The sequence below is a fragment of the Uranotaenia lowii genome, chromosome 2 (genome assembly GCF_029784155.1).
Source record: "Uranotaenia lowii strain MFRU-FL chromosome 2, ASM2978415v1, whole genome shotgun sequence".
NCBI lineage: Eukaryota > Metazoa > Arthropoda > Insecta > Diptera > Culicidae > Uranotaenia > Uranotaenia lowii.
In genome coordinates this window covers 162513259-162793668 of record NC_073692.1, presented here as the reverse complement: position 1 = coordinate 162793668, position 280410 = coordinate 162513259, and the positions used below count along the sequence as shown (strand labels likewise).

Below are 280410 nucleotides of genomic sequence, written 5' to 3'. Positions count from 1 at the left end.
AGCTTAATTTGGGGTCACAACTTTAAAATGCGTGTTCTGGCCTTTAGAAGCGTTTTTGGGCGATTCTGAGCTTAATTTGGGATCACAACTTTAAAATGCGTTTTCTGGCCTTTAGAAGCGTTTTTGGGCGATTCTGAGCTTAATTTGGGATCACAACTTTAAAATGCGTTTTCTAGCCTTTAGAAGCGTTTTTCAGCGATTCTGAGCTTAATTTGGGATCACAACTTTAAAATGCGTGTTCTAGCCTTTAGAAGCGTTTTTGGGCGATTCTGAGCTTAATTTGGGATCACAACTTTAAAATGCGTTTTCTGGCCTTTAGAAGCGTTTTTCGGCCATTCTGAGCTTAATTTGGGGTCACAACTTTAAAATGCGTGTTCTAGCCTTTAGAAGCGTTTTTGGGCGATTCTGAGCTTAATTTGGGATCACAACTTTAAAATGCGTTTTCTAGCCTTTAGAAGCGTTTTTCAGCGATTCTGAGCTTAATTTGGGATCACAACTTTAAAATGCGTGTTCTAGCCTTTAGAAGCGTTTTTGGGCGATTCTGAGCTTAATTTGGGATCACAACTTTAAAATGCGTTTTCTGGCCTTTAGAAGCGTTTTTCGGCCATTCTGAGCTTAATTTGGGGTCACAACTTTAAAATGCGTGTTCTAGCCTTTAGAAGCGTTTTTGGGCGATTCTGAGCTTAATTTGGGATCACAACTTTAAAATGCGTTTTCTGGCCTTTAGAAGCGTTTTTGGGCGATTCTGAGCTTAATTTGGGATCACAACTTTAAAATGCGTTTTCTGGCCTTTAGAAGCGTTTTTGGGCGATTCTGAGCTTAATTTGGGATCACAACTTTAAAATGCGTTTTCTAGCCTTTAGAAGCGTTTTTCAGCGATTCTGAGCTTAATTTGGGATCACAACTTTAAAATGCGTTTTCTGGCCTTTAGAAGCGTTTTTGGGCCATTCTGAGCTTAATTTGGGGTCACAACTTTAAAATGCGTGTTCTGGCCTTTAGAAGCGTTTTTGGGCGATTCTGAGCTTAATTTGGGATCACAACTTTAAAATGCGTTTTCTGGCCTTTAGAAGCGTTTTTGGGCGATTCTGAGCTTAATTTGGGATCACAACTTTAAAATGCGTTTTCTAGCCTTTAGAAGCGTTTTTCAGCGATTCTGAGCTTAATTTGGGATCACAACTTTAAAATGCGTGTTCTAGCCTTTAGAAGCGTTTTTGGGCGATTCTGAGCTTAATTTGGGATCACAACTTTAAAATGCGTTTTCTGGCCTTTAGAAGCGTTTTTCGGCCATTCTGAGCTTAATTTGGGGTCACAACTTTAAAATGCGTGTTCTAGCCTTTAGAAGCGTTTTTGGGCGATTCTGAGCTTAATTTGGGATCACAACTTTAAAATGCGTTTTCTGGCCTTTAGAAGCGTTTTTGGGCGATTCTGAGCTTAATTTGGGATCACAACTTTAAAATGCGTTTTCTAGCCTTTAGAAGCGTTTTTCAGCGATTCTGAGCTTAATTTGGGATCACAACTTTAAAATGCGTGTTCTAGCCTTTAGAAGCGTTTTTGGGCGATTCTGAGCTTAATTTGGGATCACAACTTTAAAATGCGTTTTCTGGCCTTTAGAAGCGTTTTTCGGCCATTCTGAGCTTAATTTGGGGTCACAACTTTAAAATGCGTGTTCTAGCCTTTAGAAGCGTTTTTGGGCGATTCTGAGCTTAATTTGGGATCACAACTTTAAAATGCGTTTTCTGGCCTTTAGAAGCGTTTTTGGGCGATTCTGAGCTTAATTTGGGATCACAACTTTAAAATGCGTTTTCTGGCCTTTAGAAGCGTTTTTGGGCGATTCTGAGCTTAATTTGGGATCACAACTTTAAAATGCGTTTTCTAGCCTTTAGAAGCGTTTTTCAGCGATTCTGAGCTTAATTTGGGATCACAACTTTAAAATGCGTTTTCTGGCCTTTAGAAGCGTTTTTCGGCCATTCTGAGCTTAATTTGGGGTCACAACTTTAAAATGCGTGTTCTAGCCTTTAGAAGCGTTTTTGGGCGATTCTGAGCTTAATTTGGGATCACAACTTTAAAATGCGTTTTCTGGCCTTTAGAAGCGTTTTTGGGCGATTCTGAGCTTAATTTGGGATCACAACTTTAAAATGCGTTTTCTAGCCTTTAGTAGCGTTTTTCAGCGATTCTGAGCTTAATTTGGGATCACAACTTTAAAATGCGTTTTCTGGCCTTTAGAAGCGTTTTTCGGCCATTCTGAGCTTAATTTGGGATCACAACTTTAAAATGCGTTTTCTGGCCTTTAGAAGCGTTTTTGGGCGATTCTGAGCTTAATTTGGGATCACAACTTTAAAATGCGTTTTCTGGCCTTTAGAAGCGTTTTTCGGCCATTCTGAGCTCAATTTGGGGTCACAACTTTAAAATGCGTGTTCTAGCCTTTAGAAGCGTTTTTGGGCGATTCTGAGCTTAATTTGGGATCACAACTTTAAAATGCGTTTTCTGGCCTTTAGAAGCGTTTTTCGGCCATTCTGAGCTTAATTTGGGGTCACAACTTTAAAATGCGTGTTCTAGCCTTTAGAAGCGTTTTTGGGCGATTCTGAGCTTAATTTGGGATCACAACTTTAAAATGCGTTTTCTGGCCTTTAGAAGCGTTTTTGGGCGATTCTGAGCTTAATTTGGGATCACAACTTTAAAATGCGTTTTCTAGCCTTTAGAAGCGTTTTTCAGCGATTCTGAGCTTAATTTGGGATCACAACTTTAAAATGCGTTTTCTGGCCTTTAGAAGCGTTTTTCGGCCATTCTGAGCTTAATTTGGGATCACAACTTTAAAATGCGTTTTCTGGCCTTTAGAAGCGTTTTTGGGCGATTCTGAGCTTAATTTGGGATCACAACTTTAAAATGCGTTTTCTGGCCTTTAGAAGCGTTTTTGGGCGATTCTGAGCTTAATTTGGGATCACAACTTTAAAATGCGTTTTCTAGCCTTTAGAAGCGTTTTTCAGCGATTCTGAGCTTAATTTGGGATCACAACTTTAAAATGCGTTTTCTGGCCTTTAGAAGCGTTTTTGGGCGATTCTGAGCTTAATTTGAGATCACAACTTTAAAATGCGTGTTCTAGCCTTTAGAAGCGTTTTTGGGCGATTCTGAGCTTAATTTGGGATCACAACTTTAAAATGCGTTTTCTGGCCTTTAGAAGCGTTTTTGGGCGATTCTGAGCTTAATTTGGGATCACAACTTTAAAATGCGTTTTCTAGCCTTTAGAAGCGTTTTTCAGCGATTCTGAGCTTAATTTGGGATCACAACTTTAAAATGCGTTTTCTGGCCTTTAGAAGCGTTTTTCGGCCATTCTGAGCTTAATTTGGGATCACAACTTTAAAATGCGTTTTCTGGCCTTTAGAAGCGTTTTTGGGCGATTCTGAGCTTAATTTGGGGTCACAACTTTAAAATGCGTGTTCTAGCCTTTAGAAGCGTTTTTGGGCGATTCTGAGCTTAATTTGGGATCACAACTTTAAAATGCGTTTTCTGGCCTTTAGAAGCGTTTTTGGGCGATTCTGAGCTTAATTTGGGATCACAACTTTAAAATGCGTTTTCTAGCCTTTAGAAGCGTTTTTCAGCGATTCTGAGCTTAATTTGGGATCACAACTTTAAAATGCGTTTTCTGGCCTTTAGAAGCGTTTTTCGGCCATTCTGAGCTTAATTTGGGGTCACAACTTTAAAATGCGTGTTCTAGCCTTTAGAAGCGTTTTTGGGCGATTCTGAGCTTAATTTGGGATCACAACTTTAAAATGCGTTTTCTGGCCTTTAGAAGCGTTTTTGGGCGATTCTGAGCTTAATTTGGGATCACAACTTTAAAATGCGTTTTCTAGCCTTTAGAAGCGTTTTTCAGCGATTCTGAGCTTAATTTGGGATCACAACTTTAAAATGCGTGTTCTAGCCTTTAGAAGCGTTTTTGGGCGATTCTGAGCTTAATTTGGGATCACAACTTTAAAATGCGTTTTCTGGCCTTTAGAAGCGTTTTTCGGCCATTCTGAGCTTAATTTGGGGTCACAACTTTAAAATGCGTGTTCTAGCCTTTAGAAGCGTTTTTGGGCGATTCTGAGCTTAATTTGGGATCACAACTTTAAAATGCGTTTTCTGGCCTTTAGAAGCGTTTTTGGGCGATTCTGAGCTTAATTTGGGATCACAACTTTAAAATGCGTTTTCTAGCCTTTAGAAGCGTTTTTCAGCGATTCTGAGCTTAATTTGGGATCACAACTTTAAAATGCGTTTTCTGGCCTTTAGAAGCGTTTTTCGGCCATTCTGAGCTTAATTTGGGATCACAACTTTAAAATGCGTTTTCTGGCCTTTAGAAGCGTTTTTGGGCGATTCTGAGCTTAATTTGGGATCACAACTTTAAAATGCGTTTTCTGGCCTTTAGAAGCGTTTTTCGGCCATTCTGAGCTTAATTTGGGGTCACAACTTTAAAATGCGTGTTCTAGCCTTTAGAAGCGTTTTTGGGCGATTCTGAGCTTAATTTGGGATCACAACTTTAAAATGCGTTTTCTGGCCTTTAGAAGCGTTTTTGGGCGATTCTGAGCTTAATTTGGGATCACAACTTTAAAATGCGTTTTCTAGCCTTTAGAAGCGTTTTTCAGCGATTCTGAGCTTAATTTGGGATCACAACTTTAAAATGCGTTTTCTGGCCTTTAGAAGCGTTTTTGGGCGATTCTGAGCTTAATTTGGGATCACAACTTTAAAATGCGTTTTCTAGCCTTTAGAAGCGTTTTTCAGCGATTCTGAGCTTAATTTGGGATCACAACTTTAAAATGCGTTTTCTGGCCTTTAGAAGCGTTTTTGGGCGATTCTGAGCTTAATTTGGGATCACAACTTTAAAATGCGTGTTCTAGCCTTTAGAAGCGTTTTTGGGCGATTCTGAGCTTAATTTGGGATCACAACTTTAAAATGCGTTTTCTGGCCTTTAGAAGCGTTTTTCGGCCATTCTGAGCTTAATTTGGGGTCACAACTTTAAAATGCGTGTTCTAGCCTTTAGAAGCGTTTTTGGGCGATTCTGAGCTTAATTTGGGATCACAACTTTAAAATGCGTTTTCTGGCCTTTAGAAGCGTTTTTGGGCGATTCTGAGCTTAATTTGGGATCACAACTTTAAAATGCGTTTTCTAGCCTTTAGAAGCGTTTTTCAGCGATTCTGAGCTTAATTTGGGATCACAACTTTAAAATGCGTGTTCTAGCCTTTAGAAGCGTTTTTGGGCGATTCTGAGCTTAATATGGGATCACAACTTTAAAATGCGTTTTCTGGCCTTTAGAAGCGTTTTTGGGCGATTCTGAGCTTAATTTGAGATCACAACTTTAAAATGCGTTTTCTAGCCTTTAGAAGCGTTTTTCAGCGATTCTGAGCTTAATTTGGGATCACAACTTTAAAATGCGTTTTCTGGCCTTTAGAAGCGTTTTTCGGCCATTCTGAGCTTAATTTGGGGTCACAACTTTAAAATGCGTGTTCTAGCCTTTAGAAGCGTTTTTGGGCGATTCTGAGCTTAATTTGGGATCACAACTTTAAAATGCGTTTTCTGGCCTTTAGAAGCGTTTTTCGGCCATTCTGAGCTTAATTTGGGGTCACAACTTTAAAATGCGTGTTCTAGCCTTTAGAAGCGTTTTTGGGCGATTCTGAGCTTAATTTGGGATCACAACTTTAAAATGCGTTTTCTAGCCTTTAGAAGCGTTTTTCAGCGATTCTGAGCTTAATTTGGGATCACAACTTTAAAATGCGTTTTCTGGCCTTTAGAAGCGTTTTTCGGCCATTCTGAGCTTAATTTGGGGTCACAACTTTAAAATGCGTGTTCTAGCCTTTAGAAGCGTTTTTGGGCGATTCTGAGCTTAATTTGGGATCACAACTTTAAAATGCGTTTTCTGGCCTTTAGAAGCGTTTTTGGGCGATTCTGAGCTTAATTTGGGATCACAACTTTAAAATGCGTTTTCTAGCCTTTAGAAGCGTTTTTCAGCGATTCTGAGCTTAATTTGGGATCACAACTTTAAAATGCGTTTTCTGGCCTTTAGAAGCGTTTTTGGGCGATTCTGAGCTTAATTTGGGATCACAACTTTAAAATGCGTGTTCTAGCCTTTAGAAGCGTTTTTGGGCGATTCTGAGCTTAATTTGGGATCACAACTTTAAAATGCGTTTTCTGGCCTTTAGAAGCGTTTTTCGGCCATTCTGAGCTTAATTTGGGGTCACAACTTTAAAATGCGTGTTCTAGCCTTTAGAAGCGTTTTTGGGCGATTCTGAGCTTAATTTGGGATCACAACTTTAAAATGCGTTTTCTGGCCTTTAGAAGCGTTTTTCGGCCATTCTGAGCTTAATTTGGGGTCACAACTTTAAAATGCGTGTTCTAGCGTTTAGAAGCGTTTTTGGGCGATTCTGAGCTTAATTTGGGATCACAACTTTAAAATGCGTTTTCTGGCCTTTAGAAGCGTTTTTGGGCGATTCTGAGCTTAATTTGGGATCACAACTTTAAAATGCGTTTTCTAGCCTTTAGAAGCGTTTTTCAGCGATTCTGAGCTTAATTTGGGATCACAACTTTAAAATGCGTTTTCTGGCCTTTAGAAGCGTTTTTCGACCATTCTGAGCTTAATTTGGGGTCACAACTTTAAAATGCGTTTTCTGGCCTTTAGAAGCGTTTTTCGGCCATTCTGAGCTTAATTTGGGGTCACAACTTTAAAATGCGTGTTCTAGCCTTTAGAAGCGTTTTTGGGCGATTCTGAGCTTAATTTGGGATCACAACTTTAAAATGCGTTTTCTGGCCTTTAGGAGCGTTTTTCGGCCATTCTGAGCTTAATTTGGGATCACAACTTTAAAATGCGTTTTCTGGCCTTTAGAAGCGTTTTTCGGCCATTCTGAGCTTAATTTGGGATCACAACTTTAAAATGCGTTTTCTAGCCTTTAGAAGCGTTTTTGGGCGATTCTGAGCTTAATTTGGGATCACAACTTTAAAATGCGTTTTCTGGCCTTTAGAAGCGTTTTTCGGCCATTCTGAGCTTAATTTGGGATCACAACTTTAAGATGCGTTTTCTAGCCTTTAGAAGCGTTTTTCAGCGATTCTGAGCTTAATTTGGGATCACAACTTTAAAATGCGTTTTCTGGCCTTTAGGAGCGTTTTTCGGCCATTCTGAGCTTAATTTGGGATCACAACTTTAAAATGCGTTTTCTGGCCTTTAGAAGCGTTTTTCGGCCATTCTGAGCTTAATTTGGGATCACAACTTTAAAATGCGTTTTCTAGCCTTTAGAAGCGTTTTTGGGCGATTCTGAGCTTAATTTGGGATCACAACTTTAAAATGCGTTTTCTGGCCTTTAGAAGCGTTTTTCGGCCATTCTGAGCTTAATTTGGGATCACAACTTTAAGATGCGTTTTCTAGCCTTTAGAAGCGTTTTTCAGCGATTCTGAGCTTAATTTGGGATCACAACTTTAAAATGCGTTTTCTAGCCTTTAGAAGCGTTTTTCGGCCATTCTGAGCTTAATTTGGGATCACAACTTTAAAATGCGTTTTCTGGCCTTTAGAAGCGTTTTTGGGCGATTCTGAGCTTAATTTGGGATCACAACTTTAAAATGCGTTTTCTAGCCTTTAGAAGCGTTTTTCAGCGATTCTGAGCTTAATTTGGGATCACAACTTTAAAATGCGTTTTCTGGCCTTTAGAAGCGTTTTTGGGCGATTCTGAGCTTAATTTGGGATCACAACTTTAAAATGCGTTTTCTAGCCTTTAGAAGCGTTTTTCAGCGATTCTGAGCTTAATTTGGGATCACAACTTTAAAATGCGTTTTCTGGCCTTTAGAAGCGTTTTTCGGCCATTCTGAGCTTAATTTGGGATCACAACTTTAAAATGCGTTTTCTGGCCTTTAGAAGCGTTTTTGGGCGATTCTGAGCTTAATTTGGGATCACAACTTTAAAATGCGTTTTCTAACCTTTAGAAGCGTTTTTCAGCGATTCTGAGCTTAATTTGGGATCACAACTTTAAAATGCGTTTTCTGGCCTTTAGAAGCGTTTTTGGGCGATTCTGAGCTTAATTTGGGGTCACAACTTTAAAATGCGTGTTCTAGCCTTTAGAAGCGTTTTTGGGCGATTCTGAGCTTAATTTGGGATCACAACTTTAAAATGCGTTTTCTGGCCTTTAGAAGCGTTTTTGGGCGATTCTGAGCTTAATTTGGGATCACAACTTTAAAATGCGTGTTCTAGCCTTTAGAAGCGTTTTTGGGCGATTCTGAGCTTAATTTGGGATCACAACTTTAAAATGCGTTTTCTGGCCTTTAGAAGCGTTTTTCGGCCATTCTGAGCTTAATTTGGGGTCACAACTTTAAAATGCGTGTTCTAGCCTTTAGAAGCGTTTTTGGGCGATTCTGAGCTTAATTTGGGATCACAACTTTAAAATGCGTTTTCTGGCCTTTAGAAGCGTTTTTGGGCGATTCTGAGCTTAATTTGGGATCACAACTTTAAAATGCGTGTTCTAGCCTTTAGAAGCGTTTTTGGGCGATTCTGAGCTTAATTTGGGATCACAACTTTAAAATGCGTTTTCTGGCCTTTAGAAGCGTTTTTCGGCCATTCTGAGCTTAATTTGGGGTCACAACTTTAAAATGCGTGTTCTAGCCTTTAGAAGCGTTTTTGGGCGATTCTGAGCTTAATTTGGGATCACAACTTTAAAATGCGTTTTCTGGCCTTTAGAAGCGTTTTTGGGCGATTCTGAGCTTAATTTGGGATCACAACTTTAAAATGCGTTTTCTAGCCTTTAGAAGCGTTTTTCAGCGATTCTGAGCTTAATTTGGGATCACAACTTTAAAATGCGTTTTCTGGCCTTTAGAAGCGTTTTTCGGCCATTCTGAGCTTAATTTGGGATCACAACTTTAAAATGCGTTTTCTGGCCTTTAGAAGCGTTTTTGGGCGATTCTGAGCTTAATTTGGGATCACAACTTTAAAATGCGTTTTCTGGCCTTTAGAAGCGTTTTTCGGCCATTCTGAGCTTAATTTGGGGTCACAACTTTAAAATGCGTGTTCTAGCCTTTAGAAGCGTTTTTGGGCGATTCTGAGCTTAATTTGGGATCACAACTTTAAAATGCGTTTTCTGGCCTTTAGAAGCGTTTTTGGGCGATTCTGAGCTTAATTTGGGATCACAACTTTAAAATGCGTTTTCTAGCCTTTAGAAGCGTTTTTCAGCGATTCTGAGCTTAATTTGGGATCACAACTTTAAAATGCGTTTTCTGGCCTTTAGAAGCGTTTTTGGGCGATTCTGAGCTTAATTTGGGATCACAACTTTAAAATGCGTGTTCTAGCCTTTAGAAGCGTTTTTGGGCGATTCTGAGCTTAATTTGGGATCACAACTTTAAAATGCGTTTTCTGGCCTTTAGAAGCGTTTTTCGGCCATTCTGAGCTTAATTTGGGATCACAACTTTAAAATGCGTTTTCTGGCCTTTAGAAGCGTTTTTGGGCGATTCTGAGCTTAATTTGGGATCACAACTTTAAAATGCGTTTTCTGGCCTTTAGAAGCGTTTTTCGGCCATTCTGAGCTTAATTTGGGGTCACAACTTTAAAATGCGTGTTCTAGCCTTTAGAAGCGTTTTTGGGCGATTCTGAGCTTAATTTGGGATCACAACTTTAAAATGCGTTTTCTGGCCTTTAGAAGCGTTTTTGGGCGATTCTGAGCTTAATTTGGGATCACAACTTTAAAATGCGTGTTCTAGCCTTTAGAAGCGTTTTTGGGCGATTCTGAGCTTAATTTGGGATCACAACTTTAAAATGCGTTTTCTGGCCTTTAGAAGCGTTTTTCGGCCATTCTGAGCTTAATTTGGGGTCACAACTTTAAAATGCGTGTTCTAGCCTTTAGAAGCGTTTTTGGGCGATTCTGAGCTTAATTTGGGATCACAACTTTAAAATGCGTTTTCTGGCCTTTAGAAGCGTTTTTGGGCGATTCTGAGCTTAATTTGGGATCACAACTTTAAAATGCGTTTTCTAGCCTTTAGAAGCGTTTTTCAGCGATTCTGAGCTTAATTTGGGATCACAACTTTAAAATGCGTTTTCTGGCCTTTAGAAGCGTTTTTCGGCCATTCTGAGCTTAATTTGGGATCACAACTTTAAAATGCGTTTTCTGGCCTTTAGAAGCGTTTTTGGGCGATTCTGAGCTTAATTTGGGATCACAACTTTAAAATGCGTTTTCTGGCCTTTAGAAGCGTTTTTGGGCGATTCTGAGCTTAATTTGGGATCACAACTTTAAAATGCGTTTTCTGGCCTTTAGAAGCGTTTTTCGACCATTCTGAGCTTAATTTGGGGTCACAACTTTAAAATGCGTTTTCTGGCCTTTAGAAGCGTTTTTCGGCCATTCTGAGCTTAATTTGGGATCACAACTTTAAAATGCGTTTTCTGGCCTTTAGAAGCGTTTTTCGGCCATTCTGAGCTTAATTTGGGATCACAACTTTAAAATGCGTTTTCTGGCCTTTAGAAGCGTTTTTGGGCGATTCTGAGCTTAATTTGGGATCACAACTTTAAAATGCGTTTTCTGGCATTTAGAAGCGTTTTTCGGCCATTCTGAGCTTAATTTGGGATCACAACGTTAAAATGCGTTTTCTGGCCTTTAGAAGCGTTTTTGGGCTATTCTGAGCTTAATTTGGGATCACAACTTTAAAATGCGTTTTCTAGCCTTTAGAAGCGTTTTTCAGCGATTCTGAGCTTAATTTGGGATCACAACTTTAAAATGCGTTTTCTGGCCTTTAGAAGCGTTTTTGGGCGATTCTGAGCTTAATTTGGGATCACAACTTTAAAATGCGTTTTCTAGCCTTTAGAAGCGTTTTTCAGCGATTCTGAGCTTAATTTGGGATCACAACTTTAAAATGCGTTTTCTGGCCTTTAGAAGCGTTTTTCGGCGATTCTGAGCTTAATTTGGGATCACAACTTTAAAATGCGTTTTCTGGCCTTTAGAAGCGTTTTTCAGCCATTCTGAGCTTAATTTGGGATCACAACTTTAAAATGCGTTTTCTGGCCTTTAGAAGCGTTTTTCGGCGATTCTGAGCTTAATTTGGGATCACAACTTTAAAATGCTTTTTCTGGCCTTTAGAAGCGTTTTTCAGCGATTCTGAGCTTAATTTGGGATCACAACTTTAAAATGCGTTTTCTGGCCTTTAGAAGCGTTTTTCGGCCATTCTGAGCTTAATTTGGGATCACAACTTTAAAATGCGTTTTCTGGCCTTTAGAAGCGTTTTTCGGCGATTCTGAGCTTAATTTGGGATCACAACTTTCAAATGCGTTTTCTGGCCTTTAGAAGCGTTTTTCAGCGATTCTGAGCTTAATTTGGGATCACAACTTTAAAATGCGTTTTCTGGCCTTTAGAAGCGTTTTTTGGCGATTCTGAGCTTAATTTGGGATCACAACTTTAAAATGCGTTTTCTGGCCTTTAGAAGCGTTTTTCGGCGATTCTGAGCTTAATTTGGGATCACAACTTTCAAATGCGTTTTCTGGCCTTTAGAAGCGTTTTTCAGCGATTCTGAGCTTAATTTGGGATCACAACTTTAAAATGCGTTTTCTGGCCTTTAGAAGCGTTTTTCGGCCATTCTGAGCTTAATTTGGGATCACAACTTTAAAATGCGTTTTCTGGCCTTTAGTAGCGTTTTTCGGCGATTCTGAGCTTAATTTGGGATCACAACTTTCAAATGCGTTTTCTGGCCTTTAGGAGCGTTTTTGGGCGATTCTGAGCTTAATTTGGGATCACAACTTTAAAATGCGTTTTCTGGCCTTTAGAAGCGTTTTTCGGCGATTCTGAGCTTAATTTGGGATCACAACTTTAAAATGCGTTTTCTGGCCTTTAGAAGCTTAATTTGGGATCACAACTTTAAAATGCGTTTTCTGGCCTTTAGAAGCGTTTTTCGGCGATTCTGAGCTTAATTTGGGATCACAACTTTAAAATGCGTTTTCTGGCCTTTAGAAGCGTTTTTCAGCGATTCTGAGCTTAATTTGGGATCACAACTTTAAAATGCGTTTTCTGGCCTTTAGAAGCGTTTTTCGGCCATTCTGAGCTTAATTTGGGATCACAACTTTAAAATGCGTTTTCTGGCCTTTAGAAGCGTTTTTGGGCGATTCTGAGCTTAATTTGGGATCACAACTTTAAAATGCGTTTTCTGGCATTTAGAAGCGTTTTTCGGCCATTCTGAGCTTAATTTGGGATCACAACTTTAAAATGCGTTTTCTGGCCTTTAGAAGCGTTTTTCGGCCATTCTGAGCTTAATTTGGGATCACAATTTTAAAATGCGTTTTCTGGCCTTTAGAAGCGTTTTTCGGCCATTCTGAGCTTAATTTGGGATCACAACTTTAAAATGCGTTTTCTGGCCTTTAGAAGCGTTTTTCGGCCATTCTGAGCTTAATTTGGGATCACAACTTTAAAATGCGTTTTCTGGCATTTGGAAGCGTTTTTCGGCCATTCTGAGCTTAATTTGGGATCACAACTTTAAAATGCGTTTTCTGGCCTTTAGAAGCGTTTTTGGGCGCCCAAAAACGCTTCTAAAGGCCAGAAAACGCATTTTAATGTTGTGATCCCAAATTAAGCTCAGAATGGCCGAAAAACGCTTCTAAAGGCCAGAAAACGCATTTTAAAGTTGTGATCCCAAATTAAGCTCAGAATGGCCGAAAAACGCTTCAAAAGGCCAGAAAACGCATTTTAAAGTTGTGATCACAACTTTAAAATGCGTTTTCTGGCCTTTAGAAGCGTTTTTTGGCCATTCTGAGCTTAATTTGGGATCACAACTTTAAAATGCGTTTTCTGGCATTTGGAAGCGTTTTTGGGCGATTCTGAGCTTAATTTGGGATCACAACTTTAAAATGCGTTTTCTGGCCTTTAGAAGCGTTTTTCGGCCATTCTGAGCTTAATTTGGGATCACAACTTTAAAATGCGTTTTCTGGCCTTTAGAAGCGTTTTTCGGCCATTCTGAGCTTAATTTGGGATCACAACTTTAAAATGCGTTTTCTGGCCTTTAGCCTGAGCTTAATTTGGGATCACAACTTTAAAATGCGTTTTCTGGCCTTTAGAAGCGTTTTTCAGCGATTCTGAGCTTAATTTGGGATCACAACTTTAAAATGCGTTTTCTGGCCTTTAGAAGCGTTTTTCAGCGATTCTGAGCTTAATTTGGGATCACAACTTTAAAATGCGTTTTCTGGCCTTTAGAAGCGTTTTTCGGCCATTCTGAGCTTAATTTAGGATCACAACTTTAAAATGCGTTTTCTGGCCTTTAGAAGCGTTTTTCGGCGATTCTGAACTTAATTTGGGATCACAACTTTAAAATGCGTTTTCTGGCCTTTAGAAGCGTTTTTGGGCGATTCTGAGCTTAATTTGGGATCACAACTTTAAAATGCGCTTTCTGGCCTTTAGAAGCGTTTTTCGGCGATTCTGAGCTTAATTTGGGATCACAACTTTAAAATGCGTTTTCTGGCCTTTAGAAGCGTTTTTGGGCGATTCTGAGCTTAATTTGGGATCACAACTTTAAAATGCGTTTTCTGGCCTTTAGAAGCGTTTTTCGGCGATTCTGAGCTTAATTTGGGATCACAACTTTAAAATGCGTTTTCTGGCCTTTAGAAGCGTTTTTCGGCCATTCTGAGCTTAATTTGGGATCACAACTTTAAAATGCGTTTTCTGGCCTTTAGAAGCGTTTTTCAGCGATTCTGAGCTTAATTTGGGATCACAACTTTAAAATGCGTTTTCTGGCCTTTAGAAGCGTTTTTCAGCCATTCTGAGCTTAATTTAGGATCACAACTTTAAAATGCGTTTTCTGGCCTTTTGAAGCGTTTTTCGGCGATTCTGAACTTAATTTGGGATCACAACTTTAAAATGCGTTTTCTGGCCTTTAGAAGCGTTTTTGGGCGATTCTGAGCTTAATTTGGGATCACAACTTTAAAATGCGTTTTCTGGCCTTTAGAAGCGTTTTTCGGCGATTCTGAGCTTAATTTGGGATCACAACTTTAAAATGCGTTTTCTGGCCTTTAGAAGCGTTTTTGGGCGATTCTGAGCTTAATTTGGGATCACAACTTTAAAATGCGTTTTCTGGCCTTTAGAAGCGTTTTTCGGCCATTCTGAGCTTAATTTGGGACCACAACTTTAAAATGCGTTTTCTGGCCTTTAGAAGCGTTTTTGGGCGATTCTGAGCTTAATTTGGGATCACAACTTTAAAATGCGTTTTCTGGCCTTTAGAAGCATTTTTCAGCGATTCTGAGCTTAATTTGGGATCACAACTTTAAAATGCGTTTTCTGGCCTTTAGAAACGTTTTTCAGCCATTCTGAGCTTAATTTGGGATCACAACTTTAAAATGCGTTTTCTGGCCTTTAGAAGCGTTTTTCAGCGATTCTGAGCTTAATTTGGGATCACAACTTTAAAATGCGTTTTCTGGCCTTTAGAAGCGTTTTTGGGCGATTCTGAGCTTAATTTGGGATCACAACTTTAAAATGCGTTTTCTGGCCTTTAGAAGCGTTTTTCGGCGATTCTGAGCTTAATTTGGGATCACAACTTTAAAATGCGTTTTCTGGCCTTTAGAAGCGTTTTTCAGCCATTCTGAGCTTAATTTGGGATCACAACTTTAAAATGCGTTTTCTGGCCTTTAGAAGCGTTTTTCGGCGATTCTGAGCTTAATTTGGGATCACAACTTTAAAATGCGTTTTCTGGCCTTTAGAAACGTTTTTCAGCCATTCTGAGCTTAATTTGGGATCACAACTTTAAAATGCGTTTTCTGGCCTTTAGAAGCGTTTTTCAGCGATTCTGAGCTTAATTTGGGATCACAACTTTAAAATGCGTTTTCTGGCCTTTAGAAGCGTTTTTCGGCGATTCTGAGCTTAATTTGGGATCACAACTTTAAAATGCGTTTTCTGGCCTTTAGAAGCGTTTTTCGGCGATTCTGAGCTTAATTTGGGATCACAACTTTCAAATGCGTTTTCTGGCCTTTAGAAGCGTTTTTCAGCGATTCTGAGCTTAATTTGGGATCACAACTTTAAAATGCGTTTTCTGGCCTTTAGAAGCGTTTTTCGGCCATTCTGAGCTTAATTTGGGATCACAACTTTAAAATGCGTTTTCTGGCCTTTAGAAGCGTTTTTCAGCCATTCTGAGCTTAATTTGGGATCACAACTTTAAAATGCGTTTTCTGGCCTTTAGAAGCGTTTTTGGGCGATTCTGAGCTTAATTTGGGATCACAACTTTCAAATGCGTTTTCTAGCCTTAGAAACGTTTTTCAGCGATTCTTCAGCGATGTTCAGCGATTGGGACTTTAAAATGCGTTTTCTGGCCTTTAGAAGCGTTTTTCGGCGATTCTGAGCTTAATTTGGGATCACAACTTTCAAATGCGTTTTCTGGCCTTTAGAAGCGTTTTTGGGCGATTCTGAGCTTAATTTGGGATCACAACTTTAAAATGCGTTTTCTGGTCTTTAGAAGCGTTTTTCAGCCATTCTGAGCTTAATTTGGGATCACAACTTTCAAATGCGTTTTCTGGCCTTTAGAAGCGTTTTTCAGAGATTCTGAGCTTAATTTGGGATCACAACTTTAAAATGCGTTTTCTGGCCTTTAGAAGCGTTTTTGGGCGATTCTGAGCTTAATTTGGGATCACAACTTTCAAATGCGTTTTCTGGCCTTAGAAACGTTTTTCAGCGATTCTTCAGCGATTTTCAGCGATTGGGACTTTAAAATGCGTTTTCTGGCCTTTAGAAGCGTTTTTCGGCGATTCTGAGCTTAATTTGGGATCACAACTTTCAAATGCGTTTTCTGGCCTTTAGAAGCGTTTTTGGGCGATTCTGAGCTTAATTTGGGATCACAACTTTAAAATGCGTTTTCTGGCCTTTAGAAGCGTTTTTCAGCCATTCTGAGCTTAATTTGGGATCACAACTTTAAAATGCGTTTTCTGGCCTTTAGAAGCGTTTTTGGGCGATTCTGAGCTTAATTTGGGATCACAACTTTAAAATGCGTTTTCTGGCCTTTAGAAGCGTTTTTCAGCCATTCTGAGCTTAATTTGGGATCACAACTTTAAAATGCGTTTTCTGGCCTTTAGAAGCGTTTTTCGGCGATTCTGAGCTTAATTTGGGATCACAACTTTAAAATGCGTTTTCTGGCCTTTAGAAGCGTTTTTCGGCGATTCTGAGCTTAATTTGGGATCACAACTTTCAAATGCGTTTTCTGGCCTTTAGAAGCGTTTTTCGGCGATTCTGAGCTTAATTTGGGATCACAACTTTAAAATGCGTTTTCTGGCCTTTAGAAGCGTTTTTGGGCGATTCTGAGCTTAATTTGGGATCACAACTTTAAAATGCGTTTTCTGGCCTTTAGAAGCGTTTTTGGGCGATTCTGAGCTTAATTTGGGATCACAACTTTAAAATGCGTTTTCTGGCCTTTAGAAGCATTTTTCGGCGATTCTGAGCTTAATTTGGGATCACAACTTTAAAATGCGTTTTCTGGCGTTTAGAAGCGTTTTTCAGCGATTCTGAGCTTAATTTGGAATCACAACTTTAAAATGCGTTTTCTGGCCTTTAGAAGCGTTTTTCAGCGATTCTGAGCTTAATTTGGGATCACAACTTTAAAATGCGTTTTCTGGCCTTTAGAAGCGTTTTTGGGCGATTCTGAGCTTAATTTGGGATCACAACTTTAAAATGCGTTTTCTGGCCTTTAGAAGCATTTTTCGGCGATTCTGAGCTTAATTTGGGATCACAACTTTAAAATGCGTTTTCTGGCGTTTAGAAGCGTTTTTCAGCGATTCTGAGCTTAATTTGGGATCACAACTTTAAAATGCGTTTTCTGGCCTTTAGAAGCGTTTTTCAGCGATTCTGAGCTTAATTTGGGATCACAACTTTAAAATGCGTTTTCTGGCCTTTAGAAGCGTTTTTGGGCGATTCTGAGCTTAATTTGGGATCACAACTTTAAAATGCGTTTTCTGGCCTTTAGAAGCGTTTTTCAGCGATTCTGAGCTTAATTTGGGATCACAACTTTAAAATGCGTTTTCTGGCCTTTAGAAGCGTTTTTCAGCGATTCTGAGCTTAATTTGGGATCACAACTTTAAAATGCGTTTTCTGGCCTTTAGAAGCGTTTTTCAGCGATTCTGAGCTTAATTTGGGATCACAACTTTAAAATGCGTTTTCTGGCCTTTAGAAGCGTTTTTCGGCGATTCTGAGCTTAATTTGGGATCACAACTTTAAAATGCGTTTTCTGGCCTTTAGAAGCGTTTTTCGGCGATTCTGAGCTTAATTTGGGATCACAACTTTAAAATGCGTTTTCTGGCCTTTAGAAGCGTTTTTCAGCGATTCTGAGCTTAATTTGGGATCACAACTTTAAAATGCGTTTTCTGGCCTTTAGAAGCGTTTTTCAGCGGTTCTGAGCTTAATTTGGGATCACAACTTTAAAATGCGTTTTCTGGCCTTTAGAAGCGTTTTTCAGCGATTCTGAGCTTAATTTGGGATCACAACTTTAAAATGCGTTTTCTGGCCTTTAGAAGCGTTTTTCAGCGATTCTGAGCTTAATTTGGGATCACAACTTCAAAATGCGTTTTCTGGCGTTTAGAAGCGTTTTTCAGCGATTCTGAGCTTAATTTGGGATCACAACTTTAAAATGCGTTTTCTGGCCTTTAGAAGCGTTTTTCAGCGATTCTGAGCTTAATTTGGGATCACAACTTTAAAATGCGTTTTCTGGCCTTTAGAAGCGTTTTTGGGCGATTCTGAGCTTAATTTGGGATCACAACTTTAAAATGCGTTTTCTGGCCTTTAGAAGCGTTTTTCAGCGATTCTGAGCTTAATTTGGGATCACAACTTTAAAATGCGTTTTCTGGCCTTTAGAAGCGTTTTTCAGCGATTCTGAGCTTAATTTGGGATCACAACTTTAAAATGCGTTTTCTGGCCTTTAGAAGCGTTTTTGGGCGATTCTGAGCTTAATTTGGGATCACAACTTTAAAATGCGTTTTCTGGCCTTTAGAAGCGTTTTTCGGCGATTCTGAGCTTAATTTGGGATCACAACTTTAAAATGCGTTTTCTGGCCTTTAGAAGCGTTTTTCGGCGATTCTGAGCTTAATTTGGGATCACAACTTTAAAATGCGTTTTCTGGCCTTTAGAAGCGTTTTTCAGCGATTCTGAGCTTAATTTGGGATCACAACTTTAAAATGCGTTTTCTGGCCTTTAGAAGCGTTTTTGGGCGATTCTGAGCTTAATTTGGGATCACAACTTTAAAATGCGTTTCTGGCCTTTAGAAGCGTTTTTCAGCGATTCTGAGCTTAATTTGGGATCACAACTTTAAAATGCGTTTTCTGGCCTTTAGAAGCGTTTTTCAGCCATTCTGAGCTTAATTTGGGATCACAACTTTCAAATGCGTTTCTGGCCTTTAGAAGCGTTTTTCGGCGATTCTGAGCTTAATTTGGGATCACAACTTTCAAATGCGTTTTCTGGCCTTTAGAAGCGTTTTTGGGCGATTCTGAGCTTAATTTGGGATCACAACTTTAAAATGCGTTTTCTGGCCTTTAGAAGCGTTTTTGGGCGATTCTGAGCTTAATTTGGGATCACAACTTTAAAATGCGTTTTCTGGCCTTTAGAAGCGTTTTTCGGCGATTCTGAGCTTAATTTGGGATCACAACTTTCAAATGCGTTTTCTGGCCTTTAGAAGCGTTTTTGGGCGATTCTGAGCTTAATTTGGGATCACAACTTTAAAATGCGTTTTCTGGCCTTTAGAAGCGTTTTTCAGCGATTCTGAGCTTAATTTGGGATCACAACTTCAAAATGCGTTTTCTGGCGTTTAGAAGCGTTTTTCAGCGATTCTGAGCTTAATTTGGGATCACAACTTTAAAATGCGTTTTCTGGCCTTTAGAAGCGTTTTTCAGCGATTCTGAGCTTAATTTGGGATCACAACTTTAAAATGCGTTTTCTGGCCTTTAGAAGCGTTTTTGGGCGATTCTGAGCTTAATTTGGGATCACAACTTTAAAATGCGTTTTCTGGCCTTTAGAAGCGTTTTTCAGCGATTCTGAGCTTAATTTGGGATCACAACTTTAAAATGCGTTTTCTGGCCTTTAGAAGCGTTTTTCAGCGATTCTGAGCTTAATTTGGGATCACAACTTTAAAATGCGTTTTCTGGCCTTTAGAAGCGTTTTTGGGCGATTCTGAGCTTAATTTGGGATCACAACTTTAAAATGCGTTTTCTGGCCTTTAGAAGCGTTTTTCGGCGATTCTGAGCTTAATTTGGGATCACAACTTTAAAATGCGTTTTCTGGCCTTTAGAAGCGTTTTTCGGCGATTCTGAGCTTAATTTGGGATCACAACTTCAAAATGCGTTTTCTGGCCTTTAGAAGCGTTTTTCAGCGATTCTGAGCTTAATTTGGGATCACAACTTTAAAATGCGTTTTCTGGCCTTTAGAAGCGTTTTTCAGCGATTCTGAGCTTAATTTGGGATCACAACTTCAAAATGCGTTTTCTGGCGTTTAGAAGCGTTTTTCAGCGATTCTGAGCTTAATTTGGGATCACAACTTTAAAATGCGTTTTCTGGCCTTTAGAAGCGTTTTTCAGCGATTCTGAGCTTAATTTGGGATCACAACTTTAAAATGCGTTTTCTGGCCTTTAGAAGCGTTTTTGGGCGATTCTGAGCTTAATTTGGGATCACAACTTTAAAATGCGTTTTCTGGCCTTTAGAAGCGTTTTTCAGCGATTCTGAGCTTAATTTGGGATCACAACTTTAAAATGCGTTTTCTGGCCTTTAGAAGCGTTTTTCAGCGATTCTGAGCTTAATTTGGGATCACAACTTTAAAATGCGTTTTCTGGCCTTTAGAAGCGTTTTTGGGCGATTCTGAGCTTAATTTGGGATCACAACTTTAAAATGCGTTTTCTGGCCTTTAGAAGCGTTTTTCGGCGATTCTGAGCTTAATTTGGGATCACAACTTTAAAATGCGTTTTCTGGCCTTTAGAAGCGTTTTTCGGCGATTCTGAGCTTAATTTGGGATCACAACTTTAAAATGCGTTTTCTGGCCTTTAGAAGCGTTTTTCAGCGATTCTGAGCTTAATTTGGGATCACAACTTTAAAATGCGTTTTCTGGCCTTTAGAAGCGTTTTTGGGCGATTCTGAGCTTAATTTGGGATCACAACTTTAAAATGCGTTTCTGGCCTTTAGAAGCGTTTTTCAGCGATTCTGAGCTTAATTTGGGATCACAACTTTAAAATGCGTTTTCTGGCCTTTAGAAGCGTTTTTCAGCCATTCTGAGCTTAATTTGGGATCACAACTTTCAAATGCGTTTCTGGCCTTTAGAAGCGTTTTTCGGCGATTCTGAGCTTAATTTGGGATCACAACTTTCAAATGCGTTTTCTGGCCTTTAGAAGCGTTTTTGGGCGATTCTGAGCTTAATTTGGGATCACAACTTTAAAATGCGTTTTCTGGCCTTTAGAAGCGTTTTTGGGCGATTCTGAGCTTAATTTGGGATCACAACTTTAAAATGCGTTTTCTGGCCTTTAGAAGCGTTTTTCGGCGATTCTGAGCTTAATTTGGGATCACAACTTTCAAATGCGTTTTCTGGCCTTTAGAAGCGTTTTTGGGCGATTCTGAGCTTAATTTGGGATCACAACTTTAAAATGCGTTTTCTGGCCTTTAGAAGCGTTTTTCGGCGATTCTGAGCTTAATTTGGGATCACAACTTTAAAATGCGTTTTCTGGCCTTTAGAAGCGTTTTTCAGCGATTCTGAGCTTAATTTGGGATCACAACTTTAAAATGCGTTTTCTGGCCTTTAGAAGCGTTTTTGGGCGATTCTGAGCTTAATTTGGGATCACAACTTTAAAATGCGTTTCTGGCCTTTAGAAGCGTTTTTCAGCGATTCTGAGCTTAATTTGGGATCACAACTTTCAAATGCGTTTCTGGCCTTTAGAAGCGTTTTTCGGCGATTCTGAGCTTAATTTGGGATCACAACTTTCAAATGCATTTTCTGGCCTTTAGAAGCGTTTTTGGGCGATTCTGAGCTTAATTTGGGATCACAACTTTAAAATGCGTTTTCTGGCCTTTAGAAGCGTTTTTGGGCGATTCTGAGCTTAATTTGGGATCACAACTTTAAAATGCGTTTTCTGGCCTTTAGAAGCGTTTTTCGGCGATTCTGAGCTTAATTTGGGATCACAACTTTCAAATGCGTTTTCTGGCCTTTAGAAGCGTTTTTGGGCGATTCTGAGCTTAATTTGGGATCACAACTTTAAAATGCGTTTTCTGGCCTTTAGAAGCGTTTTTGGGCGATTCTGAGCTTAATTTGGGATCACAACTTTAAAATGCGTTTTCTGGCTTTTAGAAGCGTTTTTCGGCGATTCTGAGCTTAATTTGGGATCACAACTTTAAAATGCGTTTTCTGGCCTTTAGAAGCGTTTTTCAGCGATTCTGAGCTTAATTTGGGATCACAACTTTAAAATGCGTTTTCTGGCCTTTAGAAGCGTTTTTGGGCGATTCTGAGCTTAATTTGGGATCACAACTTTAAAATGCGTTTCTGGCCTTTAGAAGCGTTTTTCAGCGATTCTGAGCTTAATTTGGGATCACAACTTTAAAATGCGTTTTCTGGCCTTTAGAAGCGTTTTTGGGCGATTCTGAGCTTAATTTGGGATCACAACTTTAAAATGCGTTTTCTGGCCTTTAGAAGCGTTTTTGGGCGATTCTGAGCTTAATTTGGGATCACAACTTTAAAATGCGTTTTCTGGCCTTTAGAAGCATTTTTCGGCGATTCTGAGCTTAATTTGGGATCACAACTTTAAAATGCGTTTTCTGGCGTTTAGAAGCGTTTTTCAGCGATTCTGAGCTTAATTTGGGATCACAACTTTAAAATGCGTTTTCTGGCCTTTAGAAGCGTTTTTCAGCGATTCTGAGCTTAATTTGGGATCACAACTTTAAAATGCGTTTTCTGGCCTTTAGAAGCGTTTTTGGGCGATTCTGAGCTTAATTTGGGATCACAACTTTAAAATGCGTTTTCTGGCCTTTAGAAGCGTTTTTCAGCGATTCTAAGCTTAATTTGGGATCACAACTTTAAAATGCGTTTTCTGGCCTTTAGAAGCGTTTTTCAGCGATTCTGAGCTTAATTTGGGATCACAACTTTAAAATGCGTTTTCTGGCCTTTAGAAGCGTTTTTCAGCGATTCTGAGCTTAATTTGGGATCACAACTTTAAAATGCGTTTTCTGGCCTTTAGAAGCGTTTTTGGGCGATTCTGAGCTTAATTTGGGATCACAACTTTAAAATGCGTTTTCTGGCCTTTAGAAGCGTTTTTGGGCGATTCTGAGCTTAATTTGGGATCACAACTTTAAAATGCGTTTTCTGGCCTTTAGAAGCATTTTTGGGCGATTCTGAGCTTAATTTGGGATCACAACTTTAAAATGCGTTTTCTGGCGTTTAGAAGCGTTTTTCAGCGATTCTGAGCTTAATTTGGGATCACAACTTTAAAATGCGTTTTCTGGCCTTTAGAAGCGTTTTTCAGCGATTCTGAGCTTAATTTGGGATCACAACTTTAAAATGCGTTTTCTGGCCTTTAGAAGCGTTTTTCAGCGATTCTGAGCTTAATTTGGGATCACAACTTTAAAATGCGTTTTCTGGCCTTAAGAAGCGTTTTTGGGCGATTCTGAGCTTAATTTGGGATCACAACTTTAAAATGCGTTTTCTGGCCTTTAGAAGCGTTTTTCAGCCATTCTGAGCTTAATTTGGGATCACAACTTTAAAATGCGTTTTCTGGCCTTTAGAAGCGTTTTTCGGCGATTCTGAGCTTAATTTGGGATCACAACTTTAAAATGCGTTTTCTGGCCTTTAGAAGCGTTTTTCGGCGATTCTGAGCTTAATTTGGGATCACAACTTTCAAATGCGTTTTCTGGCCTTTAGAAGCGTTTTTCGGCGATTCTGACTTAATTTGGGATCACAACTTTAAAATGCGTTTTCTGGTTTTTAGAAGCGTTTTTCAGCGATTCTGAGCTTAATTTGGGATCACAACTTTAAAATGCGTTTTCTGGCCTTTAGAAGCGTTTTTCAGCGATTCTGAGCTTAATTTGGGATCACAACTTTAAAATGCGTTTTCTGGCCTTTAGAAGCGTTTTTGGGCGATTCTGAGCTTAATTTGGGATCACAACTTTAAAATGCGTTTTCTGGCCTTTAGAAGCATTTTTCGGCGATTCTGAGCTTAATTTGGGATCACAACTTTAAAATGCGTTTTCTGGCGTTTAGAAGCGTTTTTCAGCGATTCTGAGCTTAATTTGGGATCACAACTTTAAAATGCGTTTTCTGGCCTTTAGAAGCGTTTTTCAGCGATTCTGAGCTTAATTTGGGATCACAACTTTAAAATGCGTTTTCTGGCCTTTAGAAGCGTTTTTGGGCGATTCTGAGCTTAATTTGGGATCACAACTTTAAAATGCGTTTTCTGGCCTTTAGAAGCGTTTTTCAGCGATTCTGAGCTTAATTTGGGATCACAACTTTAAAATGCGTTTTCTGGCCTTTAGAAGCGTTTTTCAGCGATTCTGAGCTTAATTTGGGATCACAACTTTAAAATGCGTTTTCTGGCCTTTAGAAGCGTTTTTCAGCGATTCTGAGCTTAATTTGGGATCACAACTTTAAAATGCGTTTTCTGGCCTTTAGAAGCGTTTTTCGGCGATTCTGAGCTTAATTTGGGATCACAACTTTAAAATGCGTTTTCTGGCCTTTAGAAGCGTTTTTCGGCGATTCTGAGCTTAATTTGGGATCACAACTTTAAAATGCGTTTTCTGGCCTTTAGAAGCGTTTTTCAGCGATTCTGAGCTTAATTTGGGATCACAACTTCAAAATGCGTTTTCTGGCGTTTAAAAGCGTTTTTCAGCGATTCTGAGCTTAATTTGGGATCACAACTTTCAAATGCGTTTTCTGGCCTTTAGAAGCGTTTTTGGTCGATTCTGAGCTTAATTTGGGATCACAACTTTAAAATGCGTTTTCTGGCCTTTAGAAGCGTTTTTGGGCGATTCTGAGCTTAATTTGGGATCACAACTTTAAAATGCGTTTTCTGGCCTTAAGAAGCGTTTTTGGGCGATTCTGAGCTTAATTTGGGATCACAACTTTAAAATGCGTTTTCTGGCCTTTAGAAGCGTTTTTCAGCCATTCTGAGCTTAATTTGGGATCACAACTTTAAAATGCGTTTTCTGGCCTTTAGAAGCGTTTTTCGGCGATTCTGAGCTTAATTTGGGATCACAACTTTCAAATGCGTTTTCTGGCCTTTAGAAGCGTTTTTCGGCGATTCTGAGCTTAATTTGGGATCACAACTTTAAAATGCGTTTTCTGGCCTTTAGAAGCGTTTTTGGGCGATTCTGAGCTTAATTTGGGATCACAACTTTAAAATGCGTTTTCTGGCCTTTAGAAGCGTTTTTGGGCGATTCTGAGCTTAATTTGGGATCACAACTTTAAAATGCGTTTTCTGGCCTTTAGAAGCATTTTTCGGCGATTCTGAGCTTAATTTGGGATCACAACTTTAAAGTGCGTTTTCTGGCGTTTAGAAGCGTTTTTCAGCGATTCTGAGCTTAATTTGGGATCACAACTTTAAAATGCGTTTTCTGGCCTTTAGAAGCGTTTTTCAGCGATTCTGAGCTTAATTTGGGATCACAACTTTAAAATGCGTTTTCTGGCCTTTAGAAGCGTTTTTGGGCGATTCTGAGCTTAATTTGGGATCACAACTTTAAAATGCGTTTTCTGGCCTTTAGAAGCATTTTTCGGCGATTCTGAGCTTAATTTGGGATCACAACTTTAAAATGCGTTTTCTGGCGTTTAGAAGCGTTTTTCAGCGATTCTGAGCTTAATTTGGGATCACAACTTTAAAATGCGTTTTCTGGCCTTTAGAAGCGTTTTTCAGCGATTCTGAGCTTAATTTGGGATCACAACTTTAAAATGCGTTTTCTGGCCTTTAGAAGCGTTTTTGGGCGATTCTGAGCTTAATTTGGGATCACAACTTTAAAATGCGTTTTCTGGCCTTTAGAAGCGTTTTTCGGCGATTCTGAGCTTAATTTGGGATCACAACTTTAAAATGCGTTTTCTGGCCTTTAGAAGCGTTTTTCGGCGATTCTGAGCTTAATTTGGGATCACAACTTTAAAATGCGTTTTCTGGCCTTTAGAAGCGTTTTTCAGCGATTCTGAGCTTAATTTGGGATCACAACTTTAAAATGCGTTTTCTGGCCTTTAGAAGCGTTTTTCAGCGATTCTGAGCTTAATTTGGGATCACAACTTTAAAATGCGTTTTCTGGCCTTTAGAAGCGTTTTTGGGCGATTCTGAGCTTAATTTGGGATCACAACTTTAAAATGCGTTTTCTGGCCTTTAGAAGCGTTTTTCGGCGATTCTGAGCTTAATTTGGGATCACAACTTTAAAATGCGTTTTCTGGCCTTTAGAAGCGTTTTTCAGCGATTCTGAGCTTAATTTGGGATCACAACTTTAAAATGCGTTTTCTGGCCTTTAGAAGCGTTTTTCAGCGATTCTGAGCTTAATTTGGGATCACAACTTCAAAATGCGTTTTCTGGCCTTTAGAAGCGTTTTTCAGCGATTCTGAGCTTAATTTGGGATCACAACTTTAAAATGCGTTTTCTGGCCTTTAGAAGCGTTTTTCAGCGATTCTGAGCTTAATTTGGGATCACAACTTCAAAATGCGTTTTCTGGCGTTTAGAAGCGTTTTTCAGCGATTCTGAGCTTAATTTGGGATCACAACTTTAAAATGCGTTTTCTGGCCTTTAGAAGCGTTTTTCAGCGATTCTGAGCTTAATTTGGGATCACAACTTTAAAATGCGTTTTCTGGCCTTTAGAAGCGTTTTTGGGCGATTCTGAGCTTAATTTGGGATCACAACTTTAAAATGCGTTTTCTGGCCTTTAGAAGCGTTTTTCAGCGATTCTGAGCTTAATTTGGGATCACAACTTTAAAATGCGTTTTCTGGCCTTTAGAAGCGTTTTTCGGCGATTCTGAGCTTAATTTGGGATCACAACTTTAAAATGCGTTTTCTGGCCTTTAGAAGCGTTTTTCGGCGATTCTGAGCTTAATTTGGGATCACAACTTTAAAATGCGTTTTCTGGCCTTTAGAAGCGTTTTTCAGCGATTCTGAGCTTAATTTGGGATCACAACTTTAAAATGCGTTTTCTGGCCTTTAGAAGCGTTTTTGGGCGATTCTGAGCTTAATTTGGGATCACAACTTTAAAATGCGTTTCTGGCCTTTAGAAGCGTTTTTCAGCGATTCTGAGCTTAATTTGGGATCACAACTTTAAAATGCGTTTTCTGGCCTTTAGAAGCGTTTTTCAGCCATTCTGAGCTTAATTTGGGATCACAACTTTATGCGTTTCTGGCCTTTAGAAGCGTTTTTCGGCGATTCTGAGCTTAATTTGGGATCACAACTTTCAAATGCGTTTTCTGGCCTTTAGAAGCGTTTTTGGTCGATTCTGAGCTTAATTTGGGATCACAACTTTAAAATGCGTTTTCTGGCCTTTAGAAGCGTTTTTGGGCGATTCTGAGCTTAATTTGGGATCACAACTTTAAAATGCGTTTTCTGGCCTTTAGAAGCGTTTTTCGGCGATTCTGAGCTTAATTTGGGATCACAACTTTCAAATGCGTTTTCTGGCCTTTAGAAGCGTTTTTGGGCGATTCTGAGCTTAATTTGGGATCACAACTTTAAAATGCGTTTTCTGGCCTTTAGAAGCGTTTTTGGGCGATTCTGAGCTTAATTTGGGATCACAACTTTAAAATGCGTTTTCTGGCCTTTAGAAGCGTTTTTCAGCGATTCTGAGCTTAATTTGGGATCACAACTTTAAAATGCGTTTTCTGGCCTTTAGAAGCGTTTTTGGGCGATTCTGAGCTTAATTTGGGATCACAACTTTAAAATGCGTTTCTGGCCTTTAGAAGCGTTTTTCAGCGATTTTGAGCTTAATTTGGGATCACAACTTTCAAATGCGTTTCTGGCCTTTAGAAGCGTTTTTCGGCGATTCTGAGCTTAATTTGGGATCACAACTTTCAAATGCGTTTTCTGGCCTTTAGAAGCGTTTTTGGGCGATTCTGAGCTTAATTTGGGATCACAACTTTAAAATGCGTTTTCTGGCCTTTAGAAGCGTTTTTGGGCGATTCTGAGCTTAATTTGGGATCACAACTTTAAAATGCGTTTTCTGGCCTTTAGAAGCGTTTTTCGGCGATTCTGAGCTTAATTTGGGATCACAACTTTCAAATGCTCTTTCTGGCCTTTAGAAGCGTTTTTGGGCGATTCTGAGCTTAATTTGGGATCACAACTTTAAAATGCGTTTTCTGGCCTTTAGAAGCGTTTTTGGGCGATTCTGAGCTTAATTTGGGATCACAACTTTAAAATGCGTTTTCTGGCCTTTAGAAGCGTTTTTCGGCGATTCTGAGCTTAATTTGGGATCACAACTTTAAAATGCGTTTTCTGGCCTTTAGAAGCGTTTTTCAGCGATTCTGAGCTTAATTTGGGATCACAACTTTAAAATGCGTTTTCTGGCGTTTAGAAGCGTTTTTCAGCGATTCTGAGCTTAATTTGGGATCACAACTTTAAAATGCGTTTTCTGGCCTTTAGAAGCGTTTTTCAGCGATTCTGAGCTTAATTTGGGATCACAACTTTAAAATGCGTTTTCTGGCCTTTAGAAGCGTTTTTGGGCGATTCTGAGCTTAATTTGGGATCACAACTTTAAAATGCGTTTTCTGGCCTTTAGAAGCGTTTTTCAGCGATTCTAAGCTTAATTTGGGATCACAACTTTAAAATGCGTTTTCTGGCCTTTAGAAGCGTTTTTCAGCGATTCTGAGCTTAATTTGGGATCACAACTTTAAAATGCGTTTTCTGGCCTTTAGAAGCGTTTTTCAGCGATTCTGAGCTTAATTTGGGATCACAACTTTAAAATGCGTTTTCTGGCCTTTAGAAGCGTTTTTCAGCGATTCTGAGCTTAATTTGGGATCACAACTTTAAAATGCGTTTTCTGGCCTTTAGAAGCGTTTTTGGGCGATTCTGAGCTTAATTTGGGATCACAACTTTAAAATGCGTTTTCTGGCCTTTAGAAGCGTTTTTGGGCGATTCTGAGCTTAATTTGGGATCACAACTTTAAAATGCGTTTTCTGGCCTTTAGAAGCATTTTTCGGCGATTCTGAGTTTAATTTGGGATCACAACTTTAAAATGCGTTTTCTGGCGTTTAGAAGCGTTTTTGGGCGATTCTGAGCTTAATTTGGGATCACAACTTTAAAATGCGTTTTCTGGCCTTTAGAAGCGTTTTTGGGCGATTCTGAGCTTAATTTGGGATCACAACTTTAAAATGCGTTTTCTGGCCTTTAGAAGCGTTTTTGGGCGATTCTGAGCTTAATTTGGGATCACAACTTTAAAATGCGTTTTCTGGCCTTTAGAAGCGTTTTTCGGCGATTCTGAGCTAAATTTGGGATCACAACTTTCAAATGCGTTTTCTGGCCTTTAGAAGCGTTTTTCGGCGATTCTGAGCTTAATTTGGGATCACAACTTTAAAATGCGTTTTCTGGCCTTTAGAAGCGTTTTTCAGCGATTCTGAGCTTAATTTGGGATCACAACTTTAAAATGCGTTTTCTGGCCTTTAGAAGCGTTTTTTGGCGATTCTGAGCTTAATTTGGGATCACAACTTTAAAATGCGTTTCTGGCCTTTAGAAGCGTTTTTCAGCGATTCTGAGCTTAATTTGGGATCACAACTTTAAAATGCGTTTTCTGGCCTTTAGAAGCGTTTTTCAGCCATTCTGAGCTTAATTTGGGATCACAACTTTCAAATGCGTTTCTGGCCTTTAGAAGCGTTTTTCAGCGATTCTGAGCTTAATTTGGGATCACAACTTTCAAATGCGTTTTCTGGCCTTTAGAAGCGTTTTTGGGCGATTCTGAGCTTAATTTGGGATCACAACTTTAAAATGCGTTTTCTGGCCTTTAGAAGCGTTTTTCAGCGATTCTGAGCTTAATTTGGGATCACAACTTTAAAATGCGTTTTCTGGCCTTTAGAAGCGTTTTTGGGCGATTCTGAGCTTAATTTGGGATCACAACTTTAAAATGCGTTTTCTGGCCTTTAGAAGCGTTTTTGGGCGATTCTGAGCTTAATTTGGGATCACAACTTTAAAATGCGTTTTCTGGCCTTTAGAAGCGTTTTTCGGCGATTCTGAGCTTAATTTGGGATCACAACTTTAAAATGCGTTTTCTGGCCTTTAGAAGCGTTTTTCAGCGATTCTGAGCTTAATTTGGGATCACAACTTTAAAATGCGTTTTCTGGCCTTTAGAAGCGTTTTTGGGCGATTCTGAGCTTAATTTGGGATCACAACTTTAAAATGCGTTTTCTGGCCTTTAGAAGCGTTTTTCGGCGATTCTGAGCTTAATTTGGGATCACAACTTTAAAATGCGTTTTCTGGCCTTTAGAAGCGTTTTTCAGCGATTCTGAGCTTAATTTGGGATCACAACTTTAAAATGCGTTTTCTGGCCTTTAGAAGCGTTTTTGGGCGATTCTGAGCTTAATTTGGGATCACAACTTTAAAATGCGTTTTCTGGCCTTTAGAAGCGTTTTTGGGCGATTCTGAGCTTAATTTGGGATCACAACTTTAAAATGCGTTTTCTGGCCTTTAGAAGCGTTTTTCGGCGATTCTGAGCTTAATTCGGGATCACAACTTTAAAATGCGTTTTCTGGCCTTTAGAAGCGTTTTTGGGCGATTCTGAGCTTAATTTGGGATCACAACTTTAAAATGCGTTTTCTGGCCTTTAGAAGCGTTTTTCGGCGATTCTGAGCTTAATTTGGGATCACAACTTTAAAATGCGTTTTCTGGCCTTTAGAAGCGTTTTTCAGCGATTCTGAGCTTAATTTGGGATCACAACTTTAAAATGCGTTTTCTGGCCTTTAGAAGCGTTTTTCGGCGATTCTGAGCTTAATTTGGGATCACAACTTTCAAATGCGTTTTCTGGCCTTTAGAAGCGTTTTTCAGCAATTCTGAGCTTAATTTGGGATCACAACTTTAAAATGCGTTTTCTGGCCTTTTGAAGCGTTTTTCAGCCATTCTGAGCTTAATTTGGGATCACAACTTTAAAATGCGTTTTCTGGCCTTTAGAAGTGTTTTGGGCGATTCTGAGCTTAATTTTGGATCACAATTTTAAAATGCGTTTTCTGGCCTTTAGAAGCGTTTTTGGGCGATTCTGAGCTTAATTTGGGATCACAACTTTAAAATGCGTTTTCTGGCCTTTAGAAGCGTTTTTGGGCGATTCTGAGCTTAATTTGGGATCACAACTTTAAAATGCGTTTTCTGGCCTTTAGAAGCGTTTTTCGGCGATTCTGAGCTTAATTTGGGATCACAACTTTAAAATGCGTTTTCTGGCCTTTAGAAGCATTTTTCAGCGATTCTGAGCTTAATTTGGGATCACAACTTTAAAATGCGTTTTCTGGCCTTTAGAAGCGTTTTTCGGCGATTCTGAGCTTAATTTGGGATCACAACTTTCAAATGCGTTTTCTGGCCTTTAGAAGCGTTTTTCAGCAATTCTGAGCTTAATTTGGGATCACAACTTTAAAATGCGTTTTCTGGCCTTTTGAAGCGTTTTTCAGCCATTCTGAGCTTAATTTGGGATCACAACTTTAAAATGCGTTTTCTGGCCTTTAGAAGTGTTTTGGGCGATTCTGAGCTTAATTTTGGATCTTAATTTTAAAATGCGTTTTCTGGCCTTTAGAAGCGTTTTTGGGCGATTCTGAGCTTAATTTGGGATCACAACTTTAAAATGCGTTTTCTGGCCTTTAGAAGCATTTTTCAGCGATTCTGAGCTTAATTTGGGATCACAACTTTAAAATGCGTTTTCTGGCCTTTAGAAGCGTTTTTGGGCGATTCTGAGCTTAATTTGGGATCACAACTTTAAAATGCGTTTTCTGGCCTTTAGAAGCGTTTTTCGGCCATTCTGAGCTTAATTTGGGATCACAACTTTAAAATGCGTTTTCTGGCCTTTAGAAGCTTTTTTCGGCCATTCTGAGCTTAATTTGGGATCACAACTTTAAAATGCGTTTTCTGGCCTTTAGAAGCGTTTTTGGGCGATTCTGAGCTTAATTTGGGATCACGACTTTAAAATGCGTTTTCTGGCCTTTAGAAGCGTTTTTCAGCGATTCTGAGCCTAATTTGGGATCACAACTTTAAAATGCGTTTTCTGGCCTTTAGAAGCGTTTTTCGGCCATTCTGAGCTTAATTTGGGATCACAACTTTAAATTGCGTTTTCTGGCCTTTAGAAGCGTTTTTCAGCGATTCTGAGCCTAATTTGGGATCACAACTTTAAAATGCGTTTTCTGGCCTTTAGAAGCGTTTTTCAACGATTCTGAGCTTAATTTGGGATCACAACTTTAAAATGCGTTTTCTGGCCTTTAGAAACGTTTTTCGGCCATTCTGAGCTTAATTTGGGATCACAACTTTAAAATGCGTTTTCTGGCCTTTAGAAGCGTTTTTCGGCCATTCTGAGCTTAATTTGGGATCACAACTTTAAAATGCGTTTTCTGGCCTTTAGAAGCGCTTTTCAGCGATTCTGAGCTTAATTTGGGATCACAACTTTAAAATGCGTTTTCTGGCCTTTAGAAGCGCTTTTCAGCGATTCTGAGCCTAATTTGGGATCACAACTTTAAAATGCGTTTTCTGGCCTTTAGAAGCGTTTTTCAGCGATTCTGAGCTTAATTTGGGATCACAACTTTAAAATGCGTTTTCTGGCCTTTAGAAGCGTTTTTCAACGATTCTGAGCTTAATTTGGGATCACAACTTTAAAATGCGTTTTCTGGCCTTTAGAAGCGTTTTTCGGCCATTCTGAGCTTAATTTGGGATCACAACTTTAAATTGCGTTTTCTGGCCTTTAGAAGCGTTTTTCAGCGATTCTGAGCCTAATTTGGGATCACAACTTTAAAATGCGTTTTCTGGCCTTTAGAAGCGTTTTTCAACGATTCTGAGCTTAATTTGGGATCACAACTTTAAAATGCGTTTTCTGGCCTTTAGAAACGTTTTTCGGCCATTCTGAGCTTAATTTGGGATCACAACTTTAAAATGCGTTTTCTGGCCTTTAGAAGCGTTTTTCGGCCATTCTGAGCTTAATTTGGGATCATAACTTTAAATTGCGTTTTCTGGTCTTTAGAAGCGTTTTTAACTTCAAAAGGAAATTAGATTAAGAGTCTGAACACTGAGGCTGCATTCTTTATTATAATTCTGGCGTTTTCTATAGCTTAGCAAAAAAAATTCTGAATTTCTGTTGCCTAACTATAGAAAACCCCTGAATGTATGCAGGTGTTATAGTTTTAATTTGTGTTTATTCTTAAATCAAATTTCTGATTTCAAATATAAGGTTGGATATTTGAAGTATAAACTGAAACTGAGCTCTATACCAAGTACTCTTCATCTCTGTTTTGAATCTGAATTACACGAGTCTGAATCTGAACAATGAACGCATCTGAAATCTTTAACCAAATTTGAAAACGGCACGCAGCTGTGAATCCGAACCGAATATCGAATGGCAGTTTCAAAATCTGAATAATTCCTCATCCGAACAATGAATTTAAAATGAAAAAAAAATGAAGTTCAGATTCAAGAATATATATGCAACTTGAAGTTCGAAATTGTTAAATTTGAACGTTCCTCATGTATACAAAATTAAAAAAAAAAGTTTCATCGTAAGGAATGTCAACAATGTCGGTGATTTTTGATTATAAAGTACAAATTGAAGCAATTTTCGGCGGTAATAGTCATTAAAAATCAATTGAAATGACTCGTCTAAAAATTTTTTTAGGACAGTGTTTTGAATGTTTTGACGCCATGTTAGCCCTTTTTCAACGTAACCAGTGATTCCAGATGCTCGGATTTATCAATTAAGCCAACATATTGAAATGATTTCTTATCTCCTTCTAGTGAAGTAACATCCTTTTTAAAGGAAATAAAAATCAAATTATTAGGAAAAAAGCGTGTTCAACATTTGAAAATGTTTAACATTCCTTTTCAGTCCATCGATTCAATGGTTTCATGCAATTAAATTACAGCAGACCGGTATTTTACTTTTATTTATTTTATTTTAAACATTTCTGGCAGCCCTAGTCATTTGGGAAGTAAACAAAACAAGAAAAAGCGCGATTCCTCCGAAAAGTTTGTTCAATTTCAGTTCGTTTTCGTCCGTTTGTGTGAATATTTGGAAAATCTACTTGTTTTGGCTTAAATTTACCGGTTGATCGAGATGGAAGTTGTTCAATCGCCTCCAATCTATCACACCAGCGTCACCCAGAAAGCACGTTCCCGGGATGCTGCCCACCGTTTCAAATACGGTTCCCCTAAACTTGTGGACATGATGCGAGAGGTGAGTGCACCGATTGTTTAACAACCTGATACGTTTGATACTGAATAGTCTTCGATTTTAGAAATGTCGCAATCGCATCAAGGAAGCCCGCAGCGAGCAGCTGCTCCGGAAGCGGAATATCGTCCAGGAGGAGCAAGCCCTGCTGGAATCGATCGTCCGGGAGGAGCTGTCGGAACTGGAGCATGACATCGAGCTGCAGCGGCTCATCTTCGAGGAACTGATTTCCCAGACGGACGAATGGCTCTTTCTGGAGTACGAGCGTTCGGAAACCTACCAGATCGATGAGTACGGTGAAGATCCACCGGTGTTTTGTCCCGTTTGCCAGAAGCACCAACTTACAAATGATGGCGGCCAGCTGGGATGTCCCTGTGGAGCAAAGGTTCGATTCGCCGGTAAGGTAACTGAATTTGGTCAGATGCTCGGCTGCGTGCTGGATGGTCACGAACGATCCGGGTGTTCCTCGAATTTACAATTCTTCATGGAACCCCTGATTGATAACAACGAAGGTATTGGACAGTTGAATGCTTTCTGTCCCGGCTGTGATTTCTATAGAAGCTTGACGAACTAACCTGGAGGAACGGAGGTAAGGTGTCGATTTTCGGTTTTTATTTGTAGTTGAAGTTTTGTAAGTGGTTATTACTATAGTAGTTGTTTAAGTTTAAAAATGATTCCTTATAATACAAACAAGATTGGATAAAATGGGTAAACGTGTATAATTGGAAAGAAATTTCACGGGTTATACATTAAGGCTAACTGACATCATTTAAAAGATTTTCAATTGAATACTAGTTAATTTTATTCACTTCATTGACCACTTAAGTCTCTGACAGATTTTTTTTTTGTTCTATTAGTCTTTACTCTTATTTTTTTTCTTTCGCCGGTGCGAGGAAAAATAGTTTAAATTCCTCTAAAAAAAGGAAAAAAAAGTCTTTGGTCAGTTTTTTTCATTTATTTTTTTTATAGGTAATTTGAGTCTTTTTGATGTTTTATTCCTTCTCCATATTCTTCTTGTCTACAGACGGACCTACAGGGCTTTTAAATAATGTTTTTTGCTTTTTTGTCAGTTTCGCTGTTTCGTCTTTCTTCCCTGTTATGTCTATGTTGACATTTTATGTCTTTTTTGCCTTACTTTGCTTAATTGGTGTATTTTGCTTTGTTGTCTTTTTGTCCTTTTTAGTCACTGATGTTTTTTTTTTGTTTTTTAATTCTTTTTGTTTATTTTTGGTCCCTTTGAATATTTGTATTTTAAGTTTTTATTTATTTTATTTGTTTTTTTTAATCTTTTTTTTTTGTTATTTCGTCTTTTAAGTCCTATTTATGTTTTTTACAGCTTGATTTTTGCTCTTTTTTGTTTGTCCGTTAATTTTTATATTTTTTGTGTACTCTTATTGTCTTTTTAGCATTTCCTTTTTCCTATTTATTCATCAGATATCAAAGTTGTAAAGACTTGACTGATATCGTTCGATCAAAATACATGTACAGTAAGGTTTTTTTACGCGGTAAAACGTAAAGCGTAAAAAACCGCGTTAATTTCCGAAAGCTGCGTTAAAAAACCGCATTACTTCCCGAAAACTGCGTAAGAAAACTCTGCTAATTACGGAAAACCGTGTAAAAAAACTTGAAGCTGGGGCAGGGAGGACCTGACATGAATAAAAAATGATATGACATTGACAATGACATGACATTGACGTGATCAATGACATTGATACCTAAGACATGAAACCTGAGATCTGAAACCTAAGACAAAAGACATGAGACTTGAGAACTGAGACCTGAGACAAAAGACATAAGACCTGAGTTCTTAGACCTGAGACATGAGACATGAGTCTTGAGACTTAAGACCTGAGACATAAGATATGAGACCTGAGTCTTGAGACCTAGGACCTGAGACCTGAGACCTTGGACCTGAGACAACAGACATGAAACCTGAGACAAGATACATGAGACTTGAAACATGAGACATGAGACCTGAGACATGAGACCTAAGACAAAAGAAATAAGACCTGAGGCATGAGATATGAAACCTGGGATTTGAGACCTGAGACCTTAGACATGAGGCAAAAGACATGAGACATGAGACATGTCTCATATCTCATGTCTCAGGTCTCAAGTCTCATGACTTTTGTCTCAGCTCAAGTCTCAGGTCTCAGGTCTTAGGTCTAATGTCTCAGTCCTATGTTCTTGTCTCTTGTCTCAGGTCTCAGGTCTCAAAATGATTATAAGTGTTTTCCATTGAAAAGGATTTGGCTTTTTTTTCAAATACTACGCAAATTCCGAAAACCGCGTAAAAAAGACTTGTAAAAAAAACCGCGTAAAAAACCTTACTGTACTTTTGATGTTTTTTCTGCATGAAGTTTTACATTTACGTTAATTCATACATATTTGCATGTGTCAAATTCAACAACTAGTAATACAAGAACAGGACACATTTCGTAGAGGGAAATTAAGAGAGCGCCTTAGTTTATACTTTAGTATGGTGTCGAATCTTTTCTACAAATAATGAATCCAAGTTACATTAAACGCCTTCAATAGACAGCGTTAGGATTTAGAATAGAAAATTAAACGAATATTGTGAATAATGGTACTTGTTCAATTCTACTTTTCAGTGCAAAACGAACTAGTTTTTGAAAGTTCGTCTTTCTTTTTAAAAATCACTTTTACTTGAATATGGTTTATATGGTTAGTTTCCGACAATCTTAATACTTCTGGTTCTTCTTTATTCTTTATTTTTAGGTTTTTAAGCCTTTTCGATGAATCTAACGAGTTTTTTAAGAAAGTGTTTTCAATTTAGTTGAAATTTTTTGTAGAAGCCAATTGAAATTACTGAGCCCACAGTAAACAAAAAGCCACAAATTCAATGAAATTGAGAGCTCCCTCGTTCTGTTTTGCTGACGTTCGTTTACAACAAACCGACCGAGTTGCCAAATGAAACTGAAAATGGGACGTATACGTATATGGCACTCTTAAACAGAAATTTTTATTCGCAAGTATTTGCGGCAAATTCGCTAGACATTCTTCGTTATAAGAATTATAAAATTTAGCTAAGAGTGAGGAACATTGTTAGGAGGATTTTGTTAAATCTTAGGATTATAACAAAATTATATAAAAATGATAGATCTGTATAATATTTTAATTTATTACAATTTATTTCTTACTTTGAGCCAATTGGGACTTCTTCCACTATAACCAGATTTTTTTAAATTTGAAATATTTACTAATTGATTTTTTTAATTTTATCTTAGACGAATGATTTTATACAACGACAGGAATATGAAAAAAGTTGGGTTATCACTTCGAATTTTCTTAATCCATGTTGAAAATGCCTTTTTGAATTGTTTTGAAGTGAAATATTGCTAATTTGATAAATTCATGACGTTATTAAAGAATTTTTTATTGAAAAAGTCTGCTACCGAGCATGCTTAGAAAATAAAGCAATTGCTAGGAGCTTTGTCGGGCAATTGCTTCAGATTTGAGCTTTATTCATACCAAACTAGCTTGTTCTAAAAGTAAAAGCTCCTGACTGAGAAAACAGCTGTCAAAAAAACTTTATTCATAACAACCGAAGCAATTGCTTTAAGCGACTGCTCGACTGCTCGATTTAGTTTAGCAAAAGCAATTACTAGGTTTTTTTCATACCACCCTTATTCTTTGTAGCAATCCTTAAACCAACAAGTTCATACTAAAGGTTTTAATTCGACATTAATTTTAAACGATTGCTTAGTATTTCAGATTATGTTCCGAATGCAGCTTCTTTCAGTCTATGGGTACTATTTTCAGGGCTATTTACAATTGCTGTATTTAACTTGGATTCACAGTTATATTTCAAAATTTACTGACTACAAATTAAGGTACCTACATGAGTCAGCTTAGTCATTCGGTAGCATAAAACTATAAATAAAATGACAATCAGACTGTAGAAGGTTGAGTAAACTGTGCTTATACGGTTGCCTAAATGCAGGTTTATTCTTCGGATACAGCCAGAGACTGATTTCGTCCAATTAAAATATACCTGTCAACAGCATTGTATTCTATAGGCTCATCACTCTGGTGAAATAATGTCCGTTAACATAATGATTAGACAAAATGAAAGTTCTAAAACTCAATATTTATTTCTCAAAATATAATTACTGGAAGTTTTCATCTGAATTTATTTCAAAGGCTGTCAAAAGTTATCACATTAATCTAATTTTTTGTAAAATTATTAACTGGTTATCATCGATTATCCTTGCCAAAGCCACATCGTTTCAAGGATTTCAAGCTTTGCAAATCTCCAAATCACAGACGATTCAATGCCCCTGGCATCCCAATCCAACCCGGACTGGTTCCATTTTGACAGCACCAGCTGACGTAACATTTGTTGTTGATTGCCTGCCTCTGCTTCTGCTCTGCGGCCGATTCCGATGGTTGTTTTGCTTTGGCCATCCCATATACCTAGCTTGGATGGGATGTTGTGTATTGTTGGTTGTGCATTCGGTGCTGTGTGAGTTTAGATTTTTTTTTCTCGTCTCCGTTGCTACCTCTATACGTAAAAGCAAACTCGATTGGACGGACATCACCGTCAGAGGCTCGGGATACCGTCAGGTTTTGTCGAGAGAAGTGGACGTATCAAAAGCTCGCAGCGAATGGCAGCACAGATCTGTTTGCTGCAAGCAAGTAGCTTCTAGAGCTACATCATCGGGAACAAGTCCGCGATTCGAAGTCTATCGGGTTTAATTTCGCATTCGTTATCAGCAACCTGTACCGTGAGTGTGTTATCAGTAGTGCGCTCTGGATTTCGAGCACGTTGTACTGCAAGATTCCGGCTATACGGGATTTTTCTGGAAATATGTCTACTTTTGGGAAGGTCAACAGGTTTGACAGTGTGCGTTGAGGAATTTGTTTTTTTGGGAAAATAACCACGGCCGACAATTTTTAATACCCTGTGAAAACAATACATAATTTCACCGATCCTTATGCGACCAAAGTTCATCTCAGCCTCGGGGGTACTTTTCCGAAAGGATCAATCGTGGCACCCGCAGCTGTGTGTGATATAACGTCATCAAATAATAATAATAAATTGAGTGCTGATTCGTAAATACGGGAGAGAGAAGGCAATTAGAACCGATCGGATCAGGGAGAAGGGCCACCAGAGGACGCTGTTCGGATGTTGATGCGGGTATCCGAAGGGAATTTGTTTTCTCCAGTTAAACAATTTCAAGGTTGCTGGCAAGTGGGCGGCTCTGGCTATCTATAAATAGCATTTGGAAAGTCTGTCCTCGGTGTCGTGAATTGCAATGAGCAGTGAAGAAATGTAGATACATTCCAATGTTGATTAAATCTTCAGCTCGCCAGAAGCAGTGTGGAAATTGTCGTGTGGCGAAACCAATCGAAAATCGTAGTCGATCGGAAAAGTTGCTGGTCGTCATTGGAGGTGAAATGCATCCGCAACAGTGTATGTAAGCAAACTGTGAAGATTGCTATCAATCTGTGAAAGTGTGGGTGTTAAACTGTTTCTTTTTGGGCTTATCACGAAAACAAACCTTGAGTGTCAGTCGTTGGAATACGTACGGATCCAGGTTAGGCTTTCCAACAAACTCCGGTCAATCGAAGAACCAAATCATCCTTTCTCGGATAAATAACCTTCACAATGACCGGCTCGTGCGACCGATGGAATACAAAATTGTATAACATCGGTTTATATTTCCTTAATATGAAGTAGTATTAGTTATATACAAGGTGCCGAGCTCTTATCAGTTATTGCTTTGTTGATTATCGCCTCCGCTCGAAGCTGGAAACGATCCTGTGTGGACGAGGGATTTCTGCTGGAACGATCTCAGCCAAGGAGCACTGCGCTGTGTCCGTTCCGTTATTTGCGTTTTGGCGAAGTTTCTAAAGGTAAATTTTGAATTCACTTATTTAAGAATACTAATACTAATTAGGCTTTTCAATAGATGTAAGCCTTACAAACGAATTTCAAGTTCAACTTTTACATGTCCTAGAAAAATATGTTTATCTTAAAAAATTATCAGCTTTAATTCGTTGCATCACTAAATTAGTTCTCAACAAATTCCTGTTGAAAGTAAAAACAAATAAATTAAACTGCCCCGTTTTAGGAGCAAATGCAAACGCAATTATATACTTAATGATCCCACGCCGATCCTCTGGTGCATAGAGCTGTGATAAAAGACCTCCACTGGCGACGATCCGGAGCCAGCATATTCATTTGGCCCCAGTCAAGATTTTTGCAGCAGTCCGGATTCTCGTTCGCATCTTTCTCCAGCGTATGTCCAATCCATCTCCACTTAAGCGGGCCATAGACTACACTACATTTGTACAAAATGCGATGATTCCACGACGATTGTTTGATTCTATGCTCGCTCACACACGATGCAAACAAATTTCGCGCGAATACAAACGATTGCTGGCGAAAACATCAACAGCAACAAAAAAAAAAAAAACACCTCCAACCTGGCTGGGGCTGAATAAATGGCCTCAATTTTGTACAAAAAGCACCATACACCGTGCCACAGAGGTTTCTTTGTACAAATTATTTCGATTCCGATGCAGCAGATGTATAAACGGAATCCAGCGTGTTGCCGTCGGAGTGTAGCGTTGATTAGGTCCCGAGGATCCTGTTCAGGATCACATTGAGGGTTATACAGACTAACGTTATGCCACGCCAGTTACCACACTCGGTCAGATCTCTTTTCTCGCGAACTTTCACATGGATACCCTGCATCCAGATGGCCAGGAATGTTGCAGTGTCCCAAATGTCAGCAAAAAAACGGTGCAACATTTGTGCTGATAAGGCAGGGTCGGCTTTTAGCATTTCAGCAAGGATGCAATCGATCCCAGGCGCTTTGTTGGATTTCATGTCTTTGATTGCCGCTTCTATTTAAGCCAGCGAGGGCTCTTCCAAGTTTACACGGAAGAGCCCTTCGAAATGCTCAGTTTAACGTTTGAGCTAATCTGTTCCCTGTGTCAACAGCTGACCAGCTCAGTCTTTAAGCGTGATTCTAGCATTATTCCTTGTGCCACTTAGGCGGCGAAAAATGTCATTAAGTCATCGGATTGGCAGCGGCTCTTTCTCCTTCTTCGGCTAGGGAGTTTGTCCAGGCTCTCTTGTCTTGTCTACAAGCTTGTTTAACTGTCTTTCCCAGCTTCGCATATCGTAAGTGGGAGGCTGCTTTGGCTGGCCCGATTCATGCCTGCTCAATTCCGGCTTTCGTCTTTCTCCGATCATCGACCATCCTCCAGGTTTCATCCGTCATCCATTCACTTCTTCTTCCACAGACTTTACCGAGAGTACCATGGCTCGTCGTGATAAAGGCATTTCTTATTCCACACCACTGTTTTTCGACGGTTGCGTCTGTCGGCAGTTCCGAGGCTCAAGATTCAAGCAGTTCATCGACATCCGACTTTCTCCTCTCGCCGTTGGACACGCGCAACTCTCAGCAGTATCTTTCCAAGGACGAGGTGATGATCAGATACAATGTCTGCGCTTCGTTTATTGTGCACATCAAGAAGGCTCCTTCTCCATTTTCGGCTGATGCAGGTGTGGTCAATTTTATTTTCTGTTCGGCCACCTCGGGATAAGGAGTGTATCGAAAATTAACTTCAAACATATTTTTTCCTTCTACTTTACTAACGCGTGAACGTGCACAATTGTTCTTACCTGTATGTAGCATCTAGATCTGTCAAGAGTGAACCAGCGCTTTGTTTACGTTTGAAACATTCGTTTCTCCCAGAAAGTCGCAAATTAAAAAACAAAGTTAAAAAACGTTTGTTGGACACTTGGATGCGAGAGAAGGGCATCTCAATGAATGAAGAGGCGAAACGTTCCGGCATTCATCTGGCGAGCATAAAATCCATCATCCACAAGTACGGGGAACACTATACGTTCGATGATTTGCCAGGAAAGGGCAGAAAACCAGGACCATTTGACCCAAATCTGGACCGTAAGGTAATCAACCTCATCAACCGAAATCGATCAATGTCCATACGAGATTTGGCGAAAAAATCTGGGACATCGATCGGAATGGTACAGCGGATCAAGAAGCGGAACAACCTGAAGACACGCAAGAAGCAGAAATTGTCCAATCAAACGGCTGAACAAAAATCACGAGACAAAACCAGAGCCCGGAAGCTGTATCATCGGATTTAGCAGAAGCCAGATGCGTGCATTCTCATGGACGATGAAACTTATGTAAAAGAGGTGTTTTACCCTCAATTCCCATTTATTTTTCAAAAAGTTCAGAAAAACCCTGATCGGACTTGAAAATTTAGAACCAAACGAGACTTATCTTAAGCATTTTTTTCCGAGGAATTCAATGAGGGCTGTTTGAGCCACCACACGCTTTGAAATATGGAGTTATGGCTGTTTTACCCCAAATTCCCCTACAGTTGTTCTGAAATCATTGAAAAATGTCCAATCATGGTTTTTCTGAACTTTTTGAAAAATAAAAGGGAATTGAGGGTAAAACAGCCATATCTCCTGTTTCCGATGTGTGCGGTGTGTCAAAAGGCTTCGTTGCATTCCTCGAGAAAAATCACACATGATACGTTCCATTTGATTCAAAAAATTTCAAATCCGATCAAGCCTTTTCTGAGCTATTTGAAAAATGTAGGGAAATCGAGGATAAAACAGCCATAACTTCTATTTACAATCCGTGCGGTGGCTCAAATTGACTTTGTTGGATTCCTCGGAAAATATCAGATAGGGTACAACCCATTTAGTTCAAAATTTTCAAGTCCGAACATGCTTTTTCTGTAATCATTGAAAAATGTAGGGGAATTTTGGGTAAAAACAGCCATGACTCCATTTTCCGAAGCGTGCGGTGGCTCAAACAGCCTTCATTCGATTCCTCGGAAAAAATCACACAAGAAACAACCCATTTGAATTGAGGGTAAAAACAGCCATAACTCCATTTTCTAAAGCGTGCGGTGGTCAAAACAGCCTTCATTCGATTCCTCAGAAAAAATTACACACGATAGATCTGTTTTCGTTCAAAATTCTCTGGTTTTAATCAGTGTTTTTCTGGAATGATTACAAAATATAGGGGAATTAGGGGTTAAAAAGGCACTATATCTCCGTTCGTAAGGTTGTGCGGCGTTTGATACTATGTCCAATCGATTCTCCGGAAATTTTCACAAAAGAAAAGTATAATTTCATAGATTTGGGTCATGTAGGACGAAAGATATTGAATTTCTTCGCGGTTTGTGCACTTTTTTCCCCATTGTGCATTGTATAAAGTTGTGTTCTGAATCTGGCTACGATTATTCTTTCGTTTATCGGTTCCCATTTTATGAGGGTCGCATGGGCCTGCAGGCTTAATAGGAAACCATTCTCGAGTATCGTTTTCTCCTCGTATGCCAGAGTAAAGCAGTACTTGCCCGGACTGCGTTCTCCAATGCTAAGCCAAAGGACTTCGCCTAGTCCCAATCTAGCTCTAGCTTGTGGCGTCTAGCTTCTCTAACAAGTTAAGCCAGCTAACCTGGCTGGGCAAGGATCAAAAGATTCCAAGTTTCAATTCTAGTCCGTGTTTTCATGCTTAAAAGTCGTTGCCAAAGTTCCAATTCGGTTTTTTCTTGTCTCAGTTACCGTAGCGATTGATTCATCAGGAGCAGTAGTTTGTTGGCCTAAGGCATTTGGTAGGTATATCAAAAGATATACGTACATCTATGTCGACAATAATCATCGTATAAGGGGCCGTTCAGATACCACGTGGACAGAAAAATGAGATTTTTGACCCCCTTCTCCCCCTCCGTGGACAAGCGTGGACATTTGGCAACCCCTACCCCCCTCCCCAGATGTCCACGTGGACAGATTTGAAATAGTTTTTTTAAATACCTACACAGAAAAATATTTTGACTATTACGTGTCACCGAAAACTGCAACCTTTAAAATCAATCACCTGTAATTAACAAAACCTGCAATGTTTAATAGTTTTCCTTGAAAGTTAACGAAGATTCATTTATTATTGCAGAAAATATCCTGTAAAAAAGTTGTACACAAAAAATTAAATGTCACGTGACTACGTTTTCGACCTGTAAAATTATGGTAAATATCTTGCTCGTTTTTGTTACAGGACATTTGCGTAATTTTAAAGGAAATAATTTTTGCTGTGTATAATTTGACAGTTAGAAAACACCACTTTTTGCCTTTTTGTTATAGAATTGGCTGATTTTGAAAAAAAAAACGAGTAAGAATTTCCTGGTATCACGAATTTTTAAAAATATTTAATTTGTAAATTTTTATACTTATCACTTGCTTTTAAGTATAGCTACTAATTGTTTAAACTAGTGAAGTAGACAATGTGCAACTCGAGACCCCATACACCCAACCTTCGGGTAGTGGTCATATCACCTCTTGTCTGCAACTCCGATTCTCTACCTCCCCGTGGTACTAGCTGGGGTGCGAGCAACCTTAGCGGAGATCGGGTACCCAACCCCGGTGGATGCTTTGGTCGCATGCAGAATGAGTTAGGGGGCTTCGTACGCGTCTGTTCTCCATGTTAGGGGCGGCGTGCGGAGTGCAACAACGTCCTGGTGGTGTTCGGGACCCAAAACAGCAACATCACGACGGTCCTCCTGCGAGATAGTGGGGTTAGCTGCGGGCCTTGCGAGCCTGTGACTACTAAAAAACATAAGCAACGAATAACGAACAACAAATTTCGGATGGAAATCGGCAAAGACCCACGCGACGAAAAGGGACTAGCGATTGGAAACTTGGAACATGGAACTGCCGATCTCTAAATTTTGTGGGCAGTACCCACGTGCTCTCCAACGAATTGAAGAGCCGCAAATTCAACATCGTAGCGCTGCAGGAGGTATGCTGGAAGGGCTCCACGGTACGAACGTACCCAGATGGTCGTGCCATCTACCAGAGCTGCGGCAACACACACGAGCTTGGAACAGCTTTTATAGTGATGGGAAAGATGCAAAAGCGCGTGATCGGGTGGTGGCCGATCAACTCACGAATGTGCCGGTTGAGAATCAAGGGCCGGTTCTTCAACATCAGCATCATCAACGTGCACAGCCCTCACCTCGGAAGTACCGGTGACGACAAAGACGAATTCTACGCGCAGCTGGAGCGTGAATACGACAGTTGCCCGAAACATGATATCAAGATCGTCATCGGGGATTTCAATGCTCAGGTCGGCCAGGAGGAGGAATTTAAACCGACAATTGGAAGGTTCAGCGCGCACCAGCTGACCAACGAAAATGGCCTCAGACTCATTGATTTCGCCGCCTCCAAACGAATGGCCGTACGTAGTACCTTTTTTCAGCACCGCCTCCCACACAAGTACACCTGGAGATCACCGTACCAAACTCAATCACAGATCGACCACGTTTTGATCGACAGCAGGCACTTTTCGGACATCATCGACGTCAGATCCTGTCGGGGCGCCAACATCGAGTCGGACCATTATCTGGTGATGGTGAAGATGCGCCCAAAACTCTCCGTAGTGAACAACACGCGAAACCGGCGCCCGCCTCGGTTAAATATCGCGCGACTGAAGCAACCTGAGGTCGCGGCAGACTACGCGCAATCGGTCGAAGCAGCGCTGCCGGCAGAGGGCGAGCTTGACGAAGCCCCTCTCGAGGACTGTTGGGATACCATCAAAACAGCCATCAACAGTGCTGCGGAGAACGTCATCGGTTATGTGGAGCGATCTCGACGGAACGACTGGTTCGACGAGGAGTGTAGGAGGGTGATGGACGAAGAGAATGCCGCGCGGGCGGCAGTAGTGCAAAGAGGCACCCGTCGAAATGTGGAAAATCACCGACAGCGGAAGAGGCAGCGAGTCCGACTTTTCCAGGAGAAAAAGCGCCGCCTGGAGGAGGAGGAGCTCGAGGAGCTGGAGCAGCTGCATCGTTCCCAAGAAACACGAAAGTTCTATCAGAAACTCAACGCATCCCGCAAAGGCTTCGTGCCGCAAGCCGAAATGTGCCGGGATAAGGACGGGGGTATCCTGACGGACAATCGTGAGGTTATCAAAAGGTGGAAGCAGCACTTCGATGAACACCTGAACGGCGCACATGCAGGAGATCAAGACGGTGGGGGAAGGTACATCGCCGGCGTAGCCAACGACGAAGAGGAGCCACTCCCAACGATGAGTGAAGTTAAGGAAGCCATTCGCCAGCTGAATAGAAACAAGTCGGCTGGGAAGGATGGCATCGCAGCTGAACTCATCAAAATGGGCCCGGACAGGTTGGCCGACTGCCTACACCGGTTGATAGTCCGGATCTGGGACATAGAACAGCTACCGGAGGAGTGGAAGGAGGGGGTAATATGCCCCATCTACAAGAAGGGCGACAAATTGGACTGTGAGAACTACCGAGCGATCACTGTCCTCAATGCCGCCTACAAAGTGTTGTCCCGAATCCTACTCCGCCGCCTCACGCCACAAGCAAACAGATTCGTGGGAAGTCATCAGGCCGGCTTCATGGAGGGACGGTCTACGACGGACCAGATATTCACATTACGGCAAATCCTCCAAAAATGCCGTGAACACCAAGTCCCTACGCATCATCTACTCATCAACTTCAAAGCCGCATACGACACGATCGACCGTAACGAGCTATGGAAAATCATGGACGAGAACGGCTTTTCCGGGAAGCTAATCAGACTGATCAAGGCGACGATGGATGGAACGCAGTGCTGTGTGCGGATTTCGGGTGAATTGTCGAGTTCATTCGAATCGCGCAGGGGGCTTCGACAAGGTGATGGTCCATCCTGCATGATGTTCAACGTGGCGCTAGAAGGTGTTATTCGACGAGCGGTGGGCGAAATGCGGGGCACGATTTTCAACAGATCCAGTCAACTTATCTGCTTTGCCGATGACATTGATATAGTCGGCAGATCATCTGCGGCGGTGGAGGAGATCTACCGCAAACTAAAACGCGAAGCAGGAAGGATTGGGTTGATGATTAATACGTCCAAGACGAAGTACATGCTGGCCTGCGGATCCGAGACCGACCGAACCCGCTTGTCCAGTAATAACAAGGTCATGATCGACGGCGACGAGCTGGAGATAGTCGAAGACTTTGTCTATCTCGGCTCCCTGGTGACCGCAGACAATTACACCAGCCGTGAGATCCGGAGGCGAATTATCAGCGGAAGTCGTGCCTACTATGGACTCCACAAGCAACTGCGGTCGAGAAGACTTTGCCCTCGTACGAAGTGTAACCTGTATATGACGCTTATTAGACCGGTTGTTCTCTACGGGCACGAGACATGGATATTGCTCGAGGAGGACCTGCGTACACTCGGAGTATTCGAGCGACGAGTTAAGAACCATCTTTGGCGGCGTACAGGAGAACGGAGTGTGGAGGCGAAGGATGAACCACGAGCTCGCGCGACTCTACGGCGAACCCAGTATCCAGAAGGTGGTGAAAGCTGGCCGGATACGCTGGGCTGGACATGTTGCGAGAATGCCGGACGACTGTCCTGCAAAACAGGTGTTCGCTACAAATCCGGTAGGAACAAGACGAGCGGGGGCGCAACGAGCGAGGTGGTTAGACCAAGTGGAGCGTGATCTGGCGAACGTGGGGTGCCCGAGAAATTGGAGAACGGTTGCTATGAACCGAGTGAATTTTAGGAATTATGTTCGTCAAGTTATGTCGTGAGACGGAATACTATGTAAATAAATAAATAAAAATGTTTAAACTTAAACTGGAAAGCTTTGCTATTTCAAGATTTTGATTTAAACCTCTTAATATTTATTCATCTTTAGAAAATATTTTTAACGTAAGTATGTCCACGTGGACATGACCCAAACCCCTACCCCCCTCTCCGTGGACAAGCGTGGACAAAGACGTGTACTGCCTGAAGAGTCTTTACTGCTGTATAGTTCGTTCCATCCTCGAGTATGCTTCAGCTGTTTGGTGCCCTTTCTACCAGAATGGGGCTGAACGAATCGAGGCCATCCAGCGTCGCTTCATGCGGTATGCCCTACGTCATCTGAACTGGCAAGACCCGTTCCGTTTACCAAGTTACGAGAATCGCTGCCGCCTCATAAACCTAGATACGCTTCAAGCTCGCAGAAACGCTACGCGCGCTCTAGTTGTTGCTGATCTCTCAACGTCCAGAGTCGAGTGTCCCGTTTTGCTGGAGGCCATTCCTCTCAGCGTGCGTCCCCGAGGATTGAGAAACCAGCTTTTGCAGCTCTATGTACCTATTCGTCTCAACAACTACGGAGCGAACAGCGCATTTATCGGCATATTGAAAACGTTCAATCGCTTTTCTGAGCATTTCGACTTCGATGTTTCGAGGAACGTGTTCCGGACAAAAATTTTAACTGTTTCAAGAACTGTATAGACCTGTGTTAATTTTTTATCTTGTATTGTTATTATCTACTATTAAGTTATCATTAGGATCTACATATGATGCGTTGATTTTATTCTAATTATTCTAATAAACAATTCCATACCCCCCTCCCCCCCTCAAGTTGTCCACGTGGTATGTGAACGGCCCCTAAGACGTAAGAAAAAAGCATATACGTACCAAAAGTAGAGGCGATATACGTACGTATTTTGATTATTTTCTGATTTTTTACGACTTCGACAAAATCATATAAGATCATATTACGATGTTTGATACACATAGGTACTTTATGTTGTATTGATGATTTGTGTACGTTACTTTGAACGAGCCGATTTCTACAAATTTACGATTCCGGGCGGTTTGACATTAAGAATCACGCTTTATACGATGTGTGTAGAACTCTTGTACGAATTGAATGAATCCGACGATCGATTGGCGATTTAAGCCACCCTTTGTGCCAGGTGTGTTGCAGTCTTATACGATGTTCAGAGATTTGAACATCGATTGACAACTTAAGTCACAGTTCATAGGAGGTGTGTTGTAATTTTGTACGATATGAAGCGATCACATTCATTCGACGGTTCAAGCGACACTTTATACGAGTGTGATGCAGTCTTGTACGATTCGTACCATAAAAAGATTTTGCGAACCACTTTATGTAGCATCTTAAGTGAAATGTTATGATTAAAATACAAATCGGGAATGATTTTAATGGAAATAAAAAAATCTTTTGAATTTAATTATTAGTTACATTTTTATTACAAAATTCTGCTCACCTATTCTTTTGCCCTTCTTACCAGTAACTATCTGATTAAATCGAATTCAGCGATATTCGGATGACATCGATTTTCAGGATCAGTTGAGTATACTGTCCACCGCCATCAATGGAACCTTAGAGATTCTAGAACAAGAGGCGTTTGTTAGTCGGCCAAGGTATGTACACTTTGACAATCCTCTCAAAAGACGCAGATAACAATCGCAAAATCCACTTTCTCGGAACACTGACCGGCACCACAACAGCCAACCTGCCGATTTCGAGTCCATTATGTTAACTGAAAGGAAAAAAAAAATTGAAATTTAGAAATGAAGGTAGCATAGTTTTTCAAGCTTGCCTTACTTCAGATTTTGACTGCGATAATTTTTCGTACGATCCGATGTGTGCTGGATAGTTCACCTAGGTGAGATTGCGATTGGCTGCGTGAATGGCATGCGGGTCTAAAAAGAACAAACATAAAAATTTATTTAGATTATTCAATAATCTGTTTGCAAACCTCAACTTATAGTAGATTTGATAAAAAATATTCGAGTACTCACCGTACATATTCGTAGCTTCAATTGGCCTGGCAAACATTGGTTGAATAAACTAACTTCTTTAGATGAACTTCCTTTTGTATGTCAAAAGGGAACGGTGCCGGAATCATCTTTAGGGCAGGATAAGATACAGTAATTCTACGAAAATCGAGCGTTTTGGATTTTTATAATTGAAAATGCCATATCTCAGAAACTAAGCTACGCTTTTTATTGAAATTTTGCAGTGAGATTGTTGAAATGTAATGTTAGTATCAGGTATCAAAATGGGGGTAAGCTTAATAGCGGCACGTTATACAAACATACGGGAAAATTGTGCCTAGCTTTATTTTTATCCAAGATTTCATCATTTACCTGAGAAACCTGAAAAACCTATAAAAGGAAGAAATAAATTCAATCTATTGAAGATAGCATAAAGCCTATTCACTAGGGATTATTAGCATTAAAGCTCTTTTCTACATTCGGTAAGGAATAATAGCATGTCTTTATAGTTTAATTTATTAAACTCAGATTCGCTTATAGCGTAAGACCCCAGAGTACGAAAACGTAGTCTGTCTAATGAGGGACAGTTACATATAAAGGTGCATTTACAGTTCTTTCGAACGTGAAAATGAAAAAAACTTATATTCTTCAAAAACTCGACTATGCTGCATTTCATGGCTGCGAAACTAGGTGGAATAGATGTGGAATGGTTGAACGATTATTTTTGAACTGATTTCCTTGTTCAAAGCCCTTTAATATTAATTTTATTTCAATTACCCCGATTTTCACTGCGGAATATTTTTTCTGCGTTCACTGACATTCCGCTCGAAGTGTAAACGCACTGAGTGAACGTGAAAACGGAAAACGAACAAGAGTGGTGAATATAAATTCCGCGTTCATTTTCACGTCCGTTTTTCAGTTCTTGTGAACTCGAACTCGAACGTGAACGTGAACTCACCACAGTGAAAAAAAATTCCACAGTGAAATGTCAAATCGGTCAAATCTTCAAAATAAGTAAGAGGTTTGTTCATCCGGACAGCCCTTAGAGACACATTCTTTGAAGGTGTTTTAGTTCTGTCCGAACTGTTGCAACTTCTCCTTTCTGCCACTACACTAGACACCCATAGGCCAGAATTGGTCTTACTATTGTGGAGTAAATCCAGTGAATATGTTTGGGTTTGAGCAACCCCCTGGCAACTTGACAGTTCGGTCGAGTTTCGTGTGTCTGTTTCAAAATCGCAGATGTCGCATGTGTGCCGCCTGTTTACATACTTTTCGAGTCATGCATATGGAAAGGGCACACTATTAAATGTGGTGCGAATCAGGAAAATTCATAACTTTTGAATGAACAAAAAAAGTTTTAACCGAAATTGTTAATCTTATTCAATATTCTACCGATTTATATATTGTGTAAGAACAGTATTTCTATAAAATGGCAAAAGTTCTGCTATAATATGATTGTTTTGTCATTTTAAAATGTTCATATGCATCGCAGCTTATGGCAATCACCTAATGATTGATGTGGTAATGTTGTATTTTATTTTTATTGTGCTTGAGTGTCTTCAACAGTTTCGGTGGAAGATAAACTTGTCCCAAAAACTGCCGGATATCAGTAATCTATTTATAGCAGTCCAGAACTTTTATACCTTATGTAGGACGCACAAATTAACGCTCTACTCGTTTTCTTGGACTAAAATTTTGAAAACAGATTCACTTCACATAAAACATAGCATAAAGTTCCATATTCAAAACTTTTTTTTTAGTTATTGAATCAGTTTCAGAAAATATATTTCAATATGGGTCCTTCCGACATGTTAAGTAGCTCGATTTTCGATTTGACAGAACCAGAGAACCAGAAAAAACTGGCACACGCGATTTGTATGGGAAACGTCAAGTTGCCAGGGGGTTGGGTTTGAGTCCCCAGCTTTTCCCGATTGCACGTCGGCATTGTCCGAAGGCCATGCATGCTTTTTTGATTCTGAATTCGATGTGATCTGACCAGTTTAATTTGAAGTCAAGAATGACACCCAAATATTTAACTTGATCAGAAACGGTGATTTCGGAACCATAAAACAGCAGAGGGCGCACCCCGCGGGTGATACGTTTTTTAGTAAACAATACAATATTAGTTTTTAGAGGATTAACTGACAGTTCTACATGAGAACACCATCATTCAACAGAACGCAGAGCTTGTTGCATTATATTAAATAATGTGCTTATGCACAAACCTCTTACCAGCAGAAGATAATCATCTGCGAATCCATAGGTTGGTATTCCACGGTCATTGAGTTTTCTCAACAAGCCGTCTGCAACTAGGTTCCACAAAAGAGGTGATAGTACACCTCCCTGTGGGCAACCACGTGTGCTAACTTTTGTAATTGAAGCCTGTCTTAAAGACGAATGAAGATTCCTGTTGCTTAGCATTGCGCTAATCCAGTTAGTTATAACACTAGGCACTCCATGAAATAGTGCCGCATCCATTATTGATGTAAATGAGACATTATCAAATGCTCCTTCTAAGTCTAGAAATGCTCCTGGACATGATTCTTTCTGTGAAAAACTATTTTCAATATTATGTACTACGTTGTGCAGAAGAGTTAATGTTGATTTTCCTGTTTGGTATGCATGTTGTGTCGCATTAAGCGGATGTTGGACAAGGCATTCTTGCCTGATATGATGATCAATTAAACGTTCAAGTGCTTTTAATAGAAATGAACTTAGACTAATAGGACGAAAGCTTTTGGCTTCGTCGTATGATGATCGTCCCCCTTTAGGGATGAATTTCACGGCTATCTGCCACCAAAGTTTAGTTTAGTTTAGTAGTTTTAGCCGCCAAAGTATATCCATGAGCAAAACTGCTTATCATTATTTTTCTTAATATGTGTTTGGAATGATCGAAACCTTTTTGTAGCAAAAGTGGAAATAAACCGTCACTTCCGGGAGATTTGTATTGAGCAAAACCATCGATTGCCCATTTGATCGATTCTGTTGTAACTATTTTCCGAGCAAAATGCAAGGAATCTAGACCTCCAGAAAGGACTCAGGCTCTTTCGATGAATATTGATCAATACATAATGGAAAATGAGTATTGAATAGACAACTTAATGTTTCTTCGTCGTTTGATGTATAATCACCACTAGGGGTTTTATGGTATATGAAACCTGATAATCTTTTGATTTGGCTAAGACTTTATTTAACCTACTTGCTTCATGCAAGCCTGAAATGTTGGTGCAGTAGCTTTGCCAACTTAAGCGCTCAGCAGCTCTTGTTGCTTTTCGGTAAGCTCGGCGAGCCAACTTGAAAGCATCGAAACCTTCCGTGCGCCTTCGGTTCCAGGAGCGTCTGCAGTTCTTTCGTAATTTACTGAGATTTGAGTTCCACCATGGTGTACTGTTTTTGTTGAATTTCAACGTGCGTAAGGGACTTGCTTCTTCATAAGAGTTCAAAATAATTTCGGTGGTTTTTGCAACCACTCTTTTGCTTTCATGTTTCCAATTTTGAGTCAGAGGTCGGCCAAAAAGTGTTTTTTTTTTGTAATTTCTTTATTTGAAACGGCTCATACCTTTAGGCTTTAAGGAGCCAAACTCGTTTTGTTTGATTACAATTGTGTGCTTATATCTAGTTCACTTTTTGAAGATAAGATAGAAGATAGATAGGGAAATGTGAAAATAAAAAGAATTATAGACGAAGATAAGGAAAAGATATATTTTGAACATGTAGTCCAAGTCTATCACAGCCAGCACATCTCTCACTGGAACATAGGGTGGTTTTCTTCGGGCCCTCAGGGAGTCTATAAAATTCGTTCTGGCGACAAGATGGACCTCGCACGACCAAACAATATGCTCGATGTCATGGTAACCTTGGCCACAACCACATAGATTGCTGCCAGCAATATCAAAACGATAGAGTACCGCGTCTAAGGAACAATGATTGGACATGAGACGGGAAAATATACGAATAAAATCCCGACTCAAGTTCAATCTATTAAACCATGGTTTAAGGCTTACCTTTGGGATAATCGAGTGGAACCACCGACCCTGCTCATCCTCGTCCCATTTGCGCTGCCAGTTGACAAGAGAGTTTGTTCGAGCCAAATAGTAAAATTCGCTGAAGACGATTTCACGTTGATACGTGTCGCCTTCCATCGCTCCCACCTTTGCCAGAGAGTCTGCCTTCTCATTGCCCACTATCGAGCAATGAGAGGGAACCCAAACAAAGGTGATGGTAAAGCGACGTTTTGATAAAGCACTCAAATTATTTTGTATCTTCTCGAGGAAGTACGGCGAGTGCTTTCCCGGTTTTATCGAATGGATTGCTTCAACAGAGCTCAGACTATCCGTTACAATATAGTAGTGTCCATCTGGCCGTGATGCGATACTGTCCAAAGCCCAGTGAATAGCTGCTAACTCCCCAAAAAGTGTTGTCCATATAAACTTTTCGATGTTTTTGACATATTGGCGTTATTATACATTGGATTGAGATGAAAATTCCACATAGGAGTTTTGAGTGACGAGCAATCGATTTTAATCGGCTCAAGGGTTCGTCCATATAAACTGTTTAATATTTTTGCAATATTGGCGTTATTATACATAGGATTGTGATGAAAATAAGCACATGAGTGTTATAAAAAACAATGAAATGAAAAATATTCATCCGCCAATCAATAAATAGCCAATTAACGGCTTAATGTGAATTTCAAGTTGAGACTGGAAAAAGGGGTGACTTCAAACACTGTTGAATGTTTTCCCCAATATTGTGTAAAAAATTTATAGGATTCAATATTCTAAATTCAGTTTGACGTATTAATGATTTAAAGCGAAACGAAGTTCGTACGGGATCAGCTAGTTGTTATATATATAAAGATTTGCAAAAGATGGATTTTTTTTGCGCGGGTTGTAAAGTTATCCAACGAGGCTCGCCGAGGTGGATAGTTACCTAATCCATGAAAAATGAATAAAATAGAATTTAATAACTTTAAGAAGAAATTCAATATTTTTTAGTGAATATAAAAACAAAAACTAATTATGATTTTTTCCTTTTATTTTCAGCTCGTGATTAAAAAAATGTGATATATTTTTAGTATATTTGGTGATTTCGATAGTTTAGTTAAAAAAAATCAGAAAACAAAAATGAAAAAGTGCAACAAATTATTCTATACCTTCTGTTGATGCCCCATCCATGATTACAAATAAACACCGAGTTTTTTTTCGTTTTTGTAACTGCTAAACCGTTCATACTCAAACCGTGCAATCAGTGGTAATGACCCCGGGACGCACAACGAAAATCATGGAACGTGTCGGGGGAACAGGTTTCGGATTCAATTCGGGTCCCTTCGGTGGCCAGGCCGAGGAACGACCGAAACCCACCGTCGAAACCATTCACTCGGGCCAATTCATGGTGTCACATTTCGAAACCGAGGGTCAGGAGGACGAGGACGATGACGATCTGGGCATGCAGGTCGTCGTCGAAGACGTCAAACCGGCCATTGTGGATACGGTTATCTCCAATATAATCTCCAAGCGGAATCCGCAACTGTTGATGGACCCGTCAGCCCTTGGCAGTTCCAGCAGCAGCTCTAGCAGTGCCCTGGTTCCGTTGCTAAGGAACCCTTCCTTAGCTGTTGGGGGGAGTGGCAGCAATCTAGCGATGGGATCTAGCGGATCCGGTATTTGCAGTGGCAACGAGCTGATTCGATATGCACAAAAACGGCAACCACTGCATTTAACCAGCCGCTACTCGTCATCGTCGGTCGAAATCGATACGGACCTATCGACAGTGTTCAACACGCTCAACGTCACCTACACGTAAGTTTTGATTGATATTGATATGGTTCTGCTTCAGTAGCTATCTACTACAAGTATTTATGCAAATTACATTTGTTGCTGACCGAGCGAGGGAGTTTTCTGAAACGGAATATCGACTTCTGTTCAAGATACGTACAATAAGCTTTCGGATTAGTTTCGAGATAATGTAGGGCAATCAAAATTATTGTTGATTTAGATACCTAATTTCTATAATATAGTGAGGATGAATAACGCAAAAGCGTCAAAATCTCTAACCAAATAGAAATACAAAAAAAAAATAACAACTTATTTGCTACTGATATACCATATCAGTCAAGATTCCATGGTAAATTTTGAACACAGTTTTTTCAAGTTACTGAATTTCTGAAGGAATAGTTGTTGTGAACAGCTTTCAACAAATGAGTTTGATTGGATACACAAGTTTATTCCAAAATATTCTGGTATAAAAGATCTGATTTAAATTTGATAGATTTTAAATTAATTGTGTTCTTTTTAAGTATTCTAAATATTGTGAATTTTCCGCAACACGACAAACATTAATGTGAAAGCAAATTGTAGAATTGAATTTTATTATAAATTTAAATGTAGAGATTTTAAAACCATCTATTCTCCATTTATTTCATGTTACATACAAGATGTGTTCACGAAAGAAAGTAGACGTTATCATTTAGATGATTTGTTTTCGAATAAAATCATAAAATCGGAATGAAATATCACTAAATTGTTTACATTTGCAACAGATTGCAGGCTTAGAGGCTTATCTTTTATTTCTAAGAAGTGTGTAATTTAAAAAAAATAGATTTGAAAATTTTGCATAACTTTCATTTTAACCTCAGGTATAATTTTAGACTTAATATGATATCCATTGCACAATGGGGAAAAAAGTGTACAAACCGCGAAGAAATTCAATATCTTTCGTGCTACATGACCCAAATCTATGGAAATATACTTTCCTTTTGTGAAAATTTCCGGAGAATCGATTGGACATAGTTTCAAACGCCGCACAAGCTTACGAACGGAGAAATAGTGCCTTTTTAACCCCTAACTTCCCTATATTTTGTAAACATTCCAGAAAACACTGATTCGAACCAAAGAATTTTTAACGAAAACAGACTTATCGTGTGTAATTTTTTCTGAGGAATCGAATGAAGGCTGTTCTGGCCTCCGCACGCTTCAGAAAATGGAGTTATGGCTCTTTTTACCCTCAATTCCCCTATATTTTTCAATTATTTCAGAAAAAAGCAAATTCGAACTTGAAAATTTTGAACCAAATGGGTTGTATTTTGTGTGATTTTTTCCGAGAAATCGAATGAATGCTGTTTGAGCCCCCGCACGCTTTGGAAAATGGAGTTATGGCTGTTTTACCCTAAATTCCCCTCAATTTTTCAAACTGTTAAGAAAAAGCATGTTCGGACTTGAAAATTTGTAATCTTTTGGGACGTATCTTGTGTGATTTTTTCCGAGGAATCCAATAAAGGCTGTTTGAGCCACCGCACGCTTCGGAAAATGAAGTTATGGCTGTTTTTACCCTCAATTCCCCTACATTTTTCAATAATTTAAGAAAAAAGCATGTTTGGACTTGAAAAATTTGAACCAAATGGAATGAATCCTATGTGATTTTTTCCGAGGAATCCAACGAAGCCTATTTGAGCCACCGCACGGATAAGGAACAGGAGTTATGGCTGTTTTACCCTCAATTGCCCAACATTTTTGAAATAGCTCAAAAAAAGCATGTTGAGACCAGATAATTATGAACCAAAAGTAAAGTATTTTGTGGAGTTTTTTCCGAGGAATCGAATGAAGGCTCGGAAAATGAAGTTATGGCTGTTTTACCTTCAATTCCCCTACATTTTTCAAATTGTTAAGGAAACGCATGTTCGGACTTGAAAATTTTGAATCTTTTGGGACGTATCTTGTGTTATTTTTTCCGAGGAATCCAATGGAGCCTGTTTGAGCCACCGCACGCTTTGGAAAATGGAGTTATGGCTGTTTTTACCCTCAATTCCCCTACAGTTTTCAATGGTTTCAGAAAAAATCATGTTCGGACTTGAAAATTTTGAACCAAATGGGTTGTATCTCATGTATTTTTCCCAAGGAATTCAACGAAGCCTATTTGAGCTACCGCACGGATTGGAAACAGAAGTTATGGCTGTTTTACCCTCAATTGCCCTACATTTTTCCAATAGCTTAGAAAAAGCACGTTCGGACTTGAAAATTTTGAACCAAATGGAACGTATCATGTGTGATTTTTTTCGGGGAATGCAACGAAGCCTATTTGACACACCGCACACATCGGAAACAGGAGTTATGGCTGTTTTGCCCTCAATTCCCTTTCATTTTTTCAAAAAGTTCAGAAAAATCATGATAGGACTTGGGAATTTTGAGCTAAATGAGACTTATCTTATGCATTTTTTTCCGAGGAATCCAATGGAGTCTGTTTGAGCCACCGCACGCTTTGAAATAGTGAGTTATGGCTGTTTTTACTCTCAATTCCTCTACGTTTTTCTGAAATCATTGAAAAATGTAGGGGAATCGAGGGTAAAAACAGCCATAACTCACTATTTCAAAGCGTGCAGTGGCTCAAACAGGCTTCATTGGATTCCTCGGAAAAAAAATGCATAAGATAAGTCTCGTTTAGTTCAAAATTTTCAAGTCCGATCATGGTTTTTCTGAACTTTTTGAAAAAATGAAAGGGAATTGAGGGTAAAACAGCCATAACTCCTGTTTCCGATGTGTGCGGTGTGTCAAATAGGCATCGTTGTATTCCCCGAAAAAAATCACACATGATACGTTCCATTTGGTTCAGAATTTTCAAGTCCGAACGTGCTTTTTCTAAGCTATTTGAAAAATGTAGGGCAATTGAGGGTAAAACAGCCATAACTTCTGTTTCCAATCCGTGCGGTGGCTCAAATAGGCTTCGTTGAATTCCTTGGAAAAAATACATGAGATACAACCCATTTGGTTCAAAATTTTCAAGTCCGAACATGATTTTTTTCTGAAACCATTGAAAACTGTAGGGGAATTGAGGGTAAAAACAGCCATAACTCCATTTTCCAAAGCGTGCGGTGGCTCAAACAGGCTCCATTGGATTCCTCGGAAAAAATAACACAAGATACGTCCCAAAAGATTCAAAATTTTCAAGTCCGAACATGCGTTTCCTTAACAATTTGAAAAATGTAGGGGAATTGATGGTAAAACAGCCATAACTTCATTTTCCGAGCCTTTATTCGATTCCTCGGAAAAAACTCCACAAAATACTTTACTTTTGGTTCATAATTATCTGGTCTCAACATGCTTTTTTTGAGCTATTTCAAAAATGTTGGGCAATTGAGGGTAAAACAGCCATAACTCCTGTTCCTTATCCGTGCGGTGGCTCAAATAGGCTTCGTTGAATTCCTCGGAAAAAATCACATAGGATTCATTCCATTTGGTTCAAATTTTTCAAGTCCGAACATGCTTTTTTCTTAAATTATTGAAAAATGTAGGGGAATTGAGGGTAAAAACAGCCATAACTTCATTTTCCAAAGCGTGCGGTGGCCAGAACAGCCTTTATTGGATTCCTCGAAAAAAAAAATACACAAGATACGTCCCAAAAGATTACAAATTTTCAAGTCCGAATATGCATTTTCTTAACAATTTGAAAAATTGAGGGGAATCTAGTGTAAAACAGCCATAACTCCATTTTCCAAAGCGTGCGGGGGCTCAAACAGCATTCATTTGATTTCTCGCAAAAAATCACACAAAATACAACCCATTTGGTTCAAAATTTTCAAGTTCGAATTTGCTTTTTTCTGAAATAATCGAAAAATATAGGGGAATTGAGGGTAAAAACAACCATAACTCAATTTTCTGAAGCGTGCGGTGACCAGAACAGCCTTCATTCGATTCCTCAGAAAAAATTACACACGATAGGTCTGTTTTCGTTCAAAATTCTCTGGTTCGAATCAGTGTTTTTCTGGATTGTTTACAAAATATAGGGGAATTAGGGGTTAAAAAGGCACTATATCTCCTTTCGTAAGCTTGTACGGAGTTTGCAACTATGTCCAATCGATTCTCCGGAAATTTTCACAAAAGGAAAGTATATTTCCATAGATTTTGGTCATGTAGCACGAAAGATATTGAATTTTTTCGCGGTTTGTACACTTTTTTCCCCATTGTGCATTGCGTTGGCTTCTTTACCATTTTAAATGTGTGTTTAAATTGTAGGCTAACGCCTTTAAAACAGTGCACAATGGAGAAAAAATTGTATAAACCGCGAAGAAATTCAATATCTTCCCTCCTACATAAACCAAATCTATGAAAATATACGTTCCCGTTTTCGGAGAATCGATTGGACATAGTTTCAGACGCCACACGTGCCCACAAAAGGAAATATAGTACCTTTTTAACCCCTAATTCCCTCATATTTTGTAAACAATCCAGAAAAACATTGATTGTGAACGAAAATATATGTACCTACCTATCTTGTGTGTTTTTTTTTCCGAGAAATCAAACGAAGGCTACAATGCTACAGAAAATGGAGTTATGGCTGATTTTACCCTCAATTCCCCTACATTTTTCATTTTAAAGGCTATTTGAGCCACCGCACGCATCGTAAATTAGAGTTTTGGTCGCTTTACCCTGAATTCCCAACATGTTTTCAAATTGTTCGTGAAAAGATTGTTCGGACTAGAAAATTTTGAGGAAAATGAGACCTATCTTGTGTAATTTTTTTCGAGAAATTGAATGAAGGTCATTTGAGTCACCGCACGCATTGGAAAATGGAGTTATGGCTGTTTCAACCTTAATTCCCCTAATTTTTCACATATTGCAGAAAAAGATTCGTTCTTGATCATTTTAAACCAAATAGGACTTACGTAATGTGATTCTTTTTCTGAGGGATCGCATGAAAGCTTTTTGAGCCACTGTTCGCAACTCCATTTTCCGATGCTTGCGGTGGCTCAAATAGCCTTCATTCGATTCCTCGAAAAAAAAATTACTCAAGATAGATCTCATATGGTCGAAAAGTTTCAAGTCCGAACTTACTGTTATCAAAATTTATAAAAATGTAGGGGAAACAAGGGTATAATCAGCCATAGCTCAATTTTCCGTGCGTTGTGGTGGCTTAAATAGCCTTCATTCAATTCCTCGGTAAAATAACACACAAGATAGGTCTCATTTGCTTCAAAAAATATTCCAGTCTGGACAAGCTTTTTTTGAACTACACACTTTGAAAATGCTGGAAAATGGAGGGTAAAACGGTCGTAACTCTATTTTACAATATTCGGTTGCTCAAACAGCCTTAATTTGATTTCTCGAAAAAAAAATAAACAAGATAGGTCTATTTTTGTTCAAAACCAGTGTTTTTCTAGATTGTTTACATAATATAGAGGAATTAGATGTTAAAAAGGCACTATATAAGACATTTTCACTAAAGGAAAGTATATTTTCATAGATTTGGTTCATGTAGGAGGGAAGAAATTGAAATTTTTTCGCGATTTCTACACTTTTTTCCCATTGTGCTGTGGGTTTCAAACTTTTTTCACCCACCCCCCTTTTGAATAAATTTTTGATCTCGCCTGAATATATTTTGAAAAAAAAAAGTATAAGATCAACACTGTACGTTTTGAGTATCGACAATTTTCCGTCCTCTGCATAAAACAATTTAGAAATAAAAATTAATTGGTTTCAAATAACGCTGAAAAAAATCATTGCTTTAGATTCCTTCTTTGAATGATCTGGGAACATTTTCGGTAGAATTTTCCAAATTAGCCAAACACAAATAAATAAATTTACTGACTAAGAAAATTGTGTTTAAAAAGCGAAACTAAATCTACCATTCAAAAACATAAACCTTTATTGATTTTTTGTTTCAGATTATTGCTACCTAGATGAAACTTTTTAAAAAATAATAAGGATAAAATTCATACAACCATAGGTTGGTGTTCCCGAATTTCGAACTGATGAGTCATGTAAAAATAAAAATTTCTGAATTTTGCCCCTAAACTTCTTTGACGACAATGTGCAATCGAAATCAGATGATGTATTACAAGATCTTTTTCAAGTAGGGGTCTCTCTGATTAAAAAAAAATGTCACCAATAACTAAAAATGTCACCAATAAACTGAAATCCGGGCATAACACGTCGAACAGGTGCCATGCCATCTGAAATTGCTTATTTTAACCAGGGCAATTCAGGACGATTTAAAAAAAAATTAAAAAGGGCAAATTTGATCAAAATCTAGGCCAAACTCACACAAAATGAAAGTGAAAAAAAAATAACTTGAATTTTGAAGTTTTCATTGAATCACAGCAGCAGTATTAAAATCGTATCTAGGGATTGAACAAAAATTTATGTTCATTTTGAAATATTATAAAAACCGTTTTTGAACACAAAATTTCGAAATTTTCAAAAAGAAATTAGAGTTTTGTTTTTATATTCCAAATAATTTGAATAAATCTGGGCATTTCGGCCAGATTTGACTTATCTCGAATTCTTTATTGGATTTATGGGAAAGCCTGGATATTTCATCTGGAAAATCTGGAAAAATCGAAAATCAAAGAACAATGCGATTCTTGTCAGTAGAGATGCACTGAATATTCGGTCGGCCCAATACCGCCAAAAACCCGTTAAGGGAAGGGGGGGGGGGGGGGGGGGGGGGGGTGGAGGGTCTAACACTTTCAAAAAATCAATTTTTTTTATTTTCTTATTGTAAAATATTTCAAGAATGTTGTGTCAAAATTTCAAGTCAATTGAAGCAAAACTGTAGAAATAATAGGCCTTTATCTCCTCCTATCTAATACTGCAAGAAAGCTAGAGCAGAAACTTCAAACGCGTTTTTCTCGAAAGCACATTTTTAAAGTCCGTGGACATCGTCATTTGAAAACAACTTATCCGATTCTTTTCAAATTTGGAACATATTTTCTACATATAAAATACCAGACCCCAACGTTTTTCTTTTTTTTTTTACTTTTGGGAGATTTTACGGATAAAAAATGGCGGATTTTTTCGTGAAAAATCGTAGTTTTTACTTCAAACAGCCACAAAAATTTCATAAAACATTTGTTAAGTTAAATAAAAACGTTGGGGTCCAAAAAAACATCTTTTAAAAATATTTTGCTCTGATTTTTTGACTTCAGATGATTCTGTGCTGAGATACAGTGTCCACCGCAAATCCTGTTTTCTAAAAGGCATCCTCGAAAGTGCTCCGTCACCGGCTCATTTTTCAGTATTTTTCTACACAAAAATTACTAAATGTTCTTTTAACAATGCTTTGTATAACCCCCCTTAAGCCGAATATTCGGCTCACCGAATAGTTCAGCTAAGTATTTGGCCGAAAAGGCCGAATATTTATTTTTTCAAATTTTTAAAATAACAGACTTGTCAAATTTTTCAACTGATGTTGGATAAAGTATAAAATATGCGAAAGTTATTTTGAAAAAGCTACAAACTCATCAAAAACTTATGGTTTCAGTAAATCATCTTAGATGTATCCGTGTGTTTTTTTTTAATTGTAGATAGCTTTATTTTTGATTATCATTATTTCAAGATTTCTCGAAATGTCCTGACTTGCCCATAACTCCATTGAAAAATTCGAGAAAAGTCAAACCTGGCCGGGATAGCCAGATATTTTTAAAGCTTTCCGGATTTTAGAAGCTTTTAGATTTTTTGTTATAAAACGATTTTTTATAGTAAATTAAAAAAATAATTTCAATTTTTATTTAATCCTTATATACGATTTAAACAATGCTGCTGTGATTCAATGAAAACTTTAAATTTCAAGTAATTTCCAAGTTTTCAAAAAAAAAAAAATTGTTCTGACCCGGCCTTGTGGACACTAGACTGCCCCAAATTTCTATGGGAAATTCAAAACCTGTGAAATTTTATGCGCTGCGAGCTATTATTGACCCTAAACCTAGTACAAGATCTCATGCCAAATTAGGGCCAGATCGGAATACCCCGACCCCTTCTCGTAATCCGATCTGGCCCAAATATGGAATGAGATTTTGTACTTGGCCTAGGACCAATTTAAGCCAGCAGCGCATAACGACTCAAAAGTCGGGTCATTTGGGGCACTCAAGTGGACACGAGTGGTAGAAAGTATGGTATGCTAAAGGTTAAAGATCATCGTTCTTTTTGGTAACTATTTTGGGGGACATCTAGTTGAAATTCGTTCGCCGTTTGCCGAATACCACTATTCGGTACATCTCTACTTGTTAGCATTCTCCTGTACGATCTACAGTGAAAGATACACGATATGGATATTTTATAAATTATACAAAATGATCTGAAAAATTTGACAAGTCTGTGGTAGCGAAAATTCAAAAACTAAATATTCGGCCTATTCGTCCCAATGATGAAACGTGCTTCTAGGGAAAGTGAGCCTAAACTCCTAATCTGCTCCTTATCTGCATTTTGGTGATATACATGGCAATATAGGCCTAAAAATATAAATAAAAATCAAACGTCGAAAAAAATTCTAATAAAGGCTTCATATTTTTTCACGTGGCAAAACCGCAAACAAAAGGATTATCTGCGGAAAAGCCAAAACGAACCTACTTGCTAGTGCATCTGTCAACTTTCGGATTGATTTTTAATACACTCTTCCTTGCGGTAAAATCACTAAAAATAAACATGGCAAAAAAAATAAAACTATAACCTACGCCAAACAACAGAAATTTTCTATCAAGAATTGAAGAAAATATATACATTTTTAAGCCCAATCTTAGCATCACCAATCGAACACGCCAGTAATGAAATTTCATCAAAATCCATGTGTTTTAAAAGTACGATTTTAAACATGGATAACGTATGATTCACCTCTGAATATGGCCCTTAAGCTTTGTAGTTTAGTGGCTTTTTACTCTTTTTCTCTCTTTTCTATTTGAGAGACCCGCATGAACACGGCAGGAAATGTCGATTGATGGGATTTTCGATAATCAATTCGATCTTCATCTGATTCAACATCGAATCAGGAATCTCAGCTAGCTTTCCATATATTCTGGCACAAGGCACAAAGACAAGTCATTGGATGTCCTCTTAGGTGCTTCCTAATGTTCAGCATTTCCGGCCATTTTATTCAATCTTTGTATGAAGCATGAAGGATAAAATTGAACTTGATTTGACTCGATTCCGGATCTAAATGTGAGGACGATTTCCTGCATTTTATCTCTGAGATGCATGGCATACATTGTTAAACTTCTGCGCAAATCGGTTGCGAGATATCGTTCCGAATAAGTATTCGATTTTCTTCCAACCCATTCAGTGCGGCTATAAATAATCATCGTCTCTAGATAGTGATCTGCTTTTAAATGGTCTTTTCCAATGATGACGAAGCTGAAGTGGATGTTATAAAATGGATTTCCCTCTTCATACTTCGCTCCAGCCAATGTCAACAATGTCTTCAGAATTTTAATCTTCCAATCAAATTGGGGTACATGGGGTCAACCATAAAAGAGGTAATGATTAAGTATTGCGAGACACGTGAGAGCAAGCCGAACTAAATTCAATTACTTCTTTGAAAGATTTTCCACGAAGTGAAGTAAATATGACATGTTTGTTTTCCAAATTTTAAGGAAGCGACCTTCTCTCTCAGTCACAACATTTTGGCGTAAAACTGTTGATAAGATTATGACCGATCAGACACATTCAATCACCCAGTTAGACTGTGTACAACAATTGAAGGAACTGAGAGACTCCGGTACAGATTAATCTTACGTGAATCAGATTGGGTGTGCCTCAAGATTTCAATGTTGCAGTTGTTTGATTTCACCGGAAAGATACTTGTTGCAATCAATTTTTCACCAACACTATTAAATAAATTTTCTGTATTGTTAATAATAATAGAGATGTACCGAATACCAGTATTCGGCCAACAACGGTTAGTTATTTGTCTAGCAATCCTTTACCTATAATTTGTAATATTGAAAACAAAGATATCTAGGTACATAGTTTAAGAGCTTTTTTTTTTATTCGACTAACATGAACGATTTTTATTTTTTGATCTATTATTATAGAGAGGATTAAAATCAATCAGCAGTATTAGACGACCGTTCCTCTTTTTTTTCGCAATGATAAGTAAAACCTGATAACTACGTCAATATCAGTAGCAAAATTGAAACAAATGTGAATGAGTCACGAGCTGGACAGCAGACCAACGCGTGGCATTTCGTATAAAAAAAAATGAAAACAAAAAGGGGCGCACAGTGAAAGAATTATTTGTTTCAATATGCAAGTATAATTAATTTACCAAATTTACCTTAATATACCCTGGAAGGAGATTCAGAACCACTGAAGATTATGTCAATTATTACCGAAACGTTGAATATAGAGAAAACTTAAAAATTAAAATCACATTTAAAAAAGTAGGATATGAGGGATGAGGGAAAGCCAGAAATCAAGAACAGCTTAATTTCAGACAATATCAGCATTGGGAATTTCCGACAATATCTGTCAAAGAATTGCTTTTGACGTTTGGTAACAGTGGCGCTTGTGCTAGACGCATCTCGAAACATAATTAACAAAACTGTGCGTATTTCAGGCGCACCTTGAACCAAAATAGCAAAACAACTTCCTGATAAGATAAGCTCCAGCGCCAAAAATGAATTTCACCATACCGAAGACCAGATGGTTCGATACATGGCCGTAGGAACGGGGGGGGTTTTGGGGGTTAAACCCCCCCATGAGGGTCCAAAAAAGCAAGCTAGGTTTTCAACTCTACACTCAAAATTTTAAATCCATAATCAAATTATGATAATAGAGCAAATGTATTCACGAAAAAAATCTAGACTAAAAACTAATGCTAAAACCTCAAAACCCCATCAAAAATTCAAAATTTTGCTACAGTTTTTCAAAATTTTCTCCTTTGCTCATAGACTAAAGTTGTCAGAATTTTTCCAGCACGTATCCGGGCCGGACGAATCCGGGCTTTTTTATGCAAAAACCAGGCAAAATCCGGGTTTTTGATTTCAAAATTTTCTACCAAAATCCAGGCTCATAAAAAATCATGAAAAAAAAACTTGAAAAACCCTTTCCTGATAATTTTTTTTTTGAAACTTGCTCCAAAAATTTTGGACGCATAAATAAAAAAATTATTTACAAGTCAATTGGTTTTTTAAAGTTTGATTTAAAAATGAGAATGAGAACAAACCCGGCTTTTCCAATTAAATCTGGGCAACCGGGTCAGACCGGATTTTTCCCAAATTTTATATTAAATATCCGGGCATATTTATATTATTTGTCGGACCTTGGCAACCTTATCACCGGGTTAAATTAAATATTCAAGTATGAATATTAAATTTTAAATTAAACCCATTTTGGAGGGTCTGATTCTATATTCCCGTAACCAAAATTGTATTTCTTCATATTTTCGTATTTTTGATTCTGTATCAAGTTTAGGATTCTTGATTTTCAGTTCGAATAATCATAAGAAGTAAGGAATGAAAAGCTGCTTTGAAATTCTGATTCGGTTGAATCATGTTTTTCGAAAATCATTTGCAATTTCAATATTTTGATAATAGTTTTCTGAATATGAAAAAAAGAAGGATTTTGTTTTACATTTTAATTCGAAGTTCTCAAACTTTATTCTAAAACTAAATTTAAACATTAAATGCTTCTATGCGGCGATCCAAAATTGAAAACTCAGATTCAGATTCATCATTTGAAATTCACATTTAAATTCTGATTCACAATACAGATTAAAAATAAATAATTGAAAAAATGAATTAAGATTAAACCAGCGAAACAGAATTTAAATAAAAAATTCATGAATGATGATTCTGAAACTTAGCTCATAAAATTCTGATCTGGAATTCAGAATCGAAAATTGTATTTTTTGTACATTTCAGAAATGGTATAGAAATTTGGAAAAAAGTTCAATTTTTGAATTCAGGTTCAGTATTAAATATTAAGATATAAAATTCAGGAATGAGTGAACGAGTTTTTCAATCAACATAAAATTGTAAAGGAATTCAAGAGATCATGAACATGAAAACTTGCTTGTCAATTTCCAGATTTAGTTTTTTTTAATCAGAAGAAGTTTGTACCCACAACTCAGCTGAAAATCGCAGATATAAAGTATTTGAGTTAATTTTCTATGTTTTGTTTTATGCAAAATATCCCAAATTATATTTTTAAAAAATACCCACAGAATTTTCATTATGGAATTGATTCTTTATGAAAAATATTTCCTGTTAAAAAAACAAGTATCTGATCTTCACCTAAAAACTTTGCACAAAATACTATATTTTCTCGGTGTATTGATTACCATGATTGATATTGAAGTTTTTCAAAGCTGAATTTCAAACTGAAATCATAAATTTAGTTCAAGTTTGCTTCGAGTAAATTTGATCCGAAAATTTTTTATCACTTACTGTTTTTTTTTGAAATTTTTTATTTATTTTCTTCAAAGGTTAAATTCTTGGAATTTGCAAAAGAGTTTGGAAGATTGAGCTTGTATGATTTGAGCATAGAATACATTTTTTAATAAATTGAAGGCTAGCTTAAAAAGAACTTATTTTATGCTTCGACCTACCAGACTCTTTACCAGACTTTAGATTCTTAAATTTGTACTTTCGATGAAAGAAAATTCCATATTTTGTTTCTAGAGGTTTCATAAAAAAAATTGCTCACGCTTTAGACTAAGGACCATTTTTCTAAAGTTACGTTTTAATACAAAATCTATTAATGAAAACTTAAAAATGGATAATCATATAAATAGTAACAAATATAAATGTATTTTTTCGTACGTTGTTGGGCAAAACATCATAGGAAAAAATCAGTCACCAAAACCCCCCCCCATGAGTCGGTTCTTCCTACGGCCCTGGTTCGATACTATCATCGCATTGGGTTGTACCCCACCGGAATAATCTCGTGCCATCTAGGAAAATCGGATTATAAAAACATCATAAATCAAAACAATTATTAAGCAGTATCTTGTTCTGATTTTGATGGAGTTTTCCTTTGTAATTGAAGAGTCCTCAAAAGCTGATTTACAGATGAAAATTAATACTTTTGAAAAAGTGTCATCAAAGAATTATGAACCGATGAATTTGATAACATTCAACTGGAAATGGGTTTCTCTTATTAAGTGTCACTTTTCCTTCAGTACTCGTTTGTAAGTTTTCCTGAGTTAATTAAATTGCCTTGATTAACCATACTCAGAATCCTTTCAAATGCGTCTGTGCTTCTCCAGTTTTCTACCCATCTGGCCAGACGGATGATAGGAATGAGTCGCATGCTTTATTTATATTTGTACTAGCTGATCCCGTATGAACTTAGTTTCGCTTTCAATCATTTATACATGAAAATAAGTTTATTTAGAATACTGAATCCGATGCATTTTTTCGGCAATATTGAGTAAAACATTCAACAGTGTTTAAAGTCACCACGTTTTCTTGTCCTTCAACTTGAAATTCAAATTAAGATTGGCTTTTAAATAAAATACATGTGAGAGTGTTTTCTTCTCGATCGGTTGGAAAATTACGCCATTATAGGAGAAACATTCGTTATATGCCTCTCTCCTCTCAGTGGGGTAATAGAAAGGGGGGAGGGGGCTACCTTACAATTTTTCATGTAACTCGAAAACTATTCAAGATATTGGATCCAAATTTGGCATGGGAAGGTATTTTGATACGAAAAATATTTAAATGATTATTTGAGACCCCTCCCTTTTTGCAGTTGAAAGAGGGAGGGGCCTATTTAATACTTTTTTACATAACTCAAAAACTTATAAAGCAAATGGAACCAAATTTATCATGGGAGGGTATTTGGATACGAAAAATATTTCTATGATTATTTGAAACCCCTCCCTCTTTTCAGTAGGGAGATATACATAAAGCGGGGAGGGGCCCTCTTTTTAATTTTTAAATAACTCAAATACTAATCAAGCAAATGGAATAAAATTGGGCATGGGCGGATATTTGGGAACGTGACATGTTCTAATGATTGTTTGAGACCCCTTCCTTCTTCCAGCAGGGAGAAAGGAAAGAGGGAGGGAAGTTCCATACAATTTTTATTGCATAACTCAAGAACTACAACAGCAAATGGAACCAAATTTGGCATGGAACGATATTCGGGTACGAGAAATGCTCCTTTGAATATTTGGTATCCCTTAATCCTTCAAAAAGGTGGATGAAAAGGGGGAGAAGAGGTCTCCCTTACAATTTTCAGTATAATCGAGTAAATTTGAACCATGTTTGGCATGTGAGGGTATTTGGATACGAGAAATGTTTCTATTATAAATTGAAGCCCCACCTTTTTTCAGCGAACAGATATAAAGGGGAAAGGGGGGCTACCATATATTTTTGAGTACAAAAAATCTTATATATAAAAATGGAAGCGTTTTCTTTGTAATAACATCACGTATAAACGGTTGGTCGGAATGAAGTAAAATTTGGTATCCGCGGGTTTTTTGGGTCAGAGATGGTTTGTATAATAATTTCAAGAATCTCACTTTTTATGGAAGGGAGGTCCCATACTAAATCAACTTTAAATGGGAAAGCCGTACAATTTAGTACGATTTTCAAAAAATTCGATTCGCGAGCACGATGAAGTTAAGGACGTGTGGATGAAACAAAACATTTATTACGATATATTTATTTAAAGGTAAAACGAAGTTTACCGGGTCACCTAGTGTATAATAAAGTCAAAACATAAAACCGTTGATATGGACGACCCTGACCTTGAATTTGAAACCAAAAATCGATTGTTCGTCCCTCAAAACAGTCATATGTCAGTTTTCATCACAATCCTATATGTTTAATAACGCCAATATCGCAAATACAATATTTGTCTTGTATGGACGACCTCCTTCAAAAGGGGTCATCCGAGAATCTGGAAAAGTTTTTATCATTCCTGATCCTAATGAGCATCCATGAGAAATTTCAGCTCTCTAGGTCGTAAGACGGCTGAGCCTTTTTTTTTAATATATAATTTATTATATTAAAAAAGGATTTCTGTCTGTCTGTATGTCTGTTCCCTATAGACTCGTAAAATACTGAACCGATTTGCGTAAAACTTGACAGGTCAGGGTATTCTCACAGGAAGAAGGGAGGGGCCTCCCAATAAAAAAAAATGTCTGTACAACTCTAGAATCGATCAAACAAATTTGAAGTGGTAGGACATTTAGGAACGAAAAATATTTCTATGATTATTTGAGACCCCTCATTTTTCCAGTAGAGAGACTTAAAAACTCAAACAAGCAAATGGAACCTCATTTTGCGTGGGATGGTATTAGAGTACGAGAAATGTTTCAATGAATGAACTGAAGATCTAATCGAACAAATAGTACCAAATTTGGCTTGGGAGAGTATTTGGGAACGAGAAATGTTTTTATGATTATTTGGAAACCCTCTCTCCTTCCACTGGGGGAGAAAGTAGAAGGGAAGTGTCCTCCCTTACAATTTTTTTTTTAAACGAACACACACACATATAGGATCTCAGTGAAACTTCATGTTTCTTTTAAGAGATCTTAATTCTACTTAAGACTAAAGCGGACATCTTTCAAGGATATAATGGCTAGCATCTTACTACTGCTAACACCACCAACCCACAGAAAGAGAACTATGTATACCGTGAACGAGACTTTTTTTTTACATAACTGAAGATCAAATCGAGCAAATCGAATCAAATTTGGCATGGGATAGTATCAGGATACGATATATGTTATCCTGAATCAAATTTAGGATATGATATATATTACCCTGAATTTTTGGTATCCCTCTCATCTTCCAGTGGGGAAACAAAAAGAGAGAAGCGCCTCTTGTACAACTTTTTTACATCTATATATATAAAAATGAATTTCTGTCTGTCTGTCTGTCTGTCTGTCTGTCTTTCTGTCTTTCTGTCTGTCTGTCTGTCTGTCTGTTCCCTATAGACTCGGAAACTACTGAACCGATTTGCATGAAACTTGGCAGATGGGTGTATTAGAGGCCGGGGAAGGTTCCTATAATAGTTTGGGACCCCTCCCTCATCGTGAAAGGGGGGAGGGGGTCATATAAATAAAAGTGATAAGTCTTCATAACTCGAGAACTGATCATGCAAATGGAACCAAATTTGGCATGGGAGTGTATTTTGGTACGAGGAATGTTTCTATGATTGTTTGGTACCCCTCCCTCTTTCCAATGGTATGATACGAAGGAGGGAGGGGCCCATCCTTATAATTTTTAACATAACTGGAAAACTAATCAAGCTAATGGAACCAAATTTGGCATGGGAGGGTAGTGGAATACGAGAAATGGTTCTATGATTATTTCAGACCCCTTCTTCCATCCAGTGGAGATACAGGAAAAGGGGGGGGGGGGGGGTTGAACCTCTTTGTCAGTGCATAACTTAAAAACTTTTCGAGCAAATTGCACCAAATTTGGCTTGGAAAGGTATTTTGGTACGATAAATAGTTCTATGAATATTTGGTACCCCTCCCTCCTTTCAGTGTGAAGATAGAAAGCGGGGAGGGGGGTTCTTTCCTATTTTCAGCATTACTGGGCAAATAATCAAGCGAATGGAATCATATTTGGCGTGGGAAGGCATTTGATTACGTAAAATGTTTCTATGATATTTTGAGAACCCTCCGTTCTTTAAGTAGGAAAATCTTAAGGAAGGAGAGTGCTCCCATACAATTTCTTACATCTTGGGAACTTACCCAGCAGATTGAACCAAATTTGGCTTAGGAGAGTATTTAGGCTCAAGGTATATTTCTTTGAATATTTGGTACTACTGCCTCCTTCCATTGGGGTGGTAGGAAGGAGTTGGAGGCTGACTCGAGAACTAATAGAGCTAATGGAAACCATTTTGGAATGGGAAAGCATTTGGATACGAAAAATGGTTATTTGCATATTTGAGACCTCTTTTTCCTTCAATTGGAGATACAGTTAGGGAAGACGGGAGGGACATTCGATTGTTTTTCACAAACCAAGAACTTATCTAACAAATAAAACCAAATAGGACCTGGAAACAATCATACAATCGATCAAATAGAATAGAATTTGGTATGGGAGTGTATTTAAACACACGAAATGTTTGACCTTGATCCCCTCCTATAGGAATAGATAGGAAGTGGGACTCCGATACCAATTTTATAGCATAATTCGACAACTAATGAAGCAAACGAACAACTCATGAAGGTAGTGTCATGAGAGGGTACGTTCTAATGTTACAAGACCCCCCTTTCCTTCCATTAAAGATAAAGGAATGGGGGAGGGGGTCACTATCACAATTTGTATATTGATTCGAGAACGAATAGGTCAAAGAGTGTCCCGTGACGGGACAATAAAGATTCCATATATGAAAAATATGTTGGCATAAGTTATAAACTTTTGAAGCAAAGAAACCCAGAGTCATAGAAAAGATTCGAACACGGATTTAAAAAAAAATTATTAAGATTTAAAAATAAAAAAAAATGCAATTTTATTTTGGAAAAACATTTGAATGATTCTAAAATTGATTAAATTTTTTTTTGCAAATAACAGAAAATTTAAATAACAAGTTAACACAAATTTCATTAATTTTTGGGGGTGTAGCAAAGCACACCGGGTCAGCTAGTAATAAGATAATATTCTAGCAATCCTTTTCTTCATTTGGAAGATGGGAAGGGAGGAGTGAGGCTCCCATAAAATTTTTATTGGTTATCTCGAAAAAAACTCTAGCAAATGGAACCAAATTTGTTTCTATCGATATTTGGAGGAGTGGCTCCATTTAGTGGGGAGATAGGATAGGGGCTCCTTTACAATTTTTTGCATATACTGTGAGAATTTATCATGTAAATGGTACCAAAATTGGCATCTGAGAGCATATCATGGCGGTAGGAACGAAGAAGGGGGGGGGGGGGGGAGGGGGTTTGGGGTAAAACCCAAATTACTGAACATACATTTTGAGTTTTTTAATCAAATTTTGATGAACTACTTAAATGATCCAATAGTAACAAAAGTGTAACAATCTTGACTCCAAAACCCTATTCGCTGACCTCAGCGGCCATTTTGTTCCTCAATCTCTTCATCTCTTTTTTATCCCGAGTCGTCCTACCATTCTACTTCATCTTCTGCTTGACAATTGCCCAAAATTTTTCGATAGGGCGGAATTGAGGGCAGTTGGGTGGGTTGATGTCTTTTTCGAGAATATCCACCTGTTGTCCCGACACCACTGTCGTACCTCTTTACTGTAGTGGCAGTTTGCCAAATTTGGCAAAAACTTTACTGGTCCTTTGTGAGATATAATGTTGTTGTTGGTAATCCACCATGAGTGCACGGATTCACCGCAGTTTCTGCCAAAGTAGGGGTTCACATACATTCCTTAGATTATTAGGTTCGACAAATCTCCAATGCAGCGCGCCACCGTACCCGGACCCCATGGCTTCATATGAACTGTTATGTGGTGAATGTATTGCGTGTGTTGATGTAGGTATATTTTGGAAGAACAAATCAATCAGGTGGGCTAGTTTACTTACAGGTATTCCGGCATCCGTGTATATGCCTGGCCAGCTTGCAACTGATTGAACATTCCAATTATATAGTCAGTTATATAATGAAACACATCTTACCTGTCGGCCCGCTTATGGGATTCGAACCCAAAAGTTTTTCTTGCCGGTACCGGGAATCGAACCCAGTACGCCTGGCGTACCAATACCAGACTCGCGCCAGCCTATCCACTAGAGCACGTCGGCGCTCTACTGGTCCTTTGTGAGATATAATGTACGAAAAAAAAAAGATTTTCAGGCACTCCTCTTTGTACATTTCGGAGTCCATGGTCTTGTTTTTCACAAAAACCGGGGTTTTTCATCCGCAGCTGCAAATATCTTGCCAGATCAAACAATTTCTTGCAAACTTATCGGCAAAAACGAATTTAAACTTGGCGGGGAATCAACCGACCAGGGGCTTTGTAAAATTTTTGGCCAGGAAGCTGCCCAAAATCCATCTTCACGTACGTTTCGTCATCCATGAGGATGCATCCGTCGTATTTCGTTAGAACCTTGCTGTATAACTTCCGGGCTCGTCATTTGGCTACTACATTCTGCTTCAATGTTCGTATTGGTTGCTTACTGGCCCGATAAGATCGTATTCCTTCGTGCAGACGAATCCTTCTGACGGTGCACCGGTTGGCATTGAATTTCCTGGCGAAGTGATAGTCCGACTGCCCTGGGTTTACCTTGATCGTTCTCAACACGTGTAGCAAAATAAAAGCTATTCTGACTAACTCCAAATTAAGTTGATATAAATCCTTCGATTACTATTTTTTGTGTCTTTATCAAATGAACTTTGTTATCATTGTACGTAAACTAAACAAAAAAGTGATGAAAATTGATTGATTGAACAACTTTTTGCGATTGTCCAACAGAGGTGCCAATTGGTATTGAATAACAGGATTTGATTTATTTTTCAGGACATCACTACATATATTACATAAACAAAGCATAAACAGATAAAGAAGACGCCTTTATATATGCAAAGTGAGCATTGGCTGGATTGCAGTTCATATTGAAAACACCATTTAAATATCATCTAACCGAAGGTTAAATCGGTTCAGCTACTTTATTGCAGATTTGTTCGATTTTTTCACAACTTACAAATTTCATCCTTATTTAGATTTTTTTTTTAATCAGGACAATTTTTCAAAAATCAGAACAATTCGAGAGTTTTTCAAAACGGTCCTCGAAAATCAGGACTAGGACAAATTCTTAAAAATCAGGACACCTGGCATCTCTAATCAAAGCTCCAAAAAAATTCAAAGTGTACTACTTCCATTTCTGTCGCCAGATAGCGCTATTCGTGTCTCCCGTGTGCTCGTTAATTGGGTATATCGGTTAAAGTAAATCTGATTCAAGTCTGCTAAGCCAACGGTCATGAGATCGATTCTCGGTCACGGCATACAGAGTACTTTTTCTGTGTGCTGATGGTTTAGCGTTTGTAAGCCTATATGTGTGTGTTCATTTTTTAAGTGAATATGATGGAAGTTTATGTGAAAATGTAAGATTCGTACCGTCTCCAGAAACAGGTGGTAAAGACGAAAGATTTATTCGACATTTGAATACAGATCATAGCAAAATTTTAAGTGATCTACACTTTTATGGAATGATTCTGTTTACATAATCATTCGGCCGGACATTACGTCGTGTGTACAGAATAAATAAACTACAAAGTCCTTTAATTGTATATTATGTCTATCAAGGCGATAAAGCAGCCAGATGTTATCAGTAACCGTCGATTTGTTGACTGTACGGGAAGACTGATTGATTTCTCGGATGTTGTGCAGTGATATTTTTTTATAAGTGAACAAACTCTGCTTTGAAAAATTATACTTGCAGATAGCTTTATTTGGTTCTTTTCTTAAGAAATTTCCAATGACTTAGACAATGCAGTCTCATTTACATTTAGAATAAGTTGGAACTGTCATTCTTGTAAAACAGCTAAGAAAATATGATTTCATAATCGAATCAAAATAGTTTATTTGTCTATAAATTCTATCCTGTTTTTCTATGCTCTGAAAAACAAGAGCAAATTACGTTAAAACGAATCCAACAATAATATTTTGGCAGTCGGTCAATCACACAGTAGTGGGTTTGCTGGGAAATAGCAATGAGGCGGAATATTCTAAACTGGTCGCCAACACACCCACCATTTTCCGTCCGGTGCGCAAATGGCGGCAAACTAGCACCTTCATATTTCCCACCGCCAATTAAATACGCCGATCTACTACTAGTGGGGAAATGTGATCGCGCAAATCCTCATCTGTTTTTCTGTCTGTCAGTTTGTAGGTATGCATGCACCAGCCCTAATAAAGAAAGCACACGCGTTTGACTTATTAGCAGAAAAAAGGGGCACGACGCCGGTCTGTTTGTACAAGTGTTTGCATTCTACTCACAGTCGATGTTCCCGTACGAGCCCCTTCTCAGACACGCTCACTTGAATGTTTGATATTGAAAAAAAGTATAAAAAATGGCAACCAAGAGACTCGACTGCTGCAGTAAGGGTGCTCCCCCAGCCGGTTATAACACTCCCATCGCCAGCCCCCTGGCCTTTTGACGTTCAGCAAATTGAAGTAAGCAATACAACTAACGGCGTAAAAATATATAAATATAGCTAACATCGGTAACAGAAAAAAAACACATCACAACACACGGCAAGACGCCATCATTAGAAACGAGTTTCCGTTGCCGGTGTTCAAGTCAACATTTGCGATCTGGTTGCGGTTTCGGGACGATGATTGCCATCATTGAAAGGCAGAAAAAAAAGCTTTCCGACTGATTGCGTCGGACAAAGCTTACGGTTTTCACTGAGCAAAGCATAACGTTTTTGAGGGAACGCCTGGTGTTTTGTAAACATTGTGATGAAACGCATGGTTTTTCATGGACCTGATAGATAGGAGGAGGGGCAAACTTTATTTTGCAATAACAATTCAAAATGGATTGATAGAATTCTGTTGAAAAATTGTAAATTATTTCGTGTTACCTTCAACGGCATAAACAATTGAAAAGGTTGCCTAAGTAGAATTGCGCATGGCATCCTTTCAAGCGACGAATTTAGAATCATATCAAGAATTATAACAAGATAATGCACAATTGATTGAAAAACTCTGACATAATATTCCTCTATAGGCGAAAGGTTTCCTAAATGGGCCTATCGGGTTAAATGACCCTACGGCTGTTTGATGAAATGGCTGACTAGACAGCTTATCTGACCAATGCATTTTGAGGGTGATACGCTTAGAACATAAGGCAAGAAAGAATTTTATGAATTTACAAACTCTAAAAAATTTAAAAAATCATACAAGGTTTTGATACATTTTGATGTAATATTTCGACTTTTAAAAATTATATGTAAAGAAGCTTAAAACAAAAACTAGGATGGTTTTTCTTTCTTACTCAAATGAACTTTAGAAATTAAACATATTTCAACTTTTGTGGAGGTTTAATAATGATTATGTAGTGGAATAATAGAGTTTTTTTTTGTTTCGATTATAGTCGTTTTACCATCTTTATAGCATTCGCGACTTTATCAACGTTGCAGTTGGCGGATCGTTATTGAAAAACTATCCGGTACAACTGTGTTCGATGTTTACTCTTGGGCTCGAACTCGCGAACATCGGCTCAGGAGACAACAGACTTGCCAACTGAGCTATATCACAAGCCACGGAATAATAGAGTGTTTTTGTATGCCCCCATCATGTTTGTAAAATGCCTCCATCCTAAAATAACAGCTCAAATAGAATAAATAAATGATTTTTACCATTGAACCATCAAATCTAAGCTATGAATAACATTTTAAGAGAGAATTGAAGATCTAAATATAGATTTGATAAAGTTTTTCTCATGGATGAACTGCCTCCATAGTATGGCAACCCTAACTTTTGTTTTATTCCATAAAATTATAATATACATAAATTTTTATAAAACTTCAGCTTTGTCGTACGGAAATTGTTACTTTCAAGCAGTTTCAATGAAATTATACGGAACGATAGCTAAATAGGTGGCCCGCACGGTTTGTGGTTCGGCATTTTAGACAACACTTATAATAAAATCATTTTCTTGGAAACAGAAGAGAATTTTAACATAAAAATTACTCCAATGTATAGAAAACAGATGCCTGCATACATATATATAGTTTTTGTACACATATTCGATGTGATATTTGATTAAATCAGTGTTCTGCTTAATAGGCGCATATAGCCCGCTCCTCCCCCTAGATTTTGGGTTAAATTCCCGGATTTTGTCAGGTTTCAAGATAAAATTGCCCATATTTGTCCAGCCCGGATACGTGCTAAAAGTTTTTCCTACAAGATGGATTACATGGAATGTTCCTTGAGGTATTCACCTGTGAGTTTGGCAGACGAGTATTCTTGACCCTGAAGCCTCAAAAACGAAAAAAAAAACACTTTTTAGAGATTACAATGGTCGATTTTGAGGAATTTGTCCAGCTCCAAACCTACTGAAGCTTTGAATCCATCTAGACAAAAAAAGGTTTTGCACGACTTCAGTACGTCACGGAATTTCCGGAGCTGAGTGTTTAGCATAAGGTTGCCAGATTGTCCGGTTTTATCTGGGTTTGCCCAGGATTATATGAAATTTGGGAACAGTCCGGCCCTGACCGGTTGCTCGGATTTTGCCCGGATTGTTTCACTTTATTTGCAAACCATACAAAAAAACGAATAACGTTGGATTTTTTTTTAGTTTATACCTTCAAAACGATTTATTTTAAAAAGTTTTGCAAAAATAATTCAGAAATGTTTTTTTTGGAACCCTAAAATACGATTTAAAATATTTGAAAATTTGAAAATATTTGAAATTTTTTTTTTTAAATTTTTTATCTTGATTTTTTTTTTGGAATATTTGCCCGGATTTTTGGTCGTCAATTTTGAAATAAAATGCCCGGATTTTACATGTTTTTATATAATATTGCCCGGATTTGTCCGGCCCGGATACGTGCTGAATAAATTCTGGCAACCTTATGTTAGCAGTATTGGTCTTAAAGTCACACTCAATAAACATACTCTTCCAGGGATACAGGTTTGATCTTCTTCATTTAAAAAGCCGGATATTTTTTTTTGCTAAAGAATGCATCTGCAGACCCTCCTTAATCAATTGGTGTTCGTGAAGTGGCGAAGTTGTGAAAATCTTGGCGTTGGTGAGGAAAACCCTGTGAAGAATTTTCGTATCGAGTCGCGTCGAAGGCATGATTTTTTTGATTACTGAAAAAAATGTATGGAGGTCTACGGCAGGTATTTTTAACTATTCTTGTATTTTTTTTCGGCTCAAACTGATAGCCAAGATTCCAAAGAATGTTAATATTTTTTGGTTGATTCGATTTGATTGTACATTAAAAAGTTTTAACTTGTTTAAGAATTAAAAAACAAAACGCCACTTTTATTATTTATTATACCGTAAAACGGGGTAAGATTAATCACATTTTCAATATTTCTCGATTATTTTTTCTTTTAAGGGGAATGTGGCATGTTCCATATTTTTTAAACCAGTACTGGACTCCTATGAACGTAAAACATGGTTGCAGAAATTTATAGACTACTTTAAATTTGATTTCAAAATCGATTTCGTCCTTGTTTTGAATTTGATGCTTTGGGGTTAGATTGATCAGTCTCTATTTCAACGGTTTTAACGAGTTTTCTTGATTACAAAGGATACAAAACACTTTAATCTTATTTACAAATGCTGTTATTTAATAAACTAAGGCAGTTCGTGTGTTAAGGCCGAACAACAATAAAAATCGAAAGGTGGACAAAGATGCTGCATAAATTAAGGGGCTAAAGTTTTTAACAGTAGGTTATAAAATTTTAATTACAAAAACGAATGAAATTATGCCTTCATTCAATTATCTAGGGCATCTAGGCCCTCGCATTATTCCCCTTTAATATTTTCTTTCAAACTTTTCCATTTGATAGGGTTTCTAGTCTTTTGTCCTAGACTGGCTCACTCTTGGAAAACGTCCCTATTTTTTAAATATCAAAAATTTACCTCAAAATACAACAAAAACTATAAATTCACTAAGAAAGAAAGTTGAGTCACCTAAATCAACCTGCTGCTTCTAAACGCTCTAATTTCATCAGTAGGGGTGTTTGTTTGCGAGCCTTCGAAATAATAGATATTTCAATATTGTGAAATAACATTTTTACCTACATTTGAAAAAATTTTCGTGCAAATTTGTCGCAAAAACAAATTTAAATTAAGCTGGAACATTTCCCCGAGCCGTTGCCAAGTAAAATTTTTGACCTGGGATTTGCCAGAAGTCAGCCTTGAGATAGGTTTCATCGGCCATCAGAAGACACCCGTCGAACTTGGTCAGCACCTGGTCGTATAGGTTCCGAGCACGAATTTTTGCCACACTATTCTGTTTTATGATCCGATTTGGCTGTTTGCTAGTTGGATACGACTTGATTCCTTCCCGGAGTCGAATTATCCCCACATGGGCAGCACCAAATTTTCTGGCCGAATCACGGTCTTACAGATTAGAAGTCCTCTTAATCGTCTTCAAAATCTTACCACGCAGTTTCCAGTCGACAGTTCCAGTCCGACGATTGGCTTGAGGCTTCCGAATCGTCGTCAATGTTTCCTTATACCGTTTGATAACGCGCCATACGATATTTCTGGGCAATTTCAGCTGTTTATTTAGCTAGTCTAGATGCAGACAACAATGGAACTTCCGCCTAGAACTTCCAATCCTCTCTACCAGGAGCGCCACAATATGGGCAAAAGTTTGTTCCAATTTTAAATGAAGCAAGCTTTATTTCACTTTCTACAAATCCTAATTATTTCATTATTAAGCATAATCAAGTCGAATTGGATGGTTTTTACAATTTCTTTCCCTCGGGTTAGCAAATCCCACTTTTGAAATTTGAACCTTGTGTTCAACATGCGCTATCTGGGTCTGACATGATAATAACGGAGTTTTGAGGAAAGAGGAAGTTGTTTCAGAATAATGATTAGTTAGCATTATATTGCAGTATTTAACAATTGTTCTTATTTCTTTTATTTTTTCAGCCAAAAGCTCACATCCCCCAAGTGGAACCCGTTCAAGGGTATTCGGTTACGATGGAAGGAGAAAATTCGTCTCAACAATGTTATCTGGCGGTGTTGGCACATGCAGTGTAAGTACAAATTGCTTTAAAATCCTTGTTTATTAATGTTCAACCTTCAGTTGAACATTTTGGATAAAAGAACATTATAGGGTTAGCATCAGGGGGATGACATCCCTATCCTTTGTCATTGAATTTGACAACCATCAATGTTTGGGGCACAACAGTTTATGGGACCCACACAAACCTTATATTTGACTGTCAAGGACCCGAACTAAAGTTTTTTTGACGTAGAATTACGTCTTACGGCAACACTATAGGGGGGGCAAATTGAAATTCGCGAACCGATCTCGTGTCACGAAAAACGCCGCTTTCAAAGACATCTCTCTTAAAAGACATACCAAGCCTGCTCAACGTTGATTGGCTATTCGAAAATGGAAAAAAAATTAGACGCCCCGCCCCTTCATGAGTTTTGTTATTTCCAGCCTACGAAAGGTATAAAACAAGGGGTCAACTGACGGTTTGGTTCATTGTATCAGAGAAATTGAAACTAGTGACACGGGCATTAGCAGAGCTGACCAACAGCGGCGGAAGCAAGTTGTGTTGTGACAGCTCAGAACCTCACTATCCCACCTCACTAACCCAACACACACACACACACACACACACACACACACACACACACACACACACACACACACACACACACACACACACACACACACACACACACACACACACACACACACACACACACACACACACACACACACACACACACACACACACACACACACACACACATACACACACACACACACACACACACACACACACACACACACACACACACACACACACACACACACACACACACACACACACACGCACACACACACATACACACACACACACACACACACACACACACACACACAGCCGCAACCCCCTTACCACCTTCACCCACCACACTCCCCATCCCCACCCTTCGCTTAACACCCACCATCGCACACCACCCGCACGTAACACACCACCCGCCCATCAAATACCACCACCACCCACCCATCGCACACCACCCACCCATCACGCACCACCACCATCCATCGCACACCACAACTCACCACCCATCCATCACACATCACCCACTCATCACACCCCACCCACCCATCACACACCACCCACCCATCACACACCACCCACCCATCACACACCACCCACCCATCACACACCATCCACCCATCACACACCACCCACCCATCACACACCACCCACCCATCACACACCACCCACCCATCACACACCACCCATCCATCACACACCACCCACCCATCACGCACCACCAACACAACGCACTCGTCATCCACCAATTGTAGAAGAAAAGTCAAGCGCAACTCTCTTTAAGATTTTGGCCCTGAAAAGGGCCTTTTTCTGTTATTCGTAGATATGAAAACATGGTCAATCTAACGCTTCCTCGGGAATCTCGTGTTTAAGCAACAGTTTAAGCTAGTGATTGCTATGTGATCTTAAGGGAAATGAAAACATGATACTGATTCCAATCCAACGAGACGCATGAGACTAAAAACAGTTTGAGAGCTTTTGCCCTGAGTCAAGCGTTTAGATCAAAGCAGTCATTGTAGGCTTTTCTCGCAAGCGTTTGATACAAAGCTCATGTGTTTATCACATTATTTGCATAACTGCCGGGCGCATAATTTCGACGACATCGGCCTTGTTTCTGCTTATACTTATATTTAATTCGCCTTTTGTTATGCAGTTGAAAAAGCTGCATACTATCTTTATGGGTCGATTTAGACCATTAATAGTTATTAAAACGACAATTTATGGAAGAATGATTTTTTTCGAAGTTAAGTTCCTTTAAAAAAATTGACATACTTTATTCTAGAATGCTTATTTGAAACGAAAAACACATTGACTCGGGATAGGCTGTAGTAATTCTACGTGAACTTCTCGGTCGTTTCATATATACAACCACTGTAACTTTTTTAATTAGTTGACCACCCAGGAGGTAAATCCTTTTTACGGATTGCATTCCAAGGCACGGCGAGCCACCGCGTCTTCCCAGTATGCTACTCTGTGTTCATGAATGCAATTGGTCGACTCTAGATACTATGTACCCTTACGTCATAAAGTCCACCTGGGGCTTCTGGCCATAATTCCCATCCGGACCTGCATCGAAGGCTATACCCGTGATGGTAGACCATACTCGCGCAAAGCGCTCAACGGCAATACTCGTTTATACGTACTACTCCAGCATTTATGTATACCCTGCCTCTTGTTACGATTCAAGACTAAAGACCTGCCTTTAGTCTTAACTCGAGGCTCGCTTGATTTCCACGACTAACGTACACTCCGGCTCTGTTCGAGACCACTGCTAGAGACCAATGACCTCTCCTCCAACGACTCGAGGTCTTGGTTCCACTTGGTTTGGCTCGAGGCTCACTCCACTTCGCTCGTTCGTGTGCCGAATCGAGAGCAGCTTATCCTAGACTCGCGCCTGTCACATCACACGTCTGGGGCTTTACGAAATTACTCGGATGATTCCTGGCGAGGACGTCATCCTACACTGACTCGAGCTAGTCACCCGCCGACGACGTGAAGTCACTCTACCCCAGAGTATTCCGCGGCGTGAATACTCTTCCCCCTTCGAGTTCGACTGCGAAGAAGGTAAAGTCTTATCCCCGCAGCTTCCGTCATAGGGAGCGCGTTCTACTCAGATGCTCCGCGGCGGACCTCAGACAATTGAACAAAACGTGCTCTGGTGTCTCATCTTTGTCACCGCAGGTTGGGCAGAATGGCGAGGCTACGTGTCCAAACCGATGGTGGTACTGCATGATGCATCCGTGACCAGTCAAGAACTGTGTCATTTAGAAATCCACCTCTCCATGTCTCCGATCCATCCAAAATCCGACGTTAGGGATCAAGCGATGGGTCCACCGGCCGCGTTCCAAGCTGTCCTAATGGTGCTGCCAGCTGGACATCAAGACCTTTCTGACATGTTTTCGCACTTCGGGCATGTGCCTGTGCTCGTAGCAGAAGATATCTTCCTCTAGCAAGACCGAGATGGGATGACCCCCGCCACAACATCAGCAGCTACCGAGGACACCGTTCGGTATGCGCTGATAAATCTCAGGCACGCTGCAGAGCTTTTGCAGATGACACTACCTGCTAAAGGCTGCCGCTCAGTACCGCAAAATAGGTCGAGGTCACACTCGCCAGGATCCCTTTCTGCTGCAGCGGATCGCCGAGTTGTTCGACATGGCCCGAAAGAGGGCGGTTGTCACCATTGTCGCTCTTTTGCAGGCGTAAATAGTCGACGTGGGCCGTAAAGCTCAGCCGGTCGTCGATCATCACTCCCAGGTACCCGAACTAAATGTTTTTTATTAGTTGATCACCCAGGTGGTAAATCCTTTTTACGGATTGCAACCCAAGACGCGGCGAGCCACCGCGTCCCCCCAGTTTGCTACTCTGGGTCCATGGGTGCAATTGGACGACTCATGATACTATGTACCCCTACGCCATAAAGTACACCTGGGGCCTCTGGCAATATTTCCCATCCGGACCTGCAAACAAAGGCTATATCCGTGATGGGAAGACCATACGTCCTACACCAGCAATCGTCATCCACTCTTTGTCACGATTCACGACTCCTGGGACAACTATCCGTTCGCCGCTACTCGTGGCTCGAGTGCCACATTCGGTCTCTTACCACAATTCGAGACGTCATGACCCGCCTCTCCTCGTGACTCGAGACCCTTCATCCTGAGGCTCATCCACTGGGCGCCACATGTTACGGCACAAGACCCCTCTGTCCGTCGTGAGTCTATCGTATCCGCTTATGGGGGCCAGGAACCTCCCCAAAAGGCAGATCTATCAAAACCCGCTCGAACATTTGGTCGTCCCGCATAACGGGGTCGCGACTACCCGATACACGTTACGACCCCTCCCTCTTGCAACTGAGCACTGGTACCAAGGTACCCAGTCGCACCACGTTTGTGCCACACTCGGCACGCAGCTCGTCGGCGGGCTGGCTGCACCAAGTGTGACGTGTAGTTCTCTCGGCCGTACGCCTACAGGTGACAAGTCTGTAGACATGTTTCCACTCTGCACCACGAGGAGGTGGAACTATTTCGCAGAGCACCCAAACTTAATGTCAAATGGTAGAGAAGTATGGTTGATAGGTTGATTCAACCGTCTACAGAGTGTTGAAGCGGTTCTAGGAGCAGTTGATGTTGAACCACGGCAAAGGAGCTGGGAGAAAACCGGGAAAGGAGAACAAAAAGACGGAGGGAAAGGTTAAGCGGATGATTAAAGCAAATCCCAAAGTCTCAAGCCGTGATTTGGCTAAAAAGATCAGCATGTCGCAGAGCTACGTCCAGAATGCAAAGAAGAGAGCTAGACTGCATACATACAAGGTACAGAACTTCCCAAAACGCGATGAGCGGCTAAAACTCGGGCACGGAAGCTCTATGAGAAGATGCTGACAAAATATGGCTGTTGTGTGATGGACGACGAAACGTATATAAAAGCCGATTTAAAGCAAATTCCGGGGTTGGAGTTTTTCACCAGCAAGAGCAAGTTCGATGTGGACGACAAATTTAAAAAGAAGAAAATGTCGAATTTCGCCTCCAAATATCTCGTTTAGCAGGCAATTTGCTCTTGCGGACTGAGAAGTGAGCCTTTCGTGACAAAGGGCACAGTAGATGGCGAGATCTACAAATCTGAGTATCTCGAGAAGCGCCTTTTTCCGTTCTTGCAGCAACACGACGAAGCTTGGCTATTTTGGCCAGATTTGGCATCATGCCAGTATTCTAAATTTGTCCTGGAGTGGTATGAGGCAAATTCTGTCCATTTTGTTCCAAAGGGCATGAACCTGTCAAACCGTCCGGAACTGTGGCTGGAGGAGCAGTACTGGGCAAGCGGGAACTTTGGAAGAACAAGAAGACATTCAAAGACGAGAAGAACATGTTAAGAAAAAAAAAACAGAAAAACTGGTACCGGATGACACTGTAAAGACTTTGATGGAGGACATCGAGCTAAAATGCGTTCAAATTTGCACTCAAGGCTCCATCGACTAATTTTTCTTTTGATTTTTGAAGCAAATGTATGTATAAAACTATCCTGAAATTTTGGTTTGATTCTAAACATTATAAGAAAATTTCCATGACATTTTCGGTGTCGCAATAATTTTGTGTTCGCCCTTTAAACGTCTCTCCTGATGGATAGAAAAGAAGAAAAATATTCTTCAACTCCCTCGTCAATGTTAGTGGAGATAAAATGTTGCTTTTGAGAGTTTTACGTTTAGTTGTTAATGCTCCATAAGATTTTATATGGATTTTCTATAAAAGGCAATATCACCCAAGCACGAAGCCGTGCTCATTATTTCTCCATACTTTTCATGATCCGGGGTTTTTATGAACATTTGTTTTCGAAGATTGATGAGTTCATTTTACTTTTTATAGGCAAAAGTACGATAATTATTCAAATCCTTATGAAAACCTGTTTTGAATAGATGGCCACTAACCATGGATATCACTCATGCTGAATTCTGATTTTTGAAAACTGTATCAGGTATCAGGTATCAGAAAAGGGGTAGGCTTGATAGCGGCACGTTATCCAAACAAACGGGAAAATTGTGCCTAGCCTTTTTTTACAGATTTCATCATATACCTGAGAAACCTGAAAACCATAAAAGGATTAGAAAATAAATAAATATTTAGGGCATAAAGCCGATCCACGTAGGGATTTTAAAGCATTGAAGCTTATAACCACATTGGGTGAAAAATGTCAGATTGTTATTTTAGTTTAAATTCTTAGAATAAGATACAGTTATAACAGGATAGGCGAGAGTACATAAAAGCTTTGTAGCAAACGAAAAACAGGCATATATGAGCTAAAATGAATCACACATTTTTGATTCACAACTACGATATTCAGAAGATTTGAGTTTACAATGATCAGAAAGTGTTCTAACCACGATGCTACAATGAGGGCAAAAAAAACGATTTTATAACGGCAAAGTTGGCATTTAGCCTATCCACATAGGGATTTTTAAGCAATGAAGCTTTTTTTTTAATCATAATATTGGAAATAAGGACTTTTTTTTTTTAAACTTTCTCTGTAAAATTCTAACATACATTAAAAAAAATGAAGTCGGGCAAAAGAGGGACATGTACACACTAAGTGGAAGGTAAATATAGGTACAATAGTACCTCTGAATCATAGCTTAACCATACAGGAGATTCAGAGCACAAAGTCTTGATTTTATATATTTTTATTTAACTGGCCAGTTAGCGCTCTGGTTAGACGACTACAAAGAGTTCCTGTGACAACAAATTTGAAACAAGCGATAGCTGTAGCAGTGGATTCTAGAACCAGGATTGACGTTTGATAACGAAATATCAGAGTACGATACTAGATGAGCCTTGACTCTTCTTAACACTAGCCATTCTAAAGCTAAGGGAACATGTGTCAATACAAGAGAAATGACATGAATTAGGTGAAACAGATATGACTGTCGACATGCGATACAAGTTTTGATCGAAAGCTTGATTTAATAGGGAATTTTAAAGCCTTTTGGCAACCTAAAAGAAAATATTTTTTTGAACATTTTTTCCATGGAACCGATATTTGTACGGCTTAAATGATTGAATAACCATGACACAATTTTAAAAATTCAATATCTTTATATGTAAGGACATTTACCTCCACAAAATTCTGTTACCAATCCAAAGATAGAAGGGACTGAACACTTGTCCATAATAAGGAAAATACACTAGTTTTGCGCTTGATGTAACAGATATAACTGATGTAATTTAGATTATATTCTTCTATGATTTCAAATCGGTTAATATTAACAGATAGCCAAAAGATATGGGACCGTAAGCGATGCGTTTGCGATTCACATTTGAACACATGCGAAGAGATTTTATTAAATTGAGTTACTAGGAGAGAAAAAAGATAAGTTAAATGAAAAATCATATTCCAAATTGGCAAAACAAGAAAATATAGAAGAATACAACTTGTGCAAATGCATGTACTACATATGCACTATTGGCATACCCTTCTCGAGAGAGAATACGTACAAAAGTTCAAAAATACTAGCAAGAATTTAAAACTGATTCAGATTCAAACGCATTTTCTTCCAATGTTTGAACTTGAAAAACTTCTGAACTCTGCATGCAATAATTGACCTTGACCTATTTTCTCCCCCGCCCAGATACAGCCTCATTGATTTCCAATAGACAGAAATATGAGATAAACGTATCTGGGAAGTACTGGATAAGTCGCCTCGTACGACATGGACCAGTATCCCAGTGGCAGTATTCTTTTGGCCGCTGCCACACAGCCAAAACAAAAAAAAAGTTTATGCTTCCGTCTCTGTAAGTGCTCGGGCAATTTTTGTTTTATAAAAGTTTTTTCAAATTATGTTACCTAAAATCGTTGAAAACTTAATTAAATGACTAATTATATAGATAAGATGATTATTTCTTAGAGTCAAACTTACTGATCAACCATAAACATGATTTTGACCGGCCCGGAGGCAAGACTCCAGTGACATCATCATCATCCCGTGCCTCGCGCGAAAAACAGTCGCGCTCGCTTACCTAAAATGTAATGTAGCTAACTGAGGCCTAAGCCCACCCCATATTGTTGATACGGTTATCACCAATCTTTCGACTATTGTGCCAACAAGCCAGTGGGAGAGATTGAACTTTTTTCGGCTTTGGCCTGGTCCGGTAATTGCAGCAGTCTGCAGATAACACAACGGCACATCAACTAATCTCTCTTGTAGGCCATTTGGGTTGGTGGATTGCTGATTCTGTCTATGAACGTCGACGACTGTACCTAGTTAGCCTGTACCCTGTAGCAATCTTCAGCATTCACCGGAGGGAGGCTTTCTCCCAGGAACTCGCGCTAGTAATCATTCAGTAACTGTTTGGTAGCGCTGCCGAGTGGTGACTGACGGATTGAAGAAGAATTATTTTCAACCTTGAAATTTTGACTGTTGTGTTGGCCTCAGATAAGGGGCACGTGCTGCTGGGAGCTGTTTTTCATTTCCGGGGTCATCAAGTTTGGGCTATCAAAGGGATCGAGTCCTGGTGAAACACGTTTATTAGTTTAAGGCTATTGACTTGAAGGACCCTTTCGAAGGGGATTTGGTGCGGTGTGAAATAGTGACAGTGTTATAAACTAAAATCACACCAAAGTTTTTGAATACTCTACTCAAGTTAAACATGGGCATCAGAATTCCTGAAATTTGCGTCATCCGACGCTCTAGGTATAAGAAGAGCCAAAAACGACGCTATCGTTTGGTAAATATTTGCAATTATTTTTTTTCTATTCGATCTAGTGATTTAACTATCATCAATTATTTCAACTACATTAACGTAATGGCGTATTCCATGATTCATTCCATCATCTTGGTACTTCAGTTTTGGCTGAATTATTCGAGGTTGTAAGTGATCAAATTAGCACAAGTGTTAGTTTTCCGAATAAAAAATCGCTGCAGCTTTATATTAATATTTGATCTCCAAGATGCAAAATTGGAATGTTATAAGTCCACGGAAAACTTACTCCTGGATTGAAATCAGAATCGTACCTGCCATATGAATGGCTGTTTTTGGAAATCTGCGAACCTTGACTAATTTTACAATATCAATCTGATTAAGATGTGGTTTTTGGGTTTACACGTTACACTATTATTATTGTTTTCGCAAATTTTTCTTCATAACTCTTTTTATGTTCAAGATGCACGTATTTTCATTATAATAATCTTTTTAAACTTTGTAGTATGTATGTGGTATACCTATTTATACCGCCGCACACAGGGGTAAACGCACCTAATAAGCGATCAAAATTATTTTCGGACAAACGGTGAACGATAGACATTTGATGTCTTTACAACATTCTTATATTTTTTTATGATCTATCAAATTCTTGAAAGAAAACAGTGATTTTTCCACCTGGAAGGGAAATAAAAAAAATATTTCTTAAAATAATTAGCTTAGAGACTTTGACAAAAGTTGTAGATCTTATTATTCTTAGAAACTTTGTTGAAGACACCATCAAGATCGCACGAAAATTATAAAAGTTACGACCATTTTAAAAATAATATGAGTAATTTTGAGTTTTATTACATTTCTTTTTTATAGTATTCCATTTACAAACTTGGTTCAAATTGTTCAAATTGTTCAAATTGTTCAAATTATTGAAACACACAATTTTGTGGAGCATGTCGAATGCATATTTCAACTAAGAAAGGAGATATACTACAAAATATCCAAAACAATACCTTTGTCCAGTATGTTATTACCTTGAGAGTTCGGCCAAATTCGTATAATTTTTTTAGTGGGTTTTGTTTGTCAAGTTATTAGCTTTTCATCTATATATATAAAAATTAATGTTTGTCTGTCTGTCTGTTCCCTATAGACTCGGAAACTACTGAACCGATCATCGTCAAAATTGGCATCTGAGGGTTTTTGAGGCCGGAGATGGTTTCTGTAATATTCAAACCCCCATCCGACTTAAGGGAGGGGGAGCTTCCATACAAAGTTTGTAGTTTTTCCAACCAAATTAAAGTCATGACATCCATTTTCTCGAGATATTTTTTTTTTCCTTTGGGCGGTTTGTTTTTCGTCTCCATGGTCGAGGCGTCGGGCGCGAGTCAACGTCGCGAGAGGATAGTAACCATGGCATAGCATACTGATCAGTGGGAGTGGGAATATTTTGGCGCGTACCTATTTCTCAACCAAGCATTTTCTCAATGCAAGGGGTGGCGATATGAAGCCTTGATGTATTTTTTTTTCTACTTAATTCCTAGCTCAGTTGTACAACACATGGTTATGAATGACGCCTAGATGTGACCCAGATTGTCATTTTGAAGATCGAATAAAACATATAAATTTTTTTTTTGCCAATTTAGATCGTGTTAATGAGGAAGCATTTGTTGTCTCAAAATATAAATTTAGTTCTGATTCTAATGAAATAATGGTAGGACACTTTGGGGACAATTGAAATAAAAATACAGAAAGTAAAAATTTTCATAGATACAATCTTTTAACCCATTTCGCCTACAAAGTTATTTTTCAATCATATTGATAACAGAAATATGAATAAGAAGTTTTCCACAGAGGTAGATCGCAAACATTTTGTTGAACATGAAAAAAAGTACTTAACTGAAGTTTTATCAAACGCTATTCAAATTTAAAGAAGATAAAAAAAACCGATCCGACACATGAACTGATCAAGAGCCTCTTCTTTATATTAGATAAGATAGAACTGACGTGTGCATAAGAAAAAAGTATCAGTAAAATAAACTAATTTTTATTGAACAAAAGTGAGGGAATTCATTTTCCGAAAGAATTTTCATTCAAGGAACACTAAAGCATGTTCAGAGGTCCAACTTTTCTCTGTTACAAAAAAAAATGTTTTCGTCTAGAAATGGTTACTTCGGCCTAAATACACAGCTGAAACGAATTTAGAAATGAAAATGGGAGCTTTTTATTTTAAACTAGCTGACCCGGTGTGCTTTGCTACACCTTCCAAAAATAAATGTAATTTCTAAATATTTATTCAAATTTAGATTTTTGTAAGCATTTTTTTTAATTAAACCTCATCATAGTTCAGAACCAACAACTTTGAAATGAGAGCGGCAGCTGGAGTTCCGAATTGCAATTCAAAGATAGTATGTATGTATGTTGATAATCCACCATGGGTGCACGGATTCACCGCAGTTTGACCAAAGTATGGACTCATTTGCATTTATTTAGATTACTTGACCAACCTCGAATGCAGCTTACACCATACCCGGCACCATGGCTTCGTGTAAATTGTTATGTTGTGATTGTATTTCGTGTAACTGTTAGTATAATTTGGACGAATGAGACAATCAGGTGAACAACCAGTAAAAAATCTATAACATCTTCGATGATATACATTTACCACAGGTATTCCGGCATCCGTGTATATACCTGGCCAGCTGGCAATTGATTGATCATTCTAATAAATTTATTTACATGGGAAAACACATCTTACCTATCGGCCGATATTAGATATTAAACCTTAAAAATCATGCCGATAACGGGATTTTAGATACGTTTGATCATCATTTGCGATCAACTTCTTGAATGTGTACAGCTTTCATTCGGAATCACTCATTCTTTAAACATTTTCGTACCGTCGCACGTTTCACTACCGACTGCATTAAACGACACAACAAAGCATGTGTCGCTTTGACGACCGCGAATTTTTTCCACCCTCTTTTCATCTCTTCCTTTTCAAATTTCGGGTATAATTTTCTTCTTCTTTCTTCTGGAACACACTCGTCTCCGCCGATAGGCCATTCAGATCGGCTTAATTAATCGAAACATAATTTGAATGCCCCGAAGGGCCACGCAAATCTTCTCACTTTCCTTTCTCCCTTTTCTCGTGCCCATTTTATTTTCCTCCTACTACAAACTTCTTGAAAAAAATAAACACTCTGTTCTGTTCATAAGCATCACCATTACGCTATTCACCCACCCAGCCATTGAAAAATCTTGCATTTTTTTTCTCTTCTTTTCATCCTTTCTATTCATTACCACACTTAAGTCTTTTTTTTAAACATTTTATCAACGAAAAGCTCAGAACTACCCTTCACCCCTGGAGATGGACAAGACTGTAGGTTTAATTTTTTTTCCGAGACAAATTCCCCGGCACAGCTCTTCCGCCCCCTTTGAAGCAACCCGAATGCCGAACACCTTAAAACTTAAACATTCATCGAATACTCAATACTCAAATCATACTTTAGGTCTACCAAACACATTTTAATTGAAGAAAAATAAAACCCATTAATTGGCTTAGACACTTTCAGGAAGCTTTTGAATTGCAGAATTCACTTCTTTTCATTTTTTTTAAATTTTTTTCCGAATTGCAATTCAAAGATAGTATACATTATATACTGAAACTTGATCTCTAATTTGTTTTTCAAGATCTGCTTCAAGATCAAGCTTCATAACGACTTAAATAATGTCAAAATTTATGGATTCTCAACCTTGTTTTTCCCAAAGTGGGAAGTTAGGAACTTCCATAAAAACATTTGTCACATCTATTTTTGAGTTATGCCAAATATCCGTACGCAAACAATCCTTTTATAAAATATGGCTCCTTCTTTGAAAAGCTCTTTATCTTAAACTTACATGGGAGCTCCCCCATCTTTTCCAATTTTGTCCCACACTGCTTGAAGAAGGTAGGCTGATTTACCCGGCTCAAGTTTACATAAATTTCAAATTGAGAGAAAAAGATTCACATGTTGGAATTTATTGCATATTGTACTTTATAGAAATAGAATTTCGAAAATCATGGACATGCGACATTACAGCTTGAAGTTTTCCCAAACAGCTCTTGTCATGGTATGAAAATTATCGATTTTATACAATGCAAATTTCTTTTTTTAATAAATTTATTAAAGCAAAAAATTTAAATATTTAAAAAAACATAATTTGCAACACGAAATAAATTTTCAGCTTTTTTTATTTTCTCTTTGAATGTCAAATATTCAAAAATGTTGGCAAAAACAAATTTCTAAGTTAACATTTTCCTCGTTTATTGGGGCAAGTATAAATGCAAAGCTTATTTTCAGATGCGTCAGAGTATTGGCTTTAAAATGGATTTGATACGTATTTCTGTTTGTTTGTTTTGTCAAATTTCATTGATATTTATATCTGCATTATTGCTGCAGTATAAATTTATGTTTGTTACTCCACTTTTAACGAATGCTGTTCAAAGCAAATGACCTACATTACCAAAGACATTTAAGAATTTTAAATATCCGCTTCAGTTTTCGGAATCAACGCTTCAACATTTGGAATACCCCTTCTGGTCTTTCCAACATATTGAATCATAGGATGAATTTCTTAAAAGTTCGACGTTTGCTCTTGCCCCACCGTGTAAGTTGTCAGGAGGGTTTTTTTTTTTTAAATGTAGGAGTTTACTAAAAATTTCTCATAAAAATTTTGCTTCCAGTTGAATATCAGTTCTAATGTCTCACTTTTCAAAAAAGAAGTGGATCAAAAGTCTCTTTTACGGAGCCATGTAACACAAAAACACTTTTCATGTTAAGTACGTACTGGAATTGGTATGTTAAAAAAAAGTACAATATTTTTTTAAAAGAATTATCTATATATATAAAAACTAGCAGACCCGGTAAACTTCGTCTTACCATGTTCAATTTGGCGTCCATTTTCCATTTTTCCTAGTTTTCTTTTCATTTCCCTCTTTTCCTTTAAGGGGGGGGGGGGGGTAGGGTCTAACACTTTCAAAAAATCGATTTTTTTATTTTTTTATTTTCTTATTGTAAAACATTTCAAGAATGTTGTGTCAAATTTTCAAGTCAATTGAAGCAAAACTGTAGAAGTTATAGGCCTTTATCTCCTCCTATTTAATACTGCAAGAAAGCAAGAGCAGTAACTTCAAACGCGTTTTTCTCGAAAGCACATTTTTAAAGTCCGTGGACATCGTCATTTGAAAACTACTTATCCGATCCTTTTCAAATTTGGAACATATTTTCTACGTATAAAATACCAGACCCCAACGTTTTTCTTTTTTGTTTTTTTTTTACTTTGGGGAGATTTTACAGGTGAAAAATGGCGGATTTTTTCATGAAAAATCCTAGTTTTTACTTCAAACAGCCACAAAAATTTCATAAAATTTTTTTTAAGTTAAATAAAAACGTTGGGGTCCAGAAAAACATCTATTAAAAATATTTTGCTCTGATTTTTTGACTTCAGATGATTCTGTGCTGAGATACAGTGTCCACCGCAAATCCTGTTTTCTAAAAGGCATCCTCGAAAGTGCTCCGTCACCGGCTCATTTTTCAATATTTTTCTACGAAAAAAATACTAAATGTTCTTTTAACAATGCTTTGTATAATGCAAAAAATTTGAATACATTTGTTTGAACGATAGCTCTAGAAAAAAATCGTGAAAATGGTGTTTTTTTATACCCGTTAGACCCTACCCCCCCCCCCCCCCCCCCCTTAATCGAATCGTCCCGCTTGATTCTATCAAAATTAAACCTAAGAATTTTAACTCAACGGGTCTTTTAAAATCCAATTTTTGTAACTTGTTCCATAATTAACTGTATGTTGATAATATGTTTGTTTCATTTGCTGTATTCCTTTTAGTAGATTTATTTCGTTTTGTTCGAGTTCACATTAAGGATTAAACCGAAATAAAAAGTTTCTAATTTATTGGAATATATTGTTTATGAATCTTTTTTAAAATAGAATTTTGAATATCGGGCCATTTTTTGGAGTATTTGTCGAATGTTTTGCCTAACGCAGCGCATTCCCAATTAGCTTTGGATGGTGTTTTTTTAGAGCTGAAGAAATGAAACACATTAGAAAAGATTTTTTACTAACCATTTTCAAACAGCTTTTTATTCACCATCCTCATGCTTCGAAGCAGTTTGAATTAAAATCCATATTTTCACCAAAATCATTTCCAAATAGTTTCGCCTGATACTTAAGTTATAGACTTTACACATTTCAACTTAAAATGTTCCCAATCAGCATTTGTCATGGCAATAAATCTGACGATTTTGTATACTGCAAATGAACTTATTCTAGCAAAAAATGCAAAATAATTCCTTTGAACTTTAACCCAATGAATCAAAGAAACGATTGGTTTTGAAAAGGGGAAAACATATGTTTAGATAAATTCTCCCATTATTTTAAAGATTTTAATTGAAGCATTTAGATGTTCTGATTTCAAAATTTTCTGAACATTGTTGGTGGTGATCTGCGATTTCATTTAGGATTATGTAGTATTTTTAAGATTTAAAAACATTTAATTGAAAAGCAGAGTTTTTAAAATTTAATAGATCGAAAAGAAATAATCTGTTCATGCTTCGATGGTTTCATGAGTTCATTTCAAAAATGTAACACCGGGGCAAATGCAAACGAATATCGCCAAAGTTCAACTTTCATATTTTCTAAAAAAAAAATTTTCAAAAAAAAATTATGTTGTGTTGACAAAAAGAAATATCGAAGTATGCATTTGTCCCATTTATTGGGGCAAGTGAAAACACATAGGTCTTTTTCAGATGCGTCAGTGAAAAGACTTTAAAATGAATTGAATACTTGTTCTTGTTTGTCTGTTTTATAAACTTTCATTGATATATCCTAAGTTTTTTTCCGGAATAAATTAATGCTTGGTACTTCAATTTCACTGAATGCTGTTCAACCAAAAGACCTAGATTTACAAAGACCTTTATAGAAGTTTTGAATATCCGCTTCAGATTCAACACTCGGGATATCCTTTCTGGCCATTTTGGAGATAAAATTCTTAAATTGTAGATGTTTCATTGCTGAATGGCGCGTTTTCACTTATTCTACCTAAGAAATTACAGGAATTAATATAACTTTTAACACTTTTAGTTCATATTAAAACTTCATCATAAAAATCTGCTGCCCCTGGAATTTCAATCACAAAAAAACTTTTCAACAAAAAAGTGAATCAAAAATCTCTTCTATGTAGCCAAAATATGTAAAACAAAAACATAAATTTCATGTTAAGTTTGTACTTGAGTTGTGTGTAAACAAACAGTTAACGTGTAAACAGTTTTTTGATGAATGATTAAAAAAAAAGAGTTGAGTTTATTTAATCAGACGGTTTTTTGGGCCCAACAACTTTTAGCAATAATGTAAAAATTGAAAGTTTGCACTTGCTCTAGTCTACTTTCTTAATTGGAAGTTCTTCCGGAAAATGCATATCCTCACTTTTTGTTATTGAAAAGTAGATTATTTCAACTTACGTTTGCAAAAAATCAAAAAGTTCATTTTGCCTTTAAAAACTTCAATCCTTTCTAGTCTATTTCAAAGAACAGACTCCTGTTAAGTTAATGTGTCTAGCGTTCTAGGTGTGGATTATACGAAATTGAATGTAAAGCTTCCCAATTTCTTATTTTCAAACGTCCTCAAAGTGTCTTCATTTCATATTTATCATTACCAAATTCATATTTTTTGGACAACAATTTACTTCTTAAATTGACACGAATTAAAAATATTTTTAATATTTGAAATCGTTTAGGTACATGGTTTTGATTCGATCGATAAAATATCAATCCGTGTCACATTTATTATTGCTTATTTGTACACAGCATGGCGTCATTTATTACCATGTGCTGTGTACAAATAAGCAAGGAAAAAAACATATCTAGGTTGCATGCCACGTGCATAAGAAATATAAGTACTTGGTTGTGAAACAGGCGCCTAATTTTTAAATTTTTCCAGCGATCAATGAACAGTATGCTTTGGTTACTATTATCTTGCAACGACGTTTGCTAGCGACGCCTCGCCCATGGAGACGGAAAACAAACCCCTCAAAGAAAAGAAAATTTCTAAAAATGAATGCCTGACTTTTCAATTTTGAATTTTGGCAAAACAAAATTTATTTGTTGTATTCGATCGGCAAAATGTCAATCTGACTCACATCTAGGCGTCATTCATAACCATGTGCTGTATAAATGAGCTAGGAATCAAGAACAAAACAAATTACATCAAGGCTTCATACCGCCACCACTTGCATTGAAAATATGCTTGGTTGAGAAATACGCGCCAAAATATTCTCACTGATCAGTATGCTATGCCATAGTTACTATCTTCTAACGACGTCAGGTCGCGACGCCTCGACCTTGGAGACGAAAAACAAACCGCCCAAAGGAAAAAAAAATCTCGGAAAAATTGAAGCCATGACTTTCATTTCATTCAAAAAACTACAAATTTAATAATTACGGACAATTGATGCGACTTTGTGTTGTTTTTATTCGATATAAACCGATTCGCATGGCTACAGAATATTCTAAAAATAATTTCATTCGAATCGTTTGGGTCATTTCGGAGGAGTAGTACTACAAACACCGTTACAAGAGAATTTTATATAATAGATTAATGTTTGTCTGTCTGTCGCAGTTTTCCGTATCATAAAAAGACCAAACACAATGCTTAAAAAGAACTTCACAAAGATAACTAAAATGCAACTTACCGGTAAAATCGTCCTTACACTTGCACACAAGCTACCGCCAGAGAACTTCCCGGACTGGGGTTGGCTGCCAGAACGATGAGCCAGGCCGTTAACTCCCGAGATAGTCGCAGACTCGAAACACTTTTTGCGCGGCGCGTATAATTGGGACCGATTAAACGGGTGAAAATACTTGAAGACAGTATAAAAACCGCCTTACGAATTTGTTTAAATCGCAGCTAACTTCATAGAACGTCTTCCAAACTCAAGTACCAGATGGCTAAGAGACCCGTTGTCTTGTTTTTGGTCCCAAGAAAACTCCATTTTCCAACTTCCCAAAGAAAAGTCTCCATTGGTAACTCATGATGACTGTCAGAATAACGATAAGTTATTCTGTAGTCCTTATGGGTGGAATTTCATTTTACCGAAAACTTACACTTCAGTACACAATGATCCATTCTCAGTAAGACTGACATGATACATGTTCTTATTATGATTCGGAAATACTACGGATATTACCACTTACCCTACTACGGCCCGTTACATATTTTGGCATCATGAGACGTTTTTAACACTAGAAAGACCGGCAAATTTAATATACTTATTCAGATCGTGACCAGTCAAAATGACTGGTAAAGGGGAAATTTTTTAAAACATAATATTTTTAACTTTTTTCTTTTTATATTACTTTGTTACTTATTCGATAATATTTTTATCATAAAATGGATTTTTTTCTCACCTTGGGTGCACGGAATCACCTCATTTCAGCATAGTTGACGATTGCGGGTAAGTCATAAATTGAATATTTCAAATAATTATCAAAAAATTAAAATACATTACCAATCCTATTACAAAGATATGATAAATGGTGATGGGTTTTGACCATGGGTGCACGGTTTTAATTCAGTTTTGTCGTAGTAGATATTTTCTGGCACCCACCGCTCTGAAGTTTTTCCACATGTTGCTTATAAATCATACATGATATTGTAGGTTTTAGAGAATAATTTCTCTATAAGTAGAGCAATTTACCATGGGTGCACGGATTCACCGCCATTCTTCCAAAATCAACGTTTTTGCATGCTTTAGGTAAAGAATAACGGCATTTATAGATTCGAAAGAACATTTGTGTTATAATCATGGTTCTTCACTATGGGTGCACGGATTCACCGCATTTTCATCAAATATTGCATTTGTTTGAAAAAGTATTTTAACAAATCTTAACTATACCAACCTGAAAGTTGATTTTGGATGAATGGCAGTGGAACCGTGCACCAATGGTAAATTGCTCTGGTTATGAAAAAAAGAAGAGAAATTGGAGAACGGTTGAATTTTAAGAATTATGTTCGTCAAGTTACACGTGAGACGGATTATTATGAAAAAAAAAATAAAAAATATACCAAAATCTGAACCATGTCTCAACATGAATTTTAAATCAACAATTTTTATTTATTCATTTCTGGAACTCGTTTTATTTATTTCTGGAAAAAAAGTTTCAATCATATCTTGAAATTATATATTTACTTATTTTTTATTATAATACAGGTAGTGAATTTTAGGAATTATATGCATCAAGTTATGTCGTGCGATAACCAAAATAAGGAATCAACATTATTAAATTCATTAATCGATTTGTTTTTCCTATAAAGTATTTCAATTGGTTAATATTGCATTTCAAATACCTATCATATTGCACCTAAAATTAAACCTAAAGTTAGAACATTTTCAAAAAATCGCACTCAATATTCAAAGCCGACCATCTCGGGATAGGGTGGACCAAATTTCAAAATTTGAGTTGGATTAGAATCCTTATTCTATACTTTTCAAAACACAATCAAAAAATTTTGTGCAAAAATTTAAGAACGTTTTTTAATGAATAAAAAAGACACTTAAGTTATCGCCCAAAATATTGGGATCACCCTTCAGTATGGTGTATCGGCCAAAAGTTTGGGATCATTCTTTTAAAATCATGCAAATTTATCTCATTCATATCTTTCTCATCTAACATCGTATTGCAGATCTGAAGGGTTCATTTAAAAGCTTTAGAATTGTTGTTTCTTCATAAGTTCATTCAAAAATTATATTTTAAATCGATATCCATAAAAATTTCAGAATCAAAAGTGTGAATTTTCAAAAAACAATTAATTTCAGGTAAATTTTTTATGGTTATCACTTTAAAATATAATTTTTGTATAAATTTATGAAAAAACAACAATTCCTAAGCTTTCAAATAAACCCTTCAGATCTGCAATACAATATTATATGAGAAAGATATAAATGAGATAAATTTGCATGTTTTCAAAAGAATGATCCCAAACATCCCGATACACCATACTGAGCGGTGATCCCAAACTTTTGGACGATATCTTAAGTGTCTATTTTATTCATTAAAAGTGCATTCTTAATTTTTGCACAAAATTTTTTTATTGTGTTTTAAAAAGTATAGAATAAGGATTCTAATTCAACTCAAATTTTGAAATTTGGTGCACCCTATCCCGAGATGTTCGGCTTTGAATATTGAGTGCTATTTTTTGAAAATGTTCTAACTTTAGGTTAAGTTTTAGGTGCAGTAGAGTTTTGAGTGACGTGCAATCGATTTGAGGTTCCAAATTCAGTGTAAGGAACCGTCAAAAGGGGTCGTCCATATTAACTTTTCAATATCTTACTGATATTGACGTTATTATACATCGGATTAGGATGAAAATTTGCACATATGAGTTATTAGTGACAAGCAATTGATTTCACTTATCCAAATTAAAACCAGGGGTCGGCCAAAGGGGTCGTCCATATTAACTGTTCACTGTTAATCCGTTATTGTCGTTATTATACATCGGATTCAGATGAAAATTGAAACACGAGAGTTTTGAGGGACAAGAAATCGATTTCAAGTGTTAAATTCAATGTAAGGGGCCGGCAAAGGGGGTCGTCAATATTAACCTTTCAATATTTTTGCTATATCGTCGTTATTATACATAGGATTGGGATGAAAATATGCACATGGCAGTTTTCAGGGACGGGCAATCTATTTCAGATGTCAAATGTTTTGCCAGGGGTCGACGAAAGAGGTCGACCATATTAATTAATTTTTCACTGTTTTAGCAATATTGGCATTATTATGCAATATATTGCTTTGAAAATTGGAACACGGCAGTTTTAAGGGAAGGGCAATCGATTTTAGATATCAAAGATTGTATAAGAGGTCACCGGAAGGGGTTTAATTTTTTGGCTATAATTGCGTTGTTATGCAACGATCGAGTCGAAATTTATATACGGGGATTTTTTGGCTCGATCAATTGATTTCGGATTTCAAATTCTGTACCAGATGACAGAAAAGTGATCGTTCAATATTTTTGCAATTATTACTTAACAATGAATTCGGAAGTGCATCTGAAAAATGTTTGGCAATTGATTCTCATACAAGCTGTTCATGACATATTCAAAGTTGAAAGCGAAACGGAGTTCGTATGGGATCAGCTAGTTTAGTATAAAAAAAATTATAACCTTAAATTACTCAAACTACTCGAAGGGCATTAAACCTTAAATAACTTTCACAAAATTCTAAGAAATTTCGACAGAAAAGAAAGTTTGATTAAAGTTGAGCAACAAAACAGATCAATAAAATTGGGAGTCAAGTGCTTGAAGCGCCACACAGCGGCCAATCCGAGAACTTTTACCACAAATCTTCATGACTTTGCTTCGAAAATCATTAATTTTATAACGAATGACACACTTTTGCCCACCATAAATTAACTAGGAATCATTGTCTTGAATGAAGATGGCAAATAAAAATAAAAGCAATCGAAAAATATATATCTCATTTGAGTTATAGGATTTTGAATTTTACCAGTCATTTACACTGGTCACGTTAAATTTATTTCGCTTTTGGAAAGAGTTAGAGAAATTTAAAAAACACAGAGAGATAGAGACGCAAAATTCGTGAAAAGTCGTTTTTTTGCGAATTTTTAAAACGAAGTAGGTATTTAAAAGATAAACAACTAACAAAGTGTCAAGCCAGTCATTTTGACTGGTGCGGTCTTTCTAGTGTTAAGCAGAATTACACCTCTTTTTCATCAGAAAAAGATATTGGTTTTTCAAAGTTGTTGTTGTGTATTTCGTTTGAATTGGAAGGAGGAACGAAGCATACATCGCAAGTGTTTTGTTTTTTCATTCTCCCTATGTTAAACTTTTGCTTAAAGTTTCCTACGCTGTAATATATGTCTTAAGTAAAAATTGTGGGTTAGTTTTGAATCAGAAAAAATACAGTCTGGAAATAATATATAATGTCTTTATTATAGAGATTTTCAGCTTTCAGCTGGTTCATCAGTCTGGAAATAAAAAAACCCTCTTTCTTCAGTGTCAAGTCGTAGATGGCAGCACTAACTTGCAGTTAAACCAAATTTAGTCTCAATATCGATTTGCTGGGTTTATTTAGACCCATCTTCATAATTTCGACCTAAACTGCCGGTAATAAGTTTGGGATCACTCCCCCAGAGAATATAAAACATTTTAAACGTGTAAAGGAACTGGAGATGAGTTTAGTACACTGTCTTCAAATAGCCATTTTGTCTGCGTAGAAGATAGATTCTGGTATCTTCAAATAAAAATGGTTAATTAATCACGTGCAAACATTCCGGAAGAGTCAAGAAATTTCTCAAAAATAGAAGCTCCGATTTGAGCAGCAAAATGCAAAATTTAATACTCTTTTCTTTTTAAATGCCTTTATCACCACCTAAAACTCTATGATTTAAAAAAATAAGCGGATAGATATTTCATATATTTTGCATTTCATCATTGTGCTAGATTGTGTAGATTTGAAACATAGAATTCAAAATTCAAAAATTAAACAAAATAATTGAATTTTAATTTCATAGACATACGGAGATAAGAGTTTAAGAACTCAAAACTTGAAATCAGTTTATATTCAGAACCAAAATACAGTGTCTCAAATCTAAATCATATTTTCAAATCATGTTTTGAGAAACAAAATAAAAGTTAAATTAAAAAAAAAATGAGATTCGGAGTTACAATCAGAGCCAAAGCAGGCATTGCACCAAATGTATATTTCAATTTACTAATTTTGAAACACAAAAACAAAAACGTTTTCTTGAGATTTTTATGAATATGATTCTCATCAGATAAAAAAAATTGTTATCAAAAGGTCATTCTGAATGTGACAAAAGTTTCATTCGATGCCCTCAAAATCAAAGGAGTAAGTGGAAAAAATGATTGAAATAAAAACAAATCAGAATAGAGAATAAATGTTCAAAACACAGAATCAATTTTCATTGAAAAAAGTCAGATAAGGAGTCAAAAAAAGTTTAGTTTCTTAAAAAAAGATCTTAGTTCTCCAAATTCAGAAAAACCATCAAAAAGAACTTCAGTAACTGAAGAAACAACACAAGACTTGAAAATCTCAATTGATTCAAACTGAAAAACGCGGAGAACAAAGTTCACAAAAATTCACACCAATACGCACAAATACACAGAAATAGAACTCGTCGAGCTGATTCGATAGGTACCTATGAAGGTATATCTAAGACCCATAATTAATGATCTCCCAAATCGACCGATAAATTATACCTTTCTAAAAGAAAGAAAAAAAGATAGGATTAAAAATATAGAAATATTCATGTTAATGGAATCACTCAATTCAGCAATTCAATTATGAGATCGTTTTTATGATAAAAAAAATTGAGAATGATCATTTGGGGAATGATATGCTAAATTCAGGATATTTACTCCAGTTGAGGCTTATCCTGTTCTTGGGTTCAAATTTTGACTTGAGTCTATTATTGGCGTTTTCGTTTAAAGGGCGAACACGAAATTATTGCGACATATTCAACAGGGCATAACTTTTTTACCATTGGGTAAAAATCAACCAAATTTTGCACACTTTCTCATTGATTTTTTTTTTTTTTAAATATGTCTTTATTAGTCTTTTAATCATTACATTTAAGTTACATTATTAAAGTTAAATTAAAGTGTTCAGATCAATTATGATCAGTTCAACTCTTTGATACAGTTAATTTTAAACATTGTTTATTTGATTTTAATTTGCTTTAGCAATAAATAATTTGATTTATAGGAGAATATCCTGTTGAGCAAAAAAAAAAATGTATAAACTTAATCCTAAATCCTAAAAACTAACTTAATTGTAAAGAGAACGAATCTCTGCGATGGAAGACTGCATCGATTTGCCTCTGAAGTTGGAGATGATTTTGTTGGCCATCTCTCCGATCGATTCTATGCCTGCAATCCGATGAAGATCTTCGGTGCTGTGCCAAGGTGGAAGCCGCAAAATCATTTTCAGAACCTTGTTCTGAATCCTCTGGATGGCTTTCTTCCTCGTCGCGCAGCAGCTAGACCAAATCGGAACTGCATACATTATCGCTGGTCGAAAGACCTGTTTGTAGATTAACATCTTGTTTCGCAGACACAACCTGGATTTCCTGTTGATGAGAGAATAAAGAGATTTAGTGTATTTATTACATTTAGATTGAATATCTTCAATGTGATTTTTAAAAGTAAGATTCCGATCAAGTGTGAGTCCCAAGTACTTCACGTGATCAGACCATTCTAATGAAACCCCATTAAAAGTTATGGAATATTTTCATTAGGTTTTAAAAAATTTGCTCTTGGCTTATGGGGAAATAAAATAAGTTGAGTTTTGGAAGCGTTAGGAGAAATTTTCCACATTTTCAAGTAATTCAAAAAGGAATTTAAATTTTGTTGCAATCTACTGCGTACCACCCGTAAATTTCGACCTTTGGCTGAAAGCAAAGTATCATCAGCAAATAATCTTCTACCTTTTCCTTCTGGGACATCAGGAAGATCAGAAGTAAAAATATTGTATAAGATTGGCCCAAGTATACTGCCCTGAGGGACACCAGCTCTAATGGGTGTCCTTGCAGAGCATGAATTTTGATAGCTTACTTGTAAGGTTCGGCTAGTCAAATAATTTTGAATAATTTTGGTGAGATATACAGGAAAATCAAATCGAGCTAATTTAGCTACTAAACCTTTGTGCCAAACACTGTCAAAAGCTTTTTCAATATCAAGAAGAGCAACACCAGTTGAATAACCCTCAGATTTGCTAGCGTTAATCATATTAGTTACACTCAAAAGTTGATGTGTAGTAGAATGTCCATGACGAAAACCAAATTGTTCATCAGGGAAAATAGAATTCTGATTAATGTGAATCATCATTCTATTCAAAATAACTCTCTCAAATAGTTTACTTAAAGAAGGAAGCAAACTAATTGGTCGATAACTTGAAGGCTCTGAAGCACTTTTTCCAGGTTTCAAAATTGGAGTTACTTTGGCATTTTTCCATTTATTGGGAAAATAAGCCAAGTGAAAACATTTGTTGAAGATTTTAACTAAAAAATTTAAAGTGCTTTCAGGCAACTTTTTAATAAGAATATAGAAAATCCCATCTTCCCCTGGAGCTTTCATATTTTTAAATTTTTTGAAAATCAATTTAAGTTCATCAATATTTGTCTCACAAGAACTTTCAAACACATTTTGCTTTGAAAGAATATCATCAAATTCTAAGGAAATTTGAGCATCAATTGGACTTACAACGTTTAAATTAAAATCATGAGCAGACTCAAACTGTTGGGCTAATTTTTGAGCTTTTTCTGCGTTAGTTAAAAGAAGTTTAACCCCATCTTTCAAAGTAGGAATTGGCTTCTGGGGCTTTTTCAGAATTTTAGTTAATTTCCAAAATGGCTTTGAGTAGGGTTTTATGTCCTCTACTGCTTTAGCAAAATTTTCATTTCGAATGAAATTTAAACGACGTTTGATCTCTTTTTGAAGGTCGCAATAAATAAATTTTAAATAAGGATCCCTAGTACGTTGAAATTGGCGTCGACGAATGTTTTTCAGTCGTATCAAAAACTGAAGATCATCATCAATTAAAGGTTGATTAAATTTATGTTTAACTTTAGGTATTGAAGCGGCTTTAGCATTGACTATTGAAGTTGTCAAATTTTCTACAGCCAAATCAATATCTTCTATTGAATTCAGTGGAACGTTTACATCTAAATTACGTTCAATAAAATTCATATATCGCTCCCAGTTAGCCTTTTGAAAATTAAAAGTTGATTTTAAAGGATTTTCAATGGGACTTTGGGATAAAGAGAAAGTTACTGGAAGGTGGTCTGAATCGAGGTCCGCATGAGTAACTAATTGACTACAATGCTCGCCTAAATCCGTTAGAACCAAATCAATTGTGGAGGGATTTCTAATTGAAGAAAAACAAGTATGCCCATTAGGATATTCAACAGTATAATAACCTGCAGAGCAATCATTAAACAAAATATTCCCATTAGAATTTGATGAAATATTATTCCAAGATCGGTGTTTTGCATTAAAGTCACCAATAATAAAAAAATTAGATTTATTTCTGGTGAGTTTTTGTAAATCTCCCTTCAAAAAATTTTTCTGTTCACCGCTGCATTGAAAAGGCAAGTATGCGGCAACAATTATAATTTTCCCCATAGAAGTTTCTAATTCAATTCCAATTGTTTCTAAGACTTTTGTATTGAATGAAGGAAGAAGTCTAAATTTGAGACGACTATTGATGACAATAGCTACACCCCCACCTTGTCGATCAAGTCGATCATTTCGCAAAATTTTAAAGAAAGCATTGCTTTTCAAGTTATTGTCTGGCTTTAAAAAAGTTTCAGTGATGGCAGCAATATGTATGTTTTGAGTATTCAAAAATAAAAAGAATTCATCTTGGTTAGCCAGCAAAGATCTAGCGTTCCAATTCATAATATTTAAACATCTATTTGGATCCATGAGGGAATCGTAAAGTCATAATAATTTTGTTAGCATAATTAAAAGAAGTTTGGAAAGCTTCAAACATTGAATTTGCTTTCAACATAAGTTGCATCATTTCCATTAAATTTTGATGCAAAAATTTTAATTTTTCCTCAGTAATCTCACCCAAATCAACAAAATTGTTAGGATCAGAAAATGAAGGGGAAGAAAAAGTATTTGAATTTCGGGGATTTTCCCAAGCCTTCGCATGAACGTTGAGACTTGGTTTTTTCCCATTTTTATTAGTTAAACCTGAAGAGGGAAACCCATTTTCAACCACCTCTGCAAACGATAAACAACGAGTCTGTGGCGCAGAATCAGCCCAGGTAACATTAAAATCACTTCGGGTATTACCCAGCCGTGATTCCAATGTAGGCCGAGGCTGACTGCGAACAGGCAGGTTGTTTGCCGGTCTGACGTGTGTAGACGAAAAAGAGGAAGGAGGAGAAGAAATTTTTCTGGAAACTTTGGGGTTTTTCCTAGAAGCAACAATTTTTGCCCTAACGGGACAATCTAGAGAATTCGAGGAATGATTACCTGCGCAATTCGCACACTTAAAAAATTCTGTTTTTGGCTTATCACCACCAAAAAGGCATTTAGATTTTTCATGATCGAATGAGCCGCAAAACATGCATCTGGCATTCATTCTACAATTTTTCGTGCCATGACAAAAAGCTTGACAACGACGACATTGCGTAATATTTTGTAAAAAATTGGTATGGGATTTACGAAAAGGTTCAAATTTTACTCGACAATGAAACATAAGACGAGCCTTTTCCAAAATTTTCAAATTATTAACCTGATCCTTTTTAAAATGGATCAAATAAAGTTCAGGAGCAAAACCAACACTACTGGTATTATTCGTGTTGGTTCTTTTCCTCATTTGAATTACTTGAATTGGAGAAAAACCTAACAAAGAATTTAATTCATTTGTGATCTCATCCGGTGTCTGATCGCCGGTGAGACCACGAAGTACAACTTTAAAAGGACGATCACCTCTAGTGTCGTACGTAAAAAATTGGTGTTTTTTATTATTCAAATAATTTAAAATTTTTTGAAAATCATTAAAAGATTCCGCCAATATACGAGCAGTTCCCCTTCGACCGATCTGAAAAGAAATCTTCACATCCTTGACGGAAGTGACGATTTCTTTTCGAAAGGCATTGAAGTCAGGAATCGTGACCGTTATTGGTGGAATCTTTTCGTTTTTAAGAGTATAAGAAGAAGAAGAAGGTTTCTTAGTACTCTTATCAGAATTAAATATGAATATTTCCTCATCACCGATGTTATGAAGGACATCGAATGAATTGGAAATTTCAACTTTTTTGGCAGATGGCCCTGGATTAGGTTCAGCAATCCGTTTTCTTCCGGCCCTTGAGCCGGCCGAAGACTTCCCCATGCTGGAAAGAAAAGAGAAAATATGAATAAAAGAAAATGAAAATAATTTTAGCACTGAAAAGTGCTGATTGAAATACAGGTAAGGAAAAAATAAATAATGTAAAATGTTCCTGCAGGTACACAGCAACGATACGATGCTCCGGCGTACGTGTTGACGGCTCAACGGTACAGATGGAAGTGACTTTCTCATTGATGTGTTTTGTTTACATGCTGTCAAACTCGAAGTCGTGTTTTTCGATTCAACGAAAATAGAGGTGACCCAACGCAAGTCGAGAAAACAAATTCTTTACAAACACTTGGAATTTACTGACCTGTCGCACCGGAAATTGGGAAAAATATTGAACATTCACCTTTCAATCGTCTCCAGTGTTGAAGCTGATTTTATCAACGATGGCAAAGGAGCAAATCTCAACGTCTCAAGCCGTGATTTGGCTAATAAGATAGGCATTTCGCAGAGCTACGTCCAGAATGCAAAGAAGAGAGTTGGACTACATAAAGCTTAGTTCTTTTAGAAATGGGACACTTTCTTTTGCTGGTAGCTCGTTAACTTGTAATCGGACATTCAAAAATTTGACAGCATTTTGTTGCCTGTAAAAAGTACTATCCGACCTATTTTTTTCAAAATTTAAAATTTACGCGTTTTTGAGATATTTACGATGCAAGAGAAAAAGGAAAAAATAATTTTGCACAGTTTCATTCAAAATCCATCATTATCAAATTGATAGCCGACAAAACCGTTGATTATTCAAAGAACTACTGTGTGTGAGTGGTGGAAAAGTATGGAAATACTGTGAAAAATGTCCACAAAGTTCAAATCAACCATTGGAGTGAAGCATATGATCGGCAACTTCGGCTAAGGGTCATCAGGGAAGTCAAGTCTCTTACCAGCTTTTTTAATTTTCAATAAGCGAAAAACTAAGGGTAGATCGCTGAAATTTCCAATAAAAAATTTTCTCCTATAAGATGAAAGTGTTGCTTCTTAATGAGTCATTAAAACCTAACCTCAAACAAAAATTTTTGCTTGTTCAACAGCTCGTAAGCTGTATATCTGGTCTCGAGGCTATGGGACAGATGATTTCTGATGAACGACAAAACTTATGAAATACCCTATTTTAAACATATTCCAGCGTTTGAATCCTATACCACGTCTGCTCGTGGCAAGGTCCCGAGTATATTAAAGTATGTATTTGTTGGTTATTTTGTATAAAATATAATGATTTGCCAAAATTCTGCTCCTGTGGAAGAAAAACAACAATTTTCAAAACGAAAACTATGGTTTTCACTCTTTTCAAAAGCCTAAAAAGAGTAATATTTTATATAACCTTCGCAACCTACGATTTATACTAACCGATTATACTTTAAGTTCAATCTCCTCATGGTTTTACTTCGTTATTGCCAGATTTTGCCAGCAGAAATTCCATTAAAACGCTCAAAAAGTGGCTCAAAAATAATCAAATTTGTTAATTTCGAAACAGCTGCATTCACTAAAGTGGCCTCAGTTTCTTTTAAAAGAGAAGTATTGGTCCGAAAAATATCAGAAATTGAAGGAGGGGGTTGTAGCCACCTAAAATACAGATTAGATGAAGTATTAGTTTGAAAAACTGATAATTATCATGACTGAAAAAAGTGTGCACTGGCCGAAGGGAGGTACCAAGAACAAAGTAGAGTTTAATCTTACAAAAAACGATAAATATTTTTTTTTTAATTTTTTCATGAATTATGATAGAATTACCTTCATTTCCTTCATACAAAGTATTTAGATCAAACGAAAGGTTTTTGAGATACACGCATTCGTAACTGTCCCATTTCTAAAAGAACTAAGCTTTACATACAAGGTAGAGAACTTCCCAAATCGCGATGAGCAGCAACCATCGACGGCTAAAACTCGGGCACGGAAACTCTACGAGAAGATGCAGACAAAATATGGCTGCTGTGTGATGGACGACGAAACGCCGATTTTAAGCAAATTCCGGGGTTGGAGTTTTTCACCGGCAAGAGCAAGTCCGATGTGGACGACAAATTTAAGAAGAAGAAAATGTCATAGTTCGTCTCCAAATATCTCGTTTGACAGGCCATTTGTCTTGCGGACTGAGGAGTGAGCCTTTCGTGACAAAGGGCACAGTAAATGGCGAGATCTACAAATCTGAGTGCCTCGAGAAGCGCCGCGGGAACTTCGGAAGGACAAGAAGACATTCAAAGACGAGAAGAACATGTTAAGAAAATGAAAAAAAAACTGAAAAACTGGTACCGGATGACACTGTAAAGACTTTGATGGAGGACATCGAGTGATAATGCGTTTAATTTTGCACTCAAAGCTCCATCGACTAATTTTTCTTTTGATTTTTGGAGTAAATGTACATTTGTATAAAACTACCTTGAAATTTTGGTTTGATTCTAAACATTATAAGAAAACACCAGTTAACAAAATTTAAAAAAAAAATCGTGAACTTGATTGACTGACCAAAATTTTTAATGAAAAATCGGGCGTAGAATCCGAAAATTGAATTCAAAAAGTCTCAGTAGAACCGTTTTTTAGTTATGCTCCAAATATAAAATTTTGGAAGATAAAAAAAGTTCTTACACTTAGATTAAAATATCTCGGACGGCATAACAGTAATTTGAAATTCCTCTTTTGCATATTGAAGGTGAATAAATTTTCTATCGATCATCTGAAAACTGTTTTGCTTATGATCAACAGTATTGTTGATATTAGTGACTTTATGATAGAAAATATAATAAAAAACGCATTTTTTTTAGAGAAAATTTTGTTTCAGCGAAAGTTTTAGACTCGATGGTAACTTTTAAAAAATCTGATTTTCTTCTGCGCTTGAATGTCAATTTCAAATAAAGATTTCAAGTGGTTATTTATCAAAATCGGTTGAAAATTGAAGAAGTTATGGCTTCCTTACCATAACAGTTTTTTTTGTAGTTTTTAATAATTTAACGAACCGCAGTACACTTATCATAGTATAGGAAGAATGAAACATGATAAATCTCACTCGCTCCAAGTCAAAATTATTTATTAGCTTACCAAAAGGTCACATTCCAAATTTCAGGAAGATCTGACCATAAGAAAGGGTTGCTTGAGTCTCAAACGTGAATAAAATTTTAAGGTATTTTGCCCGGGAGGAACGAAAAATACTGGTTTTTCATCAATAACTTTTTTCATCACAAGCCGATTGTTTTTGATGGTCAATTTTCTTAAAGCCTAAGTTGAGACAAATATTTTCTATCATAACGTCACTAATATCAACAATACTGTTGATCAAAAGAAAAAACAGTGTTCAAATGATCGATAGAAAATTTATTCACCTTCAATATGCAAAAGAGGGATTTCAAATTACTGTTATGCCGTCCGAGATATTTTAATCTAAGTACAAGAACTTTTTTTTTTTATTTTCAAAAATTTCATATTTGGAGCATAACTCAAAAACGGTTCTACTGAGATTTTTTTTAAATTTAATTTTCGGATTCAGCGCCCGATTTTATATTAAAAATGACCTTCAGTTTACTAAGTTAAAAAATGATGTTAACTAGTGAAATTGGCATGACATTTTCGGTGCCCTTTATTATCCACCGGCACGAGGGCGCAATTATCCTAATTTTGAAAAAAAAAAAAGCACATATAGGTATTTCTCACCCTTTTTTCACATTATTTGTCCTCAACGCCATTTGAATCATCCAAAAAAAAAACTTCTGTTGTCCGTTAAACAATTTAAAACAAATTGCAAAAGCAAATTTTAACGATTGTCAATCATCACTTTAACATGCATAACACATAGTGGTACTATTCTTGTTTCGCTCACAGAACATAATCAAAGGCCTTCTTTCCAAACAAAAATACAATTACAACAAACAATTTTTTGGGAAATCCCAAATTTATTGATAACTTTAAATAATTAATTTTAATCAAGTTCACATTTTTCCCTCTATTTTTCAGTTATCATGAAAAGGAGAATTCTAGTCTGCCAATTCGCATCTCCATTAGACGTAGATATACACAATACACCTCAGGTGAGTTTTTTCTGATTATTCAGAGGGTACACCTTAATCCTATCTATACAATTAATTTTATTTTAAAATTAAAATAAAACAATACTTAATATAACTGTCTTGGATCTTATGAACAGGCAATCTTACTCGAAGGAAAATATTGGAAACGCAAATGTAACGTTATCAAGGCAGAGTACAAAAAATGGCGTCGATACTACGTGAACAAAGCGCTCGGTGCATCTAACATTGTAGATACGGTAAGTTCCTGCAACTAAACTAATATAATCCTAACGTAATCTTCCAGCAGCATCTGAGCTCTAGGAGCTCTAGTCTGGACTCGACGATGGTGTCAAGACACTATTTGTCCGGTTTGTGTTTATTTAGACTTGTCTCTTGGGTGCTGATAAGGCTCTGGAGGTGCTGAACTTACAGTTACAGTTTTGTATGAGGGTGAAAATTGTTTGATTTACGACTCAAAATCAGCCTAACAGAGCGGTTTGTTTTCATTTACTGATTTCTTTGAACCGGGATGGATCGGAGCGGTCGCGCTTTTTCTAAAGTTTTGAAATAAAGTTTTTTTTAATGAACTTAAGAAATTTTGTGCCTTTCTTACTCTTTCGAATTTTATGAATCCTTTGAAAATGAAAGTACTTGTATTCTTGGAAATATTTCATCTTTTTGTTGTTTTTTTTTAAAATGATAATTGGTGTAAAAAGGCACTACTCTTATCGCGTTTTTCTTATCAACGTCTGGTACCGGCATCCCTTGTAAGCTTTCAATGATTGCTATTAATTTATTCGTTTTCACATGAGACACCGGCACGTTTTTTCGGTTTTCCCAAAATAGCTTTGTTTTTATTACTTTGTGAGCACAATGTTTTAGGTTCTCAAATGTTTGGGTCCATCACACCTCTTCTTACTTGAAAAAGAAACACTTTATTGCAGGGATTTGTTGAGTTGTTTACTTTTATAAATCTACAAATGTCTAGGTATTACTTTAAATTTTTTTAAATGCAAGTTACTTATGAAACAAAAATAAATATTATAACAGTTCCTCAATATTACTTTTCATTTATTTGTTATTGATTTTTGATACTTAAAGCTTTTGGTGTTCTTTTCCTATCATGAAATAACAAAACTTTTGTCATGTGTCATTCAAAAACGTTTCTCCGTCATATATGTAATTGTTGTTGCTTTCTTCAAATTAGACTCAGTATCACGCGATTTTATCTCCCATCTAGTATGTTGATAGAGATATTTACTAAGTTCCTACATACAATGCTCTACATATACTCTCCCTCAACTGGGAACACTGATTACGCACATGTGTAGAGCACGTGATGTGTTTTGCCGGTTTTGCCTGTTGACTTTGCTTTATTTTTGGCGGTTGTTTTTTTTCGCGCCATAAATCTTTTGCTCGATTTCGCAATTATGAACCATTGTTGCCGCTGCTGGTGACGTTCGCATTTCCGTTGTTATTGGCGCCGCCCTGCGTTAAATCGGTCTCCAGCTGCTTGAATTGTATCAGTATCACCAGATAGGTGATGATGGAGCTGAATACCTGCGAAGGGAGATAGAGAGCAAAGTGCAACATAATATTAATCAAGAGCACGTGGGATAATCGATTTTAATTTTGAAGAATGTATAATAAGCTACTAATCAACAAGCTAGTAACAACAACTCGTACTTCCTCGGTTATAAATAAATATTTTCAAAAAGTTGATTACAAAAGATAAAATAAGATTCCTGGATTAAATGAATGTTATGACCTATCGGTAAATGGAGATTATTTCAAACTGTGATACAAAATTTTAAGCGAAAATCGGGTGTCGAGATTTATGATTGAAGGAGCAATTTAAATTATCTGTTTTTCGAAATTACAATTGAAACCTGAGCAAAACAGATATCGAAATAAGTCCAGCGCTCCTAAATCCTGAGCGCTTTTTCCATTTCTCCTAAACATTTTTTATCAATATAAACAAACAGTCTCAATAAGTACCACCGCATCATCCTCGATTTCCTATTGTGTATTCAGAGAAAAAATGGATTTACACAGCGGTAGTTTGACCCAAAATTTGACAACCGTAATTTGACAGCTTCGCCGATATGGTGCATTTTCGTCAGCGAAACCGAGCAACACTAAAGTATATCATCATGTGAAACCTGTATCGTTTTTCAAGATCTTATGCGCTTAATTATTATATGAATGAATGGATCGACTTTTCAACGAGTTTTATAAATTATCATTCATCCAAGTAGCTTTGAAACATCTTTGACTTATTTGAAATAATCTTTGCAATGTATATGTTAAAATATTAAGTGAAGGATTTCAAGTTAAGATTCTATTAGATATTTCTATCGCTCTAGCACTATTTTTTTCTTCGGAAGTAGGACTTCCAACTTCCAAGGAAGTAAAATTATGTTTGTACTAGGTTGTCGGAAGCATGATCTGCTGTCAACTAACCAACGACGTTTCCAAAAAAATATTTTTATCCACAATTTTTGTTTGATAGAGCTAAATGACGATTTGCAGCTGTTTGACACGTAGTTGGTTTTCACTTAATATTTGCTTTAAAGATTTTTTTATGGAAAAAATAGTAAAAAAACAGTTGCTCATATTATTCAATGTTAGTACACAAAGATGCATTTTTCAGTCGTTTTCGGAATTTTCATCCCCAAGGATGATTCATCTCTAATGATTTTTCGGTCGTTATTCTTTGGTTTCTAAAGATCAAGTTTTAAAATCAATGATAAACTCCAACTGCTGACACGTAACACAAACTCGTCATCACATAATATTTTTATTTGACCCAGTACTAAACATGTCGGAATTTATTTTGATGAATCAGCTAAATAAATTTAGTCAAAAATGGCGCTTAATCCTTTAATGCACAGTGTTGTTTTAAAACAACACTAATAAAAATTCAAATATCTCGAAAACGCGTGGATATTTTTTAATGATGTATTCACAATAAATATTCTAGAGATTAAAAGAAATTAGCCCATGGTATTTTTAATACTACATTTAATGTATGTGAGAGAGATCGAACAAAGTATGCAAAAAAAAAATGGCAAAAATCAAATTTATTATTTTTTTTGAAAAAAAGTAATTTTTGGAAAATCGCTGTTATTTCTTCAGATTTGCAAATTCTAACAAAATTTTTAATCTCAATCAATCACAAACACCTTCCTGCATCCAATCAACAAGGTTTTTGTTCAGTACAATATGTTATCCACAATAAACTACATTTAAATACGTTAAGAGCAAAAAAAAATCTGTATAACTGGCAACACTGGTAGTCATTCGTCGCTATCATCAGCACTTCATGTTAGACTCAACTCTCTTCTTCCTTGAACCTTCGACCTGTACACATGAACTTAACATTTGGTCCTTCGAACCGGAGTAGTGGTGAAAGTGGTAATTATATTTCAAATATTTAATTTATTTCTTTAATATAGGTAATACAGGTGTTAAACGATCCGTGAATAATGTAAACAGAAGCTATTTCAAACATTTTCTATCAATTCAGCATTTTTCCAAATCATCCAATATGGCGGATCCTTATTGGAAAAAGTGCGAAAGCACGTTTGTGTTGCGCCATCTTGAAAAAAATCGGGAATTGATACAGAATATTGAGAAAAGAAAACTAATTAAATATCATTTGGAGAACATAGATTACGCGGGTCGGTATGTGAATATCGACAGCCGTAAATGATTGCCTTACCGGTTCATACGTATAATTACATGGAGAACACTTGTTAGAGCATTTGATGACTAAATAAGGAGAACATAACCTCAAACAAAGTTTGTCTATTCAACAGCGCAATGTCCGAGGAAATTCAGGAAGTTCAATCACAATTACTTGAACCCGAACAACTGGTACAACCAGAAATGGAGAACTTGATTGAAGAAGGGGATCGATTGGTGGAAGCAGCAGCACCTACTGGCAACCCAACCCAACAAGTTTATGTGTTGCAATCTGAGTTTGATCGCTTGCTAAGTCAACGGAATCATGCAAGTACACGGATCGAGCATATAATAGAAACCTTCAACGTATTCCAGGATGATTCAATTTTACTGGAAACCCGACGAGACATGCTCAAGAAATGCTACGGCACGTTTGACACCGCTCAAAGTGCGTTGGAACAACTCAATCCTGATGAACATCAATCAAGAGACACTATCGAGATAAAATATATAGCTGGTTTAGCTGCGTTCGAAAAGGCCATCATAAATAAACGCAAATCAAACGTAGCCGACCAACCCCGACCTGAGTTTTCTAGATTACCGAAAATGGAACTACCGATATTCCAGGGAGCAAGTGGACAATGGCTGGAGTGGATCGGTAAATTCAATTCAATGATTCACCACAAACCACTCCCAGCCATCCAGAAGTTGGAATATTTAAAGGCATCATTACGGGGAGCAGCACTAGGTGTTATCGATTCACTCCCAACAAAAGATTCAAACTACGATATTGCCTATGAATTATTGAACCGTCGCTTTAACAACTCGAAGTTGCTCATACAGCAGCACACGAGGGATTTGTTTGAACTCAAATCGATCGACGTCGAATCGGCATCTGCTTTAAGGGAATTGTTCGATAACACAAGAAAGCATTTGCGCTGTTTAGAAATACTCAAACAACCAATTCAGGCATGGGACGCCATATTGGTACACCTTCTCTCAAACAAACTGGACAACAGCACCCGCAGACAATGGGAAACCACCGCCTCAGGTAGCACACCAGCTACATACGAGCAAATTTCGTCTTAGACAGATGTCAGGTCTTGGACGCAGTTCCCACCAAACGAAAAATTCCAGTTGAAAGTGGATCGCCTGCAAAGAAAATTAAAACGGAGTCTCGATCATTTGTAGCTAGGTCGGACAGCAACAAGTGCCCGGTCTGCGATGGGAACCACTATGTAGCAACGTGCCAAGGTTATGGGATGAAATCCGTTGACGAAAAACTTCAAACAATAAGAAGATATTCACTGTGCTACAACTGCTTATCCGCCAACCACAATGCGGAAAAGTGTCGCAGCAGCGGATGCCGAAAATGCAACAAAAAACATCACACATCTATCCACAAGGATAATCGTCGTGAGTAAATTCGTTTGTTACCATTATATTGTATTGTTTTCTCTTATTTTTCTTGTTCAATAATAAATCTTACAGAAAAGCCAACAGGGTGTAGTCATTCACAAACAGACGTAATTATCCCTACTGCCACTATATTGGTACTAATCGGAAATAAAACCGTACAAGGCAGAGTCTTACTGGACACTGGATCACAATCCAATTTTGCTACAAAGTCTTTCGTGTTACGTGCTGGAATAACTATAATAGGTGATTCTCGAACATTTGCTTTAGACAAATACCTGAAACTAGAAGAAAGATTTCAAAGGGATCCAAAATTACATCAGCAATACAATACCTTTATGCAAACATATCTCGATCTAGGCCATATGGAAAGGATTGATAAGAAAGACATTAGCCACGATAGTCCTCATTTCTATTTTCCGCACCATCCTGTGTTTAAACTCGACAGCAGCACCACCAAAATGCGGACCGTTTTCAATGGATCTGCAGTCACTTCTAGCGGTCTATCTTTAAATGATGTTTTGCAAACGGGTCCCACAATTCAAAGTGACTTAAGCAGCATACTTTTGAGATTTAGATGTCAGGCATATGTTTTAACTGGCGACATCCAAAAAATGTTCCGCCAAATAATAGTCAACGAAGAAGACCGCAAATTTCAGCTTATATACTGGCGATTCTCATTGGACGAAAGGGTCGAAACATACCGACTGAATACGGTCACTTACGGTACTTGTTCTGCTCCGTATACCGCTGCGAGGTGCTTGCAGCAACTTGCCATTGAATTTCAAAACAAATACCCGGAAGCTTCCCAAGCTCTACTCAAAGATTGTTATATGGACGACATATTGACTGGTCACAACAGCGAAAGTAAATTAATACAAATAAGAAATCAGCTGACTACGATTTTGGCTAGTGGTGGATTCGAACTTCACAAATGGGCATCCAACAAACAGGCGGTAGTCGAAAACACTGAAGAAAATATACAAACAGAAAATTCTGGAAATAAATTGGAATACACTGAAAGACAACTTCACATTCAATTGCCAAGTTAATGTGGATACTATACCAACAAAAAGATTAGTGCTGTCGGAGGTGCAGAAAATATTCGATCCCCTCGGATTACTGAGTCCAATCGTTATTGTTGGAAAAATCCTTATGCAAGACATTAGTCAGAAAAATTAAATTGGGATGATAAATTGCCAGATTCTATGATTTTTGAATGGAAAAGATTTTGCCACCAACTTGTCAACATAAGTTCCATTTCAATTCCAAGGTACATCCGCTCCTCTGGGAAGTTTATTGAGTTGCACGGATTTTCGGATGCTGCCAAGCGAGCATATGGATCAGCTATTTATATTCGAGCTACCACCGAAATCGGAACACAGATTGGACTCCTAAGTGCTAAGTCAAGAGTCACACCAAGCGGTAAAAAATGCAAACCAGAAGATGTTACCATACCACGTTCAGAGCTAAGAGCTGCTACGTTACTAATGGAACACATGGACAAAGTTTTAAGCGAGTTAAATTTTGAAGTTCAAAGTGTCCACTATTGGACAGACTCAATGGTAGTGCTGGAATGGATCAATAACCCAGTGAAACAATGGCCAGCGTTCATTATGAACCGTGTTACAAAGATTGGAGACAAATCTAGACCTGTACAATGGCATCACGTAAGATCAAAAGATAATCCGGCAGATTTAATCTCGAGAGGGACGTCTGTTTCAAAATTATTGCAAACACCTATTTGGTGGACAGGTCCAACATTCCTCAAAGATCACAATAATGCTTGGCCGTATGAATTATCAACGTACGCTGCCCCTTCCATCACTACTGATGTACAAGATGTGAAACAAGAATCTGATATTTTCGGTATTAAGAACTATTCGAATATCAATAAACTAAAACGAGTCGTCGCATATGTTCTTAGATTTGCTCAGAACTGCAAACGTAAACCAGAGGAACGCATTATAGGCCATTTAAATGTACAAGAGGTCACTAATTTATCATTCTAAATTTGTGTTTACTAATTCAGTCCTTTTTGTATTGTAGATAAGACAAGCTGTTAACAATATCATTAAGGTGGTTCAAAATGAGCATTTCAGCAAGGAATTGCGTTGTTTAAAATTAAACAAACATGTTACTACTCACAGCTCTTTGCTTACTTTAGACCCGTTCCTCGATAAATTAGGTTTAATAAGAGTTGGAGGACGCATACAAGCTGCAGGAGTATCATACGACCAACGGCACCCTATTATACTTCCGTCAAAATCCAACCTTTCTACAATGCTAGTGAGAGATTACCATGTATCAACCTTGCATGCTGGCCCACAGGCATTACTTTATACAGTTCGTTTGAGATATTGGATTCTGAACGGGAAAAGTTTTGTGCGTAAGATCATCCATCAGTGCGTAACTTGTTTCCGTAGCAATCCCAAACCGGTCAAACAAATCATGGGTCAAATTCCCGAGGACCGAATTAATCCCGGTAGACCTTTTAAAGTATGTGGAGTAGATTTCGGGGGACCGTTCAACATCAAAGAAAACTACGTACGCAGAAGACCATCAAGGCATATTTCGCACTCTTCATTTGTCTCCGAACTCGTGCAATACATTTAGAACTCGTAACCGGCTTGTCGAGCGCGTCCTTTATAGCCGCATTAAGAAGATTTGCAGGAGTGCGTGGTCGCTGTTCCACCATATACTGTGACAATGCAACAAACTTCACCGGGTCCAAAACTGAAATTAAAGAGTTAATGAGAACATTCCGTGAACAAGTAGAACCCGATATCCAATCTTATTGCACCATGGAGGAAATCGAATGGAAATTTATTCCCCCGCGTTCACCCTTGTTTGGTGGCATTTGGGAAGCAGGGATAAAAAGTGTTAAATTTCACATCAAAAGAGTCTTGGGAGCCACGACACCAACTTATGAAGAAATGCTAACACTTTTGAAACAAATTGAAGGATGTCTCAATTCGAGGCCGATCTCCCCTATGTCTATGGATATTCAGGATCCGTGTCCATTGACACCTGGACATTTCCTCATCGGGGAACCAATGGTATCAATGCCTGACGAAGATTTTTTATTGGCTCCGTCGAAACCATTATCAAGATTACAACTTATACAGAAAAATGTACAACTATTTTGGCGCCGATGGAGACAAGAGTATCTTAACAATCTACAACAGCGTACTAAAAGGATGGCGAATCAAGAACCTGATCTTCTAGTCGGACAGTTATGTTTGATCAAGGAAGATAATCTTCCTCCATGTGTATGGCTCACTGGTCGTATAACTGAGGTTTATCCTGGACCAGATGGTCGAGTGAGAGTTGTTGCTCTCAAAACTATAAAAGGTTTAACTAAAAGATCTATTGCTAAGTTATGCCTTCTTCCTATAGAGCAGTAAACATTTGCGCTGGGGGAGTATGTTCAGTACAATATGTTATCCACAATAAACTACATTTAAATACGTTAAGAGCAAAAAAAAATCTGTATAACTGGCAACACTGGTAGTCATTCGTCGCTATCATCAGCACTTCATGTTAGACTCAACTCTCTTCTTCCTTGAACCTTCGACCTGTACACACGAACTTAACAGTTTTCAAGAAATTAGCAGAATCGTATTGAAATGAACTAAGAATTTCAAAAATAATTTTTCAACTTTGATTGGGCATTACTTTTATAATACTCAAAATAACAATTACTGCAATTCCCATTTAAAAAAAGTCATGCATTAAAGGGTTCAAGTCAAAATCAAAGGTCAGCTTAAAGTATATGGCCTAACTTTCAAACTCTTAAAAAATGTATTAAAAGTGTATTTAATGCATTAAAAATTCGTTTTTCACATTGAAAAAGAATTACAATCGGTCCATTTTAGTTTAGTTTATTGTTAAAGTTGGCTAAAAATATGAATAAATCCGAGGAGATTCCGAGATTTTTTACACGAAATCCGGGCAACTGTAATGGATCGAAATTTACCCACATTTTGTATTGAATATCCGGACCAGCTGGTAAGCTTATTCTATAGCAATATGTCATGATACTAAATGTAACATTTTCTGATCGAAAATAAATTATTAATGTAACGTTTTGCAAAAATTTAAAAAAAATCATCCTCTATGCGTCACCGGACATAATTTGGAATTCATCGTTTTTAACGATAAATCGGTTTCTTATATGAATTGAGTGAGTTTATTTTACATAAGCTGACCCGGTGTGCTCTGCTACAGCATTCGCAAAACTTTACAAATTCTGTCGAAATTATTGAGATTTTAAGAAACTTTTTGAAAAGAAAGCTTAGCTTCAGTTTGAATATTTGAGGTTCAATGTCGAATAAATTTTAGTTTGGATTTGGAATTGGTTTTGTAATAAGGCCGGAAGAAATTTCAAATCCTTCTTTTGTCACTCGGAGTTGAAACATCTCGAGGGGGGGTGGACAGTAAAAAATAATGCGAAAAACAAACAAATTTTAATAAATTGCAAGCTTGTATGCATTCTATATCGTTGCACAAAACTTATAAACAAGTAATTTTTTATCGAATAATTCAATCAAATCAAGAAAACAAAAGGTGAAATAACATCCTTCTTCTTTTATTTGATTTTTGGTCTTTTAATCTTTCAGATATTGGAATGTTTTTTATCGAAATTCAAATAAATTACTTCAAACTTACATAACTTTATATCCCCATTCGAGTTTTTTTAAATTTCGGAGGGGGTAGGGGGGCTGACAAAAGAAGAAATTGATATTTGTTCCAGCCCAAGTGCCTTCATTAAAAAAAAATGTATTTTTCTCATTTAGGCCAATTTATGATTTTTTTTTCAACTTTTACAAAAGAAGCAGTTTTGGTATTTCAGATTTTTTTTTATTATAATTGATTTTTTCAATCTTACAATTTTGAAAAGAACTACTGTTGTTGTATAAATATACTTTCGGTCTGTCAAATAGTTCATTTTATGATTGTAAAAATTCTCAGTATCGAAATCGAAAATTTATTATTTCAAATCAAAAGGTTCGGCTGTTTTTTTTAATGTCCCAACTTGTATTAATTTTTTAGGACACTATAAACTTTCAATAATTTCAAAATTGATGTTTTATCGATTTTTATATGAATATACCAAAATCGGGTATATTGTTATTTGAAGGGAGAAAAAGAGAAAAAAGAGAGATCAGAGTAGTATTTTTTTTTATTTATATGTAAACAATTTAATTCGAATATCAAGCAAATATTGATACAGGAAATAATTTAAAAGCGAATATTTTGGACTAAGAGCCCCGTTTTCCAAGCATTGAAAACTTTTCAAAAAAAAAATTTATTTCTTAAGGAGTTTTTTTAGAAAAGAAAAATGCAAAACCTGTGCAATTTTTTGCGACTTTCTGTCAAGCAGTTTTGGAGATATCGTCCAGTATAGAAGCTCATTGATTAAATTTTTTGAGCAGGATCACGAAAATTCTGAAAATTCCCAGTGGGAGACCTTAAAACAGCTAGAAATCAACTATTCGACCAAAGTTCATAAGGTAAATCGTTCATGGAGTCCTAGAAGATCTAATGGTGAGTTAATTCATTTCAAATTTTCACTTTTTGTGAAGTGAAGATGAATGATTCCATGAAGGTAGGGAATGTTAGAGGTTTTATTAGACGGGGAGGTGACAAAAAAAAGTTTGACTAACTCGTCTAGCTGACTCATAAACAGACCTGATCTCATTACTGCAAAGTAAAAAAGCTGCCCGCCGTTAAAATAAACAAAATACGGTGGTCAAATCGTGAGCAAAATATTACATAATCAAAAAACGTAAAAGACAGCAAAACGAACCCTTCAGCGGACACCTGACAGGTTTCAACGCAAAAACTTTTCATTGATAAGTCTCACCTGGATGTTCCGGAGATAAACAAGGAAAAAATATTGAAAAATTTTATATCTGACGATTTGTGGAAGCTGCAAATCAGTCAGTATTACATAACTATTGACACAATTAATGCCAGAATATACAAAGAAGTTTTCCCGGAATTCGACCATATTCTTGAATAAAACTTCCTAAACTTCTAGGTTAAAAAAAGATGATACTCTATTTTGGTTGGACCTGGAAAGGTGCAATAACTCGAAAACAGATATGGAGTCATAACAAGTCCAACTTGTTGTTTTTGTGCCGAAGGAGGACAATCTGCTAAATTTTCCATAACTTCGATCAAGTTATGAATTTTGAGTAGTTTTGAAATCCAATCTTCAGGAAACAGAAATAATAATCAAACAAAAGTAGCCTTGATTTAGAAAAAGTGTAGGTCATAGTATGCATTATAGATGGCGCACTTGGTGCCCAAAATTAAAGTCGATGAACTTCTTCATAAGACGCTACTTCAAAAACTACTTGACAGAACGTCATGAAAATTTGCACATGTGGACATTTAATTACTAGGCAGCTTCACAGAAAATTTCAACAATTTTCATCCAGGCATTCAAAAGTTATTCACAAAACTAAGTGTTGTATTTTTTCGAATACATGTATATATATATATATATATATATATATATATATATATATATATATATATATATATATATATATATATATATATATATATATATATATATATATATATATATATATATATATATATATATATATATATATATATATATATATATATATATATATATATATATATATATATATATATATATATATATATATATATATATATATATATATATATATATATATATATATATATATATATATATATATATATATATATATATATATATATATATATATATATATATATATATATATATATATATATATATGTATATAAATAATCCACCATGGGTGCACGGATTCACCGCAGTTTCGCCAACGTATGAGCTAAATTGCATTCTTTAGATTATTAGTTCGGCCAATCTTCAATGCAAATCACCACATACCCGACACCATGGCTTCGTGTGAACTGTCATGTAATGAATGTGTTTTGTGTTTGTGTATGTCTTAATTGTAGAACGAGCAAACAGTTTCGCAACCGTATAAAATTCATAACATTTCTAGTATTATGAATCTCTGACAGATATTCCGCATTCGTGTAGATACCTGCCCAGCTGGCAACTGATTGGTCGCTCATATATTATATATTTAATAATTGCAATGGTTGGATAGTAAAATAATCTTACCTTCTTACCAATCTTACCTCAAGACACTCGAATATATCTGTACCTTACCTTAGTATACCAAAATTAATTTTTTGTTACTTTTTCTTGCGAAAGTTTTAGCGTTTCAGCCACAAATGACTGATTCCCCATAAGTTCACTAGTTTGTAACTTTTCTTCTTTTCCAACACCTTACTCCAAACTTCCCTTTTTTTTCGTTAACTCTTGATTTTAGCAAAACCTGTTTTTTATTTCAATCACTGTCTTCGTTTTCTTCTCATAAATTGTCATTCACTATTTTTTCTAAATTGCCTCATCCCCCCCCCCTCCTTAATTGGTAAAAAAAACTCTGAATTGCCAATTTGAAATAAAGCACTACCTCTAACTTCAACATACATCCCTTCCCCACTCAAACTTGAGAATTGAGATTTTGATCCAGAAGTTTGTGAAAATTGCTCTAGAATATCATTTACACGCATTGAAAGCAGTTTTCTGTAATATGGATACAACTCCCTTTCTCTTTTTTCCTTTGTCTTCGATTTATTAAATCTTCTCTTTTTTAAATAACTGAGATTCTTCCGAATTTTATCACATATTCTCAGTTCACCTACTTGGCTTTTTTTTTCAACTCAAAAACATTCTTTACAAAGCCAGTAGCAACCTTTTCCGCTCTACTCATTTTTCTCCGAAATCAACACCTCACATATCTGCGCTTTGAACTTCTTTTTTAACAACCCCACAATTTTCAGGTACTACGCCATCTTTAACAATATTAAGTGTTGTATTTTTTCGAATACACTCTTTAAAAACTCGTATAAAAATCATATTCTGTAGGAAATGACCTGAAAGTGATTCAATTGATGCAATATTTTATGTGAAAGGTTAAATAATAGTAAAAAAATAAATGGAAAGGGTAATCAATATAAAAAATCATCAAAACATCCTACAACTCTTTTGAAAGGAAACGAATCCCAAGCAAACAAAAGTCCCATAAAACAGTTATAAAAAAGCTTACTCAGCCCCATCATTGATATGAACTACGTCCTATTAAAGTTCTTATTGATACTTTCAAGTTCCAAAACAAGTCTAAATGACCTACTACTCAGCTTCCAATGGCCTTTTAATTCAGCTTCCAAGAAATCGTAAAAGGAGGAAAAAATTCTCTCTATCTCAGTTGCACCCTTGGCATCGGTTCATATCACCTTCTCTTGATTATTTACTATGTGCAATACATGGTGCCGCCACGATGCCACGCGTCGGATTCCAAACTCGACAAATTGCTCAATTGCTTCTTTCCTAAAATTCCTACATATAACATATATCGCATCAGAATGGCCACTCAAGTATCAAATTGGTTATTGAAAAAAAAACTTGCCCGGCTTGGGGATCGAACCCCGATCTTCGAGGTGAGAATCAAACACGCTACCAATAAACCACGCCTAGATGTTGTCTTTACTGAAACTAAAACTCGAAGGGGTCATAGCGCACCCGCCCAACCAGACAGCCAGCCAGCCAGGAAGAAAGCACCTAAATGAACTTTTTGTGACTTAGTGAATTCCGTTTTGAGCACTTGTCTACCCTCCCTTACAAAGTATATATAAATCACTTTTGTAACTTTTAAGTTAAATAATGAGTACATAAAGTTCACTCAAGGGAATTGGGTAGTTGATTCTCTTTGTCAGGCAATATGTAACTTACAAAGCCTTCATTCAAGTAAATATCTATGTGACTTTTGGTTGCTTGGGATAACATTCGAAGCATTGAATCTTTCTTTAAATTAAGTCTGGACAGTGTGCCAAAGTTAATGAAAAATTCTCAGAAATTGTTCTAGATGAGTGTATGTAACGTATTTACCAGGAAAGCTGATTTAGAAAAAAAAATGAGCAGGGTCTTTAAATAGAATAGATAAGTTATCTTAATCTACCAAAACTTGTTTTCTAATTCAATCAACCATCTTATCATGTCAAAACTTGTATGTGCATCGATAAAATGAAAATCTCTAGAAAATTATTCGTGTTATGTTATATTTTTCGTTATTTTGCATGGCAGACCTCCTTTACAAAAACAGAAAATGTCTTATATATGTGACCAAATTGATTAAAATGGTCTGATAATTGTTCTGTCACATTTTTAATGGTTTTTATATGGGACCCCCTCGTTCCTCTTTACATAAGCAGAGATTTCAAGTACAATTAATCACCTGTCGGAAATGTTAAAACGTGTCCAACAATACCATAAATTGTCTCATGATTTAATAATTTGTAATTGTAGAAAATTTGATGAAAATAGCATAAAAATTGTATTAAATGTGACATATTTTACGTCAATTTAATATGGGAGACCCTCTTTCCCCAATCCATTAGGAATCATTGTGATAGGGAATCTGAATATCAATACATATATGTCATCTTGAGTGATATAAATTTTGTTTTTCTCCCCTATTCAGAAAATGGTTTAAAGCAGGGGGGTGACAGCCCTATCCTTTGTCATTGATTTTGACAACCATCAAAATTACGGGCCCACGATTTTGTGGGCCCATAACAAACCTGACATTTTGCTGTCAAGGAACCGGACTAGATGTCAAATCCTAGAGAATAATGAATGATTGCACACTAACACATCAATCATTCTGGTTCCTCATTGGTTGAAATTTCGACTTTTACAACTCTGTACTGCTTTGAGAGGAAAACTCCATAAACGTTTCTCCCGATGGATAGAAAAAGATTCTTGTTCGCAAGAAGAACCAGATTGTCACCCCCTTGGTTCAAAGTCTTTACAGCTTACTCTCAACGAAAATACCTTTAAATCGAACAAAGTTCACAAAGAGGAGAATTGACCTGCGCACACGGCTCTCTACAGTGTAGAGTCAGAAAACGCGGCATCAACTTATTCTCGCTACTTGTGACTCAGGCTTTATGCAAATTGTAAAAGTACCTTTATGACGCCCCAAAAGGAACACGAAATCGTTGAAGTTACCATTCTAATACATAAAGACAATTTTGGTTTGGAAAAATGGTTCGGGGAGAGTCTATTTCTGAGGAAAGGTTTTTGCAGAGACTCTTTCCTCGTCACTTTTCATCAACGGGCAGGACGTCTTCTGCCTTGTTCTGAAATGAACATTTGAACAATTACCTAGTAAACATTAGATATTTGAGCTTGTACTACTCACAAAAAGTGTACTCAGAATTTTGTAATCGGGTGAGTTAACAAATTCAACTTTTTTCAAAGCGATGAGCTAGCGTTTTCTTCAAAAAGCCGCGATAAGAAAAAATTTCCTGGCACTCGCTGAAAAATTCGAGTTCTTTTACATGATAAGCTTTGCGTTATTGTGTTCGTTTTTTTTTTAAACTCGCCCCTTACGAATTTCAGAATAGCAATGCGAAATCTCAGCCGAATCCCATGATTTTGGTAGAGCTGAGTAATGATAAGCAATAGAGCACACTTCCAACAAGAAGTGATTATTTCTAATTGAAAGCACTCATTCCTTCGTTAGGTGTTCGCAGATCAACCTCAGTTTGTGTTTGTGAAAAATTTAAGGTAGGTGGGTTGGTGTAAGATTATTGTGAAAATTGAATAAATAGAGTTTTTTGAGAGTTTGAATCAAAATTGAGTTTCTTGAGTTGAGTTTGATGAGGGTTTTAAAATTGTTTCGTACTTGGGAAGGATTACATACTACGTGAATTTGCCAATTTCAAAAATATAGAGATTACATAATTTGCAGAAGCTTATACAATCCTAAAAAGACACGTGGAAAGCAGCTCAGTTTTTTTAGTAAAAAAACATAATACATACACGCATAAAAATAAAGTTTTTATGCCCAGAATACAGCTTACTTTATGTTATCTGTTAATTGATGTTAAAAATAAAAAAAAAAGAATTCCTGGAGCATCAGCCTTAAAGTGACAAGTCAAAATGCACAAACGTAAATTTTTTTGTCATTTTGTTTTTAAATTCTTGAACAACAGTTGCCGTAACCTTCATTCTATTTCTCAGGCAAGTGAGTTAGACTTTCTGGAATGGTCACCGAACAGCAATGAGTCCCCGTTTATGATCACCGATAATATGCCCACGGATACGCTCTTTTCAACACTAGCGCAGTATCCGTTTCCCGATTCGCGAGAAATTGGTACGTTACCACTTTTAATCTTATTTGCAATTTGAAACTAAATTATGTTTTTTTTTTTAAATTTAAAGCTCGTGGAGCAAACCGAGCCGATTTCATACAGCCCAGTTTGGGCCCATTGCAACCGAATTTTGATGATTTGATGGATTTGGATCTCGACTTTCTAAATTTTCCTCGATTGGCGACGGTACCGGAAGAAGGATCCGAGGATATTTTGAGAGCGATTGACTATATAAGTCCTTATGGTAAGTTGGGAATTGAATTTGCTTCTATGGAATGTTTCAATTGATTTTTTTTCGTACAGTTCCAAGTTCAACAAACAGTAGTAGCAGCATACAAGAGATTACCGACTCGCTTCCCAGCATAGGGCAATCAAGCTCGTCAAGTTTCGTCAACAGATCTAGTGGAAGTTCGGTCATCACGGGACCAGCCACTTCTGGAATGAATATCGATCATTCGGCGCAACAGCGAACGAACATTTTGAACGCCTCTTCTCAACCGACGATACAATATTCTGCCAAAATTTACTCACAAAATTTGAACGCTCCAACGAGCAGTGGAAATACCTTAGCGACATCTGGTCAAACTAGTTCACTTGGGCAGCAGGATCAGCAACAGCAGCAGTTGACCAATTCGATCGGAAGCTATCTTCAACATCAGCAGTCGAATATTTTAGTAAACGTTCCTTCTGCTTCAACGGTTATCAGTAGTGAAACCAAGGAAGACTTGAACAAAGATTCCAAGCAGAAATATTCGCGCAGCTTTCTGAAGCATACGTTAGTATTTTTTGTACGTTTCTAATGAATTTTGTAGATAACTTTCGTACAATTTTAGGCGAGAACCTCATAATTACGACAAGTGTCCACCAACAACGCATCAAACAATGGCTTACAATTTGGTATCCCAGAATCCGAACGTATTCAATGCGGGTCAATACGCCTCGAATCAGTTCCAGGTGCAACAACCGATCGGAATTATTCAAATGCCAACGATGTCGAATCCAAACATGCTGAATTATGGACTTCAGATGCAACATTCGGATAGTCCAAACAATATCGTGAATCTATCTGGTGTGTCAGCTTCCGGTGTTAGTAATTCCAACCTGATTATGGCTGGTATGAACTCCAACCTGTTGACTCACAGCCAATCGCTACCGGTTCAAAACCAGTTAAATTCCCAAAAGCCACAACCGCGATCGATATCGATGCCAACAGCTCCAAACTACCCCCCGATGAATTCACCTCCCGGAGCCTTACAGCATCAAGATTCATTCAAAGGATCTCTTCATCCGACGTCCACTTCAATGCACAAGTCCTATCATGCGCATCAACCGCAGCCATACAAAATTCCTTCGCAAAATATTGGTCCGTATGGCAACACTGGACGAAGCATGCGACACGCATCGCCGCCGCAAGGACACCAACAGACACAAGTAATAGCGATGGGTCAGCAACCTTCATTGGAGCAATCCCAACAACAGCTGCAAGATCTCCAGCTTCAACAGCACCAGCAGCTGTCTCCTCAGTCTCAGACATCACAGCAGCAGCAACAGCAACAAAAGAGGCACCCTCCGCATCCAACCAAAGAAATGTTCCGTTCCAATAGTCTGCCCATCAATGCAACCTTCCCGTTGCCGCCTAAAGATGAGACTTTTGCCTTCCCGCGGCCGAAACCGAATCCCAAACTGCGAAGTAGAAGCAATTCGATGATCATGAAACAGGCTACATCATCCGGAGCCGGTTCGATCATGGGCATCAGCGGTACCAATCTTTTACCAGCTCTTCACACTACCACCAGTGAACCGATGCTAAACTCAACCAGTAGTGCACTCTTAGCACAACTTCTAACTACCAATAGTAAGTTTCTATTATCTTTTTTAAGGAAGTAGTATGAAATGATCTTCATTTGTTTTCTTTTTCCAGATACCAGTACCTTACTGCAGGCCAAAATGCATAGTACTTCATCCAGTGCCATCCACAATCAAAACGTACAACAACAATCTTCATCACACAGCGTTGCTCAATCACAGCATCTGTCCCACGTCCATCAAAAACACAGCTCAGCGAACCCCACCTCACCTTCATCATCCCAGATACAGCACCAACCCAGTCAAAGCAAACCAACTTCGCAGCATTCGCCGCAACCTCTGCTATCTTTCGGTGGCGGTAACACGAGCCACAGCTCGGTCCTATCATTCGCCTCTTCATCTTCCACCGGCGCCACTCAGTCCTATTCCCCCACCGATACGACCATGGACCAAGATGCCCCAATGTCCCTGACAAGCCTACTAACAGACGTGTCCCATCAAACGGGAAATACTAGCCCCGGAAGTAGCGGAGGAGCCGGACACAAGTTCCACCTGCAGCAGCAACAGGCACGTTCGGACAGTCAACGACGCTCCGGACACATCCACGCGGAACAGAAACGTCGCTACAATATTAAGAACGGGTTCGATATGCTGCACTCACTGATTCCGCAGCTGCAGCAAAATCCCAATGCCAAGGTGGGCGGTTACAGGTGATTTAGGAGGTCGAACTGTCCCCATTTTCAATTCTTATCATTTGCAGCTCAGCAAAGCTGCCATGTTGCAGAAGGGAGCCGAATACATCAAGCAGCTGCGATCGGAGCGAGCCGCTACCAATGAGAAAACCGAAGCGCTGCGACGGGAGATTGAGGCACTTAATAATTCGCTCAGGTACGTTTATCCGTTTGACATAAGATGATTATGGAGAAGGACCTCTTTCATGGGTCTCCCGCAAGGGTTATGTTTTAGTCCACTTTTGTAGAATTTATACGTGAACGACATCGACTGTTATCCCTCTGAAGACTGCACTTTATCAGAACTTGGAGATGTTGGTGTAGTAACAGAAGCTTCAGAGTCTCACCTACACACGGGCCTTTATAAGATACAGTACCGTTCATAATTGTATAGAAATTGGAAGCACGCGCACTGTCACTTCGACTTTGAACTTCCATAACTTTTGACTCTGATGATATTTTTTGATCGAATTTTCTGCGTTAGATAGATCAACTATCACACTACTATATCACAAAATTTGAGCTTTCTGGAGTTTGTGTGGCCTGAGATACAGTCATTCTACGAAAATCGGACTTTTCGGACTTTTCTCATTTAAACTGTAATATCTCAGAAAATACGCTACATTTTTTGTTGAAATTTTGCAGAGTGATTGTTGAAATGTAAAGCTATCATGACTGAAGTTTTTGAAAAATTTTATCGACGGGAACAAAAGTTACACGAGGTACTATTTTTCAGGCATGAACTTAAAAATGCGATTTCTATAGAATTATGGACGATTGTTTTCATAGGAAACTCCTATCTTATGTCTAACAACCAGTAAATCTATTTCAACCAAAAAATCAAAACAATATTGTGAGATTCTGATTTCAAAACACAAATAGTTATTTAATTTCATTTTTTCATTTCATCATTGATTTTGCCAGACATTTTTTGACTGATTTGTGGATGGAAACGATTATGTTCTCATGAATCGTCCATAATTCTATAGAAATCGCAATGAACCTAAAATGCCTTAAAAATTGTACCTCCCGTAACTTTTGATCCCATCAATAAAACTTTCCAAAATCTTCAGACATGCTTACTTTATATTTCAACAATCACTCTGCAAAATTTTAACAAAAAATGTAGTTTAATTCCTGAGATATTGCAGTATGAATGAGAAAAGTCCAAAAAGTCCGATTTTCGTAGAATTACTTTATCCCAGGCCACACAAACTCCAGAAAGCTCAAATTTTGTGGTATAACAGTGTGATAGTTGATCTATCTAACGCAGAAAATTCGATCAAAAAATATCATCAGAGTCAAAAGTTATGGAAGTTCAAAGTCGAAGTGGCAGTGCGCGTGCTTCCAATTTCTATACAATTATGAACGGTACTGTACTTCAGACATATGGGACTTTGGGGCTTGGGATTGAGTTTTCTCCATAGCAAATGGAGATAGTTGTTTAGAACTGCTCAACCTCAGCTTAAACACCTAGGTAAATCGATTACTCAATCGAGATGTTCTAGCACTTCTAGTATCTTAGGGTTGATTTGGATTGATTCCAAGTGTACCTGGAGAGCTTACTTTGATTATCTGAAAGGAAGATGGCAACAGAGGATAAATTTTCTTCGTTCAATTACCGGCACCTGGTGGGGAGTCAACCTGGAAGATCTCATTATATAAGCTTCGCAAAGCTTTGGTTTGTATTTATGTCATCAACGCTTTACTAGAGTCTTGGCGTTTTAGCAGGCATACTCCCTCTTAAAGATCAATTCAACTTACTGTTTCTTCGGTGCATTGGGATTGCAAATTTGAAGAGCCTACTTGTGCAAAGTTGATTTAACTGTAGATATATTTAATAGATTCAATTAAATTTTATTGATTGATTTCATGAGGCTAACTATGTATAGATATAGTAGATTCAACTATAAAGATATAGTTGATTTAACTTTGAATATGATAGATTCCATTATATTTTAATGATTGTTTTCATGAGGCAAACTATATATATTAGAGTCGCCTTGTATATTTAACGCTACTGCATTTTTTTCGGAATAAGAATTTTATTTTATCACACAAATCACATAATACATTTTTAGTTGTTTTGATAACCCGCTTCCATCAGGCAATACGTAATCATGTCAGCAGCTTGAAGATGGCCATTATTTTGGTTCTACATATGTGTTTTTTTTTTGTCACCGCCATGATCCTGAAATTCAGAAATCACAATTAATAATCAACCCGGTGCTATCGAATACTTACGTTTACTTGTCTGCAGTTGCTGGCCTTGCCCAACAAATTATTTTTTTTATCGTTCTGATGCTTTCGTGTCGAAAGAATCAGAACTCTGCTTCACAGAGCTTAGCAGCAGAATTAGGCAGAGCAAATATACCTCACTCCCAAAAAAAAAAAAAAAAATGGGAGACACGACATGCGCGCCTTCATGTGAGCAATGTTTTTACTAAACGTAGAAATATAAACGAAAATAACCAAAGTTGCCTGAGACAAAAAAATCCACAACCAAAAAACAAAATTATATCACAGTTACCATGCATGCGAAAAAGAAAGTAAATACCGTAATCCGGGGTAATATTGATCACTTTTTTCAATATTTTTCGATTTTTTTTTCTGTTAAGGGGAATGTGGCATGTTTCATATTTTTAAAACCAGTACTGGACTCCTATGAGCGTAAAACATGGTTGTAAAATTTTTCTGGACTACTTTAAATTTGATTTAAAAATCGATTTCGTCGCTGTTCAGGAATCGATGCGTTGGGGTTACATTGATCAGTCTCCATTTTGACGACTTTAACGAGTTTTCTTGATCGTAAAGTATACAAAACACCTTCATAATTGTTTACAAATTCTAATTTATCAATTTTACCTTGCTTTTTAACGTTTTCTTTTAAAAACATTTTTCATCAAAAAAAAAAAAAAAAGATGCTGCATGCATTAGAAGCAAATTTTTTTATAATTGCTAAATAGTTTGAGCTTCAAATTACAAATGAAAATTTACCTTCACACATTCCCTTAGGCCCTGCCACTATTTCCATTTTCATTTTTTTCTTAAAAGGTAATCATTTGATAGGATTCCTATCAATTGGTCCAATAAGGGCTTACTCTTGGAAAATATTCTTACTTTAAAAACATCAAAAATTTATCATTAAATGACTATAAAAGTAGCACTTTAACTATACATACACAAAGACTAAAAGTTGTTCTTTCACATTCAACCACCTGTTTGCTTCTTAACACTTTTTGGTATCATCAGAATAGCTGTTTGTGTAGCTGTTTGCGAGCCTTGGAAAAAATAGAAATTTCAAGATTTTGAGATTACATTTTTACTAACAGAAAACAATTTCAAATACAAACCAAATTTTGTCTATTTGATACTCATTTAATAGACTTTCAAACGTAGAAAACAGTTTTCAAAAATTCAAACTATAAGCTAAGTTATTGATGATAATGTGGAAAAATTTATTGATGGTCAAAGTTACCCCGGTGATCAATGTTACCTCGTTTTACGATACCACGTAGTGATACGTAGTAGTACGTATTACGTACGTATACGTTGTTATAAGGATTTTTTGTGAATGTTGGCCGAAAAGAGGTGATAAGTGATGAAGTGGTAGACGATTTGTTGACAATGCATGAGGCTTCCAACAGCCAGAAGAAATGTGATGCGCTCAGTCGTGACACGACTATTCTTTGAGCGTGAAAGCAATAACGAAATCTATGAAAAAATGGTGCTTCTTGAAAAATAAAATAGAATTCTTAAAATAAAACTTCACCGACATCAAAAACAAAAAAGTAGTTTGAAAAATGAGATGAAAGCTCTACGTTTGGATATGCCAAATGGCGAGATTTCGATCTCGCCCAAATTAACTTACATCGCCAATGCAAAAAAAAATATATTTTTATGGCTTCCCAACTCGACTAAAACACGAGATAACCTACACCAACGAGCTTCTTCCGCCTTACTATTTATGGTCAAATCGCTAAAAACGGGATATCTTATTGGATCAAGCAATAAAACACGTATAAAAAACGGGTCTGGTCATCAAGCTCATTGTTTGTGAACAGAATTCTACAAACAGATGCATCTCATTTGATCAAATCAAGTCGTAATAATCTATCACGCCACAATGCTGTTTTCGACGGTAGAATTTGCAGATTTGAACACATAAAAAACCTGTGCTATGAAGATATCAAACAAATTCCTAGATCAGTTCCTCGCCTAACGTATGTAACAAAACGTATTTGCCCCTTTTGCGGAAATGAGGGTGAATTTAGCTGCTCAAACTCTGAGTCACTATGTGTCTGCAGGATTGCGAACTTTTGTAGAGAACGATATTTTGCCGGAAAATGTTGGAACACTGCCCATAACTGCTTATGTATGGATAAATTATTCGATCGCGCTAATTCAACGGTTTTTTAAAGTACCAAGGTAAGCTGAATTATACAGAAAAAAAATCAAAACAGGAATGTTGAAAATTTTTATAAGCAAAATTATTACTTCATGGGGTTGCAAAGACCTAAACCTAGTTGATCGGACCATTGGGCATTATTAAAAATAATGAAGCAAAAGTTACGACATCTACGATTCATACCACAGGCTTGTACACATCTTCAAGCTCTTATACTGCTGTCTGATAAAAAAAAAAATATTTGGTGATTTTGTTATTTTACAGAGATGCGATTCACAACACTCCCGCTTCAATCAACTCATTGCTCATCTGAAAAACTAGGAAGTGTTGAAGCCGGTTTAAACAAATATTTTATAAATAATCCTTCATGCGAGGAAATTAAATTGCTGGAAAAAACCAGCCGAGTTTCGAATAAAAAACGAGTTTTTAAACATCAAAGTTCTGAAGATACGGATTTTGATCTTAGCCAGGCGAACATTGTATATTAAACAACTGGATGGGATCATAGCAAAGTAACGCATCCGGAATATGTGCGAAGGCTTATTTCGGATAATGAAAGCGTAGATGCAAAATCCAAAGTGTTAATCAATAACAAACGATATTATGATGGTGTGGGGATGAATAATCCTGGATCAATTTTTTTTTAATTTACTCAAAACATTTTGTTCCTTTTTAAAAAAAAATTGAAATTTGTCTAGAAAAATCAACTGTTGACTTAAAAGAAGAATTATTGAAACTTTAATGTGGCGTTATTCAAATCAGGATTTCGTTGCCGATACTCTTTGCACATCCTGCGCAAGATTACTTAAAAAAAAGACATACACCGTCTTCGCCGATTAAGGCTTTACAGACTGAATAAATGACGTGGATAACTTAAGATTAACATTTAACACCCTGCCATCAGTGGACCAGCGATTATCGTCATACCACGCTTACCACTCGACAACCGAGACGTACATACGTACGATTGGTCGCCAATAAGTATATCAATATGCTAATCAAAGCAAAGCTCCAGATCTTGAATATGGATCACAAATGCAACGAACAGAATAAACGAAAAGCATCAACATCAAAAACATTAAAAGTTTCCTCGAAGCGCATGAAGTTGAAAATTTGTTGATTTTTTTTCCAGCACAATAATTCACATAAATGTTTTCCTAATTTTAAGATCTTAAATTCTCATGTGTTATTTCTGTTATGTCCTCTTTATCGTTCACAATTTAATAACACTTCTAATAAAACCAATGGAATTAGAATTTCCGGCAGAGAATAAAACACGCGATTTAATCGGCTCCGTATCTATTTAGTCACGGCACGGCTGAGATCAGAATGATCGTTTATTAATCTTTCGAACACTATCACACAAAGATCGGATCTGTAGAAGATCTCATCTTTAAAATGTTTATAAAAATTCATTTACAGTGTGTTATGCATTTATCGGGACATGACAATTTCCTATTTATTTCATATTTGAAATATTTCAAACTTTCCGTAATTAAGTAATCATAACAAAAATAAAACACAAACTTCTTCAGGCTACAAAACAAAAAATCTAATTTTCAGATTTTTGTGGAACCATCAGTTTTCCTCCTCGGATCAATCTTTTCAAATGATTTATCTCCGTTCAATTATTCTGAAACTGACGTGTTTTGAGATGTCAATAAATTTTCGATTAGTCGTCAGTAAACAGTTTTGTTTTCTTTTCGAACGATTGGTTATCGAAATAATATCAACAATTATCTCTCTGGAGCCAGGATGTGAAATGTAAGCATTTTTATTCCAATTTCTTCTGATTCATATGACGTAGTTCTTGTTAAGCCACTTAACGCATGCAGTGGCTTGATGGTAAGAATGCAAGTGGAAATAAACTTTTTCTTCCAGCTTCAATTACTCTCTGGAGCCACGTTTTTCGCACTTAATCGTTTGAAGCTATCTTGAAGCATGAATTATCACAGGGCTTATGCTAGCAATCAATCGACACAAATAACTTAGCTCAACCGCATAAACGGAAAGCGAAAGAGATTTCATCTCCTCTCGATGTTCACCTCAAAACTTTAGCTCATGGAGTAGCATTATGACAGACTACCTTTCGTCTGCTGGCCTAGTTCTCGTGATTCTTCATCTGCCAAATTCCGTTGACAGCAAGCGTCCTACTGTCAGAAATAGCTGGCATCTAACTTTTCTATGTTAGAGAGCATCGTAAGGCGATCGATGTTAAGCCATCGTTTCTAGTTTTACTGCGTTCGAAATCAAAGCAAAGGCTTCGATTTCTCTTGAATTTCCATTTGGCATTGCAATCTGTGTAATCAGTAATCTGAAATTCAAATGTTGATAATGAAAATCCCCATGAAATAAAAGGTTTTGTATTAACCGGTATTCCATTGAATTTAAGACGATACAAATTTTATTGACAAAATAAATCTGATGAAAAAAAAAATCAAGAAATTCTTGACGAAACACGCCAACTTGACTCTTTTAGTAAGAACTTTCTCCATGGGGTGGTGCTGATATGCATGTCCTTGCTAGAGTGTATGAAGCATGCTAAGAGTTACCAATGTTGATTATAATATGTTTGCCTGAAGGGTCGAAAAAAAAGGATAAAGATGAAAACATCAACCATACTGTTAGAATCTATTATGATTTATGAATGCGTAGGATCAATCATACAATTGTAGTTCAAGTTTATAGTTGATTGAAGTTAGTCAATCTGCAGTTTCTGGGTGAATCTATAACATTCATAGTTGAATCAGTTATTCCATTATAGTTGAATCTTTCATATTTATGATTGATTGCAGAAGGTCAATCTAAAGTTTGTTATTGAATCTAATATTTTTAAAGTTGAATGCCTGAATTCAGTCATACAATTGTAGTAGAATTTATAATATTTAGTCAATCAACAGTATACAGATGAATCTATTTTATGTATATTTGAATGTGACAAAATCAACTACACTTTGATGATTGATGTAAATAGCTGAAAAATTGAACAATTGTCGTCTTTTTTCTCCGTGATGAAAAACTCAAATATTTCTGTTGTGGGTAAAAATGTCCTTCACATTGTTCAATAGTAGACAATGAGCGGACAGACTCTCTGGCAAAGGTGGGTTCGTTGGAATGCCATACGTATTATCGTGAAATCGTTTTACAAATTTTACTTTTCTGTCCGTAGAAACTGTCTTGTGAACTGCCAGCGCATATGGGAAGAAGATGAGTAAAATTGATGGCTCCACTCGCTCATTTCAAAGATAAGCCTTTAACCGTGGTTTAATAGGTTGGGCCGAGATTTTATCGTTTATTTTCTCGTCTCATGTCCTCTCATTATTCCTTGATTGCGGTATCAGAATGAGGGTTGGCTAAATAGCGGCACGTTATCCAAACATACGGGAAAATTGTGCCCAGACGCGGTACTCTATCGTTTTAACATTACTGGCAGCAATTTGTGTAGTTTAGGAAAAGGTTACCACGACATCGAGCATATTGTTTTGTCGTGCAAGTCCTAACCTGTCGTCAGAGCCAACTTCATAGATTCCACGCTGATAGATAGAAAGTAGGTACGTTTCGTGAGGCCATCATTGGAGTCAATGGAATTTCGTCGGTCCAAGAAGCCGGAGTCATGAAAGCTCTTCGAGCTTTCGACGGACATAAGGTAAAGAATCTCGACTGCTGGTAATAAATTAGGGGTCAGGCCTCGAGTCGCCAAGAAAATGAGCAGAGGTTGAATCTCGAGTCGATAGAGAAAATATCAGGCCTTTAGTTGTGTAGATCTCGAGTCGTTTGAGAAAAATCAGACTCAAGTCAGCAAGGATGGTTTGCGTGAGCCTCGAGTTGTTCCTGTATTTCGAAGAAAGGTCGATTCTCGAGTCGTTACAGGAGAGATCAGGCTTCAAGGAGTAAAGAGCAGATGTATTACTGAAAGAGTTTAGATCATGACTATGCCAAAAAGCGCATTAGCGCAAGTATAACCTCCCACCGTTAAAAGATCATCTCGAGGTGGGACCCAAGGTCAGAGGCCCCAGGTGTACTTAAGGGGGTAGGGATATACTTAGAGAATGTCGTGAGTCGTTCATTTGCATTCATAAACCCAAAGAAGCAAGCTGTGGTGACGCGGCAAACCATTGTCGCTCATCAATCGAAAACTTGCCCATCTGCTGACTTCAAGTCATGAAATATGCCGACTATCATCGAGATCGTATATTCCAAAGTTTTAAGAATCTTTATCGACGCGGAACTATCAGCTAATACCTATATGCTGAAGCGATCCTTTGAACTAATTGAAGGTTTACCTTCAAATCATCAAATTATTCAACCCCCATAAGGGGTACTGATTTAGTGCTATAAAGATAAAATTAATAATGGGTTTTTTTTATTTTTAGCAATTTGCAAACGGCGCTTCCAGCGAGTGGCGCACCAGTTTCACGGCAGCGCACCGGACGCGTCAAGGAATTATACCAACAGTACGTACGCCAGCGCACGTTGGACAATTGGAAATTTTGGATTGTAAGTTGCGATCTTCTGTAGTGTCCTTTGGGAGTTTCATTGATAGTAACATTCTTATTTGTATATCTAGTTCGGCATGATTTTCGAACCGCTGATGAACACCTTTAACCAGACGGTTTCCGTTGCCAGCCTGGACGAAATGTGCCGCACGTCCCAGCTTTGGGTGGATCAGCACTGTTCCTTGGTGGAATTGAGACCAGGTTGGTTGCTTTTACCCCAAATCTTTGGATAACTCTGAATTTAAATTTTTTTTTTCAGCCGTCTCAAATAAGCTGCGACAACTATCGACAACGACCGACATCCTGTCGGATCCGCCGACCTCGCTACAGGAGGAAGTCTTGAAGGCAATATCCTCCTCGATGCCACTTCCAGGAGGTGGTTCCAGTGGAAGTCGTGGAAGCAGTAATGCTAACAGCCCTAATAGACCCAATTCCAGTGGAATGATGTAAACTTCGCCATGAAATTAGATCGAAAATGAGATTCATCCATTGCTTAGTGGAAGCATTTGGTAAAACGGTAGTAGATTGTAGATAACCGCTTCTAGAGAGTGCCTTGTTATAAGAGAAAAATTATTGAGAGGACGTCAAAACAAAAGCACTTGTTGTACCATTGGGACCTGATCATTATGACCATAGATGTCCACTGTACGTGTTATCTTGGTTAAATATCAATTAAAAAAAAGAAGCTCACTCGACAGAAGTGAACAATCTAAGAGCTCTTGGTAGCTGAAACGGCCTAGACATCGATGGAAATTTTTCTAAAACTTGAAAATTACCCAAGTTTTGATGCAAAATCGGCGCGCCCAAACACAGTGCGGTGCCATAATACGTCTCCTGGACAACAACGAATCAGCATTTTGCTCCTGATGTTTTCCGTCGGGGTTTGAACTTCGAACACCGATCGAAACCAGCACCAGCACCATATCCAAATATGTTCCAGTCGAATATCTTTGCCTGCAGGAAAATTGCTGTACTTTAGCTGTAATCTTTAGAGTGTAGAGTTTTTCTGCCACTATTCAAGTTTTTTTTTGCGTCATGTTAATGCTATCGTTAAACTGTAGTGTGGTAGGTTTCGTTCAGCTGTGTGTGTTGATCTAAATGATTGGATTTTGTGAATGTGAAAAGTCGAATGTTTCAGGGATATTATTGTCTGGATGTGAGTGACTTAATAGCTAGCCAAGTAATATTTTTAAGTTTGTTAACTTCTTCTTTTTTAATTCTCTAGGTTTACGTTTTACAGTAAACAAGAACAAAGATGTAGTTATAAAGCAACAAACTGTTAATCATAACCAGAATAAATATATTTTTGTAAACACTTTAACTTGTAGTTGTTGTTAATTATGTGAATATTCTCGAATTCGAAACATTTCTTGTTTCTGTTCTTCTCTAGAGTCTAGAGTTTTGAAAGCTGAGGCAATACCTGCCACACCCGTCAGGCGCATCTTCTTTATTCTGATTAAATGTTCTACTTCATTCTTCATCTTGAGAGATATTACTGGTGCTGTTTTCGGACAGCGCTAGTAAGCTTTTAAACAATCCTTTTTCAGCATTGAAACCTTTCTGGAATTGCTTAAAATTGAGGTGAGGTACCTTCTTCTTATTATTCTTTTTTTTTTATAATCGAGCTATTCGTTGAAAAGTTTTTGAAGGGCTCAGGGTACTTTCAGCATAACTAAAAGAAAACTAAAGAAAGACAACTCTATACAGTAGTAATTATTCACTAGAAGATCACTGGAGCTTTCCCTAGACCTAAAGGTATACGAACGAATTTGAACTTCTCACAGACATTTCCTTAAGCCGTGTTTGTATTATCTATCAAAGCCAATGTTGAATTCCCAAGCGCAGCGAGTCAGCATTACAGCTCAACCAATGGCTTAGTGATTTTAATACAATACATGACGTAACATGCGGACAGTTCTGCACTCTATTGACTGAATAGGCCAGAATCCTTGGACAACCTTAAATGAAAAACATTAGGCAGAAATTTGATAAATCGTCGGTGTCATCAAAGGTCGCTAGAAATCGAGATTCGGGAACGTAAGTGGAGATGGATTGGGCACACGCTGCCAAGAGATGGACTCGAGATTTGCAGAGAGGCGCTTGACTGGAATCCAAATGGGCATCGAAGAAGAGGCAGACCCAGAAGCTCATTGCGGCGTAGTCTAGTCGCTGAAACCTGCACAGTTGACGAATACTTTGGCTGCCAATAAGTAAAGACGCTGGCTCCTGATCGCCAGCAGTGGATTGGAGATGCCTATTCATCGGACCCTTAGGTAGGTTTGTAAGTAATCCAAATCCCTCGAATGGCTGAGCAGAACTACTGCTCAGGGCTGATCAGCATCATGAACCTTTTGTGCTAACACTTCTGTGGATATTAGTTCTAAACGTGCAAACTGATTATGAATTGTCTTTCTATTAAGCCAATGTATCCAATTTTACTGTAGTGAATAACCTGATTCATAATCAACACAAACGCTTCAAGTTTGATTTTGAACAAGAGAAAATGACTTTTAGTGTGGCGGAAGGGCCCCTCCAGACCTCCAGGACTGGTATCATCTTCTGTCTATGAGACACTACGATGGATGTAGTATGAAGGAGTCTTGAGCAGGGTAGAAATATTAATCAAGTCGATGGAATTATGATTGTCGATGATAATATCTTCATTATATGCCAAAATTTGGAAGAATCAAATATCAAAATGGGTACAGGAGGGCAACAACACTCCCATCAAAACTATTAACCAGCATACAATATAGAAAATAACAGTATTCTTTAAATTGCACGGTCTAAACCAACGGTTGGAGCATCCTAAACCGTATGTCTAGAGTGAATGAAACTCACTTCACTGTAGAAATTTACTCAGCTTTGAGTGTAACCTTTTTTTATACTGTGCTATAAAAATCGAAACGTCAAATGTTTAAGTACGTGTCAAACGAATGAATGAAGAGTCTCTTTTGATTCCTGCACTCGACCGAACAACACCGTTTCCAGATTGTGTCCGAAACTTCTAAATCCATGGTGGCGACGACGAAAATTCGTCATTGTGTTCTTCCATTAATTTAATCGTGGTTAAGCAAATTAGTGAGGCAGGTTTTGTCTCGCAAGAGACGTTTGAAGATGAAGAATTCATCAGAGGATTTTTACGGGTTCCCAGTGGATTCTTTCGTGTTTGGCGATCGAAACAGACCAGATGACGCCAGTGAATCCGAGCAGGTGCGGTTAGAATTTTTTAGATTAACATTCCAAGCAACCAAAAGTCGCGTTCTTACGTAAAGATGGAACTCCGAAGTTCACAGTTGGCCGAACAAATGTTTTACGGAAGTTTCAGGTGATTCGTATCACGTAAAAGGTACTCATGAACTTCCATCGCCTTTTGAAAGGTTGTAATATCGATAACGGAACATCTAAGCAGTTTTAAAGCAACCCCAGCAAACATTTTTGTAGGTATATTTCTCAACAACTTGTTATACGTTTCATATACATTATAGATTGATCGTATGAAACTCGAGAAAACAGCATTTACCTACCAAAGCGGAGGCAATATACATACATATTTTCAACTTCTGGCTAAAGCGATAGGAGTATACGATTTGGACGATATTCGACACCATATTCATACATACTGAAACAATGCAAGAGAGCACAAGTTTTTTTTCTCTCAACGCATGCGAACCGTTGCCAGCGACAATATTTGCTGCCTCTGTCATTGGGCAATTCTTGCCAATACACCATCTAATATTTAGCAATCTGGTTGCACCGATGGTCACAGAGAGAACTACAAAGCTATTCTCTCACTTGACCCACGCTGGAGAAAAAAAAGGAACGGAATCGCTTCAAAATTTGCAAACATGGCGGACTATTGACCATATCCAATTTAAATCGTTTAATTTGACCTCGAATAACGATTTTTACGACCTTTTACTTGCGTTAGTTGGCATTACGATTCGCAGTAACGTTTTTAATGACTTGAGTTATCATTTTTAATGCGATTTCATGTTTGCTGGGACTTTTTTTTAAGAAGGTCGGTTGCGTTCGATAAGTACTTTCTAACGAATCTTTAAGATACTTCTTGGTGTTTTAAAAACCTATTTTGAAATTCTAACCCAAGTAACACAGATTATGCCAACTAGCATTAGGAAGTTTTATTATGGTTTAATTATGGCATTTTCTTGTGCTTTATGGTGGTTTTATTATGGTCATGCAGAATGCTTATAATTTTTTTTCGACTATATGTTTTCAGATGGTTTTTTTTTTTATTTTTTTTTATAATATCTTTATTTGAAACGGCTCATACCTTTAGGCTTTGAGGAGCCAAAGACTTTTTTTGTCTTTACAATGTTCTAATTAACTTAACACTTTTTGTAATTTGTTTAAAGAAAAAGGAGGATAGAAAGGGAAAAATGAAATTAAGGAGAATTATAGATGAAGATCAATAGCTTTGAGAAAAAGGTAAATTTCGAACATGTAGTCCAAATCTAACACAGCCAGTACATCTCTCACTGGAACGTTGGGTGGTTTACTTCGGGCCCGAAGGGAGTCTATTAAATTCGTTCTGGCGACAAGGTGGTCCTCACACGACCAAACAATATGCTCGATGTCGTGGAAACCATGGCCACAACCACATAAGTTGCTGCCAGCAAGATCAAAACGATAGAGTACCGCGTCTAAGGAATAATGATTGGACATGAGACGGGAAAATATACGAATGAAATCCCGACTCAGGTCCAACCTATTAAACCAGGTTTTAAGGCTTACCTTTGGGATAATCGAGTGGAGCCACCGACCCATTTCATCCTCGTCCCATCTGCGCTGCCAGTTGACAATGGAGTTTCTTCGAGTCAAAAAGTAAAATTCGTTGAAGGCGATTTCACGCTGATACGTGTCGCCTTCCGTCGCCCCCACCTTTGCCAGAGAGTCTGCCTTCTCATTACCCACTATTGAGCAATGGGAGGGAACCCAAACAAAGATGATGGAAAAGCGACGTCTTGTTAAAGCACTCAAAATATTCCGTATCTTCTCGAGGAAGTACGGCGAGTTACATCATTCTGCATATCCAATATGGATTGTGGCAAACAAGTCGACGCAATTTATACGGACATCACTGCGGCATTTGATTCAGTTAATCACTTGATTTTACTTTCAAAATTGAAACGCCTGGGATTATCTGAGAGATTATGCGCCTGGATCAGAAGCTACTTAACTAATCGTCGTCTCGCTGTAAAAATCGGATCTTCTGAATCTCCCGATTTCATTCCGACTTCAGGGGTACCACAAGGAAGTAATTTGGGCCCTTTATTGTTCACCCTGTTCTGTAATGATATTAACATGCTGCTTGTTGGATGCGGAGTACTCATGTACGCGGACGATTTGAAATTTTTTTTGGTCATTAACAGCTTGGCAGATTGTCAGATATTACAGCGATTCCTCGATACGGTTGTAAATTGGTGTGCTGATAACTTACTGGCCTTAAGCGTCTCTAAGTGCTGTATAATAACATTTGGGCGCAAGAAACTTCCATTTTTGTACAACTACAATATCCAGGGCGAATTCCTACATCGTGTTGATCAAATTAAGGACCTTGGCGTTGTTTTGGATAGTCATATGACATTTAAGCGTCACTACTGTGCTACACTTGAAAAGGCTAACCGAATGCTGGGATTTGTCATACGTCTGAGTAAAGAATTTACAGATCCTATTTGCCTACGAGCTCTGTATTGTTGCCTGGTCCGTTCAATACTAGAATCTGCAAATCTTGTGTGGTGGCCATTTGAAGCTACATGGGTAGCGCGTTTTGAAGCGGTTCAACGGAAATTCGTTCGTTATGCTCTGCGTGATCTACCGTGGGATAATCCTCGAAACCTGCCACCTTATGCACAACGTTGCGCTTTGCTTGGCCTTCACACGCTGTCGGATCGCCATTCCATCGGTCAATCACTATTTGTAGCGAAAATTCTCAGAAACGAAATCGACTGTTCTTGGATACTCTCCCGCTGTTACATTTATGCCCCAGAAAGAGCTCTGCGAAACCGTGACTGGCTTTCACTGGAATCGAGAAATACACGCTATGGCAGCAACGACCCCTTACGTTCCGCAAAAATTAGCTTCTTACGCCATTATGCTCTCTTTGACTTTAATGTCTCAACTGCAACATTTAAACGCTTGATCGAATCTAACATAAGTGACCAGTTAAGAAGCTAGAAATCTCAAAATGTAAGTTTAGATAGACCTAGATTTAAGTAAACCATTAAGACGCTTACGTCAGATGGTCTTTTTTTATAAACAATAAACAATAAACAAGAGTGCTTTCCCGGTCTTATTGAGCGCATTGCTTCAATAGAGCTCAGACTATCCGTTACAATATAGTAATGTCCAGCATGTCGTGAAGCAACGCTGTCCAAAGCCCAGTGAATAGCTGCTAACTCCACTATATATACAGAGCATGGTGATTGGAGATTATAAGAGGCGCTATTTATTTCGTTGAACACTCCAAATCCCGTTGATTCCTCTATTAGAGACCCGTCGGTAAAGTACATTTTGTCAGCATCGACGTGTCTATATTTAGCATCGAAAATTCTTGGTACCAAAAGTGGGCGATGTTGTTCTGGGATTCCTCGAATTTCCTGCTGCATAGACAAATCAAACTGGACAGAAGAATGGTCGTAGTGTGGGTTACAAACACGAGTTGGAGAGTACGCGGAAGGATTAACCTGCATCGACATGAAGACATGGTATATAGACATAAACCTGGTTTGAAGATTTTGCTCTAGTAACCTTTCAAAATTTACAATCACCAATGGGTTCATGACCTCACACCTGATGAGGAACCGGAGAGATAGTAAACTGAATCGGTCTCTCAGTGGGAGTATGCCTGCCAAAACTTCAAGACTCATGTTATGCGTAGAGGGCATACAACCCAAAGCGATGCGGAGGCAACGATATTGAATACGTTCGAGTTTAATGAGGTGTGTTTTGGCAGCCGATTGGAAACAGAAACTGCCATACTCCATCACTGAGAGAATAGTTGTTCGGTATAATTTTATAAGATCTTCTGGATGGGCTCCCCACCAGGTGCCAGTGATTGATCGGAGAAAATTGATTCTCTGTTGGCATTTTCCTTTCAGATACTCAATGTGTGCTCTCCAGGTACATTTGGAATCAAACCAAACCCCAAGATACTTAAAACACCTCGATTGAGTGATCGTTCTGCCTAGGAGTTGAAGCTTTGGTTGAGCAGGTCTATGTTTCTTAGAGAAAACAACCATCTCCGTTTTCTGGGGGGAAAACTCAATCCCAAGCCCCAAAGCCCAGGAAGACAATCTGTCTAAAGTATCTTGTAAAGGTCTGTGCAAATGAGACTCGGTAGATCCTGTGACAGACACCACGCCATCATCTGCAAGTTGTCTTAGAGTGCAGCCTTCAGAGAGACAACTGTCGATGTCACTTACGTAAAAGTTGTACAAAAGTGGACTCAAACATGAACCCTGCGGGAGGCCCATGTAGGAGGTTCTTCTAATTGCAATATCTCCGTGAGCAAAGTTCAGATGTTTCTCACAAAGCAAGCTGTATAAGATGTTGTTCAATAGTGGAGGCAGACCCCGGGAGTGCAACTTGTCTGACAACACCTCTATTGAGACTGCATCAAAAGCTCCCTTTATGTCTAGAAACACTGAAGCCATTTGCTCACGTTTCGCGTACGCCATTTGTATATCTGAAGACAGCAAAGCAAGACAATCGTTTGTTCCTTTGCCCCTTCGAAACCCAAATTGAGTATCTGAAAGGAGACCATTTGCTTCTACCCATTTATCCAAACAAAACAAAATCATTTTCTCCATCAATTTGCGTATACAAGACAACATCGCTATTGGACGGTACGAATTCGCATCGGACGCTGGTTTTCCGGGCTTTTGGATAGCAATAACTCTCACTTGTCTCCACTCTTGGGGAACAATGTTGTTCTCCAAGAATTGATTAAATAAATTTAACAAGCGAAATTTTGCGGCATCTGGAAGGTTTTTCAATAAGTTAAAATTAATTTGATCAATTCCCGGAGCTGAATTGTTACAAGAGAGGAGCGCAAGTGAAAATTCGACCATCGAAAAGCTGGAATCCAGATCGCACCTGTCTAGGGACACATTCCGGACAATTTTTTGGTTCGGTGTGGAATCGGGACAGACTTTCCGTGCAAAGTTGGATATCCATCTATGTGAATGTTCCTCACTTTCATTTGTTGATGATCGATTACGCATACTTCGTGCAACTTTCCACAACGTACCCAAGGATGTTTCTCGTGATAAGCCGCCTACAAAATTCCGCCAATACGCCTTCTTTTTCCCTTTGGTCAACTTTTTAAACTGATTTTCAAGGGTAAGATAAGCATCAAATAGGACGAGAGTTCCATGTTTTCGAAAATCTTTGAATGATTTCGATTTGTCCTTACAAAGCTTGGAACACTGCTGGTCCCACCATGGATTTGGGGGCCTTTTAGGTACGGATGAGTTTGGGATGGGTTTTGTTTGAGCGCAAAGTGCACTTTCATGTATTATACGTGAAAGAAAGTGATACTCCTCTAGAGGAGGTAAAACATTCATAGAATCGATGGCATTTGTTATATCGTCCGAGTACTTTTTCCAGTCGATGTGTCTTGTAAGGTCATATACCATATTTGTTGAAATTGAAAAGCTGGCCCCATTGGTGATTGTAATTTTGATTGGCAAGTGATCACTACCATTGAGATCAGGGATTACCTTCCACTGGCAATCCAATGATAGTGAATTTGAGCAGAGTGAGAGGTCAATTGCACTTTGTCTTGCAGGAGGTTTAGGCACCCGTGTTTTTTCACCCGTGTTCAAAATTGTTAAATTGAAACTGTCACAAATGTCATAAATAAGAGAAGAACGACAATCGTCAATTTGTTCTCCCCAGACAGTTCCATGAGAATTGAAGTCACCCAGGATCAACCTTGGCTCAGGGAGCACTGAGCACAGGTCCTCCAGATGATTTCGATCCACTGCAACTCTCTGAGGCCAGTACAAACTGACAATACATAAGTCCTTACCTCTTATAGTTGTATGACAAGCAACCGCTTCAATTCCGCCTGATAAAGGAAGCGGGATTCTGTAAAAGGAGTGGCGCTTATTGATCCCCAATAGCACCCCTCCGTAAGAATCATCACGATCCAGACGGACAACATTGAAATCGTGGAATGAGACGTTAGATTGAGAAGAAAGCCAAGTTTCGGACAACGCAAAAATATCGCAATTTGTTTCATAAAGAAGAAATTTGAACGGATCCAGTTTAGGGATAATACTACGACAATTCCACTGTAAAACAGTGATATCTCCGACCTCTTGACTTAAATTAGCCATCGAGAGAGATAAAAACTGAAAGGAGGGGCCACGTTTGCATCAATTGCTTTAAAAATGTCTTCACTACAGGAAGCATTGAGATTACAATGCCTCGGATTGATTCCGATATGTTGAAAACCGTGAAAACTCCTTCCAAGATATCCGACAACTTGAACAGTCCCGGTTGGGAATTTGATTCAGGTAATGCTACGTTGGGGTTGGAGCTCTTAGAAGTTCCCGGTACTTCTGGAGTATTTTAAGGCGTAATAGTTATACGGAATCCAGGAGGGACTGGTTTTTCTTTTTTTTCAGTTGGTGATTTTGGCCTAACGACGACTGGTGGGCTAAACGTAGGAATTTTGTTTGGGATTCTGGTGTTCTTTGGTACTGGTTTTGGGCGTTTCCGCGAGTTAGCTGAAAAAACGACTGGTGGATCTTCGTCGGTTGTGTCCGTGTCTACACTTTCAACTGCCAGCACAGAAAAAATGTTACTCGGGTTAAGTTGGGTCGGAGGCGCCGCGCTCTTTAATATGGCGGCATAAGACCGCCTCGACCGTTCCTTTAAAGAGCGCTTTTGATTATCCCAGCGACTCTTAAATGCCTCACACGAGGAGATTTCATGGGGTGAGCCCCCGCAATAGACACATTTCTGTTCTACTGCTGAGCACGCTCCATCCCCATGATTCTCCCCGCATTTGGGGCACCTTGGCTTGTTGCAACAGTGCGATGCAGTGTGCCCCAACTTGATGCAATTTTTACAATCCATGGGTCGAGGCACAAAGAGTCGCACCGGAAGCCTTAAAACTCCGTCAATCAAGACGTAGTGAGGGAGGGCGGTACCCGCAAAGGTCACACGAAATGAGGCTGAAGGCGAGTACTTTTTAACTCCATTCACGACGTTGGCAGTATTAAGTTGGCGGCATTACAAGATTTCAACTGAAGTCGAATCAAGGTTCTTAAACTTACCAACGCCGTTGGATTTAACGTACTCTGCCTCCAGGCTCATTTCTGTTATCACACCATCAATCTCTACGTCCCGTGATGGAATGTAAACTTGGTACTCTAAGGTTAAGAACTTACTAGCTACAATCTCATTGGCAGCTTTCCGGTTGGCCACCACAACTCGCAACTTATTCGGTCGTACCTTACTTACACTGGTTACGGAGGACCACCTCGCCAGATCTTTAGTGATCTGAACCACGTTCAAGTTTTTGCCATCTTTTTTGGGCCGGATGAAAACCACCCAAGGACCAGAAAAATTTGTACTTTCCGCGTAGGTTCGGAGTCGGGTTGCTCTCCTGTCAACTGTGGATGATGCCGAGTTATCATCCATCGGAGAATCTTTTGCATCTGAAGGACCAGGGGGAACCTGATCCTCCAGATGCTCCACATCCTCGTAGATGACTCCCTCATCATCCACAGTTGATGGGCATAACCCCCCGCCTTCGCTCATACTTCTCAACGGAGACACGAATGCCTTCCGTTTTGAAAATATGAGCGGAGCAATCAATTAACGAAAAATGCAACAAAGTGAAATAAAATAGAAAGAGAAAAGTGAAATAAGAATTAAAAAGAACTTACTATTTTTAGATACTTATTAGTAGAAGATTTGTTCCAGTGTCTTTTGATTTCTTCAACCACGTGGTCTTCCGTTTATCTTAAGATGGCGACGTCAATTGAAGAACCCGTCTAATCGAAGAACCCGTCCAATCGAACTCAACCGTCCTGTGTCAACTCGGCTACGGTAAACAAAACCGGACCCGCCAAGTCACCGCCCCGACAGTGCTGAAGACCTGGATTTGCAGGGCTAACAGGAAGGCGCCTTCTGGTAACGACTATGGCCTTGGGAGATGATGAAGGTGACAAAAACCGTTACTGCGTCCAAATTGGTGAGAACACACTTGTGCCAATTGTCCTTCTGGGAAAATCCGGCGATTGACGACCGAACCCGCCAGCAGCAAAACCACTCCACTCGTTAAAACTTAATCGAACTTCAAGAAAATACTCTGATACTGTTGTGAGCGAAAAAAAAACGTCCGCACTGTTCGAGCGATTGGTATGAAACGTTGTTCAGATGGTTTTGAAAACGCTAATAAAACTTTTATTAAACATGCTGTTTTAGTTATTTTGAAAGAGTTATGAATGCTCTTTTTAAACTATAATAAAACACAAACTTAGAAGTTTGCTCCAAGCTTTCTTTTGCATGTTCTATAATAGCACTCAGTGCCTGATTATTAAACCGCCATAAAACTTAGTGACAGTTCTCGATCAAGATGTCAAAACAGGACATGCTCAGAATAGATAGCACATATTTGAATTGGAACTCCCATTTTTACACATTTTTGGTAAGTTATGCGTGTTGGTTTTGAGTTAAAATTAAAAAAATACATCTTTGAAAACTTGAAATCACCGAAAGTGGTATGAATATCTTTACAATATGAGTATTGAGTAAAAGGGCCCAAATAGTAGGAAAAAAATTGTTGCTTGACGCCATCATTAATTCAAGATGGCGGCTTCCGCTTTTATTTTCAAAGCTGTAAATTACTGAAAATATCGTGAAACCTTCACAATATGGTTATTAGGTGAAAGTAATGAACGAGTAGAAGTCAAATTTCGCTGCCCGTCGCCATCTTAAATCCAAGATGGCGGCTACCACTCAACTTGAAAATACTGTAAATGTCTGAAAATCGCATAAAACCTATATTATAGGGGTATAAGTTGAAAGAAATCAACCGGTAGAAGTTGAATTTCGCTATCTGACGCCATCTTGAAATCCAAGATGGCGGCTTCCGCTGAACTTTAAAATGCAGTGAATGACTTAAAATGACATGAAACCCAGGTGGTATTGGGTGGAAGGGCTTGACGAGTAGAAGTCGAATATTGCTATAGGTGGGAGCACAATAGCCCGTCGTGCGTCGCGTCGCGTCAGCGTCGCATTGACATTTCATTTTGAGGATATAGTTTTCCGTTTGAGCCACCACAATGATGCGTCGCGTCAGTGAAGACCTTGTACTAAAATGCAAAACTTGTTCTAAACAGCAGCGTCCTCCAACGTCGACGCTCTGTTTTTGAAAAATTTGGAAAAGGTAGCGCGTCAATGATAATTTTTAGGCAGTGTTTGTTTGAATTTCAGCCAGACATCAATTTAATATCTCTACAATATTATAAAAAGTGTATTGGTAAATCAAAACTTAATAGAAATAAATTCAGTGCATTTAAAATAAATTAATTCGTTATTTACGGGAAGCACAAAAATCACGAATTGTATTTTATTTACATTTTTATATTTCTATAAATTTATTCTGTAACATAATTAACATTTATTATCCACAAACAATCACTATCACTATTGACACTGTGGGAATTTTCGGTCCACTACCGGAGGAAGAATTGAGTTGGTGGGTGATCATCCTCCATTGAAGGCTCCTACGCTGGAAGCTGTCCATTCTGCAGGCGTAGCTACCGTCTTCTTCTCTGGGAGGCAATCAAGCTTATTTCTTCTCTACCATATGAATTTTGAAATTACTCTGGAGTGATTGTAGGCTAGGGTGGCCCAAAATTGTACTATGTCTGGGATGTTGGGGGCTCAAGCTTCAAATGATAGCTTAGGGTGTAAGAAACAATATTTTATTTGGCGGCGACTCAGAAAAATGATGTTTAGAGGTCGCACTGGTTCGATTTTTGAAAAAAGCCCATTTTTTCGAAATTTTGTCCTAATAACATTTTCAGATCTTGAAAAAGTATCAAACATGTGTCTCTAATATTTTTTAAATTTTCTTTATAATGTAAGTTTTAAACTAAAAATTTATTGGGACTATTTTGGACTCTCAATTTGTATGTATGATTTTTTTAATTACGCAATACTGTGAATTTTTGTAAAAAAAATAATTAAAATTAACAAAAAAGTGTACTTTGGATTAAGATTTTTAATCAATTTTGAATTTAAAAGATGCGCGACGTTAAAATGTGCAACTTTGCAGAAGAAAGTGTACAGCTATGACTTGTCGTTTTAAAGTAATTCAAGTTTCACTGTGGAAAAAAGTCACAATTTTCAAATTTTTGCTAAGAATTGCTCTATATTATGATGTTGATGAGTTTCGAGCAATCAAAGAACCAAATGAACTCCTGATATCAAATTTTTTTCATCCTTTTATCGATCCTTAAATCACCAGAAAGAACCATTCCAAGTTTCTAGATTTTTTATTGATTGAAGCTCGTCTTACCCATACTTGGGTGTCGGTTTGGTGAATGTGTTATGGCTACAACCACTAAAAAAATTTAAAATAAAAATCTAGAAACTAGTCATGGTTGTTTCTGCTGATTGAAGGATCGAAAAAAGGATGAAAAAGTTTGATATCAGAAGTTTATTTGGTTCTTAGATTGCTCGAAACTCAACAACATCATAATATAGAATAATTCTTAGCAAAAATTTGAAAATTGTGACTTTTTTCCACAGTGAAACTTGAATTACTTTGAAACGACAAGTCATAGCTGTACACTTTCTTCTGCAAAGTTGCACATTTTAACGTCGCGCATCTTTTAAATTCAAAATTGATTAAAAATCTTAATCCAAAGTACACTTTTTTGTTAATTTTAATTATTTTTTTTTACAAAAATTCACAGTATTGCGTAATTAAAAAAAATCATACATACAAATTGAGAGTCCAAAATAGTCCCAATAAATTTTTAGTTTAAAACTTACATTATAAAGAAAATTTAAAAAATATTAGAGACACATGTTTAATACTTTTTCAAGATCTGAAAATGTTATTAGGATAAAATTTCGAAAAATGGGCTTTTTTCAAAAATCGAACCAGTGCGACCTCTAAACATCATTTTTCTGAGTCGCCGCCATATAAAATATTGTTTCTTACACCCTAAGCTATCATTTGAAGCTTGAGCCCCCAACATCCCAGACATAGTACAATTTTGGGCCACCCTATTGTAGGCATTGTGCAGCCTGGCGATCCACTTCCGGCTGGAGGATTGGTAATTGCTGACTGGATCCTGGGCTGGGAGATGCCCATTCCGCAGAGGTGAAGTTGTGATTCCATCGCACAAAAATACCGAAAACGGTATTGACTGGTATGATTTGGCTTCTAATCCGCTAGGAAACGAACAAACGATTCTTCCAAAAACAAACTTTACACTGCTTATCGGAAGCAACAAATCAAAACAAACGTTTCCGTTGCTATGTCTTCGAGCTGCATTGTAATGCAAAAATCGTAGGGTGTGTCGCGTCAGCGTTTTAGTACTCAACGACGGCGTTGACAGCTGACGCGACGCGACGATCGACGCTGTATTGTGTTTCAGCCTTTAGGCGTCCGAATGTAGCCTTAAGGCGACCGCACAATAGCCCGTCGTGCGTCGCGTCGTGTCAGCGTCGCGTTGACATTTCATTTTGGGGATATATTTTTTCGTATGAACCCCCATAATTATGCGTCGCGTCAGCGTAGGCATAGTACTAAAACGCAAAACTTGTTCTAAACAGCAGCGTTCTCCAACGTCGATGTTTTTGAAAAAATTCAAAATTGTTGCGCGTCAATGATTATTTTTAGGAAAACACTTTCATCAATATTCTAAAATGTTCTTCGTTAAATCAAAACTCGATACAAATAAAATCAGTGCGTTTAAAATAAATTAAATCGTGCTTTACGAGGAGCTAAAAAAAACAGCACGAATTTTATTTTGTTAATATTTCTACATTCCATTTTTTTACTAACAAACAAATCAATATTATCGTAATAAAATCGATACACAAATTTCAAAATAAATTATCACACTTTCTTATTTACTTTATGTTTGTTTTATTTATGCAAAAATTGAAAACTCGAAAGTATTGGGTCATAATCATTTTAATTGCCATTCATTGGATCCTCTACCGGCGGGAGAATTGGTTGGTGGCTGACCAGAGAAGCATTTCTGGCTACATTTAAGGCTTCAGCGCTGGAAGGCGCTGCTAGTACCGCCAACGAACCAACGACACTTGTTGCAATGAATTGAATCCTTCTCCGCTGGGAGGCAATCAAACGCATTCCTTCTCTATCATATGCATTTTGAAATTACCCTGTACAGCCTGTCGATCTACTTCCGGTTGGAGGATTGACTTACTGGCACTACTGGCAGGATCCTAGGCTGGGAGGTGCCAATTCCGCAGTTGTGAAGTTGATGAGTTGGCTTCTAATCCGCTGAGAGATGATTAAACGAAGTCCATCTCTGCCTTGAAAAATACTTTACATTGCTGATCGAAAGCAACAAATTAAAACAAACGTTTTGGTTGCTATGATTCTTGACGCTGTATTGTGATCCCAAAATCGTCGTGTGCGTCGCGTCAGCGTTTTAGAACTAAACGTCGGCGTTGACAGCTGACGCGACGCGACGATCGACGCTGTATTGTGTTTCAGCCTTATCTTACGCCATCTTGAAATCCAAGATGGCAGTTTTCTATAAACTTTAAAAATGCTCTAAATCATTGAATATCGCATGAAACCTCCAAAATATGGGTGTTTGTCAATTGGGATAAGCTATAAAAATTTTATTTTTGCATTCTGACGCTATCTTGAAATCCAAGATGGTGGCTTCAGCTGAACTTAAAAATACTGTAAATGAACGAAAATAGCATGAAACTCCCAAATATATTGTATCGGGTGCTAAGGCTAAATGATAGAAGTCAAATATCTCTTTTCGCGTTTCTCTGAAAATCTGTAAGTGACTGAAAATCCCACAAAAACCACCACAATACAGACCCCGTTCGTTTTTGGCAACATCGAATTTGGCACATGTGCCTAAATCAGACGGTTAACAGAAACAACATAACCTTATTGTTTTTGCTAGAAAAAGACCAATACATTTTAAACATAATAGCATGATAGGAATAATAGAATTACATAAATGGCAAAAAAAAACAAAAACTATAAACAAAATAAGAAAAGTGCTAAATGCATTAGAAACATAATGAAAAAATAATAAAAGTGATTTAAAATGATCTAAATTGTCTTAAAATAGTAGTTTTAATGTAGTATTACGTGAAAAAAGTTGTGTTCAAGCGATTTTCATTGATTAACAGTATTTTAAATTCAGTGGAAGCTGCCATCTTGGATTTCAAGATGGCGTCGGAAAGAAAAAAATCGAATTCAAGTTTAGCCCTTTCACCCAATACCCGTATAGTGGTGGTTTAATGCGACTTTTTGGCAACATTAAGCATTGAAAAATGAGCGGATGCCGCCATCTTGGATTTCAAGATGGCGTCTGATAGCGAAATTCAACTTCTACTCGTTTAGCCCTTTCACCCGATACCCATTTTGTTGGGGTTTCATGCGATTTCAAGTCAATTACACCATTTTAAAGTTCAGCGGAAGCCGCCATCTTGGATTTAAAGATGGCGTCAGACAACGAAATTTGACTTCAACTCATGATTTATTCCACGGGTCATTCAAAACCAATCCCTTTTCATTCAAAAAGTCTGTCCTAATTTACTGTACTAATGATTAACAACTCAGAAATGAGGAACTCAACCTTAGCGTGTAATTGGTTGGCTTGCGAGAGAAACGTCAAATCGTAGCTTTTTTTTGGGGTCATCATTAAACCATAATAAAACTATGAATTGACTCACGCCATGTTGGTTGCAAAATCGAAGGGCACAAAATGACGCCATGTTGATGGATTCACAATGCAAGAATTGGAAAATATTTTTTCAGGCCTTTTTCCATCAATTCCATCATGATGGACCATCAGATTTGACGAGGCGCATTTATTTTAAGATACTATTTCATATACATTTTACCTAAAATCTTGACTGGCAGTAGAAAAGACGCTCAATATATGGTTAAAACATTGGTTTTTCAGCTATTAATTTTACCAGATCATATCTGAATAATGCAATCATCATTCATCAACCATTATGGTTGCTGGAAAAAAAAAAAAAAACTCCGAGAACTGACAGAACCGAAAAAACAAAAATTTCTAACGTGTTTAATAACAGCTTTTTAAAAGCTTTGGTGACCAACATTGATGACCAACAATTATATGTCTTGATGACGTTTCTAGGGTAGGGCCAAATAGCCTGATTTTGGCTTCATTAGAGTCCAGGTGATGTTATAGAATGCGCTTTAGCTTTTTATGAAGATTATTGCGATAGTCCAAACGATATTTTGCTGACCATAATAAAGCTAAAATTGTTACTTGGGAAGCAACATGTCATACGTCTATCAATTTTAAGTCCTGGTATGTGTTATGTTCAAATCAGTTTGTTTGTTTATGGGCCCTATTACATAAGACGAGTCGAGTAACTCGACTCGACTCCAGTCACTGTCGAGTCTAGCGAAGTGTCGTATTACGGTAGTCGAGTGAAACAGCTGAGTCACGAACCTTCAAGCAGTCGACTCAGTCGAACTACTCGACTGAAATTCGACTCGACTCGACTACTGTAATACCAAAATGGCTCACTCGAGTAAAATGATTCGTGACTCGTCTTATGTAATAGGGCCCTATATTTTCAGTTCTTTTAATTGTAAAGGAATTCGCCGAAGGTTAAAATAAATATGTACAAGAATTTCCCAAACTTCCATCGTAGTTTTTTTTTTATTTTGACATTCTTTTCATCATTCACAGCTACAATTAAGGAGGTGACCATCTCTTGCAGCCGGCAATGTATATTGAGTCATTCTTTTGTGTAATAAATTCAAAAAGATTTTTTTGAATAAACTTTTCCGAAAAGTGTACTGAAAGTCCTTAAAAAACAAAATGTACAATCTCTTTACCACCCAGTCGCCCATACGCATTCTCAAATGAAACTAAATTAAATTAAACTTTAAACTTAACATAAATATCAATGAGATAGACCGTAAAAGACCGGAAATCTAGCAATCTGTCATCTGGTTGTCAGAGCGATCGTCCAACCGGATTGATTTTTTACCCCGTAAAAAGTTCAAAATATTCCCTTAGAGGCTGTATAGAATTCTCTTCAGCCATTGAAATGAACTGTCTACTTAAGTCTACGTAAGAACTTAAATTTTGGGCTGATTAGCATTCTCTTCAGACAGAAACGAGAGCTGATTAAGCTATGCACCCTTTTTAAGGGAAATTCTGGTTGCTTTGGATTGGACGAGGAAAACGTAGTATTTTTTATTAGTTTGAAAAATTATCCTTAAATCAATTTACGAATTTACTGGATTCGAACCATTAGTTAATCCTTTCGAATTTTAAAGTTAAACATTTTTGTTATAAATCATCTGAAGAAAGAAGAACTCTTGAAATCTGTTTATCCTTTTCCCAAAGCATCTCCGGAACCACACGAACAGTATGCAAAGGGTTGTCAGTTGAATTTTATGATCAACAAGAGGGTTAAACCATATAGAATGATCGATTAAGAAAGTTCGTCAAAGCAAAATTGGAGGCGGTCGCGTAGTTTTGTCGCGTAGTTAAAAAAAAATCCTGTAATAAGATCATTCCTTTTCAGGACTTCCTAAACACTTTCTAATTGTATAATGTTCTTTGTAACGTTAACAAATAAAAGCATTGATTTTAAACTCTGTAGGTATTGGAGCACGGATGAATTTTGGTGAGAGGTGGTTTTTAAGTTTTGTCCATCACTATAAATTGGATTGAGCTTGAGTACGTCGAAGTACAGTAGCTACAAGCTACGACAACGTACCACTTGAAAAACAATCACCATCTTATCGCTGGTGAAATATCGAACGGTGGAACTGAGGAACTTCTGAAGTGTTAAAACTCCACACATATTTCAAAGGCTTCTGCAAAATCACTGGAGCGGCTTGTAGGCCAAATGGCATACGAACAAATTGAATCTTTCTACAGTAAATGTCATGAGTGGTTTTGAAATAAATTTGTATTCAGCGATTTTCATTAACGATTCGTATAGTAAGCTATTTTCAGTAAATACCACTAAACCATCAGATTTAGATAAGTTTTCTTGCTAGAGTTACCTAGTTTTACCTGACACAACCTGCTCTGAAAACGCAAGTGATTTTTTTCGGAATCTGTTCAAATACTTAGGAGTAACTTCATTGTCTTGAACTGCTATATTTTTATGTTCAATCGAATCAAATACAGCAAAGAATAGTCAAAAACTTGCTTTGGTAAGATGTAGGTATTATGTTAAAGTTAAAATTCGAATTCAAGAATATCAGGCAAACAGCTTTTGCATTTGCTAAATCGGTTACCCAAAAACTTACCGTATAGATCACACTGTTGTCGATATCGAAGAATCCGTAGGCGGAAAATTTTTTCTTCTGGTGTAAATTTTTCAGCAAAAACTTGTTGATCTGTTTCGCCATCTTGGTGTTCTTCATGCTGTAGTCATCAAAGTGCCGGGTACAGAGGGCCGTTTCATTTGCCTAAAGTTGGAAAATGAGAGAAAATGTAGGTAGGTTAAAATGTGGTAACGTTACATCGCTTGGACAAAACCAAAAGGTAAGATAGTACCTGATCGCTGCCGAATTGGCATGAGAGGCACAATAAACAATAACAGGAACAGTTACCAAGCACCCAAAGGCTCAGCCCAACAATATGAGCTGTGTTTGTCGTGAACAAATTGGAATTTCCGCCATAGGAAGTCGTGGTAAATATAAAATATATAACCACAGCCGTAAATACTATGGTACCATTTAGCATACAGATAAAAGTATTGGAATAAATTTCAACCACATTTTTAAATGCAAGTGTGATACGATGATCAAGCTTAACCAATTGGACGAAGTTCTTCTTATTGCAAGTTTGTATTCGAATTTTGAAGAAAAGTACTTTCAATTGCTCGTATAGTTCCCAAAGAATGACTACCAGTACGCTAATAAAAACAGTATTTATCCAGATAGAAACCATTCCGAATGAATAAACAAATGTATTGAATATTGCCAACCAGTTTTGCATTTTAAAGTATGTTAGGCTGAAAGCTAGAATTGCCACAACGTGAGTAAAATATATGAAAAATAGGAAATATTTATGAAAATATAGTTTCTTCTCAGGGATACTTTCGAAACAATAAACAAGTTCGACTACACTATTCAAAACTTGAACGGCTTGCTTTCGAAGACGCAAATTGGCAATACACCAGTAGTTATACAAATAAGCCATCCAAAAGGCACACCAGGCTAGAATTAGAGTGTTGGCCTTCGAGGCCGCCTGATAATTGAATCGGGCTACTAGATAATTGCTGTAGCTGGTCATTCCAAGGTTGATCACGGTGTAAACTACGATGGCCACAGGTCTCCTATCGACGACCCAGCAAACCCGAAACCGTCAGGTGGTCCGGTCATATTGGAAAGGTGTTGCCATGAATACACGACCCGAGGCGATTATGAACCGTAATGTGTTCATTCCGATTCAATTTGCAAGAAAATTTAATCAGGAAGAACGTACCAGTGGAGTATCTTGGATGACTAGGACGGGAATGATACATTATGACGAATGAGACTCATTACTTTTGGTATGACGCCTTACACTGACATGTGTCATACGTGACATGTTGATTGGTAAATTACCTGGTGAAGCACTAACAGAAAATTAAGAAATGTGAATCGGTTACTCTATTTTTTGTTTAAAAGAAAATTGATGTATTTAAAAAAAATATTTAGGAATTTTAATATACAAAAGTATCCAGATTTTAATATCCAATCGCTTAAATTTCTATTCTATCAAAGACGTTTTATTTCTTTGACGTCATTACAACCAAGTTTTGGACCATCTAGAGGTGAAAAAAAAATCGTTGAAGTTATTGAAAATGGTGCTTAATCGGTCCTAAACGGCTCCAATGAGGCACAACCAATGATGTCGAGAATTGCATGAAAAAGAGTTCTCCATAAGAACGGCCAACTTGAGTCAATGGGGAACACGCCTAGAAGAGATCCACAGTATCCTAGACAGGGTTGAGATCTGTCAATGTTATGAGGTGTGAAACTGACTGTGAAGTCTTTCGGTCCGCCAAACTCAACCGACTGTCCCTCAAATGGGTTCCTTTTCGTTTGCCAATAACTCATCCCCAGTCGTGTGAATCTAAAAAAAATCATAGTCATTATTGTTATTGTTGCTTTTTCTAGCAAGCCTGCTTTTAGTTTGTTATTGCTGTTGTTGCTCCCTTTCAGCTAGACTTTCAATAGGCAGCCGATCTGGAAACGCATCTATTCATACTGTTGATTCTGCCTCCAAACGCGTTTTAAGTTTGTTATTCCTATTCTTGCGTCGTGCCAGAAGCCGAACAGGAAAGGTTTTGTTTTTTTTGTTTGCTTTTGAGGACATTCCTTCCTTCTTTATTCGAAGTGTGAAGAGCTTCGCCGAGGCTGCAGTCTCACTACCTTCTTCTTCACGTCGTAAGAGCTGGTTCTTAGCACTCATCGCATGCATACTCCGTGTGAAGGCTGGTAATTCTTGAACTACGTTTAGTGCATCTCGTGAAGCCTACAGGGTTCGTGCGAGGGTATTTTGAGTCTTTTTGGCTGGTGTTACCAGTGATCCAAGATGGACAAATTCTTCAAATCCCTACAGCTCGTCGCCTATTTTCATGATTTCTATTGGGGGATAGGCAGGCCAAGTCGGTTTGGCTCACAGGCCATTCTTTTTACGTCTTGGACGTTATGGTCATCAATTGCAATCCTTCTTTGTAGAACAAGCTGCAGTGTGAAGATCTGGTCCGTCGTAGACCGTCTCTCCATGAAGCCGGCCTGATGACTTTACATGAATCATGTTATCGTGACCGTGACCGTATCAGTGTAGTAGGAACTATGTAGGCGGTATTTGAGTCATGAGTTACTTGGAAGATACCCCAGTTTGTCATCCTTCTTGGATAGAGCCGGAAATTGTTTCTACTGAAGTCGTCAATGACAAGTATGTCATATACTGATTGGCAGCATAAGGTTTTTTTTAAGAGATACGACTTCAAAACACTCAGTAACCACCACACCACATGAATTCGATGCCAGTCCAATTAAGTTTAAGTTCTACTGGAATTTTTCGTAGATCAGCAGCACAGGGGATTCCTGAGGGATAGTTAAAAACGTTCCGCCTCCGATGTATAATTATGTTTGGCATGTCAAGGAGAACGTAACAACAGAACACTAATTTCCAAAAGCGCCAACTACAGGATGTGATCGGGTTTCGAACACAAGAGGTTTTGGCGGGTGTGCCACAGGGGTGCTGTGGAACATCACGTACGACGAGCTTCTACCAATGAGCCTCCCATCGGGAGCTGAACTCGTATGATTTGCGAATGATGTAGTCCTCTTGGCTAGAGGCTCCTGTACAGCGGAGGTAGAGCTACTTGCTACAGTAGGTATCCAGGCAGTGGAAAGCTGGATGCACTCCAAGTGTTTGCGTCTAGCCCGCCACAAAACCAAGATGCCACTGATCACTAAACTGATCTCACCCCACACAGGTACCATTGCAGTTGGACCGCGTGATATCGTGTCCAAACGCGCAATTAAGCACCTAGGGGTGGCTCACACGGATGATGTCGAACTCCTCGGCATTGCGCAATAGTAAGAGGAAGATACTGGCAAGTTTGGCCACATCAATCTTGCGATAAGGAAGTCAATGTAACCTGCAGAGACTTAGCAGCGTTCAGCAGCTGATGAAGTTCCTGATCGGCTGGAGAACCTGGCCGTGGTGTTGGTGGACTTCGGTAAAACGCGAGCCAAACTCGAAGCGAGACGGACTACTACCGTGTGAAGGGTTTCTTGCTGTCCGTTATTTAAATTCCATCGCCTCAGAGCTCCCAATCTTGTCACTCCAGTGCGCATTTCACTACTTCTTCGCAAATTCGGCTCTCAGATGTGAAACTTCCTGTTTTTACTGGCGCTCTCGAAAATTGGTTGAATTTTCATGATTAATTCATTTCGTTGGTGCATTCGTCCAATGCAATTGTCCAATATTCAAAAATTTTACTATTCACGTTCGTCATTAGTGGGGGATGCGTTGAAGCTGGTACAAACGATTGCGATTAGCGCCAATTATTACCCAGTTGCCTGGAACTTGCTGATAGACCACTTCCAAAACCCTCCACTTTTGAAGCAAGCCTATGTTAACTCCCTTTTTGAGTTTGCTCCGTTGAAAAAGGAATCTGCAAGTGATTTTTATTCTATGGTGGAACGATTCGAATTATTAACGAAGGGATTGGGAAGAAGTTTCGTCGACTACCTTCCCAGATCTGTTCAGCATTCTTCAGCGGAGGGTCACCGTTTTACAGAGTGTGAGCAACGTGCAACTGGATACTTCCTCGTCTTCGGTACCTAAAAAAACCGGTTCATCAATCAGCAATCATCAGCAATGGAGCCACTCAATTTTCACCACGCAAATGCTTCGCCTGCTCTGAACACCATCCACTTTATCTATGCCAGACGTTCTCCAAGATGACCATCGAAGACAAGGATAAACTTGTACGCCGTCAATAACTCTGTTGGAACTGCCTGCGGAAGGGACATCAATCCAGGCATTGTAAATCCAAGAACTGCTGTCAAAAATGCCGAGGGCGCCACCATAGTCAACTATGCTGCACAGGTACCAGCCAGGGTGAATCCAGCAAGCCGAGAGCGGAGGGGAATACGTCCAGAGATTCTAACCCTACCAGCTAAGAAGTGTCATCATTGTCTGCAGCAGTCGGGAAACTTCTCAAGAAGGGTCACGCTAAAAAGGTGCTTCTAGCGACGGCCGTGATCAAACTGACGGATGATTATATAGGCAATAGTCACTTCGCCAGAGCGCTGCTCGACTCGGGTAGCGAATGTAACTTCATAACCGAGTCATTTGCGCCAAAACTCAAAGTTCGTCGCACCAAAATTCACCTGTCCATCTCCGGAATTGGTCAGTCGCACCACCATACACTCTCGAGTTACCGGATTTTCGATCATCGTAGAGCTCCTCGTACTGCCAAAACTCACTCGCAGTTTGCCATCCGCCTCCTTAGACATTTCTAATTGGATCCTTTCGAAAGGAATTCAGCTCGCAGATCCTAACTTTTAACAAACCAACCCTATCGACATCGTCCTTGGCGCAGAATTATTTTTCGATCTCTTCAAACCGTCTGGCAGAATTCCTTTTGGAGATTCACTGCCTGTACTTGTGAATTCTGTTCTGGGATGGGATGTTTCGGGGAAAGTTACCAACTCATCTACTACGAGCTCCGTTATTGCAAACCTTGGAACCGTCGCAGATATTTATCGTCTCATGCAACGATTCTGGATCATCGAAGAGGCAGATTCAGCTCCCTGTAAGTCGGTGGAAGAAGCAGCCTGCGAGAAGCACTTTTCGCAGAACGTTCAACGAATACGTCACCTTAGGACACATGCAACGAGTAGACACTTCTACTCCACCTACCCAGCAGTATTACCTTCCTCATCATGCGGTGATCCGTGAAGATAGCTCGACTACCAAGGTGCGAGTCGTCTTCGATGCTTTGTGCAAGTCAGGATCCGGCAAATCGCTAAACGACGTGCTTATGGTCGGGACAGTCATCCAAGACGACCTTCGTTCCATCATCCTGAGAACCAGAATCAATCCCGTTTTGCTCATCGCTGACATCCAAAAAATGTACCGTCAAATCCTGGTCGAAGAACGAGACACTCCTTTCTAGCGGATTCTTTGGCGAAGTTCACCGGACGGGCCTGTCAGCACGTTTGAGCCGAAAACGGTCACCTACGGCACATATAGTGCAGCATTCCTGGCAACCAGAACCCTACAACAACTGGCAGACGACGAAAAAGTGGATTTCCCATTAGGCGCGGTGATTCTGAAGAGAGATGTGTACGTAGACGACCTGGTTACCAGCGGAAGAACTTCTGAAGAACTAGCGGAAGTGCGAAGCAGGGTTATCAGTGGATACCGGAGAATGTCGTCCGAAGACGCCTGCGTAGTGGAGAACGTCATTCCCATCTCGGTTTTGCTAGAGGAGGGTGTCTATTGCTACGAAAATAAAGACACGCCCAACGTACGAGATCTCGCCAACGAGGACTCGATGCCCATCTAGCAAGCAGTAGCTATGGGACAGCTCAGCAAGAGGAAGATGGAACCATCATCTGGTTCCCCACATCGGGAGCTGGATCGGAAGAAGACACGGTGAAATGGACTTCCATATGACGCAAATCCTCACTGGTCATGGATGCTTCATGAAGTACCACTACCGGTTCGGACATGTGGCTTCGCCATATTGCTCGATTGTGGTGACGAAGAGGTGACGAGCACCCGAACATGTGGTGTTTGCCGGTCCGAGGTTTGCGGCGGTACGCACCCACATACTTGCCGCCTGTAGGCCAGACACGACAGCAGAAAATGTGTGTACAAATCCGGGTTCACCCAGATCATGACTGGCCTGCAGAGGAGCTGGAGTCAATGTCAGTCCGCGAACGGTATTGGATGACTCCATCGACGGGGAGCATCTGAGTAGTGTGCGTCCGGTCCCTTGATCGAAGCTACAAAGATAAGGCATCATCTTCTGCGTAGCGGAGGTCATGGGTGCGCCGCGATCGATTGTAGGATACCCACTGCCGGAAGGTATCCGAGTAGTGCCGCTTCCTAAGGGGGAAACAATGTGAATAAGACTATTACTTCTTCGTAGCGGAGTTCGCAGGAAGAGGGTTAACCACTGTTGGGGGATACCCACGGGTAGAGAGGTTCTCGATGCCCGGCGAGCCTCTCGAGTCGGTGTAGGATGTCGTCACTGTCGGGAAACATCCGAGTCGTAGCGTTCAAAGTCCCGAATGTGTGCCGTGACAGGTGCGAGTCTAGGACAAGCTGCTCCCGATCTGGCACACGTCTAGGGGTACAATCCTAGGGTTTGCCAGCTAAAGGGATAAAGAAAACCGGACAACGGTCAGAGTAGGCTGACCCCATCGACGGGGGATGTCGAGTAGTGTGCGTCCGACCCCTCGGTTTAAATTTACAAAACTGAGGCAACGTCTTCTGCGTAGCGGATGCCATGGGTGCGCCGCGTATCTGTGAAGGATGCTCTACCTTCGGGGAGTATCCGAGTAGTGCGGTTTCCAACGACTGAAGCTGCGGGGATAAGACTTGACCTTCTTCACAGTGGATATCGTTTGGAAGGGTTATTCCACGATCGGGGAATACCCACGGGGAGAGTTGCTCTTGACGCCGGGCGAGTCATTCGAGTCGTTGACGACTTCGTCGGGAATCATCCGAGTAGTTACGTTAAGTCCCGCGTGTGTGCTGTGCCAGGCGCGAGTCTAGGATAAGCTGCTCTCGATCGGTACACGACGGACACAAAGGTGACAAACCTCGAATCCTGGAGATAAGAGGTCGGGTCTCGAGTCGTAAGAGGAGAGATCAGGCCTCTAATCAACAAAAGGAGGGGTATGGAATGTCACCTCGAGTCATTACGAGGAGAGGTCAGATCTTGAATCGGTAGAGGAGAGATCGGACCTTGAATCGTGCGGTGGAGAGGTCAACCTCGAGTTTTTTTCTTCTTCTTTCTACTTGAACTGCTTCTGCAGCATCGATGATCTGCCAGCAGTTCTGGATTTAGGGCCAGTAACTTAGACTATATGCCCCAACCTCGAGTCGATGCGAGGAGGGGTCGGATCTCGAGTCGTTAGAGGAGAGATCAGGTCTTGAGTCGTGAAGAGGAGAGGTTTATGTGGCAATCTCGAGTCACTGCAAGGAGATATCGGTTCTCAAGTCGTTAGAGAAGAGTTCAGGCGTCGAGTCGTAAGGATGAAAGGTTTTGCTGAAAGTGGTCTTGTTAATGAGTATTGCCTTAGACCTCCACTTTTGAAGCGTAGTGTATTAAACAGTTCAAGGTGGGAATCAGGTCTGTGGCCCCAGGGGGAGTTTAGGGAGTAAGAGGTATTATACACGGAGTATATCATGAGTCTTCCAATTGTACTCATAGACCCAGAGTAGCAAACTAGGTGAACACGGTGACTCGCCGTGCCTTGGAATACAATCCGTAAACCGGGATTTACCACCTGGGTAATCAATAAAAAAAAACATGTGGAGATGAGTCATTTATTGTACAATGTACACTCTTTTCAAAGTAACCATTTTATAAGTTCCTCCTTAGAATGACTTCTCAGAAATACACTGATACGATACACCCTGTGTACTAAATAGTTTGACTTTTTCTAGAAAATTGCTAATCTTAAACCAAATTTTGGAGAATGTAGTAAAAAAATTGTCTAACCTTTTGTATAGTTCGACTACAAGACACGAAAAAATCGATTGTCACTAAAATCGAAACACATGTAACAAATCGGCTCCACGTAATCGTGATCACATTATTGAACTGAACCATTTCCTCGGCCAATACCCAGTGCTTGTACAGGGTCACCGTTATCCAGGGAATCTGCTGAATACAAATCACCAGAAAGACGGGGCTGTAGATCTCGTTGATGATGTCTACCGTTTCCAGCAGGTAGATCGCATAGTCATAGTAATGAGTTGAATTCACTGCCGTTGATCGTGTCAAAATAAAGAGATCACCCAAAATGTTTATCAAGATTGTGCAATCTATCATACAGATGACAACGGTTAGCGAATTGAGAAATATCTCTAGCAAAAATATGAGTCCGTACAAGTTTTCTTTCATGGTCTCCAGATAGTATGGAATCACTAGAAACAGCTTTGGCATCATAACTCCAATCACACTGATAATACTTTTCCGTTTTAATCCACTCATTTCGAGAGGAAAAAGTCTACTAAAGTTTTCTAATCTCAACCTTAGCTTGTTAAGTTCAGTACTCTTGCACATGAAATATGTTCGAACAAACCACATGGACAATGAACTTTGGTAAATTAAAGCAATTTGAGAACTGTAGACGGTTATCAATCGCGATTGATTCTCGATCACTGCAAACAACCCACTGGACGATGTATTCCAAACGAAATGAAAGAAACAGGCTGATGATATCAAATTTGAATAAATGTAGAATAAGTATTGGTTCGTTTTGGAATAGTTTCTAAACAACCATGAAAAATTATCATAACTTTGAACAATACTTTTAATTCCTTGGCAAAATTCATAACGTATGATACCAAGAGATCGTAGATTGTTGATGTGTACGGTGCGGTGGTCTTCTCTTTCTGGACAGCTGTAAATTATTTCTCTTGGATCACGAACTGAATGGATTAATTGATATTGCAAATGCACCTTTATCACTCTGCAATTATTTAAGTAGCGATGGTAAAAACAGAATTTGAAATGCAAATTTACTTGCTTTCAAAACTCTTTCTGGATGCGGTTCTTGTCATGACTTTTATTCTTCTTGTTCCATGTCCAAAGTATTTTCACTGGATGATCATTAGCATAGTGTTAGCTCAGCATTATCATTAGCATAACATTTTTTTTTAAACGAACACAAACTTATACAGAATCTCAATGAAACTTGATGTTTCCTCGAATAGTTTCTATTTTTTCTTAACTTTAAGCGTACATGAGAACAAGATGACTAGCATCTTACAAATACTGAAATCACCAACCTACAGAAAGTGTACCTTATATGCCGTTTCCGGGATTCGATCTCATGCCCGCTGGCTTAGAACCCAAGCAACCAAAAGTCCCATAAAACAGGTACAAAAACGCTTACTCAGCCGCATCATTGATATGAAGTACGTTCTATGCAGCTAAAAATTTAAGTTCTTATTGATACTTTCAAGTTCCAAAGAAGTCTTAATGATCTTCTATTCAGCTTCCAGCGGCCTCTTAATTCAGCTTCCGAAAAATCGCAAAATGAGCAAAAAAATTTCTCTCTATCTCAACTGAACCGTTGGCTTCGGTTCATATCACCTTCTCTTGATTATTTACTGTGTTCTGTACCGGTGCCGCCATGATGCCACGCGCCGGATTTCAAACTCGACAAATTGCTCAATTGCTTCTTTCCTACATTTCCTACATATATCGCATCAGAATGGTCACTCAAGTACAAAATTACTTATTGAAAAAAAACTTGCCCGGCTTGGGGATTGAACTCCGACCTTCGTGGTGAGAATCGAACACGTTACCACGAGACCACGCCTAGTTGTTGTTCTAACTCAAACTAAAACTCGAAGAGGTGATATGATTTTGAAAGCACATCAATGCACTTTTTGTGACTTATCAAATCCCGTTTGAGCACTTTTGTGCCCTTTATGTGACTTACCAAATCCCGTATTGAGCACTTTTGTGCCCTTTATGTGACTTAAGTCCCGTATAACGTACGTATAGATCACTTTTGCAGCTTTCAAGTTCGTTAATGAGCACATATAGTTCACTAATGGGAATTGGGCAAAACAAGTCACATACAACGTACATATTAATCACTTTTGCAACTTTCAAGTTCATTAATGAGTACATAAAGTTCACTAAAGGGAATTGGGCAGTTGATTCTCTTTGTCAGCCAATATGTAACTTTCAATGTCTTCATTCAAGTAAATTTGTGACTTTTGGTTGCTTGGGAAGACTTCAAGGCTATCCTCTACGTGTTATGGTGAATTTTTCAATTTTCATGGCGACCGTTAGAAATTAGAAGTCAAATTGTCAAGTTGTTGTAAAATTTTGAATAACATTATCTAGCATTAGCATAGCATTAGCGTAGCATTAGCATAGCATTAGCATAGCATTAGCATAGCATTAGCATAGCATTAGCATAGCATTAGCATAGCATTAGCATAGCATTAGCATAGCATTAGCATAGCATTAGCATAGCATTAGCATAGCATTAGCATAGCATTAGCATAGCATTAGCATAGCATTAGCATAGCATTAGCATAGCATTAGCATAGCATTAGCATAGCATTAGCATAGCATTAGCATAGCATTAGCATAGCATTAGCAGAGCATTAGCATAGCATTAACATAGCATTAGCATAGCATTAGCATAGCATTAGCATAGCATTAGCATAGCATTAGCATAGCATTAGCATAGCATTAGCATAGCATTAGCATAGCATTAGCATAGCATTAGCATAGCATTAGCATAGCATTAGCATAGCATTAGCATAGCATTAGCATAGCATTAGCATAGCATTAGCATAGCATTAGCATAGCATTAGCATAGCATTAGCATAGCATTAGCATAGCATTAGCATAGCATTAGCATAGCATTAGCATAGCATTAGCATAGCATTAGCATAGCATTAGCATAGCATTAGCATAGCATTAGCATAGCATTAGCATAGCATTAGCATAGCATTAGCATAGCATTAGCATAGCATTAGCATAGCATTAGCATAGCATTAGCATAGCATTAGCATAGCATTAGCATAGCATTAGCATAGCATTAGCATAGCATTAGCATAGCATTAGCATAGCATTAGCATAGCATTAGCATAGCATTAGCATAGCATTAGCATAGCATTAGCATAGCATTAGCATAGCATTAGCATAGCATTAGCATAGCATTAGCATAGCATTAGCATAGCATTAGCATAGCATTAGCATAGCATTAGCATAGCATTAGCATAGCATTAGCATAGCATTAGCATAGCATTAGCATAGCATTAGCATAGCATTAGCGTAGCATTAGCATAGCATTAGCATAGCATTAGCATAGCATTAGCATAGCATTAGCATAGCATTAGCATTGCATTAGCATAGCATTAGCATAGCATTAGCATAGCATTAGCATAGCATTAGCATAGCATTAGCATAGCATTAGCATAGCATTAGCATAGCATTAGCATAGCATTAGCATAGCATTAGCATAGCATTAGCATAGCATTAGCATAGCATTAGCATAGCATTAGCATAGCATTAGCATAGCATTAGCATAGCATTAGCATAGCATTAGCATAGCATTAGCATAGCATTATCATTAGCAAAAAATGTGATTTTTTTTTAATGCAAGCCACTTACCTTTGAAATGGTTCTTTCGCAGACAAAAATCATACTGAGTGTAACCCAAAATGGACCGGACCAAACGAGAAAGTTTATAACCTTCATCCAGAGTACGGTGAACGAATGCATCTCGTGGGAAAATAGGATGTGCTTGTAGCCAAAAACTATTGTCCAGGACATTTCCTGAACGCAAACAAGCAGGAAAACAAATCCATAGAAATGGTTGACTTTGTCGAGCACTTCCAGAAGCTTGATGCTGCAGCTAAAGTGGTCATTTTCTGATAAAGTGGAGTTTTGAAGATGTCCGAAAAGCTCTCCGAGAATGCCGACAACTATTGCGCATTCGATTTGAATCAGATTGATCGTAACGATGTCAACCATGCCAAAGAGAAGGTACATTAATGCTTCCAGATCATTGTTCAAAAGTATACTGTAGTATGGGAATAAAATCATCACTTTTGGAATAACTGTCAGTAAAACGCCAATCCAAGATAAAATTTGAATTTCAACAACTTTGATCCTGAAGTCACTGCACAGTTTGCTCAAAATGGCATGGATTTCAGTGTGACACTTCCAATAAATCACGTAATAGGTTTTTAGGCAAATGACGGTCATCAAAGCCTGACAAGTAATGACTATTTCCATGCCCAGGACCGTTATATTTCCACCTCTGTTGGCCGTTGCTGCAATATTTTTCCCATTTCGTGCGTCCAGAACGATTTGTATGAACCATGCCACTGATAAGAGATAAGAATATAACAAATAAATCCACCGCACTATTCTATGAGATTGGAACTTATCCATCATGTAAACTCCTAGAATGCATAGATATAAATAGGTTAGAAAGAACTTTCCCTCCATGGTTCGGTCTCAGGTGTTATGACGATCGACTGAGAGACTTGCAAAATGACAGTGAGTTTAAATCTGGTGTACATTCGTCTTGTATAAGCATATAATAAGTGAGTATTCATCAATCAGCGGAAATAACGTTGGGCAAAGCATTTAAAATTCACTATTTATCTAATCTGTTTAGTTAAAAAAAAATAGTGATTTACGTACCTTTTTCGTGACCTCTCCGATATTGTAGGACAATGTGAAAAAAGATGCCAGCAAAGGGCTAATCCATACGAAAAATGTAACAATTTCCATCAGGAGCCCTAGAGAGGGTTTATTTTTCGCACCGGTAAACTGTTTGAAAATATTAAACAATTGTATCGCACTCCAGAGGAATGTTTGCACCATAAAATACACCAGAGGCATCGAGAAACTCTTGATCATCAACTGCACCATGGCCATTGAAGAGAAGAAAAGTTTTGTAAGCTTCCGAAACATGAAAACATCATCCCGATGCAAAGGCAATGCCTTAGCTATTTTTACAATAGCGATGCTTAGGGTACGCACTTGACTGTAGAAAAGCACATTGTAGGTGTTGAAGAAAAAAGCCAAGACGGTAAACACAAATATAACCAGGTAGTCAAAAACCGAATGATGAGTTGAAATTATAAGTTGATAAACTCCTCCAAAAATGGCATAACCGAATGCCGATGCAATTATAAATCTCAATTTCTTCTGAAACCCATCCTCTGTGGAGTTGATTCCTACTTCCAAAAATATTTTTCTGATACCCTCTACTCTGTTGAAAAGTTCGGTCATATGAGAGGCATTCATGATCCCGTTCAGGCTTATACAAAACGTTCCTAGGAAAAACATCTGGCAAACTATTACCAATGAGTAAGACTCTATTTTATGTTCATAGAAGCTTTCACGTAACGCCAAGTAGTAAAATACGAAGTGCAGGTAAGCTGTGTTCATTATCCCTATTTTCAGTACATGAACAAAAGCTTTAAGTTTAAAAAATCTACACTTCTTGTAACAATGTCCATCAAATGTGATGAAAGTGTATCCGAATGAATTGGTTAGGAAGAGAACTACTTTGAACGTGTCCATTTCCACAAATTAACTGTTTTAACGATAAGGAAATTGATCCAGTCGTGTCTCAGGATATCGTATCAAGTCAATTATCGTCACGAAACAAACACGCATGTCAAGTAAAAACTTGATTGAGAACCAATCAGATAATTCTATTAAAAAAATGAATGAAAATATTCAATCCACTATCGTGCTTTCTCTACAATTGATTTATTTACTACACAACGTGGTAGTCATAATGCCGAATGTGGTTGTCTCTATGTTGATAGTTCTACGCAAGAATGTCACACTAGAGAAAATTCTATGAAAAATGCAAATTTTATCAAAAAATTGTATAAGATGAGTTCAAACTGTTGAATTTAAAGTTATTCACTGAAAAGAACACTAAAATAGAGGGCAGAGTAGGAGCGAGAAGCGTTGAGAAGCCTTTATTTAGAGAAATTTTCACTAAACACTTTTCGGTAGGCACTACTTACAAGATCCATACTCAACTATACATTTTTATAAACAAAGAGGAACGTATTTCTCAAATTACGGTTTAGCATGAGTTTTTGGGAAAAAAATAAACTACGCAAGCTTTTAAAATGATAGAAAAATTGTAGCCGTGTGACAGTTTTTCGTAGAACTAGCATCGGCATGCGTTTTGATTCTACGCAAAAGTGTCACACGGAGCAATTTTGGCTCGAATTTGCTGTTTTTTTTTGTAGGAAATGTAATTTTTTGGCAGAAAACATTGTAAAATGATTAACTTGAACTGTTCACTACGAAAAAACTGTCGGTGAATTTTTAGTTTGAGAGAAAAATTGGAAATATAGAAGTTATTTCAATCGCGTTTTTCTCGTTCGCATGTTTTTCCACATGGGACAATCTTGCTTAGAACGGCAGGACAGAACTTGGAGTGTCAATTCGACACTACAGACTAAAACCAATATATCTCTCTTATTTTTCAACAGATTTCTACAAAGTTTATAGTTTTGGAACCCTCGTAATGTAACTCAAATATGTTTTTCAGCCAATATTCAGCTACAGCACTTCAGTTTTCCGATACTCAATGCCTAAGAAAAACAAATCCGCAGAAAACATACTTCGGAAAAAAAAACTACGGAATGCTCAAAAAAAATTTACTTAGTTTCAAAGAAAGCTGAAGTAAAAAGCTATACGTTGCATGTAAGGATATATTTTTTTTAATTTTTTTAAGATCATGACCACAAAAATGTATAAAAGTGATGTACAACCGTAGGTACTTTTAAATCAATGAACCGTTAAAATTGTTTAAGTCACACCAGGTAAATTTATAAAACAAAATGGAAAGTTGACGTAATCTGGCGCATTTTTCTATTTTCAGATTGCCATAATACGGAACACAGAATTTTTGACGAATTTTCCAAGGTAGCTGTTTTTCGAACCTTTTGTCAATTTGCTTTTTCTTAGATTTTCTAAGACACAAATTAAACTTTGCACTGAATTTTGAGTATATTAACGCAAGATTTCACGGTGATTGTGCTTGTGGTGTCTTTTTATGAAAAAAAAAACACAAAAAAAGCATAGTAAAACTACTAAATCCGTGGTATAAATGAACAACAGGCAACCATATTTTTGAGTAAAATATGTTTTGTTGTTTGAAATACCTTACGCATAGCTCAGGCCCGTGCGAAGGAACCGTCCATGGGAGGGGTTCGAAATTCAAATTTAGCTAAAAATAAAAACAATAAAATAAATACACAATAAATATGGAAATATCATTTTATTACTAATGATCACCACACAAATTGAAAAAATTATAAATTTGATTGAAAAAAATTACACAGAATTTTCAAAACAAATTACAAAAAAAGTTTCAAATCAATTCTATATTCAGTAAGTCATTGATAAATTTTTCAAAATGATGTTCCATATTACGAACTAGAAATTTGCTTCAAAAGTATTTAAGCAGTCTAGTTTTCAAATTTGAAATATTTCCAAAACACAGGTTAAAAAATCAGAATTCTAAAATAAAAGCCCGATCAGGTTAAAATTTAATCTTGAATTATTGTTAGGAAAAAAAAATAATAGTTTTTCATTATTTATCTTTATTTACAATTCTTTTCTACATTTTCAATAGAAGGGTTGATTGAAAAATTCCGCTGTTATATTTTGAATTTGAAAAAAAAAAAATTAAATTTAAATTTGAAATGTGAAATCCATTTTGAGCTTAGGAGAATTTATTCGATACTTGATGGTTTAATTTCATTTCATAAGCGCGAGTGATCGAAAAATCGAAACTAGAGGTACAACAATCATTAATCATCAATAAAAAACTGATAAAAATGAAATATGGAATTCAAAGTTTTGTTGTAAATATTGAAAGCACAAAGCAAATACAAATTCAGTTAATATTGCCCATCAAAATTTAGTTTTAAATTTTAAAGTAATTTTGTGGCCTTATGTAGAATCACAAGAATAACGAAATAAAGTTGAGACTGAATTTGGTATATTTGAGAATATTTCATATCAGCATAACATTTGTAATGACATAAACGATTTTTTTGAAACCAAATTTTTAGGAATAAAGTAGAGGATATCTGATTTTAGATTTTTTTTTGCTTAATCTGATGACCATTGTGAGAGATAAACGCCAGTAACATGGCATCCAACTTGTTGATGTATAAAATTAGTATTCGATGAATTCGTTTCGAAGTTAAAATTTGGCACTTCCTAATGAAAACACATTCTAAAGACGAGGTAGGGTTTTTGTATGTCAAGTTTTGAGTTCCAATACAAAAGGTTGATTGACTTGCAAATTGAAGTATACAATTTACAATTTAAAATAAGTTTCAATTCACGAGCATCATATAGTGTCTTAAATAGATGCTGTAATATGATGAAAGCCCCCTTTTAGATTTACTTCATCTATTCATTGTAATAAAAACAATATATTTATTTGTTATTTGAATTCGGCGTTCCTTTGTTCGCAGCACGGATATTCTGTTATGCATTCTAGAGCTGAATCTTAACCTATAGGGGAGAATGAGGATACTTGATCCCTGGGGATACTTGATTCCTTAGCTATATCTCGAAACTGGAATGTCTTACAAAGATCAAATGTTCTAGAAAAATGTGCCAAAATGAGCAAAATAACAATGTTTGTAGTTTAAAAATTTTTAACAAAATAATTGTTTGAGTAATTGAACTTTGTTTGAAAAAATTCACAAAATGTAACTTGAAGATCTTTTTTCATCACTTTAAAATGTTCCCTACATGGGAAAATTATGAAAAAAATATTTGTTCCAATGTATCAATCGTTCGAGCGTAAAATGAATTTCATAATGCCATATTTTCAAAGTAATGGAAAACTCTCAACTTTTTTCAGAAAAAGTTTTCTAAAATGTTGATTATGGGTACAATTGATCCCCTAGAGTTGGGTACAATTGATCCCCCTTCCAAACGGCATATTCTTCTTCTGAATTGATCGTTATGATTGCTGATTACGAAATTACTAATATTTATCCAAAAACTAATATTTATCGAACAATTGTCTGAAGAAAAGAGCAAAAATAATTGATTTTCTCTTAATTATATAAAATAGCGCCTTTAAGTATGCAATGTTGTTAGCGTTGAGACAAAGTTATAAAATTTTCTTCTTATGTCTGCTATAAATTGTGAAATGAGAACAAACATGACCAAAATAGTCAATTAACATTCTATCTTGGGGTTTTGTTTGATTTTTATACAAGGATTAGGCTTCCTGAATAAAAGATCAAGCCTCCTTCAATAGGGGATCAAGTCTCCCCTAACTTCAGAAAAATCGCAATTTTTTTACTCCCACGAAAATGCTTCTAGTTCATCAACGGGTTCAAGTATCGTTCTAATTTTTGGAGCATAGAAACTTGGAGTTACAAGCTGTCAGAAAATGTCAAAGACGTCGAGTTGCTAAATTTTTCCAAAAAGATATGGTGAAAATAAGAAAAGGGGATCAAGTATCCCCACTCTCCCCTACTTACTGCTGTTTTCATGGCAATGTTTCTTCCTCCATCCCTTTTAAATTTTATCATCATAGATTGTAAGATAAAAGCAATTTTGTTGTTGATAATTCATCATGTTCATTGTTTTCTTTTAAATCTAGAAGAACATGATAGATTAAACTATTACCAATTTAGAAGTCTTTTGAAAATATTTCTAAGTGAATGTGAAGAAATCATGTGAAAACTTTCAACATAACTCGAACAACATACAAGTTCCACACAAGTTCCGCATGGAACTAACAATTTCTTTAAAAGTTCCTCATGGAACCTTAAAGTTCGTTGAAAGTTCCACATGAAACTAAAAAGTTCTTTAGAAGTTTATTAGAAAGTACGATAGTGAAATATGATTTTCTTATCTTCTAAGTTGCTTAGAGCGCACAAAAATGTTTCAAGATACTTCTATGGACTTTTCATGTTCGTTCAGAAGTATAAATTGAGCACTTACGATAAATGGTCGCGAGTACCTTTTATTCAGCCAAATGTGAACTTAGAATGCTCATGATTAAGTAACTATTATGCGACAACCCAAGTAACCAAAAGTCACATAGGTACTTAATCTTATACGTTTTGAGTTCACATTTCGCTGAGTAAAGTACTCGAGAGAAATAAAATACGTTTTCCTTAAGTGCTTCATTTGGACTCTTGAACGAACATGAAACAAGCAGCATATAACATATTTGTGCGTTCTAAGTACCTTAAAAAGGCGGATATCAACTCGGCTTATTTTGCTTCATTACGAACTTCTTACGAGCTTTTTGGTTCCATGCGGAACTTCTTACGAACTTTTTGGTTCCATGCGGTACTTCTATGGAACTTCAATGCGATTTGAGTTGTGTCAAAATTTTCAGCTTTCCTTAAACGAGAATTGTCAAACACAAACCCTTTAGTTCTGAAATATCAAAAAACCTTTTCTAATTGGTAACAGTTCTATCTATCATGTTCATTCACAAGTTTTTCCAAAAAAAAGTTTCTTTATCCCTACGGCGATGGTGAATTGGACAAAAACGGGTGGAGGGAGAAACATAAATAAAGTTAAAATTATTTGGGAAATGCATATTTATCAGCGATTGTATATTATTAGGTTATAATTTTAAATTACATACACATAACTATTCACTATCATACTACATTCCATAGTTGTTACGTTTTCCGCATTAGTAGAAACATAGTAATTCCGATTCTTCTTATTTCCCTTTTCAATGAAAGTAACTCTCACAGCAACATTAACGACACATCCTGCACCTAGTATATTCCAACAAACACAAAAGGCAGATTATTTCGACATGAAGTTCATCGTTGAACACTTTGGTAATTTGGGTCGATTGATTTTCTTTAATTTGTTTTTTGGTTTCAGCCAATCTAAAATGTACATATGTGTTTTAATTTAGGAATTTATTAAAGAACTAGACTCAAATAACAACTTCCTCCTGTAGAAACTGTTTCTGCATTTTTTATTAAATTGGGTTGTATTGTAACAGAAATTGCAGCGGCTTATTCATGGCCCACACATTTAGGTATATTCCTTTTTTTTAACTCCAAATAAACATTATAAAATGAGATACAAATGTCACAAAAAAGAATTCAGTTCGTGCACTTACATTCAAATTCAAATGTTCCGGATACGACTGACACGGAGATTAGCCCCCGTTTCCAAACTTCTGTTGATACTTTTTGAAGGTGATTGTTTACTATTTTTCATCCCGCCTACTTTTAAAAGGATAACCCGTAAATTATTTCAAATAGATGTTTTAAATACCATTGAATCAGAAAACAGCCATGGTTCAAAGGTAACGTGCTCAGTTTTCATTCCACAGATTCAGGTTCAAATCTCCATGCAGGAAAATTTTTCAAGTAAGTTTAAAATTGTTAAAAATAGAAAAAATTATAAATAATAATAAAGATTAAAGTTTAAAGCAAATCAGAATTCAAAGTAAAAAACGACTTTAGAACGCTTTATTTTTGCAAGATTTTTTTTTCAAAATTTCATTTGAAGCTGAATAGCCTTCTACTCAACTTTGTTTATGGAACTTAAAAGTATCAATGAGAACTTAAAATTTCAGCTGAATAGAACGCTATAAAGCCTTCAACCAGGCCTGAGTAAGCTTCTAAGGGACCTGTTGAGGATTCAGGGGGTAGCTTACCGGGTTCAAATGATCGGAGGGTTTACCATATGCTGTTTGTTGGTACAGCAATAAACACCAGCAGCGGGTACACCCAGGGGCGGTCGATTCCTTAGCGCTATTGGTTTTGTGGTTCGCTGCTTCTCCACTGCCGACGGGTCAGGAGGAAGGTTTTTGTTGCACCTAATTCAAGTCCGCACACAACACACAGCACAAATCCTTCTGTTCTGGGTTTCGGATGTGCTTTAAAACACAAAAGACGACCGATTTACAACAAATAAAACACCACTTTATTGGACTTAATTTTACTCGACCGACAAACAAACAATCAAAGTACGGAGCTGATGTTGCCGCTACGAGACTTTATTCAGACTGACTTATGCTGACTTTTTTGTTGCTTTGGTCAGCTGGTTGGTGAGTTACCGTTTCCAAACAGTTCATTCGGTAACTCACTGGTATGTTGTTTCTTATACTAGACTGGTTCAATATTTTAAGTTTTAACATTAATACAAATAATTTAAAGAAATTTAACATTTAACAAATAATTGAATTCTAGGTTTGGTTACAAACATTCCGGCCACCTTGAAATGGCACGGACATTTCAACACTCGCTTCGGTATCATTGGGGAGCCTTCATCGGTTGCCTTCATCTTCGACTAAATACGTGGACCAACAGGACGCAGCACGGAACCAGGTGAGCAGGAGGAGTGATTGGTACTGGGCGGTACGGACACCATCTGGAGCTTTGCTTTCTGGAACAAAGAGGAACCCAGAAGACCAACAAACATACAATAGAAGGATTGGAACCGCAATCACCTGGTGCTTAAGGTTGTCATACAGGAGCTAACTTAGAGTGTAGCTCTACTCATTGAAGCTGCGACCACCGACTACTGCCTTCAATCAGCCATTGCTAGGAAACCGATGGGAAAGGATGTCCACCACATGGAGCCGGAAACGATAAAGTGCGACCTCACTCGGAGCGTTGATTTCTGCGGAACAAGAAGGAACCCAGTAGCCCAACAAACAAAATATGGGGATATTGGAATCGCAATCACCTGATTTTCAAAATTGATGTACAGGAGCTAGCTTAGAGTGTAGCTCTACTCATTCAGGCTGCAATCTGCGACTACTGGTTCTGGGAGGTCCGCAATATACAGGCGGAAACGACGACAAGTGACACCATCTGGGATTTGTTTCTGGGAAGCAAAAGGGAACCCAGTAGACCAACAAACGAAATGTAAAACTATTGGAACCGCAATCACCTGATCCATAAAATTCTGTGCAGGAGCTGTCTTAGAGTGCAACTCTACTCATTGCGGATTTCCAGGAACTGCGGTGACCGGTTCTCCAATTGTTGACCACGTTCATCAGCAGGATCATCTTCGGTCTGCTTCGGAAACACTTGTGGCGTTCATGGAATGTGCGGCGCACTAGATTGCGTGCTCCAATGATCCAATGTTTTTGAAGGATCGTGGGGAGCATTAGTTGTGGGCCGAGGTGAAGTAAATTCCCATGATAATACTTCGCCAACAGATTTAATAGCAGGAGTTTCACGAGCAGAACAATTCGAATAATTCCATTTGAATTCAGTTTGATGCGGGTGTGTTTCAACTGCGATGAAGATGGAAGGCGACTGGTCGATGCAAGGGTGACTAACTTCTCAGGAAAATCCTGTTTCTGGGCAAGACGATACAGAACGAAGGCTGCTTCTTTCAGATCGGCGGTGGTTAGCATCATGAATGGGTCCTTTTCCGACTTCCGTGCAGCAGCTTTCAACAAGCGGAAGTACCGCATGCAGCAACTTCCATGGGACTTCTCCGACGCTTCCGAGATGAAATGCAAATGGTAAAAAGTGGCATTGGCGGAAGACACGTAGCGAGGAACTTGGATCGTAACGGTTGTATCTTGCGTGCTGTGAAAATCCTTCCAATCAGCTTGGTACGACGCTGGTAGTGGGAATTGGATACGAAAACGGTGCAACGTCGTTTCCCAAACAAGTCCGAACGTGGAGACATCCTGATCGTCCTGCAGGCTGTGGATTGCGGATACAGCCAAATCTTCTGGAGGAATACCACGAAGCGCTTCAGGAACATTGGATGCCCATTTCTTGAGTGGTAAACCGGCAGAAACAACTAGAGCAGATGCCTTTCGGCGGAGTTGAACGGCAGAATCGACATCTTCGGCACCAGTCAAACAGACGTCGACGTAGAAGTCACTCTTGAAAACTGGGGTGGCAACAGGAAAACGACTGACTTCATTCTCAGCGAGGCGTTTTAAGGTGCGGGTGGCCAAAAATGGCGAGTCGTCCAGGTGCAGTTGTATTTGGCGGTACATCTTTTCAATGTCGGCTACGAGTGCGATTGGGTGGGTTCGGAAGCGCATAATGATCGACAGTAGATCGTCCTGGATAGTAGGTCCCACCAACTGCGTATCGTTGATGGAGTAACCGGTTGATGTCTTGCACGAAGCGTCAAAAACAACACGGACCTTAGTGCTTGTGCTTGACTCCTTGAAGACTGGATGATGTGGTAGATAGCAGTGGGGGACAGAGTCGTCTACTGGATCAGTCAACTCGATCATGAGGCCCAAACGTTCGTAGTCGGCCATGAAACAAACGTAGGCTTCTCGAGGGGCAGGATCTCGCTTAAGTCTCCTCTCTAGACCTTGGAAGCGGCGCTCGACGATGGATCTTGGTTCACCAACACGTACCAGGGGATAACTAGTGAGTGGCAATCTAACAACGAAACGACCGGACGAATCGCGAGTGGTGGTAGCACTGAACACTTCTTCACACTTTGTTTCTTCAGCTGACAGAGCTTGAGACGGCAACAGAGATTCGAGTTCCCAGGACCTTTCGATGGATTGTTCTAGGTCTCGATCGATGGTCGTACGATGACATAACCGGGGAGTTTCGGAGGAATTTATTGGAACCGATCCGGATACAGCCCATCCAAACACAGTCTCAACTAGAGTCGGCATTTCAATGCCGAGGGAAATCTTGCTGCCACTGTGAAGTTCGTGGTACACTTCTCCGCCCACAATGAGGTCAATGTCCGCAGGAATGAAGAAGTATGGATCAGTCAGGTTGACATCGGGTATTTTCCAAGCAGCAACATCAATGTCCACAGTCGGTAGGCAGACTGTTGGCCTTTTCAGGATCAAGAAATCTAGCTCCGTTGCATACTTGGATACAGTTGAACGAATCTTCGCTGTTAACTGGCGCTTGATCTGCTTGGATGACTCACCAATCCCTGAAACGGCAATGTCAACGGTAGAACGGCGGAGATCGAGGGTGTTGGCCAACTTCTTCGTCATAAAACTGCACATACTAGCGGAATCAAGTAGCGCTCGAGCCGGAATTTCCTTTCCCGTACTGTCAACCACCATAAGCATAACCGTTTCTAGCAAAACTGTACTGGTTGATGCCTGAACAGTCATACATACTTGTTGGCTCGAAGTTGATGGTTGCGGATCTGCATCTGTAGGGGCGGTACTGCGCTGCGGAGCTGGTAGGGGCGAATTCGACAATAACGACGTTGGTTCCGGCAGCGAATTGAAAAAGGTGGCCTTGATTGCATCGTGGAGGAGAGAGTGATGCCTTCCGTTGCAGAAACGACAAGTGTGTCGAGAGGAACATGTTCTTGCTAAATGTCCAAAATTGAAACAATTCCAACACAAACGATGCGATGTAACAACTTGACGACGGTTGTTGGGAGAGAAACTGGCGAATTTCCTGCAGCGAAACAGATGGTGTCGTTCCGAACATACAATACACGGCGGTGGATCAGGTTTTGTATCCGACGCAACAGGATTGGCCACTAATCGGTACTGCTTCTTCGGTTGGGATCCCGTCATCCTCGTTGGCATCGTTTGCAGGTAGTGCTGCTCCTCTGAGACGATCGTCTTCAGAATCATCGCTCGAGAATACAGGAAATCGATCAGCTCTTGATAGGTGATGTCTCTAAGGTCGCTCGTTTTTTCCTCCCAGGCTCGAAGAGTCGTTGGATCCAGTTTGTAGCACAGTAGGTTCACTAGTGGAGTATCCCAGTAACCTACCGGCTCACCCAGTTTAGCCATGGCCTTCACATGGCGGTCAAAATCATCTGTCAACGTATGAAGATCCTTTGAAGACTCTTTCCTTAAAGGTTGAATGTCGTACATTGCCCTGAAGAGCTGTCGTTTCAAGTACCGCTGGTTATCATACCGCTTCATTAACGCTTCCCAAGTGATAAGATAATTGTCAGCCTCAACGTTTACGGACTCGAAAGGTTTCTTGGCTTCGCCTTCCAAACTCTGAAGCAGGTACTGAAGCTTTGCAACCGCTGGAACATCTGGATTCAAGTGTACCATGGACTTGAACGTGTCTCGGAACGACAACCATCGCGAAAAATCACCATCGAACCTCGGCAAATCTATTTTGGGCAGGCGTAGGTGAAACATAGCTGTGCTGGTTGCTGCGGTCGGCTCTGCTGATGTAGAACTGTTCAACCTTTCCGGGATGTTGTTCAACAGGAATGCTTTCACCTCACAAAACCTTTCTTCGATGGTTGATCTCTCAGCCAAACGCATTTCAAGCCGATCTGGTCCATCCCACTTCTCGATGACGGTTTGCGTTTTCTGGAACTGGTCGTAGATCCGATCAACTAGATCTTGTCGAACTTGAAGGCGCCCAGCATCACGATCTACGTTGAACTCTCTCGTAAACCTTTCAACATCCGATAGATTTGTCAGGATGGCCTTGCGACGAATGATAGCATCCTCCACTCTTTCGTCTGACTTGGTTTTCGGCATATTGAAAAACACTGACACTTGCTACCACCACTGTACGATAACGAAAACACAGCACAAAAACGAAAACGAAATCCTTCCCGAACCGATGTACTGGTTTTTAACACGACGGCGGAAGTGTAAACCAATCGTACGATTAAATCCTTCCCGTCGCGGATTTACACTTCTACACGACGAAGAATGATACAAATCGTACGATATAATCCTTCCCGTCGCGGTGTATCAAACTTAAAACGAAACGAAACCGAGAATTGTGTGTTAAAATCGACGAAAAAATCCTTCCCGACGCGACACACAATTCTTTCGCGAAGACTGCCACCCACTCACACCCAATCGCATATAATTTCAATCAATATTGCCAATATTTGCCTCAGGTACAAAAGGACTGAATTCGCCAATAAAAATTCAAAGTCCGAATTTCAATCAACAAAAAACATCAAATCCAAGTTTTCCAATTTTTGCTGACCGGTGTAGAGCATAAACATAACAGCCGATCACAATTAACAGCTGCTGATGGATTTGTGTAAACGGCTTGGCTTGGTTCCTTTGTGCGCCTTTTCGGCTCGTCGAACAATGTACAGCAGTACAAAAGGCAAGCAAAATGGCCCAATTTGATGCAGCCAGCGCGTCGAGTAAATAAAATGGTGTACTCACCGCTACCTTCCGTGTGGGGAATTCCTCCGATCCGGCTCGAAGGACCAATGTTGAGGATTCAGGGGGTAGCTTACCGGGTTCAAATGATCGGAGGGTTTACCATATGCTGTTTGTTGGTACAGCAATAAACACCAGCAGCGGGTACACCCAGGGGCGGTCGATTCCTTAGCGCTATTGGTTTTGTGGTTCGCTGCTTCTCCACTGCCGACGGGTCAGGAGGAAGGTTTTTGTTGCACCTAATTCAAGTCCGCACACAACACACAGCACAAATCCTTCTGTTCTGGGTTTCGGATGTGCTTTAAAACACAAAAGACGACCGATTTACAACAAATAAAACACCACTTTATTGGACTTAATTTTACTCGACCGACAAACAAACAATCAAAGTACGGAGCTGATGTTGCCGCTACGAGACTTTATTCAGACTGACTTATGCTGACTTTTTTGTTGCTTTGGTCAGCTGGTTGGTGAGTTACCGTTTCCAAACAGTTCATTCGGTAACTCACTGGTATGTTGTTTCTTATACTAGACTGGTTCAATATTTTAAGTTTTAACATTAATACAAATAATTTAAAGAAATTTAACATTTAACAAATAATTGAATTCTAGGTTTGGTTACAAACAGGACCATTCTAAGGAACTTTTTGTTACTTGGGTATCCATCCGGTCTTTTTGCTTTTGACTTGATAATCTTTAGCTAAACATCCCATTCGGCTTACCGTCCTTCGGCTTAATGACCCAGAATCCAAATGTCGGATTTTATCCAACATGGGTCGAGTAAGAGCAACTGTATTTGTGGTCGAAAACGTTGTTTATTCAGATGTGAATATAGACTAAATATTTAACTTTTTTAACTCTGGCATGATATCGCGTAGTAACTGCAAACATTGAACAAAAACGGTCGCTTGATTGGACGAAACTGCCTGCGAAAACAAAAAAGGGCGAAACTAGCAAAATTCTAAAATTCACTAAAATTGTAGGATTGCTTGATAACCAACGGAAGAAAATCATAAATTTACTGCACGTGTGTTGATTTTCATGAGCTAAAAAGATTTTCTAAATAGGTTTTGATTTGTATTTCGAAATTTTGTCGTTTAGAGTAGAATGTTTGTTTTGGCCTTTTGAATTCCAAAACAGTTCAATCGATAAAAATTCATGTCATAAATGTATAATTATAATTATTTTGATTTAAAAGCACTTACATATTTACGTACCTTTTTAGTCACTTCTCCTATTGTATAAGATAACGTGAAAAATGATACTAGGAGGGGGCTTATCCATACGAAAAATGCAATAGTTTCCTTGATAAGACCGAAAGTGAGTTCATTTTTGGCACTGATGAGTTGTTTCAGAATGTTGAACATTTGAATTGCACTCCAGAGGAAAGTTTGCACCATAAAATACACCAGAGGCATCGAGAAACTTTTTATAAGCAAGTGCATTAGAGCCATCGCAGTGAAGAAAAGTTTCGTAAGTTTCCTAAACATGAGCACATCATTTCTGTGCTGAGGTATCGTTTTTGTTATATCTACAATTGCGATGCTTAGAATATGCACTTGACTGTAGAAAAGCACATTGTAGGTGTTGAAGAAAAAAGCCAAAACAGTGAACAAAAATATAATAAAATAGCCGAAAGTCGACCGTTCATTTGCACTAATAGTTTGATACAATCCTCCAAAAATGGCGTAACTTAGTAAAAAATTAAAATTCTTATTTGTTTGAGCACTATATGAATCTATTCCTTATTCCAACAATTTGATTTTTATGTCATTTACTTTATTGAAGAAATCAATCATATGAGATGCATTAATGATTCCATTTATGCTCATACAGAGCGTTCCTAAAATAAACAATTGAGCAATTGCCACAAGTGAATACGACTCAATTTTGTGCTCATAGAAACCTTCACGTAACGCTAAATGATTGAAAATATAGTACAGAAATAAGAAGTTCATTATTCCTGTTTTGACGATATGAACACAAGATTTAAGTTTGAAAAATCTACAAGTTCTGAACGATTGTCCATCGAACCCTATAAAAGTGTATCCGAAAGTATTTGTTAAGAACAGTACTACTTTCAACGCGTCCATTTCACTACAATAACTGATTGGTTGAGAAAAAAATCAATACAATCCAGTTAAAGGCTGCGAAAACAATTATGGTAATGAAATCTCGCATATGGCATTCTTTTCGCTCGATTGAGCGTCAATCATAAATTTCTTGGAATTCCATGTTTGTGTGATGATGTTTTCCTATCTGTTGATTATGTTAAAAAAAAGAAAATTCAGATTTTTTCATTTGATGTCATTGATATAATTTGCCTACCTTATCGGTGGTTTCTCCGATGCAGTAGGACAGAGCAAACCAGGTCATCAGTAGTGGAAATATCCAAGCAATAAACAAAGCCATTTCTACTAGCACCTGTACCGAAATTCGCTCTCCATAATCGGTGAATTGTTTGATGATGTTGAATATCTGAATCGCACTCCACAGGAACGTTTGCACCATGAAGTACACCATTGGCATTGCGAAACTTTTCATCAACAAGTGCAAGGCGGCCATTGATTGAAAGTAAAGTTTTGTCAACCTCCGGAACTTCAACACATCACCTTTACACATCGAAAGGGCCTCAGTTAGTTTCACGAGAACATCTCGTGTGGTATGAACTTGAGAATAGAAAAGCACGTTGTAGGCGTTGAAGAAAAATGCTAATCCTCCAAAAATTATTATCATCAATATGTCCAAGTAAATCCAATCGTTGAGTGCTGCAAACTGGAAAAATCCTCCACCTATAAAACTAACGATAATAAATTTAAATAACCATCGTAAGTTTTGATCCAATCGAGTATCATCTAAAGTTACTCCGTTCTCCAAAAGCACTGCTTTAATTTTGTTTAACCGATTCAAGAATAAAGTCATATGTGAGTTATTGACGATCGCATTGACAACGATACAAATCGATCCAAGGAAAAACAATTCGCTAACCACAACCATTGAATAGGCTAAGACCTGTAGGTCGTAAAATCCATCCTTCATAGAAACGAATCCCAAAACATACCAAAGGTACACATAGTTTAGGAAACAGATCTTTCCAACGTGAATCGAGGATTTAACCAGGAAAAAGTTGGATCGTCGATAATACTTTTTCTTCGCATTGTACGACACCAAGGTGTAGCCGAAAGCATTCGTTAAAGCGAGGATTCCCGTCAATGGCGATCTCATTTTAAATAGTGCACTGTTTTTTGAGCCAGCCTGAATTGAACTGGCTAACCTTACTGGTTTTGTAATTACGCTAATGATGTTTCGGTTTGACGTTATTGATCGATCGGGATCAAAGTCACAACCTTCATCTGCTGGATTTGGTCTATACCAGTGGTTTTCAATCATTTTTCACTCATCGACTCCTTTGTCAAAATTCCAAGGTGAATGCCCCTAGCACAAGTTTAAAAAATATTAAAAATCAAGCTTTGAATACTTAGCCTAAAACCAGACCCTATGTTCTTTGATATCTGAAGATTATCAAGTTTAAAATATATCATACCTCAGATTTGATGCTATCGATCGAAGATACTGTTGCAATAATTCTCACAAATGCAGGGATGATCCAAACCACGTAATACAGACCTTCATAAAACGTTCGCACTATATCATGTTTCATGCTGTATAGGGACACATATAATTGTAAAAGCTGGAAAGTTCCTTCGTAGGTGATCACAACAAAACCACTCTTTATTGGAGCTGCGTAAGCCTTCGTTAGCAAATGTATAAGTGTTACCCATTCGTGGTACCCAGTTAAAAGTTCATCAATTTCGACCTGTTCTTGTGACACTGCTGAATCGAGGCTATGCTTTCTTCTAACTAGCTCGCCCTTTAAAATTGGCATTAAACTATTAAACAAAATGAAACAAAAGTCATTTTGAATTTCCAAAATGGCGAAGCACACATCTATGGAAACGCCTTTCCAATCGCTGTATGACCAATACTTCAGTGTTTGAGCTCCTAAAACGACAATTACTGCATAAGTGCCACTAAGTATCATGGTTTGGAAGACTCGATTGTTCATAATTTTCAATAGGTTTTGTTCCGTTGGAACTTTTCTTAACGAATTCAAGATTTTCAGCATAACAGTTTTGTTCCACCGCCCATTTATCAACAATAAGTAGTGGTATGAAATAAGTATAATGCTATCCAGAATGACTACGGCACTCATAAAAGGCCCATCGTTTGCCAGTCTAGAGCCTATGGTATCAATCACGTACCAAATATAGTAAACGTTTATGGTAACAATTTCCAAAAAATTAACAACGAAAATGGCTTTCGAATGCCGTGATTCTATGAACTGGTCCGTTTTTGGATTCCATTGCACCGCACAGAAGGCAAACCATTTGGTGGCTAAAAGAATTTCCTTCAGCACTTCATGCACTACGCTCATTACTACCTTAAGGCGTCACTTGTTATTAGGCAAATTGCTACCTAACGTTTACTTCGCATGGATTCAATTACTTAACGATGAGGGAACTGGTTCAGGAGTCCAGAAATTATAAATGAGTTGGTTGTAGTTAGTTATTACATGTGAAAACACGAATCGATTAGGGTGTCACAAAACTAAGTAATATTGTACAAATTAAAAACATATGAAATTCTAAAATTCTCTAAAACTGTTGTATCACGAATGTAATAATAAACTGAGTCGATTCGGGGTCATTTCAAAAGTTCTCAAGCCCTTTGGGTCTGAAATGCTTCGTTTTGGTTCAAAACTAATCCGAGATTTTTTACAAAATTTTAAGTAACTTGTTCATGAGCGATTGCAGACCGAGAAGGTGGCCGCACGCGTCTGTTCCCCAGGTCAGGGGCGACTCAAACAGCGTCTGTCTCGCAGCGAGTGGCTGAATTTATGAAATGCGGCTCCCGCCAGCTAAGCCCAAGATGGTAGCCCCATCGCGGGATAGGGACCTTAGGCAAACAACCTACTGCTCCCGATTTATAAAATTGTTACGGAATCCGAAAGAAAGGGCCGTCCTGGAACTTTGGCGACTACTTTTAGCATGAAAACACGGACACGAATTGGAACTTGGAACGTTTTAACCCTTGCCCAACCGGGCAAGCTGGCTCAATTTTCTAGAGAAGCTAGCCGCCTCAACTCGAAATTCTGGGACTGAGCAAAGTCCGTTGGCCAAACACTGGAGAACACAAGAGACAGTCCGGGCAAGTACTGCTTTACTCTGGCATACGAGGAAAACATGCTACTCGGGATCGAGAGTTGGTTTCGTGTTAAGCCCGCAGGCCCATGCGGTCCTCATTAGAATGAAACCGATAAACGAAAGAATAATCGTAGCCAGATTTAGAACACGGGTTACAAACTTTACAATGATCCAGTGTTATGCGCCGACTGACGTTGCCGATTTACAGGAGAAAGAGCAGTTCTACAGTCAACTGAACAGCGTGGTAGAGAAAATGCCGAAGAGTGCCATTCAGATCCATTTGGGCGACTTCAGCGCAAAAATAGGTTCCAACAATCAGAACCTTGAGCGCATCATGGGGCGCCATGACCTAGGACAGATGAGCGAAAACGGAGAGCTGCTTGTAGAGTTTTGTGGCAACAATAACCTGGTGATCGGTGGATCGCTCTTCCCCCATCGACCAGCACATATGGTCACTTGCGTATCCCGAGATGGCCAAATAGAAAATCAAATTGATCACATCTGCATCAGCCGAAAATGGAGAAGGAGCCTTTTCGATGTTCTCAACAAACGAAGCGCAGACATTGCGTCTGACCATCACCTCGTCCTTGGCGAGATACGACTGAGAGTCGCTTGTGTCCAACGGCGCGAGAGAAAGTCGGGTGTCAATACGACGTCCGCCGGTTGGAGAATCCAGAGGTGAAAAGGGCGTACGTTGAACGGCTAGAATCCCGAGCCTCGGAATTGCCTACCGACGGAACAGTGGAATCAAGAATGCCTTTATCACGACGAGCCATGGTACTCTCGGTAAAGTTTGTGGAAGACGAAGTGAATGGATGTCGGATGAAACTTGGAGGATGGTCGATGATCGGAGAAAGGCGAAAGTCGGAATTGAGCAGGCATGTACTGGGTCAGCCAAAGCAGCCGCCCGCTTACGATATGCGGAGCTGGAAAAGGCAGTTATACGAGCTTGTAGACGAGACAAGAGAGCCTGTACAAACTCCCTAGCCGAAGAGGGAGAAAGAGCCGCCGCCAATGGAGATATCCGATTACTTTATGACATTTCTCGCCGCCTCAGTGGTGCAAGGACTAATGCAAGAATGCCGCTGAAAGACCGAGCAAGTCAGTTATTGACCGATCGAACAGATCAGCTAAAACGATGGACTGAGCACTTCGAACAACTCTTCCGAGTCACGAATAGCGATGGCCAACAGAATCCGCAGCTCGAAGCGCCATCAGTGAGTCGCATAAATGGCGTCAACTCGGAAGCACCCTCGCTGGCTGAAATAGAAGCGGCAATCAAAAACATGAAATCAAACAAAGCACTTGGGATCGATTGCATCCCTGCTGAAATGCTGAAAGCCGACCCTGCCCTGTCAGCACAAATGTTGCACCGGCTTTTCGCTGACATCTGGGATACTGCAACATTCCCGGCCGACTGGATGGAGGGTAAACTCGTAAAGGTCCCGAAGAAAAGAGACCTGGCAGAGTGCGGTAACTGGCGAGGCATAACGTTGATCTCTACAACCCTCAAAGTACTCTGCAAAGTGTTCCGGAACAGGATCCAGGAGAAAATCGACGCTACACTCCGACGGCAACATGCTGGATTTCGATCAGGACGACCATGTGTTGACCACATCACAACGCCACAAATCATACTAGAACAAATCAACGAATACCAGGACCCTCTTCTGCTGGTGTTCGTTGATTTCGAAAAAGCTGACGACCGACTTAACCATGAAAATATCTGGGTGGCTCTAAGGCGACGAGGAGTACCAGAGAAACTAGTCCATCTCATCGAAGGCATTTTCGTGCATGGGGTTGCACGACGATGTCTTGTCCGAACCCCGGGATTGGTTCTGCTGGAGTGAGACAGGAATGCATCTTATCACCGCTACTTTTTCTAATCGTAATGGATGAGATTCTGGCTGGATCAATCGACTATGCACCGAACCGAGGATTGCCGTGGAATCCTTCAACAATGGAGCAACTGAACGACCTTGACCTGGCTGACGATATTGTTTTGCTCGCCCAAACACAACCGGATATGCAGAGCAAACTCGACGACCTCACCGAAAGTTCCAAGGCAGCAGGTCTCAAAGTCAATGTCGGAAAGCCCAAGTCGATGGAGATTAACACAGGAAATCCCTCCAGTTTCATGGTAGCCGAGCAACAGGTTAAGAGAGTGGAGTGCTTCCAGTATCTTGGTAGCCAGATAACGCCTGATAGTGATACCAGGAAAGACATCGAAACCCGGATCAGAAAGGCTCGATTTGCGTTTGCGAGTCTCCGAAACATCTGGCGGTCACGCCAGATCTCTCTACGAACGAAAATCCAAATCTTCAACACAAATGTCAAATCCGTATTGCTGTACGGGTCCGAAACTTGGTGCACATGGTAACGACGCGAAAACTGCAAGTATTTGTAAACCGCTGCCTGTGAAATATCATCTGCGCTGGCCTGGTAACTGGATCTCGAATGAGGAACTACATCGCCGGTGTCATCAAAGGGCGCTAGAAATCGAGATTTGGGAACGTAAGTGGAGATGGATTGGGACACGCTGCGAAGAGATGAAAACGAGATTTGCAGAGAGGCGCTAGAATGGAATCCAGAAGGACATCGAAGAAGAGACAGACCCAGAAACTCGTGGCGGCGAAGCCTAGCCGACGAAATCCGAACTGTCGACGAGAATCTTGACTGGGACGATGTGAAGACGCTGGCTCCGGATCGTCAACAGAGGAGGTCTTTTACCACGGCCCTATGCACCGGAAGATCAGCGCAGGAACATTAAGTAAGTAAGTACATGAGTAAATTTAAACTTTTTGGATTTTATGGGAAAATTGATTTTTTTTCCAAATCCATCCATTCACCATTCCATTTCATCCATTCACCAAAATGGATTGATCCTTTCCCCTACTAACACAACCCTTTCCTTGGATATTTGAATATAGATGTGCGTATAGACGGTTTCTATGGTTGGCGATATAGACTTACCATTGTTTCTGAATTTTTCAAAATAAGTCTTTGGAACATAATGGGATTAAAGATTGTTAATTAATTCTAATAAGTGGGGCTTATTCTGCGATGCGAGTGACGTGACTCACGAAATTTCACTTCTTCGTCCTGACTCCAGGAAACGCTTCTGCAAAGAAATTTGTGTATCGATTCGTTCTGAGGACCTATCTCAGCTCATCCGAACGAAAATCTCGAGACTAGAGAGGCTGTTTAAGCCAGCAACACGACATGCAATTTCGTGAGTCACGTCACTCGCGTCGCAGAATAAGCCCCAGTATCTTCCTATTTCTTCTGTGGAATCGAGCCTGTTTATGGTTTTTGTGTCAATTTATAATTTATCTAAAGAAAATTTTCCGTTTCTGAGTATTGTCAGGTAAATAATTGTATTTCTTTTTACCTAGGAATTTTAGCAACCATGAGATTATCTGATTTTTTATTGAAAACTTCAATGCTTTCAACAACATCCAATTTAAGCGAAATGCTATTCAAAGACCGAATCAGCGAAACATTTTCTCGATCAATAGAGTTACTAGATTCACACATGTGTAATGCTACTATAGATCTAGGATTCTGTGAAGGAAAGATTTTCTTCATTGAATCAGATGTAGCTATAGCCATGTGTTCCAGTAACGACTGGAACACACAAAATCCATGAAGGATATCTACTGGATCTTTAGTCGAGCCTAAGATGGATTTCAGTTGATTATTTGAACTAGTAAACACTAGTTAAATAACAAACTTTGTCAACTTTTGTCGCAAGTCAAGTGTGTTGACACTGTTGAACTCCTTGAATCATCGTTGGAACACCTTCTGAATGGGAGTTAAACGGAAAATAAAAAAAGGTAAAATTTACCTTTTTGCGAGGTGATTTTTTTCCACCCCTCTTTCGAGATGAATTTGACCTTTTTTTCATTTACCTAGCAAAAAGGTAGATTTCACCTTTTTTCAATTCACCTAGCAAAAAGGTAAATTTTACCTTTTTCGCATTCACCTAGCAAAATAGTAAATAATACCGTTTTCCCATTCACTAATATAAATGGTAAATGCTAGTTGGTTTGATTGGTTTCTTCAATAAAAATAAAAACAAAATTTATTCAAAAATGTATATTTATTTGAAATAAATAGGGATATTAACCAATTATTTATTTTTGAAATGTATCACCATGTTTGAAAAATATATTGAGGTAAGTCCTTTTTTGCCAGGCTCGTGGTCATCCGGCTTCGCGTTCTTCCGCGCCATAATGGCCACTGAATCATCCTGCACAGCGTCAACACTTTCACGCCATTCTCCGTTCGACAAATCCGGTGAGGCGCGGCCGGAATGATATCTGGAGGATGACGTGGAATACACCTCGAAGCTGGGCCGATCTGAATCATAAGCAAAGTATTATGACGAGAATCAGCACTACTAAATTATATCTAAAAAAATACTTACCATTCTATTCCGATTTTCTCATACTGGGCACGAAGAAACACTTCCCTTCTGAACGACAAAACCGCTTTGGCTTAACCTCAATAAACGGATTCGGCAAATAGTTACTTTTTTCGAGATGAATTGTACCGTTTTGTTTAGCTCAATCCAGGTCAACTTCACCTCACTACGAGGTATGTTTTACCTTATTTGCATTTACCTTATATTCTAGGTGAATTATACGTTTTTATCCAGCTCAATTCAGGTGAACTTCATCTCGCTACGAGGTAAGAATTTTTGAATTCACCTTTTTTCTCGGTGAATTATACCTTTTTCCCAACTTCGATTCAGGTAAATTTTACCTCGCTGTGAGGTGAGTTTCACCTCGAAGAGGTAGAAATTACCTTTTTGGCTTTCCCGAGCGTTCACCTTTTTATCTCGGTAAATTTTACCTTTTTATTATTTTCCGTGTACAGGTGTGAGATTTTTCCGTTGAAGCAATCGTTATTTTTTTCTTAGGATGGCTTGAATGGATCTACTTTGGTATCCATTTTCATTAGCCGTTTTGATAATATTTTGAAGCCCCTTTACTCTCCCTTCATTTGAGAGAGGAATGAAGTTCATTCGGTGGGTCATGTTATGGAACGCCACCATCTTGTGCTGGAACGAACGGTGGGAAGTATTCCTGGATGCCCTTGTAAGAAGAGATCCCTTCATCCCGAACAAATATTCGGCCGAATATTCTGTTGGGGGTTTTGATAAAAATACAAAAGCGATTAATTCAATTTCCTTCTGTTTCTTTCATCTTTAGTCCCTCATGTTCTTAAGTCAATTTTTTCAACCAGATGATATGAACAGATGCTGTTTTACAAAATCTTTTTCAAAATTTTAAATTTAAAACATGTCCCAGCAAACATTTTTGTAGGTTTATTTCTCAACAACTTTGTTATACGTTTCATTACATTATAAAATGATCGTATAAAACTCAAAAAAAACAGCATTTACCCACCAAAGTGGAGGCAATATACATACATACACCCACAATTCAGCCTCTGTGCCAATGGCGGCATCATTGGTACAAGGCATCATTGGTACAAGAAGAAAACGCGACCGGTGCTGATTCGATTTGCTCCCACCGGCATTAACCTCCCAAGTGACCCGAATTGCGTATGTCTCAAAGAAACAAAATAAAAACGAATTCACCTCCCTCCCTATCGCATCACAAGACGAATAAGGATAGAAATAAATACCGAGCAACACCAGGCAGCCAGCGAACCGAGCACTGTGCGTGTGAATGTAGCTAAAGCAACAACAAAAACATCCTTCTAATTCAATCCCTTCAATCAACCGGCAAACAACCACGGCCAAGCTGTGCGTGTGTATGCAGTAAAAGCAACAAAAAAAACATTGCTTCAATTCAATCTACCGGCAAACAACCACGGCTAAGCTGTGCGTGTGTATGTAGCAAAAGCAACAACAAAAACATTCCTTCGATTCACCGGCAAACAACCATCGCACTATGGGGCAGCTCCATACAATGAGGCGGCAAAAAGTATGATTAGGTGTTTTGAACTATTTTGTTATTTTTGAAAATTTTGTATGAAAATTACTATTTTAACTAACTTAAAATAAATTCTAACAAGAATTTTGCATAAATAGCTTTAAAAGTACGATGCTTGGTGTTATTCTTGACCCTACTTTTTATTTCTTTTGAAAACCAGGTTTTGGACTAATTGATCATTAAATGATAAATAACATCAAGACATTTCATGAAACTCAAGAGAAAAATGTGTGAAATGATTGATCAATCAAGAGAAACATTTTTTTTGACAAACCAACGTAAACTTTGTTGAATTTTTACTCATTAATGGGTAAAAATTACCCATTTGCATGATATTTTCAGCTTTATTTCACTATAACTCAAAAAACGGTGCTTTAAGGTGCCTGGAATCTCTTTCATTGTATTTTTAGGACTTGAAAATAGATCTTGATAGTGAATAGAGTATGGGGAAATGCGGGGATTTTTTTTTGGCAAGCCTTTAAAGTTTTTGATTTTTGAAAAAAATAATTATTTACTCATTTTTATCATAGATCAATTTAGAATGTAAAAATTTTGAATGGTTCAAATGATAGCTTTTAATATAAGCTTTCATATGGTGTACTTTGAATTTAAGAAAAAAATAATGATTTCCATAGAAACATATGTGATTTAAAATTTTTTCTTCATCATATAAATTTTTCAATTTTTCAAAGTCTGATGTCTGTGGTGCGTTCAGTATTCAAGATAATGAGTTAAAAAACTGGGAATATCTTAGTTAAATATTAAGTTATTAACTAGTAAAAATAAAAAAGCGATCCGATAAAGTTCAGTTTTTGACTTTTTGCCGCCTCAAACCCCATAGTGCATCGGCCAAGCTGCCCGGCTTTAGCAGCTGTGTATATGTAGCGTGTGTATGTAATAGCAGGCAGTAAGCAAAGCACAGTTCTCATTCAATTGGTTTCCCGTTCCTTCACTCCCGTTCCCTTTCCCGTTTCCATCCCAAGACAAAGGAATGCATTGAAAGAAGGCCAAACGCCGGGAAGCCGCCGTTGTGCGTTTTTTTTTGTGATTGATCGGTGACAGAAAGCCTATGACAAATATCCCTCAACCTACATGAAGCGTGAATAATACACTGGCTAAACTGCCGGACTGGCAAGACGCTTTGATTGGTAATTTGAGTTCGATTCTCACTACGGAGCTGTAGTTTTAATTTTTATTTTCTTGTTTCTGGGATGAATTATCCAATAGGAAGGAAATCCCATAGAATGTTTTTCTTGTTTTGCTTGAATGTAGTGGTCATCATTTTGGTTTGGAGCCGAGTCCTTATGCCAGTTACGGTTTTTCAAACATACCGTTTTCGGCACAGTGCACATTTCAGCGCATTATCGGCACAGAGATATGCTAAATAGGCATTGGATTTTTGCAACCTCTTCTATGGGTGTAGTAAGAATGCAAGAGAGTACAAGTTTTTTCACTCAGCGCATGCAAACCGTTGCCAGCGACAATATTTGCTGCTTCTATCATTGGGCAATTCTTGCAAATACTCCATCTGATTTTTATCAATCTGGTTGCACTGCTGGTCGCAGAGAGAACTTCAAAGCTGTTCTCTCATTTGTCTCACGCGGGAGAAAAAATGGAACGAAATCGTCTTCAAAATCTGCAAGCATGGCGGACTTTTTATCATATCTGATTCAAACCATTTATTCCGAGTTCGAGTAACGATTTTTACGACCTTTTACTTGCGTTAGTTGGAATTACGATTCACAATAACGTTTTCAATTACTTGAGTTATCATTTTTATTGCAATTTCATGTTTGCTGGGGTCACCAATATTGGGATTGAGGTAACTAGGCGGGTTTTAGTTTTGTATGGAAATATGCAAAAAATTTTTTAGAAGAAGACGTATTGTTATGATTTAATTCCAAAAATATGCTATGCAAATGAAATTTCAATACAAAGGGCTCATTCACTTAAGAGTGTTGAATAGTTCAGATAATTTTACTTTGTTTTGTGTGCATTTTGAAAATGTTAATTTAGGGTTGCCAGATCTTCGGGGTAAGCAAAAATGTATCATAAATATGGAGATTTTTTACTTGTAAAAGACTGATGTCTCAACGGACACTCAAATGACAGCTGGCGTGGTGAAGTCATCTTTTAAAAACACACTGGAAACTTATTTACACGTCTTATAAGCAAATTTTTGTTGCAAAAATAAATTTAATAAAAAAAATACAATCAATATTTCCGAAAAAGTCTTACCTTTGCGTTTGTAGTATTGATCAGTGAAATAGTTCCAAATATCCTCAAACATATTGGAAACATCCAAGTGCCATACATAAAACTCTCGAACCAAATTTCATTCGAAGATAACTCTCCATAATCGTATACGTAAATGAACTGGAATATTTGAAATGTTCCCTCGAAAATGAGCACCAAAATGGCTATCATGATCGGTAGAACAAAAGCTTTGGCAAAACGTTGCAACAGCTTCATCTGATTGTGGTACAAATTCAGAGCCAGGCAGAAGTCTGAAGAACTGTTTTTAATATTCCTCCTGAATCTATCCGTTTCACTTTTCATGATGGCAACAATGCTGTTAAACAGAATGAAATACTGATCGTTTTGAATTTCCATGATTATGAAACACAAATTTTCACAAACAAACTTCCAATCGCGGATACAAAATGCCACATACACTTGAGCTCCCATTACAACGAGCAAGGCGTAGCTGACACTCAGAATCATTAACTGATCGGCCTTTCTTCTTAAAACCCCGAAATGAGGTTCACCATATTTGAGTGTAGCTAAGCAAGTCGAACTGTTTAAGGAATTCAGGAGTTTTGACATATTATCCTTATTGTATCTTCCATTCAACACCAGCAAATAATGATAGGCAAAATTTAGAAAACTATCGATCACAACAGCCGCACTATACAATGTTCCATCTTGTACCAACCGATAAGTTATGCTTTTAATCTGGTAGTGAATATGAAAAATATTGGCAACTATCAAAAATGCGACATTCATTACAAATAATAAATTTGCCAATTTTGAAGGCTCGAATTTTTTGCTGGAATGGTTCCATTCTACCGGGCAATAAGCCAACCATCTGTTTACTGCAAGGGTCTGTTTCAGTGCTTGTTGAACGTACATTTTCAAGCATACACTAAGTTCAATGATTTTTGACATCGTTCACGTTAAAAAAGTCACATGGTATACAAACCGATTGATATGGCATATCAAGAAGGTTGACATGTTCATCAAATCAAATTGAATCATAAAATGCTAGCGGTAATATTGTGTGCGTACTCTCAATCACGCTATACGATTTCCATGTAAAGGGTGATACGGTCAAAATTTGGTCAATATCAACTTGACGTATTTCTTTCAATGTTGCTTTTAAAAAACCTGAACACCCCTCATTTTGAAGGTGTGTGTGTAGAATGTTGTTCCTACTTTGATTTTGGAACTCACTCTTCAGTTGTCAAAATGCCGTACAAGGAAGAAAAGCAGCGTATCAAAATTTGGCTCGCACATCGCGAAAATCCGAGCTACTCGCACGCAAAGCTGGCAAAATCGCTAAAACTTGCCAACCATTAAAGTGTTTGGGGAACGTTTGTTGAAAGCCAGGACGTCTGGATCGGGAGAAAATCGAAAACCGAAAGCCGCTGAGACGACAAAAGAGTTGCCGGTAGTTTCAAGCGAAACCCTAACCTCTCTCTCCGAGATGCCGCTGGGTGCTGGGTGCATCGTCTACAACCGTGCATCGAGCCAAAAAACGAGCCGGACTATCGACTTACAAGAAGGTAGTGACTCCAAATCGCGATGATAAACAAAATACGACGGCCAAAGCACGATCCCGGAGGCTGTACACGTCGATGCTGACGAAGCTTGACTGCGTGGTAATGGACGACAAAACCTACATCAAAGCCGAGTACAAGCAGCTTCCGGGACAGGAGTTTTATACGGCAAAAGGAAGGGGAAAGGTAGCAGATATTTTCAAGCACATTAAACTGTCAAAGTTCGCGAAGAAATATCTGGTTTGGCAAGCCATCTGTACCTGTGGCTTGAAAAGCAGCATTTTCATAGCTTCCGGGACTGTCAACCAAGAAATTTACGCGAATGAGTGTTTGAATAAACGTCTGCTGCCTTTTCAGAAGAAACACGGTTGTTCCGTACTGTTTTGGCCGGATTTGGAATCTTGCCATTACGGTAAAAAGGCCATGGAGTGGTACGCCGCCAACAACGTGCAGGTGGTTCCCAAGGACAATAACCCTCTCAACACGCCAGAGCTCCGCCCAATTGAGAAATACTGGGCTTTTGTCAAGCGGAACCTAAAAAAACTGCTAAGGACGAGCAGCAGTTCAAGGCAAACTAGCTTTTTGCGGCGAAGAAGGTGGACAAGGTGACTGTATAAAATCTGATGGCAGAAGTTAAGCGTAAGGCCCGGCAATTCGGATTTGGAAAAGCTGAAGCCTAACTGAATAATTTTCCTGTATTTTATTCTAATTAAACTTGAAAAAGAAATTTAATTTGATTTCTTATAACGATTTAAACGATTTCACCGATTTACACGCGTTTTCCCTTGACCAATTTTCGATCGTATCACCCTTTACGTACCCCTTGCAAAATTCAAAAACTTATTTGTGATTACATTTCAAATTCAATGTATACAGGTACCCAGAGAAGTTACAAACAAAAAAGTAAATTTTGCATATTTTATTAAGTAAATCTAATACAAATTTGAGTCTCATTGAATGAGTTCTAGGAATCAAACGAGCTGGAGTTTGCAATGCTATCTAAGCCAAGAAACAAATTTAGCCCCAAAAGTTTCGAGTCCGAAACACATCGTTCGTTCTACATGAATAAGTAAAATTTCGTTCAGTCTCAGAACGAAGGTTATTGAGATACTTTGGGCAAATGGAAGTTGGTTAGTGGTCGTGGCCAAATGGCCAGTAGTAGTAGTTTTCTCAATCAGGGGTCATTGAATGAAATCAGTGTTTTGCAGTTTTTCTAAGACTTGTCTAGTCAGAGATGATTAATAAATATATTTAGAAATCATGTATCTTATTCAATTTGTAATGGATATGAGTTTGAAATATTTCGAACGCATTTCAAAATCCAGTCGAATACGTGAGCCTTACCTGCGAGCTTATTTTTTCTGCCATGATGACTGTGACACTAATTTTTATCACAAGAGGTACAAACCATAAAATGGAGGAAACAGTTTTCAAAACAAATCTTAACAAATCGACCCGTTCGCTGTTTATAAACACGTACCAATAAAACAAGTGTATGATACCCTGACTGAAAGCTACCAGAGAGTTGCATAAAAATGGTACACCAAAGTATTTAGAAAACACTGTCACCAAACTCATGCTACCGAAGTAAAGCTCCGCATAGTCAGTGGCGTTCGTTTCTGAATCTAAACGTTTAGCAGAAAAACACAAATCACCAATAAGCTGAAGTAGATTGATAGTAAGTATAAAGAAGACATCGTTAAACAACACAACGATAATGAATATAAATTGAACATGAACTTCCGAGAAATCCCTGGTTAAAGTTGCCCATAATATTTGATAACTTAAAATAAATATCACCGTATAACCGAAACTCAACTTAAGGAGTCGTCGAGATAAATTTTCAACATTCCCGGTATTACTAGAAACTTTGTTCACATAGGCCATTTTAAACATTCGCTCTAAAGCTGTAAGTAATTTCAGTATACTCTTTCTGCAAAAGAATGCATTCAGAACAGGAATATAACAGTTCACAAAATAGAGATGGCTATCTAGTATCACGAAAACAGCAATCGTCGTTCCATCGGTTTCTAACTTTTTGGCGAAATTTCCTCCCACATACGATATGTAAAGTAAATGTAGAGTCATGATGAACGCAAAATTTCCGAACACAATCACATTTCTCCACTCCAAATATTCGAATCGTTCCTCGGTTTTGTTCCATTTCACTAAGCAGAAGCACAAAACCTGGCTCAACATTAAAATATCTTGAATAAACTCAATGAGCGAGTTAAATTGCGGTGTTTTAGATTTTCGCATTCTTTTCGCTAAAATTGAAACGAATCCAGTGATCTGTTTTGTTAAAATGTAATCTGAACTTCGACATTCTTGCTGAAGTCATATGTTTAGCTTTACTTAGGAGCTATTTTCGTGGAAAAGAACATGATGAACCGGAATAGGATTGGATAATTGTACAATTCTGGAGAATCATTCAATCTGTCAGAGTGACATGACCGTGGCCAGTCACGATTCACGAAACAACTGGAGACTTAGGTACTTCTACAAATGAGTAAAAGATAGTAATCTAAACGTCAGTCGTTAGAGTATGTTGAGTGATTACTTGTGAAAAGCGTATTTTTTATCCTCAAATGCTGATCGAAAGGCATTGAAGTCTAATGTTGTTCGACAACACAAAATTTTTAGTTTGTTAGTTTCTTTGTCACAAAGCTAAATTCAAAACCGAGTTAATGAAACTTTATAATCGACACTTTAATTGATTTTCGTAATTTTCATCAAAACAAAACTTCGTTAAGGAATTGATGAGCTTATTTAAAGTTAAAAATCAGAAGATTTTTCCAAAAAGATTTTTTTACTGGATTCTCAATACAGGCTTTCACTGTTTCAATTTAATTTGAAGCTAAATTTGGGAGGCTAGTTTTCCAATCTGAATACGCAACAATTTAAGAGTATTTCGAGACAGATAATTTGAAGTCACAGCCCAAGCAACCAAAAGTCCCATAAAACAGGTACAAAAACGCTTACTCAGCCCCATCATTGATATGAAGTACGTTCATTGCAGCTCGAAATTTAAGTTCTTATTGATACATTCAAGTTCTAAAACAAGTCTTAATGATCTTCTATTCAGCTTCCAGCGGCCTCTTAATTCAGCTTCCAAAAAATCGCAAAATAAGCAAAAAATCTCTCCCTACCTCAAGTTAACCCTTGGCTTCGGTTCATATCACCTTCTCTTGATTATTCACTGTGTTCTGTACCGGTGCCGCCATGATGCCACGCGCCGGATTCCAAACTCGACAAATTGCTCAATTGCTTCTTTCCTACTGTTCGCGCCAAAACATCAGCAGCGCGAGCCAAGCGACGATCACCTCAGCTGCAGAAATAACAACCTCAGCTACAAGCAGCATCAATTAGGGTCAAGTGGGGTAATTATGAACACGGGGTAATTCCGAACAAGTGCCATACGCGCTGCTGTGGGGGATGAATTAAAACAAAAAGTTCCAAAAGTGGTAGTTTAACATCCGATTGATAGCTGTAAGGTGTTTCCGATCTGTTTTCAAATCATAGTGATATCATTTCAGATGTTTAAAAAAACCATTACCTCGTGAAACGGAAATCGTTTCGGACAATGTTTAATGTTTTGAATATCTGATTATAGGTAATCCAGCTAGAATGTTGTTATCACATGTTTTACAACCAGTTTTAGATGCTCTGTCTGGATTTTGAAGAAATTTTGAAAAAAATTATTCGCACTGATTCACAGATGAGTGTTCATATTTACCCCATAGTTTGCGTCCTATGGGGTAATTATGAACACATCTTCTTATGCATTTCCTGACCTTTCTAATGCTTTTTAATGATCAAATGATTTATTCATCAACTAAGAGGGCCATTCACTAATTACCCAAGCATTTCCAGACCCCTTTCCCCCTCCTCCCCTTGTAAGAAATTTCTTTAGAAACTACTCCCCCCTCCACCCTCTTCTATAGGATCTTAACACATTAACGACCGTGAAGAAATCTTAGCCGGGAAACACCAACATTCGGCAGAACCCACTGGACCAAATTCAATAAGGCCAGAACAAATTTCAAATCCTTCTTTTGTCACTGGAAGTTGGAACATCGCGAGGAGGGGGACAGTAAAAAAAATGCGAAAAACAAATAAATTGGAATAAATTGCACGGAAGCTTGTATTCAACTAAATTGCTACTATATCATAGCACAAAATCTTAACATCAAGTAATTTTTTATCGAATAATTCAATCGTTCAATCAAATCGAGAAAACAAAATATGGAATAACTCCCATCTTCTTAAATTTGTTTTTTGGACTTGTAATCTTTGAGATATTGGAATTATTTTTCGAAATTCTCATAAATTATTTCAAACTTCATTTATTTCCCCCTTTGGGTTTTTGAAATTTCGGAGGGGTGGGAGAAGGGGGGGTGTATGACAAAAGAAGAAATTGATATTTGTTCCGGCCTAAATTTCATAATTAAATTAAATTAAATTAAATTAGGTCTGCAATGTGTTAAGTTTTGAATTTTTGAGAAATTGATTTTTTTTTCCAAAATTGAGATTCGGATTTTGAAAAAAAGCTATGCTAGTTCTTTTCAGTCTTTGAAAAAACTTATGAACCCATTTTATTTAAAATGAAAATATAATTTTAAAAGTGGAAAAAAGTGAATAAAACAGAAATTTTGAAAAACAAGTCTAAATTTTGTTTAAACAAACTGCGACAAAAACTTGCTTTTCGTTGATAGAAAAAAAGGCAGTCAAAAGTCCGGTTATACCAAAACCGAAAACCTGTATCCTATGAATAGTTCTCTAATACCGAATACAGGTTTTACGTGCTTCCAAAACCATCAATTTTTGGTAATTGATAAATTACAAGGTTATAAACCAGACTTGAAGAAATGTTTAATTTTACTAAAAATTAAATTCACTGTTTGTTAACAAAAGGTTAGCTGATCGAGCTTTTATTCATAACTGTGCCTTTGGCTAGCTCAGGACTCCAGCCAATCTCAGGGTCGGCTCGTCGTAGTTAGGGAAATACTCACTCACCTGTTCGATATTCGCTTCCTCCCACCCAGTTATAACCCGTATTTCTTCCTTTCGGTGTACGCAATAAAATGACACAAATATTTATGGGGCAGCAAAAGGGGTATATTAAAATTGTTCAAGAATCTAACAAAATTTAGTTAACAGAATCTAAAGGAAGGATGGATTTTATTTATTTAATAATAACACTTTCTGACTCACTGCTTGCTGCTTCTGGACCCGTCGATGCTGCCGGACACCTGCTGGATCTCGCTGCCGTGGTACCACGTGTCTGGATCTTGGAGTTTCGCCGGGGATACCAATAACCTGGCGTGCTGTCAGGGCTTCTTTCTCGGCCTCGGATTCCCTCAGAAGGGCCAGTCAGACGCTCTTGACTTGCGTCGACCCAGGCCTATTTCCGAGAGGGAGATGGTAGATGAAAACCGCAGTTTTCACGGTTGGTCCTTGGCCGTATGTTGACGGACGGCCGGTGTCTTCAGCCGTATGTTGACGGACGGCTTTTCGACCCTCTTGGGACGCACTAGGCACCTTTTTGGCTACGGTGCCTTTTGCAAATTGCACTTATTAAAGTTACAACCACCAAGGTCTCAACTGTCACGACTCTTGGATGGTGGATTGTTAGTTGGCGGATAAAACAAAGCGCGCACAACGGTCGAACAACACTTAGCGGACTCGCGTTCCCAAGGGATAAGAGCCCGGCCCATTGGTGCGTCGGCCTTTTATCACCTCCCCCGGTACGACCAATCGGTGATGTCGACGATCCTGATTGGGCCACGTCATCCCCTTGGTGTTTCCGCATGTGGCGCGGATTTCGTATGTCGCAGATGATGTCTCGGCTAAATGAGGTTACAGCAGTTGAGTCTACCTACTCTGCTACACTGAGAAAATACCTGCTAAATTCCTATTTTCCAAAACAAATAAACTCGAATGCCCAACTAAATAAAAGATTAACTAAAAGTTATATAAATCAAAATTTTACTGCGTGAATATGTACATTTATCTACATTTTATCATTTTCAGGGCAAAACTGCCACCGAAATGCATAAAATGCAGGTTGTAACCGAGTAGGAGGTTACAAAGTTTAACATTATAATGAACCTTAAATCTCTGTAGTTAACAGTTACATATATGAAAAACTTTGATAAGTTTAATTGGTGAATAAGTCCACAAAGCAAAGATCAATTAACCTGTATTTTCGGACAACGTGCTGATATTCAGAACATTAGAATTACAGCAAATATAAATTGTTACTTTTTTCAAATCATTTGTTCGGTTTTTTTTTAAATTTGGTGCAAAATGAACATCTTTTGGTTAAAGATTTTCTCTTTCAGTTTGTTGATAGGAAAGCTTCGATAGTACTTCAATTTTTTTAAAGAATAGAGCTATTTATGTGAAATTTCATATAGGTGATGAAAAAATTTATAAGTGTAAATATTTTTCAAAACTGTCGATCATATAGAACTGACAAGAATAGTAAAAAATAACTGTTCACTGATCCAAGAAGATTTTAATAAGTGTTTTTGTGAAACAACCCTTTTAATTTTTTTTTTCGAATTTCCTGTATATGTAGGTATAGGTTTCAATTTAATGATACCTCGCACGTACGTGAAAAGCCTAGCCCACGACATTTTGGTGAAGACTTGATGTTAGCTGCGCAGGACATTTAAAACGGATGTAAAAACTATCGAGTAGCCTAACTCGTCTAAAATTTCACACGTATGGAGAGGTACTATCAAATAAAATGTTCTGTAAAGACATAAAAAATTGGAAAAAAGAAACCAACTAAAACGTAAAAAATGCAACAAAGAAAATAAACTCTCGAAACACAAGTTAGAAAATATCATTAAAAAAGAACACTAAATAGCTATTTTTCTATTGTTTTACATCTTAATTTTGATTACATTTGTTTATTTTGCAAGTTTTATACATGAATTGGATTGAGTTTTTATAAAACAACCCATTTTCTTGTTACTGCTTATAGTTTTCATTATTTGGTGTTGAATTGAGATTTTCGGACACCATATAAATCATATTGGACAAGTCTCGGGGTAAATATGAACATAGTCTGGGGTAATTATGAACAGAGTTTGGGGTAATTATGAACATAATTTTTTAACTAAAAAATCAGCATACACTGCTTACTATGGGTAAATGAGACGTATAAATACTATTACTTTTCAAAAATTTTATACCAAGTCCGTAATCCGTGTTCATAATTACCCCCTAGACAGGGGGGTAAATATGAACAGACGGGGTAATTATGAACAGACGTCTCAAGGACGTGGGTTGCGACCAACAAAAAAAAAGTTGCTCTACAGAATGATGAAGAGCACGGAAACTTTCATTGTTGGCAGCTTTTCAGAATTTATGTTAAGAAATAAACATATGGTGGCTGTAAGTGTGCCAAATGAAGAAATTTTGTTCATAATTACCCCACCTAGCCCTACTGCCACACGTATCAGCAGTGGTCAGAACAAAAGTGCGTGTGTGCAGCGTGGGAAAAAGAATCACCGATGACCGATCTGCTAGGGTAGGTGTACCCTCCTCCGTCGTATCCCTCTGATTCGTCGCATTTCAAGAATGCATGCTTTAGAGCCGAAAAATCACTTTCCACTTTAATTGGCTACTTCACATGATAAACTTAAGCTTGTAAATTCATTTTTTATCACAAATTTGTCACTTTTAAAACTATTTCTTAATTAATTTGATATTGAAATCGCGAAGTGAATTCAATTATTGACGCACTCCGCCATATTGTAAAACGAATTTAGTGATCCCCCCAACGTGTTTCTTTGTTTTATCGCTTCCTGTCAATGCATATAACGATCAAAATCATAAAATTCGACAGAAAAGTGTTGAAATAAAATTAGAAAAATGATTTCAAACTAATCTGAACTATATAAATTTGTCAATATTCGATTGAAATCGAATCACTCGGGCCCCATAATTCGTCGTAATTTTGCGACAGGAATAGGTAAGCGTTTTGCAAAAATTTGAATTAGACCGGTTCATTTTTACTATTTTTTGCTGAACACAGTCGGACTCATAGAGAATGAACATAATGGATTTCCAAGTAATCACAACACAATACAGTAATTTTGTTTATTTTGAAGCTAGGAACTTGATGCGCTGGGAGATAAGTGCAAAAAGTCTTTTAATATTAAAAAATTCCTTGAATGTATTCAGCATTGCTTATAATGCATGATCAAAGAATTGATGGATTTTTTAGCTTAGGTGTTTTACAAATTATTTACTAACAGTATCATGCATAATTAAATGGACGTTTGAGTGCACGCAAGAATATCCCCAACTTTCACATTTCTAACGTTCAACTCCAATGACATTGTTTCTTCAAAATTATTTCATATTTGATTATTTTTGGTTCTATTATCTGATGACACTAAACCTTTCTCAAGTGTTTGAAACATGAGATACATCAATTATTTGAAAACTAGACTTTTTAAACTTCTTGCATTCAAACTGCAATATCTCACATACGACCAAACGCTTTGCTCTACAGAATGGTCACTGAGAGATCCTTGAAAACTAAAACTAAAACTTCTCCAGTTTTCAGAAATTCTCTAAATGGGGATCAACTCGAGGAAAAACTTTCAATTCCTGGACCGAAAACCTCGATTTTTCTTGAATCTTTACGATGCATGGAAAAACGATGCAAAAAATTCCCGTTGAAGGTCAAAATGACAAGAGAATTTGGATGAATGGATCATTTAATCTTTGAAATAAGAGTTCATGAGTCTCTGGTTTGGATCTCAATAAAAGTTTGGATAAAAAATCGGTTTATATGATTTTTTGTACATATAGTCATTCAAAATTCAACAAAATCAAACCCGCTTATATTCTGATTTCTACCATATAAGTTTTGATACTTGACTCATGTTTGCTGCATTTTTATAAATTCTCAGTGAATTTTCAACAAAAGATGTTTTGTCGTTTTTGACATATTACAATTTGAATGAAAAAAGTCGAAAAGTTTAATTTCAGTTGGATTACTCTACGTCATTTCCCAAACATTTGAACCCAAACAACAAAATGTTAGAATAACAAAACGTCAATCTCCGAAAAAAAAAACATTTTTGCAAAAACTTTTATCGCTCGCAAAAAAACTTAAATAGATGAGCTGAACCAGTCTAATGGGCATTACACGCATCAACATGGCGTTGCTTTCTGTCGATATCCTTCGCCAGGGTTCCCTCATGTATAAGAATACACATGTTGACAAAACGCAAGTGTGATTCTGCCTGTCCTCAAATGTCTTACTATTCAGTCTCATTGCGTAGAAAAACATACAGTACTATTAAAAATGTTGATGTTCTTTAAATATATGCAGTTACTGTGTAAATTTGTGCCATGTAATTTGTGAAAAATGTCTGTATGAATGTTATAAAATCTTATTTTACAGACAAATCCTGGATCATGGCAGCCCAGTCCGTTGGAGAGTGTGTTGGTACAAAATACATTTGCTGGGTGGACTCAATTTGTAAGGTCTTATATCGGCTGCATGCAATTGCCTTAGCCAAGCAATGGTACCTGTATGTATGTATGTATGTAGATAATCCACCATGGGTGCACGGATTCACCGCAGTTTCGCCAACGTATGCGCTAAATTGCATTCTTTAGATTATAAGTTCGGCCAATCTTCGATGCAAATTAGCACATACCCGACACCATGGCTTCGTGTGAACTGTCATGTAATGAATGTATTTCGTGTATGTGTGTGTCTTATTTGTAGAACGAGCAAACAGTTTCGCAACCGTATTAAATTCATAACATTCTCAGTGTTATGAATCTACGACAGGTATTCCGCATGCGTGTAGATATCTGCCCAGCTGGCAACTGGTTGGTCGTTCTGATAAATATATTTTAAAGGCATATAGTTGGTTAATAAAGCAATCTTACCTTCGTACCAATCTTACCTCATGTCACTTAAAGTTTACCTGTAGCTGTATTTTTTACCGACCAAATTAAATATAAAAACAATTTTTATTTCGACCAACTGCGACTTGAGATCCGACCAGTACCCCCAGCAATCCAAACTGCTTAGCGCTTTCACTTCCATTTGTTGTATCAACACTCCGCTCTAGCTCCAAGGTTAGCACCAACGGCAACCAATTAATTATTTTCCTACATACACCCCCCATTACGTACCCCCCCCCTCCCAGCTTCCACCCCAAAAAAATTTTCCCCCGCTTCAGGAATGATTTATTTTCATTATTGCGTGACTCTTGAAACTATATGGATATAATGCAACATTTTAACCTTCCTAAGCCGTTCGCAAAATTTTGAACAAATTAGCTACATAAACAAACCATATATCCATTAAAACTTTCAATATTTCATTTAACAAATAAACTTTCTAAACAATAAAAAAAAACTGATTCTAAATTTTTCCATTACTGAATTATTAAGAATATATGTGCATCCCTACCAATTTCGATCATTTCATCTGTAGAAGAAAAAATACGTCTGATGATGATATACTGACGAACTGACGAGTCCCGCGCAGCGCCCGCTGATCCATACCCTACCCGTTCCAGCCGCTCCCAAGGCGAATCTGATCATCAGAAACGAATAAAGTACCGAAAAGTGAGCGCCGCGTAAAACGCATCAGTTCGAAATTGACCTACACTCCGCCATTCAAACACCCTCGATAAGCTGCATCATTCTCCCCCAAGCATCACCCAACTCGCCTCGTTTACTATAAAGGAAAAAGTGCATGTTCAAGGCGGTCTAGGAAAGGATAGCAGGTAGAGCTAGAGGGAGACATGTGTATTTGAATTCAACTAAAATTGACGAAGATAAAATAGAGAAAAAGAGAGAGATAAATATAGATTTGGAACAAGCTCACCGGGTTGCTTTGATGTTTCGTTAAGTTTTCAGCTTGGTTGGTGCATCTTTCCTACAGCAGGCATGAACAAGTTTTGACTTGCAGGGTATCGGCTTGCGTCACAAATTATTGAATGAAAATTTCAGCACGAAAAACCACCAAACAATTACACCATCTTCTCCTTAATTCAACTTCTTTCAAACTCCAATCCATTGAACATGAAACATTGTGAAGCTAAATAATGATTTCTTCTAAAAACCAAACTCCACTTCTGGCAGCTCTTGAGAAACTTTGCTTGTATGATCAACACTCTTGAGCTAATTATAACCGGTTCCACCAATTGCAACTTTAATTTAAAAAATATTTTTTCTGGCATGTAATCTTTTTACAAAACACTTGTTTCACTCAAACTTCTGCAGAATATAAAAGTTCCTAAGCAATATTTACGACCGCGACGGAAATCCGCGACGAGTTTGATTTTGCTGCCGTTCACGACCGAGGTTCAACGAAGACTCCGCCTTAGCCAAGCAATGGTACCTAGCTACAAAAACGCTACCTTGGGATTTCTTGGCAAGTCCATTTTATTCCGACTTAGATCTTATTCGAACTTTGCAGTTATCCTGCGCGGTTGATCCGTGCGAAGTAAATAATCGCATTTGTATGAACCGCAACCGCAAAATTTCAAATCTATCCCTCATGAGGGAGGAATAATTTGAGACAATTTTGGTAGAATTGAATAGAAGGTATAATACTTTGCTGCCTGCAGATGCATTAGCCAAGCAATGGTAGACCTGTTTAGAATAAAGCTATCCTAGTTTCATAGCTTATTGCGACTGGTTACTCAAGAGAACTTCTGCTGTTATGCTGCGCGGTTGAACCGTTCGATGTAAGCTGATGCTAACTGCATGAACCGCAACCGCAAAATTTTAAATGTATTTCTGAAGAGGGTGGAATAAATTGAGACAATTCCGGTCTCCTTGTACGACGGAATTAGGGACCTGGTACGACAATGGAGGAACTTGAATGAGAAAAATAAATCATAAATTGACTCAAAAGTACGTAATGGATTGATCTTTTTCCTACATAGTTTCATAAAACAGTATTCGAAATATAGTTCAATGAATAAATATCAGTTTCAAATCAACATGGAAGGCAATTCTATTGAATTAATGAAAACAGCTTCCTTAACCCTCCAAAGCCGTTCGGGTCAATATGACCCGAAGCGCACATTTCAAACATCTTTATCTTCATTCCAATATACTGATGAACTGGTAATTTTGACAGACCAAGTATGTTCTATGAAAATAATGATCAAATCAACGCCAAAAAATTAAAATTTGAGTTTTGAAAATCGGTTCATTGGGAAATGAAATACAGCTAAGCAAAGCCAAAATTGGATGTCGTTTTTTTAGAGTAAGATTTTTTTCTACCGGAAGATTAGTCTTAGCGGTCAACACTTTCATTGGACCCCAACATATCTATACATTGTTGGATAGATGGATTCTTGACAATTTCAAACATTAATAAAACAGTTAAATACAGAAAAGCTGTCAGAAGTTATGAGTATTTTAAATATAAAATTGATTTTTCGGACTTTTTACTTTCTGGAACAGTTTCTGATAATCTGGTAATACTTATCAACTTTATTTTGAAATGTTGAGTAATAAGAATAAATTACCTAGACAATGAATATAATATCATCAAAATCGGTTAACATTTGCAGCCAGGAGAACGAAATCAAACTACAGTTCAATCCCCGAAACGGATTTTTAGCGAACGGCTTTGGAAGGTTAAGCCGTTGTCTTAGGTACATTTACCCTAGTAGGGAGACAATAGGGATAGAATTAGAAGCAGTGTATCACCCGTGTCGGTCGGTCGTTTATCTAGTTTTCAATACAGTCCACTTATGATCAATCGAGTTGAGCGTTTTTTGTTCTAATTTATTAAATAAATGTCCCGTGTAATCGTATCACCAGCTAAGTGTCGTGCCGTGATTTAATATCCGAACTATCACGTCTGGAAACTTCCGCGGTTGTTCTGAACCAGTGCGCCTTTAGGGATTGGCCTTAACACCTACATTTCCTACATATATGGTCATTCAATTACTAAATTACTCTTTGAAAAAAAAAAAACTTATCGGCTTGGCGATCGAACCCCAACTTTCGTGGTGAGAATCGAACACGCTACCACAAGACCACGCCTAGATGTTGTTCTAACTGAAACTAAAACTTGAAGTGGTGATTTGATTTTGAAAGCACATCAATGCACTTTTTGTGACTTACCAAATCCTGTTTTGAGCACGTTTGTGCCTTTCATGTTATTTACCAAATACCGTTTTGATCACTTTTGTGCCCTTTATGGGACTTAAGTCCCGTATGACGAACGTATAGATCACTTTTGCAACTTTCAAGTTCGTTAATGAGTGAATAGTTCACTCATGGGAATTGGGCAAAACAAGTCACATACAACGTACATATTAATCACTTTTGCAACTTTCAAGTTGATTAATGAGTACATAAAGTTCACTAAAGGGAATTGGGCAGTTGATTCTCTTTGTCAGCTATTATGTAACTTTTAATGCCTTTATTCAGGCAAATATGTGACTTATGGTTACTTGGGAGTATACTTTCAAATTACAGATGCAATTGAACCTTAATGATTTAACATTAATTTGACAATTATTTCTTAAATTGATATGTCCAGACATATGCCAATAATGTTACCGTGCTTTTCTATAAATACTTCAAAAACCTCGACTTCTTTAATAAACTTTTAAGTGGAGTTAATCAGAAAATTAAGATTTTTTTGGAAAAATTGGCATACGAGCCGATGTACCGAAGGAGATTGCGGGTTCGAGTCTCGTCGGTGAGCCGTTGTATGTTTTTCGAGAAATTCATGAATTTTTTCGGCTTAAGTTCTTTCTCTTTTTAATACCTCATGGTTCTCTAATACTTTCCATCACCTTCGAAAATGTGATGTGTATGGGAAAGTAATTTTAAACAAGTAAAACATTTGTTTTTGCGAATTTTAGGTACTTACGAATAAACAAAAACAGAATCTTTCAATTCAGAAACATAATAATCCGAAAACCAATTTTAGAACAGGCTTTGAGAACAAAAAAAGTGTTAGAAACTTAGAATTAACCTTTTTTGTATTGCAATTAGAAGCTCGAGCTGCAAAAATTACCAAAAATTTGTCATTTTTTTTAACAATTTTTGGAAACTACTGAATCATTTAACGTGAAATTGGCTGAAAAGTCGTTTTCAAGACCGGGAATGGCTTTTAGAACACTTTCGAACTCCTCCGAATTGAAAAAGGGGGGCTCTCATACGAAATTAACAAATGGTTGACATATTTTAAACAGCTTTTGGAAACTACTGACCCGATAAACTTGAAATTGGTGTGTAGCTGTTTTTGGGAATGGAAATGGTTTCTATAATACTTTCAAACCCCTTCGAATCCAAAAAAGGGGGCTCCCATGCAAAATTTACAAAAAATTGACATATTTTTAACCATTTTCGGAAAATATTGACCCGATAAACGTGAAAATTGATGTGTAACTGTTATCAAGACTGGGAATGGGTTTTTATTATACTTTCAAACCCCACCGAATTGAAAGGGGGGGGGGGGGGGGGGGGGCGGTGAGGGCATAAATTATTATCAAAAACAGACAAAATTTATCCAATTATCGAAGGATTTTTATAAATGCTAACCATAAGCGTTTCGGCATAATGAGATGAATTATTTAATTGACAAATAAATTTTAACAAAACTAGATGTCATGTTGTATTGATAGACGCTTCCTATTTTATTGACTGAAGACTCTCACATTCAATAAATGTAACTAACATATTTTCAACTAAACCAATGTTTTGGTGTTTTATGAAGTTTGGCACACTTTTTGAATATGTACAAATTTGGCTGTATCGAAATACTCTTCCCGCTTCAAAAAAGAGTGATTTTTTTTTATTTAAAGAGTTTATTTATTTTATTGAAGATCCCTCCGATTTTTTTTAAGGGTGACTCCTTCAACCTTCTAACCTTCAAATTACGTTTAGACTCAAGACAAATAGAGAAACTCAGATGTAGAGTGTTGTACCTCGGATTTCCAGACCGGTTATTTTTATTTTTATTTACATAGTATTCAGACCGGTAATTAATTGGAATATAAAAAAAATCTGGATTTCCCGAATCTTGGGAAACGCTTAAAATATCCCGGGAATTCCCGAAGCCAATAAAAAGTGCCAAATTACTTAAAATTTACACGAGCTAAATTGTAAAAATGGATCAGATTGGCTAATGAAAATGATAGTTCTACCACTGGTTCTACCGTATATCGCGTACACATTAACATATTTTTTCTAAAAACTGTTTGATACATTGGATATCATTAAAAATGTTTCTTCATTCAAAAACTTAGAGTAAAAGCTGAAAACGACAAAAAATCTATAAACCAAACAATTCCATGAAGGAAGCGCTACAAAAAAAAAGAATCTGAATGGTCTTTGCAACACTAATCATTTAGAACTTCCGTTTCGCAAACTGTTGATAGTAGCAAAACCATCGGCGAAGAAATGACAAATTTGGAAACAAAAGGATAGTTGTCTGAAAATTTACATGAATTGATGAATAGCCTGGAGTGTAGCTAACCTACTTCTATTGATAGTGAAAAATCTGCCCTAATTATTTCAGATTTTTGCAGCAAAAATCAATCAAGCTTATCGGTTAGAGTACTTAGTTTTTGGGTCCCAGGTTTTATATTTTCTATTTGTTTTTTTAAGGAAATGAAAAAGTTTGAAATGTTTAGCAATTTTTTTTTTTTTTTTAATTCAAATGATTACACAAAATAAGGTAGGGTAGGAATCGACGCAAGGTCAGGATTTGGGAAGGGAAGTGGAATGAGGGTAAGTTTTGCGAGTTGCACTCCGTGAACGGGTCAAGATTGAACAGTTGTTCCCAACTGTGTGTAGATGTTTATCTTCCACATTTTCGACCGGCATGGGAGGGGGTGGCTGGGAAGTGATTCTCTTCCTAGGGGGGGAATCGGATTCCAACGCGGGACTTGGTTTTGTGGTGGCTGCAGTGAAGTGATCTCTCTTCGGTTGATGCTTGATAGTTTGCTGCTGCTGTTGATGATCTTCTTGTTGGTTTGTTTCTTTCTGTTGCGGCGCTGTCTGGGCTGAATGTTTCGTTCGGTTCATATTGTGTTGTTGAATCTGTCGCTTTACAATTTCGGCATAAGTAGAGTTTGAACTATTTTCTTCGAGTTTCTTGCGTGCGGCTGTTAAGGTGATTCCCTGTTCGGTTTTGAGTTTCAGTGCTGCGGATTCAAACACCCATATTGGGCACGACTTGTCAGTTGGCGAATGATTTTTTTTGCAATTCTGGCAAAACTTAGCTTTAGCAGTGCAATTCGCACTCTCATGGTTAGCTGAGCAAATAGTACATGCTACCGGATTATTGCATCTTATTTTCGGGTGGCCGTAGGTTAGACACTGCCGGCACAACATCGGTTGGGGGTAATAAGGTCTAGTTCTTACTCTAAGCCAGGGGTGAGCAACCTTTTGAACCAACGGGCCAATTTAAATTTGAAATTTTGTCGGCGGGCCGCACTTATAATAACTTTTTTTTTTCAATAATAAGCAGAGCTTCGTGGCATTTTTATAACCGAAAGTTTTTAGCGAAAACAAATCTGAAAAAGGAAAGATAAATCGAATTCACTTTTTTAACATCAGAAATTCAACACGACATTTTGAATACCCGATATTGAGAAGGTGTATCATTAAATCTTTGACATTTTTCAATTCTCTCGATTTTTTTAAATTACTTCTTGGCAAACATTCGTTCATAAAACATTCTTGTTAAAACCGATGGTACTATAACTCGTCATCACTTCCATTTAAAAATCTCCTGGAGCCTCCCACAGTGATAACTAAAAGTTTGAAAAATATGTATTCAAAGAAATCGCCGTCTTCTTAGCGTTGGAAGTTGAATCGCTAATTAACTTTGTAGGATTTTTTCCACTGTTATAATTTGTCCTCAAAGCCTAGATTTTCTCCTTCAAACGGTAAAACCCCCGTTTCTTAAATTGAAACTGAACAAGGTGGTCAAAATCACAGAAAAATTTTCAATTTCACATATTTTTAAGCAATTATCTACAAAACTACATTCATAATTCTAAAATTTTTATACAGATTTTTAAATTTTTTTTATCTTATTTAGATATTATGGGGATATAATTTCTCTAGTAATATAATGAATTTGGTAATGGGGAATGCGATTGAAAAGTGAAATAACTCAATTTATCGATGTTTGTTATAAATTTTCTATCAAATTTCTTAAAAAAAAACATCACAGATAATTCTCAAAGACCTTTTGGGTCGAATCACAGAATTTCTGATATCTATCGCTTTTATCAAAAACTTTGATTTTTGTCGGTAACTTTGATGCCGGATAATTCAAGTTGATAAAAAATTCAAAAACGTTCACCCAGTTATATTATTAAACTTTCGTAATTTTCGTCAATATTCAGAAATAAAAAATATTTCACAAGGTTTTGGTTTTAATTTTTTTCAGTATTTTAATGCTAACCGAACCATCCTTTTTGCCGAATTCGATAGAATAATTTAAGAATATTATCTGCTGAGCATATTTTTTATCATAAAACTTTATTTTTGCTTGAAACGAAAATAATGACTTGACTAACGGGCTTCGAAATTCCTTTGATCATGTGTAGCTTCCGATTTTAAGCTGCTCTTCCTCACTTTAATGGATTTAGCTTTTCAATTTTGAAGGAGTTGAATTATTAGGAAAAATGTATCCCAGATTCCTGAATAATAAAAAAAAAACTCCAATATTACATTATGCCAATAAACAATATTGCATTTATGCCTTGAACAGAACATAATAAATGCGTTAAAAACTAAGGAAAATGTCAACGATCTGAATGACTATTGGGAAAATGCAAATAAGCGCATATTTGACCATGTCATATTCATTTTTCCTAGTAATCCATTGAAGAAAAAAGTTTAGGCATGAACATTTGAAAAAAGCTTCGCGGGCCGCACATAAGGGTCTCGCGGGCCACATGCGGCCCGCGGGCCGCGGGTTGCTCACCCCTGCTCTAAGCAATCCAAAATTGATAAATTCTGGTACGACAGTACAATTTATCGTTAACACAAGGGTAGGTGTATTAACGATTTTACCTGCTGCAGTCTTCTTCGTTATTCGGCGAACATTTATTATTTTCTGGGGAGCAAGCTCAACCTCGATTTCTTTATCCGTCATATCATCTACTTCATTACACCAAACAACGAATTTGCGCGAGTTCAACTCTGGATGGCGACCAATCTCAATCGGTGTGCCATCTTTCAAAGCGGTCAACGTAAAAAGCTTCCTACCTTGGTCCTTGCTTCGGATTTTGATGACATACCATTGTTTTTGCTTCTCGTAGTAGCCTCCTTCCACCTTTCCCGCATACTCCTCTACCGACTTCCCAATAACGAAAGGGTTCTTAGGAAGTGTGTGGCCTGGTTTAGCTCGTAAGAACATGTAATATAATCTCCCTCGCAGGTTTTCGGTGTCCATCCATTCGGGAATGGTCCGACCAGGAATGTCTCCCGGTGAAGGACTCATCACTACTTCACTTCACTTCGCATCCAATAAAGAAAAAAACAGTTGCCTTTTCGATTTAAAACAAGCACACTCCTGAAAGTGCGACTGATCGTCTCGAAGGCAGAGAGTGAACTGAAATGTTTAGCAATACTACCACTTAAAAATTTAAAAATCTATATATATAAAAAGTAATTTCCGTTTGTTTGTTCGTTTGTATGTTTGTCTTCAATAGGCTCAGCTGCCTTAAGAGCTAGAGAGCTGAAATTTGGCATGGGTGCTCATTAGGACCAGGAATGATGAAAAATGATTTTAGATTTTCGGATGACCCCTTTTGAAGGCGGTCGTCCAAACAACAACGGTTTTATTCCCCCGAACCAAAAGTCATGGCACCCATTTTGTGAACCGACTTTCGTTTCCGTTCGTTTCGTTGGCGGGATTATTTTCACCATCACCATAGGCAGGCTATTAGAAACGACCATCCAGAGCTCACATGTACTGGATAGCAAATCGAAGCTTGCTGAGCATTAAAAATTTGAAAGTGAAAATTTCGGCGGGTGTTTTTTGTACCTTCTACTGTTCAAAGTTCAAAGCACATGTTACCGGTACGAGATATTTGGATACAATTAAAAGCCTACATTTTGATTGAAAAATACAACAAGCCTGTTAGGAATATATTGACTAGAATAGTAATGGCTTTCAAAGTGCTCTTTACCGCTGCTGGGGGGCTTTGAAGGTCAACCATTTTTATATTTTTGGAATTCCTCATAGAGAAAGAAAAAAATTTTAGATATAGAGTTTATAAGTTCAAGGCTGCGATTTTAACGCTTCAATTGGAATTTTTAAGGGGGATTAGAAAATTGATAAGATAATAAAATTTGAGGTTTTGAGTTTTATACAATTTTATTTTACTGGCCAATTTCTAACTTTTGAGTTATCATTGATGAACAATGTTGTCGATTCTGCCATTTCTTAATGGGATGTTTATACCCATGAAAAAATAACAGAACTCGAAAAAAAACCTTTTTCATAATATAAAAATGGTGTGTTCGAGATGATTTGTTGTTGATAACTTCAAAAAGTTATTAGTAGAACTTTTAACATTTAAGATAAACTAATAATTAAACAGTGCGAAATTGAAAAGCGAAAAAATACACACAATAAATGAAAACATGCAAAGTGGGTTTTCAACATGCTTCAACAAAGTTCGGAGGTTTTTGAGAAATTTCTAATTAAATGAAACTTAAATATACCATTTTACAGGGAGATCATCCATATTGAAAAGTGGGATAATCTGCAACAGATATTTTCATTAGATAGGGGATGGAAAAGATAAAAAAGCAGTTTAATCTTTCGAAGATAAAACTATTAAGTCAAATCTATTCAAGCTTGCTAAAAAATGATGGTTGTAAAAAATGTTTTTCATGAAAGGATGAAGGATTGGGATGAAAATTGGCACACAGTAGTATTCAGGGACGGACAATCGATTATAGATGTCAAATGTTTTGCCAGGGGTCTACGACAGGAGTAGTCCATTAGTTTTTCACTGCTTTACTATGGAATAGATTGCTTTGAAAATTTGCACACGGGAGTTTTGAGGGAAGGAAATTGATTTCAGATATCAAAGATTGTATAAGAGGCCACCGGAAGGGGTTTACCTTTTTGGCAATAATTGCGTTGTCATGAAACTGTCGAGTCGAAATTCATACACGGGGATTTTTTAGCACGTTCAATTGATTTCTGAATTCAAATTTAGTAGCAGACGACAGAAAAGTGAACGTCCAATATTTTTGCAATAATAAATAAACAATGATTTCGGAAGTGCATCTGGAAAATGCTTGACAATTGGCGTATTCATACAACAAGTTGAAAGCGAAACGGAGTTCGTATGGGATCAGCTAGTACTTTATAGATAAGGTTTCGTATGCAGTAAAGTGTTAAAATCTTTATGTTCAATTTTCTACTCAGATGCTACGAAAAATAGTTCACTTTTGAATAATGATAAAATTTTTTCAAGGAAAAAGTTTATTTTCATTATTATATTTTTACCGAACTCAATTTTTTCCATGGAAGTGGTAGCAAAGCTCACCGGGTCAGCTAGTGTATAATGAAAAAAAGAGAGGCCCCATGTTGCACCGATATCTAGAACTTCTTAAGAGCTCCAAAACAAACAAATTGATTACGGTTTGCCAGATAACTTCGTATCAAGTCGTTCGCTGTACCTCTGGTACCATAACACTTTAGTTTTTGAAGAAGAATTTTATGGTTAAAAGGGTCGAAGGCTTTTTTTTAATCGAGAAAAAGGGCACCTACAATTTTTTTAGAGTAAATTTTTTCAACTAGGAAGTCCAATATTGGAGATGATACAATACATCTTTGCAGTTCAAAAAACAATTATTTCTACAAATAGATTCATTCTACAAATATTCTCACATCAATCCCTTACTTGTTGAGTGACATGGTGAGTGATTGACACCGTTGCTACTACAATACAGTATCGGGACGAACCCATGTTGTAACATGACAAAACAACGCAATCACCAAATCAGCTACATTTCTCGAATCAATTTTACTAATGAGTTTATTTATCTGACACATTTGCACCGTAACTAACGTCAGCAAATCCAAGGTGGCAAAGTTAATTTGAGCTGAAAATGCTTTCATCATGAAATGTGTTAGGTTTCAAATTTCACTGCATTCGGAAGTTATTTCTTTGATGCTACGTTTCAATTAGAGCGATTTTGATAAACACTGATTCATAAGGTTTAACTTTTGCTGGAGCGTGTCCTCAAACCAACCCCACTTACGTTCTCGAATTTCGATTTCTTCTTAGCGCCTTCTGATGACACTGGCGATGTAGTTCTACGTTTAAGATCCAATTGCTAGGCCACCAAGCGCGGATGATATTCCGCTCTCAGTATTCATAAATAATTGCAATTTTCGCGTCGTCACCGCATATGGCAAAACAACTCATTTCCATGAGCGGCTCAGAGTCGCTTGCTCAAGTCAATGAGCCGATTTGAGCAGCTCGAAATTGAACCGTGCCTGCAGCTCAACATGAACTGAAGAGCGAAGAAAAGCCGTTCGTTTGATCTCTCGAACCAAAAGAACCGTGGCAGGTGGTTTAAAAAAGAACCACGGTTCGAAAAAGAGCCACGATTCGCCGCTCAACTCTAGTTAATAAACTGAACGACAAGAATGGAGTATTGGAGAGCCTTACAATTCGATCGAATGAACGGCTAGCCCGTCATTCTCTGCTCGGTTATTTTTCGAGTCGTGCCGTGGCTCTTTTTTGAACCACCATGGCTCTTTTAGTTTTTTGGTTCGAGAGAACGAACGAACGGCTTTTTTTCGCTGCTGTTCTCCGCTATTCCGCTTGTTGAGTGATGGGAGAGAAACCAAGAGCTGCTTATTTGAACCAGCTCCAGGAACGAACGAATGAACCGTGGATCGCACGTAGGTACCGCGGTTCTTTTGATTGGAAAGAACGAACGGCTCTCCACTCTCCGCTCTTGCAATTTCCAGCGGTTAAATTTTTCAACCTGTGTTGAGTTGTTCTCAACTTGTTGCTTAGCTATCACGAAATTGGAAGGATTTTCTGTTTTGGTTTCCATCGACTTGGTTTTTCCAACATTGATTTTGAGACCTGCAGCCTTGGAGCTTTCGGTGAGGTTGTCAAGTTTGATCTGCATATGTGGGGATATTTGGGCGAGCAAAACAATATCGTCTGTCAGTTCTAGGTCATATAGCTGCTCCACTGTCGAACGTTTCCACGACAATCCTCAGTTTGATCTTTCACAGATTTCATAAATTTTCTCAATATAACATACATTTTCAGAATAATTTATTTTGACTTCACTTTTGATTTTGAATTTCTTTATCTTATTCACATACATATTAATACATTGTTTATGTAACAAGATTTTTATTGATAAAATTTTAAAATGACCCTTTTCTTTAGAGTTCATTGTACCTTATAAATAGTATCACAGAAAACCATCACATAATTTTGGGGTCAAATCATAAAATTAAAAAAATAATTTTGTCAAAAACATATACAGACCCCGTTCGTTTTTGGCAACATTCGATTTTGGCAACATCCGATTTTGGAACATTGGCACACGTGGCATTCGAACGGTTTTTTGAAACAACATTACCTTTTTGTTTTCTTTATAACAGGACCAATTTAGTTTAGACAAACACCATAAAAACGTGTTTATCCTCTGAAATGGTGATAAAATGCAACAATAAAAACAATTTTTTTTTAAATTTGTAAAGTACTCAAAAATGACAAAAAGATGAAAAATTCAAAAGTAAAAAAAACAAATTCAAACAAAAGACAGAAAATGACAAAAAAAAAACTAAAAAAAAAAAGAAAAATGACAAAAACAGCAAATATGACAAACGAAAACTTACATCATAAACAGAACAAGAAAAGTGCAAAATGCATAAAAAAATATGAAAAAAAAATAATAAAAAATGACTACAAATGGTCGGAAATTGATTAAAAATAACGTTTTTGATAATATTAATAGAAATTTTGTAAAAATAACAGGAAAAATAGTTTAAAAAAAAAACCGCTCAATTTTGGCAACATTCGATTTTGGCAACACAAAATGTACGAGCGTGTTGCCAAAATCGAAAGCGGTCTGGATTTGTTTTCGGCAACCTTAGTTAAGTTTACCGAAGCTGAACTTAGTTACGTTTACATCTTCTGAACGAAAAATTATGCTAATTGATAGAAATGGTAAAAAATTCAGTCGACGGGTTCGTTCGGTTTTAAATTAATTCGAAATGTTTTATCCAATTGTCTTTCCAATGAATACTCAATCTAAAGTCAACCATGGATTCAAGAAGTAAGTAAGGCAGAAATGTAAAGAAACAATTTTTTATCATAGATAATAATATTTAAAAATTTATTCAAGATATCTGTTTTGTTTGTCTTTTTCAAGTGTCTATTTTCAAATTCAGTTCTATTTTTTCATTGTTTTATTTCAATTCATTGTAGTTCAATGAATCTTTCAAACATTTTAAATACCTGATCATATAAAATGTTTTGAACCTCAAAGATGACGAAATTTTCGTGTATGTCTTAATCAACTCTTAAAAGGTTCAGTGTTCTTCAGTTAGTGGTATTAAAAATTGGCGTAGCTTCGCTATCACGAAGCACGACCCTCATGTGTTAACCAACCAATTGAATCGAGGAAGAATGACCCTAACGAGTTAAACTCCTACCAAAAAATAAAAAAAAGTAGCTTCGCTATCCACTAACTCTCTAAAATTTGAAAAGAAAATAAATTCGCTGTCCAAAAGGTAGCAGACTTAGAAGCGATTAGCGGATGTGCGTTCTTTTGACAGACACTGCTTTTGGAATTGGAAAATAAACAGTTGAATGAACAACACTGCTTGTGCGAAGCGATGTGTTGTTTGACAACTTGGTAAGCAATAGACTGAGTCGATTTGAGATCATTATTGGATTCCTCGAACCCTGGAGTCTTAAGAGCTTCTTTTTGATTCAAAACTCATCCAAGATTTTTTGCAAAGTTTTTAAGTAACGTTTTCATGAATTTGAATATATAAATATAAAATATGAACTTTCAGGTTTGTATAGAAAATTGAATACATATTTTGTACTAAAAACTTAACATTATTTATGTTTCTTCTGTGGAACCGAGCCTGCTTATGGTTTTATTGCCAATGAATTTATTTTTTTAAATGAAATTTTCCCTTGCACAACTTTGTCGAAAATGGAATTTCGTATCAAATTAGGCAAAAAAGTTACCAGTTGAATAGGGGTATGTTTTTCGCATTGAAAAACAATAGTTTTAATTGACATCACTGCTGGTACCTAGCGACGTATTACACTGACAAATCATTTCACACATTAGTGTGTGGAATTTCACACATTTCAGAAATAAGTAGACCAACACATTAAATGTATGAAGGTACTGCTGCACATTAATGACAAACACTCTTTAAGGAAACGAATTGTGTGCGTTTCACACATTATGTAAAAAGCGTTCAATTCGGGAAAATGTGTGAAAAGAGCACACCAGTTCAAATTAGGTAAGTGGGAGATGATAGTTAAGCTTATTTTTAATCATCTTCTATTATATAGAATTCTCTTGTAACGGAGTTTGTAGTACTACTCCTCCGAAATGACCCAAACGATTCGAATAAAATTATTTTTAGAATACTCTGTAGCCATGCGAATCGGTTTATATCGAATAAAAATAACATAAAGTCGCATCAATTGTCCGTAATAATTAAATTTGTAGTTTTTTGAATGAAATAAAAGTCATGGCTTCCATTTTTTCGAGATTTTTTTTTCCTTTGAGCGGTTTGTTTTTCGTTTCCAAGGTCGAGGCGTCGCGAGCAGACGTCGTTAGAATATTGCCATGGTTACATAGCATACGGATCAGTGAGAATATTTTGGCGCGTATTTCTCAACCAAGCATATGTACAATGCAAGTGGTGGCGATATGAAGCCTTGATGTGATTTTTTTTGTTCTTGATTCCTAGCTCATTTCTACAGCACATGGTTATGAATGACGCCTAGATGTGACTCAGGTTGACATTTTGCTGATCGAATAAAACATATAATATTTGTTTGGCCAAAATCTGAAATTGAAAAGTCAGGCATCCATTTTTAGAGATTTTCTTTTCTTCGAGGGGTTTGTTTTTCGTCTCCATGGGCGAGGCGTCGCTAGCAAACGTCGATGCAAGAAATGGTAACCGAAGAATACTGTTCATTGATCGCTGGAAAAATTTAAAAATTTGGCGCCAATTTCTCAACCAAGTACCTATATTTCTTATGCACGTGGGGGCGATATGCAACCTAGATGTGTTTTTTTTTCTTGCTTATTTGTACACAGCACATGGTAATAAATGACGCCTAGATGTGACACGGATTGATATTTTATCGATAGAATCAAAACCATATAAACGATTTCAAATATTAAAACCATTTTTAATTCGTGTTAATTTAAGTAGTAAATTGTTGTCCAAAAAATATGAATTTGGAAAAGATAAATATAAAAATAATTTTTTTGTAAATTATTTTTCGGCATATCGGTGAAATGTATATTCTTGGAGAAAGAATATCAGAAATGAAATTGATGAAGATGGATAGAAAAGTGAGAAGAAAATTTACAGATGTTGAAAAGAGCGAAAGAGCATTTTTGCGAGGAAAACTTATTAACGTACACCATACTTTACCCGCAACATTTCCCGTCCGGAGTATACGTGTTCACCACATGTAGACTTCGGACCAACTAGATTTCATTGTATAGATTAAGGTAGTACCACCTCTATCCCGGTACTACTTCTCCTAAATAATGAAATGTTGCGGGTAAAGTATGGTGTACGTTAATAAGTTTTCCTCGCAAAAATGCTCTTTCGCTCTTTTCAACATCTGTAAATTTTCTTCTCACTTTTCTATCCATCTTCATCAATTTCATTTCTGATATTCTTTCTCCAAGAATATACATTTCACCGATATGCCGAAAAATAATTTACAAAAAACTTAATTAACGGTGGTTAACTTATCTAAAAAAATATAAAAATAATGTTATGACACTTTGCGAACGTTTGAAAATAAGAAATTGGGAAGCTTTACATTCCATTTCGTATAATCCAATACGCCTAGAATGCTAGACACATTAACTGAACAAGAGTCTATTCTATTTTTTTTGTTTATTTATAGAGGATTTTAACCAACTTGGTCGAAGCGCCGAAGTGGTCTAGCGGATAGGCTGGCGCGAGTCTGGTTTTAGTATGCCAGGCATACTGGGTTCGATTCCCGGTATCGGCAAGAAAACTTTTGGGTTCGAATCCCATTAGTGGCCGACAGGTAAGATGTGTTTCCTCATATTACTGACAGATGGCGGCAACTTTACACGATTTGTCTATGTATCGTGTGACCAACATCTTTTAAATATAAGTGGTCGTGAATCTCGTTTTTAAGCTTTTTTCCTCAGATTTAAGGTTTTTTTTTCCTTGAGAGCATAGGAGACGAAAGCTTAAATCTGAGGAAAAAAGCTTAAATCTGTCAAAACGAGGGGAAAAAAAGGGGAAATCTGAGAGATGTGCTCCATACGGTTTGAATAGCGTTGCCGCCGTCTGATTACTGACTATATAATAAGAATGTTCGATCAGTTGCAAGCTGGCCAGGTATATACACGGATGCCGGAATACCTGTAAGTAAACTAGCCCACCTGATTGACTCGTTCTTCCAAAATAAACCTACATAAACACGATACATTCACTCCATAACAGTTCACACGAAGCCATGGGGTCCGGGTATGGTGGCGCGCTGCATTGGAGATTTGTCCAACAAAATAATCTCAAAAATGCATGTGAGTACATACTTTGGCAGAAACTGCGGTGAATCCGTGCACACATGGTGGATAACCAACAAACATACATACATACAGGATTTTAACCAACTTGGTCATTCGTCCTCTCAACAAGAGTCTGTTCTTTGAAATAGATGAGATAGGATTGAAGTTTTAAAAGGCCGAATGAACTATTTGATTTTTTGCAAACGTAAATTGAAGTTATCAATAAAATAATCTACTTTTTAATAACAAAAAGTGAGGACATGCATTTTCCGGAAGAATTTTCAATCAAGAAAGTAGACTAGAGCAAGTGCAAACTATCAACTTTTACAAAAAAATGTATACATTATTTCTTCATCTAAAAATTGTTGGGCCCAAAAAAAAATTTGATTAAATAAACTTAACTCTTTTTCTAAAATCATTCATCAAAAACTGTTTACACGTTTACTGTTTGTTTACACACAATTCAAGTACAAACTTAACATGAAAAGTTTATGTTTGTTGTACATATTATGGCTATATAGAAGAGACTTTCGATTCACTTTTTTGTTGAAAAGTTTTTTCGTGATTGATATTCCAAGGGCAGCAGATTTTTATGATGAACTTTGAATATGACCTGAAAGTGTTAAAAATAATATTAATTCCTGTAATTTCTTCGGTGGAATAAGTGAAAACGCGCCATTTGGCTATGAAACATCTACAATTTAAGAATTTCATCTCCAAAATGGCCAGAAAGGATATCCCGAGTGTTGAATCTGAAGCGGATATTCAAAATTATTATAAAGGTCTTTGTAAATCAAGGTCTTTTGGTTGAACAGCATTCAGTGAAATTGAAGTAGCAATCATTCATTTATTCCGGAGAAAAACTTAGGATATAGCAAGGAAAGTTGAGAGAATAGACAAACAAGAACAAGTAATAAATTCATTTTAAAGTCTTTTCACTGACGCATCTGAAAAAGACCTATTTGTTTTCACTTGCCCCAATAAATGGGACAAATGTATACTTCGATATTTCTTTTGTCAACATTACTAATATTTTTTTTTGAAAATATAACTTTTTTTCAGAGAATATGAAAGTTGAACTGTGGTGATATTCATTAGGATTTGACCGGTGTTTCATTTTGGAAAATTAGGATTTACAGTAAAAAAGTCACATAACTTTATTAAGGTTTTGTTTATATGATAATTTCCAGGATACAAAATGAACTCATGAAACCATCGAAGCCTTAACAGATTATTTCTTTTCGATCTATTAAATTAAAAAAAAAAATCAGATTTTCAATTAAATGTTATTAAATCTTAAAAATATAACATAATCCTAAATGAAATCACAGATCACCACCAACAATGTTCAGGAAATTTTGAAATCAGAACTGCTTCAATTAAAATCTTTAAAATAATGGGTGAATATATCTAAACATATGTTTTCCTCTTTTCAAAACCAATCGTTTCTTTGATTCATCGAGTTAAAGTTCAAAGGAATTGATTTGCGTTTTTTGCTTGAATAAAAAAAATGAATTTGCCATACACAAAATCGCCAGAAGTAATGCCATGACAAGTGCTGTTAGGGAACACTTTAAGTTGAAATGTGTCTATAACTTAAGTATCAGGCAAATCTTTTTGGAAATGATTTTGGTGAAAATATGAATTTTAATTCAAACTGCTTCGAAGGATGAGGATGGTGAATTAAAAGCAGTTTGAAAATGGTTCGTAAAAAATCTTTTCTTATGTTTTTTATTTCTTCGGCTCTAAAAAAAACACCATCCAAAGCTAATTGTGAGCTGAAAGCGCTGCGTTAGGCAAAATATTCGGCAAATACTCCAAAAATTGTCCCGATATTAAAAAACAATATAACAAAACGGAATAAATCTACTGAATGGAATACAGCAAATGAAACATACATATTACCAACATATAGTTATTTATTGAACAAGTTACGAAAATTGGATTTAGAAGACCCGTTGAGTTTAAATTCTTTGGTTTAATTTTGATAGAATTGAGCGGGACGATTCGAGTAAAGGGAAAGAAGGGAAATGTAAAGTAAACTAGGAAAAATTAAAAATGGTCGCCAAGTTGAACATGGTAAGACGAAGTTTACCGGGTCTGCTAGTTTGGAAATAAAAACAACATTAGCAATTTAATTGTTTTTTTTTTAAATTATTGCTTGCATGATTGGGAAACATTGATTCAATTCAAGTGTTGTGGGGGGAGCAATTCCTTTAGCGGTCTCTCACAGCAAGAATAGGCAGGCGATATCAAACAGGATCTAAAAGACAAATTTAAGCGTTATTCGATACAGTTTTTAAATTAAAATAATGTGGGTTTACTTGCCATTATTCCCTCATGACTTGAGACGGCGATGGGGATGATTTCTTTCTTGGCTCGCACAACAAACACAGCGATTGTGATTTCACACACTTTGCATGATGTGTGAAAATCACACTGGAGTTTGTGGAGGCGGTCCTAGAGCTGGCTCTTTGGGGGGGGGGGGGGGGGGTGATTTTCCAATTTTGAAAAATCATTCAATATAAAGGAACGTTAATATCTGGTTTATAAAACGATCATTTGAGTGAGCAAAAGGAGGGGGGGGGGTTGCAGGGGGGATGGTCAGTTGCAAAAGTTAGTAGACTTTAGTTATAAGCTGCACACTGCTCCTCCTTCCCCCATGAATTTCACTGAACAACATGTATTTAAAAAAAAATGAAACAAGAGATTATTTATGAAAACTTTATCAAAGTTTCTCATATACTCATTTCAACATCCTTCTACACAACTAACACATCCTTTTAAAAACAACCAGCGAATCTATAATCCCCACTGCGAAAAATTGTTGATAATTTTTTTTTTAATTTGTAGGTTTATATGGTATTTTAAAATTGTCACTCTAAGAGCTCTTTAAAGAATTTTTGGTTAAAAATGTAATTTTTTCCAATGAAAATAATACGCACGTTGATGTGAGATGAAAATGTAAAAAATATTTTTCAAGCTATCTTATTTTTTTTCCTGAGCTTATAAAAGTTAGCGCTCTGATATTTTATCATTTTTCGGAAGTATTTTACTTTTTACCGATAAGGCCGATAAACTAATCAATAACTAACTAACGGGCATTAAATTCTTCATTGGGGTTTTTTACTGGATAATGATTTGAAAATTTACAAAGTATTATTATTTACAAAGTTGTAAATTCAATACATAAAATCAATACTTTAAATGTAAATTAAGTAGAAAATACGATTATCAAAATCAGTTTCTGAATATGAAGTTTCTGAAATCTAATTTTATTTGATTTGCTCTTGAATTTAAAGTTATCATTCAAAATTTTCAATTTTGATTGTACTACAACAAATAAATTATAAAAAAAAGTGAATAATCTTTTTTATTGTTCATGTAGGTACCTACACATAATTCCTTAATTTTTAAATAATTTTGAATTATAACAAAAAAAATGAAATGAAGGGTTTATTCTGAAAGTTAATACTTTTCTAAAGTGAAGTGAAGAGTCTCAATCGTTTGCAATTGAAATAGCCAAGCTTTCAGATTCAGAATATCAAACCTTGAGCTAAATTTTAACTTAAAATTTCAATATTATTGTGTAGATGAGCTGAAAGCAGTATCTGTAGATCTTGAAATCCAGAAGTTTTGGTAAAAAATCACTTCTGACTGGTTAGCATGATAAATTGCCTTGTTGCAAAAAAAAAAAAAAAAAAATAGAGGAATGATAAGGAGATAGTTTTAATTCACGAGGGAAAAATAAAACCGAGACAAACTGACTTTGGAAGATTTTTGCGTCCCAAACTTGATTTTTTTGTCTGATTTTTTCTATCCCTTCTTATTTTCTGGCATATCAAAATTTAAAACTGAGCAGGTTAGAGTGAAATTGATCATAGATAGTTGATGAAGAAACTAACCTACATGAACAACAAAAAATATGTAAAATCTTTGCATTATCCTTTATTCATTCAACGATACAGATTCGAGTGAAGAATGGCAAAAATTGACAAATTTCCGGAAAAAAACGATACAGATTTTGTCCAGATAATCTTCGTGTTTAACAAAATGGGGAAACATACTTACTTCTATAATTTTTTCTCATGGTAAATTACTCACAGTCTTCATGAAAATTGATCATTAAGTTGAAACCTTTTTTTCTAAATCTTTTTGATATTTTAGACTTTTGCTAAAAAGTGCACAAATTTTATCAATGAACCTTGTATTCTCAAAATTTATACCGGAAACAAGAGCTGATAAAAAAAAATACAAATTTGCATTTAGTGCTCCTGAATAAGTCGTAATCAGTTTTCAAATTCTTTGCACCTCGGAAAATGTGAATGGTGAAAATTGAGGGTGAAAAGAAATTCGCAAAAGAGAATCTTTACTGTGGTTCAGAACCTGAATTCTAATTTATCAATAAGTCGTGAATTCCTTGTAAAATATATCACTACTTTACATTTTAAAATGAGGTAAACATTAGACATCTGATATGACCTTATAAAGTTTTAAAGTTCTCAATAAACTAGCTGTATACAACAGAAAAAAAACAGAATTTTAAATTCAAATTTATAATCACATTTCAGATACGTATTAGCTTTCAATTCGTACAGTAAAGTTTTATTAGAATGATTTTTCTTAGTTCTGAATTGATAAATTTCCTTCGATATAAAAAATATTTTTAAATACAAAAAAAATCCTAATGGGAAGCATTTCGCTGCTCAAAACTTGTTGTTTATTACCGTTGAATTTGTTTAGTGAAATATTGGTGACTAGAAGACAAAAAGAAAGATAAGAAAGTTAGACGGTCAATTAAAGTCATTCCTGCGTTTCTTAAACGCCTACTGGAAAACTGATCACTCCGATAAATAAGTCGACTTAAATTTAAATTTCTTACAATAAAGGCAATTTAACACATGAAAGTCAAAGGTTTTTTTTTTTTATTTTTAGAACGACCAAGATCTGTTAATTCATTCAGCATGGTAGAAATTCCTTAAAATAAAAAAAAATGAATATCACATAATTCCGTACGTTTATAGTTTATTGATGTTTCTTATTGTTTCATTCTAAATCATTCTAAATCTGAGCCAATTAAAAAGATACTGCATATTGAAGGCAATAAATGTATGATGACAGCAAAACAAATATTTCAAGTATTTCACTGTTATAACTATATTCACCCCCCTATATGACTATTTCAAATTTGTCATTTCATTAAAATTCAAAACAATACCAAGAATTTAAAAGCTCTGAATTTGAAGCAAATTTAAAATTTATAACGATTTGCTCGTGTTAATTTAGGCAATTTAAAAAAAGTTTTCCCTGCATTTCAATAATAGCAAATTCAAAATCTACATTCAACAACACACTTTTGTTGAGTCTATTGATCAACAAAAGTTATTTAGTATAATTCAGTCCAGGGAATCGCAAGTTACAGCTGCTTGAGTTTGGTGGACCGACATTTTTCAATATTGAGCCTTTTGAGTAATATATTAACTTTCTTTGTAGAATAAACACCCCCATGGAGTGGAAAATTTTGAAAATTTAAAAGCACATCTACTAAGAGAAGTTCCAACTTTTTTCACAAATTCGACCTTTTGTGGGTATTTTACAACGGTTTTTTGCCGCTTGGGGGGGGGGGGGGTGTGATCACCCCAATCACTCCCCCATAGGACCGCACCTAGGAGTTTGACAGCTCCATATATTTGCTGATAATGTGTGAATCGATTTTGCAAAATGTGTGATATGATTTATCAGTGTAAATACATAACTACTATATAAGCTATACCTTGCCTAGCACCGGCAGTGATGTCAGTTGAATCGATTGTTTTTCAATGCCAAAAGACAATTCTCTTTTCAACAGCTAATATCTTTTTTGCCTAATAAGAAACAAAGTGACGGCGCACACAGGGGTAAATCCACCTCATATGCGATCAAAATTATTTGCGGACAAACGGTAAACGGTAGACATTTGATGTCTTCGCAACATTTTTATATTTTTTGATGATCTATCAGATTCTTGAAAGAAAAAAGTGATTTTGCTCTCTGGAAGGGGGATAAAAAAATTATTTCTTCAAATAATTAGTTTAGAGACTTGATGTCTTCACAAAAGTTGTAGATCTTATTATTTTAAGCAACTTTGTTGAAGACACCATCAAGATCGCATGGAAATCAAAAAAGTTACGAGCATTTTAAAAATAACGCGCATTTTAACAAGTAATTTTGAGTTTTTATTTAATATCTTTTTTAGTATACGATTTACAAACTTGGTATATTTGAGAAAGTTGTTCAAATTGTTGAAATACACAATTTTGTGGAACATTTCAAATACATATTTTAACCAAGAAAGAAGATATACTATAAAATATCCAAAATAATGCCTTTTTTCATTTAGTTATAACTTTAAGAGTTCGGACGAGTTCGTATAATTTTTTGAGAAGGTTTTGTTGATCAAGTTATTGGCTTTCCATTGATATATAAATTTAACGTTAGTTTTGGATGGATTTTTTACAAACGAGTAATCAAAAATGAGCTTTTTTCTCTAAAAACAGGAAAAAATGAGGGTTTTTTCCTTCGAATTTTAAGTGTTTCTAGAGGAAAAAGCTCATTCTTGATTGCTCGTTTGTAAAAAATCTATCCAAAACTAACGTTAAATTTATATATCAATGGAAAGCCAATAACTTGATCAACAAAACCTTCTCAAAAAATTATACGAACTCGTCCGAACTCTTAAAGTTATAACTAAATGAAAAAAGGCATTATTTTGGATATTTTATAGCATATCTTCTTTCTTGGTTGAAATATGTATTTGAAATGTTCCACAAAATTGTGTATTTCAACAATTTGAACAACTTTCTCAAATATACCAAGTTTGTAAATCGTATACTAAAAAAGATATTAAATAAAAACTCAAAATTACTTGTTAAAATGCTCGTTATTTTTAAAATGCTCGTAACTTTTTTGATTTCCATGCGATCTTGATGGTGTCTTCAACAAAGTTGCTTAAAATAATAAGATCTACAACTTTTGTGAAGACATCAAGTCTCTAAACTAATTATTTGAAGAAGTAATTTTTTTATCTCCCTTCCAGAGGACAAAATCACTTTTTTCTTTCAAGAATCTGATAGATCATCAAAAAATATAAAAATGTTGCGAAGACATCAAATGTCTACCGTTTACCGTTTGTCCGCAAATAATTTTGATCGCTTATGAGGTGTATTTACCCCTGTGTGCGGCGTTTGACAAAGTTGTTCAGCGAAGAATATTCTTTCAAGAATTTTTTAAATGGCAGCAAAATCATTAGTAGGCTTGGCCGCATGGAAGAATACAAATTGATGTTAATTTTTCAGAACACGTCCCCAATTACCTCGGTGTACCTTAACTAAAAAATTGTGAATTTGTTTTAGAAAAACAGGATCTTACCTGAGCACTTATACTTCCAATCAGTGATATTATTGCGAACAATCTGATTGACATCAGAATGGACCAAACCATAAAAGTCAGCGTCTCGAGTATGCGATTGTACACATCGCCGGAACAGATTTCACTAACAAATTTATAAACAAGATACAATTGCACTGTACCTTCAGTAAATTGCAAAATAACATTAAAAACTATCGGTACAGAGAAGGCTTTCATCAATAAGTGAATCAGCTTCAACATCATGAAATACTCGCCAGTTGCTTCAAGAATACTACATTTTGTTCTAACATTACTCAATAAATATGTTTCAATCAACGTTAGCTCTTCTCTTATATAGTGCAACAATATATACAGTAGTATAAAGTAATGATCGTTCCTAAAAATGACTACTGTGAATATAAGCCGAATGCCAAAATCGGACCAATCGTCATAATGAATTGTGTTAAAAGTCTGGACCGCGATCGTACTGAGGAAAACGTAAATGAAATTCGACAACATGAGCTTCCAAGCGATTGTTCTGTACTTTCTAAGCTTAGTACTCGATTTCCTTGTGGATTTTCTAAGTATTTCGTTTAACAAATCAAAAAACTGCATTATATACTTCCGGTTGAAAATTCCATTTAGAACTGATACATAGTCCACAATGAAATACACATGACTGTCTAATAAAATAACGACATATAAAACTGGACCGAAAAATTCTGTACCAGCCTTTATTGATCCGAAGGCAACCCAAATATAAGTTCCGTGAAGAATAGAGACAGAACATAGGTTTAAAATAGCAATTCTCCATAGGAAGTTTGACAGTTCGTAGTACTGTAATTTCGTATTCCATTGCACTGGAACGTAAGAAAACGCACGATTTACATGAAGAATATTAGAAAATAAACCGGTCACGGACATGATTGAAGTACCTACTTACGAGTTTGGGGCTAACGCTAAGTACGTATCAATCATCCAATGAAGAATTCGTCAGAAATATCGATTGGGATCAAAGCAACCAACAGATGTCATTCACCGATTGAATATTGATTGTCAAATAGCAGAAATGTGAAATTTTTCCATCACGATTGATTGGTTCGTTTCGTACATTTTTTTTTCTGCATTTTTGGTCAGGTATTCACTGCGGAATTGTCAATATTTTTTGTGGGTCCTTTTTGGAAACAATCTCACAGCAAACGAAAACGATTTACGAGTTTCAATGGACAATGGATGTTCAATATGAACACAATTTTGTATAACACAAATAATACGCAACTTTTCACAAGACACATTATTTAACAATTTTACTTAATGTTATGTGTAAATTGTGTAGTAGTTTCCTGCGTTGGCACAAACCCTTGAAAATGTAAGAAAACGCTAACCTTTTGGGGTATTCGGTACAATTTAAGGCGTTCTTATTACAAGCAATCTTACCTGAATACTGATATCTTCTACAAGCGAAACCAGTGCTAATAATTTGATGAACATATGCGCAAACCATGTCGTAAAAGGAAACATTTCCACAACGTAATCGATCGCATTACTTGAATTGAGTTCAAAACACACTTTGTACAGTTGAAAAAATTGTACTGTTCCTTCGGTAAACAGCAAGACCATTGAAAAAGCTATTGGAGCTGAGAAGACTTTCATTAATGAATGTGTCAGATTTATTATTTGGAATGGTCGAACAGTTTCTTCCATAATTACGATTTTTGTGTTCACACCTGCTTTCAATCTCTCGCCGATTCCAATTAGTTCTTGTCTTAGCACACTAAACAGAGCATAAACCAATATGAAAAAGTGATTGTTCATGCAAGTAATCACTGCGAATATAGCCCAGATGTAAACATCTGACCAATTATCGAAATAAAATGCGTAGCTCAACTGAATTACGATAGTACACATAAATGTTAACATAACATTCACAAACATGAGCACTCGAATAGACACATTACACCTCATCAGTTTGAAACTAGAATTCAAACAGGTCTCCTTGGACACTCTATTGAACAAGTTTAAGCATTTCAAAATCAACTCACGATTTAACAGCCCATTCCAAATAGTGACATAGCAAATAACAAAATAGAAATTACTGTTTGATTTAATAACTACATAGAGAACTGGTCCCAACTTGCTCTCAGTTTCAAGTGTATTCAATCCATTCCAAATGAAAATTCCTTGGAGGCCGAACACCAGACCAAAATTTCCAACAAAAAGCACCCCTCGGTTGTTTGAATGTTCATATTTTTCTGACTTCTCATTCCACTGCAGCGGAATGTAGGAAAACAATCGATTCATGCGTAGAACTTTCGAAAACCAATCGTTATTGGACATAATTGTTCAACTTTCTAGCGGACCACGTGATTACTGGTGATCATCGCAGACAAAAATCGATTAGAATTTGGCGTTTCAATTTGGAAATGTCGATAACCACGTGAGGATTAATTACAGGGAATTTGGAGGAATAAATAATTTTACATCGGAATCAATGAATAAAATTGATCGTGATAGAAATTTCATTACACACAATCACACAACATGTGTGTTCTTCGGAAAAGAATAATTAATTAAATAGTCACTCACTTCCATCTGTATCATCGAGTCGTCAATACGTACCCTGCGCCATGGTATCGTTCCAACAAACATTTCACAGGAACAACAGAATTACTCAAACGAATATGCCAGATGAAATGATCGTACCAAACTTATCGAAAACCTATGTTTATATATGAGGCCCTTGGAGCCAAAGAGGTATAAGTGACTAAATGCAAAAAAAATCAAGATAACCATCTAGAACGAATCCTTGACTGTCAAACATCATATGCTATTTTAATCATAATTTTATTTCACTTTTTTCTTACGTTTTGATCTTGTTGAAAAAATCCTGCTAACTGAAAATTACATCTTGTTTGGAGCCTACGGTGTATAAGTGAAGCCCTTATAAATACCCCTTTGCCACCAAGAAATTTACTTATACCCCTTTGCCACCAACCCAAATGTCATTTTTTGTGAGAAGTGTTTTTTTTTTCATTGGGACGAAAAATTTAAAAACATAAAGTTGAATTTAATTGGCATTCGAAAAGTAAATCATGTTTGAAAATTTATCATCAACAGTTAATCATTTCATTACATTTAGTGATAATTTTAGTGAACAAAATAATTTAAAATTTTGTATTTTTTTCTATTCTTACCCCAATAAATGAATTCCAAATTCCTGATTTCTCTTCATAGTTATATGGAGTATGCCACAAATTTCGCGCTAGGCTAAATACTTATTTGTATGAGGTGATTGGGTAAACGTTGAAATTAGTCGTAAATGTACCGTTAAACATCAACTCATAATTAGCGGAAGTCCGTTTTCAATGACCAAATTATCAGGAAAAGGCGCAGGAAATAGCATTGATTGAAAATTTATAGAGAAACACCTTTTACGAATTAATCTAATATTTATCCTGATTGAAAATTGTTGTATGGAGAGAATTACTCGATTAACTGTACCAGGATACATTTCCCATCATAACAGTAAAAAATGAATATGTTATAAATTATTTGACTTTCACCTAATTAGATACCTATGTTTTCGGAATCATATCAACAAGACAAAATCACCTGAAAACAGTGTTCCGAAAATCAATCAAAATAAACACTCAGGATACGATTCTTATTTGAAACATTCTGACTGTGTAATAGGAAAGCGCCTCTCGCAATTAGAGAAGTAAAAAATACTACTGAAACATGGATCGATCGATCATCTTTTCGGGAAAGGCGTATACTGACACGGCTTCGTATAGGTCACACTAGGTTGACCCACGGATACCTGATGGCCATAGATGACCCTCCTATGTGTGTAGCTTGCCAGGTCCAACTCAGCATAAAACATATAATTCTAAACTGCCCTTGTTACCAGCAAGCTAGGAACGAGTCCGGTCTTGGAAGCAGTCTTAGACAGATTCTATCCAACTGTCCCACCGAAGAGAAGAAAATTTTGCTGTTTCTTCGGAAAAGTAATTTAATGGACCAAATATAAATTACAACATCAAAAATGAGTATCCGTACATCCAACAACAAAATCGAGTAAACACTGTACGTACACCATTCAAAATTTTGACAAGCCACGGAGGAAAAAGGATGAATAACACGAGAGTGTTCAAATCCTAGAAAAACAAACAAACAAAAAAAAGCCTCTCGCAACTGCTTCGCCCGACTGGTATGCAATCTCGATCAGCACTTCACTCAGCAATGCCAACCGAGTCGCATCTTTCAGTCATATGGTTTTGCATTCTGAATGTCACTCACTCAGTATCCGCCGGGTTTCCTTGAAATTGAAAACACGGCGGAAGTGAACATCTTTCCATCACAAACACAATTTAAATTTGATTTTATTCTTACTGGTGTAAAAAAACGCTGTAAAATCAAATAAATTTATTAATTGGCTACGTTTAAAATCAAACAACATTTGCTAATGATCGGTTGCATGTATCACTAACTCACTGCCTGAACCATTCACTCCTGATCCTAGACCAACATGATTCGCCGTATGCATCGCTTATTGGTAAGATTCCAATTTCATGATGGTGCTGCACTGTTTTGACAGCAAGCATCGTTCGAGGTGATCTGTATTTTAGCGATGAATAGAACGAACGATGATCGGATAGGTCCAGTAGCTATCAATAACAAAACCCGATCGCTGTACATTCAGTTGCGAAGTGCGATCAGGAACATTCACTGAAAATGAGTGATTTTCGGAACGCAGCCTGAAAATGGAAATTTGTTGGTGGCAAAGGGGTATAAGTGAATTTATTTGGTGGCAAAGGAGTATAAGTGCATGTGTTTGGAGCCAAAGGGGTATAAGTGCAAAAATAAAAAATCATGTGTCGTCTCAATTAACGTCAAGTAGACGATGTCTATTTCTCAAAAATAATGTTAAAAGGTTGGATTTTGTTTAATAAGATCAAACTCATTGAAAAATGTCAAAAAATATCCATGGGATTTATTGGAACATAACGAACTTTAAGAGCATTTTTCTCGAAAAAAGCTTTTATGCGCTTATACCCCTTTGATTTCATGGGCCTAATATATAAAAATGTCTGTCTGTCTGTCTGTCTGTCTGTCTGTCTGTCTGTCTGTCTGTCTGTCTGTCTGTCTGTCTGTCTGTCTGTCTGTCTGTCTGTCTGTCTGTCTGTCTGTCTGTCTGTCTGTCTGTCTGTCTGTCTGTCTGTCTGTCTGTCTGTCTGTCTGTCTGTCTGTCTGTCTGTCTGTCTGTCTGTCTGTCTGTCTGTCTGTCTGTCTGTCTGTCTGTCTGTCTGTCTGTCTGTCTGTCTGTCTGTCTGTCTGTCTGTCTGTCTGTCTGTCTGTCTGTCTGTCTGTCTGTCTGTCTGTCTGTCTGTCTGTCTGTCTGTCTGTCTGTCTGTCTGTCTGTCTGTCTGTCTGTCTGTCTGTCTGTCTGTCTGTCTGTCTGTCTGTCTGTCTGTCTGTCTGTCTGTCTGTCTGTCTGTCTGTCTGTCTGTCTGTCTGTCTGTCTGTCTGTCTGTCTGTCTGTCTGTCTGTCTGTCTGTCTGTCTGTCTGTCTGTCTGTCTGTCTGTCTGTCTGTCTGTCTGTCTGTCTGTCTGTCTGTCTGTCTGTCTGTCTGTCTGTCTGTCTGTCTGTCTGTCTGTCTGTCTGTCTGTCTGTCTGTCTGTCTGTCTGTCTGTCTGTCTGTCTGTCTGTCTGTCTGTCTGTCTGTCTGTCTGTCTGTCTGTCTGTCTGTCTGTCTGTCTGTCTGTCTGTCTGTCTGTCTGTCTGTCTGTCTGTCTGTCTGTCTGTCTGTCTGTCTGTCTGTCTGTCTGTCTGTCTGTCTGTCTGTCTGTCTGTCTGTCTGTCTGTCTGTCTGTCTGTCTGTCTGTCTGTCTGTCTGTCTGTCTGTCTGTCTGTCTGTCTGTCTGTCTGTCTGTCTGTCTGTCTGTCTGTCTGTCTGTCTGTCTGTCTGTCTGTCTGTCTGTCTGTCTGTCTGTCTGTCTGTCTGTCTGTCTGTCTGTCTGTCTGTCTGTCTGTCTGTCTGTCTGTCTGTCTGTCTGTCTGTCTGTCTGTCTGTCTGTCTGTCTGTCTGTCTGTCTGTCTGTCTGTCTGTCTGTCTGTCTGTCTGTCTGTCTGTCTGTCTGTCTGTCTGTCTGTCTGTCTGTCTGTCTGTCTGTCTGTCTGTCTGTCTGTCTGTCTGTCTGTCTGTCTGTCTGTCTGTCTGTCTGTCTGTCTGTCTGTCTGTCTGTCTGTCTGTCTGTCTGTCTGTCTGTCTGTCTGTCTGTCTGTCTGTCTGTCTGTCTGTCTGTCTGTCTGTCTGTCTGTCTGTCTGTCTGTCTGTCTGTCTGTCTGTCTGTCTGTCTGTCTGTCTGTCTGTCTGTCTGTCTGTCTGTCTGTCTGTCTGTCTGTCTGTCTGTCTGTCTGTCTGTCTGTCTGTCTGTCTGTCTGTCTGTCTGTCTGTCTGTCTGTCTGTCTGTCTGTCTGTCTGTCTGTCTGTCTGTCTGTCTGTCTGTCTGTCTGTCTGTCTGTCTGTCTGTCTGTCTGTCTGTCTGTCTGTCTGTCTGTCTGTCTGTCTGTCTGTCTGTCTGTCTGTCTGTCTGTCTGTCTGTCTGTCTGTCTGTCTGTCTGTCTGTCTGTCTGTCTGTCTGTCTGTCTGTCTGTCTGTCTGTCTGTCTGTCTGTCTGTCTGTCTGTCTGTCTGTCTGTCTGTCTGTCTGTCTGTCTGTCTGTCTGTCTGTCTGTCTGTCTGTCTGTCTGTCTGTCTGTCTGTCTGTCTGTCTGTCTGTCTGTCTGTCTGTCTGTCTGTCTGTCTGTCTGTCTGTCTGTCTGTCTGTCTGTCTGTCTGTCTGTCTGTCTGTCTGTCTGTCTGTCTGTCTGTCTGTCTGTCTGTCTGTCTGTCTGTCTGTCTGTCTGTCTGTCTGTCTGTCTGTCTGTCTGTCTGTCTGTCTGTCTGTCTGTCTGTCTGTCTGTCTGTCTGTCTGTCTGTCTGTCTGTCTGTCTGTCTGTCTGTCTGTCTGTCTGTCTGTCTGTCTGTCTGTCTGTCTGTCTGTCTGTCTGTCTGTCTGTCTGTCTGTCTGTCTGTCTGTCTGTCTGTCTGTCTGTCTGTCTGTCTGTCTGTCTGTCTGTCTGTCTGTCTGTCTGTCTGTCTGTCTGTCTGTCTGTCTGTCTGTCTGTCTGTCTGTCTGTCTGTCTGTCTGTCTGTCTGTCTGTCTGTCTGTCTGTCTGTCTGTCTGTCTGTCTGTCTGTCTGTCTGTCTGTCTGTCTGTCTGTCTGTCTGTCTGTCTGTCTGTCTGTCTGTCTGTCTGTCTGTCTGTCTGTCTGTCTGTCTGTCTGTCTGTCTGTCTGTCTGTCTGTCTGTCTGTCTGTCTGTCTGTCTGTCTGTCTGTCTGTCTGTCTGTCTGTCTGTCTGTCTGTCTGTCTGTCTGTCTGTCTGTCTGTCTGTCTGTCTGTCTGTCTGTCTGTCTGTCTGTCTGTCTGTCTGTCTGTCTGTCTGTCTGTCTGTCTGTCTGTCTGTCTGTCTGTCTGTCTGTCTGTCTGTCTGTCTGTCTGTCTGTCTGTCTGTCTGTCTGTCTGTCTGTCTGTCTGTCTGTCTGTCTGTCTGTCTGTCTGTCTGTCTGTCTGTCTGTCTGTCTGTCTGTCTGTCTGTCTGTCTGTCTGTCTGTCTGTCTGTCTGTCTGTCTGTCTGTCTGTCTGTCTGTCTGTCTGTCTGTCTGTCTGTCTGTCTGTCTGTCTGTCTGTCTGTCTGTCTGTCTGTCTGTCTGTCTGTCTGTCTGTCTGTCTGTCTGTCTGTCTGTCTGTCTGTCTGTCTGTCTGTCTGTCTGTCTGTCTGTCTGTCTGTCTGTCTGTCTGTCTGTCTGTCTGTCTGTCTGTCTGTCTGTCTGTCTGTCTGTCTGTCTGTCTGTCTGTCTGTCTGTCTGTCTGTCTGTCTGTCTGTCTGTCTGTCTGTCTGTCTGTCTGTCTGTCTGTCTGTCTGTCTGTCTGTCTGTCTGTCTGTCTGTCTGTCTGTCTGTCTGTCTGTCTGTCTGTCTGTCTGTCTGTCTGTCTGTCTGTCTGTCTGTCTGTCTGTCTGTCTGTCTGTCTGTCTGTCTGTCTGTCTGTCTGTCTGTCTGTCTGTCTGTCTGTCTGTCTGTCTGTCTGTCTGTCTGTCTGTCTGTCTGTCTGTCTGTCTGTCTGTCTGTCTGTCTGTCTGTCTGTCTGTCTGTCTGTCTGTCTGTCTGTCTGTCTGTCTGTCTGTCTGTCTGTCTGTCTGTCTGTCTGTCTGTCTGTCTGTCTGTCTGTCTGTCTGTCTGTCTGTCTGTCTGTCTGTCTGTCTGTCTGTCTGTCTGTCTGTCTGTCTGTCTGTCTGTCTGTCTGTCTGTCTGTCTGTCTGTCTGTCTGTCTGTCTGTCTGTCTGTCTGTCTGTCTGTCTGTCTGTCTGTCTGTCTGTCTGTCTGTCTGTCTGTCTGTCTGTCTGTCTGTCTGTCTGTCTGTCTGTCTGTCTGTCTGTCTGTCTGTCTGTCTGTCTGTCTGTCTGTCTGTCTGTCTGTCTGTCTGTCTGTCTGTCTGTCTGTCTGTCTGTCTGTCTGTCTGTCTGTCTGTCTGTCTGTCTGTCTGTCTGTCTGTCTGTCTGTCTGTCTGTCTGTCTGTCTGTCTGTCTGTCTGTCTGTCTGTCTGTCTGTCTGTCTGTCTGTCTGTCTGTCTGTCTGTCTGTCTGTCTGTCTGTCTGTCTGTCTGTCTGTCTGTCTGTCTGTCTGTCTGTCTGTCTGTCTGTCTGTCTGTCTGTCTGTCTGTCTGTCTGTCTGTCTGTCTGTCTGTCTGTCTGTCTGTCTGTCTGTCTGTCTGTCTGTCTGTCTGTCTGTCTGTCTGTCTGTCTGTCTGTCTGTCTGTCTGTCTGTCTGTCTGTCTGTCTGTCTGTCTGTCTGTCTGTCTGTCTGTCTGTCTGTCTGTCTGTCTGTCTGTCTGTCTGTCTGTCTGTCTGTCTGTCTGTCTGTCTGTCTGTCTGTCTGTCTGTCTGTCTGTCTGTCTGTCTGTCTGTCTGTCTGTCTGTCTGTCTGTCTGTCTGTCTGTCTGTCTGTCTGTCTGTCTGTCTGTCTGTCTGTCTGTCTGTCTGTCTGTCTGTCTGTCTGTCTGTCTGTCTGTCTGTCTGTCTGTCTGTCTGTCTGTCTGTCTGTCTGTCTGTCTGTCTGTCTGTCTGTCTGTCTGTCTGTCTGTCTGTCTGTCTGTCTGTCTGTCTGTCTGTCTGTCTGTCTGTCTGTCTGTCTGTCTGTCTGTCTGTCTGTCTGTCTGTCTGTCTGTCTGTCTGTCTGTCTGTCTGTCTGTCTGTCTGTCTGTCTGTCTGTCTGTCTGTCTGTCTGTCTGTCTGTCTGTCTGTCTGTCTGTCTGTCTGTCTGTCTGTCTGTCTGTCTGTCTGTCTGTCTGTCTGTCTGTCTGTCTGTCTGTCTGTCTGTCTGTCTGTCTGTCTGTCTGTCTGTCTGTCTGTCTGTCTGTCTGTCTGTCTGTCTGTCTGTCTGTCTGTCTGTCTGTCTGTCTGTCTGTCTGTCTGTCTGTCTGTCTGTCTGTCTGTCTGTCTGTCTGTCTGTCTGTCTGTCTGTCTGTCTGTCTGTCTGTCTGTCTGTCTGTCTGTCTGTCTGTCTGTCTGTCTGTCTGTCTGTCTGTCTGTCTGTCTGTCTGTCTGTCTGTCTGTCTGTCTGTCTGTCTGTCTGTCTGTCTGTCTGTCTGTCTGTCTGTCTGTCTGTCTGTCTGTCTGTCTGTCTGTCTGTCTGTCTGTCTGTCTGTCTGTCTGTCTGTCTGTCTGTCTGTCTGTCTGTCTGTCTGTCTGTCTGTCTGTCTGTCTGTCTGTCTGTCTGTCTGTCTGTCTGTCTGTCTGTCTGTCTGTCTGTCTGTCTGTCTGTCTGTCTGTCTGTCTGTCTGTCTGTCTGTCTGTCTGTCTGTCTGTCTGTCTGTCTGTCTGTCTGTCTGTCTGTCTGTCTGTCTGTCTGTCTGTCTGTCTGTCTGTCTGTCTGTCTGTCTGTCTGTCTGTCTGTCTGTCTGTCTGTCTGTCTGTCTGTCTGTCTGTCTGTCTGTCTGTCTGTCTGTCTGTCTGTCTGTCTGTCTGTCTGTCTGTCTGTCTGTCTGTCTGTCTGTCTGTCTGTCTGTCTGTCTGTCTGTCTGTCTGTCTGTCTGTCTGTCTGTCTGTCTGTCTGTTCGTACGATTATTTCTGACCCCTCCCTACATCCAGAGGAGAATTAGAAAGGGAGGAAGAGGCTTCCATACCTTTTTTGTCGGATAACTTGAGAACTATTTGATCAAACGGAACCAAATTCGGCTTGGAATGGTATTTGGGTACGAGAAATGGTTCTTGGAGTGGAGCTCTATGATATTTTTTATGATTTTTTGAGAACTCCCTGTTCTTCCATTGGGAAAACTTCAAGGGGAGAGGGTTCTCTCATACAAGTTTTTACATTACTCAGACACTTATCCAGCCACTGGAACCAAATTTGGAATGAGAGGGTATTTGAAAACGAGGAATGTTTCTATGAATATTTCGTACTATCGCTCCTCCTTCCAGTGGAGAGATAGAAAAGGAGGGCTCCTGTACAATTTTTGGAAAAACTGGAAAACAAATGAAGCAAATGGCACCAAATTCGACAAGGAAACGTATTGGAATACGATAAATGTTTCTATGATATTTTTTTATGATCTTTTGAAAACTCTCTGTTCTTCCAGTGCAGTGGGAAAACTTCAAGGGGAGAGGGTTCTCTCATACAATTTTTTACATTACTCGGACACTTATCTAGCCACTGGAACCAAATTTGGAATGGGAGGGTATTTGAAAACGATGAATGTTTTTATGAATATTTCGTACTATCGCTCCTTCCTGAGGGGTGAAAGGAAGGAGAGAAGGGGGGAAGGGTTGCTTTTCAATTTTTCGCATAACTCGCGAACTAATCGAGCAAATTAAACCAAATTTGGCATAGGAGGGGTTTAGCATACGAGAAATGGTGAAATGCTTATTTGAAAGGAGTCTCTTTTAATTGGGGATAAAGTTAGGGAAGAGGGCAGCTACCATACAATTGTTTTGTACAAACCAAGAACTTATCTAACAAATAGTGCTTAATGTTACATGGAAAATTATTTGGGTACTAGAAATGGTTCTATGACTATTTGAAACACCATCCGTCTTCCAGGGAGTAAAAAAGAGGAGGGGAGAGGGCCCCAATACTATTTTGTTGGTATAACTGGAGAAGTAATTAAGCAAATAGAATCAAATTTGACGTGGGAAGGTATATAAGCACGAGGTATGTTTTTATGAATGTTACAGACCCTTCTGCCTTTCAGTGTGGAAAGACGGAGAGTCAGAGGGGTTCCATATAAATGTTAGTGTATTGCTTAGAACTTATCGACCAACGGATCCTTACGTCCTTCCAGCAGTTGCGGATGGAGTTTCATACAATTTTTTGACATAAATCGTGTTCTTATCAAGCAATAGAGATCATATTTCGTAAGAGATGTTGTATCTTGAGACCTTCCTTAAAACTCGAAAACTTATCAGATAAACGGAGTGAAATGTGACGTTATATAGATACAAAATATATATTTTTAGTGAAATGTGACGTTATATAGATATAAAAATATATTTATAGTTCTAGAGCCCTTTTCGCATTGAAAGGTTTCCCCCTGATGATTCCATACGAGTAAAACATACATTTTGGCATAATAAAATAATCGATAAAGATATAAAAACAGAGCAAAAATTCGAGATCCCCGCCTTTCCCCATAAAGATCCAAAACAGCAAGCGAGGTATTCTACTCTACACTCAAAATTTAAAACTCAGAACCAAATTATGATAATAGAGTAAGGTTTATTAAGAGTAACAATATAGATTAAAAACTTATGCCAAAACCTCAAAAATTCATCCCAAGTCCAAAATTCTACTACTCTTTTTCAAAATTTTGTCACTTGTTCATCGAAATTCAGGTCTGAATATTTAACTTTGCATTAAAATAAACCCATTTCGGAGGTGCTGATTCCATAATTCTCATAACCATGTTTTTCATGATCATGTACATTTTCAATATTTTGATCATAGTTTTCCGAGTACGAAAAAAGATTTTTTTTAAATATTCAAATTCTAAGTTCATAAACTTAATATTTGAATATTTACACAAAAATCAAAAATTGATAAAATCGAAATGGAAATCAAAAACTGAAAAGTCAGATTCAGATCTTTGTTTATTTATATTTAAATCTGATTCACAATACAGATTAAAAATAAATATTTAAAAAAGTGAATTTAGATTAAACCTGAACTACAGAATTCAATTAATTGATTCATGAATGAGGGCTCTAAAACTTGGCTCATAAAATCCTGATCTGGAATAAGATTCGGAAATCGTATGGAAATTCGTATACAGATTTAAACCTCAATTTTTGAATTCTGGTTTAGAACTCAGATTCAGAATGCAGATTCAAAATTCAGTAAAAGTTTAAACTTGTAAATAAATTTCACAATCAACATAAATTGTTGAGGAATGCAAGAGATCATTAACTAAACACATTGTGGACCAAATACGAGATATCTCGTTTTTTCGCTTGCTAACAGTGTGCTACGCTTCGAAGTATAACTCGAATTTTATAAAGTTACGATTTAATACGAAAACTTTTTATGTCAAAGTAAATACTTAAAAATGAATAATCATATAGTTACAAACATAATTTGGATTTTTTTTTGAATTCGTGAATTTTTGGTCAATAAAATAAAAAATAATCGATTTGCGTTTGCGAGTCTCCGAAACATCTGGCGCTCACGCCAGATCGAGAAAATTGATAAACATCACGGTTCACATGTTACGTCGTAGGAACTTTATCTTGAATATTAAGGTCATAATCTTCCTTCGCGACATATCGTTCAAGAACATCTCATTACCATCACCATTACATTGGAACAAAAAACCTTACCTGATTGCTGATACTTTGAATCACTGACACCAGTGCCAGTAATTTGATGGACATATGTATAAGCCAAACCGTGAATGTAAGCGTCTCAAGAATGCAGCTGATCGGATCATCCGAATTGATATCATCGATCGTTTTGTGCAGTTGAAACAATTGTACAGTTCCTTCGGTAAACAACAAAACAATCGAAAAAATAAGCGGAACAGAAAATGCCTTCATCGCTAAATGTATCAACTTCATCACCAGGTAAAATTGTCTTGTCACTTCCAGTATGCTAAGTTGGGCTTTCAAGGTCTTCCTCAAACTTTTCTCGATTGCAGTTAGTTCTTTTTCAACCACTTTGAAAAAAGCGTACAGAAATATGAAATAATGATTGTTCATGAGCATGGACAGTGCGAACATCACCCGAACGTATAAATCTGTCCAATAATCGTAGTAAAATGCATAGAACCACTGAACTGTGATTGTAAACAGTAAAATATAAACAAGATTCATCGCCATGAGCACTTGAACAGAAGCTTTGGAATTTATTGGTTTGGAAGAGGTGTTCAAGCAAGATTCGCTAAGCACTTTAGTGGATAAATTCAAGCATTGCAAAATATACTTTCGGTTGAACAGTCCATTCAAAATGGTGGCGTAACAAAGAATAAAATAGAAATGGCTGTTCAATATGATAACTACATACAGCACTACACCAAAATATTCCCTGTCTGATTGTAGTGTACCGGAGGAATTCCATATATAATTCCCGTGAAACATTGCAACCAGAGATAGATTTCCAATAAAAAGTTTTCTATTTACGGTGAAAGGTAGAAAGTTCAAAGATTCGCGATTTTTCATCCCACCGCACCGGAATGTAAGAAAATAATCGGTTTATACGAAGAATGTTCGAGTTCCAATCGCTCACGGGCATGGTTGGAATACTTTTTGGCATGCTCCGAATATTTGTGAACGTAGCATGGTGTAGACGAAACAAAAACAAGAATCAATTAAGAACATTTTCATGACGTAAACGGACTGTCAACAGCAATTTGAAGATTGATGGTTGGGAGCCAGAAAAATATAAACTCTCTCCATCACAATTAGTTTATTAGTACGGAGAGCAAGCAACCTGAACTGTACTGTTTTCTTCTAAAGCCAAAAATAAAGAAAATTTAACAAAAGGTTTATTTTTATTAAAATTTGGTAGGATGGTTCTAGGAAAAACAAAAATTTTGAAAGCGCTTACCTGTCTACTGATTTCTTCTATCAGCGATACTATCGCCGATTGTTTGATGGTGACAAATATTAACCACACAAAATAAGAAATCGTCTCACCGATTGAATCATATACTTCACCGAATCGAAAGCCGCTGAAAACCACATCCAATTGGAACAATTGTACTGTGCCTTCGGTCAGAAGCACGATGTAATAGAACACAATCGGAACAGAGAAAGCTTTCATTGATAATTTCGTGAGTTTCATCATCACATAGTATTCGTCAGCTACTCCAAATATACTGGTATTGTTTAGTAAAGATTCAGTCAAACATTTCCCTATTGCTTGCAGTTTTTGTCTTAAAATATTAAAAATTGTGAACAAAAGAACAAAATAAAAATTGTTAATTAAAATAACCCCGACAAATAATCCTCGCACGATTAATTCAGACAAATAGTTAGCATCTTGCACGGAAAAGCCTTGAAATGCTAATAAAAATATTAACATATGTATGATATTGATCATCATGAGCCACCGTGAAATAAGAAAATGTTTTCTCAGTTCCAAAGTGGAAATCGAAATAGAATTTTCAATTATATTGTTAAGCAAATCAAAAAACTGCAAAAAATAATCTCGATTATAAAGCCCATTCAAAATGGTGACATAACAAATAACGAAGTATAAATTATTACAGAGCATATCAGCTGATAAAAATACTACTCCCAAATACTGGCACCTAGAAGTATCTAAAATAACGAAAAATACTTGAAACGATAACACAAGGCAAAAGTTTCCCACAGCCAATGTCCAACAGTGTTTGGATATTTGAAATTTTTCCAATTTCGAATCCCATTGCACCAAAGCATAAGCGAATAGATGATTTACTCGAAGGATACTTGAAAATACATCGTTAATGGACATGATCACTTAACGCGGCTTTGCTTAATAAATTCAGCAACGCGGCGAGGGAAGAAATTATCATTTCGTCGTCACGTGTTCATGTCGTCATGTCTGACATTTGTGTATTCACGGAAACGATTCATCAGCTCATTACATTTGTAGCTTACAAACATAAATTCTTGGAAATGTTATTATAGGAAAAAGAATAAAGTTGTTTACCTCCCTTTCACTATTGATTTAAACAACCTTTTCAATGGGTGTCTTTTGTGGAGAGAATTCGTGGCTTGTTCGAGAACATATGAAGAACATAAATCGAACGCGTAACTGACCTCACCGATAGCTAGATCATTGAAAAATTCAATAATACGAGCTCTCTCCATCCCTATCAGCATTTTGTACGGCGCCAAGCAACCTTGAATTGCTAAAGCAAAATATATTGAAAATACATCGATTTTTTTTTCAAATTACAAAGGATAGTCATAAGAAAAATAACTTTTATAAACTCTTACCTGGCTGCTGATTTCTTCTATCAGCGATACTATCGCCGATTGTTTAAAGGCGACAAATATCAACCACACAAAATATGAAATCGTCTCACCAATTGAATCATAAACTTCACCGAACCGAACGCCGCTAAAAACCACATGCATTTGGAACAATTGTACTGTGCCTTCGGTCAGAAGCACGATGTAATAGAACAGAATTGGAACAGAAAAAGCCTTCATTGATAATTTCGTGAGTTTCATCATGACATAATATTCTTCAGCTACTCCAAATACACAGGTATTGTTTTGTAAAGACTCAGACAAATGTTTCACTATTGTTTGCATTTTTTGTCTTATAAAATTGAAGATTGTAAACAAAAGAATAAAATAATGATTATTAATAAAAATAACCGCGACAAAGAATCCTTGCACAATAAATTCAGACAAATAATTATCATCTAGAACTGAAACGATTTGAAACACAAATAAAAAAAATAACATCTGTAAAATATTGATCATCATGAGCCACCTAGAAATAATTTCATGTTTCCTAAGTTCCGAAGAGGAGCTGAAACATGAATTTTTAATTATTCTGTTCATCATATAAAAAAACTGCAAAAGATAACGGCGATTAAATAATCCATTTAATATAGTAACATAACAAATGACGAAATATAAATGGGTACTGATCATATCAACTGAATAAAATACTACTCCCAAATAATGGCTAGTGAATGACGAATTAAGCGAAGTTTCCCGAATGAACAGTCCTTGTAACAATAACATTAGGCAAAAATTTCCCACAGCCAATGTCCAACAATGTTTGGATACTTGAAAATTTTCCGATTTTGAATCCCATTGCACCAAAGCGTAGGCAAAAAGATGATTTACTCGAAGGATACTTGAACATAGATCGTTAACGGACATGATCACTTAACGCGGCTTTGCACAATGGATTCAGAGAAGCGGAGAGGGAAAAAAAAAAATCATTTATCAAATCAATTTACGACGTCGTTTCTGATAGGTATTTGTGTTTCCATGGAAGCAATATTTCAGTTCAACACATTTGGAGCTTACAAACGTAAATACTGGCTTTATTGTTACAAAACAAGAAAAATAATATTGATGATTACTTTCGTTTACTTTTGATCAAAGCAACTTCTGCTAATGTGTGGCTTTATTGTATTGAAGTGGACTGTATTATTTATTGGACACAAGCTGCTCCGTTTCGCTTTCAATCATCAATATGTGAACGTGAGTTTCCGTTTGCATAGTGAATCCGATACATTTTCTCGATAATATTGTGTATAACATTCAATACTGTTTAACGTCGACTCTTTTTTGTTCTCAACTTTAAATTCAAAGTTAACGGTGGTATGGTCGTCAAAGATATCACATATAGGAGAGTTAACTCGATCTTTTGCAAAATCATCATTTTTGCGAAAACAATATTGATTTGTTAATATGGAAGACTCCTTTCCTTGAATTCAACACTAAAATTGGATAAAAATATGAATTTGACTATCTTAGAAAATGCAGCGAAATTATCGCTCCAGATCTGCTCCGGGACTTTTAGATTCTATAACCCTTTACTACCACAATGTCGGGGGTATAAAATCCTGCCTGACCGCAACTTCATGTTCCTGCTATGACTTCATCGCCCTCACGAAAACATGGCTGAATGACCATACCCTACCGAGTCAGATTTTCGGCCCTGATTACGCAGTGTTCCGCTGTGACCGTAGAGGCCTTAACAGCAATAAGTCCAGCGGAGGCGGTGTTACTCGCAGTAAAATCGAATCTTCATGCGCAGCTTATCGACGATCATTCCTGGTGCGATCTGGAACTTGTATGGATTCGCTTTGATCTTGTAGATCGGAAACTTAACGTATGCATACTGTACCTGCCACCCGATCGCTCAAGAGATGTTGTCCCCGCTGAGTCGTTCCCAGACAACCATTTGGTGGGTATTTCGAATTTGCAACGCAAATATACGTGTAAACATATCGTATATAATGTAGCAAAACCAGTATATACGTATCATTTTGGAGGCCATATAGGTACATTAGCAAACATATTCTTGATTTGGATTGTATTAAATTACGATTTGCACGACTTGTCATGCGCATCATTTACGACTAACCTGATTTTTTTGGAATATACTATGACAATTCACATCATCATATAGATGATTGAGGTTGTAATATACGACATTTTTTCGTAACAATATGGAAAGTTTGACGACTTATTTGGTCGTCTTTTGCGACTTGAGTGCAAGGCTCTCATTTTCCGTCAGTTGAAAAAAAAAAATTTTTTTTTTGGGATTTTAAAGAAATGTGTTTTTTTGCTGTCAAATTCAAGTTTATATCGTACACATTTATTATTTGCCTGATTGCTGATTTTTTTCCATGTTCATAAATTTATTGTTAGCGCCTGGACTTGATCCTGGACGATTCGATCAGCAGCTCATGATGGTTCCTCGACGCTATCTGGAATATATAAATTCGAGGGGATTTGCTTCAAAGGCATTAAACCAAAAGCAAATCGTATATTTTTATAATTTAAATCTTTTAAATCGTAGAACACGTCATCGATGATCTAAAAATAGATCAACATTTTGAAGCCTCCTTTAATACGATTCCATCATCGATGTCCCATTATCATCAACGATTTTATTGAACTTTTTTGTAATCTTTTACGATTGCCAGCAAATACATTTAACGAAAATCAGACATGCGAATTAATTTGCAAAGGTATACGATTGCATGCACATTATTACGAATCAATGCAGTTATATACGTTTTTTATTTCGAATTATTTTATGCATAGCACGACAAAATCTCTCAATCACGGCTGATCACCGTATATCGGTCGTTTCACGGATTTTTTGCGAATTGTCGTACACAAAGGTCGAGTTCATATGTACATAAATACTTCTTGTCGTAATAAAATCATGCAATGCTTTTAAATACGATAAAGAATATGCATGGACCGCACATTGTAGGTGCAGATATACGAAAATGAGTATAAATAACATTCTATACGATGTAATCTGTAAAAGAAAATACGACCTCTGGTTGTCTGGGTTTTCACGATGCATCTTGGAAGTAAGCTTCTTCTGTGCTCCAGAAGATGACATACTTGGCATTGGCGACTTCAATATGCCCAGTTTGAAGTGGTGCTCCAACCATGGCAGCTTTCTATACCCGGACTTAGCACGTTGAGTTTTTTCGGCGCCTTCAAACATCATATTGGACTAGTGAACGAATATGGTCGAGCGCTAGAACTCCTGGCTTTGCCAACGATGATCTCGTTTATCGACCATCGAATTCGCTCCTGCACCGCTTGTTAAAGTAGTTCCACTTCACCTTGCTCTTTTGGCATCGCTTGAAGTAACTAGGCTGAACGCTAAAGTAGAAATACTAGTAACCTTCTACCTCGACTCCAAGAACGCTAACTTCGACGACATCTCTCGTATCCTGGCCAATGGCCAATCTTAACTCAATCTATCGAATCCCAACGCTACGGCTGAAACCTTATCACTTATTCTGAATTATGAATCATCGATCGCCACGTTCCCAATCGCTCTAGCGGTGGAAATATGCGAATTCTCTGGGTCACAACTGAACTGCGACGACTGAAGACGGCAAAAAGGCGTGCCCTTCGAAAATCTAAGGAGCAAAAATCATAATGGCCAAGGAGATATATCGTGAACTAAACTTTGCTTATAAAAAAGCCAGTGAACGTTGCTACTATAACTACCTACGTCGCGTACAACGTAACTTCAAATCTTGCCCAAAATCGTTTTTGAAACACGTGAATAGTCAGCGGAAAGAACCTGGTATACCTTAAAACATGTTTCTGGATGGCATTACGGCGAACTCTTATCGTGAAATCTGCGATCTCTTCGCCCAAAACTTTTCTGGTAGGGTAAATGATCTTGAGCGGAACCATTTTCTTTTTCTAAGATATAGGCAATAATTAATCATTTATCTCGTCAAAATTTTGTAAAATCACTATTTCAAGATTCTTTCATACAAACTTTGCCATTTTTGCTTAAATTTAGTGAATAAAATAGTATTATTTGCTGATTGAAAAAAATACGCCTTTTCTGCTGCAATTTTCACCAATCTATGCTGACTTTGAACGTAAATTTATGAAACTCTTGACGGATATAAAAAGACTTTTAATGATTAAAATGGTAGTAAAACTCATAAAAAAGCATTATTTGGGTTTTTTTTTAACAAGTTTTCCATCAAAATATCAATAAATCGCGTGTTTTATAAAAGTAAAATATGATCTTGAGCGGAACCACGTGCTTCCAAAAGTGACCGCTAGGTGCGCTGCCTTATGTTTACATTTTCGTTCACCAGCAGTTCGTTTAATTAAAGTGAAGAAGTTACGAGCAAAAAACTCTCAATGTATCAGGCACATAAAAATTTTGATATTCCTAAGACCACTTTGAGCTTGAAACTGAAAGAAAAACGTAGAGGCAAACATGGGAAGGATTCAGTGTTGTCCTCAGAATTGGAAAGCCAACTTGCCAACTGGATCTGTTTGTGTGCTGCATCTGAGTGTCCAAAAACAACTAGAGAAATCTTAGAAGCTGCTCATCAGTTAGCTTCGCTGAATGGAAAAGGATTTAAAGGGGGATTACCATCATCTGGCTGGTTACAAAAGTAAGTAAAGTGAAAAATCCAAAATATGGCTTATCATATTGAAAATATCTATGAAGCGTAAAATTTAATTCTCAGTTAATTTGTATAGGTTTATGAAACGCAATCCTGGTATTGCAAAACGCACTCCGGAACCACTCGCTAAAGCATCTGCCGGGCTGACCTACAATCAACTGAAAGGATACTTCGACTATTTGGAACATCAGTTCAGAGAAGGAGAAATGCTTGAACTCTTGCATCGACCGGAATCCTGGTGGAATGTGGATGAAACAAATTTCGTTATGAATCCTGTTCCGAAAAAGGTTTTTGCCAAAAAAGGAGCTAAAGTAGTCTACAATGTAGAGCGAGGTAAGAAATTTTTATATTTTTTTTTAGGAATTTTAATTCCTTAGGAGGCGTTTGTCCCAAATAGGTAAGCCAAAAGAAAACATTACATGTACTTATTCCGTTTCTGCGACCGGAAACTTCATTCCGCCACTGATTACGTTCAGAGATTCCTTTAACGATCTTGTCACTGTTGCCACAACCTCTGGATCAATTGGGGCAAATTTTGGGTTTAACCAAACGGAGTCAGGATGGATGAAGGGGGATGCGTTTTTCTACTATGTCACTCAACACTTGAATCCAAGGTGGATAGAACTAGGAATTCCACGTCCAACTGCCTTGGTCGTTGATGGTTACTCCGGACATCATTCTTTAAAATTATACAAATGGTGTCTTGAAAATGATGTCAAGCTAGTCGTCCTGTACCCCAACTCAACACACATACTCCAAGTTCTTGACGTAGCTGTTTTTGCCCCTCTCAAAGCGAAATACTCAGAGCTTTATCAGAAATGGAAAGTGCAAAACCCAGACAAAATTTTTAACGAAATCGAGTTTGTTAAACTTTTAAAGCAAACTTACGATGAAGTTATAAATAAAGAAACCATCGTTAATGGCTGGAGGTCTACTGGGCTACAACCTTTCGATTTCAACACCGTTAAAACAGAACGTTTGGTTTTAAGCTCCGAGAACTCCAATTCACAAGAGTCCAACAATCAAACACAATTGCCTAGAATGAGAAACCACAAAGATTCAAATGAACAGGGATTTCAGTTCAACAATATCGACGTAACATCTTTGAACCTACCTTGTCTTGCTGAAAATTCTGCTGGAGGTGAATCTGATGCTCATATTATCATAGAAAGCGACCTGGTCCATGAAAATTCTCTCGATATCGAACAGTTGTACGTGAGCTCTTTCGGTTTTGATCAAAGCGTTGAAGTTCAGTCGCCAGTTTCTTCTAACATCATCCAGGAAACTAAAAAACTGGTTTCAAACGCACGTGATGCAGTCAAGAAGCATCGAGAGCACTTAAAGGGATCAGATCCATCAAAACTTCTAAATATTTTAATAATGGAACAACAGTTGAACATCATCGATCCAATAATAATCAACAATGATACACCATCAACCTCAACAGCTACAACATCTCATCGATCAGTATCAGACATTTTGACAGTATCTGAGAATACCCCTAAGCCAAAGCGTTCGAGAAAGGGCTTTAAAGTATCTTATGGAGTAATGTCTGATCAAGAAATCATAACTGCCATAGAAAAAAGAGAAATGGAGGATCAGGAACATGCGAGAGATCGTAAGCGGGATGAAGAAGCTAAAAAAGGTCGCAAGAAAGAGATGTTAGAAATAAAAGCAAAACTTCAGATTGAAACAAAAACCTTAAAGCTACCCGAAACCAATTGAAGGCCCTTGAAGCTGAAGATTCTAAAGAACGAAAACGAATAGCTGCTAAAAGGAAGGCCGCCGATTCATCGAATATTAAAAAAGACAAGCAGCTGATCCCACCAAAATCAAATACTTAATACCTTGAGGGGACCGAAAAATTAATTAATTTTTGTTTGATGCAAATGAAAGAAGCATCGTTTTTTTTTAAATTAAATCTTTAATAAAATGCAACAAAAAAAATTTAATGATTAGTTTTTGTTTCAAAGATATTTAAATAAACTGATATTTTGCTGTCCGTGGGATTCGGTTTAGGAAATAAATGTTTAATCAACTGAGTTAAATACCTCAAGTTGCTATGATTTTAAAATATAGATAAATTTTATCGTGATTCCCTATATACTGGAAATGATTAAAAACTGCATTCTATAAATGAATTGCTTTTGGTGTATTACTGACTCTCCTATAACCTTCTAAAGTTGTTCGAATCAACATGACTCGAAGCGCACATTCAAATTATCATAATCATCATTTTAGTATACTGAGAAACTGAATTTTTAAGAAAAAAATACATTCGAGTTTAGGGAAGCGGTTCTTTAAAAATGAGATACAGCTCAGTTGACAGATTCTGTCAGCAGACATTCCATTGAAAACGCTTTTAAGTGGCTTAAAAATAATCAAGTTTTGAAAACTTCGAAACAGCTGTATCCACTAAATTGCTCTCAGTTTTTTTCTAAAAAGAGAATTATTGGACCAGAAGTTGAATGAGGAGTCTACAGTTGCCTAAAATACAGATTAGACGAAGTATAAATTGAAAAAATTGATCAATACCATGACTGAAAAAAGTGTAAACCGGCCTTTAGGAGATACCAAGAATATAGTAGAAATTTTTCTTACAAAAAACAATAAATATATATTTTTTTTTCACGAATTATCATAAGATTACCTTCATTTTCTCCATAGAAAGTAGTTCGATCAAACGAAAGTATTTTGAGATACACGCATTCGTAACTGTCCAATTTCTAAATGAACTAAGCTTAAAAATAGTTCCGCTCAAGATCATATTTTAGTTCCGCTCAAGACCAGAATTCTTCTTTCAGTAAAATAGCTCTAGATTTATCAAGATTTGCTCTAAAATATTTTACAAATCACCATTCGAAAGCAAAAACCCAGGTCTATAAGCTGACCAAAGAAAAAATTCGTTTCGATATAACCCATATCCATACAACTTGATGAACTGTTCCGAGTTGCGACGAATTGAGCCAATTGGTTCCGCTCAAGATCATTTACCCTATCTTTAATTCAGCTTGTACATCCCCAGAACATTCAGCTAGCGCTGTCAGGAACGTTTCGTCATTGGGCTTCTCATTGAATGGCCGTTTCAGCTACCAAACCGTACCGTATTCAGAACTACTTCGGAATGAACCTATTTATAGAATGATGGCGCTCTACAACGCTCATGCTAATGTGATAAAGCTAGAAATGTCCAGAGAACAAATCAAAAATAGATTTAAGTTAGCGTATTCTTAATATTTAGTTAAAACTAGTAAAGATTAAAGGCTGAAGCCTAGGATCGAATAAATAAATAAATAAATGAATAATGGTATTGCAATCGAGGAGGCTGTTATCTCTAAAGCAGCAACAAAGCTCAAGAATTCCTTTTCTACAGGCCCGGACGGGATACCGGCTGCTTTTTTGAAAAGTTTCATGCCTGTTTTGCTGACTCCTATTCGGCTCAGCTTCGCTTGATAGAGCTACCTTTACTATGGGAAGAAGTTTACATGTTCTCGGAACATAAAAAAGGAGATAGGAGAGATATCAACAACTACCGTGGAATGTGCGATTTCCAAACTATTTGAATTGGTGGTCTTGTATCCTTTGTTCACATCCTGCAAAAATAACATCTCCAATGATCAGCACGGATTTACTCCCAAACGTTCTACGACAAGTAACTTGCTAACGTTCACTTTTTTTGTGCATGAAATTTTTGCTGCCAAATCCCAAACTGATGCTATCTTTACAGATCTGTCCGCTGCATTGGACAAGGTGAACCATGAAATTGCCGTGGTCTTAGGAATCAGGATCTTCAATTGTATATGGGGATTTTTTTTTATTATCTGACGGGTTTGCGCCGGGGGTCTTCAGATTTTCCCCAAAATTGAAAATTTGGTTCATTTTTGCGACTTAAAAACACATGTATTTTTTCAGATTTCTAACATTTTTATTTTTTGATTTAGCTTCGGTTAGATTTTTTTGTAAATAAAAAATAACCATTTTTTAAAGCAACATAACTCTGTTGTTTCTCAACGGAAATTATAAAATAGCACATCAAAATGCATTAAAATTTTATCAGCTTTCCAAATAGAATAGTTGAGAAAAATTAAAAAATGACCTTCAACATGAAAAGCTGTAAATAAACTTTAAATGGCGTCTAAAAGTACCGTCTGCACCACCGAATATTTTGCAAAAAATACCATTGTATAGCTCGATTCATGATGCAACTTTTATCTGAAGACACCAAAGTGGGCCATTAACACCTTGAAGAGTTATGAAAGAAATAATGACAATAAATCTCTTTTTTTGCATCGTTTACAAACAATGATGGAACAACTGCACTCACATATGGAGATAGCAAGCACTTCTAACAACATGGAAACAAAAGAACTTATCAAAGCTGGTAAAAAACACTATTTTTTCGTCCTTTTCAGACTGCCCCTACTCGCATAACAGTCCCATGTGAATTTTCGTCATTTTAGGTCAACATAAGGCTTCAACATAAAAGACTAAAAAAAGAGGTTTTGTTCTAGAAATTTCGAAAAAAAATATCAATTCGTGGCTGTCCTATATGAAATATACCTGAATAACAGTCCCATATGTGAAATACCACGGATTTGGTTACATTTCAATATTTCTTTCGGCGAAATAGTCTTTGGTTTATTGCTTTGAATCATTTAAACATTTTTTAACTCACTTGATGTCGAATGATGCACACTAGTTTTCGAAGGCAGGTCTGACTTTCTTAGGAATGACTTTCTGAGCAAAAAACTATCGGATGCAATCAAAAATCGTAAAAAGATTCAACTTAAAATGTGGATTTCATAATATTTTTTTGCAAAAGTATGTTTCTTTTTCTGACCATTGCATTTAGAAGTTCAAAAATGATCAAATTTAAGTCTTAGAAAGTAGCTTGGTGAGAAAAATATATTTAGTATGGGACTGTTATGCAAGTAGATTCGAAAAAGGTTTCAAATATGAATAATGAATAAAAATGGTGCTCTCGACCTTACCAATAACCCAATTTCGAAAATTTCAGGTCTAACGATTTATTATGATAACCTAGAAACGATATTCGTTTATGCTGAAAGTGGTGGTCACAATTTAAAAATATATTCCAAAACAGAAAATGCTGATTGTCTCGCTTGCTTATTTTTGTATATGGGACTGTTATGAAAGAAGGGGCGGTAGATTGTTGCAGCTTAACTGACTTCATGTTATATCCAAAAATCTAATAACGTATTCGTTTATACCCAGTTTTGCACCAGGTCACAACAAGTTATGCACATTTTACTGTCATTTTTAGAAGTTTATGCGCTAAGTTTTGCATCCGTAATTCCCCAGATTTGATTTAAAATGGACGGTGGAACACTGAAGATTCGTGTGTGAGCGATCGAGGTAGCAAAACACTGACGACGAATTATGTTCGTTCTAGTATGGTAAACCTCAAAACTGGGCGAACGTAGAAAACGAATACGGTAAAAGTATCATATTTTCATCATTTTACAGCCTGGGCTGGCCATACTGAGCTCGTTGATTATTTTTACAACATTTGTGCCACTTTCTCATACTTTTTTGATCAATGGGAAAGGATTTTGGTGTCCAGTGCTTAGCTCCCGATATAAAAACTATGTAAAGCACGTCTATATTTAATTTTTTTAATCACATTTTTGTGATCTCAAACACAGGGACTGAACCTTCTACTATTGGCATTGATTATGCTTCACAATGATCTTTGATGTAAAAATTAATAAGTTATATAGTATATGACCAGGTTGTAAAAGCAACATTCCCATTATTAGTTATATCACATAAACAATACGGTACTCAGAATTTTAGTTAAAATTTAAAGTCAGTCTTGCTGCAAACACTCTACAAAGCAAGAAAAATTAGTGTTGTTTTCCTACTTTGGTAAGTTCTTTTGTTTCCATGTTGTTAGGAGTGCTTGCTATCTCCATATGTGAGTGCAGTTGTTCCATCATTGTTTGTAAACGATGCAAAAAAAGAGATTTATTGTCATTATTTCTTTCATAACTCTTTAAGGTGTTAATGGCCCACTTTGGTGTCTTCAGATGAAAGTTGCATCATGAATCGAGCTATACAATGGTATTTTTTGCAAAATATTCGGTGGTGCAGACGGTACTTTTAGACGCCATTTAAAGTTTATTTACAGCTTTTCATGTTGAAGGTCATTATTTAATTTTTCTCAACTATTCTATTTGGAAAGCTGATAAAATTTCAATGCATTTTGATGTGCTATTTTATAATTTCCGTTGAGAAACAACAGAGTTATGTTGCTTTGAAAAATGGTTATTTTTTATTTACAAAAAAATCTAACCGAAGCTAACTCAAAAAATAAAAATGTTAGAAATCTGAAAAAATACATGTGTTTTTAAGTCGCAAAAATGAACCAAATTTTCAATTTTGGGGAAAATCTGAAGACCCCCGGCGCAAATTGTCAGATAATAAAAAAAAATCCCCATATTCCCATTCGAATGAACAATTACGGAGCCAACAGCGCCCTCATCGGTGCAATGAAATCGTTCAACCGTTTTTTATTTGGACCAATATGTGATCCGTTCATGAGAAATAAATATCAAATATCACCAAACACTGAACAGTTATTAAGGACAGTTAATAACGTTAAAAGCTCAAAACCCGGTAGCAGGTCATATGGAACACCTTTTGGCTAACACGTGACTGAAAATTTGATATCTTAATCGATTGACCTTTCCTTGAAACCCCCATGTGCTAATTTTTTTTTCTCAACCCAATACATAATAACGACCCTAAGAGATCCCCGACTTCCCATCCAAAATTATGCAAATGTATGTGTAATTTTTTTTTTATAAGGACATACACCGTCTTAGCCGATTTAGGCTTTACAGACTGAATAAATGGCGTGGACAACTTAATATTATTTAACACCCAGCACCAGGGAAACAAATCGAACCGATCTGATAATGATAACTGGTTTATCACTTGTGTAACACTTAGCGATAAATTTTAAAAACTGATGACTTCTCATCCCTATCCAATGCCGATCAAGATAACTCGTTCGAACTTTGCTCTAGTGGGCATCAGATTTCTTGATGCAATTGTTGGTATTTTTGCTGGTGCGTCAATTTTTGATGGTGCGACCCGACCCGTGCTCGGGTCGGCCCGGCACCTTGTGCATCATAAGCAATTGTTGGTATTTTTTGTGGGTGCGTCTACCGATCGGGTCGGTCCGGCCGGCACCTTGTATGTCACCAAGCAATTGTTGGTATTTTTGGTATTTTTTGTTCGTTCATCTACCGATCGGTCGGTCCGGCCCGGCACCTTGTGCGTCATCAAGCAATTGTTGGTATTTTTGGTATTTTTTGTTGGTGCGTCTACCGGTCGGGTCGGCCCAGCACCTTGTGCATCAAGCAATTGTTGGTGTCCTCCTTGGGTGCCAGCAAATTGTTGTTGCTTATCCTTAACGTTACAAGAGACGATAAATTTGAATCGGAAAGCTCAACTTATCGGGAGCAAAATTGAAGTTGATAAGCGCTAGGTATAGTGCTCTTGAGGATGAAAATCTATTTGGGGTATTTTGATCGGCAAATTCTATCGGAAGATAACGATTTTTGGATTCCCTGCCCAGCACCGAGATGGGAATCGAACCCATGCCATCAGTGGACCAGCGATTACCGTCTTACCACGCTAACCACTCGACCACTGAGAAGTACGTGTAATGTAGGAATCCAATGTAAAAAGAGAATTTATTTTTGTTTCCATCAAATCGAAACTACACAGTAAACGAAAATTACCGAGTTCGGTAATTTTTTTACCGAAATCCTAACATGTGTAAATCGTTAAACTGTTCGGTAATTTTTTCGGTAAAAAATAAACGACCATCGGTAAATGTAGAATCGATTCACCGATGTTCGTTTATTTTTTACCGAACAGTTTAACGATTTACACATGTTAGGATTTCGGTAAAAAAATTACCGAACTCGGTAATTTTCGTTTACTGTGTAGGTCATAATGTTAGATTGATTCAACAATGGAGAAAACTTCAGCTGTCGTTTGCAAAAAATTATAGGTAAACGGATAGACGATAGAAAAAAGAATATAATTGAAAGTAAATTTTTTAAGTGATTCTACCATGTAACTGATATTTATATTGTTTTTTTTATAAAGTTTGTTTTGATTAGATCGTTTGAACCATTATACAGCAAATTGAGGTCTTGACTGCAACTGGGCCAATAGATAACTTCTACAAAATGATATAAATTTAAGACGTATAGTGATTTTGCTGTTTTCGAGTTCCTTTTGGGTTTAAAGAACTTTTGCGTTGCGCTGCATTACCGTGCATGCATTAATGGCGTCAACTCGGAAGCGCCCTCGCTGACTGAAATAGAAACGGCAATCAAAGCCATGAAATCCAACCAAGCGCCTGGAATCGATTGCATTCCTTTTGAAATGCTCGAAGTCGACCCTGCCTTGTCAGCACAAATGATGTACCGTCTTTTCGCTGACATCTGGGATATTTCAACATTCCCGGCCGACTAGATACAGGGTATCCTCGTAAAAGTCCCGAAGAAAGAAGACCTGACAGAGTGCGGTAACTGTTGAGGCATAACAACCCAAAGTACTCTGCAAAGTGATCCTAAACAGGATGCAGGAGCAAATCGACGCTAGACTACGACGGCAACAAGCTGGATTTCAATCCGGACGATCATGTGTGAACCACAACACAACGCAACAAACGCTACGAAAATCAAAGAATTCCAGGACTCTTTTCTGCTAGCGTTCGTTGATTTCGAAAAAGCATTTGAACGAGAGTTTTCCCTCGGTGAGGTGAAAGGTAACCTTTTTGGATTTCACATAGATTCACTGGATTCACCATTTTATCTCGGTAAATTTTACCTTTTCATTATTTTCCGTGTATACCTTTTCTGATGCTCAATGACAACAACTGCATGAATCAATCAGCCTAAACAGAAGGTTTAAAAGGCTGACTGTGCAACGACGAGTATTCTTTTCTTTTTTTCCGAAAGTGCATTCTTTTCGTCGCCCACATTATCTTCAACCAGATTGAACTCAGTTTAGAGTTTTTTTACGCATGTGCTCCATAACACTATATTAATGGCTGATATGACGCGTATTTGCACTATTTTAAATACATTTTTTTCAGTTATTAGATAGACTTTCCGCAAAAAAAACGAGTGGTGCAAATTGATTTAATATTTTAGTAAACAAAATGCTTACCTGACTACTGATATCGCCTGCCATCGATACGATTGCCGATAGTTTCAATGAAGTCATGAGGAACCAAACCAAATTATAAAACGTTTGAATGATGAACAAAAACACACCTCTAGTTTTAATTTCATCAATAACCAGCTGCAGCAAAAACAACTGTACGGTGCCTTCGGTAAAGAACAAAACAATCGAAAAAGCAACCGGAATCGAAAATGCTTTAGTCGCCAAATGAATCATTTTCAGAACCATAAAATATTCACCACCTATTCTTAAGATACTGGATTTTTCTTCGATGGCACTCAACAAACTTTCCTCAATCGAAATTAGTTTCTCTCTCAGAATACTCAATAATGTGAAAAGAAGTATAAAGAAGTTATTACTCATGAAAATTAACAAACCAACAATAATCCGAATAAACAATTCTATCCAATAACCATCGTAGGCTCTATCAGAAAAATATAAAAATTCATAGCTCATCGCAAACAGTGAAACAATCAGAAAATTCAAGCCCATAATCCACCCGGAGAGATTAATTTTTTTTCGTACCATTAAATTCAAATTTTTTGTACAATTTTTCAAAACTCTATTCAACAAATTAAAAAACTGCAAAGCATGATTCTGATTGGACAGTCCATTTAAAATTGTAACGTAGCCAATTATGAAGTACATGTGACTGTTTAGAATATCAACCATCATGAAAACGACACCCATAAAGGCACCGTCTGAATCAAGTGAACGCCATACATAAATGGCTTGCAGTATCGAACAAAAGCAAAGGTTCCCGATGACCAATGTTTTGGCATGACTCAATGGTTGAAATTTTCCCTTTTCCAGGTTCCATTGCACCGTGACATAGCCGAACAGTTGATTCACTCGAAGGACGCTTGAGCACAGATCGTTCCCTGACATTTGTTTATCTTTAACGCCTACAAAAACAAGCACTGAAATGACAACCGAAAACACCAATTCGATTATGGGTGTTTTTCGTAGAAAAATAATAACAGCCAAATGTCACTAGGTAGATGCTGATTGATTAACCGATCTGTTAAATATGGATGACCTGGGGGGGCACTTAGCTCAGTCAGCTAGGTGATGGTTTGATTTACAATCAGACAATGAGAGGTTCGATTCCTCACCCCCCTAACAAAAAATAGCCTTAAGTTAAACATCTTTAGCTTAAGGCTAACAAGAATAAGTCTTCGGACACCCACAGAATAAGAATGTCTTCGGACAATAAAAACAAGAATTGTAAACTCTTCATGAGTACAAGAATCGAATAAAAAGGCCTTGGCCAAGAATAGGTCTTCGGACAAACATACAAGAAATTGTAAACTCCCCTGGAGTATAAACACACGAAGCAAAATCGGGTATCGCCCATACAACCATGAAAAACAAACATGAACATGTATTCGAAATAATAACGATTGTAAACTCCCCGGAGTATAAATACAAGAAGAGCAGGCACAATAGCTACCGATAAAGTAGACTCGAAAAAAATTCTAAAAATAGATATGCAGAAAACAACACAAGAACACATATACACAAGAACTGTAACATACACTAGTCAGCCAAGTTGGGCCATAATTGGCCCTAGGCAAAGTCGTGTAAACGCAGACAAATAAAAAAAAAAAAAAAAAAAAATATGGATGACCTTATATAATTATTAACATTTCTTTCAATTGTCGGCTTGGTGGATATTTGGATGCCTTCATAGATTTTTTCGGCCAATGTAGCATTAACAAGTTGACGTATCATCGGCCAATCTGGAACGGTTACAGCTTTTCTGTCTGTGTTGTAGAGGGACGATGGAAAGTTTTCAAGTTTTTTCAAAATACATTTTCAAATGTGTTCGAGTTAAAATAATATTTTTTATAGAAAAAATAAATGCAATGCAAAGGGTTAATCCTTTAAGTTTTCCTGGTAAACATCGTTGAAAGAGCAACCTTAAACAAAAATCTGCAATAATAGATTGAATCTTCTGGAGTTTCTCAAACCATGGGATCCATGATTTTTTGCAGAGTTTTTAGGAATTGTTTACATGAGTAAATTTGAACTTTTATGTTTGTTTGGAAAATTAAATATTTGTTCTGGAAAATTAACATAATTTTTATTTTCTTCTGTAGAACGGAGCCTCCTAATGGGTATTTTGCCAATTTGTAAATACTCTAAAGCAAATATTTGCTGAACAACTTTGTTCAAGACCGTAACTTTTTATCTTATCAGAAAACTGAAAAGAAGACTTCGCTTCCCAGCAGTGATGTCAGATGAATTGAATGTTTTTCAATGCTAAAAGACATACTCCTATTCAACAGCTAATAACTTTTTTGTCTAACAACATACAAAGTTCGGTCTTGTACAAAGTTGTTCAACGGAAAATATCCTTTAGAGGATTTATAAATTCGTACAAAACACATTATCAGGCTTGGTTCTACAAAAGAAACAAAAATGATAATGATTGTGTAGGAAAAAATGTTGAAACTTTCCATCCAAACATTAAAGTTCAAATTTACTCATGTAAACGTGACTTTAAAATTTTGCAAAAAACATGGATGAGTTTTAAAACGAAACAAACAAGTTCAGACCCCAGAATTTAAGAAATTCAAAAATGACCCCAAATCGACTCAGTCTACTGCAATAATCCACTCATGGTCAACTGCATTTAGGCGCTTTAGTGCTTTTAATGATAGCGACAAGATTCGTTCCAACGACCACTGATGCATAGAAAATGATTTTTTCTTCAGAAATTTCTGAGCAAATAAATCTTTAATATTCGATTCTACCTACGGGCAGATCATCCATTTTGCAAAGGGGGACAATCTTCAAAAAATTCTTCGTTCGCATATGTTCAGAAGCTTAAGATAATCGATTTCCAGTAAATAACACATGAAAAAAATAAAATAAAACTTTGTTCTAATTTCAAGATAAAAAATATAAGGCTAAATCGAAAAAAAAATTCAAGCTGCCTAGAAAATGTTGGTTTGAAATGTGTTTCTTGAGAGGATGTATAGTATTCATGGCAAATTATATGAAAATTTCTAAAAGCAAATCTCATCACTATTAGTTGTTCAATAATATGACAACGATGATGATGGCCCACCTCCACTCCTCCACATCTTACTAGATATTTTACAGTCTTTAGCCATATGTCAGTTCATTTTCCATCACTTTATTCACTTTTAACTACCCATGTACGTCCATCTTGACTTTTTTACTGTTCGTGCTACTACTGTCTTTGTTTCAACTTTTGAACAGGGACCATCTGGGATAAGGGTTATTTTGGGAAAAGTCCCGCCCACACACATATGAGTCCAAGAAAGGGTTTTACTGCGCCCAAAATCGCGTTGCTTTTGTAAAGGTGTCATATGCGGCCCAGAGACGTATGTTCAGTTGATTATCATCACCAGGTAACTGAATTACACACATTTAAAACACGTACTTATAAACTTAGTCTAGTTTTCACAAACGTCAAACACTTATTCTTGAATCTAGCTAGGACTTGTTCATTTTTAATTTCACTCGGTAAACTATTGAACATTTTCACACCACGGTAGAGCAGAGAGTTTTGTGACGAAGCCAGGAGGAATGAGGCTGATCTTATTTCATTCGAAAAACGGGTTTCATAGCGATGCAGATCCGTGCCTCTTATTATCCATTGTTGGAGATATTCGGGAGCGATGCCTTTGGTTATTTTGAATATAAGGAGCATTGTGAGGAATGTGACACGTTGTCGAACAGATAGCCATTGTAATGTATCTAACAAGATGCGGACAGGAGTTCTTTTATTACAGCGCAGAATCAATCTCATCACTTTATTTTGCAGTTTTTGCAGTCTGATCATTTGTTTTTCATTGGCGAAACATATAATTGATGGACAAAACTCAAAATGCGGTGATATCAAGGCTTTGTACAAGTATATCAAGCTCCATTGCTACAGGTCTTTTCGCAGGCGGCAGAGGATTCCATATTTTTGAGCGATTTTTTAACGGCATAGTCGATGTGTTTATCAAAATTAATTTTGTTGTCCACCCACCCCCAGGTACTTTATTTCTATTTTTAAATTGCGACCCAGAGATGGGTCTTGACTCAAACATTCAGTCAGCGAAACTTTTTTTTAGAGAAATGAATCCAACTTAGATGAAATTTCAGGGACTAGATAAGAGAAAACCGATGTTGAAAAACATGCGAAAAAAATTCGCCTTGTCTCCCGGTGAGACTTGAACCCATATCTTGCGCCTCTCCGGGGCCCATGTATTAACATTCTACTACAGGAGACCAACCTGGCGTATGAATATTATACTGGTTGAGTGTCGATGTCTATCGGAATGAAGGGAATAGTTCTCCCATGTGATCATAATCATTTTTCTTGGTCTATTTCTATTCCCATCATTTTATCTTACGGTAGTTGGAATCAAGTTTGGACATTTTTAAGCACGGCAAGATTTGCATTGCCTTCTCATATCCTGCATGTTTTTCGCATGTTTTTCAACATCGGTTTTCTCTTATCTAGTCCCTGAAATTTCATCTAAGTTGGATTCATTTCTCTAAAAAAAAAAGGTACTTTATTTCAGCAACCATTTCTAGGCGAGTGCCATTAATCTGGACATTGAACGAATCACAGTTGACATTTCTGTTGGACACAACCATACATTTAGTCTTTGACACATTTAACTTAAGTCTTTTGAAGTTCAACCACTTACTTAAACTTAAAAGATCACAGATCAGTTTATATGTAGCAGCACTATCATCATCATCACAGTTTATAAATATCACAGTGTCATCAGCAAAAAGATTTATATCACAGTATTTGAGCATTCTCTTCAAGTTGTTAATGTATAAAATAAACAGAATCGGACCTAACACACTACCTTGAGGCACGCCCACTTTGGTTTCTTTGGCACTTGATATCACAGATTCGAACTTTGTTCTTTGGCATCGAGAACATAGATACGACTTAAACCATTGTTAAACAGAACCACATAGACCGTACTTTTCCAACGTTGCAATTAACTGCGATCGGGAAATGGTTTCGAATGCTCTTTTTATATCCAAGAACACCATTTTACCAGAATTAGATTGAGCGCAGTTTCGCATGAATGGTTTTTCCTATAACCGCTTTGCTCCTTTATTAGTAGTTGGTTGACCGTTATATACGCAAGCAATTGCTCTTTCACAATCAGCTCAATAACTTTCTCATACAATGGCAACATGTTTATAGGGCGAAATTCATCTGCCTTACAGGTTCCAGGGTTTTTTTTCAATAGGAACCACAATTGACTCCTTCCATGAATTGGGAATCACACCCAGCTGCAATGATTCGTTTATGATCGCCAATAGACCTTTTCCAATCGCCCCAAAGGAATCCTTCAGAATCCTGGAAGTTATTTCGTCAGCCCCAGCTGATGATCCCAAAGACCATACAACTTTTTTCAAATCTTCCAAGGTTATTTGAGAAAAGTCACTCATTTTCGATGTAGTGTAATTCCCTGCTAACTCGGAGGGTTCTGGTTCATTTTTTATACCGCTGCTAATTTCTTCGACACTGGTCACAAAGTAGTCATTGAACTTATTGGCAATTTCAGACTCACAAAGAATTTCTGTTTCGCCAAATGATATAGACCGGGAAGCAGAAGTGCTGGGCTTTATCATGCGTTTTAATATTTTCCAGAGGACTTTGGTACTATTTTTATTCTCATCGATTTGGCGTTGTACGAAGTTACGTTTTTTCGTTCTCAAACCACCAGAATACTTATTTCTCAATGCTTTATATTTCATCCAAGTATATTCAGAATTGAAAGCTAGAAACCGTTTGTATGCCTGATCTCTTCGCCGCTTCATTTCAACTAATTCCACATCAAACCATTTTGACGACTCTTTCACTTTCACCTGTTTGACAAACACAAGCTTATTCAAACATTCTTTCAATGAATTTACACGACAGTCAGCTTTTTGGTGGACGTCATTTAAGTCATTGATTTCACTCATTTTCTGGTTAAATAGATTCAACAAGTTTTCTCGGCTTTAGTTTTTCCAGCACTTAATCTTGACAAATTGTTCTTCGACTTCATCTTCCAACATTGTTAAACACAAAGTTTCATGGTCAGAAATTTTAAAATCATGGACGGCACTGACAGCAATATCACAGTTGGAGAATATTAAGTCTATTTGTGTTTGACTAGTACGTGTAATGCGTGTAAATTGTTCAACTTTTTGATCAAGAGCAAACGAATCTGTTATCAGTTTCAAGTTGTGAGAGTCCCTTGAATCTTTCCAATTTATGTTGAAATCTCCTGCAACTACGTTGTGAGCGCCGATGTGGTCTAGTGGATAGGCTGGCGCGAGTCTGGTATTGGTACGCCAGTCGTACTGGGTTCGATTCCCGGTATCGGCAAGAAAAACTTTTGGGTTCGAATCCCATAAGCGGGCCGACAGGTAAGATGTGTTTCATTATATAACTGACTATATAATTGGAATGTTCAATCAGTTGCAAGCTGGCCAGGCATATACACGGATGCCGGAATACCTGTAAGTAAACTAGCCCACCTGATTGATTTGTTCTTCCAAAATATACCTACATCAACACACGCAATACATTCACCACATAACAGTTCATATGAAGCCATGGGGTCCGGGTACGGTGGCGCGCTGCATTGGAGATTTGTCGAACCTAATAATCTAAGGAATGTATGTGAACCCATACTTTGGCAGAAACTGCGGTGAATCCGTGCACCCATGGTGGATTACCAACATACATACATACATACATACATACAAATCTCCTGCAACTACGTTGTTTTTTGTGGAGCTTGAGCTTGAGCTTGTTATCAACTACGGCCCCATGGCCAATGGCATAATGGTTGCACTCCGTGATTGGCTCGAGATAATCACCATTGCACAATGAACCAAATGAAAGGCTGCTGGTAACAAACAACACAATCTCACTGTACAGTTTTGAGAACCTCCTACTTTACATGAACCAATAACGACGCCGGCCAAGTCCGTGTAGTCGATAAGAGGAAAGGGAGAGCAGCACATGTGATGATTTGTTTTGCGGAGACCGGCTGTACGCCATCCCTCCACAAATCTCACGCTGAATATATGGGGTAAGGGTAATGTGGTATGGAAATCACCTTGGTAAGTGATGTGACCACTTGAAAAATAAGCTCCTAATTCCTTAAATTACATAATTTCCTGTTTTTGCCTCCAATAAATTCGAAGAAGGCCTAAGTTTATGATATCCATCGGAAATATTATTTTATCATCATCAAAAAAAAATTAAATAATAATTTATCACATTCAGTTTAAAAATACTGGTACTCTCGGTAAAGTTTGTGGAAGAAGAAGTGAATGGATGTCGGATGAAACTTGGAGGATGGTCGATGATCGGAGAAAGGCGAAAGTCGGAATTGAGCAGGCATGTACCGGGTCAGCCAAAGCAGCCGCCCGCTTACGATATGCGGAGCTGGAAAAGGCAGTTAAACGAGCTTGTAGACGAGACAAGAGAGCCTGGACAAACTCCCTAGCCGAAGAGGGAGAAAGAGCCGCCGCCAATGGAGATATCCGATTACTTTATGACATTTCTCGCCGCCTCAGTGGTGCAAGGACTAATGCAAGAATGCCGCTGAAAGACCGAGCAGGTCAGTTATTGACCGATCGAACAGATCAGCTCAAACGATGGACTGAGCACTTCGAACAACTCTTCCGAGTCACGAATAGCGATGGCCAACAGAACCCGCTGCTTGAAGCGCCAACAGTAAGTCGCATCAATGGCATCAACTCGGAAGCGCCCTCGCTGGCTGAAATAGAAGCGGCAATCAAAAACATGAAATCCAACAAAGCACCTGGAATCGATTGCATCCCTGCTGAAATGCTAAAGGCCGACTCTGCCCTGTCAGCACAATTGTTGCACCGTCTTTTCGCTGACATCTGGGATACTGCAACATTCCCGGCCGACTGGATGCAGGGTATCCTCGTAAAGGTCCCGAAGAAAGGAGACCTGACAGAGTGCGGTAACTGGCGAGGCATAACGTTGATCTGTACAACCCTCAAAGTACTCTGCAAAGTGATCCTGAACAGGATCCAGGAGAAAATCGACGCTACACTCCGACGGCAACAAGCTGGATTCCGATCCGGACGATCATGTGTGGACCACATCACAACGCTACGAATCATACTGGAACAAATCAACGAATTCCAGGACTCTCTTCTGCTGGTGTTCGTTGATTTCGAAAAAGCATTCGACCGACTTAACCATGAAAACATCTGGGCGGCTCTAAGGAGACGAGGGGTCCCAGAGAAACTAGTCCATCTCATCGAAGCACAATATGAGGCATTTTTGTGCAAGGTCTTGCACAACGGTGTCTTGTCCGAACCAATCCCGGAAACTGCTGGAGTTAGACAAGGATGTATTTTATCACCGCTACTTTTTCTAATCGTAATGGATGAGATTCTGACTGGATCGATCGACTGTGCACCGAACCGAGGATTGCCGTGGAATCCTTCAACAATGGAGCATCTGAACGACCTTGACTTGGCTGATGATATTGTTTTGCTCGCCCAAACGCAACCGGATATGCAGAGCAAACTCAACGACCTCACCGAAAGTTCCAAGGCAGCAGGTCTCAAAGTCAATGTCGGAAAGACCAAGTCGATGGAGATCAACACAGGAAATCCCTCCAGTTTCATGGTAGCTGGATAACAAGTTGAGAAAGTGGAGTGCTTCCAGTATCTTGGTAGCCAGATAACGCCTGATGGTGGTACCAGGAAAGACATCGAAACCCGGATCAGAAAGGCCCGATTTGCGTTTGCGAGTTTCCGAAACATCTGGCGGTCACGCTAGACCTCTCTACAAACAAAAATCCGAATCTTCAACTTAAACGTCAAATCCGTATTGCTGTACGGGTGCGAAACTTGGTGCACATATGCGGTGACGACGCGAAAACTGCAAGTATTTGTAAACCGCTGCCTGCGGAATATCATCCGCGCTTGGTGGCCTGGCAACTGGATCTCGAATGAGGAACTACATCGCCGGTGTCATCAAAGGGCGCTAGAAATCGAGATTCGGGAACGTAAGTGGAGACGGATTGGGCACACGCTGCGAAAAGATGAAAACGAGATTTGCAGAGAGGCGCTAGATTGGAATCCAGAAGGTCATCGAAGAAGAGGCAGGCCCAGAAACTCGTGGCGGCGAAGCCTAGCCGCTGAAATCCGAACTGTCGACGAGAATCTTGACTGGGACCAGGTGAAGACGCTGGCTCCGGATCGTCAACAGTGGAGGTCTTTTACCACGGCCCTATGCACAGGAGGATCGGCGCGGGATCATTATGTAAGTAAGTAAGTAAACATCTCAATGCAATGAACTTATAAGAAACTTCAAATTTGAAAACATCATTTTCACCGTTTGTTAGAAAAAAATATTAATTTTTAATAAAATAAAATGGAAGCAAAAGCTGGCTATTAGGAGAGAGAAAAATATGGATAAGCTTTCGATACAATGTAAAACCCTTCCAAAGGTGATAAGTTAAGTTATCGTTATTTAGTCAGCATTTAAGGTTATTGATGTTGGTTTTTCTATGGAAAAATAGCGGAAAAGTTCACATGCGATTCAAGAAATCACGATTGCGAACTGAAACTTTCACGAAATTTGCTTAAAAATTTATGAATTGAGGGGTTCTTTTGTTATTTCGAAACCTTTTTTCAACGTCCAATCTCAAATGAAGTTTTAAGTATATAACATGGTTTTCATAGTTTGTAGCGAAAAAATTAGGTCTCGGAGAAAGGTTTAAGTTATGAAAATTTCAAAAATACCTTAAAAAAGGTATTTTAGTCAATAAACTTTAGTTGAGATTACAAATCTCACGCTTAGAACAGAGTGATTAAGAAAAAACAATTTTCATACTGTGACTTATTACTGTAGTAAGGCTACTGAAGACTTTGAAGAGTTTTTTTTAGAAAACGGTTCAAATTTGTTGTGAGTAATACTAAAACCACAAAAAAATTTCAATTTTGATTTTAGAAATCAAATCAAATGATTTTTCTTTTTTGGAAGTACAAATTTTTGCATAAAAAAATTAATTCAATCAAAAAATTGAATTATTCAAAAAAAAAAATTAATGAAAACTAACTAAGATTAAGTTATGAACCTGATCAATTTCGGCTGAATTGTCTGTTTTTTGTTAGGAAAAATCTGTTTAATTTTTCCTTTAAATTTTTCGGATAAATAATGTATGACTTCTTGTTTTCTTCCCTTTTTCAGTTTATATTTGTCAAAAATTTGTTAGTTTAAAAGGAAAACGTTTAATTTGAATATTTTTCAAAAATTAACTATGTGGTTTTTAAATGCTTAAAAAGTGATTTTTTGAGAGCGGCACGTCGGGAAGATTATCGTATCGTATCGATCATCATAGTGGCAAAAATTCGAATGATGTGTTGTAAAAGCACGATCGTTGAAAATTCCAAAATTTCGCATGAAGTCAAGTAAAAATTATGGTATATGCATCTTTGCTTTCAGCAGCAGCTCTTGTGTTCGCTTCTAATACAAATCTTATGCATGGGCGAACAACCTGCGCGAGCTCAGAGCTTTTCACATGTCAATAATCAGCAGGATTACAGGAATCCATTTTCTCCAAATTTGAGAATTATTTTCGCACAAGCAGGTGTTTGTAGAAACGTAAATATGCACTGATAATTCCAGTGCATTTAAAAAAAAGTAAAAACTATCCGATCAGATTTAGTTTAGTTAAACTTGTATATCATTCGTAATTTAGCCCCTCCAAGATTTTTTATGATTCACAGTTTATTTTGCTAAGCAGAGACACATTCAGAAATTGAGAAACAAAAGAAATATAGCGGTTTTAAGCTAGGATTGTCAAATTGACACTCAAGGTCTGATTAGGCAGTTTTTTCCCGGGCTTTCAGGGTGCGTCCGTCAAAAAGTAATGGTACAAAATTAAAAATTTCAAGAATTCATTGAGGGTCCCCGAAGATTTTTCTCTATTTGGATGCACCCGAATAAAGTCACAAGCCGCCAAACTTCCAACAGTGTCATATTGACACTCAAGAGCAAATTATGGGATTCGTTTTTCGGCATTCGATAGTAACTTAAAACAACAAAACACATTAACACTTTCATTGAACCGATGAATTTTGAATGCTTAAACAGGATTGCCGTTACTTCAAATATTAGGTAGGGGAGAATGAGGATACTTGATCCCTGGGGATACTTGATTCCTCAGCTATATATGGAAACTGGAATGTCTTACAAAGATCAAATGTTCTAGAAAAATGTGCCAAAATGAGCAAAATAACAATGCTTGTAGTTTAAAAAGTTTTAACAAAATAATTGTTTGAGTAATTGAACTTTGTTTGAGAAATTTCACAAAATGTAACTTGAAGATCTTTTTTCATCACTTTAAAATGTTCCTTACATGGGAAAATTATGAAAAAAATATTTGTTCCAATGTATCAATCGTTCGAGCGTAAAATGAACTTCATAATGCCATATTTTCAAAGACATGGAAAACTCTCAACTTTTTTCAGAAACAGTTTTCTAAAATGTTGATTATGGGTACAATTGATCCCCTAGAATTGGGTACAATTGATCCCCCTTCCAAACGGCATATTCTTCTTCTGAATTGATCGTTGTGATTGCTGATAACGAAATTACTTATATTTATCCAAAAACTAATATTTATCAAACAATGGTCGGAAGAAAAGAGCAAAAATAATTAAATTTATCTTAATTATAAAAACAGCGCCTTTAAGTATGCAATGTTATTAGCGTTGAGACAAAGTTATAGAATTTTCTTCTAATGTCTGCTATAAATTGTGAAATGGGCACAAACATGACCAAATAAGTCAATTAACATTCTATCTTGGGGTTTTGTTTGATTTTTATACAAGGATTAGGACTTCCTGAATAAAAGATCAAGTATCCTTCAATAGGGGATCAAGTCTCCCCTAACTTCAGAAAAATCGCAATATTTTTACTCCCACGAAAATGCTTCCTTTATTTTTCAGTCATTATATTATTGAATTTTAACCATTATTATCATTTTCATCATGAACTCTCAAAATGGTTGAAATTCAACAATTCATTATGATTGAAAAATAACATTTTCAGCAGTTCTTTTAGAAATACCGGAAAATGTCAAAGACGGCGAGTTGCAAATTTTTTCCAGAAAGATATGGCGAAAATAAGAAAAGGGGATCAAGTATCCCCACTCTCCCCTACCTATATAAATTATGCAGGCAGTCCAAATCATTATCAATCCATGCCAGATTTTTGAATTTTTCTGTTCTCGGTTTGAGAAAATTTCGAAAAGAACTTTCATCTGACTCGTACTTTTACTACACCTTACTCAACATACATAAAAACTTGAATACATATTTAAAACCATTCATGAAATGTTACAATATGTCAATAAATTTTCAAAAGTTTGATTCATGAGTAATTGATCTTAATTTAAAAAAAAAATCACAAAATGTGACTTGAAGATATTTTTTGGCCGCTTTTCCTACACGAAAACAATATATTGAAAAAATTTATTCCAACACGGTAATCGTTAAAGTATAATATGAACTTCTCAATGTCATATTTTCAAAACCATAGTCAACTTTTAATTTAGCTAAGAAAATGTTTTCCAAAATGTATGAAATGGGTTCAATTGATCCCTAGAGTCAAAAAGATACATAATTGCCAAACACTAAATTACTAATAATTGACCGATAACTAATATTCATCCAGTAATTATATGATAAAAACGGCTAAAAAAAACTGTTATTATCCAAAACTTAGAAAATTGCGCCTTTAAGTATGCAATAAATATAGGGTAGAAAAAAAACTTTTAGAATTATCTTTGTCTTAAGCGGGCCACAGACTACACAACATTTGTACAAATGCGATGAAATTCGATGAAATTTTGTCGCTGCAAACACGATTTGTATAGTGTATGGCACTGCTTGAATGAGCGCCCAAACGGTTGGAGTGAAATCGGTCGGGATCGAAATATTTTGTACAAAACATTCTCCCAGCCGGGGTGGACATGGTTTTTTTTTGTTGCTGTTGCTGTTTTCACCAGCAATCGTTCGTGTTCGCGAGAAAAATGTTTGTATAGTGTGTGGGCGAGCATAGATCAAACAATCGTCGTGGAATCATCGAATTTGTACAGGCCATTTGTGTAGTCTATGGCCCGCTTTACACTTACAAACTGTGCATTGAGAACTAATGGCCAATAATAGTCAACGGATCTTTTATCTTCGGATTTTGCTTGATTTTTGTCAAGGGTTAGGGCTCCTTTAACTAAAAAAATATCAAAAAAATTGTTCGTCTCCCGGAAATGCTTTTAATTCATCTATGGTTTTTGTATCAGACTAACTTTTGGAGTATATTTAATTGAAATAATGAGCTGTTAGAAAATGCAAAAGACCCCGAGTTGCTATTTTTTTCCAAAACGGTATGCTGAAACTAATAAAAGGGGATAAAGTATCCCCATTCTCCCCTACTTTTTCTCCCTATTGAGTATCCATGAGTGATCGAAATGGTAATAAGAAACGAGGGCGATTGCATTCTTACCCTTAATGCTATTTCAAACATCACGAAAAAGATGCATTTTTTGGGTGTTTGTTTAAGATTTTGTGATTTACACTAGCTTTTTTTCAACAACTATATTTTTTTTAGAGTTATGAATTGAATATGAAATATAGAACTTGAAAGGTTCGTACAGATGACGAGATTCTCATTTCATCAATGATAATTCATATTCTTACCTGTCCACTGATTCCATCTGCATACGATATTGTTGTAAACATTTTCGTAAACAAATGCATGTACCACACCATGTAGGAAAAAGTGTTCACCATAGCGTCTGCCGTACTTTGACTCTCATCACTAAAAACCGCATGCAATTGCAGCAATTGTACCGTTCCTTCGATAAAAACCAAAAATATCGAAAACATAATCGGAATCGAAAACGCCTTCATCAGCAAACGCATCAATTTCAGAACATTCATGTAGGTTTTCACTATTTCGCGAATGTTCATGTTTGCTTCGATAGATTTCTTCAAACCTGCCTCTGTCCTTTTCAACTCACCTCTTATAAAGATCAACAAAGTAAAGAACAGAATATAGTACTGATCGTTCATTAGCACAAGAAAAACAAAAATAATTTGACTAAACATATCAACCCAGTAATCGAAGTAAAAGGCATAGAATAACTGATAGCCTGAAACTATAAAAACAATGAAAAAAAAGCTCAAAAACGTCAACCCACGAGTAGTGGTTCTAATCTTTTGGATATCCAAGCTTGGATTAGCAGAGACCATTTTGTCTAACAAGTTAAACAATTTCAGAAGATCCTTTCGATTGAATATTCCGTTGACGATAGTCACAAGCGCAATGACGAAATAAAGCTGACTGTCCAGTAATGCAAACAAATAGGAAACTACTCCGAATGTTTCAGCATAGTAAAAGAATGATGTAAAAGTATTTCTCAAATACAACCCATAAAGTGTAAAAACAAACACAAAGTTACACAGGTAGAATCCCCAGCGATATCGCGAAAATTTAAACTTTTGGAGTTTTTCGTCCCACTGAACCATGGTGTATCCAAAAAGTCGAGTTAATCGAAGAACATCCGAACACAAATCTATCGCGGACATGATTGGTGTTGGTGTTTTGGCCATTTTCGTTAACAAGTTTCCAAGTATAACCCATAATTATGGTGTTAACGTTTGAGATAGTCCAACAGCTGTCCAACGAACGTGGAAATTATTGGCTTACGCTTGATGTGTTAAAACGGTCTATGATTATGTTTTCCGAAATCCGCCTTCGGGTTTTTGTTTATAGATACAATTAAATCCTTTCAATTCAAGTAATCATTCTCAACGTACAAAAAAGCAAAACCAATATCAACCGTTTGTTTATTTTCCTCACACAACTAAATTTCGTTCATTGAAGTAAAAAAAACATGTAGTGGTATGCCGCAAACAACATTTAAGCATAGTTAACGACTCCCAAGCTCAGCCCAATTTAAAAACCATTTACCCAATTTAAGGGGAACTTGCTTTCTGCGGGGAGTAAACTGAGGAAGAAGAATGAAAATAAAAAGAGTAAAGCTTTGGTATACTAATTTTATGAAGGATTAATCACCGTAATATATATTTGTAGATTTAATTTATCGGCCTAGTGGTGAAAAGTGATGTCCTTTTTAGCAGGGACATCTAAAGATTATGAAATTTTTTTTATATAGGTGGATAGAAGGTTAGATGAAATGAAAGATGTTGAAAATGAGCGGGTAAAATTTATTTAGAAGCATATATCAATCATCACATCACATATCAAATTTTTGTTCCTTTGGTATATTTTGATAGATAACAAGACTTTAGAAGACAAAATTTTAACTTAACGTTAACTTACTAGCTGTCCGAATACTCGAAAAATGCACCACTTCTGTTTTCCGTTATTCAAAGTCTAAGTCTTTTTCCGATCAGTTATAGAAAAAATTCTACTGATTGTTCAAGAATGGCAAAGTTAGAAGCTATACGTTGCTTATAAGAAGTTTTTTTTTGAAATTTTTTAAGATCATGACCACAAAAAATGTTAAAAAAGTGGTGTTAAAACCGTACTTTTCAATTGATGAACCGTCAAAATTGTTCAAGTTTTACTAGATATACCAGGGCCGGATTAAGCCATCGGGGGGCCCGGGGCAATTTTTCTCGGGGGGCCCCTATGTTTCAATTTTTTTTTTCAAATGCTATCCCAGAGAAAACAAAACCTTTTAAACGTTTAAAAGAACTGGAGATAATATTCAGAGATGAATGAACTTTTAAGTTTAAAGTCTCTCTCATCAAACAATCAATCAATCAACTGGAGATGAGTTCAATATATTCTATTCAAATAGCCATGTTGTCTGTGTAAAAATTTCTTTCTGGTATCGTCAAATAAAAATTGCGGAAGATTTTAGGAATTTCTCAAAAATGAAAGCTCTGATTGGAGCTTCCAAATGCAAAAGCTAATTCTCAATTTTTTTAATACTCATCACCAACTAAAATTCTCTGATTTAGAATAATGACAGGATAGATATTTTAAATGTTTTTTATTTCATCATTGATCGTCGAGAAATTTTCACTTTATGACAAATGGTAAGAATTATGAAAATTTGAAACATAGAACACAAAATTCAAAAAAAAAAAATTAACAAAATAATTCAATTCAAATTCTATAGAGGTACAGAAATAAGAGTTTAAGAATTCAAAACTTTCAATAAGGTTATTTTCACAACCACAACTCAGTGTCTCATATCTAAATCATAATTTCAAGTCGTCAAGTTTTGAGAAACGAAATATGAATAAAATATTAAAAATGAAGATTTAAAGTTACAATCACAGCATAAATTGCACCAAATGTGTATTTCCATTGTATATTTTTGAAGCACAAAAAGCGTTTTCATGAGATGTTTATGAATATGATTCTCATCAGATAAAAAAAATGTCATCAAATTGTTATTCTAAATGTGACAAAAGTTTCATTTGATGCCCCCAAAGCCAAAAGGGTAAAAGTGAAAAAAAAAATTTGAGAATGATCATTTAGAAATGAAAGTTGAATTCAGGATATTTACTTCAGTAGGGGAGGAGCGGGCTATATGCGCCTATTAAGCAGAATATTGATTGAATCAAATATCACATCGAATATGTCTACAAAAACTATATACACGTGTGCAGGCATCTGTTTTCTATACATTGGAGTAATTTATATGTTAAATTTTTTTTCTGATTCCAAGATAATGATTTTATTATAAGTGTTGTCTAAAATGCCGAACCTCAAACCGTGCGGGCTAAATACGCCTATTTATGTTTTGAACAAAATTTTTGTTTTTTAGGCAATATTTCCGTATAATTTCATTGAAACTACTAGAAAGTAATAGCTTCCGTACGATAAAGCTGAAGTTTTATAATAATCTATGTATATTATAATTTTATGGAATAAAACAAAAGTTAGGGTTGCCATACTATGGAGGCAGTTCATCCATGAGAAAAACTTTATCAAATCTGATTTTAAATCTTCAATTCTCTCTTAAGATGTTATTCAGAGCTTAGTTTTGAAGGTTCAATGATAAAAATCATTTATTTATTCTATTTAACATGTTATTTTAGGATGGAGGCATTTTACAAACATGATGGGGGCATACAAAAACACTCTATTATTCCACTATATTATCATTATCAAACCTCCGCAAAGGCTGTAATATGTTTAGTTTTTTAAGTTCATCTGAGTAAGAAACAAAAAACATCCTAGTTTTTGTTTTAAGCTTCTTTACGTATAATTTTCAAAAGTCGAAATATTACATCAAAATGTATCAAAACCTTGTATGATTTTTTAATTTTTTTTGAGTTTGTAAATTCATAAAAAAATTTCTTGCCGTATGTTCTAAGCGTATCACCCTCAAAATGCATTGGTCACGAAGTTAGCTGTTATTTCAGATCAGTAACCATTACTTGGAAAGTTGACGTAAAAATAAACATTATAACTGTACAAGAAGTTTGTGGAATAAAAATGAGGAGATCCTGACAAAATATCCTGACTGACATGTTTCGATAAAAAAAAAAATGAAAATTTGAGGCATTTTTCTTCATATTTTTCTTAATTTTTTTTCGAATTCGGTTTACAATTTTTTCCCAGATTTTGGGTTCAAAATTTTGAATTTCAATACCAAGATTTTGATGTTCTCAGCCCGAAAAATGCGGACAAACTTCTTCATTGCTTACTCTAAGGGGCCCCCTTAATTTTTGTAAGAGAAAAACTATTTTTGATATTAATTCACGGGGGCCCCTTTAGTTGTTATATTTCAAATTTTCATTCCAATTTTCTAGTTTTGCTAACTTTTCATTGATTTGTAGAAATTAAGGTAGTATGATTAAAGTCAAGTTAATTTTTTTTTTCAATCGGGGGGCCCCCTTGAGCCGGGGGGGCCGGGGCAATTGCCCCTTTTGCCCCCCCCCCCCTTTAATCAGGCCTTGAGATATACTATGAAAAAAATCATTGAAATTTGACGTGATTTGGCACATTTTTGCATCTTTAGATTTTCAAGATA

The 280410-nt window shown here is 37.5% G+C and overlaps 4 protein-coding genes across 5 annotated transcripts; 2 read left to right on the top strand and 2 right to left on the bottom strand.

Moving 5' to 3' along the window:
• The first annotated feature begins 33008 nt into the window (after window positions 1–33008).
• LOC129747920 (RIP-like protein) lies at window positions 33009–33952 on the top strand. Its single transcript, XM_055742342.1, has 2 exons — window positions 33009–33253; window positions 33315–33952. The coding sequence occupies exons 1-2, from the start codon at window positions 33134–33136 to the stop codon at window positions 33819–33821; spliced, it is 627 nt and encodes a 208-aa protein (XP_055598317.1). The 5' UTR covers window positions 33009–33133; the 3' UTR covers window positions 33822–33952.
• Window positions 33953–37751: 3799 nt separating this feature from the next.
• Window positions 37752–140502, top strand: LOC129743453 (MLX-interacting protein). Of its 2 annotated transcripts, XM_055735489.1 has the most exons (14): window positions 37752–39127; window positions 53900–54655; window positions 80112–80218; window positions 111323–111396; window positions 111513–111632; window positions 127610–127742; window positions 127811–127984; window positions 128044–128515; window positions 128574–129595; window positions 129662–130242; window positions 130307–130434; window positions 139059–139182; window positions 139253–139382; window positions 139441–140502. In XM_055735489.1, exons 2-14 carry the CDS (start codon window positions 54111–54113, stop codon window positions 139629–139631), a joined length of 3801 nt encoding a protein of 1266 aa, XP_055591464.1. In that variant the 5' UTR covers window positions 37752–39127; window positions 53900–54110; the 3' UTR covers window positions 139632–140502. The 2 variants fall into 2 exon arrangements, with proteins under 2 accessions (XP_055591464.1, XP_055591465.1); XM_055735490.1 differs by lacking the exons at window positions 37752–39127; window positions 53900–54655; window positions 80112–80218 and adding an exon at window positions 88099–88476.
• On the bottom strand, window positions 111302–202002 carry LOC129743455 (gustatory receptor 68a-like). The gene is made up of 3 exons (XM_055735491.1): window positions 201882–202002; window positions 158719–158880; window positions 111302–112935 (listed from the first exon to the last, which is right to left on the bottom strand). The coding sequence occupies exons 2-3, from the start codon at window positions 158833–158835 to the stop codon at window positions 112804–112806; spliced, it is 249 nt and encodes an 82-aa protein (XP_055591466.1). The 5' UTR covers window positions 158836–158880; window positions 201882–202002; the 3' UTR covers window positions 111302–112803.
• LOC129742046 (uncharacterized) lies at window positions 179638–183135 on the bottom strand. The gene has a single exon (XM_055733891.1). It carries the CDS (start codon window positions 183133–183135, stop codon window positions 179638–179640), a length of 3498 nt encoding a protein of 1165 aa, XP_055589866.1.
• Window positions 202003–280410: the final 78408 nt, after the last annotated feature.

Excerpts from the sequence above, each read along its gene's own strand:
- LOC129747920 (XM_055742342.1), top strand. The coding sequence starts at position 33,134 with ATGGAAGTTGTTCAATCGCCTCCAATCTATCACACCAGCGTCACCCAG. Across the intron at positions 33,254-33,314 it reads TTGTGGACATGATGCGAGAG|AAATGTCGCAATCGCATCAA; the intron begins GTGAGTGCACCG and ends CTTCGATTTTAG.
- LOC129743453 (XM_055735489.1), top strand. The coding sequence starts at position 54,111 with ATGACCCCGGGACGCACAACGAAAATCATGGAACGTGTCGGGGGAACA. Across the intron at positions 128,516-128,573 it reads CGCAGCTTTCTGAAGCATAC|GCGAGAACCTCATAATTACG; the intron begins GTTAGTATTTTT and ends GTACAATTTTAG. Across the intron at positions 139,183-139,252 it reads ACAATTGGAAATTTTGGATT|TTCGGCATGATTTTCGAACC; the intron begins GTAAGTTGCGAT and ends TTGTATATCTAG.
- LOC129743455 (XM_055735491.1), bottom strand. The coding sequence starts at position 158,835 with ATGAAGAACACCAAGATGGCGAAACAGATCAACAAGTTTTTGCTGAAA. Across the intron at positions 112,936-158,718 it reads ACAACAGTGTGATCTATACG|GTATTCAGCTCCATCATCAC; the intron begins GTAAGTTTTTGG and ends CTCCCTTCGCAG.
- LOC129742046 (XM_055733891.1), bottom strand. The coding sequence starts at position 183,135 with ATGCCGAAAACCAAGTCAGACGAAAGAGTGGAGGATGCTATCATTCGT.